This window comes from Dermacentor andersoni, unplaced genomic scaffold (assembly GCF_023375885.2).
Source record: "Dermacentor andersoni unplaced genomic scaffold, qqDerAnde1_hic_scaffold ctg00000044.1, whole genome shotgun sequence".
NCBI lineage: Eukaryota > Metazoa > Arthropoda > Arachnida > Ixodida > Ixodidae > Dermacentor > Dermacentor andersoni.
The window spans coordinates 520,241-782,500 of record NW_027314758.1 but is presented as its reverse complement, the minus strand read 5'-3'; the positions used below and the strand labels follow the sequence as shown (position 1 = coordinate 782,500).

Genomic DNA, 262,260 nt, shown 5'->3' with positions numbered 1-262,260 from the left:
AGAACTTCGATATCTATTCTTGATGCAGAGCTATGAATTTGTAAACTTCGTGCTACTACTTTTTTCGAACTTTCGAATTTTTGAAAATCTTTTTAACAAAATTCAGGCCCTAAATCAATATTCCGCTTCCAACAGTCACTAGAATTTAACTGTCTCTCTCAAATGCAACAAATTTCATTAAAATCAGTCCAGGGGTTATCTCAAAAAGGCGTTTCTGCCTTTTACATGTATTTGAATAGGCCGCGTCGGAGTTAGGGCCCGAGCTAAAGCTTCCTCTTAAGAGGAAGCTTTAATTAGCTGGAGCCCAACTCCGATGCCGTCTATTCAAACACATGCAAAAGGCAGAAACACTTTTCTGCCTTTTGCATATCCCCAAACTTAAGTTGGCCCGCCCCCAAATTTTAGTTGGCCCACCCCCAAATTTCAAGTTGGCCCATCCCCAGATTTCAAGTTGACCCACCTCTAAATTTAGGTTGGCCCACCCCGAAATTTCAAGCTGGCCCACCCAAAAATTTCAAGCTGACCCACCCCGAAATTTTAAGCTGGCCCAACCCCAAATTTCAGTTGGCCCACCCCAAAATTTCAATTTGGCCAACTTCCAAATTTCAAGCTGACCCAACTCCAAATTTTTAGTTTGCTCACCCCTACAATCATCTTCCCCGTGCATTTTCTAAGGAGCCCTATGTATCTCTATGGGCATTCTTTCTTTTTTGGAGGGGAGAGGGGGGTTACATTGTGTCTTATTGCTTATAAAGCTACCAATCATCTACATTTATACTATTACAATGATCAAATGTCCTAAGTATGCAAATTACACGTTTTGTGCAGATAAAAGGCATTACACTTTTCGCAGGACGGGTTTGGAGTACTCGCCAAAGAATGATTACGCATTAAAAACGCAATGTAGACCAAGTTCATTACCTGCAATGCCACAGGTATACTTGACCTTATTTTTTCAAGGCCTGCATTCATTGTATCTAAGTGAGAGACGCACACATCAAAGTAAGCTGGAAAAAAGGCTCCCCTACAACCGCTATTTTTATTTTCAGTAAAACAGGCAACGGATCCTAACAATCACGAAAAGTGCAATCGATAGACTGTACCTTTGCACACAATTGTTCCCAGCGGAAAACAGAACCTATAGTGCTGCATTTTCTACTGAACAGTTGACGACGTGCGAGGTGATGAGTCCCTGCATATTATTCAGCGTACTAAGGTCACCCCAAATCATATGCAACGTACAAATTGTCACATCAATAATGCTGATGAGCAGGCCAGAAGAATAAAAATAAAATGAAGCATTAGGGGATGCTTTGATACGAGCAATAAGAAAGGCGCCTTAGCTCGCAAACAACATTGTTCTTTGTCGGAACAAAGTTCTTTTGGCCAGGGTTGTGTAGCCACTGCTTCTTGCACAATCCCTTTCATTGTGGTATCGTAAAAACTGCATAACCATATTCAGGCTTCTTGCTGCAGTTATGCACTACCGCACGGCATAGTGCTAGCACAACACCGCGGGAAACAGAGCGTGCGACGTTCGCTGCACCGAGCCAGCCGAGCTAAGGAGAAAAATGGCGCCAACGGAAAAGAAAAACGCAAACAACACACAAGATCTGCATGTTTCCAAGGGCAATGGCAAGGAGACCAATCGTCGTGCAGAAAAACGGACTCATAACTGGTTCCCGCAGAGGGGATGCCTAAGAGGCGAGGAGGTCGCGCGGTGGCGGCAGAGTTCAAAGGGTGGTACTTTCAACTCTTCAAGGGACATTAGGTGCCTCGATGCACGTGCCCCCGAGCAACGTCTCCTCTATCTAGAGGAGGCGACACCACGAGGCACCCTAGCTACTACGAGAGTTGCTGTAACTCCAGCTGCTACTAGAAACGACAACCGATTGCGGACAAACTCAATAAATTTAAGTTCAAGGTACGGTACGGCACGTTTCTGCTATTTCTGAAAGATAAACACCATGCAGATTTGTCAAGCGGGCAACTGACGCACAACATGCAGACTCAAAGCCGCATTAAAGCACCGTAGTGTCTAGGCAACATCGTAGCACCGCAGAGTCTACACGTCTCACTTCAACACTTTTGTGCCCGCTGTGGTAGCTTTGCAGTTATATCATTGCTCCAGGCCGCGGGTTCGTTCTCTAAAGTCGCAGCCACATTTCGACGGGGGAGAAATACAAGAACACCCGTGTGTTTGGGTTTATGTACTCAAAAGAACCCCAGGGGGTCAAAATTCATAGTATGCCACTACGGCGTACCTTATTATCCAATTGTGGTTTTGGCATGTGCAGTCCCATAATTCCATTTTAACATTTCTTCCACGATGCGATGTACTATGCGAGGCAATGGCAATAATAACCAAAATGACTTCTTCTTGTACAAGTGGTGCTTAGATTTCCTAGGTATACATTGTGGCGCAAAATACATTTCTTGAAAAGGGACAGAAGAAAGTTGGCGCTTCACTGTCTTCCTTTCTTCTGTCCCTTTTCAAGAAATGTATTTTGCGCCACAAAGTATACCTAAGCAATAATAATTTTCTCGGAGGTTATGAACAATGGTGCACAACGCCTCAAGCAAACACGTCTCGCTGCGCGTTCTGTCTATTGCGAATACGAACTGCTGTGGTGCACGCACGGTAACATTTACCATCAACTCGCCCCTCTCACATTGCACTAAACGCTGAAATGATACATTCGCCGTCAACATCATCACTAATTATTATCAATCAAAGCAAACAGCAAAAGACCCTTCATTTAATTATGTCGATTCCCACAGTGTAAGACCCGCATAATTTTTCATAATTTTCAAAGGAAAGCAAAGCAATGCAAGTGATCGTTAAATTTATTCAAAAATGATACCATTCATAGCACATACTGCCAAATATATAGTAGCACATAGAGCAAACAGATTGTAATTTACTGTATGCCCAACAGGCAGAAATAACTCACCTTCATGAAACTCCATGCTATGAAATGCCTACATGAGCTTGACCAAACGTTACAGGCTTTGTCACAGTGTCACATGCCGTGTGCCATACATCACCAGTGCTTCCTCTGCTTGTAAGAATTAGCGGTAGTTCAGTGGAATATATGGCACCCCAGTGGCACTAGCAGAGCCTATAAATGATAGTAATTTCTAACCTGTGCACTAACCACATTGGGTGACCGGCCAACCGGGTAGTACAACTAAAATAAAATGCATCTGGATCTGTGTTCACGTTGCGCACCAAATCTTTCACTTAGCACATGGAATAGCATGCTAGCTACTGTCTCCTTTTTTATTCGAAGCATATTACTAGAGCTCAACCCAGCTCCTCAGGCGCGGCGGTGTCGCCTTCAATGACCTTTAGTGACCCCATGCCATACCACGTGACACCGTGACGTCACGACAGACGAGAAACGGGGCTCCAACTCGCGCCGTCGCTCGCGTCGTCGCGGCGGTATATAAGCAGCTGCGCTTGTTTCTAGGTGGCTTTGGCTCAACTCTTGCGAGATGGGCTGGGTGGGAATCAAACCAGGGTCTCCGGAGTGTGAGACGGAGACGCTACCACTGAGCCACGAGTACGATGCTTCAAAGCGGTACAAAAGCGCCTCTAGTGAATGCGGTGTTGCCTTGGAAACGAGCTGTTTCTAAGGCTCAGGCGTGCGTCGCTTGCTCAGGCGCACATTTCGTTGCCGCGCCGAACGCTGCGTTGCTCGACGCTCACCGCGGCCAATGCGGGGCGCGTAGTCGCTGCGCCGTAGCCCATTGTCTTACACCCCTTGGCGGGTCGACGGGAACGCTGTCGCGTTCCACTCTTGAAGGCGAAGCAGAGTAACGCATGAGTTGTTTCTTCGTCTAGCCGAACCAAATATAGCCAAGCAACAGCAGTTCACCAGGCTAAACAGTGGTTCAACAACTAAAATAAAGGCTAGTATGCTTCGCATCCTGGGCTTAACCTTAGCTAAGCTACAGCCATTTTTAAAGGTATGATTAGCATACCGATGGTACTTCACACACTTTCTGGTAGCTAACCAGCTTCTCAAACCATTTCCCACCTAGTGGGTTGGGTTCTCATACATAAACTTCCACGCATGTGATGATGAGAATGGGTTCTCTGGACAGGCAGGCTCTCTTTTTGTCCGCCTCGCCCAAACCTCAATTGTGCAAATACCGGGAGCCTCGCCACCCGCATCACAACAAAACGGATTGGATGAGGGAGCCTTGTGCCGCATTCATTCCTTCCTGCTCTTCCCGCACATCCTTGAGACATCATCAGTGCATGCTAACTGGTGGACAGAAACAATAAATCAGTTAGGTACTTAATCTGCCTCCATGCCTTCATGACAATAACACTTTCCCATTTTGCTGTTTCCTTGCAATTATAAATCTGTGATTTCTTAAAGGGCCGAAAATGACGAGGGCGGTACCATAAAGAATAGGTGCCAATAAGTACCAAATATTCAGAGGAAAATAATTGCCAATAAATGCTTGCCGAAATTTTAAAAAAGATGCTCAAAATTCAATTCTTATAGCAAACACCAGACAACAATAAACCTTATCAGTAGGTGTCCATTTCCTCGAATGTTTGATAGGTCTGAACATGAGAATGCGGCAGGGTTTTTCACGAGGAATGGCTGGCTTGCAAGGTATATTTGGAGCGCTCAGATGACATTGCTTGTTGCCTATTAAGACAGTCATCGGTGCATTCCAGTGGCCACTTCCTCAGCCCGTCTTGCTCCTTTCTCGATTTTTCTGGAACACGGCCTTTGTCATGTTCCTCCTTTCTTTGACCAGGTGTCCCTTCTAGTGCTTTACCAACCTAATGTGTTCTTCCAGTAGCCCAAAGCAATGAGAGGAGAGATTTCATGCCCATTCTTCAGTGAAAATTCTGGTGGCAGGGGCACTATGTCACAATAACTGAGCATTCATTATAACTGGGATCACTACAAGTGAGCTAGACTATTGCAGTATTTTGATTTTGCATATACCTTAATTGTTATATTGTTATAGTTATATTGTATCTTGCTCTGTTAAATATTTTATGTTCTCTACTCTTGTTGCTACTTGGCTTGTAACTCGTATGCTTCGATTTCAATACACGACAAACATGAGGTCTTGGTAAAGTCCTATAACAATCCTTATTTTTTTATTAAATATCTTCAACTTTCACAGATGGTGGCGCCACCATGTGGTTTGTTTGTGAACCAGCAATGTGATTATCAGCCTCTGCCGAGTGGAAAATTGCCGCATTTCAGGAAGAGGGGACAATTTGCCTGTCACAGCTGTTTCAGTGTACAAATGTGGGATATTGCAAGAAAACAGATAGTGGCTTCAACATTAAGTTGCCACAAAAAATGGTACAGACAAAGTGAGACAACCAGAAAGCCACAGGGTGGAAACTACATGTGGCGCACCTCATATAAAGGGATGTATCATGAAAGTTACGCGTTCAAAACACATGTCACATTGTTCCTCTACCTGAAGCACCTGGAGTGCATCATTCCTATGGAATTCACCAGCACTAGATTTCCCACAGTCACCATATCCTAGTCTTTTTGTATCCCCAGCCCTGATTCTTTTAATGCGCGAAGCATTCTTTACATACTTCAGGCGGTTTGAGTGCATCTATCTAGCCTCCTATGTCGTAATGCCGTCACGATCGTTTCTTCAACTGGGTATATACCAGAATAGGCAAGGAGGCATGGCCTATATGCAAGCATACATAACAATGACACGTGATGGCATCAATGAGGTGACATATTTGTCACGGCAGGTACGTCATGCAAGAAATGGCATAAATTACATGATGCTGTTGTGGTCATATCTTTAACTCTAGTACATATATCGCACCTGGGCACCTCCAACAAAATGTTACATAAATAAGGGATGAAACATTGAAGACTATTTACCATGTATATATTTACAAAAACAACTGTAGCATTGGCCTGTTCAGCCAGCAGCTCAACACCCAGGAGCAGCTTGTCTTCTTCGTCGAGGCGCCTGCGCGCATCTTCCAAAATAAGCATGCAATAAGCATGTAGCAATATGAATTACATGCATTCTGGTCAACCTGGCAACACTTTGCCGAACCCTAAACACTGCTCAATAGCCAGCTCCCTGCAAAATGCTTCTCATAACGTCATTCCCACTGTGCTTGGGATCCGCACAATTTTTGCCTTTTTAAGGCAGGAAAGGCAGCACTGAAACGAGTAGCAAAATTTTCAAAATGCATATTTTGAACTTCCCTAGGTTTTATTTACTACTAACCAACTTTTCGCAGCACTCTTTTGCTGTTTCTTGATGAACCAAATCAATTAGGCAAATTGTCAGGAATTGGATACCTGCAGAGTGGCTTTTTCGTGTTCGGCTGCATAGGGCAAAACTAAATTCTACTGGGTTTCCTTACATGAGCGTGAATTATAGGTAATAGTTTTCATCAGTTTTACAGTTGTAAGTACACCATATGCTGCAAGGCATAGTGTTTCACAGCTGTCGACAAACACTGAACTACACCTGATCAACGCTATAGAACGCAGTGCAAGTGCAAACACAATGAAGCCCGCCTTTAGTATATTTCACATTTTACTGAGCTACATGCTTGGTTATTTAGTGCTCTATGAATTCCAACCAGCACTGTTAAGAATGGCCATACGGGGTTGCAACGTGCCAGCTTTCAGCCCGTTGCACGTGTTCCAAGCCCACCAGTCGGGGCGCCCTTCCGAGAGCTGCGGACGGCCGGCAGCCACGTGGCGCGCGATCAACTCCGGAAATTGGTACTTGGCCGAGCCACCCGGGACAAGGCAGTTCTACGAAGCCCTCGGTCGTCGACTCCGGAGCCTTTGTGTGTATGGGCTCGATCGTGTGTGCCTTTGTGTGTGTGAGCCATAGTGCAGGGCGGCGGCGAGTTTACAATGCTTGGACGAACCTTCCCGACCATTCCTGCTCCGACACACCTCATCCTCCAAAAAGGCGGGGCATCTTGAATGACGTCGAACTATGACGCCGAGCAAGGGCTTACAAGCAGCGTTTGCCGGCTGCTAGAGGGTGCTCGTGTCGTGCTCGTTGTCGGGAGCTGAGTGCTCTGTCATACTAGAAATGTACTAGTGAGCTGTGTGCTCGTAAACTGTTTGCTGTATGTTAGTTTTGCTGGCTCCATATGGGAGTCGCGCTAGACAGCCAATGTATGTCCTGTTTTAAATGTAAATCCTGCAATTAAATCCTGCTCGCCTAGCCCTGTCGTCCCAAGTTCATCTCCACAGCTACGTCTGACAAATCCTACAGCACTTTCACGCTAGCGAAACAACAGGTTCCTGCATTTGCAGTATTTACATATTTATACAAGTGTTAAATGCAGGTGCTTCCACACTGAACATTTTTCAGTTATGACAAAATCTGTATCGCTTTGCTACCTATGCAATAACATATATAGTTAAACTTCGATATAATGACGTCAGTAAGAGCGGCAATTTGCTTCGTTATATCGAAATTTCATTGCATTGAAATTTGGCCTTTTATGCAAATAAGCATAGTCGTCGATCGAATTTTCTCACGTGGAAAGGGGCCACAATATTTTCGGAATTACTGGGCAATCCAAAAAAGCAAACTTGAATGAGAAAATTCATTTTGGTAAATTTGGGAGTTGACAATGATACGGCTTCATGCCACATACATCGACGATATCGTCACTTCGGCGGTACGAATTAAGTGAAGCCAGTCATGCTTTTGCGTGCCCTCCGCACCCGGGATTGATAGCGTCATTGCGATACTATCAAGAAAAGCACCGGCAGCGGGAAGCGAATGCTTCGTCTGCCTCTCGCTCCAACGTGTCACCGAAACTCGATATTATGCAACTTCCAATACTAATCACGCGGGTTATACAGGTTACATGGTGCCTTTGCCATCTTGGCATGCCTCTTTCTGCAGACACGACAGATTACCTCTAAAGCAGGATGCACAGTTGCGTATGCGCTCAACCGCGCTTACAGCCATGCGCAGCCACAGCCGAAACGCGTGCCAACTTACCCCCGTCCCCTTCGCGCGCAAGCTCGTTCCCCTACCCCTTTTTCCCTTTGCTCGCGCACGAAGGCGGCACTCGTAAAGCCACTATCTTTCGTGTCTCATTGGTGCACACTTTCACTTGCGCCTAAAGCACACAGTGCGCGGGGCGCGATAGAATCTTAACGCACTTTTAACTTCATATGGAACATGATGCAGCTCCACTTCGGCGGTCGCTCTTGTCGCGCGGCACGTGATTTGACAGGTGCATTTGCAAGCAGTTGCTTGTAATTCAATCATTTGACCATCTGTACCGGCGGAACTTTCCATTTATTGTCTCGACATTCCTTTGCGGCGGCAGTGAAAGTTCGTTATATTGAAATAACATACAAACACACCTCGTTATATTAAGGCTATAAATACGCTGTCCAAGCGCTCGTCCTTGTGTTGCCCCTATTCTTCGTCCCTGTTTGTTTGCGCACAAAAAGTATAAATATAGGAACTAGTACTCTTTGTTCAAAGGTATTTGCTGAATATACATTTCGATATTGGGATCTGCAATGAGCCCTTTGTTTCTTGTGAAATGCACACAAGAACTTTTGTTGGGGTTCACTTTAAATCCGTTTTAGTCTGCCCATTTGGACACTTTGTTCAAGCCCTGTTGTACTTGCCTCTCATACACTGCAAGGTTGCAGGATTTCAAACCTATTTGTATGTCATCTATGTAAACAGAATAAAAAATGGCTGGTGGTAATGAAGCACGAAGCGTGCACATCTTCACGATAAAGAGCGTGCAGCTAAGCACACCTCCTTGGAGTACACCAGTTTCTCGTATAAAAGGTCGTGACAATACATTGCAGAGTTTTACGTGCAAGGTACGTTTGGACAAATAGCTTTCTAGTATGTTTAACGTATTTCCATGAATGCCCATTCCCAACAAGTCTCGCAAAATCCCGTATCGTCACAGTGCGTCATACGCCTTCTCCATATCGAGGAATATCAATAAGAACTGTTTATGTACAAATGCATCATGGATATTTCCTTCAATGCCACACTAACAGAAGCCACACTAATAGGGATCAAGCATATTGTTAAGTTCAAGGAAATGTATTAGTCTATGATTAATCATTTTTTCAAACAGCTTGCACAAACAAGTTGCAAGACCTATCGGGCGATAACTTGCCGCCAAGGAAGGGTCTTTGCCCAGCTTCAAGACGGGAATAACAATAGCTTCCTTCCACGAGGATGGGAGGTATCCGGCAGCCCAGATAGAGTTGAAAAGTACCAGAAGTGTCATTTGCGTGTTTTTGCATAAATTTGCGTGTCTTCTTAATCTGGATAGACAAGATCTTCAATGGCAGCACTTCCTTACACTGCAGCACTTCGGCCTATGTATCCTTTGTGTTGCCATAATTTTCAGAACTCACTTAAAGTATGCACAAGCGTGACAGCTGACTGATAAAGAGCAGACCACAACTATGATTACTGTGCCAATACAAATATTTATTGGACCTTTGATGTTCTCATCAAACAAACAAGAAAACAAGAAATATAGTATTGCAATTTATGGACCGAATTTAAAAGCGATAAACTAACTCCAACTGTAAGCTAGCTGAAAAGGGGTGAATGTGAATAAAATATAAACATTAAAACTTACATCATAGGCTAGAAATATATGATAATGTGAAAATGAAGAAGTTTGAGGAACAGCAGCCTTGCTTTGTCTCTATGATCAAGTCAACTATTGCACAAAAAATGAACACATTAATATATGTGCATGTGGCGAAAAAGAAATTGTCTCACACACTCAATGCTCACTTGTACCGAGTGCATGATATAAACAGTTAACAATGTAGCTGGTTGCTTCCAACAGACAATGGCAAACAGCTAAAACATCAACTGTAAGCTAAGAGAAAATATAGCTGAAAATACAAGATAAATATCAATGAGCAATGAAATAGTATGCATGCCCACACAAAGAAATGCATCCCCTGTGCAGACTTCTCAGTAAAATTAATTTAAAAAAGAAACCTGTGCAGACCCATGCACAGGAGAAATATGGCCCAGTTGTAACCTGCCCTAGGCCAAGCCAGTGCTCAGATCAAACTGATCTTGAACAAATCATCCCAGTCGCTGTCTTTCGGCTGAAAAAACTTCCTCTTTTTGGCACCCGGTGCAGTCACAGCTGACTTTGTCGAGATGTCAGCCTGAGACATAAGTGAAGTGTCATCTGCTTTCTTGCTTGGCTGCACTGGTCTCTTCTGCACACCAGCAACAGCAGACACCTGAAAAATATGAAGAAATTCTTGAAAGCATGCAGCTTTTCGAAATCGGTCATATAAGAGAGAAGCATTGTTTGTACTTCCCCCATGATTCACTTATCATGCGAGCATGAAATTGGGCTAGTTAGCCTGCAAATGCCATGGCACAGCAGTTAATCTATGAACTTTAAAATCTGTAAGACTCTCACAGACATAACACAAAAATGGAAGGGGGAGGGAGAGTATGCATTTTTTAAAGTTTGCCTTCAGCAGACACCTTTTGTGGGATACATATCAACTTTATTAACCATGATTTACCTTTAAATGCTATAAAGACAGCAGAGATCGACAAGCAACCCATTGTTTTCAAATCACAGCAAACTTTTTTTAATGCCGGTTTTTTTTCTTTGATATGTTACTGTTAATGTTTTAGGCAGTCAGGTACTTATTTGTGCACTTTTCATGGAATGAGGCTGGATCTGTTTAAGTTATCTGGCACCGGTGAGGCTGCTGGTTACAGTATTTCCATTATGGCGTGGACACTGCATTCTTATTTGATACAGTATATTAAATCATTTTTACAAAGTGAATATTGTTTTCAATATGCATAATTTATAGCACGTTGATGCAGAAATGCTCCAAATGATGGTGTGTGTGCCTTTAAAATTTAAACAAGGTTCAGCTTCATCCTATAAACTTGACAATAGCCATCAAACTACCCACCAGTAGGCATACACTCTGATGTTTATTCATCAAGTATCAATACAAAGCACTCTAGAATGCTCGTGTGACACTGATAACAGGATTTCTTAAAGCAAGGCTTGAAGAACAAAACTGCCGTGCTTAGAATGGTCTATAAGTAAGGAAACGTAACCTGAAAAGCAAACAATGCTTCAGCTATTTTTGCGCAAACTTTACCTTGTCAGATGATGCCTTTGGGCTTGCCATGCTGCGGCCAGATTTCTGTGGTGTCAACATAAACACAGAGTAAAACACTGCTTAAAACAACCACAAACATAGTAACATAATGTCTGCTGCAGCACCCCAGAAGATGACAAACAAAGACAAAACAATGTGGCATTAAAAGCCAAGCACTCCTTTAAGGGAGCACCGACATCACATTTCCAAATAATTGTACCTTTGTAATAAATAAAAACCCAGACCCCCTAATTGCTCTAAAATATACTGGATATTGCCAGAGAGCCCTAAATAATTTAGTATATTGCTTGTATCTAAAACCAGTTTAAGTTTTGACACCCAGGATGCGGTTGAATCATGATGCAACGATACACTGGCTTGCTGCATTCTTGTTATCACTGCAGCTGCCACAAGCAAGTGCAGCCAGAGAACCCATGCAAGCACTGTTGTTTATTTAGAAACATTTTTTATCAGCAACATCACTGTACTTAACTATACTGCTACACGACAGTCAGCAAGTTTGCTGTGTCATGACGTCACAATAATGTTGATGATGCCAGGTGTGGCATTTTTGGCATTCAAATTAAAATATTTATGACTGTCTGTAGTTGCCAAGTATTATGCTCCTTTTATGTGCAGCAAGCTTCTGGTAGAGATTCGAAAACCTTAAAAGTACTGCTATGTGTCCATAATCCTTCAAAGGGACACTAAAAATAAATAATAAATCCATTTAGACTGTCAGTGTTCTTTGAAAGCTCTATAATATTTAATTTCACAATAATACATTGATTACAAAAGAAAACGAAGATAAAGTTCCATTTTTTGAATTTCACGCCCAAACCCCAGCATGTCAGGGTGGCATCATGGATTACAAAGCTTCTTTTCGTATTCGCGCCATTAGGGCTCATTAAAGTTCAAGAAACTTGCTAAGTTCAGCTATGGCTCTTTTAGAATACAATGTAGCCCATCTTTACTAATAAAACATTAACTAGGTGCAAGCAGGTGCTGTCAAAATCCGTGACGTCATGGCAAGCTGGTGCGGGGACTTCCAAGGCGGCATCACCACTTGCCTTTTGTTCCTGCGTCGTTTCTGGCTTAAACAGCCTCTTCTCTCACAGTAAGAGTGACATTTTTGGTTTTGTAGAAAGATAATTTGATAATGCAGCTTGAATAATTTTTCGCTTCAGTGTCCTTTTATAAGTAACCTCCTGCGCTATATATATAAGAGCAGCAAAATTTGGCTTAGACAATCTTTAGTGTTAATGAATAATCAGCACGGCTTGACATATCGAAGAAGTGTTTCAATGGCCCTGATACTTTAGACTGTAGACATTCAATTATAGCAAGTGTCTGGAGCACACACCTCAGACACATGCTGACGAGGGCTCCTTCTTGGCGTTTTGGTCAAGGGCTTCTGAGGAGAAAAACAACATATTTGGGTCAATACTGCATGTGCACATCTATTTACAATGCAGTACATTCAAGAAAACAATGCTTTTGGCACACAGTGAAGTTGATCAGGACACGGGCTAACAATACCTAAATACAGTATGAGTACACAGCACAATTATGGAGGCTAAACACAAGCATGAGAATGAGTAAAGGCAAGGCGCAAAAGACAAGGATTGAAGAAGGACACAAACGACAGGACCGGCGCTACTCACAACAAAGTTTATTTCCCCAACAAGCCTGCCGCCTTATGTAGGTCAATCAAGCCGAATCACACACAAAACGTTAGAAGTACAATACAGCAATCTGTCGACCACTCAGGAATCATATCTGGCACAAAAGATCAAATGAGCAAACAAGAACCACACGTGGAGCAGCACGGGAAGCAATTCATCGAGCACAGTCTTTACTAAATCAATGGGGAGAAAAAATGACACATAAAAAATACCGTCTACGCTTCACTATCAACTATCCAAAACATAACACCATTCAAACGCCTAAGGCCCAGTCAGTGATAAACCCTGCACGACTATGGGAATAATGAGCAATGAATAACACGGAAAAAACATAAATAAAGGTGTCTAAGTACAGTGTCTGCGTCATAACTAAAATCTCCTATAGTCACTCACCTAAAAAACTGATAAAACGTGTGACCGTGCGAAAAATGAACCACATGACAAGCAATGAAATGGACAGAACAGTTGAACGATAAAGGGTCTAAAGAACAACGTCTGCATAAACAAAAAAACAAAAAAACTAAAGAAGGCAACAAACCCTGTAAGAGCCACTAGAAAACCGTCAACAAAATAAAAACTAAATAAATGAAAGGAAGACAGACGGAAAAACCTAAATGAAATCACTCTGACATGAGGCCTAAATGAAACCTTCTAAAAAGTTGTCTCCTTGTCACTAAGCACAATGGACGGTCTGCTGATGCATTTGTTTCCCTCTTTCTTGATGAAACAGGCTTCCGAAATCTCCTGCTCGAACCTGTCTTTTCCGAACTTCAAAAATTTAGTTTTGTCGAACTGAGGGCAGAAATTAGTGCAGTCTCTGCAACCACGTGTGGTTCTTGTTAGCTCATTTGATCTTTTGTATCAGATATGATTCCTGAGTGGTCGATGGATTGCTGTATTGTACTTCTAACATTTCGTGTGTGATTTGGCTTGATTGACCAACATGAGGCAGGCTTTTTGCGGAAATAAACTTACCTGGTTGTGAGTGGCGCCGGTCCTGTCGATTGTGTCCTTCTTCAGTCCTTGTCTTTTGCGTCTTGCCTTTACTCATTCAAGCACGAAGCAACTAGCCCAAGCAAGAGTTTTACTTTTACAAGCATGAGGGGCTGTGGTTACATGACAAAGAAAAGCATTTAGATACTTTACATTGTAAATGGCACATTAGATCTGACAGAAATCTGAAAAAAATTTTATTCCTGGAGTATCATACTACCATATACCATTGTAAATGACGCATACTACAGTCGCCGAATGATTTTTCGGACTCCAAAAATTCGGACATGTTCGATTATTCGGTCTGCTTCGCAGCACCACCATTCTCCACATAGACCATAATGTATAACAACTGCCCAAAGTTCGGACACCTTGCAACCTCTCGTCTGATTTTTCGGACACTCTTTGAGCCAACTCAATCGAGAGCACCATGAACCGACTCTGATCGGCGCATAGTTCGACTTGCTGAACACCATTTTTGTTTTGAACAGAACCTCCTTGCTGCCCCACGAAGTGGCGCTGCTGCAAATCCCCACTCATCATCATCGTTGCTGCCTGGTTTGTAGCCACAGCTACAGCAGTTCCAGTCTCAGCTTAGTAAGCCATGTCAAGACAATCCAGCAGCTGATTTGTTTCTTTCTTCGTGCACGACACTGCGAGTAGGCCACATTTTTCGTTTGTGCGACTGGCGTCGGTGTGACGGCGTGGTGATGTTTCCTTTGTGTGCTGTGTCGAGGTTGCAGTGATGCAACGCAGCATACGGAAACATAGCGTCGAGTGTCTAATGGCGCCGACAGTGCCCGCGCAGACTGTGCTGGGGAATGCCGGCAAGCGGGTGCCGGGAGGCTTAGGATTTGTCGCCTTCCGATGTGCTCCCTACTGATGCCGAAACTGTTCTGCCGAGACCTGCGCAGTGGTTGCATTGCTATTCCGGACACTGTCTCATTTGACAGTTTCACAAGTGCTGATACTGCTGTACTGACATGCACAGAACTTGACGATGGCGAAATCATTCGTCAGGTTTCTGTTGCGCCGCTGGATGATGACTCCCGAGACAGAAGATGACGCACCATGTGCTACGCTGCCGTTGCATGCGGAGCGTGTACAAGCAGTGACTGTGCTTTCAGCCACCTATAGTGACCGTACGACCCTCTCCGAGATTCAGGCTTATCTGAGTGCACATAAACAGAACAGCGTGCAACGGCGCATTCACGATTTCTTCAAGCCTACTGCCGAGCCCGAATAAGTGCGTGGAAATAAAGGATTTCTTTTTTTTTTCTTAATCTGCTTTTTCGAACAACTGTTTATTCAGACATTTCCGCAGTACCCGTGAGGTCCGCATAAACAGTCAGCGACTGTATTTTAATAGTGCCATAACTGAATACCATGACTGGTAATATGCAGTGCACAGGGATATCAAGAGAGCTTGGGAGCCGAGTTGTCACAAGTACCACAGTGTGTGACTTGTCATTGTTCCTTGGCAGAGGGTGCAAGTATCATGAGAAACAATATATGAAGCACTCCCCAAGAACTGTAAATGCCTTTCTTAATTATAGTCAGTTTGGATACTTTCATCTTTGTTTCAGGCAATATCTAGCCCAATGCCTCACTGTAGCAATGGTACTTGTTTTGATATGCAATGGGGGTGTTCACCTAGCAGAAGGGTAACTAGATATAGGTTGTAGCGCTAGGCGTAAACAGGTCGGCGCTATATCGTAACGGGGAAGCAAGCACTTCTCGTCGTCTTCTCTTGCACCAGCACACCAGCACCATGCCCACTGCCCAGTGCCTTCAGTACAATCACTCCCCACCGAAAGAGTAGCCATCCTGGCGACTTAAGGACAGGAGAACACAGGGGGGTCATGGCACTGCTTGAGCCGGGAGACGTGGACAATTTCCTGGCCCCGACGACGCTGGTCGGAAGGCGTTTCGAGTGGCTCGATGAGGTAGTTGACCGCGGATGTTTGTTTCAGTACCCGATAAGGACCGTGGTACTTGGAGAGCAGCTTGGAGGAAAGGCCTGGAGGAGTAGAGGGCACCCACAACCAGACCAGCGAGCCAGGCGCAAAGCACGGAGCCGTAGTGGATGAATCGTGGCAAAGCTTTTGGCGCCACTGGTCCTGGGATGTGAACGAACGAGCGAGCTGGCGACATTCTTCGGCGTAAGCAGCCACTCTAGAAACAGTCGTACACTCCGAAGCATCTGGCCGGTAAGGTAGAATCGTGTCCATAGTGCATGAAGGTTCGTGTCCGTAAAGGAGAAAGGGGAGAACCCAGTGGTGCTTTGCGTGGCGGTATTGTAAGCATAGGTGACGGAAGGTAGAATGCGATCCCAATTCGAGTGGTCAGATGAAGCATACATGGCCATCATGTCACCAAGGGTGCGGTTGAAACGTTCGGTCATCCCATTAGTTTGAGGATGATATGCCGTGGTAGTGCGGTGAATGATGCGACACTCCTTTAGCAATGCTGAAAGGACGTCAGAGAGGAAAACGCGACCGCGGTCGCTCAGTAATTCTCGAGGTGCTCCATGGCGTAAAATCAGATTTTGAAGGATAAAACTGGCGACGTCTTTTGCTGTGGCAGATGCTAGGGCTGAAGTTTCAGCGTACCGCGTGAGGTGGTCGATAGCAACAATAACCCAGCGGTTGCCGCTTGGAGTGTTGGGAAGCGGACCGTATAGGTCAATGCCGACGCAGTCGAATGCGCGCGCGGGGCATGGCAAAGGTTGCAAGGGGCCGGTGGCATGTTGAGGTGGCGTCTTGCGTCGTTGGCATATGTGGCATGACCGGACATACTGGCGAACGAAACGGTACATACCACGCCAGTAGTACCGAAGCTGCAGGCGAGAGTATGTCTTTAATACACCAGCGTGGCTGCATTGTGGGTCGTCGTGGAACGTGGCGCAGATGTCGGAGCGGAGGTGTCGGGGTATAACAAGCAACCACTTACGGCCGCTGGAATTGTAGTTGCGGCGGTACAGCAGGTTATTCCGAATGATGAAGTGCGTGGCTTGACGACGAAGCGTCCGAGAGATCGGTGCTGGTGACTGGCTGGACAGGAAGTCAATAAGCGAAGAGATCCATGGGTCTTTGCGCTGCTCTGATGGCATGTCGGAAATGTTGAGGGCGAAGGCACCGCAGGTAGATATAGACGAGCGGACAGGGCCAGAGGGCAGGGGTGACCGGGATAGAGCGTCTGCGTCTGAATGCTTTCGGCCTGAGCGATAAACAACGCGGATGTCGTACTCTTGTAGGCGCAATGCCCAACGGGCAAGCCGACCAGTTGGATCTTTTAGTGAAGATAACCAGCATAGGGCATGATGGTCGGTCACGATGTCAAATGGACGCCCGTACATATAAGGACGAAATTTGCCGATAGCCCAAATGATGGCCAGACATTCCTTCTCAGTAACTGAGTAGTTCGCCTCGGCTTTGGTAAGGGTGCGGCTGGCATACGCGACGACGTACTCTTCGAAGCCATCCTTGCGTTGTGCAAGAACAGCGCCGAGCCCGACACCACTGGATCTCAGTTGGAGCAGAGGGATCGAAGTGTCGCAGTACTGGAGGCGAGGTGAGAACGCGTCGTAGTTCTTGGAATGCGTCGTCGCACGCCGAGGACCAGGCTGATAGGTCAGAACGGCCGGTGAGAAGCTGCGTCAAGGGGGCAATGACAGAGGCAAAGTTACGGACAAAGCGTCGGAAATAAGAGCACAGGCCGATGAAGCTGCGAAGCTCTTTCATGGTGGTTGGTTTAGGGAACTCGGATACGGCGCTAAGTTTTGTGGGGTCCGGAAGGATACCGTCTTTTGAAACTACATGGCCGAGAATAGTAAGTGTACGAGCGCCGAAGTGGCATTTCTTCAAATTCAGTTGCAGTCCTGCAGTGGAGAGGCACGCAAGTACCTGCTCGAGGCGGTTGAGGTGCGACGCAAAGTCGGTGGAAAAAACCACAATATCATCTAAATAACAGAGACACGTTTTCCACTTCAGCCCTCGAAGAATGGTGTCCATCATTCACTCGAAAGTGGCAGGCGCGTTGCAGAGGCTGAACGGCATGACAGTGAATTCATATAGCCCATCAGGCGTTATGAAGGCTGTCTTTTGACGATCAGCCTCTGCCATTGGCACTTGCCAGTACCCGGAGCGCAAATCGAGCGACGAAAAGAATTCCGCTCCCTGCAGACAGTCCAAGGCATCGTCGATGCGCGGCAGAGGATAGACATCTTTGCGCGTTATTCGGTTAAGGCGGCGATAGTCGACGCAGAACCGAATGGAGCCATCTTTTTTTTTAACGAGGACAACCGGAGATGCCCAGGGACTGTTAGAGGGCTGGATGATGCCACGCTCCAGCATGTCGTCAACGTGCTGGTCGATGATACGGCGTTCAGCAGCCGACACACGATAGGGACGCTGGCACAATGGTGTTTGCTGACCGGTGTCGATACAGTGAACGACTGCAGACGCTCGACCCAAGGATGGTTGGTTGGTCAATGTCAAATGAGGAATGAAAACGTTGGAGGAGTTTGATGGTTTCTGTTTGCTGCGCAGGTGTGAATTCTGCGTCGACAACGCGAGCGAAGACGTCTACAGGGACATCAGTCGCGGCAGGATTAGTAACGGAACAAATGGGAAGTGATGCCGTGTCGCCAAACATCGTGGCCGGGAGAACGCTATCAAAAGCTTCAGCGGTACCCAGGCACTCGCTGCGGAGTAGGGATGATGGGCAGGCGGACGGATTGCACACGTAAAGGGCAGCAGAACCGTCGCAAAAAGTGACGACAGCAAACGGAAGTAGAAAGTTCTGGCGGCGCGCACAAGTGGCCGACGGTGTAAACAGAACAGATGAGTTCGCAGCAGAGTTACATGACACAGGAACCAGAGCGGCGGAGAAAGGTGCGATATCGATGTCAGAGGCGGCAACAACTTTAGGAGAATGGTCGTCATGGTCGCAGCACGGCACGGATAACGTAAGTTCGGCACGAGCGCAGTCGATAAGAGCTTGATTGACAGATAAGAAATTCCATCCAAGAATAACGTCGTGTGAGGAACGAGGTAGGACGACAAATTCTATAACATACATAACGCTTTGAATGACAACCCGGGCTGTGCACGACGCTGAAGGCTGAATGCGATGCGAGGTTGCCGTACGCAGAGAAAGAGAGGTAAGGGGAATGGTCACTTTGTTCAAATTGCGGCAAAGCTTCTCACTAATAATAGAAACGGCGGCTCCGGTGTCGATAAGTGCGTGTACGGTGACGCCATCTACGGACAGTTCAATTTCGTTCACCGGGTTAGAATGAGGCCTTGAAATGTTCGACGTAAACGCAGTTCTTGCCTCTGGAACTGCGACTGTTAGTTTTCCTCACGGGCTGGGCTGGGTCGGCGAACCATCGGGGAAATGGATCGGCGACGTGGGGAAGGTGACCAGCGTCCATCGAAAGGGAGGCGACTGTAAGATGAGTCCGGAGGAAGGCTAGATGGGTCCTGACGCGGAAGTCGAGCAGGCCTGTAGCTTGAGGCGCCCCCACTGGCAGGTAAACGGGGGCTGCGACGGCGGCAGAATCGTGCTACGTGGCCCGGAAAATGGCAGAAATAGCATATTGGCCGGTTGTCAGATGTACGCCACGGGTTGACGACAGGGGCTCCAGTGGCCGAGTAAGGGACGACCATCGGGCGTGAAGGTGGCGGCGGCACATGGAAGGTGCCAGTGGCCCGGTAGGCATCAGGAGCCGGAGGAGCGTAAGGCCGGGCAACAACGTCAGCGTAAGTGAGCGGTCCAGCTGCAGGCTGCGGAGGAGGGGCAGATGGCAGCGCCGCGGCAACTTGGGTCTGAATGACGTGGCGAAGCGAGGGAGCCAAGGTTGTCGACGGCTCGGGTGTGCTGTTCGCCAGAGAGAGTTGGCGTGCCACTTCCTGACGGATGAACTGCTTTATCTCCGGCATTAAGGTAGAGATATCGGCAGCGTCGCGGCCGAAATCCAACGGAGATAGATCCGTGGTGTCCTGCTGAGCAGCGCGCGTTGATGCACGCTGCTTGCGCAGCTCGTCGTAGTGCTGACAGAGCTGTACGACCTCGGCAATCGTCCGCGGACTCTTCGCGACGAGCATCTGGAAGGCTTGGTCATCGATGCCTTTCATGACGTGCTTAATCTTGTCAGCTTCGTCCATAGATGAGTTGACGCGCTTGCATAGCGAGAGCACGTCTTCAATATAACTAGTGAAGGTCTCCTCCTGGCGTTGAACTCGACTACGCAAGCGCTGCTCAGCGCGAAGCCGGCGAACGGCGGGACGGCCGAAGACCTCTGCCAAAGTTGCCGTGAAAGCCGACCAGGTGGTAAAATCGGCTTCATGATTGCGGAACCATAGGTTTGCCACGTCAGTCAAGTAAAAGATGACATTTGCGAGCTTGGCGCGGTCGTCCCACTTATTATAGGTGCTTACACGGTCATATTCGGCGAGCCAGTCTTCCACGTCGTGGTCGTCTGTGCCGCTAAATATAGCCGGATCGCGCTGCCGGATGACGCCAGAACAGACGATGGCGGGGGGCACGGGAGCAGCAGCCTGGGACGGTCCCGGTTCATCCATTGCAATAGCTGGTGGTAGCGTTCGGCTGCGGAGTTCCAGGGTGTCGAAGAGAAACCCAGCACCTCCACCAAATGCAATGGGGGTGTTCACCTAGCAGAAGGGTAACTAGATATAGGTTGTAGCGCTAGGCGTAAACAGGTCGGCGCTATATCGTAACGGGGAAGCAAGCACTTCTCGTCGTCTTCTCTTGCACCAGCACACCAGCACCATGCCCACTGCCCAGTGCCTCCAGTACAGATAATGTTTTTGTTGCAATAGCTGCTAGTTGACCCAACACATGATATGAGCAACAAAATGATATGTCTATCCACAAGTTCCTTTTGTCCCATTTTTTGCTGCTGGTTTAGGACAGTACTGTGACTATCACTTTTTCCTTCAGTTCTTCATAGTGCTTGCCTCAAGAATGGTTAGCCAGTCACTGTACATTGCAAGTGATGCCGTTGAACAACGCTATGAGCGCCTTTGTTATCATAAGAGGTGTGGAAGGACTGACCTTCTCAAGCAGAGGCAGCTCGGGAGAGTGACATTACAACGAAGTAACATCGGCATAAAAAAGTATTTGGAGCCGAGCACTTATGTTTCATGACTGGAAGATTAACACTATCCTCAAAAAAAAGAAGTGTACAATCATTGCATTTTATCGGCACTAACATATGGGGAGAAACTTAGAGGCTAACAAGGTAGTTTGAGCATGCAATGAGTGATGGAACAAAAAATATTAGGCAAAGTGCTAAGAGACAGGAAGATAGCTTTGTGGATTAGAGAGCAAATGGGGGTAGCCAATATTCTAGTTGTCATTCAAAAAAAAAAATGGAGTTGGGCAGGCCACACAACACGTAGGGCAGATAATAACCAATGGTCTACTGGAGTTACAAAATGGGTACCAAGGGAAGGGAAGCACAGCTGAAGATGGCAGAAAATTAAGAGGTTTGATAAAATTCTTAAAAAATTTGCAGGTAGAGACTGGTGTTAGGTGACACTAGACTGGGGTAATTGGTGATCCCTGAAAGACCTTTGTCCCGCAGTGAATATAAAATAGGCAGATGATGATGATGACTCATCTCCTCCATATGCTACAAATGTAACTGTACACACCAACATAGCACCTCAAAATTAAAAGTAGCAATCAATACAATATTTAAAATGCAGTGCACATATCTTCAAGCCTCTTTCAACTGAGCCTGTGCTCCAAATTTCATTAATATCCCCCGAGGGTGTTAGAAAAGAGAGCCGCACAAGAGACGTCTGAATACAATTGACTTCAATTATTGATCGAACTGATTGAAATTATTTGAATTGCTCTGCGGCTTTAATGAAACAACATGCAGAAATAATGTCAAAACGAACCGGTGATTCATTTGGCAGTATTTGCCCGATTCTCACACACCCCCAAATGAAACATGTGCCCACTTTCCATGTGTACAAAAACTAACATGGAGATAACATCAAAGCTTCTAAACATAGTAGAAATCTCGCGCACCCGATTGTTAAGCAACGAAAATGGGCAGTGGTCTATTATACGAGTTGCACAGTGACGACCGGGTTTCCAAAGAGGGCTTCGCCGCACGACAGCCTTGTTTTGCGGCAAAGCAGACAAACGCCGAGAACGTGATTATCAGTTTTTCTTGGGGAAAAAATAAAGGTGTGCATTAAAAACGGGCAAATATCCTAACTAGACATATTGTGCTACCATCACTGCTTGAAGATTTTCTCAGGGCAGAGAGAAAATAGGCATTTTTGATAGCAGATGACGTGTGTTCAATGCATTCACTGTAACCTAACATCTGCAGAGACAGATGCTGCCAGAAAAGGAGTCACTATTGTAGTCACCGTGGGAAGCAGGTGTGCGCACGCCGATTGGTCAAGTTCTAATTATCCGGCAAAGGCCAACTTTAAGATCAATGTAACGGAAGTTCGCCTTGACAGAAATGCGTGGGCACTGGGCCAGGATTTTCGATGGGGATTGAATTAACCAGAGTTGAATTAACGGAAGTCTACTATACTAGCTTCAGTAGTACTTTCAAACTGCCCTTGAAATATATAGCCCTGAGAATCACTGGCCTCTTCATGCTTCAGTGGGAGCCTATTGTAACAGCAGGACAAGCTGAACGACAGCACTCACTGCCATGGATCGCCGCTGCGACATCTTGGTTGTTACCGGGCGCTTGCTTGCGCTTTCTTCCTTGTAGGTGCCGCCCCCTGTGTCACTCTCTTTCAGAAGTCGGGCTTTGGATGACGTCCTCTCAATTTCATCCACCAATTTTGAGAGCTGAAGAGAGGTCAATCAAGGTTAGCAACAAAGCAGTACAGTCCTGTCAAGACAATACTTGACAAGACGAGCACAAATCCAGCATCAATCTAAGGGTAGAAAGAAGTAAATCCTAAATTTTGTTGATCGTGTGTTATTGCAATGAGTATTGTACCACTTCAATGAAACTGAAAAGGCAAGACAAAAAGGGTAACAGCGAAGTGAATGTTCGTACGCTCAGCAGCTCATATTATGCATTCTGGAAGCAAAAATGTTAAATACCTAGCAAGAGGGGCTCTTAAATGGCACTTTCTGGACGTGCATGTGTGTTTAGGGCAAAGGGCTTGGTTTGGCTGACACACTGCCTGCAAGCCAATGTCCCAATTGCATGGTTGCATATTAATGCAAAAATGCAACGCAGTTAATGTGCCATGTATCAGCACAGCAAACTGCTGATATCCCATCAAAATCAACAAGGGACCATTTGATGGCCCATCAGAGGCATCACATACACTTCTCTTTCTTCCGATCCAATCGTAATTTCTTTCTTGACATATTAGTGTGTACACTTACAACAAATGTAAATGAAGGTATATGTTCATGTGGAATATGATTTTGTTTATACTGAGATCTGAATGTATATTGGTAGCAAGGGAGTTAGCTAAGAACTTATTGCTGCTTTTACTCAATGGCTCAACAATCTCACCGCTCCTTATATGCATTATTTTGTTGAAGCGCACTGCCAACCACATAAAGGAGTTTCAGACATTACAAATTTAGTACAATGGAGTTCATAAAAAGTTATACAATGAAATCTCAGCCGATCTTTAAGGAACACCTGCTGTACATAATAGATCGGTGACTAAAAAAAAACAGTGTGAGCATTAGGTCAAGACTAGATGATAAAACAGCACCAGATGACAGCAATACAAGACTTACATGCCTTACCCCTCAAGAAGCTTTCATCAGTTGTAAATGAAAAAGTAGTAAAAAAAATCAATACACAATGAAATAAAGTTGAGCAGAGTAACTAGTTGGGCTTGTTGGTTGAACATAAAGGAAGGCTACAGCATGGGAACCGACGGAGACAAAAGAGGCACACAAAATACACAGACACAGCGCTGACGTTCAACAAAAATGACCTAGATGACCTTGAATAGTGTTATTAACATTGTTGTGGTGTTCCCTAAGCCGATTGTTAATGCATCAGCCAGTTTTCTCCATGTAGCCTTTACCAGATGAGAAAGGTACCTCATATACGACACACTTGGCACACTGTGCGAAGCACTGTTCTGCGATTACATAGTTTTACACTGTGCTTTCTCCTGGAAGACAGAGCAAGTTTGCTTGCTCAGTGACACCAGTTTTCTAGGCGTGGAAAAACATCAACATTTGCACTCTGGCCAACCTTCTTAAGGTTGTGCGAGATTCCATGAAAATGGGGAGTAACTGCCTTCTTTACGGTGTCACGACTGTCCTGTGAGCTGTGTCCTTGCACAACTGCAACACTAACCTGTAGGCTTGTGCGAATAGTGCTTTTTTGGTTCGAAACGAATTCGAAGCAAATAGTAATTCTTCTCGAATAATTTCGAAGCGAATACTTCGAAAAGTAGCAAGTAAAGAAAAAAAACGGCAGAGAGCTAAGGTCTGGGGTTTATTCAAGAAAAGTAAACAACTTGATTATTTACAAAAATCTACAAATTTTTGTGCAAAAGCACTAGCTGTTCCAAATGCTGGGGTTTGAGGTGCTCCCTTCTGCAGCTTACAACGGCTCCTGCAGTTGAAAAAAGCATTTCACTTCCTGTCTGGGTGGCTGGTATCGAAAGATACCTACAGCAGCTGCAACCAGGGTTGGGTAAAGGTGGCTGCCCTTGCTTTTCCACCACACCTTCGGACCGGGAAAGCAGGGGGGCCTTCAAGTACCCAGCAACCTCATCCGAGATTGTACGGCTTAACTGATGATGTGCACGTGAACTGAAGTGTGTAAATGCACTCCACACAGAGTCCCCTGATGGGTCTGCAGAGCAGGTGCTGTTCTCACTTGTTGCTGTACCATGTTGATCAACTGGCACAGTCTCAACAATTGTAGACTGCCCTTGCTAGCACCATCCATCTTCCTTAAAGCACTACTCAGTTCCAGTCTAGTCACAAGCTTTTTTGCATCATTCCTGACTTTTCGTAGGGACACAAATTTTTGTTATTGTTAGTATACATGGACAAAATGCTCTCGGAGCTTTTTCTACGCAGTTGGTCATGCAATAGAACAGCTATTGATGTTTTTTTTTTTTTGTGCCTAGAATACTGGTGTCACTGAGTAAACAAACTTGTGCTGTCTTCCAAGAGAAGGCCCAGTGTAAAACTAATCACAGGACAGCGCTTCACACAGTGAGCCCAGTGTGCCGTATATGAAGTACCCATCTCGTGGTAAAGTCTACATCGAGCAAACCGGCCGATGCATTAACAATCGTTTTGGGAACACCACAACATTATTCAAGGTCATCTAGGCATGCACTGTCGCAACTGTGGGTGCAAACTTGTCTTTGACAAATGCAAGATTGTATCTAGGAGACAATCAAGCCTTACTAGAGAAATTATCAAGGCTGTCGAAATTGCACGTGCAGGAAATAACTGTGTCAGTTGTCCCTCGATAACCTTGTGCAAAAAAGAGCTGACCTACCTTGATTCAAATGCCAAGGTGTGATAGCCATACGAGCAGGTTCTGTGCGCATGTATGATCTTGTTTATTTTTTTGCCAAGTGTTTGCTTTAAAACTAGCTGTGCACCGGCAAAATAAACATTTTGGTTCAAAGTCAGTCCTGTGTCTGTGTACTTAGTGTGCCTCCTTTGTCTGCATCGGTTCTTGCACTGTAGCCTTCCACAAATAAATAAATTGAATTAAAGAAGTTTTTCTATTTGTTGTTAAATTAGTTTGCCTATGGAGGTTATGCTACAGGACAATAAGTTTTCATCACAGCTGCAGTAAAGAATCGGTCATTTTCTGTGGGAATATTGCATTGGCTTCAGCTTCAGCTCGGTAGAGTGAAAGTGGAAGGTACTGTCAAGCTGGCTGACATTTAGCGTATGTCCTGCCATCTGCCTGCCCAGCAAAAGTAGAACACAAAGAAAAGCCAATGCGTTCAACCCTACCTTGCTGCTAACTTGCTAAATGCCACGGCTAACTTGTGAAACTGCTTGGTACTGTGCGTGCTACTACCACCGTGCAAAAATAACCATAAAATAAAACTGATAAGCTATTCATGACCAAGGCTTGGAGTTTGCCCCACTGTAAACCGAACTCACACTGGTGATACAGGTAAAACTGGTCATATTAAGTTCGACATTTGTTGCATATTGGCTATACTGGTGAAGGTTTATTAGCATTTGTCTGCTGTGTACAAAAGTCCAAAGAACGGACACACACACACAAGGACAAGCCAAGGTGTTGCTGCAAAACTCACGGAATCAGCGGATGAATTGTCAGCAGCTGCTTCTGCGACAGAAAGCGGTGCAGCCACTACCGCAGTCTTTGCCTCAGTCCATAAAATGCTAGACTTGACTGGCGTGTCCGTAGGCTCAGGAGTGAACATGGTCTTATGTTTGTCTGTATGTTTGTGCTCAGCTTCTGCAGAGGCAGCTGTTGGCACAGATTTTAGTTTTGACTGCGACACGGGTGTCATAGCCTGCAAGAAGCACAGCATGAAGACAATGACAAGGTTCTTGCCCTAAAAAGAGATTCAGCATCACTTGAAGCAAGTGTCACTGGGTGTCACCTTCACCCATGGACTGTCGATGCACTCTAATGGCACATTCGGATGGTAGCTCTGATCTTCCGAATCCAAGCGGACAGATTTCGGAAGTGCTATGGATATAAGTCGGAGATACCATGTGCCGACCGAACAGCCAGCTGCTCCTCGATGCAGTGAGAAGAAAGGAAGCGAAAGCTGAGGGGAACTGCCCGCACCATGGCCAGTGCCGCCACCGATAAAAATTGTTGTTGCTACAAACAGAGCCCCTTCGATAGCGCAACTACAAAAAAAGAGGAGGGTCTTGCGAATAGAAAATGACCAGATTTCTCGGCTGCTCCAATTGTGATAGTGGGAGCGCCTCTCTGTGATCTGGTGTGGAATCAGGCAGTTAGAAACGACCATCTAAGTCTTTCAGGAGGGCCCCTTTTTGACCATCCAAACAAGATCGGCCTTCTGGGAGTGCTCTAGAATGCTCAAAAATGATCATCTGAAGATGTGATAAGAAAAGTTTGTACCCTTTGGGAGTTCCTTGACCGCAAACAACAATCGTCATCTACATTGTTTTTCCTTTCTTTATGCTGCCTGCCCAGTGCTTCCATGTCTCAAATGGTATGCACGCTATCAGCGTGACATAGCGTTTTTGACAGGAAAGCAGCGAGCACAATTTGCAAGAAAGGAAAAGCATGAAAGACAGCAGACAACTACTATTGTTTGAGGATAGGATACGACCCAAAGGGTGCAAACTTTTCTTAGACTGTGGCAGCTCTGAGTGATGCCCACTACAAATCCCATTCACTAGCAATCGGACATACGTCCACCACCATTTCAAGATATGTCCCTTAAATGTCTAGCGGACAAGTTCTTTGTCTTGTGCGAGTATTTTTTTCATGCTCTTTAATTCATTCTGTATAATCAACCATCTTGCCCACATGTCTCCTTTAGAAAGCCTCACTTCTTGTTCTCACTGACTATGCACGATTAGCGAGACCACTTTAATTTTATATGCTTATGATGACTTCTTGAGTGGATGTATCCATAGTTTGTTATTGCTGCTTTATTGCAGTGGTGTACAAAGCTAAATTTCATATCACAGTCATTACATTGCGTGGCTGCAGGCACAAACTTGGTAAATGTAACAAATGCCTTTGAATATGGCTAAAAACATACTCATATTGTAGTCGGCCTGCACACAAGCATATGAAAATAAAGAAGAGTTGGACGAATGGTTACTCATAACACACTTGAGCAGCTCACTCAAAATGCTTGAGATTCTTAACTATAAAAAAATAAATAGCGAAGAAGAAAAAATTAAAGCAAACAAACAATGGTATAATGTGTATTAGCAGGTCTATTAACCTATGAAAAAGTTAACTTCAGAGTCCTTTGGATCCAGGAATTTAGAAAAAGAACCAATGCATCTGTGCATGTCTGCATGTCAGTGTAATGCATATTATTGATGTCCGTTTCAGAAAATAGAGTACTATGTATAAATATATTATAGATGTAGATGAGTACTCATCAAGTCATTTATTTCTTCATTTTCCTTTTGTGTTTGTTCTCCAATGTATGAACATATGTGTCAGCTTGCTCAACAATTTAGTTTTGCCAAACTTACTGAGCTTTCTCTTCACTTTCTCTAATAGGTCTCTGTGTTTAATTTGTTCAAGGCATGCACTACTATATTGGAACAATACCTGGAGAAGCGGGGTTCCTGGAGCCCCATCACAACTTGATTTCTTCAGAAACTGGATCTCCTCCTTGGACTGCTTATAGAGCTGCTCGATGCGCTCCCGTTTCAGTGCTTCTGTCTCTTTCAAAGTGTTCAACTCGCAGGTCAGGTCTTGAACCTTCTGCTGCAGCTTCGACACTTCTGCCTTCATGCGCTCATTCTAGAAGCAGGCAAAATTAAAAGTAGGAATGATATTGCTTCCCTACCTAAGAACATGCCCATTCCGCAAATGCATACCTGCGAACCCGCTGTACACAGGGCTGCAACCTAAAAACATGTTGTTTGCTTCTAAGCAACAACTTTTCTGGCATCCAGAAAACTGAGCAGCACAAAAGACAATAGATACTTATCGTGACAACACACGGTACTATGTCAGTAGAGGAGCGATAAGCACATTTGGTGCAATGTCGAATGCACATATATACTATGTGGTCTCAATATTAAAAGAATATACTGAACAAATATAGCAGAGAAGGCTACAAGCACATCAATGAGACATTTGGAATAATGATTCCCAGGGTAGTTTCACAAATTTATAAAAGAATGACTTTCCCGGTTCCCATATCGCAGTTTAAAGCCACTTCTGCCATTTCAACTTGCAACAGGCGTTTGTATGTTTGCTGCACTTCAAGAGAGCAAAAAATGAAAAAGATTGCAGAAAAAGTATGTGTAAGGAAGATCACACCCCATAGGACATCACACCCTACAGCCTACGTCCTGTCATCTTGACCGTGTCAATCCAGCACTGTAACTTCATTTGATGCAACAAACCAACTAGCCCACAAATCTACACTCCTATAGGAGATGCATAACTAAACCGAAGTTACAGAGAAGATATCCAGAGGTGTCTTCAATTCTAATGTGCAAAGTCTCTCCTGCATGACTGTGCATTGGTCAAGTGAAATCTGTTTAAGTCAGAACCACTGAATCTGCACTTGCAATAGTGCAGGGAAGCAAGGCAGGTCTCCACTAACATCAAGTGATGATGATAATGACCGCACAATATAACATCTTTCGTGCAAGCTTGGCGCAAATTTCTATTAAAATTTTTGGATAAGGATGGCTCAAAGGTTTCCTCTCAATGCAATTTGCCATAGCTGTTACATGGTTATGCATGCCTTTAACCCATTTAGTGTTATAACTTACACTACCTGTACAGCTGGCCAACTAGTCCAAACTAGTGCTTTTGTGCCATTCAGTCTACTTTCTTGCAAGAACTCATAAGAATGCAGTGTTGACAAACTAAACAGCTTCTCAGTTTGGGAATGATGGCAGACTCACAAGCAAGGTGGAATGCCCCAATATTGTGACTAGCTATGCGAGGGCAAACTTGTACATGTTTTACAAGCCCACATAGATCATGGCCTACATGTCAACATGGGCACCTCTGAACTAGTAGTGTAGACATCAGACACGGTGAACATGCTAGATTACCTGTGTCTTCAGTCCAGCAGATGCTTGGTTAGTGCTTCTAGAAAGCTGCAAATATATTTATACAATGTTTACTGCACAGTTAGGACGCCAAGCGGCAGCTACAAGGGAATGCTTACCTTTTGAGCTTCTTTCACTTGTGAATCAAGAGAGGCTTGCAATGAGTTGATCATCTGTAGAGGGTGGAGAAGAAAAGTCCTTATTGATTCGTTGAGGCCATTCTAAACACGCGGTCAGTAGTTACAGAGCCTGAGGCATTGTAATACTGGCGTCCACTCTGGGCAGTAGTGAGCAGCTAAGACATCCTACCTTTAGCTGTTTGTCCATTTCATTGTCTTTCGCGATTACCTGCACAGAAACAATTCAGGTCAATTTCTCCCACCGGACTCAAAAAAGAAATGTACTTTTTTGTCATTGCACAATTACTGCAATGAGCGCATACTGCCTTCAGTTAGTATATAAACGATACAATATTCAAAGTCTATGCTGCATCATTATGTAAAAGCACGCGCCTTCTTTTCTCGCAAGGCTCTTTTATCACTTTACTTTGCTTTTATCCATAGTCATATTAACTATGGAATCGCTGCCTGGGGCAACACGTACAATTGCCACCTATCATCAGTTCAGCATTTACAAAATCAAGCCATTCGTATCATTACTAGCAGTCCTCGTCAGTCAAATGCATCCATTTTACTCCGTCAAAACCTTATTTTAACGACCGCGAACTTGTTTCAATATAATTTAACAATCTTATTTTTCAAGTTACTTAACAACCAATTGCTTTACGAATTCGTTAACCTAAATGATTTACATAACTACAATAGAACTAGGTTTGCCTTTAACAGAAATTTTTTACTGCCTCGTGTCCGTACCAACTATGGTAAACTAACATCATCTTTCGCTGGCATATCTTTATGGAATCACTTACCATCAAACATAAAATCACTCACATCATTCTATGCCTTCAAAAAATCCCTTAAAGAGTTCCTTTTGACGCAGTGACGCAATTATGGTTCCAAATGTTTTATTTATTATCACTATTTCTGTTATGTTTTGCTGTTCACATGCTTGCTGTTGCCTTTAGTCGTTTTGTTCATAATGCTTCTTTTTATGTATTCTCATGTTTTTTTTTGTGTCTGTTGAAATTTTGTATATGTATATTTATAGCACACTTATATTTTTACTTCATGTTCATCTCGGCCTGCCGATCATATTTCTCTCTATTTCGTTCTGTTCCTTCTTTAGATAATTTAAAAGTTCTGTTGTACGCCGATATTATTTTTATCTTTGTTAGTAGTACTGTACATTGTAATCATAATCACTTTTCTGTTGTTGCACTAGAGCTCTTCGTTTCTGTTAGTGTACATTCTATAAATTTTATTTCTGTCCTGCCACCTATGTAATTTTTTTTCTTATAATTACCCACCGAGGGTCCCGGTTACAGTCATCGACTTTGGGACCCTCGTCTGTAAAACGAAAATGTAACCGTTTCTTTGTTTGTAATGAATAAACTTGATTTGATTTGATTTGATTTGATTTGAAAAGACACCATCTGTAGTACACGCCTGAACAAAGAACTGGTGCCCCTAAGATTTAGTTCATTATTTTGTCAGCAAACAATGAGTGAATCACAGACAATATGTTAAGAGACTGAAATGTTATCCTCAGTTAATAGAGCGAATCACAGTAATCACAAGCACACCATTTCACATTATTTGTAAAGGATAGCGAGAAAGTCTGGCATAGACGTGGTTTTTTTCGGCTCCCGAACAGTTGCAAGGATTTCGCAAAAAAGGTTAATGGGGACAGGAAAGAGTAGCCCGGTTGTGCCATGAAGCACCGTGAAATACGTGGACTGCATTGAAGACATTGTATATATTATACCTTTGACATGTAAGTATGTGTACATAGATAAAACAGGCTGGTGCCTTAACCAGAGACTTAAAGAATAGCAGTACAACATCGAAAAAGTGGTGTCAGGCCATCTAGTAATCCACTGCCTGGATTGCAGCTGGGTCCCAGTCCACAAAAACACGACCATGTTAAACAGGGCCCAAGGCAGAACGACACGTGAGATAACTGAAGCATGTGAAATCAACAAACTGAAAGAAAATGTGTGAGCTTGCCATCTTTGGCCTTATGGGAGAAAGAAGAGGTTTCTAATATCATCGCCTGGAAATGAGCAGGTGCGATGTGATTACAGTGATGACACATGTGCGTTCTGTACTGTATCTTTACATGTTTGTCTTCTTGGTTTCATTTTTGATCCCCTGTCATTGTATAAATAACATTTTTTTTATAATAAGTATCAGCGGCATGACTCCCCCTCAGAACTTAACAAAATTGCCAATCTACCCTCTCTAGAAACTAGGACTTCCCTTGAAAGACTAAAATTTCTCTTTCTTGTCATTCATGATCTCGTTAGCATAAATAAAAACGATTAACTTATTATCCAACCAGACACCTAGTTTAGGCATAGATACAGTATGTACATTTCCCCTCCTTCTGTCTTTATTGATTTCTTTAAATTTAGTTTTTTTCCCTAGGGCTATCAATGAATAAAACAGGCTACCAGACACTATAGTGAAACTATCATCAATAGGCGAATTTCAGGAAAAAGTTAAGTCTACATATTTGACATAATTTGTCCCCTGTGACCTTAATTTGTTCATGAGTACACCTCTATAGTGCGTTTTCCAGAAAGTGTTCGTTCGTTAGAATATTCGCTCAACTATAAAGACAGTAATAGAAGTGTAATGTTCCGATCCATACCGCATGTTACTTTTGCTAGGGTCTGGACACTCTCTGTATGTCATTATATGCATCACCTTTGTATGCCACTTCGAGTGCCTTTGTGTACAACACACTTTCTTGATCTTGTATACCTAGTAACTGCTGTTTTCTCTGAGTTTGCATCCGACAGAATATTCTAGCACCTAGAAAATCAACATTGATGTTTGATGTTCCACTACCTGCCAAGGAATGTAACACTTTGTATGTTCTTTCTGTACATGTTCCACTCCTGTAATGACCCATTGTGGGTTGACAGTATTAATAAATAAATAAATAATAATAAAAATGTGCGGTCAAATAAAACGTTTAGTTGAAATTAGCACTGGGTATGTGCCTTTTTATTCTTGGTTTCTGCCGTGCGCTGCTCCGTGTCTATAATGAATATGGAACTAATTCCCATATTATTGTGAGTTCAATATGTGAAAGTTTGACTGTATCATGTTGTTCACCTTGAAAAGCTGTCAGAGAATACTAAGAAAAATTGGCAAATTGAGGTGACGCATACATTTCCATGCATTATGTGAAACGAGATACACTAGCCTATCTTGGAAGACACTGAAAAGGAGGATCAGGAAAGAAGTGAAAAAACAAATGCTCGACTTGCTACTCAGAACTTCTATTGGGAGATGGCACAGACATACGCACATGCCTGAGTACTTGCAAGCACAGGTGGGGAACAAAAGAAAAAAGCCCAAGAATGAAACTGTGTACAGATGACTGTGCTGTCTCCTACTAACAGCTTCTTAGTTTTGAAGTTTAATTCTTGTCGAACTGTCTTTCTTTTTTTTTTTTTCATTTTCACCATCATTCCTCTTTGTGCTGTTTCATTCAATATGTTTAAATCAGCCAACCAAATATTAGACTCTGTTAAGATATTCTGGTACTTTGGCCAATGAGAACATGAATAAGTCTTATCTTGGACCACCCAACATCAGACTCAACCGAGTGCTCAAGTTGAAACCACCAGAGACTAATAGTGTACCTGGTTCGCCAGTTCCTCCACCCTCTTTTCCAGGGCCAGACGGGCTTCTTGCTCCCTTGCTCTCATACCTTCACAACCCTGGAACATGTCAAAGAACTGTAATAAGCACCATTTATTGGCACAAACAAAATGTAGGTTCACTGCTACGAGACTCAAATGACAAGATATAGCTGGTGTTGGTCAACAAACACATTCAATGAAACAAAAGCTACCTTCTTTGACATATTTCAAGCTGAACTTTGATACAATGAATCATGACTCTTGATTCACATCCCAAGGCAAAGACTAACAGGCACTGTATCAGTGGGCCCCTGATTATTCTGACCTCATGGTTCTTTTTTACAATAAGCTTTAACTTGAGAACTCCTACCTAAATACATGAGAACAGAGAAAAATTGTTTGACCACACCGCTGCACCAAATTTGATGAGGGAGGTAAAAAAAGAAGAAAAAAAAGGACCGGATCTACTTACTGCAGTAAGCAGATACTTTATGCGGGCTATCAATTCTTTTACCAAAATTGTTGAAAGTTGCAAAAATTTTAAAAAGAATTCATTATCAAGTTCACAAACCAGTAATTCAGCTCCGGGAAAATATATATTTCTATAAACTCCACCTCACATAGCTCTAAAGTGAACAAATTTGATGTACTAGTAACCAACTGCTCACAAGACCACTAATTTGTGAGTACTAGAACTTTTTCGAAACCCTCATAGGCATTGTAACAATTTCACATAAGGTGTAAATTCATATATCACATTCTAAGGGATGCACTTTACAGAATCCCTATATTTGCTCTGCTGCAAACTTATGGACTTCTAAACTTTATGCTTGTATTTTTCTGAAACTTGCCAGCTTTTAGAAATTCTTGTTCAAAAATATAGGCCTTAAGTAATCAGAATTCTGCTTCCTAGAGCCACTAGAATTGAACTTTCTCTGTCAAATGCAACAAATTTCATTTAAAATCGGTCCAGCAGCTGTTACATAAAAGCATTTCTACATTCCACATGCATGTCCATAGGGAAACTGGAGTTGGCTCCAAGCTAAAGCTTCTTCTTAAGACGAAATGATTTGTACTAGTTTATCAACTGCAAACACCCTATAGTATGCCCATAAGCTTCAAAGTTGCTTCCCAATGACCCTCTACAGCTTTCTAGCACTATTACTAGTAAACATTTGATCCTTACTGGCAAAGATGGCTTCCCTAATGCTGTTATTTGTTGGGAATGCCTCTTGGTTTTGGACGCTGATGACATTGCACCCCCCTTTTTCACAAAACTCTTTTTAGAGCGAAGCAGTCTTTGCCTACACCAAATACAACAACAAGAACAACTTTTCATTTCGGCTCACAGTATACACTGCAAACTGAGGAAGATAGCGCTAAAGCTGTTTTCCAACACCTGGCAAAGTCCCAGTCTATCCTCAGTAAGCACAAGCGGTTGCAGCATAAGATTTACAAAATATTATGTATAAATTATATAATATTCACAAAGTCACTAAGAGGAATTCAAACATGTTTTATGTTGCATGTAATAATAACAAATGCAAGTATAACATGTACGAAGCTAAAACACATACGAGCAATGCAAATCATTGCATAGTATGCAAAACAATAGTTAAAAAAATCAGTCATTGGTAGTAGCAATACATTTATTGCATATAGAGAAATCATAACAAGGTCACGGAAGAAGAAATCAAGTCAAAGATTAAGATACTGGAAATTGCATCTCTTCTAACAGCAAACTATTTAAATGATATGAAGGAAGGTTATCATTTGAATGTTCCCTAATTAGAAAATCGATTTTTGGGTCAGCACTAAAGGTACAAGGTATGACAAGTGAACGATTTTGAAAGCCATAATTCTGCTCGTGTCAGATTTATAGTGGTTATGTTGAAAATTGTAGAGTGTGTTGACATTTAAGTATCTTTGCTCAAAATTTTTTTTATCATTTCTGACTATTCATCAGGCTACATTTTAAAAACAATCTTATTGTGCTTTCACAAAGTGACAAAGTTTCAATAGCACGTACAGCTCTTTTCTGAAATATAGAAAATATCATTAGGTTAGTTTCTGTAATCATTCCTCATACTAGTATACAATAATGAAAATAAGACTGAATAAGAGAGTAATACAATAGCAACTTTACTCATATGAGTGATGCATAATGACATTTATTTATTATGCCTATAGAAAGCGCTACTTCAGTGGATAAATAGTGGATGTGTTCTAACCACATCATATTCTCTCGAATTACAACACCAGAAATCTTATTTCTGAATTGTGTGCAATGTAGTTGGTACAATATTTCAACTAAAAATCAGTGTTAATAGTTTTATTCTTTGGTGTGAACACTACACATGACATAAAAATGCTTGCCTATACTTGCTCTCCTCCTCCCCCCATGTCTGCAGAATATTTAAGAATTTTAATGTTCACATATTAGCAGGTATAGATTTAAGCAAGAGGTGGAAATAATTACATATGTGGCAAGTCAAATATAACTGGTGTAATTTTTTTACTTTAAGAACAAATAATTCTCATTAAACAAAAGTTGAACCAAATGCAATAACCAAGTGTTGTATCGAGTCCAGATTCACAGCATGAAAATAAGTACAGCCATGTTTCTCTTTTATGAGGTTTGACAACAGCGCTACAGAAATGAATTAAGGGTGGATGCACAGCTAAAATCACAATTTTTCTGAGAAATAAGCATTTTCTAATTTTGTTTGCTTTGTATTTCTAAGCATATGAAAAGGCTCCTCGCCAAATTCAATTGCTTATTATCTGCACGACAGAAAAGAAAAAATGAGCTTTATTTTTTTTACTTGATATTTGTCTGTATTTTGCCATGTTTTGAGATCTTTGAAACCATTTTTCTGAGTTTGCACGACCAATTCACACAAAATATTTAAACTATCACTTTAAAACTGCAAAAGTGAAAACTGTAAGATTGCTTTTAGGCTCAAAATTTGTAAGGAATAAGACTATGGACATCTCAAATTTCTAAATTGCTTCTATCAAGGAAAAAGGTACAGATTTCTGTATCACAGTAACAACAAAAAAATATTAGTATACAAGTGATGTAGCTTGTATGGAAGATGGCATAAAATTGCAAGCAGCTGCCCCTATCCAGTGATAAAGGGCACCCAGAAGATATCTATTCAGAAAAATTTTACCTAACTTTATAACATTTAAAATTATAGTTTTCCTGAGATGACACACTCAATAGGATAGGCATAATACTTTTTTCTATTACAGCTGAGGTAATCATCTTTAGTACATGTTCTAATGACAAGAAGACAGGCTCCTGCCAAATTTCATTAAATTAGTATGTCAGCTTGAAAGTTGAGCTATCAGTGCTGCATCCCCCCTTGAAGAATTAATGTACCAATACTGATGATACAATGCAAGCTTGTAACCACAAGCTTTCATATGCTTGATGTTATTGAAATATCAGAATAACAAATCAAAACTTTAAAATGAAGAAAAGAAATAAAGTGGCATGGTCCACTGACCTTGTGGCTCTTGTCAACAGCTTCTTTCTCAAAGTTGAGCCGGCGTAAAGACAGGTTCAGTCGGTTTAGTTCAAGTTGTGCACCTGCAAGCTGGAAATTAAAGAACACACACTCAGTCATATGGTGCAGCCATTTACATGTGCCCCAACACTATGCAAAAAATTTTGACCAGATATTATACCCTAGAGAAAAATTCAGCAGACAAAGTCAGGGTTCTTACATTTTTTCTCTTTTACATTGCACCTAGCTTACAGTAACAGATCATATATTATTTTACATAAATGCAAACATAAGGTAAAAAAGAAAGAGAGGCAAGTAAAACAAGAATGCCTAATAAACTGCTTGTAAATACAGACAAAGTGTTCTGGTTTTATATGCTAATTAGGAAACTGCCACTGTACAGGCCTCACGGATCGCAATTGACGGGCTCAAAGTGTCTGCCGTCCAGCTAAATAACAGGTCAAACACAGTTAAACATTTAGAACAAACTTTAATTACACTAAGAAGGTTAAAAAAGCAAAGTTAAAAATACAGAAAATGTTCAGTTTTTTGGCCCGTAAAAAGGTGGTCCTGTGTCTAGGCCCAGTAGGGTGAGTCTGCCCGTCCCATGTTTTTCGAACCACAGTTGTTCCCTGTTGCCATTCCCCAGGCCCTGGGAACATGACCCGACACCTCAAACCATCGTCACTGGGTTACTTCCAGGAACCGAACGGAGGGAGTGGGTCCTTTCTCTCGTGCACAGCTCAGAGTCCGCGGGGGGTCAGTGAAACAGAAAGCAATAAAAGAAAGGAAGGCTCGCTTCCCTCTTGATATAAAAGTCCGGCCACACAGAACAGTCACAATGGCTATTCTGGTTGATAACCACAGAGTCATATTCCTGGCTCTTACACCTGAGCAGCCCTAAAGCTAGTTTGATAGACTTGTGAAGCAAACAGTAAGGCAGTTGTGATAACTAGTAGCTTACCTTAGACAGGATTTCCTCATCACCTGTGTCGGCTGTCTGCACTTCGCAATCAACCTGCACAGAGATGATCTGTGAGTGTGATGTTTACACGCTCCTGTATATTTCAAGCAGTAAACCCAGATAAGAACAAGACAGATAAAATGGGAACTAGTCAAGGCAGACTGCATTCAAAAACATTGTCAATTGCACATCCTCCACGTATTCGGTGGAGCAGTGGCCATAAGTTGTGCTTGTCTTTACTACAATTGCAAACAATATTGTCTATGATTGGGAACAATTATGTTTTCTATGAAATCAAGATATTGCATGTTCTTATGCTCTGTATTACCACTCCTGTAATGACTATTTCATGTGGGTGACAGTATAAGCAAACAAACAAACATACAAGTGGATACACTGAATGAAAGTGCAACTGCATGCATGTACAGCACTGTCCATTATTAAAGGGAGCACCCCATTAAATGGCTCTCATTTTGCTGGCATTCTATTTTCAAGTGCCGGCTTTAAGATATGCCAATGTACTCCACAGGTGTGTAGAAAAATTCCGGCACCATCAACCTCAAGTGACCAGCTCCAATGCCAGGCAATTAAATGCTTGCCAGGGGAAAACATTGTACACACTTTACGCTCGCGTGTTCCCTTTGACAGCAGACCTCAATGTAGAAGAGAAAATACAACAAGAAGTTATACAATGCATTCACCCATTAGTTATGATCCTGTATTGTTACTATCATTACCAATTCCATAGTGATATTAACTCTTATATCTAATGTGACTGTGCAAGGTATGTGAGAGTACAATAGTGAGGTGATTTTATTGTAAAATGCCAGTCTTTCGAATTTCGCCCGAATGAGCAATGCCATGGAGGGAGGGGGGGGAGGAGATCAGTTGAATTGCATAGATAAGGATCATGATAAACTTTATGAAAGGGCGTAGCCAGAACATTTTACATTGAGGTGCTAAGGAGAGCAGTTAGAGGTCTCATTCATGAGGTGTTCACAGTTCAGTATTGCCAACCTTATAAAGCGAACAAACTTGATTGCGTTGTACAATTTTCTACAAGCGCATTGAGCACTGCACATCCCAATGCTACCACTTGGCTAATTACAGGACTCCACAGATTCCTTCGACAACCAGTGGCCTTGTATGTGTACATGTACTTATATTTAAAACTAGACCTTTTGCATTGCAGTTGGATTGAAATGCAGCTGTTGTGGCTAGAAACTGTGCTCATAAACTTAAGCTCAGGAGGAATTACTGAACAAATGACTTTTAAAATAGCCCCCCCCCCTCAACCACACTAAAAATGCTACAAAAAACCATGCTGAAACCACTGAATTGCAGATGCAAACTGACCTTTGGCTGCAAATTTACTTCAGCTATGTCATCAGTCTGCAAGTCACAGTCAACCTTTGGGAGATACAACCCAGAAATTTTTTTTATCAATAAAAACATTAAAATATCTCTAAAAATAAAAATAACATTTCAGCTCAACAAGTGAAAACTGAAGAAAAAGTTTAGAAGTCAACAAAAAATTACCATTTCGGTCTCCTCTGTTTGTGCATCATTATCAACCTGTAAAGTGAAATTTACAACAAAAAAGAACATTTTATGGTCTTCTTAACTGAATGAATGAGTTTCTAACTCAGACCAAATGCTTACACCCTAAAAATGCAATTTGACTTCACTACCACAAAATTACTCAAATGTGGTCCCAAAAGACAGTGCTTATATTTCAGTGCATATCTTCTTTACTAATAAGAGCACAAGGAATCAATAACAATAACGGTTTTGGTGTCTGAATTGCGAAAAAAGAAAGCAGAGAATGCCATGAAACATCAAGTAACAGTGCATGTTCAAATAAGTTCCTGCCTGCTACCTCTAATTTCCAGCATCATTTCATGGCACAGTGAGACACTAACAAATTTTTTCTCAGCAGTGATACTTCCTTTCCGTGGAGCCAATACAGGTTTACCTTATACCATGTGACCCACGTAAATAGAAACAAACTTTAAATATACCATGGCATACCTTAGACAAACGAGGTTAACAGTATATTTGCTGTACAAATGCAAAAGCACAAAAGCAACACAGACAAAAGGAAGAAAAACACGTCAACACGGTGCTGACTCACAATTGATATTTTATTCGGTTAGATCACACATATATACTGAAATTAAATTCTAAAGATCCAGACATGCACAGGACAAATGGTGCACTTCGATGATGTAATGAAAAAAGTGTACACTATCAGGACTGATATAAATACCGGAATTCTTTCTCGTGAAGAATAACCGATGGTTCACTTATACATATACCCCACCCCCCTAATCTATGTATTGTTTGCGGTTGTCTTGAGTTACTCAGACTGTTTTTGAAGAGTGATTAGTTCATTCTATTAATGCAAAATTTTTTGAATACTCATATTAGGAGAGAGAGAGAAAAAAAACTTTTCTTTTTACGCCAGCGTCCGGACATGTCGTATTTGAAAATTTGTAAAGTGTGTTTGGAAAAACCCAGTAAGGTTATTTTTTATGTAGCTCTTTTTTGTAGGCTCTGAAGAAAGCCTGCAATGTATTAGAAAGATAACATAACTACATTTTTTTATGCCTGGATGGTGGCCCTCTCAATCTTGTTCTGAAAAAAACAAAGCCTTTTCACATGGCAGTCATCAAAGAATGCCAACAAGTGTTTGCATTTGAGACCAGCGCTGGCCTCTCATCATTTAGGACAGTGGCGGATTTTGATATCTGAACTGAAGGTGCTGATGTACACTGGCTGCTGCAGCCACTTGCTTTCTTTTTTTAGTGGTGCAGCTGCAGGCTTTAGTATTGATATATTAAATATATTAATATTTAATAGCTGGAGGCTTTAAGCTGCAGGCTCCAGAAGTATGGCAGCACAGTTATGCCATTTTTGTATACAGCAGACCCTCATTTACAATTTTCAAAAAACACCAGAAAAGACATACTAACCGAGAAAACGTACAATACGAAGTAACTAAAGAAATTTCACAAACTCAACTGTAGTTGACATCTACGTAATGCAAAGCGTTACGTAGATTGTTGTGGCATGAGACACTGAGGCATGTTGAACTGGTGGTGCTTTGACAGTTCAGGATGCATTTCATTGTTTTTCTATTCTGTGGTGTTTTACGAGGGCAACGGGAAACCAAAACGAAGTCAAGCTGGTGGGCAATGCCGGATGCCACCGATGCGAAATGTGGTGCCCAAATCGCAACGCCTGCAGCAGGGAACAGCGGTGCATTTCGATTCATCATCATCATCATCAGCCTGATTACGCCCACTGCAGGGCAAAGGCCTCTCCCATACTTCTCCAACTACCCCGGTCATGTGCTAATTGTGGCCATGTTGACCCTCCAAACTTCCTAATCTCATCTGCCCACCTAACTTTCTGTCGCCCCCTGCTACGCTTCCCTTCCCTCGGAATCCAGTCCGTAACCCTTAATGACCATCGGTTATCTTCCCTCCTCATTACATGTCCTGCCCATGCCCATTTCTTTTTCTTGATTTCAACTAAGATGTCATTAACGCGCGTTTGTTCCCTCACCCAATCTGCTCTTTTCTTATCCCTTAACGTTACACCTATCATTCTTCTTTCCATAGCTCGTTGCGTCGTCCTCAATTTAAGTAGAACCCTTTTCGTAAGCCTCCAGGTTTCTGCTCCGTGCGTAAGTACTGGTAAGACACAGCTGTTATACACTTTTCTCTTGAGGGATAATGGCAACCTGCTGTTCATGATCTGCGAATGCCTGCCAAACGCACCCCAGCCCATTCTTATTCTTCTGATTATTTCACTCTCATGATCTGGATCAGCAGTCACTACCTGTCCTAAGTAGATATATTCTCTTACCATTTCCAGTGCCTCGCTACCTATCGTAAACTGCTGTTCCCTTCCGAGACTGTTAAACATTACTTTAGTTTTCTGCAGATTCATTTTTAGTCCCACCCTTCTGCTCTGCCTCTCCAGATCAGTGAGCATGCATTGCAGTTGGTCCCCTGAGTTACTAAGCAAGGCAATATCATCAGCGAAGCGCAAGTTACTAAGGTATTCTCCATTTACTCTTATCCCCAATTCTTCCCAATCCAGGTCTCTGAATACCTCCTGTAAACACGCTGTGAATAGCATTGGAGAGATCGTATCTCCCTGCCTGACGCCTTTCTTTATTGGGATTTTGTTGCTTTCTTTATGGAGGAGTACAGTGGCTGTGGAGCCGCTATAGATATCTTTCAGTATTTTTACATACGGCTCGTCTACACCCTGATTCCGCAATGCCTCCATGACTGCCGAGGTTTCGACTGAATCAAACGCTTTCTCGTAATCAATGAAAGCTATATATAATGGTTGGTTATATTCCACACATTTCTCTATCACCTGATTGATAGTGTGAATGTGATCTATTGTTGAGTAGCCTTTACGGAATCCTGCCTGGTCCTTTGGTTGACGGAAGTCTAAGGTGTTCCGGATTCTATTTGCAATTACCTTAGTAAATACTTTGTAGGCAACGGACAGTAAGCTGATCGGTCTATAATTTTTCAAGTCTTTGGCGTCGCCTTTCTTATGGATTAGGATTATGTTAGCGTTCTTCCAAGATTCCGGTACGGTCGAGGTCTTGAGGCATTGTGTATACAGGGTGGCCAGTTTTTCTAGAACAATCTGCCCACCATCCTTCAGCAAATCTGCTGTTACCTGATCCTCCCCAGCTGCCTTCCCCCTTTGCATAGCTCCCAAAGGGGGAAGGCAGCATTTCGATTATCTCCTTCTAAAGGCGTGCAGTATGTAAGCTACCAATGGCACTATGCATCACATGCTGCAATATAGACAGGTATAGGTCTGGCGGAGATTTGCTGGTACCGAAATAAGAAACCATGCGCGCTGTCGTTTTCACGCAAGATGGGCAGCTATATACAGTTCTCAATCGTGCGTGCCCCACACCTTTTCTTGTCCATGTGGCATCTAGTGGCTGGAGAACGTATGGTACGATCGCAGTCTCCAGCAGGGAATGGCGGCACTTCAGATCGTCTATTAAAAGTGTGCGTTATGCTTTTGACGGCACCACACACTGTGAATATGACAGCCGAAGATGCTTATCGCAATGGGATTGGCGGTGATAGCGTTGAATGCCGCATGCGACGACCCCAGAGAAGATTTGCGGGTAGAAAAATGAGAAACTGAGTTTGTGCTGGCACTTTCACGTGAGATGGGCAGGTGAGTATTTAGGTGAAGGTGTTCTCAATCGCATGCACCTTGCACATTTTTTTTTACATGGGATCTAGTGGCCGGAAAACCTGACATACGATTGCTGTTTGGCGACATACTGAATATTGGTGCCGAAAAATTGTGTTTTCTGGCAACGTACGAACTGGTAAAAATCGAGCGTAACCCTACTGGGTCATTATTTGTGTTCTCAATTACGAACGTTGGTGCTGGGAAAATGTACACAATGGGAATGTATCAACGAGGTTCTACGTACTTCATGGGCTTTCCTTAAAGCCATAATGTCACAAGGAAACAACTTCATTGGGTGTTTTTGAGCGCCCGCTAGTTAACTCACTGATCCCACTTCAAAAAATAGTCAGAGTAACTCAAGATGACGGTCAAGAATATAGCATTGGTCTTGTTGATCTAATGTGTGCCATTCCATTCTTAAAGTTTGGTTCTAGTTACATGTAATAGCCTGTACATGAATGTATCGATCAAAATATCTTTCTAGACATCACTGTTCACACCACTGCTGTTCCCTTCTCAGATGCCACAAGAGACACTACAGACTGCATGAGTTACTGAGACAGAATAAGCTCACTCTCTCCTCTTTCTGTTTTCGCTCCTCGGTAAGCTCTTCAGCGAGGCTCAGCATGGCATTCTTCAAGTCCTCATTGGCATCACTGCAACAAAGGGAACCCCCGCTGCTATTTGTGACACAAAAGTTCCCAGTTACACATCCCGCAGTACTACTTTTTGTTGGCTGTGAGAAGCTTCAGTTATAAAATGATTTAGAAACAATGTGCTTAAAAACATCCTCTTTTACTACCACTTTGCCATCTTGTTATTCAGAAAACACAGTTCAAGTCTAGTCGAACTTAACCCTTTCCATGCCAAGGATGAGTGATTCGTCTAGCCATTCCCTGAGATATATGCCAGTGAGGAGTCTCGTGCATCCTAGGATTTCCTTTCATCTGCTGAGTGCCACAGACGAGCGGCAGTCATTGCATCATTTTGGTGTGAATACTATGCTACTAGCAGATGGCACCAGAGTGCGGTTGGTAGAAATGCAGAGATAGTCTAGATTTCCTGGGTTTTAAGAATGGCAGCTCACCGTAAAGTAGCTTCTGCAACAACAGCCACCTTTTTTAGTGCCGTAGTCACAGTGTTTTTGGGCATTTCTTCACCGTAAGCAAGTGATTAAACCTGGAAAGCTTTAGTGAGACATGCTCAGAGCTTGAATTTAGTACTGATGATGATGATTACGAGGAGGATTTTGAGACTCTGGTGGCCTCTTTTGCATGGATGTGGCTTATCAAAAACACTTTGCCACAAGTGCCTATTAGATTTTCTTTCTTCGCAGTACCAGAAATGATGTTTCACATGGAGGACAATGAAAGCATGGTTGAGTTCTGTACCAAGAAATTCCAAGCTTAATAAACTATTTCTGTAGCTGTGCTTTCTGCAGTTCAATAACATTGAAAAATTGACAGTAACAGATAAAAGAGAACAACAAATGAATTGCTAATACTGCAATAACGAAAACTGTTCCCTATGAATCAGTCCCTCGAAAATTCAGAAAGGTTTAGTGTTTTTCTAAAAAACAATTTGGCCAAGAAAGGGCTACATCACTTAAAACTTCGGTGTCCTTCAGTCTAAACAGTCCACGTACTTCACAACAAAGATCTGTAAAGAGCATCACGTGCCTCCTGAATGCCAGATCTAACTGCTGTGGATACATATGCTGCTAAATACAGCAGACCCCTGCTCATGGTTTCCTCGCTATTATATTTTCCCAGCTACAATGTCTATGGATCTCGATCTCTCCGATGTTCACAGCATGCTGGCAAAATTCATTTAATACTGCGGTTACATGAAAAGCATAGAAGTTCCCCTAAGTGAATCAAGCTTGTAATAGTACTTGAAAATGCCTGCACGGTCCCTGAAGCAAACAAGTGAATGACTTCTAAAAGGACATAATACTAAGGTTTTGAATATCATAGCATGCGAGGCAGAATTCAGCACGTGAGACGGAATGTTGAAAGAACGACAAGTACTTCTCTGTGTTTCCTAATCTTGTTTTATGTGCTGACTTTGATCTCAGGAAATGAATGAACAAACAAACAAACAAATCAAGAAACAAACAATGCAATAAATCAATACAGTGAAGAGAAAATGATACATGACAGACCTGATAAACTGTGCAGTCTCGCATGCTGCCTCCTTTTCCTGCTTGAGGTTGGACAGTGCGCCTTCCATCTCCTAGTGGTTTCCCACAGAAATTAACATATCTTAGCCTCTAAAATGAGTATATTATCACAGATGATAATGAATCCAGGTACGATACAAAAATATTTTTAAAAATAAAATGACTGCTTTCAGAAAGTAAGGTGGCATGTGTCTACACAATTTCAAGTTGTTCAATACCAAAGCATGCAGTAGCACACATAAACATCTGTGGTGGCATGCAGGACTTGACACAGACAGTTCACTGATGGTACTTATCATAAGCAAAGTGCTGCAGAAGCAACAGTCACAAATGTGCTAACATGCAAGCCTTCAGCCAAAGCATGGAAATAATCAGTCAATGCATGTCAATACAAAATTCTGCATACTGCCAAGCTTACCTCCTAGAGGTTTCATTAAAGCAGCATAAACAGTGAAATACATATCAACTTTCACATTTCGTGCCTGGGCATACATTAGTCCATCACAAAGGACTACCCTGCTGTTTGCGAACGTGCACATGTGATATAAGCTTAGCACCAGCCAATAACACTAACACTTCTTTGACATTGGTTGTGTTGCTCAGCTACTGTAACAGCAACTATACGACAGCTAACTTTTAAACTCGATCAAGGATAGCACAAGCTGAAATGCACACAATTATCTTGTTTTATTTGGCTGTTTAGAAACAACTGCTGTCTGCATACACCAGTGTTCAAAAGAAACAAAACCACAGACTGAGATGCACAAATGACTTATCCTGGCTATGCCAATAATATGCGTGGATTTGGACGTTGAGAACAAAAATTTGTCTGATCTACCAGAACTTATGAGCAATGCAGATGCCAACAGGAGGTTGACTAGACACTCTGGAGTCAGCTGGGGTGATGCATGCAGTGGCGGTGTTTCTTTTGACAGATGTACGGGCAACATAGTACAACTACTTTACCTTCAGAAATTGTCTGAAGCAACCACGGCAGCTTCAAAAATGCAGATGCTGCAGTTACAAGATAACCTTTCCCTTCCGAACTATGGTCGCAAAGCGAGTAAGAAATTCAAAGCCCGAAAAACAGGACAATGGGCTTCAGTCTCCTATCTCAAATCTTGTCACACCATCACCTTGCCACCATGCAATCACACTTTCTGCAAGCAAGTGAAGTCAAAAGTAAGTCTACCTTCAGCTTCTCTTCCAACTGGGAAACCTGTGTCTCCTTCTCGAGAAGCAGTAGGACAGCCTTTTCACGCTCTTCCACTGGAACAGCCTCCATCTTGGCTGCGGCTAGGGCCTCCCTGGTGGCATGCGCACAGCCGAGCATGCAGCGGTGCCATTAGCACAAGCTTGCGTGCGAGCTTGGCAGGGTTAAAGTTTGAGCGCTCTCTTGTGCTTAAGCATGCCGTTGGCACAGTCATACCTTCTGCCATGCCAAGAGCTGAGCATGCGAGCAGATTATTTTGACAAGCCTCAGCATAGCTGCAGGTAGTAGCGGTTGTCCCAGATCAAATTTAAGCAACAAGCAGTGAGACTATGTCTGGCCTTAGCAAGCTACATAGAACAAAGATAAAAGTTTTGTTTGTATTTCTTCTCGGGCGCATAAGAATCACGACAACTGCCAAACGTGCAAACCGACTACAGTGAAAAGCATCTTAATGCCCGCGTATCATGCATGTTCGCATTACTCGAATTTGTACCTGCTAAACCTACAGCACTTTGGCAGGTCACACGAGACACTAGAGCTAGTGGTGATGACACTAATGATAAGCTAGGTATGAATAATTACAAGTCACATAAGGACATTACCAAAAGTGACAAGACAGTTAATGGCATGACACAGTCACCATTGAGACTTACTTGAGTGATGCAATTTCACTTTGTGCTTCTGCTAGATCATCAGCATTTGCCAATGCAAGCTGTTCAAAGTTTGTCACGCCCTCATAGAGACGTTCATTCTCGGCCTGTAGACAATTGAACAAAATTTTTACGCCAGAAGAAAATTGACATCCCAAGAGAGCAGCAGCATTACAAACACAACAAACAAGCTCTGCCAGCACTGAAGCATCAGCTTCAACTGTAAATCAGCAGGAGGTTTATGCCCACAACATATGGCTTTACACTTTGCAATGAAACCATGAATACATAAAATGCCTTCATATCGTGTCTCTTGCAATACCTTAATGCCAGACAATGTACTTGCACCACTCTTGCTTCTGTGGAAATACTCCTCATAACTTCTTTCATTGTCACTGCTTACATTTTAATAAGTGTGCCCTACAAATGTCCTAAACTTCACTTATCACTAGGCTGCAAACATAACAGACAGCTTCCTGCAGGCCATGTCGTAGCTTTTTACATTGAGGAAGCTAGGTTATGCTTTTTGGTATTGTGCTGCTTTATTACTATTTTTGTTTTGTTTTTTCATTTTAACTGCTACAACTCGTTCATCTACCCATCTTGTGGGTACAGAGTCTCTTATTCGGCTTAGCCTAGAAAGTATCCCAACACTGCTGGTGGTCCCACATACAACAGCTCTGAAGAAGTGCATGCTTATAACCGTCAGTGCACAGCATCCTGCGACATATTCTAGTAGATGACTCTCCTGGTACTTCACCTTATACGAACTGCACTTCATAGGACAATGTTAAAGAGACATGTCAAAGAGACCTACAAGAATATGAGTGGCCTCAGGCCTCACGAGTGATAACTCAGCCTACAAAGTAAGCGTACCTTCAGGGCCTCAATGGTCAAGGCATTGTTTGAACACACTCCATTCAGTCGCTGCAGCTCCATCTCCTTCTGAACACATTCGTCGTCGAGCTCAGACACCCTGTTGCTTATGTGCCTCCAGCGGAACATTGCATCAGCTGTTCAGAGTGGGTGAACACCAAAGAAGCATGTAAAAGCACTTCAAACTGCTCTTGTTTTTATGTGCTTAAAATATTGCAAATGTCAATGTTATATCTTGTTAAACAAGCCCATATGCCCAATAACCTTTGTAGTATTCAGTTGTCCCACCTGATTGTGTATATATTTAGAGGCACGCTACATTTTAATTATTAGGTGCAAGATAGTGTTCTGTAAAATACCACAAAAACCTCATTCATTCTACATAGTGTAGCTGCCAATGCATTTTTAGTCAAATTTATTACTTTAATGAAAGCTTAAAGCAGTAAGTATTTTCAATGCCTCACTTTGCATCATCACTTGTAGACCACCCCTTTAAACTTGAAGCCTTCGCACTGAACCACCACAGCGTACTGTTGGTCCTTCATTCCAAAGAACAGGATGGAGTGCAATCACCTGCCTATCTTGGTCATCTTCATCTCAAATCCTGAATCATTGAAGGCTGCAGTTGAAGATGTAATGCAATAGACCTGCTTTTTTTTCCGGTAGACTCCCATTATATCGGCTCCAGTTATCTTGATTATGAATTTTTTTCTATCCCAACTGAAGGGTCTTAGCCAGCACCTATACATTTCTGTCAGACAAAAATTAATTTGATCCTGAAATTATTCCTCACCAGCTATACAAACCTGACTGGTCAGCATGCATACACCTGGCCCCAATGCTAACCCTAATCAAAAGCCCAATGGCTGCAGCTTCTGTCTTGATTGTGCCAGGGGACAGTAAGCTTGTTGAATATGCATGATCTCCCAGTGAAAATGCCTTCAGCAGCTCCATAATGAATGATTATCTCGTTTACCAGATATTAATGCCCACCATCTTGCTAAATAACAGGTCCAAAACTGATTGCGGATAACTATCACATACGAAACTGAAACCGCATTCACAGCGTTATCAACAGTCTACCACCAGAACTATTGTCACTGCCATTGCCACACAACATGGCAACAGAACAAGTTTTTGACAGTGAAAATGCGCCACTTTGAGGCTTTAATTATAAAAATTCACTCAGACATTAAGTTATTTTACATGCTGAACTAATGGCAACAGAGTCTTGTTGCATGTTTCCAGCACTCATGACACCTGCACGTGTTGTAGGGAGAACTGGCAAAGTGTTTAGTCTAGGCATGAGCAGCCATCCAAAAGGTTCAACAAATGCAGAATATCAAATGTAATGTATTTCAATGTAAACTGCATGTAATGGTCCATAGACAACAATAGAAAGCCAGGCATACTCAATCACGTGTTCAAGTTCATGCCTAGATATATCCAGTTAAATCTTAACATAAGGAACTTAAACAGAACAAAGTATTTAATGAAAGCTTTTTGTCGATAAAACACCATGTATTTTGAACCCCAATACAAAAAAGTGTGTTTATACATGACTTCGATGTAAAAAATTTCACTACCATGCCGAAGGAATACCAATACAATAAATCTAAATCAAGACTTCTGCAGACGTAGATGGTCGAATGGTTGAATTACAAGTGGCTGCTTGCGAACACACCTCTCAAATTGTACGCCATGTGACCAAGAGTGACTGCTGAAGTGGAGCAGCGTCGTGTTCCCTTTAAAGTCCGAGAGTGATAAGATCCTATTGCACCCCATGCGCACACTGTATGGTTTGGGTGAGAATGAAAGCATGCAAGGGTGAGCAGAGAAGGCCTGCAGCTTGATAAGTGCTGTCTTCCCGTGCGAGCAAGGGAAGAGGGGGGAGGGAAGTGAGGCCATGGTAATGTGATCAAGCAAGCACAAGGGAGGTGGGGGAGCAGGCTGGCATGTGTCTCCTTTTCTAGTGTGGCCATGGCTGTCAACATGGCTGGGCACATACGCAGCCTGCGCACTCCGTTTTAAAGGTAATCTGCCACGTGTGCAGACTGGGCACGTCGAGATGACACGGCATCCATGTACGCTGTCTTCCTGCGCATTTTGTAATGGAGGTTGCCTAATCTCAAGTTTCAGAAAGATGTCAAAGCGAGAGGCAGACAAAGCATTCGCTACCCGCTGCCCGTGCTTTTCACAATAGCGTCACACCACTGTAGGCGACACTATCAGCCGCAGAGGCGACATTGGCTGATAGTGTGGCTGACATCGTGGCTGGCTTCACTTTGCACCGCCGATGTCAAGATATCATCTAAACGGCATGAAGTCATATCATTTGTTGCCAACTCTCAAGTTCAGCAAAATGAATATTTCTTTCTCATTAAAATTTGCTTTTTCCAATCGCCCAATAATTCAGAATTCACAGCCGCCTTCGCGTAGAAAAATTCATCAGCAACTGTACTTATTTGCATAAAAGGTCAAATTTCAATATAGCAAAATTTCAATATTACAAATTTTACCGACTTCATTACACAGTGAAATCTCGATATAACAAACTGCAGGGGACCGCGGTAAATTGTTCGTTATTCTGAAATATTGTTATAGTGAAAGCCCATCAACCTATCAGTTCATAAGTTGTCACCATATGAGCTATCCACAAAAACATCAATGTTGGCTCTCGGCACGTGCTGTTGCTATTCTTCATAGATTCTGCCACCACGCACCACCGAAGCACTAAACAATAAGAGCGACGTGTGCAAAACAGACGCTGATGCCGAGAAAACTACCGACAAAAAGGTAGCTCTATGTCACTTCCAAAATGCAGTGTTTCCTGCTTTTTGTTTGTTATTCACATTTCTTGCTGTGGACACCGCAACTGTCTCACTCAAGGCGAACACCAGAGGAGGTATTCTGTAAGAGTCCACCAAGTGGACATGTCTATTTCGTCTGCTGCTGAAGTGCTCATTGGCTGTGGCACGTCGCTGCCACATGCGCAGCCCAGCCCAGCCAATCAGAACTTCAACAGCAGACGAAATGGACATGTCCACTAGAGGGACTCTTACAGAGTACCACCCCTGAACTATGCCAAGGTGCAAGTGTGTGTAAACGACAGCATCTGGAAAGTGCAAAGTGCGACCATGTGGCAGCCCTGAGAGTACGGAGGTTACATTTCACTGGGCATGTAGCTAGTACGACCGCAGAAAGAAGCGCAAAAGAAAGAGGCATGCACTGAAAGAAGGGTGAAAGAAGGAATAGAGGCGCCTCCATTGCTAGGCGACACTTTTCTGGGTGGAGCATGCGTTCGCAAAACCTGATGTGTTGCCACCTCCGCTCATCAGTCTTCCTTTTTTGTCGGGGGGAGGCACCGTCTCGGGTTTTCCCAACCCACGCGCCGTGTTTTACACTCTCCGCACCTTGTCGTCTGCCAGCCTACTGTTTTGACTGCCCCGAAGGATACACGGAAGTCTAAAAATTCCCCAGATTTCGGAATATTAGTTTGTAGTACTGAGGCATTAGCATCACAGGGTAACTGAATAATGATCATTATTCTGAAAAGTTCAGTATGCTGAAGTTCGCAGTACTGAAATATTGTTACATAGTACTGAAATGTTTTTACATTGAAACTACAGTAAAACCTCGTTAATTTGGCCTCCGTTAATTCAGAAATTAGGGTAATTCGGACGCGCCGCCTGGTTCCGTCAAACATGTACATAACCCTATGGCACAAAACTCCCGTTAATTCGGACATATTTGGTCATACTTCATTTAATTCAGACAGTTCGTGGAGCTCAGAGGCACGTGAGGCATGTAGGATCAGGTGGCACTAGGGGGTGTTCAAATCACACCACAAGCAATGGCGTCTCCGATTAGCGGGCACCGATCTCAAAGGATATACTTGCATGTGCTGGGAAGGCCAAAAGGCTGGAAATACGTCAAGGCCACCATGTTTATTTTATTGCTATAATAGACAAACCTACATCTCAAAAAACATGGCGGCAATGACATACTTCTGGCTTTGCAGTCGCTTTTGGCGCTTGGCACTACCTCTGCATCACTATGGTTATTAGCACGGTAGTTATCGGTCTATGCTAGCAACCCTAATCTATGCATACGAACATGTTTTTTTCTTTTTATTCCTGTCCGCCATTTCGGACGTTGTCTTTTGCTTATGCAGTTGTGTGGTTGCAAAGCTGCGCCGTTTTTTTTCATTGTCGTTTTTATTGTGTTTATCGGTTTGCGTCAGGTGCATGTGCGAGTATGGCGGAACTTTTCTTGTGTCTGTGTGTGTGTGTGTGTTAAATTTGTTTGCGCTTTTCTTTTTTCCATTTATACTTTGTTGTTTCTTGACATCATGCGTGCACCTGTCACTTCATTGCCGCACATCTGAATGTCCCGCTGGACGAATACATCCACATCAATAGTGCTGTTGCTGTTGTCGGTCGCCTCAACGACGATGAAATACAGGATGTACTAGGCGACGAAGAGCCCGACACTGATAGCGAAAATGCACCCATCATGGATGCATGTGAAGTGCTGCGCCGCACTACTAAAGAGGTCGATGGTGGCCTTAAAGTTTTCGAGAACATCTGTGTCATTTCTCCCGACAGTCTGCACAGCCTGCACCACCTACAAGACCTCCAAAAAATTGTGCTTTCCGCGCAAATTTCTCACGCGCAACAAGCAACAATAACCAGTTATTTCATGGAGTAAAGGTATGTCGATGTTTTAGGAATTTTTCGAGTTATTGTCGAAACCTCGTTAATTTGACATTCGGTTAATTCTGACATTTTCTCCGGTCCCGTGAAATTCGAATTAACAGGGTTTTACTGTATAAGAAGCCAGCAGGGGATTTCTGATAAGTTAGTTAATCTGAAAAGTGCGTTAATGTGGTGTTCGTAGTAACTAGGTTTCACTGTGTTGAAGTTTAACTGTGTGTGCCTTTTTTGATAAACCATCAGTTGAAAGTGAGCACTTGTGTTTGTTCATTCGTCCAGAGACGTGACACGCCCCGCTGCAGCCACCACCTAAAGCACCATGAATGAGTCTCTATGTTCTTGCCGCACCTTGTTTTCCTTACTCACTGCGAATCAGCAAGCACGCAGCCACAGAGCATACAGTACGCAGGAAGCGCTGTCACATGTCAGCGGAGCTGGATAGTGACGTTGCTGCACCATTTCAAGCAGGCGATTGACAAACAAAACGGTGGCCATGACGTCTTTTCACCACCAGCAGTCACTTCTGGCCTTTTTCTGTTTTTGTTATCAAAATTCATTCACCAGGGTACAAAAATATTTTGTTAAGGTGAGAATTTTGTTGTCTCTGGTTTTTGTTTTCACGGAGTGCAACTGTATCTATTTCCTTTGTGTAGGCATGTTTCACTACTCTCTGCAACAACTGACAGCCTCAAAAGTAATATGAACAAATTAATTTTTCCAGTAAGGCAATCATAAGTTCAATGCCAAATTTTCAAGCATGTGCTAGATACTTCAAACACAAAGCTTTTGTTCTAGTGAATGGTTTCAGCTTTTACAAGTTAGTGGTACAACATAACATCATCTGTCTGACAGCAGTGCACATAAATATTTTTGCAAGACATGGAATGAAAAAGTAGCACTCACAGATGTCTGATCGATGTTCAAGTGCATCTGCCACCGCACTGGAAAAGAAGCCAATTTTCTAAGTGAACAAGATGAACAAGCTAAGCGGCAACAGCTATCAGCCATTCACAGTAAATAAGAGCCAAGGGGAAGAACACTGGAACAAGAACTCACTCTAATGAAAGTTTGTTCAAAGAAGACAAAGTCGCTGCATTTTCATGTTCCAGTTGGTCCAAGTAGTCCAAAGTTTTGCGCTGGCTCTCTTGGAAATCTCTTATCATTTCTTTCTTGACATCCGCCTGAACCTTCAGTTCGTTCTCCAGATGCTGCTTCATTTCCTGTAGAACCGACAAAGAATCAAACTGAAGCACTGAAGAATATATTTGGGAAAGAGAAAAAAGAAAGGAAATCGCTAGGCCCCAATGACTATCTAAATTCTTGAATGCAATGACTGCGAATAACAGTTATGAGCCCTCGACTGATGGATAGATTTATAGAATGCTATGCGATCGCAAGACGCCCCTGGTATTTTGTGATAACTATTGAAAGAACTTGATGAGAATTCATTATTGAATTAAAAATCATTACCAGCACTATATTTGTGTTCAGAACAAGAACTGTTTGCGCACTCCCAGTGAGCAGAAAATTAGCTGGATGAGAAATCCATCATGACTTCTCTATCTTGATGCATGTAAATTAATGACAGCTTCTGAGCAATACTTATCTTTAGAAGGTTAATGAAAAAGAGTGCAAGTGTGCGTTCTCGTTAGGGCAACACAGTCCCCACCTGGAGTTCATTAAAGTCCTTGAGCTTCTCTCCTAAGGCCTGTTTCTCAGCCATCAGAGTGTCTGGAAGAAAGGACACTGGTCAATGGAGCACATTACTTCACAAACCTTACCAGATAGGCAGTTCAACGAACACTCCACTCTCTTCCCTACGATTTGGCATTCGTCATTTTCTCGCCCGACATTTTTTTATACTAATAGCACGAAGTTTATAGTGTCACAAAGTTAACAAGCGAGGCCTTGGCAAAACGGTGTTCTTTATAACGGTTAACACTCAGAGTGCGCATACCACTGCGCATTTCGTCGTTCTCATTCAAGTGGCTGACGGCTGCAGGCACTAGCCTATCTCACGTCAATATGTTCTCCAAATGCGAGCGCCAGCAAAGAAATCTATACAAGCCCTGTATGTTTACTACCAAGGTGGGTGCAAGTAAACAGACTCCTGTTCTACATAATTTTTTTAAAAAATCTGGCAACATAATGTAGGCTCATGGGCATCTCTAATACACCAACTTCTCAGTGGAAGAGGAGCTTGTTTGATTTAACTAATTTTCTACAATTTAGCTATCATGTACATGCCACTCAGTACATGCCCATTTTTGGCTAATCCTCAAGAATGGGTATGCGCCAATGTAACACAAGGAATATAGAAGCTGTAACCTTTGCAGTGCATAAACATAACCACTGCATGAGACTACACAATGCAGAAGATGGAAACAAACGCTTGTACATGTTGCCGGTAGTTGTACAGCATTTATTTAAACACTTCACAAAAGCTTCGCTTATCATATACTCCAATATATGGATTGAATCTGCATGGGTAGCCTACTGGGCACAGGCTGGTTAACCTCCCTGCCTTTCTCTTATGACTTCTCTATCTCTCTCTTCAAATCTGCATAATTATTTTTATTTTCAGTTTCTGCATCAAAAATGTTTATTTCTGCTAGCTTTTTGCGACGCATCAACTCGCAGGTCAAACGTAAGATTTTTCACAGAGGCTGTTTTATGTCTGCACTATATGAAACTAGGTTTCTATGTGGTCCAAAATTTTGCTGCGCTTGGCTTCTAGAAAAAAACCATCCCCACACACAGGCAATTTCAGTCACCATCGAAGCCTTTAAAGTTAATATCCACAGAATCGCCAATGGCCACTGATGTGCACAGCAGTTACAGTAAAAAACCACTTCAAAACACTTGGAATAACTCAGCAGCATTCAATATTGTGAACAGACCAAGGAGGTCAATTACATGACAGCGGCAAAACATGAGCCTGCACACAGCAAACAGTTAGCAAAAATTAAAATGAAGAACTCTTTCCCAGACGTGACCATTTGCAGTGCTAGTGGTTTGAGTAGATGATGAACAGGTTAAAGTAAAAACCTTGAGCTATAAAGCTCTTACGAAAATTAACATAATGTAAATGTTTTAGATCCATTTTTGCCACCATTTAGGAAGTTGAATGGAAAATGCAACAGCTTTAATGGAAGGAGAAAGGAACAGACTTGGACAATACCTTTCTCAGCAGTCAGCATTCTCATAGTGGTGTCATTGAGCACTTCCCTGAAGGAGAGAAAATGGCCCATGAGGTTTCTGTTAAAATGAGGAATCTGCAGCCATGTCAGCATTTACGTGGCTGCAAATTGTGGTTATAGCATGCTGCACTTTCTAGTGGCAAATGCTTACTGCCTTTGCAAACAGTTGCACCATAGTATATGCGTGTCAAGACTTTTACAAGTACACTTCCATTAATTTGACTCCGGTTAATTCAATCGTGGCTGAAGGCCCCAGCAGGTGCCCATGCATGTTTGCGAGCCCAAACTTTGATTGCTTCGATTCTAAAATTAACCTTTGCCGGATTATTCGAACTTGACCAGTCAGCACACAGACCCTTGACCCTGATTGGTAACCCCGATAGCGGCTCCTTTAGAGGCAGTATCTGTCTCAGCAGAGCTTAGGGGTCAGTGAGCACACTGAAGACAATCACTCATCAGAAATGCCTATTCTCGGTCCGCCCTGGGAAGTTGTTGAAGCAATAACTGTAGCTCACAATTTCTGATTACAGCATTTACTCAATTCTAACATGTACATTTTTTCATAAATAAAATTGGGCCGAGAATTGCCTGCGCAGTGCAACAAATAAGAAACCAATACTGCCTTTAGAATGTTAGTATGCCCTACGACATAACACAACCGTATCACGGCAAAGCTAACTTTTAATAACAGTGTGGTGAAGCTTATTTTAAGAAACAAGCCAATATTGTGCTAATATATTTTTTGCTAAAAAATTGTGTGTGCATTAGAGTTCGGTTATGTTTTGGAGCTTTAATGTAATTGCTACATTCTCTCCTTTGAACACATATATAGTGGGCATGCATTCGGTTCTGGGGTATGTTAGAATTGGGCTACTGCCAAATGAATCAGCAGTGCATTTTGTCATATTTTTCTGCATGTTGATTAATTCAACCCACTGGATAACTCGATCACTTTCATTGGTCCCGTCAGGGTGGAATTAACGGGAGTCAACTGTATGCAGAAGTGGCCAGCACAATGCATGACAATGATGTGGCACAGTAGATTACAAGGTTGTTAGACGAACAAAGGGTGCCAACTTGCCAAGAAAAGAATACTAAATTCAGAATTTCAATGTAAAATAGGGTTATCCCAAGTACACATAGGTTTATCCCAAGTACATAGGGTATCCCAAGCGAAAATCTTAGAATCAGGTTTGATAAAGTTGGGCAATTTGAGCACTGCCGACACCAAATGGCTGGCCTTACAGCCGACATTCAAAAGGCAAAGCTCACATGGTCTCGTTACAAAATTCACAAGTGACAAGAACCTAAGGAGGCAATGGACACAGGAGCTGAAGGCAAGAGAAAATCGAGCCGTGCTGTGAAAAGCTGGAAAGATTATCTAGCACGACCTCAAAACCAAGATGATGAACAACTGTAGATGAGAAAATGTCAGGGCAAGGTAAGCAAAACATTTATGTTAGTGAACCCGTGCAGGAAATGAGATCCTGCTGTTAAGGAAAACGAGAAGTGTCCTTACTTGTCATGCAGGCAGCTGCACTCATGTATTAGTTGCTGCAGTGCACTGCCTGTGGCCTCGATGACTGCCAGAGTTGACATGTTGTTCAAGTCCAGCTGGGCACACAGGCTTTCTGCCAGCTTTCGCAGGCACGCATCCAGCAGTGCCTTTTCTTCCTGGAAAAGAGCGAGACAGAACAGCACTCAGAGGAATAACTATGCCAACCAATATTACAATGAACACAATCTTCCAAGGCAGCAACTACATATTACCACAGGCACCACAAATGTGAGCAAATGTGCGTAACCTAGGCTTATACACTATTTTTCTAGTCATCTACTACAACATACTACAGTCGACTTCTATTAATTCGACCCCAACAGGACCAACAAAATTGGTCGAATTATCCGACAGGTCAAATTAAACAAAATGCAGGAAAAAAAAACGCAATTTTTGAAGTACGCTTTACCGCAATACATTGGTGTTATCTGGTAAAGCATATGACAGTTGCAAAGGTGTTTTGTTTTCGTATCGGATAGCACCACCCAAGCAATTTTAGGACAAATTTTTAGGAAAAAAAAAAAGACACACGTTAGAATTAGGCCCATACTGTAACAATTCATTGTGAGCTACCATTTTTGCTTGAATATCTTCTCAAGGCAGGCCAAAAATAAGCAAACAGTTTTATAAATGCTCGAACAAATGACCACATAGAGAGAGCACACAAGGACAGGCCCCTGTCCTTGTGTGCTCTCTCTACATGGTCGTTTGTTCGCGCATTTATAAAAATGTTTGCCAATATGCACCAACTCGCCCAACAAGTTCTTCTAAACCAAAAATAAATGTTTTTGACCGGAGATGACACACGTTCAACGCCTTCTCTGTACCATAAGCACTGCCGAGACGGATGCTGTCACTACTGAAGTCAACACTACAGGGGTCAGGTGTGTGTGTGACGATCAGCCAAGTTCAAATTATCCAGCAAAGGCTAATTTCTGGATCACAATAACGAAAGGTTGGTCCCATAGAAATTTGTAGGCATCAGCCAAGGCCTTCGGTCAGGATTGAATCAACAGGAGTCGAATTAACAGAAGTCAACTGCATCTGTAGCAAAAGCTTCCATGCCGAGGCAATGGTGGCCAGCCGAGATGTGGTGGACTGTGGTGGCGCTGCAGTTGCTAGAACTGAGCTGACATAACAGAAAAAACAAATATACTTCCGAATGCCTCTACATGAAACAGACATCAAACATTAAAAACAATGAAGTGTCAGTGCTGCCTACTGCAATGCCTTCATGTGTACATCTAGTGGCCATGATTCTTAATAACAGGTAGTGTTGGTGTGCACTTAATACAATCTGTGTGGAGAACTTGTTTTATTGCGATAGCAATCATACGGACACTCTAGGCACATTTCCGCTGTTGCCGTGATGTTTGGCATGAAGTCCAAGTGCGATAACAGTGTCACCGTGTGCCATATGCTGTACACGTCAGTGTGAGCCAACGATGCTGGCTCAATCTCGCACATGCAAGGGAGGAAAGCAGGAAGGAAGCTTGCCATCTTCACATTGTCTTCCAACATGTGCAAGGCACCGGGGGTGGGGTGGGGTCCTACTACTAGTGAGGTGCGTTCATGTTGGCTTGTTTTTGTTGGTAAGTGAATGTTTACACATTTATACAGCTGATAAAACTACTATCCTTACTTTCTACAGCTATCTACTAATTTGCCATTGCAATCAACCCTTCACCTTTCAGGCGAAACTGCAACCGTTTTTGTTTAAATTGAATTCTGCATCATTAAGTGTACCATGAATTGTGCTGCCTGAGCCTTTTTCACTTCAATTTTCCTTTTCTCCTCAACCACACAGTAGACTGTGCGACATTTGTGTGGTTGCATCTTGTGGGCTCTGTATGCATATATGAACTTGTAACAGGTAAACACTTCTTAATTCATTCCATAGATTAAACCCAAGAACAAAGCATTTTCAAGTGGTCACTCTACTAGCACATAGCAGTTCAAGGCCAAATTAATCACCAACTCGAAGCCATTGGACACTCAATATGGCAAAGCCGTTCTGCGGAAGCTCGCAAAGTGGAGGAAGATTCATGAAAGGTAAAAATTGTTCCTTTCATGCACCTGCCTGTAGCACGAAGCTACATAGCTACAAGCTTATTTCTGTGCTTATTTCAGCTTACGCTGAGGTGACATACAAACCTTCTCTTCCTTAAGCTGACACTCCAGGCTTTCTCGATGTGAGAGGACATTGCTGTGTTCTTGTACCAAAAACTGCATCTTGCTCTGGCACTTCGCTGCATTGCAAGAGATGCACAAGGGGTGCAAACTTGCGTTACTGATTCACAATACAGGTCAGTACAATACAGCACATATATGTGCTTAAACTACCACTTTTATGAAACAACAATGTGCACCAACTGTTAGGCAAGCGTTAATACAGTAGCAACTAAATATGCTTGAACCAGCTATTCTAGTCTTTCTGAAGTACAGTAGAACCTCATTGTTACAATCCCGCAACATACGATTTCTTGGCATCAATGTTCACGATCAAGAACACAAAAATTATCCAATGAGCTATGCTTATTTTTTACTGGTTCATACGTTTCTGGAAAACACAATCTTTTGGCACCAATGCTCAATACTTCATAGAACTGTGATCATATGATACGTTTTCCAGCTGCTAGATCCCATGTAAATAAATGTACGAAGTGCGCATGACCAAGAACAGTATCCGCCCACAGCGGCAGCTTCACAGCAATACTTGCCTGCCCACCTTGCGTAAAAACACCGGCACGCACTCAGTTTCTTATTCTTATACCAGCAAATCTCCTGAGTCATTGCAAGTCGCATTCACAGCTATCGCCGCCAGCCCTATTGTTATAGGCATCAATCCTCACCTATTTCACAGTGCTTGGTGTCCGTAGAAGCGTACCGCACACTTTTAAGCGGCGTTAACCCAAACGTACCCCTGTTCCCTTCTGCAGACTACAATCGTACGATACGCTTTCCAGCCGCTAGGTCCCACGTAAACAAGAAAAGGTGCAAGTGCGCTCAATCAAGAACAGTAGTCACCTGCCACATCAGCTTCCCTGCAATAGTCACCTGCCCGTCTCACATGAAAATTCCGGAGCCATATAGTTTCACATTGTAAGGAACTCCATGGCCAGCAAGCACTCAGTTTCTTATTCCAGTACCAGAAAATCTCCTCCCTGTTCATTGCATGCCGGATTCACAGCTATCGCTGCCAACCCTATTGCAGTAAGCATCTTCACTTATCTGTTTCACAGCGCATGGGGCATCCAATGAAAGCGTACTGCATGCTTTTAGTAGGCAATAACCCAAACATGCTGCGGTTTCCTGCTGCAGGCAGCGCGATGCGAGTGTCACATTTCGCTTCAGCAGCCTCCGGCATCGCCCAGCAGATTGTTTCGTTTCAATTTCCCATCACCGTCTTAAAACACTATGCAATAAAGAAATAACAAAATGTGTCTCAGGCTGTCAGAGCTCCAGCAGATCGATGCGCATCGGCAACTTGTGACACAACGATGTGTGCGACGTTTCGCATTACGTAGATGGCAACTACAGTGGAGTCTGTCAAATTTTTTAGTTAATTTGAATTGTACGTTTCCCCAGTTAGTATGTTTTTATTGCGTTTTTTATCAAAACGCATTAACAAGGGTCTACCGTATAAGCAAAAAGATTGCTTTTATTGTTATGTTTAGGTTAGGAATGGTGTTGGTCAGAGATGCCACCAAGGACAGCAAGGAAGAAATTGCGGCAGACATGGCAGACAAACATATATTCAAACATAAAGAGAAAAAAAAATACAAGCTGCCCACGGCACTTCGTCATACAAGGATTATTGCAAAGCATCTCAACAGGGCATTTGTTACTAAAGCATAGTGTGCTCATGCCTCCCTGGTGCTCTCCCACAGATCTGATGTGGCTAAATCACACAGCCACTGTTCAGCAATGGGAAGGAGTACCTCACAAATTTTGGTGTCAGCTGAGCCACTCGTCTTCTGCTCCTGTCGCTCAGCACACACCAAAGTTTGCGAGACACTGAAAACGACACAAGAACAGAACTGGAAACCGGATCACGGCAACACAAGGGCTCACATTGTGAACACAGTGACCCAGTTTCTTGAATGCCGAAGTACCGCTATGGTCTCCTTGTCAACCCCATACAATCCAGACCTGGCACTCTACAACTTATTCTTTTACTCCGTTGCAAAAAAAGGACTTGAAGAGACATTGTATTGACAAGGAGCAGAACGAAGCTAAGGCGCTGGAAGCAATATTTAAGGAGGTGCCAAATGATGACTTCGCTCGTGCTTGTTACATTTGATAGAAACGATGGTACACAACCTAGAAGAGGATAAGAGTGCTGATGACTAATTATATAGAACAAGGGTTTAAGGACGTCAGTCATTAACGAACAACCCTCGTATTACACACCACTCTACAATATATCACTCACTCGTGAGCAAGACTTTTGTAAAACCCTCATAAACACTGTAATGATTACATGTAAGCTATAAACTCATGTAATATCTTCTGCCCCCTCCAGATGCTACAACAGATGCAGTTTACAGGACTGTCATATTCATTTTAGGCCCTAACTTGTGGGTTAGTAAACTCTGTACATCTGTTTTTTTTATGCTGCATATTTCCACAATAAAGAAAATTTGAGGCCTTAAATAAAGATTTCTCTCCCTACAGTCAGCAGACTTAGCTCACCTTTTAAAGGGACTCTGAAACACATTTTGAACATAGTAAAAAAATGTTGCCGAACTGTAGAAGAGGCTCCTCTGAACATGCAAGCGAGATATTACTGCAATGCACGCAGCTGGGTATTTACCATCTCATGTCAAAGGCAGCATTAAATTGCTTGCTCACACATACGCAATGTCGTCACGCAGCATCAGCACAAGCATCTGGACCCACCAACAGCTATTGGCTGACTTCATGATCGCAGGGACATCTTCAGTAACACTACAATTGCTAATTTTGAGTTAAATAAATAACACACATACAGTTGATACCTCGTTGATATGTTCCCATTATGTATGTTTTCCTCGCATTAGTGTTCGCAATCGAGAACACAAAAAATGGCCCAATAGAGTTAAGCTCATTTTTTACCAGTTAATACATTCCCGGAAACTGCACCAATGTTCAGTACGCCACCAAACTGAAATCGCTTGATACGTTTCCCAGCTACTAGATCCAATCTAAACAGGGCAATGCACGAGGCGCACGCAATCGAGACCAGTATATGGCTGCCCGAAGCGGGAGCTTCAGCGCAATACTCGCCCGCCCGTCTCACGTGAAAACGGCGGCGCGCACTCAGTTTCTCATTTCGCTACCAGCAAATCTTCTCCAGGGCCATCACATGCAGCATTCACAGCTATCACCGGCAATCCTACTGTGATAAGCATCTTCACCTACCTATTTCACAGCACGTGGTGCCGTAGAAAGTGCAGCGCAAGCTTTTAATAGGCATTAATCGAAATGTGCTGCCACTCCCTATTGCAGACTGCAATCATGCTACTATACGTTTTCCGGCTGCTAAATCCCATGTGGACAAGAAAAGGCGTGAGGCGCACGTGATTGAGAACAGTACATAGCCGCCCATTTCACATAAAAATAACGGCGTGCACAGTTTCTTATTCCGGTAAGAGCAAATCTCCACCCGGGCTCTCATGCGTCGCATTAACAGCTATCGCCGCCAAACCTGTTGCGATAAGCATCTTCACCTATCCGTTTAACAGCGCGTGGTGCATAGTGCCATTGATACCGTACTGCATGCTTTTAGTAGGTGATAATCCAAATGCGCCACCGTTTCCTGCTGCAAGCGGTGTGATGTAGGCATCATGTTTCGCTTTGGCAGCATCGGGCGTCGCCCACCAGCTAGATTTTGTTTCGGTTTCTCGTCACCCTCTTAAACACCCTGCAATAGGAAAACAACAAAACTTGAGCTGCCGGAGCACAACCAACTCAACGCGCGTCGGTGTCTCATGCCGCAACGATCCGCGCGACGCTCTGCATTACATAGAAGTCAACCATAGTTGAGTCTGTCAATTTCTTTTAGTTACTTTGGACTGTACGTTTTCCCAGTCAGTATGTTTTTTCTAGCAGATTTTTTCCAAAACGTATGGACGAGATTCTACTGTATACCTAACGAACCCACTTGGCGCCAAGATACTCAACTTAAGGGCGGGGCTTCGCCCCCTTGCCATCCCCCATGTATAGCTTCCAGCGCGCTAGCAGAGATGGAGAGAGAGAGAGAGAAAGCCATGCATCAGTGCAATAACTCTGCTTATACTCGAAGGATTCAAAATATATTTTGGCAGCATGAGATTCGTGAAAGAATGCCCTTTAATAGTGAAGCCATACTATGATTAGTTCAAGATGTGTTTCAGGGTCCTTTTAAATGCAACTAATTTCATCCAAATCGGTTCAGCATATTTAGAGAATTTCTGCATTTCCCATGTATTTAAATAGGAAAGTCAGAACTGCCCAATATTAAGGCTTCCTCTTAACATAGTCACCTGACCTTAAAAGAGAATTATTTTGATGAACTTTGCCAGCTATTATGTTACATAATCACATGACTGTGTTTTACCTTGGTGTTGTTGCTTTTCCGTGCTTTCTCCAATACAATGTACAATATGTACTTTCTACTGAAATGGCTGATACCTTCACAAGCTAACAGTTCCAGCAGTGTTTCTGGGCAACCTGTGGTTCTGAAATAATATGACATCTTTTTTTTTTTTTAATGCAAGAAATCTCACCGTTGTCGGCATTGAGAACCTCAACATGGTTCTGCAGTTCACCAAGCTGTTCTTCCAGGGCAATCTTGGCACCCACTGTGTCCTGATACAGCTGCGACTGCAGAAATTTGAATGCCTTAGTTAGCACACAGTCCAACTATCTTATTTGTTTTAATTAAGTACTAAACACGTGAATATACACAAAGCATCAACATTGAAGTTTTGCTAATGTTTTATGTCACTGAGCAATTTAATCAATTCGCTCACCATATCGTAGTGTTGCTATCTCATCACTCAAACAAAAACTGCCACAAGTAATGGTCAGTTTCATCCAACAGGTAAGCCCTAGCATCTTTAGCCCTAAGAGGTGCTTATGTTCAAACCCACTACACATGTTGAGCTGTGAAAAAAAAAGGGAATTAATTAATACTATACAACTTTTTACGGATTTGAGAACATATACAACACACCTCATATATAATCTTTTTTTTTTCCTTTCGGAACAGCTCAGCCTGCAGCCTTCTATTGACGTGCAGAAGCAGCAAACAATGCTCATGCCATGAAGTGTGATGGCACACGTTGGCGGGTCAAAACACGTCGAGCCCTCACAATTACCGTCGCCAGCAAGATCCCTAACAAGATTGGTAACAATGTCTTCATTGGCGAGCTCTGCAATGGTCTCAACATCATCAGCAACAGACTCAACATTAGTTGCTACCATCCCATCTAGCCTACCCTAACATCAAGGAACCACCTGAAATTTCTACCTCAGGATCTTCATGCGCAACCATGCATACTCGTCGAGCACCAGGTGCAGCAAGCCTCTTTAATGCCTTAGCCCTAGGACCAGCCTTGTTCCTCAGTATCGTACTCTGCACTGCTTCTTGGGAGGCTATATATTGTGGCAACATCGGACTTCTTTTATCTGCCTTTGTCTCAACTGATGATATCTCCAGCTTCACAGAGAATGGCAGCTTCTGCTGTTTCATAGCAGTGTTAGAACAAAGGCAGGGAGTGAACAAGCATAGCAGAGCAGTACAGCAACACCACACACCATCAAACAATTTAATCAACGTCTGATGCCCTCCCAATGCGCACTCAAGAAAACCAACTTCCAAAGTCTTGGTGCAGAAAAGCCAACTTCTTGAGGTGTTTCATATTGCCCTAAGTTCGTTCTGTCACGTGTTGTGGCTGTTTTTGTTTGTTGTACACATATATTTTCATGACGCTTAAGCTCTGCAGTGTTCTAAAATTGTTTGATGTCAAGAATAATTCAGTTTACCCAAGTTTGATATAACTGGGTTTGACTGTATCATGTTTTAAATTTACTGAGGTATGTTGCATCAGACTACCAGATGTCTTTATCATTCCTGATCAAGAAAATAAATTCAGAGTGTGCCACTACAAGAACAGTCAACTGTTTCAAATCAACAATGCCAGCTAGGTTTCAAGCAAATGATCACTGTTTGACCAGGTCTTCACACTGAATTGAAAAAATCTTGTTTGGAAAAAAGAAGACTTAACTATACGATACCTTTGCATCCAACTTCTTTCTGCAGCTTTCAAGTTCCATGGCAAGGTCATTCACTTTCCTCTTGAACATTTTGTCTGAAAGTACAAGGGAGGAATAAACCGCAAGTAAACTATACTGTCGAAACCTACACGATCCATCAAAGGGACAGAAACATCAATACTTCAGAAGCAGTGATTACTTCACGCTAGAATGCACCCAGATGCTCTCACGAAAAATGCCGCAGTGGTTTTTAATCCATCAGACAACCAAGAGTAGTCCCTTCACCAAAACGTGCAGGCAAGCAATGAGCACTCAGCCAACTGATTTTTTTCATAACTTCAAGTGGCAATGTGTTCTCAGCATCAGACGTGTACAAGAGGCAGATTATATAAGAAAGGCTGTTTTTTTCATGCGGTTCAGCCACATTGGCCATCAAGGAGCAGACCAGCGCGCTGGTCACACATACTACCGCAGGCTTTCGATATGTAATCCAGAATGGACACACAGTGGGAATCGAGCTTCTTCTCAGATCCCGTGCACTATAATCTTTTCGACCCTGATGACACACAACTCCAGGCCATGTCCTGTATGCACATGTCTGCAAACATTCGTTCAGAATAGTTCTTAAATTTGCAAGGACAAGCTGACAATGTCCAACTCACAGAAAGAAGTTACACCTGTTACAGGCTACAGTGGACTTGACAAGCAGAAGGACTGCCTTCTTTCTTTCTTTCTTTTCTCTTTTCTTTTTTTCCCGCATGGAAGAGGACAAAGCACAAGATGAGGACAACACGGTGCAAAGATTGTGTAAAATGCTCATCACATAAGGTGTGCTCTGGTTGGCTTTTGCTTCTTTTGCCTTTTGTTCAGAGATAAAGGTCTTTATTCATCAGAATTCCATTCCCTTTCTGTATCTATGTGTCTCAGATCACAGCCACACTTGTGCGCATTACCCTTGTCTGGTCCTTCGTCCCATTTCACACTACAACATGGATCAAATGGATCGACTCTGCAAGATGAATAAGAGATGTCTGTGGTATGAAAACAACCATTAAACCCCACTTGCTATTTGAGAATACACAAGATGCACACGTTCTTGCCAGCCTCCCAACTTCTCAGTTTGTTACTTCAGGTTTCATGAGCAACAGAAAGGTTTATCTGAATGGTAACTCACTCTTAGACAACACCTGCTTCGTTTTCTTCTTAGCATCAGCCAGGAGAGTTGGGAACTTCTGCAATCAAGCAGTACAAAAATGTCCACAACAACTCACCAATACTCTGTTCTTCCCAATGCGTGCACACTACAAGAACACCGCCTCTGCTTTAAAGTTTGGTGAAAGGTAGCATAGAATACACTTGTAAAAGTTATCCTAACCCTGACTCAACATTTTATTGACAAACAAAAATTGAGCTCCCTGGCTTTCCCTGTTCTCACCCATTGCATAGCAAGGCCCATGAACTTGGCAGGCTTGTTGCCAGAAGGTAGCATAAGAATTCATTGACCAGTTGCATGGTCCTGTGATCACATGCTACGCGACACCTGTGGTTCCCAGGGCTAATCTCGTACACAAATGCCGAAGAAAAGGGCCAGAGAGATGGTGCTACGGTAGCTCAATTGGCAAATCTCCGCATGCATAGCACGGGCAATCTGGTTTCGGTCCTCACTTAGGGCAAGTTATCTTTTCGTCCATTTTCAGGTACCTTTACCCAGTTATTTCGACAATTCAATTAAACATAACAATTAACTTTACCCCAAGCTTTCCCTAGATTCAGTGTCTGTCACTTTATGTGGTTGTGAACAGCACCACTTATGCACTAAAGATATATCAGCCGGATATTACAACACTGTTGCGGCCAGTACACAATTTAAAGAGCAAAGTTAGTATACGTACATTGCCGCAGTCTTCCAACAGCCTTATCTCCTCCATCAGTCTGTCTTCCATTTTTTCGTCTTGCCATCAAAAATAGAAAAATAAAAGGAAAGTAGAAGAGACATTACCACCACTCATAATTAGTTTATCTAAGTCTATGACAGTGCAAAGGGCACTCTCAAAGATCTGTAATTACATTCGACGACCGATAATTCAGACTTCACGGGGATTGTAAATAAGGCCAAACTATAGAATGTCCGAAAAAACGAGTGTGTTCAAAAAAGGTCACTTCATTTATGTATTAAGGCCCATGTGCAAGGAAAAAGTGGTTGATGCGTTGCTGCACGCACTTCCACTTACATGCAATAAGTCCACCTGTATTTCTACCAGTTTTTTCTCGCTGTACAACGATGCAACGACTGCAAAGGCTTGAGTCAGACCCACATGTGGAAGGCTCCGGAGCACATGGCACATCATCATCCGAATTAGAGTCGCTGTTTGACAGTGGGGGAACTTGCTCAATTATTTCATCACTGTTCAGTTCGGCACACAACGAAACCACACTGTCGACGTCTGCAAAGTTTTCAAATCTAACGGCAGTAGGAATAGCAGGTCATCAATGATGACCACATTTGAGCTCGTTGTGGTAGATGGCAATTCAGCCTCTTCAGTTGTGGAGTCGGGCTCATTTGGACTGCGAGGGCATTTTTGATGCCATTTGAAGGATGCGTCCAGGTGGGAGGCTGCACTTCGCAGCCCGGACCTGGATGAACAATTCTGGGCTGTCCAGCAGGCTCACGACATGGCCGTGAGACTTGGCCTTCCGGTCCCGACGTGGGAGCGGCCTGCTTAGTGGTTCATTATCACTACTTGCAGGACCAAATAAAGTTTTCCTTCCTTCCTTTGATGCTGCCTATATATAACTTAATGAGAAAGACTTCTTGGAGCCAGCAGAGCGCTGTCTGGAACGCAGACTAAACAAACAAGCACATTTATAACAGACTGGCAATAGTGGGCCATGTGTGGGGGTGCCAGAATGGTGATAGTGATTACAATTACGCCCTTCGAAACTGGTAGGCCATAAGGTGTACTGCGTGGCCAAGCCAGACAAAAAAATAAAAGAACAACTTTTTCCACTCCAACAAATGTCGATCCAAATGATCACCGCCGGCACATCATATTAGAAAGCCATCAATGTTCTAGGTGGCGTTTGATTGTCTCGAGTAACTTCCGCCTGTGACAATCCCGTCTGAAGCCGAGTGCCTCCGATAGGGAGTCCGCGATGGCGTCAGGTAGGAGACTGGTGCATCCCACCACTACATGCTGGATCATTTCCTCTACCATCCCACATTGCAAACATTCCGTCTGTAAATTGGCCGTGAATCTCGCACGCCACGCCTGCGTCCCGAGGTCACCACAGCGCACCTCTGCCAGTAGCCTGCTTCCTAAGGAGTTATCATAACAGTCTTCTTTTTCGATAAACTGTTTCTTCTTAATATATAGCTCCAGCATCGTCTTTTTCCTGGCCACTAGCACCCACTCCGCAGTCTCGGCGAGCCGCACCATATCGCGAACCTTCAGAGCAGAGTGTCCGCTGTGCGGCCCCGGTGCTGTCAGGTTGACAGTCAGAAGGCTGTACCGGTCACCTAGGCTCTGTGTTCTTTTCTTCCAATGGGTGGAGCAACCGGCATAGATGGCATGCGTCCATGCCTGGCGGGCAAGATGGGCCTTCAGTAACCGAGAAAGCCTCAGTTCAAATAGAAATTTGGCAGCAGCCTCTCGCTACGACAGTAGACCATCCCAGTTCACCCTGGATCGCCTCCACCACTACGTACTTCTGCACACCCAGGGCAACCTGCCAGCATCACATTGGCACCTCTCGAGGAACTTCCTCGTTCCAGAGGACAAACGCAGCCCAGCACCGCATTGCCACCAAGTGAGTCCCGGAACGGCCGCCATCTTCTAAAGGCCCCTCACCACTTTTTACCTATTGAATGACCAGAGAGCCTGTTTACCCAAGACCCCTCTGCAGCGAACTGCCTTCGCCTTTATCTGCTTCTTGTGCTGGAGGTGATGGTTTCGGCCCGCACTAAGGTAGACACGTAGGTATTTCGTCACGTCTGTCAAGGGCACACTGCTGCCTTGCAGAAACCACTCAGCCACGACAGGTCGCTCCAGACTCCATGCGCATCACCCCACACTTTGCCTGGTTAAATTTTAGGCCAAGATCACTCATCACCTCACCGCATACACCAAGTTGCCTCTGCAGGTCTTCCGCACTGCCCGCTAGCAGAGCAATGTCATCAGCATTCATCAATGCAGGTATCTGCACAACCACCTGCTGTCCCCATACCATGTGTTGCAGTGTGAAACTGCACTGCAAAACCTTAAACCTTTGGGTGACACTCACCAGGTAAACCATAAACAAGAGTGGGGACAGTGGACACCCCTGGCAAAGTCCCCGTTTGATGGCGATGGGATCTGTTGTGATACCGCCCCATTCCATCCTTTTCATCGAATCAGTATACATGGCCTCAAGCAGCTGAGTATCTGCTACACTGAGGCCTATTTCCTGCCATATCCTCCAGAGGATGGGCGTATGCACGCTATCATATGCCTTCTTAAGGTCCAGAAATGCCACATACAACGGGCTTTGGGTCAGCTCAGAGATTTCTATGCACTGGGTTATTACAAACAGATTGCCTTTTATAGACCTTTTCTTTGTGCACGCTGTGGCAGCAGTGCATTCATGACCCCAGAAAACTTCCGGTCATGCATTTCTGACAGTCAAGTTAGCCAAGAAAACTGAAGTATTTTGCACATAGTTTACTGTAGGCACATATTCTTGATGTGTTCAGATATAAATAAAGTGTGGCATGTGTCGATCTCATGTACGGGCTTTTTTTTTTTTGTTGCACTGAACAATAAAATTCACTTGTAGAACATTCTAACTTCATAGCAAAACTGATACCAGCTGGAAGGTTCTGTAAATTTATAGGCTATTGTAACTTGTGTTCTTCCGGAGGGCTTAACTCAAAGTCTTCTGGGAAGCCTGTTTGTAAGCATGAAAAGGGTCTATACGCCACCTAGTGCGAAAACCTATCTTGAACTCTCCCAGGACTCCTTCCTGCTCAGCCCAGCTCTGTAGTCTTTGTCATACTACTTGGGCACACATTCGATAAAGGACCTGTGTGACTGCAATTGGTCTATAGGAAAAGGATGTGATGATCGCAATGTTGATGCAATTTTACAATTCAGGCAAAGCCTCCAAGATTGGCATTTGCAGTTAAATTTAAGAGGCACACAGCGGCGACCAAAGCAAGGCCTCAGGGATTACTGTTTAGTGTGCAATCTCTGAGGCCATACTTGGTGTCTCGTCGAGGTTGCCAGAGAAGATAATGGCGACCAAGTTGGAGTACACTACAGCCACAGAGTATGGATAATCGAATGTAGAGCTAGTGGCTGTCCAAAATATCGGTCATCTTTACACTTAAGTCTATGGGGCCACTGGCGGTGCCGCAAAGCTGTCCGAATTACCGAGCAAGTCCAGATTATCGGTGTCCGATTTATCGGTCGGCAACTGTACCCATGTCTTATACCAACTATAACTACCCCACAGAAATTTCGCAATCAATAATTATATGGAGCAAAGGACAAGAACTCTAACGCAAAAACAACAGGACCATGCCACTGTTGGTCCTGTCATTTCTGTTTCTTACAGCCTTCGTCTTTTGTGCCGCAAGTATAAATAAAGAACGGGTACCAACTTTTCCAGTTTACCATTCTCCTATTTTTGACCTCATAACTCCACCTAAGCCACTGCTACTCTTGACTGTGTTCAGTCACTTGGCATCCATGCATTACTCCGACAGACCACCAGTTATCTGCTACATGTACTACCATCAAACACCAGTTCTGATGGGGCCAAATTCTGACTTTCCTTTCTTTATTAAACCATTTCTTAAACTTACGTGAAGAGCCCTTCGTGCCTCCTCACTATGGAGTACCAATGAGAGAAATGAGCTAATTACGAAAGCTCCCTTCGCCAGTACTCATGAAAGGTGTGCTCTCGTAAGGTGAGGAATGGACTTACCCATCTCGATTCAAGGGCGCCCATCTTAGGACCCATACAAGCACCTTTATTTATAAAAGGAATAGCTCACCAAATATTTATTACACTAATATATTGAAGCATAGACGTGTGGACACTTTCTTCCAATTTTGTTTATGTAAATTATGTAAAAAAATGCCACAGATGAGGTGAATGTGTTACGTAACCTGGCAACAACCAAAAAATGCCACTAGAACAACTGTTTTCTAAATACCTTCACTTTCTTTTGCAATAACAGGAAATTTATGAAAATTGAGTTTTTAAGTATACTATAAAATCAGTAAAGACTGATTAAGTGTGCCACTTTAGAGTCCCTTTAAGGGTGTCTTGGTGAGGAAGCTTTCAGAATTGACACAACAATGCCTAGCCACAATAGAAGCTTCCTTCATAAGGAAGGTTTCACAATTTGGTACTCAGTTTCAACTAGATTATAGTCTACCCACGTATTGTCCCCAATCCATGCTGCCAACCTTTCGTCTTTTATAATGTTACGTCTACCACCTTCACTCATTACCCAGCTTAGATGCAAGCCAAATAGCCACTGACATAGAGGGATGCCCTTCAGACTCTAGCAGAAATGTTTTCTTTTTCACACAAAAAGCAGGCACCCAGCATCACATCACACAAAACATTTTAAAAAATGTGCAGTTAACTTTCGATACTCACACTTTGTTAGTTTTTTCAGCACCTCTTGAAAAGCGACAGTGCTATTTTTTATCACAAGTTCCAGTTTTGCAGCCCTGAGAGTAAGGGATTGAAAAAATTAGCCCCTTTGCATAGAAAAGTTTAGATACTGTCAGCTCAGGTTAGTTCAAACTTCTGGAACTTTTGTTTTATTTCGAGTTATCGGAGGTTTGAATAGCCTGAAGCTGACAAAACACGGTTGCCAAGAGAATTGTGGCATATTGTATGTATTCACATGCACATACACATGACCATGTGTACAACATAAACAGATGTGAAAACATATATACATATGATCCGATCACTTTTGCAGTGACTGTGTTGCTGGTTTTCTGTTACAAAGGTGCCTATCATGGTGCGCAACAGCACATTGTTACATCGATTAAGCACTATTTACAGGGAAGATATTTACACTACTTATTCAAAACACGCACAGTGTTGGTCAAACCACTGATAATTCAAACATATCTCAATATTTTTGTCGGCCTACTGTGTTTGCAGTGTGCTTTGAAGCCAACTGATTCGGAGAAATTCATCAAGGACTTCCGTTAGTTGACACTTTTGGGCTTCCCAGCATGACAGAAGCACATGGCTAAAATGGCTGATGAAGGAGCATTTCATAATGCTTGTAGGATCAACAATGGACCTTTATTTAATAATGTGACAATGAAGTAGAGGGACCACCAAAACAACACAGCCTGGTGGCCTTCTGTGGCCTGTTTCAGCATTTGTGCGTCTTCTCTCAGAACGCTGCCCTAGCTCCGGCAAAGCTGACTGCGCAGAGCGCGACGGTTCTTCCACTTGGCTTCATCATTTGACGAAATGCAAAATGGGTGTAAGTACACATTCGGAGGTCCCGAAGTAAAAACTGTTGGGGGGTCCTCCTAACAAGACATCAAAAGGGGATAGTAGGATTGTGGCAAACAGTGAGTCATGTCATATATTCTACAATTTCTACATCATCATCGGTAATAAACGGTAAGAGAGAAAAATAATCTATTAGAAATATCGCAAGTATAATCACACAGTTAAAAAGAAGAAAAATAATTGAAGAAATCTTGAAAATATCTTGCAAAAATTCAAACGACGATAAATGGCACATAAAGCTAACAACGAGGAGAAGTATCAATTATAGGCAAAATTCAGTGACTCGGTAGTTCAGCAGTACATTGCATAATGGTAAAGCAGAACAAAATCTAATTCATTCTAGGTTCGTTAAATTATACTATGCATCAGATAGAGTGTTCGTGAAATGCTCCTTCGTTCTACGCTTGAATGATAATAATGTAGGTGACTTCATATCAGATGGTATTGAATTCCAAACAGAAATGCCTGAAAATGCGAGGGTTAATTTCCCATAATTAGTTCTTGCTTTTGGAAGGAGAAGATTGAGTTGTGCTGAAAATCTTGCGTTGTTATAATTGATAAGGCTAGAGCGAGTAAAACCTGAAATATTAAACTTGGTATTTATAAGACAAAACATAAGTAGTGACAGCTTATGATTGAATAACATGTGTAAAGGTAAAACATTAAGGGAACGGAATATGAGAGCATAGGGAGATGTATGCGAGTGGAATGCAATTAATCGTAATGCCTGCTTTTGCAAAACTTCTAGTTGATGAAGATGTGTGGCATATGTATTACCCCAAGAAGATAGGCAGTATGAGAGATGACTGTGTATATACGTGTAATATAAAGACATGAGAATGATTTGCTGAAAAAAAGAGCAAGTTCTTGTGATGATGTGAATACCAAATGAGATTTTTTGTATAAGTGATTGAATATGGCACTGGAACTTTAGGTTCTCATCTAGAACTACTATAAGAAATTTAGTAGATGCGGATCTTGCAAATACATTATTATTTAGAGATACTACAATAGAGTCAATGTGCAAAGTTTTTGAAGAATGGAATACCATAAATGTTGTCTTAGATGGGTTAATGGTTAGCTTGTTTTTTACACACCATGAATGAACATTCGCTAGGTCAGCGTTAAGTTTATCCTGCAATGCGAATAAATTTTTATCAGATGCGAAAATAGTGGTGTCATCAGCATAAAGAAGGCAGTGCGCATGTGTTAATATTTCTGGCAAGTCATTAATGAATATGAGAAATAAAAGTAGCCCAAGTATTGATCCCTGAGGGACGCCTGTATACACAGTTTTTGATGAGGAGAAGACACCATTAACTTTGACTATATATTGTCGGTCAATTAGGTAGTTGTGAATTAATTGTAAAGACGGCCCAGAAATGCCATACGACGGTTAATTGTACCAAACGCCTTAGTGAAATCAATAAAGAGAGCACCGACTAAGAGGCCTTGATCGATGGCTAATTTAACCCTCTCAGTAAAAGTAATAAGCGCTAGTTCAGTTGAAAAATTGTCACAAAAACCAAATTGATCAGGAGTTAAAAGAATAAATTTGGATAAGTATTTAGTTAAGCGATTATGTATTAGTTTTTCGATCACCTTACTAAAGAAAGACAAAATGCAGATAGGACGATAATTACTCATGCACTTATGGTCACCTTTTTTAAATACTGGGATTATTTTACCTGTCTTGAGGCGATTAGGAAAGATGCCATCTATAAATAATCTGTTTGCTATATGTGCTAATGCAGGCAAGATTTCGTTAGACACAAGCTTAATGCTAGAGGGGCATATCAAGTCGAGGCCTGGACCGGTTGTTTTAAGAGAATTGATAATGTTACATACTTCTAGCGATGTTGTGGGGAACAGGTAAAAGGAATGAGAACAGCGCGGAAAACTAACCAATGTGGAATCAGGCTGACTACCGTCTGCAATACTAAAATGGTCACTGAAAACATTAGCTATGTCTTGAGGGTCAGTAATATTAGCAGAATCGTGGTTCACACACGATATGTGATTTTTAGTTGTATTAATGTTTAAGAATTCTTTAATAACCTGCCAGTTTCATTGGCATCACTTCCATTTTTTCTTGTTTTATTTTCGTAGTAATTACGCTTGGCATTTTTTAAAGTGGCTATTAGAACATCTGAATATGTGTGGAAGTGCAATCGCAACTCATTATTGAATGGCTGGACTTTAAGTTTGTTACGAAGATTATCTCTTTTTCTAATGGACCGTAATAAAGAATCACTAATCCAAGGCTTTCTTGGCGAGCTAAACCATCGCGTCACAGTAGTGTTACTTGTACATAAATTAGAGCCTTTGGATATTTTTGCAAAAAAAGATCCAAAAGCCCTCTCGCCACATTGCTCTTCAAGCACGTTAGCAGCTTTTTCTGCAGCTAGATGCGCTGCCCATCACTGGACCCCTTCTAACTCTCTATGCGCAGTCCATGTATGTACCATCGATACCAGGACAGCACAACAGTGTCAGCATCGGTGACATGAGCCCGCCTTGAGTGTCCATTTAAGTACCATTGCAATAAAAGGCAAAGGAGACATATGCTACGCCAGATACCTTATCTCAGCTGCCTTGCAACGTTGCTCCTGTTCTTCCATGCTGCTCTTCACTTGAATGAGCTCGCATGTGAGACTTTTCACAAGAGATGCTTTCTCCTTCAATGAGACCTTGTAGCAAGTCAACTCCGTTTCCTGAAAGAATCACAAAGTGCGAAATAAAAATACAGATATTAGCACCTACCACTACATAATAGTGATAAAGCGTGTTTCTAACTACATAGAAATTTAAAGCAGTCCATATACGGCGTCTGGAAATTCAGTGCAAAACAATTCAGACAAACGAAACAAAAAACATCAGTTCAATTCCGACCTCCTATTCCTAGATCAATTACGAATTATGGTGTTTCTATTATCGAAGTTAGCCATCTAGATATGCACCACTCACAAAAACGTCGTTACCAACTCTACACACACAAGACAATTTTGCATGCTCGAAATATATCTGGTACTTGGGATGTTGACGAACATTAAAACGAAAAGTTTTTATGACTAAATTTAGCACGTACTCCCGTACATGCAACCACATAGTTTCCGCATGCACAGGGGCTCCGATGAAACCAATGTGATGTGACCTTGAATTTTACCGTCCAGGTGTCATCGCATTCAAGACAGCTGCAGAGTGTTTTCACGATATTGAATTGTTTATTGATGTACCCCAAAACAGTCTACAAGGCTTCTGATATGCCACACAATGAAGAAAAACAAAGACACAAAGTGAGATCAAGAACACGAACATTATGAAAGCGGTGGCATTCCAGCGCTGGGGCATGCCAATCAATCACAAAGGGTGAAACAAAAATGTTATTTTGCAACTTTCTGCATCTGAAAGTGTTAGGATGGTGAGTACCCCAAAGATTGAAGTTAAAAAGAACAGTGAACAAGTTAGATTAGTTCCTGATGGTTCATTCTTGCAACACTTAAAGAGCCCCAAACCACCTCTATTAATTAATAAAACAGTCGTGTACTCCTCTCCGGGGTATTGCAGATCATATTTCTTCACATACTGCGATACCACGCGGGTTATGCATGATCAAAGTCTGTCAATTGGTTCATATACAAGAGACATCAGTTCCGATATGTCTGCTAGCACACCTCCGACTCATCGCACTCCTGCTGCTCCTCATTAACCTCTCTTGCTTGTTGTGCACAATTTCATCTCGTGTATTTTGCACTGTGCGTGCGGCAGCAACAGCGTGTAGATAAAAAGTGGTGAGCGCTGACAAGTGGAAGTTCATGTTTTCAAACGTGAACAGAGTGCCAATGTGGGATTTGGTACAGATGTAGTGCCCATGTGCCTTCTAGAGTAGCATGCAGTGAGGAAGCAAGAACAAAAGCAGGGAGAGGGTAGCGAAGGCAAAAGAGGAACAGTTCACTCGCTCGCCTTTGAACTCAGAGCGGTTTAGTTGTCTCCATTGTCTCATAGCAGAACATTTCTGCACTTTATAGTGTGTTTTATGCACATAGTGTAGTGCTTTTGTGAATCAGTTATCTGCAACTCTCATTTTTAATCATTTGTATGTTACCTTTCTTCATTTGTTTGTTTTTTGCAGTGGTCTGTAATATTCAGACTGTGTATTATGTTCCATGAACAATGCGTTTGGGTCTGTACCACTTCGATGCAAAGCACTGTCACACTTCGTGCAGACAGAATGCTGTTGTTGTTATCGTTCTTGTTGTAACCCCTCACTATAACGCCCTCGGGCGAAATGTAGGTAACAAATATATAAACAAAGGGAGCCCTTTAAGCTTTGCCAGAGATTAAGCAAATCAAGCACACTAGCATGGACGACATTTGCTGGTCATGTATTTATTTGGAAAAGTAAACTGGGAAAAAAGTCTACTCAGCGGTTCTACCGCATGCAACCCAAAAGCTAGACTTTCACCTTTGACTTCCGGTCCATCTCAATGGCGTGCAACTCATCACGAGCTTTTCGGAGCTTAGAGGGCAGCGATTTTTGGAGTGCTGAGTAACCTGGTTCTCCAAGTACTGCACCTGCATTGACGGTAACAAAAAGAACAAAAATATTTTTAAAAGCAGACATTACTTTTTATGTGATGTTAATTAGGGCCAACCAATTATGGCAGAACACAGCATGCACCATGTTCCAGCGTGACTGGCACCATCATTCCAGTGCTGGGATAATCTTCACATTTTGTCTGCCGTCGCCACAAACAATGTGTATTCATGATACATTCTCATGAAGACAGGCGAGTACTGTATCCAAGCATAGTATCACGCTAAATAGAGGGCAAAATGCCAGCTCCGTGCGAAATTCAGTCACAAACATGCCACTGGTTCTGAAAAAGCCATTTAAAGCTGGATTCATTATTCACACAATGTACTATTATCAAACTGTCGTGCTCATGCAGTTAATTCACAGCCCTGTACATGTATTTTTCAGCTGTTTTAAATTTCTGTTGCTAAACATACCTTCTTCATTTTACACATCTTTCAACAGAAGCTCCCCACTGACAGTATTAAAGCAGAGCTTTTTTTTGCGAATCCTCCCTGACTTTCCTGACCAAGGCTGCTGGTTGCTGCTGCTGCCTTGGTGAATAGATGACTCTTGAAAGATATAAAATTGAATGACACGCCCAACAGTGGGATTGAAGCTCAGTCTCCCAGTACAGCAACTCGATGCACGAGCTATTAAACCACAGTCGCACATATACTTCTATCGTGCCAACGCCAGCTAGCTCTTTAATATGATCACCGCGTGTGTCGCATTGTGCAGCAAGAGTGCGCGAGGATACGTAAGTGCGCGGCAGTTTCCTTAATGCCAAGGATGCAGGAATGAAATGGGCTAACTTATAGCATTGATTAATCGCTTCATGAAAGTTTCGCTTCAGACAGATTTCAACATGTGCGGTGGATCTGCATATTTTTTACTTTAGGACCTCTTTCTGTATCATACACATTTTGTAACGAAAGAAATAATGCTGAATTAAAATTTAACTGTTCGCTCTCACCTGGCTCTCCCCTGTCACTTCGCTCACGACACCCTTCTGGGGTGAGGTTGAAGCCCATGACACGAGCAGTTGGCGTTTTCCGGCGCTGGCCAGGTCCCAAGCTCATGGTTCGGTGCTTTTGCGCAGCAAATGCCAGGTCAACTAGGTGGTTCTTGAGGAACACTGATTTAGAAATACATAAAAGAGGTTCAGCAAGATGTACAGCAGACCTGACATTATGCAAACATTGCACAGCGGCAAAAGAAGCAAAGCATCATCAGCAGGCAAAAACTTAAATTACATTAGACTGATTATGAGGAATGCCCAAACTTGCCAACTTTACAATTTGAAAAAGACCACAGTGAAAGAAATAAAATACTAGAATTTGGTAAAAAATAGTAAAAATTGTTTGATAATTTAATATGCTGACCATTTGTTAACCATTCATAAACTTTGTACAGTACAGGTGCTGAGAACAGGCAATCTGCTCTATATACTAGTCGCAGCAACAATGATCTGCACCGCAGACAACCAAAAATGTTTGCAAAGTACACAAGTACATTTCTTGTCTCTGCCAAGTTCGCACTTATTGAAATATTCACGCAACGGCTATCACAGATTAAGATGCAGTTATACCAGGTGCTTTTTTTTTTCATTGTTAGCAGTATTTTTAAAAATTCCCTGTGGCAACTAGTACAAATCTGCTTATTGAGCTGAATTACAGAAAGAGTAATGCAGCTCAATACAATGGAAATCAAAGTGCATGACTGAACTATAACAATATTTCACAGCTTTGCAATATACCGATTGAAGCCAGTTTTTCCAAACGACATAACTACTAGGATCGAATTTTGAAATTACGACAAGGTCAGAGATAAGCACTGTCAAACTTAAGGTAAAAATGCCTTGTTGTTCCGCTTCTTTAACAAAATGTCTTTTCATGCATTTAAACTTAAAAAATTACTGGACCAACACTGCATTATTTCATCACAAACTTGGGCAATGCATATCTCGAAAGACGGGTCACCCTCAGGATTCATTCTAAGTGGATACGAATTCCAAAGTCACCAGCTACAATTAGTAAATTGCAATATGTGCCACAATTAATTTGAAAGTTAGTGAGCCTTTATTCATTTGTCAAATATTCATTTTGGATTATCTTGCAAACAATTTCTGCCACAGAGAGCGGTCCAGCTCAAGTAGTAGGCTTGTGTTTGATGCCACAGGCGATATTTAAAGATTCTGTGAATCATTAAACAAGAATACCCTGCGTATCAGCTTATGTCACTGCCACACAGGTATAAACCAGTATAATGGACGGGTCAAAGAAAGTGGGCCACAAAAAAATCGCTCAGCAACAGTATTTTTTTTAATTGCTTTTGTCCGAAACTGTACGCAAATGAAAAATTGTAGTAAATATGTGTTTGTTTCAATAAAACAAACATAAAGGAGCACTGAAACTGGGGTATTTTGTCATACCATCATAAAAGTTGGCCCGTTATGCATGCTGTAGCGGGGGACTCCAGGATATTTTGATCAGCTGGGTTTCTTTAACATGCACACAATGCACAGTGCACAAGCATTCTCGCATTCCACCCCAGCAAGAAAAAATATAAAAATGAAAGCCAATGCTTTTACCACAAGAATGTCGATATGACACACTTGTCGTAATGTATACTGTAATAAATATTCATCACCGTGTGTATTGCTATGATTATTGCTCATTGTCATAGCAATAGCTGCACTACAGTAATCAAGGCACATTTTAATTCAGCTGTAAGAGTAGCACTCTTGTAGCTACAGATATCAAAGGAAAACTGCTTTCTGCTGCTGCCTGCACTTTACCCTGCTTACCATTAAACCATCGGCATGTCCTGATGTCTCATATTAGAACTTGGAAACTACACTTACCAAAGTTTCACCACTGATGCCGTAACTTAACTGTGCCAGTGAGCAGCCTAGCTACTACTCAGCTCTTACGGCAACGCAGGCTACTCTGATACTGTGGTGTTTATTAACATTGGTTGAATTATTGGTTTAATGACAAATGCCCAAAGTCGTTGCCAGGTGACAGCAGAGCCTGGTTTTGGAACATGCTTCTGATTGGTGTAAATGGTATTATACTAATCCACAAAAAAGAGAGACGTCAAAGATTTGAAAAATTATAGGCCCATTAGCTTACTGCCAGTATCATATAAAATATTTACAAAATTATCTCCAATAGAATAAGGGCAACACTGGACTTAGTCAACCAAGGGAGCAGGCTGGCTTGAGGAAAGGTTACTCCACAATGGATCACATCCATGTCATTAACCAGGTTATCGAGAAATCCGCAGAGTACAATAAGCCTCTCTATATGGCTTTCATAGATTACGAAAAGGCATTTGATTCAGTAGAGATACCAGCAGTCAAAGAGGCATTACGTAATCAAGGGGTACAGAACACTTACGTATATACCCTGGAAAATATCTACAGAGGTTCTACAGCTACCTTAATTCTACACAAGAAAAGCAGGAAGGTACCTATAAAGAAAGGGGTCAGGCAAGGAGACACAATCTCTCCAATGTTATTCACTGCGTGCTTAGAAGAAGTATTCAAGCTATTAAATAATAATAATAATAATAATAATAATCTTTATTACATCCAGTCATGTCATTGTTACAGATCCAGCCCGCATAAGCAACATTGCTTGTGTGCAAGGCTGGGCAGTCAGCTGGTAGTACTGATATGTGTACAAATAAATGAATAAAAAGAATATAGGAAAAAAATGATATTGCAAAAGTGAACAAAAGATATTATTTGAACAAAAGAAATTATTGCATCAACAGGGAAAAAAAAAGTACACATTGACATTAGAGATGACTTCGCAATCAGGTTCGCATGCTTCAAATCCCGAAGAAAACATCAAAGAATATGGACATTACGTATCACCCATGACCTTAAATGTGATTTTATTTGTTTAAACACTTAGGAGTAAAGATAGACAGCGAATACCTCAACAACCTTCGGTTTGCCGTTGACATTGTCCTGTTCAGCAACAGTGCAGACGAGTTACAACAAATGATTTAGGACCTTAACAGGGAGAGTATTAGAGTGCGGCTGAAGATAAATATGCAGAAGACAAAGATAATGATAAATAGGCGGGCAAAGGAACAAGAGTTCAGGATCGCCAGTCGGCCTCTAGAGTCTGTGTCAATTAATCACAGGGAACCCTTATCATGAGAAGGAAATTCACAGAAGAATAAAAACGGGTTGGATCGCATACGGCAGACATTGTCAGCTCCTTACTGGAAGCTTACCATTATCATTGAAAAGGAAGGTGTACAATCAGTGCATTTTACCAGTGCTGACATATGGGGCAGAGACTTGGAGACTGACAAAGAAGCTTGAGAACAAGTCAAGGACCACGCAATGAGTGATGGAATGAAGATTGCTAGGCATAACGTTAATAGACAGAATGAGACCGGTTTGGATCAGAGATCAAACGGGCATAGACAATATACTAATTGACATCAAGAGGAAGAAATGGAGCTGGGCAGGTCATGTAATGCACTGGTTAGATAACCGTTGCACCTTTAGTGTTACAGAATGGGTACCAAGAGAAGGAAAACGCAATCGAGGACGACAAAAGACTAGGTGGAGTGATGAAATTAGGAAATTCGTGGACGCTAGTTGGAATCAATTGATGCAGGACAGGGGCAATTGGAGATTGCAGGGAGAGGCCTTCGTCCTGCAGTGTACATAAAACTAGCTGATGATGATGAAAAGATGTATACTGTTTGGTCTATTATTCTGTGATGTCAAAACGTTTTGCGTGTAACTATACGAAGCAGCATGATGCAGAATAATGTGACATAAGTGAGCAATGCAGCTGCAATTTTTTTATTGTCCATTTGATTTATTCTATATACTGTCATAGCTGGGGTAAATCGAGCTGGATATATGCTGAGAAACAATCTTTAGGATAATTACATGTACTTCACATGTCAGACGAAGGCTTATGCTATTATGTAATATTTCATTAAATGAAAATGGTGTCTGATAATGTAATCGTAAAAAAATTATGGGGTTTAACGTGCCAAAACCACTTCTGATTATGAGGCACACCGTAGTGGAGGACTCCGGAAATTTCGACCACCTGGGGTTCTTTAACGTGCAGCTAAATCTAAGTACACAGGTGTTTTCGTACCATTTACACCAGAGTAAGAAGCTAAGGAAGGTAAAAGCCATCAAAGCAATTATATGATTGCAGCGCTTAGAAATCATGTGAACATGCACTCCTGCCTGCTTCATATTGTCAGGAGAAAAAAAGAAAAAAAAAGAAAAATAAATATCGGTGATGTATGTCCACTTTCGACGTCAACAGACTCTGCACTTCTTTTCCAACTATATGATCGATTTTTAAATTATGACCATGGAAGCAATAACGGCACGAAATTAAACGCACTCAAAGCTATCCCGACAAGCATCCCGGCTTCCAAAATGACTGTGCAAAATTGAACTAGAGGTAAAATCCTGAGCAAAGGTATACAAAGAAATTCAAGGTGTGAAGAATTCACGTATGAAATGGGCGTGAGTTGGTTTCACACTCAAGGTGAATTCAGATAACTACAGTTTTTAGGTAGCGTAGTACCTGTACTCAGCTGCAGAAGGGCATTCAAGTCGCGTGCACTTACCTGAACATGGGTGCGTCTAGCGCACATTTAAGTATTCGCAACCATGTGCGATGTGTACGTATGTCATTCACTGAAGCAAAAAAAATTCGATTTACGTCAGTCTTTCGTGCAAAATCAGCGGTACTTTGTCTCAGCAAGATGCACCAAAAGCGTCTCCGACCCTTCTGTTGCGTCCGCAGCTAGGGGCCTCAACAAGAGCGAAATTCGTCTCTTCTTTTGCAGATATATCACATGCGATCTGAACATGACACAAAATTCAAGTTTACTCACAGTTCTCGTACGGATAGGGTCGCGGAGCGCTGATATGTGAGAATTCTGACCGAATAGATCGAGACGATACGTGGCGTACGTGGTCGATACTGACGAACTGTCGGACCCGTAGGCGGAGGCACTGGAAGGCAAGAGGGTTAGCTAGCAAAGTCATTGTGTAATTAAACGCCGCATCTGGTTTGCAGTCTTTTACTCTGTGCACCTTCACTTCGACCGCCAACAGGCAAAAATGACGAGAAGCTTACTAGCTTTTATTAGCGAAGACTCAAACGAAACTTCACAGCGCGGGTGCGTCATCATTGCCAAAAAAAAAACTTAATTTTTTAGGTGCGTAGACAAAGATACGCTCTGAATTGCGGCTATAAATGCTATCTTAACCGTAATCACGTTCGTGTTTTAGGTCTCTCGTGCAAATAACAGCGAAGAGCTCAAATTTACCGCTCACCTCGAAGCAGACACTACATTGGCGTCCCGTGGCGTCTCTGTAGGCCTTTAATACCTTTAATGAGCACCTGTTGGAAACCAGATTAAACCGGATCCAACCAGACGAACCAGCGCTGGCTTACAACTTGCACTTTTGAAACGAAAGACAGAGTCTGAAGTAAGCGAAATTTTAAAATATTACGTATTCTTGTCATCTTTGGTTCTTGCTGCTCACATAAGTTGAACAATAAACGAAACTACCGCGTAAACTTTACAGGCTTCGTCACAGGCTCCACACTAGATTGACTTGGATTCCGAAAACTACTACTGTATCCGGCCAGCAGGAATGGCTTTTTAGGCAGTGTCGCCTAGGTAAGATCGGTAAGATCTACAGTTTTCGGGGCATTCCTGTCGTTGTTAAGCCTGAATAAATGTGAGAAAGGGCAACATCTTACATCGGAATTAAGATTTTCTGGCAGAAAGCGTAACCATATGCAACGTGCATCGGTTGAGACGCGACAGCGACATCACTTTCGGCCTTCTAGTCAAAAGTGCCAGATTCAAGCGCTGATTATTATCGCTAATTTGCGCAGTAAATGTTTGAAGGGCACCACAGCGCCCATAATACTTACCGTGTTTTGTGAGAGGTGTGTATGTCACCAATATTTTAATGTGCTGAAGTGGTTTGTTTGCATGGTCACTATACCGTGATAACTAGTACGTAGCGCAGATCTCGCGAAAAGATCGCAATTTCACGCGTCACGTTAAGTCTTGTGTCTATATAGCAAATCTCTACGGTACAGGCATGGTACAGGTTTCCTTCGTTTTCCTTCTATCGACTTCTATCAAGCAAGGTTTTACGCTTAGCGCTCATGTTTTAGCTCTTGGTTTTGAAGGTAAAACAGCGCAGTAAACGAAGACAAACAGAAGGAATTAGAACGCACCACTAAGCGCTGACTAACAAGTAAAGGGTTTGTTGTGATGGGAGCAAATAAACAGGAATAGCAACGAAACACATGAACGTAAGATCGCATAGTCTCGAGAACACGGCACATATGACAAAACTAAGCCTTCCATCCTTCGCGCGAAATGGAAAAGAAGTGTCACAATAAAGTTGTCACACACACATATATACCTTGATAGCAAATAGAAAATTTTGTGCGTGGCATATTTAGTCGCTTTCTTTTTGTTCCTCTGTTAAGCATTTTTCCTGTTTCGTTTTGTGATCCGGCGTGTTCTCGCGATAATGCACTCACTTACGTTCACGTGTTTGTCCGTTATTTCAATTTATTTTGGTCTTATAACAATAAATACTTCAATAGTTACTCGCGCTTTGCGGCATGTTTTTGTTCCTTCTGTCTGCCTCCATTATCTGCGCTGTTCTGCCGTCGAAAGCCACGGTGAAGTAGTTGAACCAACTAGCCCAAGCGTCGCACACTTCTGAGTTTTCGCTCAGAATTCGCAACTAGACCGCATACCTTGTCCGGATTGTTCAGTAAAATTCTTGATTTTTTTTTGTTCATGTGAAATCTATGTGTTTTGTCTAGGTGAAATCGCTTCTGCGGAATCCCGCAAGGTGGAGAAAGGTTCATGAAAGGGAAAATTGTCCGGGGGTTCCTCTGAACCTCAACGAGTCTGCTCACGAGGATGCGCGTGGCTTTACCGACCTCGGTCGGGCGACTCTCTGCCCGGACACAGAGACGCTCCTATTACGCACACTGAACTTACTAAATTATTTTGCTTAGAGAGAAGGGTTTTCCCGCCGCCTCACTCCAAGGTAAGCAGGCCGCAGGCGGTCACGCTCACACTCTTGCAAACGAACTCCTACCAAATCCGGCGTCCCTTAACAGCATGTATCCCGAGATTTATCCGAATTGTTCTTGCGTGGCCTGTGGTGAGGTTGCTACTTTGCCTCATATGCACTGGGAGTACGGGCCGCTGGGTCCGAAGTTCACCAAGGAAGAGTGGGACGCGCTCCTGCGAAGTCCCGTCTTTGAGGACCAAATCCTGGCCGTCCAGCGCGCCCGCGATCGGGCCGGCAGACTAGATCTGTCAGTCCCTTCGTGGGATTAGCCGGGTGCGCGTTTTATCGCGTTTTGCTGGACCCAAATAAAAATTTATTCACTCACTCACTCATCCGCCCAAATGTAGCATGAAGGTTCAATGGGTTTCCATAGTAGCTTCGTGCTAAGTTCTGACGAATTACAATTTTCCATTTCATGACACTTCCTCCACCTCGCGGGATTCCGCAGAAGTGATTTCCCATATTCAGTGTCCCTGGGCTTCGAATTGTCGATTAATTCTCCCTCGCACTACGATCTGCTAGCCTCCTGGTTAGCTGAGATGGCAGAGAGACTGCCCTGTAAAAGCGTTGGTACCGGGTTCGAATCGCGGACCAGGAAGAATTTTTCCTCAACTGCGACGCTTTCTTTCTGAGAAACCCTTTGGGTTGTACATTGCAGTTTCGTGCTACATTAAGGTGGATGACAATTCTCCATTTCATGATCTCACATCTCGATCGGAGTAAGTTGCTGCAAGAGAAAACGGCCTCTGAACATGAGTCAGTATAGTCATCCACCGCCGTACACTAACCGCACTTATTTCGCAGACGTAAGGTAGAAGGTTTGTGAATGACGAAGGGTATGCGAGTGGACGAACGTTAATATAAACGGGAGTCGGTGCCTGTGATATTAATTGGCCATAAGTATCAACGCGAGGCGACTGTAGGTGAACGTGCGCTATGTATGTGAGTGGTAGCTGACGCGAGAGGGAATTGGTGCCGGCACGTGTCGCAGAAGCGACGTCTGTGAAGGTGAGTGAATGTATCGGTGAGCATTGGTAGGAACTTGAGTGACTTTCGACGAGTGCGAATACGCATGAATACGAATGAGTGCATGTTCTACATAAATACTGGTGAGGGGACCTGTGCTTCCGGGAGTGAGTGGCGCGAACCGTCTGATCTCGGAGGCCACGTTCAAAGACTTGGGTCGACTCATTTCACCGTCTGTAGGAAGCGAGCAAGCGGATGCCAAACGTCACTGAACTACGCGGGCCAAAAGTTATGTTGTACTGCTGCAAAATCTGAGCAAAAATAAATTGGTAGCCGCGCAAAATCTTCTATTAGAGTTGTCAGAATTTATAGAAAACGCAAATTATACTGTACAGAAAGCCTCACAAAGTTATTTAATGATACCGTCGTCATAACAATATCTACAAAATGGCAGAAGGAAATAAACTATACGAGAAGAGAGCATAACGGTACGCAGCCAGCATTCGCAAGCCAACTCGCCGTGAAACCATCGCCTTCGTTTTTTTTCTTCGTCAGAAAGTGGGCCCAACACGTGACTTTGCACTCGGCCCAGTAAGGTAGGTTGTAACCACGACCTACTGTATAAAGGGCGACCTGCGCATCCCGTGGTCGCCTACGGGAGCGCGCGGCCGAAGAAATACCACGTGATCATTGAGTAGGGACCAAGCGCACCGGTAGATGCCGCCAAAGCTCACCCCCACAGCAACGCCCGAAACGCTCCGGCCCTGCCTTCAGGAATACGGCGATGACGGTAAAAATTCGCAGAGGAGCTGCAGTAAACTCAGCATTTCACATTATAGACAGGGTGCGGCTAGAAAAAGGCGCGGCGACACATGCGAGAGGCACTCGACCCCAGATATTTGGTATCTTCGCTGTGCAGTGCAATGAAATCTGAAACTACTTTGAAGGCGTGGCCGCCGAAATTTCGAGCCGTCGCTCGAAATGCACATTAAAAGCACGTTTCAAAGCTAAGTGCAGCATAGTAACTTACCTTCGCCTTGCCGAGAATGGAATGGAATGGAAAACTTTATTGGTTCTTTAAGATATTAGCGAGTTGAGGACGAAGTCTTCATTCTTGAAAACTTTAGGTCCTCTTCAGCCTTGGGTGGGCCCCTAGTCCAGGGCACCACTGAGTCGGGCCACCTCGCTTGCGTGTGCTATGAGGGCCCCTTGGACCCCTAGCTCGCAGCTGGTGAGCCGGCTCTCCCATTGCTCCGCACTTGGTTTTGTATGTTTGTGGAATGTCTTGTTTCTCTCGCATTCCCATGTGATGTGATATAGTGTTGGCCTTGCTCCGCACCACGGGCATACGGCGCAATATTGTGTGGGGAACATCCTGCTTAGTATGTAAAGATTTGGAAAGGAACCCGTCTGCAGTCTACGCCATCCTGCGGCTTCCTCCTTCGTCAACGCTTTGTGTGGTGGGGGGTATTGGAATCTTCGCCCCCTATATAGGTTTAGCAGCTCTGAATAACTGTCCCCGCAAGTAATCTGAGGCTCTCCCGGGGGGACTGAGGTACCCGCTCGGATGGTGAAGCCTCGAGCTAAGCTGTCCGCCCCTTCATTGCCCTGAATCCCTGCGTAGCTTGGTATCCAGATTATGTTGTGTGTAGGTTGTCCTTCATAGAGCGGTGCTCTACTAAGGATCTTGAGTGCCGTGCTGCTTATTCTACCCCTGATACAGTTTCGGCACGCCTCTTGTGAGTCTGTTAGGATGTTGAGGGATTTTCCTATCCTGTATCCTTTATCTGCTGCCAGTGCAACAGCTATTTCCTCTGCTTTGGTTATGTCTGATACCGCTACCGTGAGACTCGTAATTAGTTTGCTTTGATTATTAGCTACTACCGCTACTGCGTGTTTCCTGTGTCCTTTTGGATAGAGGGAAGCATCTGTGTAGACTGTGTTGTCTCTCTGCCCCATCGTTCTTTCGTAGAATTCTGCCCTAGCCTGTCGCCTGCTGGTATGGAGATTGGGGTCCATATTGCGGGGGACAGGTTGTACACGTAGTTTCTTCCTTAGCAGGTCCGGTATTATTGCCCTACTACTTTGCGGTTTTTCTATTTCCCAACCCAACTTTGTCAGGAGCGCCCTTCCTGTTGTTGTGTTACTGAGCCTTCGCGCTTGTGCCTTGAGCTGGCATTCTTTTAGTTCTTCAAACGTGTTGCTGATCCCCAGTTGCATCAGCTTGTCATTGGATGTGTTTCTTGGGAGATGAAGGGCTGTTTTGTATGCCTTCCGAAGGATTGCTTCGGCTTGTTCTCTTTCGGCTTTGATGGTTACATGGTACGGCAGGGAGTATGTGACCCGGCTGACCACCAGGCTGTTGACCAGCCTTGCCGAGAGATGTTTTTCAACCATCTGTTCCTAACGTCGGTCACGGGGAACTCGTGAAAGGAAATTCCTCGTGCTGTTCGGCCGCTTGACTTGCACAACGGCACGCAGCAGTAAACCATCGTATGTGAAGCCGCAAACTCGAAAGCCCGCGCCCACGGGGCTGAGAATCACAGTGTCACTGAAATAGAATATGGTAATCAAGAACACAGATCACCAAGCGCTCAGCTAATCGACTGTTTCGCGCACGTACGTTTGGATCCCTCCGTGCTGTCGCTGAAAATGCTTGCTGCCAAAGCGTGCGGCCGGCCACAAGGTGGGGGTGAGCACTAGCGCCACTATTCGCGGCGGCGGTTTGGAAAACTAAAAAAAACCACACAAGCAAAAGCAAATCGGTGGCGCAGGCGAAGCGCCGCACGCGCAGGTCGCCCTTCATACAGTAGGTCGTGGTTGTAACCGATGTGCTTCGACGACCACTCCGGTTGTGCGCAGTTTCTCTCGAAATGCTTGTGAACAGTCTAGAGATCAGTGTCTGTGAAACATATAATATACGGGGTCGTTCACTGTACATTTATCGACTTTGTTAAATATTGGGGTTTTACGTGCCAGAACCACGACCTGATTATGAGGCACGCCGTAGTGGGTGACTCCGGAAATTTGGACCACCTGAGGTTCTTTAACGTTCACCTAAATCTACGTACACGGGTGTTTTCGCCTTTCGCCCCCATCGAAATGCGGCCGCCGTGGCCGGGATTCGATCCCGCGACCTCGTGCTTAGCAGCCCAACACCATAGCCATTAAGTAACCACGGCGGGTGTCGTCTTCGTTGTGGAGTGCGAGGACGGCCGCTGCATGTTGCTGTTGCGCCCGTTTTCTTTTAGACAGAGCGTGCGCTGAGCGCGGCTATGGTGCGCTGGAACCTGAGTAATTAAATTACGGAGGGGGTTTAACGTACCGAAACTGACACAGACGGGTCATATAGAAGGGACGCCGTAATTGAAGGTTCCGGAGTAATTCTGACCACCTGGTGTTCTTCAACGTATGCAGTCCATGCACGGTCCACGTGGTCATTATTTGCACGAGAAATCGAAACACATTACACTAATTGGCGTAAACTCACTAACTTTTAAAATAATTACTTCGCGGTACGTATTGCAACTAGCGAATTGTAGCCCGTGAATTTGCATGGCATAACCACTTGAAAAGAATATTGTGGATGGCATATGGATTCTTATATATATTCATTGCCAAAGTGCACAACGAGATACATCAGCGTTGGAGTTACTTTTGTGCTGCTATGAATAAAAGCTTATTGTGAAAAAAATTTACCGCCCTCCCATACTCTGAAGAGGGGTGCAAGCGAAGCTCGGTATCCACAGCTCTTCGTTGCCGTAACGCCTTGGCTTCGCACTCCCTCACGGCGAGGTTGGTACATCGACGACGACGCCTTTCGCGAGCGAGTTCCCGGCGGCGTTCATCAAACGCCGCCTGTTTTTCGGCCAAACGCACGACGCGTGGCCCGCTCCCACTGCTGTTCCTTCAACGCAACCTGCTCTTTGGCAGAACGAACCAAACGCGGCCTCCCCATCTGACTGCCGGGCCTCAACTGGCGGGAAACGGCGGGCGCACCGGTGAGCGAACACGCGATCACACCCTTTCCCTCCTCCCTATGGAGGAGACGCCTGCGATCGGCTGGCGCCTTGCGCTGCATCGTCTTCTTCATGCATATAAAACCCCGCTTCAAAGGTCGTGTAGGATGAACGACAGTGGCTGAACCAATATTGTTACATTATGTTGAACATACATGAGAAACAAATGCACTCATAATTCTATGCAATAAAGAAAGAAAAAAAAACGACAGTGGCTGAATCGGTTAGCTTGGTGGTCTCGCAACCCGGAGGTCGGTGGCTCGAATCCGCAGCCTGACAAGCAATTTTTATTTTCGCGCGGCTTGAGTTTTTTCGTATGGCAACACCGACGCCGGCGCGAGTGAGGCAATACAAGCTTCGCTTGAAAATGTAAATGAAATAACAGTTCGCCGCTACCACCAGTTTGACGGCGCATATATCGAAACCCGTGCACTCCTCAAAATGTATTACTCTAGTGGGTACGCCTTGCAAGCTAATCGGCTACACTTCGTAAATTGCAGTATGTCGCGAATTCATTGATTAGAAATGTGATTGGCGAAATTTTCTTTAGTGAGTTTAATATGTGTTTTGATATCTCGTGCAAGTAATGTCCGCCTCTTTCCCTATTCCTGCTCAGGAACAGAATTATGCTACCTGCCAAAAGCGACATTTAAAAATTTTGTAAAACTTCAAAATGACCAACCCCTGCAGCGCCGCATAGGAATTTATACTAAAGCTTACCGTACCACGAGGTGTTGGACCGATTCTATCTGGCTTCAATTGTACCGGATTACGCCTCTCCCTCGTTCTTCCCTTCCTCCACGGTCTACAAATGAAATAGGCAGTAAACACACTGCTCTTGTAACTTGTGGCCGATTCGCTGTTCACCTCACTCGAACTCCATCCCACGTGACCGGATTCGCGCGTATAGTTCGAAGACAACGCGCGGGGCAGAGAAGAACGAACGTGACAGCTTTCGTGTGAGCGGGGAAGCTCACGGTGCCCTACACAGACTAGTTCTTAACTTTACCAGTCCTTAACGCTCTCTCTCTCTCTATCTCCAACGTGGAGAGAACAGCCCCGTTCACGAATTCAATATACGGCACCTCCGCGCTGTTGCGACACACGCGCGCGCGTATACATGGGCGGCAGTGCACGGAAGGGCAGCGCGTGGTACCGTGTTTTCCGAAATACACGTGCCAGTGTGACCCAGCGATTCGATTCGCTCGATTCTGTTGCTTTTTCGACATCCACCCCTCACGACTGACCGATAGTTGCAATCGTTGCTTGGACCACTGACGAATAGCAAAAAAAAAAAAGGAATATATAATTGGAAAAATTGAATTGGTACGTTATTTCCGCCATATTTTCCGAACTGTACGCGTGCCCGGAAATGCGATATGCCTGCGGTGGCGAAGAAACTGGATGGACACCTTCGGTGCTGCCTGTCCTTTGCAAATGAAAGGGTTGCCATCGACAGCGCTCTTAACCAGCTAGCCGGACGACCTCTCTAGTTGGACAAGGTCTTGGGACAATCGATGCATGGTCTCGCGTACCACAGCTTCGGAAGGCCACGAAAACGCTGCCTCGATTTGTGATGGACCCCGAATTGCGCGGCCGTCTCCGATACAGTGCAGATAATTTTCACAGCATCGGTGCCATCAACGCTGGACTTTCTCTTCTTCTCTTCTTTTTTTTTCCTCCCCTTCACTCCCATGCAGGGTACAGCTAACTGGGATCAGTCCTGGTAACCTCCCCGCGTTTCATTTACCATTCTCTCTCTCTTTGTCTGTCTGTGTCCCTAAACTTTGAAATTCCACACTCGAAATAAGACCTATAAAACACTGCAAAGTCTTAAGTGCTCCATTGGAATCACGATTTTGAGGACACGCGACCCGTCCACGAATGCAAACAACATAGCGTATTCTTTTCGCTTGTTTGCTGGATTGCTTGCTTGCCTTCAGAAATTCGGATTGGGACACGCCTTTAAACCATCTCACCAACTCCGTGCAAAGCAACGAAAGCTACGCCTCGCATCAGCCAGCAAAAAGTGATTCGGCATGTTCCAGTATTCGAAACGTTGGAATAACGAACTGAATAGCGCCCTATTCGATTCGGTTTCCGAATCAAATCGTCACCATATGTAAATACGAATATTTAGAGACGTCAGCTTTGAGTAATCAAACGTCCAGTTGAAGCAGAAGTACGATAAGTGTAATCCCCGCAGTCATGTATGTAATATAAGCATAAACCATGAGAACTTACGTAGTGGAACAAGCTACGTGGCTCAGGAATAAAGACTTGACCGGCTACGCAGCAATCAATCGCACTCTCTGAAGTATCCTGTGGATACGAACAAACTTCTCACGTGTCTCCAATGCTTCATTAGTGCTTCCTAACGTAGCATCACTTCATAACATGTAATGTAATTACAGAAACTTGCTAACATTATCAATCGTATAATGTGAACATCGTTTTATACTAACTGCGATAATGTCTCTTCATTATTCGAACGCTATTAGAAAATATTTCGATGTTCGATTCGATTTGCTTCTGACACTATTCAATCCGCATTCGGCTCAAAAATTACTATGCGCACACTCCCATAGAAATGACGCTTCGGTGCTTTTCCAGCACGAAGACTAGAGATGTGGTTGATAAGGCACGTGAAGACAAGAGGGCACACGTGAGCCAGCTTTTTTAAAAAAAGGAATAAATTTGTTTAAAAGAAACTATAAGCATGCGCATCCTGTTTAAAAGTACCAGTTGACCGGCACCTTCAACTGTAGTGGGGCAAAGACAACGTTGATCAACGTTTGATACGCATAGTATGATTCTGTTCTGAATTTTTAATTGTTTCGTTTTTTATGGTTGATTGCTCACGGGAAAACCCAGAAACGTATGTGTTAATCTTCTTTTCTTCTTCATTAAAATTACTAATGCCTTAGAAAGCGACCTGTAAAATTTTCAATGCGACACACCGAAAATGGCACCAGATTGGAAGGGTGGAGCAATAACTCCACTATACTGCCCGCATGGGGCGCCAAAATAACTAGAAACGGGGCGGCCGAAACAGGGGTGACTGTATCGCGGAAAATGCGGCATACTAACGTAGGCGTCTCACTGCGAGAACAAGTGGTGCCAACGTCTACAGCACCCTCCATGCTCGCCTATATTGCCGACTGTCCAGCCGCTTAAAGCCGACGCGAACGCCGTTTCAACGAAGTGTGCGACGTTTCGGTACAGGTGGAAAGCGGCGCTAAGTTCAAGGTCTCTCAGCTCTCGCCCTGAGGGGCGCGTTGACTCAGGCCGGACCGAGGGAGCTTTCCTTGTACGGAGAGAACGCGTGGGGACACCCGACGTGGTACAGACGCGTGCACTCGTGTACGTATGCACACGCGCGCATGCGAAACGGAGATTGCGAGGAGGCTGTGGCGTCAAGCGCAGAGTTTCCTACAGAAGACTGCTAGGTGGAATTCTGACGCTATACTCATTCGCTCTTCAAAAGTATGGGAACGACTCGGGATATTCATCCAGCTGTGCAAGACCTGCAGGCAGTAGCGCGGGGGGTGCAAAGACGATGGAAACACCAACTGCCTAGAAGCCGAGATGAGCAAGATACGTTAGGAGTATACTGGTGGCAAAAAAAGCAAGGCAGAGACTGATAGAACCTGAGTCGTTACAGGTATATCTGGGTAACTGTACAATGTAGACAGATGTCTTAATGAAGAGAGAAACATGCTAGTCTGCTATGTATATATATAATTCCTAATTAGCTCAAGCAAGTTAGGTGACTAGCTATTTGTCGCCACCCCGTTTCGAAGGAGATGTGAACAGACATAATAATAATAAGTAACAGTTTTGCTGGACAGGCTAAGCATTGATATTGATAGCAAACTATTAGACAGCTATACGAAGTAATGTTACTCGTTTTATCGGTTGCATTAAACAGCTGTGTACATTCGCAGGTTGTCACGCGCTCACAGGCAATGACGAACACGTCACTCAACGCCCGCGGACACTCACTGTCAGAACGCTGGAGTGATGAAGAGTGACAGTAGCTGCGAGTGTATTCCTCCCCCCTCCCTTCGTGCTGCCCCTCGGTTCAACGCTAACTAAACGCGCGAGAGCACAGCGCACGCGAAACCATCAGCTATCTCCGGTCAGCTGGCCTTCGAATCCAGCACTGATCAGATAGCTTTAGATAAGGGGGACGCAAGAGTTGGGGCCCACTAGCGCTTGCGGCCACGGTACAGTGCATGCGCAGTGCCGTGGTCCCAAGCGCTAGCGGGCACCAACGAGTTTTAGATTAAGGGACCGCTTGCGTACGCAAGAACTAGGGGCGACAGCACAGCGCATGCACAGACACATGCGCAGTGCTGTCGCCCCTAGTTCTTGTGCACGCAAGCGGCTTGCGCCCCCTAATCTAAAACTTGCCTCCAAGCTGAATTGTGGGGGAAGACGACCAAATGTCTTCTTGGCAGAACACCTAGCTGTTTCTGTGCTCTGCGAATTTTGGTGAAATCGCCTTTCGAGGTGCCTCACCTCCCCGTCTTGCGGCCATGGACGCGGAGCATGCCAGAGGCCCGCCTGGCCAGAAATCAGCACGGCCGTCAACCGCAAGGAAGCGAGTTGGCTCCCCCAGCGACACCGAGCTGTACTCTATGTCGGAAGGCGACTCATTCGACTACGGCTTCATACCCGTCCGGAGTAAGAGGGCGAAAAGAAAGCTCCTCAATACAGCGCCGTCAACTCCTGGGAGTACGACTATGAAGTCAAGGCCTGCGCACTGGCCACACGTCATCATCTCTATGCCGGCAGAACCCTCAAGCAACCTACGATTGCTGAACAGGCAAGCCCTATCCATTTTTCTGGAATGTGCGGTGCCGGATCAAATTAAGGACATCGGAATAAATCCACGCAAGAATATACTCGCCATAGACGTGTACCACGCGAGTACGCTTGGAAAACTTCAAGAAATCACGGAGCTAGGCGGAATCAAAATGCGCCCCTCTGTCGCGATCGACGATGCATCCATATTGCCTGTGTAATTTACGACATTGACATTGCCATTCCCAATGATGACCTACCTAGCCTCATCAAGCCGGCAAACGAGGGCACGATCATTACGCACGTCCGCCGCCTTGGGAATACGCGCTGCGTAAAAGTAATTTTCACGGGGTTTGTATACCATCCCACGTTAAAGTAGGACATTTTCGACATCCAGTTCGGCCATTCATCCAGAAGCCGCTTCAATGCCATCAGTGTTTCAGGCTAGGACACGTCAATGGCGTGTGTACCAACTCGCTACTCTGTCCCCATTGCGCTGAACCTCATGCAGAAGAGCGCTGCGGCGCCACGGTTCTCAAGTGCGCCAACTGGTAGCGGCCCTCACGCGGCCTCGTCGAAAGATTGTCCCCACATCAAGAAGGAGCACGCGGTTCTCAAGCAAATGGCCAGAGACGATTGGGCCCACAGGGAGGCAGCTGAAGTAGTCCGGCGTCGGCGTCGGCACCATCGTACGTTTTCAAAGAAGCCGCATGTGCGAAGTGATAGTACCCACTTCACTGCGGCACCACTTAGTCGCGCCGTGAAAGGGCCTACCACTTCCACGAAGGAAGCAGCTAAGACTCTTTCTTTAGAGGAATGGCCTACGCTACCGAGCCGCTGCTTTACTAAGGAACCTCAGAAGGTCGCGCCCCCACCGGAGCATTCTCCGGCCATGGATGATTCATCTAAAACAGACCGTCGAGTCATCTCGGTGCTACGATCCCTCATGAAAGCCATCCGAACGATTTTAGTGGACACGGGGACAACGCCTGCTCGAAGCGCACTTAAAGTGCTGGACGCCTTAAGCGCAGTGCTTGAATCCCTCAACTAGAAAGATGGCTACCCATACCCATCCTGCCGAAAAGAAGTCAAGGCAGCGTCCGTCATCCACTGGAACGCCAGAGGGCTAAAATCACGTCTTTCAGATTTTCGTCAGTTTGTGTCCACCAATGTGTTTCCACTCATCGTCATTTGTGAGCCCAACTTGTCAAAACCAATCAGACTGTCTGGGTACGAAGTTATCATCTCTTCAACAAATGGAGCATGCAGCAAAATTATCGTTTTTGTTCGTCGTGAACTTACCTGTGTTTTGCAACCAATTGCGCCCCACGACGACAATAAATATATATGCATCACAGTTAAAAAGAACAAACTCTTGTTTACTCTCATAGGCGCGTTATATCGCCTTCAAGCAATTTTGATACTAAAAGATTAGCGGTTATCTTGAGTGTTTGTCCCGCCCCATGGGTCATCATAGGAGATTTCAATGCACACCATCCAGCATGTGGATGTACAAGGACAAATGCAAGAGGACGAGGATTAGCAAGCATCGCCTACAACTATGGCCTTACTCTCCTGAACGATGGTAGCTCCAACATTCTTCGAGGCTTGACATACGGCAGCTGACTCGACCTCGCTTTCGTCTACAACTCTCTCGCCAGATGTGTGAAGTGGTTTCCAGATATTGAGACACATGGGAGTGATCACATTCCCACCTATCTAAACATCAAAGGCTTGTCATCTAGATCTGGTCCACGCAATACCATTCGGACGATTCAATGGGCTTACTTCAAATCTAATATGGAAGATGCCGGCCGCGAGGGCCTACCCTCTGGGCTAGAGCAAACAATTAAAAATACGATGCAAAACGCCGCTCGCATGATGACGATCTCTTCCATGCGAAACGACTTCGACATGGAGTTATAGCGACTTCGAGCATTTCGTCGCCGGGCGGAACGTTGATATCGGCGTACAAAATCAATCCATGACCTTCGGGCAGCCAGGAGGATGCAAAAGAAGATTCAACTTCGTGTGGATAGGTTAGCGTCGGAACGTTGGACAACGTTTTGCCAGACGCTAGACCCCCGCAAGCCACTGTTTCACATTTGGAAAACGGTACAAGGTCTGCGTTGCCTTCTGAAACAGCGTTTTTCCATTCAAGGCGCTCGCGCTTTTCCAAACGCGGCAAGACATCGATGTCGCAGAAGACTTTTGTGCGCGGATCGCAGACCAAGTGACTCGTCCAGATCCTCCAGCCCAAGGCGACGTCCCCCATTCCCGGGATTGCCGCATGGACCTTCCTTTTACAATGGAGGAGCTCGAGGCGGCACTAGCTCTCTGCAGGCGTTCTTCATCTCCGGGTCCAGATGGTATATCATATTGAGCCTTGTGCTACCTCGGAGAATCCGCACGTATAGAATTGTTGAGTCTTTACAACTCCTCATGGCAGGAGGGAAATGTTCCTGACAAATGGAAACTAAGCCGCCTGGTGCCACTCCTGAAGCAGGGCAAATCCCCACTAGAGCTCACCTCTTACCGCCCAATAGCGCTGGCCAGCTGTGTAGGAAAGTTAATGGAACGGATGATCCTTGGCCGCCTGGAATGGTACCTTGAACACTACAAGATTTATCCGAATTCCATGGCTAGTTTCTGACGTGACCGCTTTTCCATCGACAATGTAGTTGATCTCGTTTCATATGTTCAGCACGATAAGTCCCGTAAGCTGTTATCTGCAGCTTTATTCTTAGATGCGAAAGGCGCATACGATAACGTTTTACACGAGGCCATTCTCGACGCTCTTGCGACGGTTGGCCTAGGTGGTCGAGTCTTTTTGTGGATTGCAAGTTACCTATCTGCAAAATCATTCTTTATGTTAACTGGCGATGGCCCAACTACGCGACGTTATACCAGCAGGGGCGTTCCTCAAGGCGGTGCTCTCAGCCCGACGCTATTCAACCTCGCTCTTGTTGGACTTACTGAATACTTGCCAACTGCCATCAAGATTACAATATACGCAGACGACATCTGTGTCTGGACTTCGGCAGTTACACGTCCTCAGATACGTGCGCGGCTTCAAAGAACGGCACGTTTGACGGCGAGCTACTTGTGTAGACAAGGTCTCAGCATATCACCAGGAAAATGCGCACTAGTGGCATTCTCTTGCCAACCAATGGCGCCTTATGTCATCTTAATCAATGGGCGGACCATTTCCTATGTCAGGACCCACAGATTTCATGGCGTAATTATTGACCGAGGCCTCTGTTGGAGCCCGCACGTGGCTCACATGAAACGGCGCCTGACAGCAACTTCCCAGTTGTTTAAATACTTGACAGGAAAGACGTGGGGGATGTCAGTAGACGCAATGCTGAAACTCTGCAGAGCCCTTTTTCTCGGTTTTGTAAGATATAGTCTACTTGTACTGTACCACACCTACAAGACAAATATTTTCTGCAGCCAGCACAAGCTCAAGCACTCAGAGTTTGCCTTGGTTTGCCCAGATGCACGTCAACAGAGGCAACTATTGCGATTACTCGGGACCATCCAATGCAAATTCACATTACGGTGGAAGTCCCGAGAACGCACATATTGTGCACACGAAGCATTTTGTGGGTGCAAGATGAAACTCTGGTCGTTCCTCATGCTGGCCTGATCTCTAACAAATTTGTAGAAGAAAGAAAATGGGGGAAATGCAGTGTCGTGATCTTTCTTGTATTTAGACCCCGCCGACATCCAATATTCTTGAAGTCCAGATGGCAACTTCGAGATAATTTTGTTCACCCCTCTTGCGGTATCCAAATAGCCAAGACCGCCAAGATGCGGGTAAGTTTTCGCAGCCTCGAGTTCTAGCGGGAGGACGCCAAGTTTATTGGAGTCTGGTGTTTTCCCGATAAGATATCTTCGGGAAGCCTTCCAGCCGCTTCAGTAATGCACCCTCAGTTGCCTCAGGGCGCCCGGAGACGTCGTCTAGCCGTTTCCACACGACGTTCAAGCCCGTTGAAAAGTCATCGACGTGCACTGATTTCAACCTCCTAGCCTGATGCGACGATTCAAGTCCAAGCCATTTGATGAGAAGGTCGAAATCTTCCTGGGTAGAAAGACCTAGATCTCCGACGACACCTTTGAACGATGACTTCCAAGCGCGCAAGTTCTCAGATCGATCATCAAACTTGATAAGACCACTTGAAACAGCTATAGGTCCTTGCGGCAAAGGAATTTGAGGACACTGGCTAGCTCTGAGCTTGTACTGTTGTGTGCCGGGGCATACACAAGCGGCTGCAAATCTACTCGTAAGTCCATAGGACGACTCGTAGCTCCAGCATGTGTGTAACTTGGGTTGTTAGGGGCAGCATGGTTGTTAGGTGGCCGCTCATGAACTCGCAGACATATCGAATTATTCGCGGCTGTGTTAGTTCCCGGCGACGTGCGAGCATTGTTTACGTCTCCGCTAGAGTTGGTAACAGCCACCTCGGTAAACACAAGCGCAGCGTTGCGCAGGGCTTGCTGTTCATCGATGTAGCTCCTAGCCTGCTGCGTTCGGTCCACAGAAGGGAGCGTGCGCATGCGCTGCCCGCCATCATGCTCCACTGCTGCCTCGAGCGCATTCGCCTGTGCGTTTGCAGCTGCCGCTTCTTTTTCATGCTGCAAAACATCAAATTCAGTCTCAATCCTTACCTTCTCAATACGCATCGCGGCCTCTCTGCGACCAAACTCTGCTCTCGCCCGGACGGCTTCAGCTTGCGCGCGTGCCTGTACGGCACGGTACGGCGGCTAGGCTGATTGTTGACGAGCCCGATTGTCGTGACCTCGAAGAAACGCGTGAGTGGGCCAATAGAGAGCGCTGCGACGTTGTCTTTTGTAAGCGGTTCCGTTCTCGTTCTGTATCCTCGCGTAAGTTGTCGCTTACAGTCACATAACGATCTGCGTCGATCACTTTCTGAAGCTCTAATTCCTGCTGGGTTTCAGATCTGCTCGTTTTGGGGAGGAAGGTAGCGTATCTGGCGGGGACGTGCTCGTGGCGGTCATAGCTTGCACGAAGCTGCGTTGCGGCACTGTTAATGTCTTCCTCTTTCGCACATGAATCTTTGGTAATAGCGGTCTCCACGTTCTTCCAGGCAGCGTCTATTCTCCGGCAGTGCTCTTCGCGGCTCGTTTCATACGTTTCTCTAGCTTCCATGAAAAACGTAGTTGCTCTTTGTGATCGAATATATGCCATAGAAGCTTCGTGCTCTCCTGTCATAACTTGAGACGTTTCAGACGTCAGCTTGATTTTACCTATTTGGGCGTGCGTGCTTCACGACGTATCTCACTCAATGCGGACGTATGTGGTGAAGCCTACTAAGCTGCGCGATGAAATTTGAAACTAGCCCACCTTGTCGTTGCCCTGAGTGCCGTCAGCTGCTCAACTTCTAGGCGATGCCGTGTCCTTGCAGTAGGCGGATGCCATGGTCAAACTGAAGGTCTTGCCGTGGGACGTATTCCACTGCGGCGGATGTTGAGTCGGCGGCCGATGGCAGTCGACTTCACTTTTTTGCTATACTAGCCTCGCGGATCGCACTTGACGAGATCAAAGCGTCCGCAGTCCAGCTAGATAACGGGTCGAACGCAGTTGAACATTTAAAACAAACTTTAATTACACGAAGAAGGTAAAAAAATCAAGTTAAAAATACACAAAACGTTCACTTTTCAGCCCTTAAAAAGGTGGTCCTGTCTCTAGGGCCGGTGGGGCGAGTCTGCCCGTCCCGCGTTTTTCCAACCTCGGTTTCCATCCCCGTCGTCGTTCCGCAAGGCCCGGGAAATATTACCCGACACCTCGAAGCGTCGTCACTGGGTCACTTCCAGGAACCGAACGGAGGGAGCGGGTCCTTTCTCTCGCGCACAGCTCGGAGTCCGCGGTGGGTCGGTGAAACAGAAAGCAATAAAAGTAAGAAAGGCTCGCTTCCCTCTTGAAAGAAAAGTCCGGCCGTGCATTCGCGATGCGCACAGAACACCCTCGCAAGCTTTCCCTCGCACCTACAGTGCACGGCGCGCGGCCACATGTTATCTTACTTAGACTTTATGCAAAACGTGATGGCGGCGGCGGAAATTCGCCTGTAGTGTCCATATAATTGCTATTGCGAAAACAACAACAACAATAATAATGATGATGCTGATAAGAATAATAATAGAGGCATAACGCGCGGTGAAAATATGTGGAAGGCTCATGCATATGCGCAAGAAACTGCTGAACGCCGCCCTTCAGACCGCAAAAGCAGTCGTCCGCGCACCTCGAGAAGGCTTTAGGCCGAGGTTCGAAGGAACTCAGCACCCTTGATTCAATACAGTCTCCATCGTCAGGTTCGCCGCAGATACAGAGAAGGAAGCACCCACCGCCGTTTCGTGCCTGTTTGTACAAGCACGGCCGGCGGATAGAAGAAAAACAATGTTTCTTTTTTATCCAGTGGCCGTAGTGGAAGGTACAGTTGCACGTAAAATACGCATTTTTCAGGCAGAAGCGTAGACGGCTGCAGAACTCCGTCATGTCAACAGGGTACGTCCCTCTAACGTCGGGTCGTCCCTCAGCAACAGCTCGCAAGATGACCCGGCAAGTTCAACTGGCACTCTGGTATATAAAGAACATACGTCGAAAGACACGAGCAAGTCATCGTCTTCGAGGTATAGATGTCCTTGACTTTTTCAGTGAAGTGTCGCGTAGTTCGAACATGCGTCTCAGTCTTTCCAAGCAGCGGAGTGAACCGCTTGCTGCCCGTAAGCGGAGGCAATTAAAGAAGTCCATGGTATTTCCTGGTTAGTTGTCTGATTGTGACTATTGATCCTTTTTTGTGTGAGTACGTTCACAGCTTCCTCGCAAAATTTGTAACCGGAATGTACAGCAGAATGAATAACCAGTCACTATCGTGAGGGACTGTATTCATGACCTTAATGAAAAGCATTATCATTTGCGCTAGTGTAATATCTATTAGAAGGAAACGCTTAACATCTAGCTACGCATTCAAATGTTTCTTCTCAGCTTATACTTACGCGAAAATACGTTAGTGTGCGATGGGCCATCTTAAGTCACAGAACTACACATCCGTGTAGACCTCTGCCACAGCCCAGCGAAACCCGTATCTTACACACCAGTACGCATATTAATTAACCTCCTCGGCACATACCCTCCAAATGCGATGCATGCAGCTTCCGGCGAGTCTGCAAAATATATACGTATAGCGGGACATTCACGCTGCTCCGCTGTGTCGTACGCACTGAGCGGCGCTTTCGAGTTGCAACGCGAGATCTTGCAAATTTACAACGAGCAAGCCAATACTGCGATCAGGCATATCGCGTTCGGAATCGAATGCATGAGATACTTGCGCACAGGCTCTCCGTACATGTAGTCGGTTCATAGCATCGGGCGAATGTAGTGCGCGCGCCAAACTCGACGCTTCTTGCATACACACAGCCGGAAAGGGTTGTATGTTTCTCGAGTCACTGTGCAGCCACAGAATTTGGCAATTTGTCAAGTCCCTCAAATGTTTCCAATAAAGCCAACTGTTGCAGGCGACGTTACCTTACGTTGTCTTTAAAGCCTTCGAAATTTCTCTGGTTCTTCTGCAAATTTCGTCTGCACATATATGTCTAGCGTTGTAGGCAACTCGATAAAATTCGTTGTGCCTGAACAGGGGTTGCTTAAGTGTTCGCTACTGATGGATAACGAAAGCATAGAGGTGATATGGCGTCTAGATTGGTACTCCTTAAAAAAAAGGCAGTTTCGCCCGAAGGGTGAAGCACTGACAGGCGATAGCAAGATTTACAGTTACGCTTGAACTTTTCAGACGGTGTGCTGTAACTATACGTGGGTTTGATATAGGCGGTTACGCCGAAAATCCTTAACACGCCGTTATAGGGCCTGTAATGGCATCGCACAAGCTAAACTACTCAACCTTTAGGTTTGAGCTCTGATATTGCTTTGAACTTTTAATATTTGATAGTGTCCGGAGATTTAAGATAAAAACCATGTGCTGTGAATGTTATGCATATAAGAAATTTGCTTCAGGGCTGCCATTCTCAAAATTTTGAGGATTAAAGAACGTTAGACCTTGTACGAGCAACTTTATTGATTGACTAGTGTAATAATATAACCCGCATGTACGGCATGGATAAGCATGTAGTGTAAATATTCATAAATATATGTAGAGCTTCACGGCGACGACGACGGCGAAAATTTGCTTGGAGTGCCCAAAATAATGGCAGAAACCATCTTAGCTGACGCGAAGCATTTCCAAATACTATGAAGATGCAAATGTACAATGACGTTTTCGTTCCTGAGACATTTGTTCCGCGGGGGGTGGTTCTGCCGCTGCTTCTTTGCCGCGTATTCACGACGTTCAGCTGCAGCACGACAACGCTTTCGTTCCATAACATCTTCGGTAGGTAGTGGTTCCATGTCGTGTGGTTCTCCGATATCTACACTACGCCTCTGCAGAGCAAACAGGGCGACAGGACGCTACGTCACCCCGACTGCATTCGGTCTGGTACGAAAAACCATGATGAGACGCTGCGTCACTGTCCCGGTACCTGCTTTCTCTTTTTTGTAATGCGCTAGCACTATATATATATATATATATATATATATATATATATATATATATATATATATATATATATATATATATATATATATACACGCCATGTGATCGGCTCCCCGCTTCCCACACATACACTCTTCTTAGTGAAGAGTATGCGTGAATTCTTAGTGAACATTGGCAGAGCGAACCAGCGTTGCTGCACCCTGCGGAAAATCTCAAAGTTTTTTAACGAACATCATGTAATAACCTTCTGCACAGCCATAATTTCATGGCCTTCTGCATAACTGTGCGTCATTTGTAAGCACATGCTAGTCAAGTTTAAGTGTGCACATTGTCAATGGACGACCTGCAAAATAGTGTGCGCCCTCTTGCGCGCAGCGGCCGAACTACAAAATTCGGTTGGAAAACGAGGCACATCGCCTCTATCGCTAGCGGTAATATTTGGTCGCTTCTCGACCAGCTGAGTTGGGCTGAGTCAGTTGCGGTTCATGAGATAACGTGGCCTATATATCCAACACTGGTCAGTCGGTTATGCTGTCTCCAAATAAAAAAAAGGAAGAAAATCGCTCTCGCGCCAATCTATGGCAATTCTTTCCGTTTATTATAAGACAATGACGCGCCGTCTAATATAACGCCTTCCGTTGGGGACCCCTGTCTCGCGCATGCGCAGAATACTTTTGCAAATGGCCCCTTCCAACCCAAAAACGGAAAGCAAACGAATGTAGTCAGCGCTTCGTCATCTCTAATCTAATCGCAAATTTGTAAGTAATGCCCTTGCTCTGGAAATCCGGTGCTTGCGTGCGGGACTGAGTTGAAATAACGCAGTAATGCTTCATTTAGAGCGCAGGAGGAATATTAGGACAGAAAGAAAAGCAGATATATGTTAGTGTTCCACGGCTATCATTGTTGACCAATCAGACTTATCGACGCGATAACAAATGTGAAAGACTTCCATTGAATTGTTCTCATACCCGCGATCTTATCTCGAGGAATGTGTTTTCACTTCGCCTATACAGACTACCGTCAACCTGTCAATGTACAAATTTATTAAGCCGATCACACGCATGCGATGCTCACGGTTCACATCATCAGTCGCTAGTATACTCTAATCACGTGTACTTCTAACTTCTGCAGACGTCATTGTAAATCCAGCACCTGATTAGCGCAGAACAGGTATACTTATCACTGCACTACGCTGTTCTATACCGAAGTGAGGGGTATATCGGCCACATCTCTAGGAACGACGTACCTCTGAGGTCGCTGACAAGGCCACGGTGCAGAACGTATGTCTAATCTTCCGATACGTTTCATCTTGCGTACTCGCCAATATTTTATATCTGGCCTCATACTCTGTTTGCTCTCATACACTCTATATCGGCGCCAATCTGATGGGAAGCTCGCACTTCGTAGACCTCTTTCACGAGCTGCTGAACAAGTGAAGGGTGCTTTCACAAGGACCGAGCGATGCTGCGTAAGGAGCCAGCCCAGCCAAAGCCGAACTGGTAAACCTGTTGGCCGAAAGTCAAAACTTCTTGCGATTGACCGCTTGGCTAATTACTTTAGACAGAGCAGGCCATAAGGAGGTCGGTCTTCTAGTTTCTCTTCACCTAATAAAAAGAGTCCAACCATTAATTCAATACTAAATTAATACTGATGAGCATAAATACTTACCTACAAGCTTTAGATGAAAGAAACCCACAATCCAACGTCGATTCTGTTATTCTGCCGTACAGGGCGCACAGCGACACGTATCGTATACTCAACTCATTCTTCCAGCAGGCCTGATTAAAGTGTGGAACGAATTTCCAAACGCTGTTGTTGTGGTTAAAGATATTTCAACATCCCTGCAAAAAGAAAAATAGAGAGAGAAGAAATGAAAGGCAGAGAGGTTAATCAGGACTGAACTTAGTTTCTCAGTCTATGCTAGGGATGCGTGCTTACGTGAATGTGCTATGTCATACTGGGGTGGTATTCTGTAAGAGTCCACCTAGTGGACTGTCCATTTCGGCCGCTGCTGATTGGCTAGGGACGCTCGTTTCCTCCTTTCTCGTACCGCTGCATCCAATCAGCAGTGGCAGAAATAGACAGTCCGCTAGGTGGACTCTTACAGAATACCCCCCCAGATGTGCCGATAGTCTTTCGTAGCTTTGGTTTATGTTTTGTTTGGTCTTCGGTAGTTTGTTTTCCTTCCCTGCTGTGACCCTCAGTCGAGGATTTCCAGTACTGTAATACAAACTAAAATAAATAAATAAATAAGACAACCAAATCATGTTCGGTTCCCACTCGCAGCGATCAGCCGTGTGAAATCGGCCTCTAAAGTCTGTAGCTCTAACTTGCGCAAGGCTTGCTGGTCATACATTCAAACGGGCACCACACAGGGACCGAGATCCAAGCGGCACGAAAAGTGGACGCTGCCCCCGCATGCCCAATTAAAACGTAGGCGTAGCCGTGACGTCACGTTGGCGTCGCGCCAATGAGGCGGTCACGCCTGGGCGAGGGGAAAAGGCTTCTCTCCCTGCGGTCTCGCCCGCGCCGTCCGTCCAGCCCAAAACCGGTGTCGCCCATCGTTTTGTTTCGCTTCGTTCGCGTCGTCTGCTCTTCAGTCTCTGCCTTGGCTTCGGTGAGGTTGCGTTATCGCGGGGCGCTCAGACAAACGGAGGCGGCAGCAGTGGCGTTTCTTTCGCTTTCATCCAAAAGCAAGTCCGTGTAGCCCGTGGTTTTATTTTTTTGACCCAAAGAGGCGCCATGGTCGTCAAGGTGAGTCCAAGTGACCGCTGATTTGCCAACTAACGTATCATAGTTGCTCAACCGCGCCCCTCTAGAACAAATAGTCGAAACTGCGGCAGTCTCCCGCGTCCAAATTTTAAGAGCTAACAGTCGAATCAGCCCTCTGTCTATAAGAGGTACACCAGAAGTTTGCACCGGAATTCCGCTGCTTCATCGATTTTTTTCCCCTCTCGAAAACATGTCCCGCAAAATATTATGCATATAATGGTCGGAGCACCGTTGCGTGATTTTGAAATTTCGGACCCCAGGGAAGTTATTAAACATGAACATCAACGCAGCTGTGCTGAATGTCCGGCTTTGTCTAAAAGAAAGTAGATGAGGCTGTCGGCCTAAAGAGATGATAGCTAATTTCACTGCGGAAGGATACTGTATCGACGCGCGATATTGGAAGCAATACCGCGCAATGGTTGAAATTTCTACATAACACTATGACCTTGGAGGTGAAATCAACGCACTTTCAATGCATCAACTGCAACATCCAGATCCGTCGCAAAAGCAGACCCTTTTTAGTAATTTATAGCCTGAATAAAGGACCTCCTTTTCACGGATCGTTGCGGAAGGATACTGTATGCGTTCGCGGTGCAAAGAAGTAGGTCACACCTGTCACTTTCGCTCAGCTTTCGCGGCTCCTATCTGAAGTTTGGCTCCAACATAAAGCCATTTACAGCTTCGAGGACAAAAGAAACAACGAAATTTCAGCAATTCGAATACGTAGTGGCGTTCAAAACATTCAGACGGCACGCGCATTGCCCATCGTCTGCAAAAGTGAAAGTTCTAGAACAAGAATACTCTCGAACAACCAACTGCCTGAAATGATAACAGAGTGGTCCTGACGGATCCCCATGGTTTTCTACGGGCTCTATGTGAGTTTGAAGTTAGCCTTTTTTTTTTTTTAGGTTTCGCGAATTTTCCATCTCTTATGCAGCGATTTACGTACTGTAAAGTTCCAGAGCATAAACTCAGGGTAATATTTAGTTGGGTTTGTAAGAATTGGCTCTTGGTTTATTTGCGCCTGCAATAATGCGCTTAAACAGATCGATAACAAATCAGATTCTGGGCTGTTAGGTGGCAAAACCACCATCTGATTATAAGGCATGCCTTATGGGGGGAGGGGGCTTCGGTTTAACTTTGAACACGCGGGGCACCTAAATTCAAGTACGAGAGCGCTTTTGCATTTCTCCGCCATCGAAATGCGGCTGCAATCGACGTCGCCATCTCGAGGTCAGCAGCGCAACGCACATTTACTATACAATATATTGCGGCGGTTAAACCGTCATAGAGTGCCGACAGTCATCACGTCGCGTCGACGTGACACGTCGACTTCTGCAATGCAGCTCATCTAGGGCACGAAAGGCGTACAGATACGAACACTTTCTTCTTTTTTACTTACTACTACCTGCGTTTGCCGAAGCTGGTGTATCTAGGCACTCGAAGTTGTCGTAGAACTGCAGCTGGACAGATTTATATTTAAGCGAATGGTGCACGATGGCGGGTCGTTTCTTTCCAACAATATATGCATGAAAGCATCGGCCTATGCTAGGACGTGCCAGGTTCCAAGTGGGGCAGGAATGTAAAAAAAAGTGTATACAAAATTTTTTTTATAAAAGTCCATGTGGCTACGGTATAAAACACGTGGACTAGAAGATGTCCTTAGCAGCGACGCTCCCATACGCGTTGTGTATTTCACAGCGATAACGATGAACGGCAGCACCGAGAGATAGAGCCGCAGTATCAGAGTCGACCTCTAGCACTTGAAAAAACTAAGCGATAACAGATAGTGTGAGGCTTTAACAATGACAGCGTTACGCGTAATCTCCACGGCGGCGTTCGAGAATGCTACTTTTTAATGTGCGAGTACGGCGTGTATCACGTTTTGCTAAACTTCGGACCTAAAATCGTCGCTAAATTTATGGTGCGAAGGGAGATAGGTGCACAAGCAATTTCTTTCCATTTTTTTCTCTTTGACGGCGGGACTTGACGTGTCTTGGTATTGGTTGAAATGACGCTGCCCAGTAAGACCTATAAGCTAACGCATTTTCTTTATTATTCCTTTAAAATTATTGTTGTTCTTATATTGCACGTATTTTTTAATATCTTCTATCGCACATAAAATTTAATCCTTGAACTGGTTTACTCGAAGAGGCGGACGTTACTTCCACGAGAAATGAAAACGCGCAACCGACTAATATAACAAAATTACGCGAATTGAGCCTTTGACTAAATACCTTACGGCACATTATGCAATTTCGTAATTGTAGCCCGTTAGTTTCTAAGGCTATCCACTCGGATCAAATTGTCGGGATGACAGCAGTATGGAGATAGTTATTCCCAGAGTGTTGAATCCAGTGTCGTAGTATTTTTTTCTATTATATATTTTTTTTCTTGAGGGGGGGGGGGAGGGGGACGGGTAGCAGAGAGATGGTTAGCACTTGACAGAGGAAGGGTGAGGGGGATGGTGGGCAGGTGGGTGTTATCACACGTTGTAACACAATCCCCTTTGCCCCCCCCCCCCCCCTCCTTTCTGGTTATGCCACTGGATTCAACTGCCTGAAACCAGCTAAAACTTCCATCCGAGATGAAGCCGTAAGGAAGTTGCATTCTTCTGACGCGCACTTCAGAGGTATGTGTAAGTAAGTTGTGCCTCGGTTGCCTAAGCATCCCCAGACTTCTAATTACCTGCTTCTCATTTTTCTACTCGACACAACAATCTTTCTGGCGAAACTTCTAACCTGTTTCAACCAGTACGTTAAACACGTCCGCATCCACCAAGCCGTACTTTAAAAGTATTTTCCTGTTCGAAACGCTCTCTGCCTTGTTTGTTCTACGAGCGTTTCCTTTGCCACAACAGTCCGCAGACTGGCACGAACCATGGATGCCTCCGCTTTCAGTTACAAGAAAAAAAAAATTGTTTTAACAGCGCAGATGCGTTTCGTCACGCATTCTGACATGCGTTTTGCGCGGTTATTTATATAAGAATCTTATATAAAGGGACGTATTAGTTGGGGTCAGTGATTGCAGCGCGCCACTGTGAAATAAGGCACTCGGACACAAAGAAAAGACGAAGACGGCACTGCATACGCTCCATCGTGGGAGGAAAACCAAACCAATCAATCGCGTACGTTCTTCATGTCCGAGTGTCTTATTTCACAGTGGCGCGCTGCAATCATTCGCCACGTACAATCGACTAGCCCCAACCTTAGCAGCTATAGTTAGGGGCCGCAAATTGATGGTAATCTGATCGCACCGCTGTGCACGTGATGTTTTCTTGAACGGAAGACAACCGAATTGTTAACTCGCTTTTCGAAGGAGACCTGGGCCGCGATGATGCGACCATCCTATTCCAATTATTTTCCTTTTTTGTGCTTCGTCATTGGCGCGAGCGGCGCTCCTACGTCATCGGCAGCTAGGTTTGGTAGGCCGAGAGCTGTGAAAGGTAATAGAGGAATAGATTTAAGGCGAAAATAATCGTTACGTTATGCCAACCTTGCGTCGTTGCGTCACCCCCCGTTGCCACCCCGCACGCACCTATGGCGCGGCTAAATCTTCTACCTTGCTTCAATCTTGCATTCTTGAAGCACACTCCATCTTCGCCAAGCGTCGCTACAGTGACTGCACCCGTAGGCGCGCCCATTGAAGCACCCTAAGGCACCCGTTTCCTTTGCAACTGCTGCTACTGCAGCTTCCCTCCATCTCGAATGCGCCAATATGACGAACGCAAAAAAAGTATGCATGAATTGGCAAAAATATGTTGAACAAAAGGAAGAACGACAACGCCGACCGAAAAAAGATAGGTTAAAAACTTTTAAGGCGTGCGGCTTCCGCACGGAAGCCTTGTTCACGAAGCGTCTCAATACTCTGTAACCTGCACTTTGTTGGGTTTCGTTTTCCGCTGTTTCGTTCAACATGCTTCCTCCCGACCATACGCTATGTCGTCGAGCAATCGATTTTATTGCTAAAAATAAATGCCGGCCGTCACAATATATATATATATATATATATATATATATATATATATATATATATATATATATATATATATATATATATATATATATATATGTTGTCATATAAGACGTTTCTATGTTTTATCTTCAAGTAATTTCTGAAATATTGTTACAGCAAAAGCTGTATATGACTGACCTTCCGTAGATTTTTCGGCGTCCGGCAACACAAATGGACTTAGCGATTTCTAACAAACCCATACGGGTACAGTGCGGCGCCGCAGATGTCAAAATGCGGAACAGATTAGAACGCTCACCGTGAACAACAGCGTGACGTCAAGGTTATCGCAGTACATAAGCAGGAGAGCTATCGGCGCTAAAAACAGTTGCGTTATCATTGGGGCCAACACGTATAGTTCATACACCCGAAGAGCAACATGCGTACGTGGAGCGCCGGAGGGAGCAGCAACGAGAGTGTAAACGGCGCCGGCGCGAAAGGACCACCGACGAAGGACGTTCCCGCAATGCTGAACGAAAAGGACAATCGCGAGCCCGGGCACTTCCGAACGAGCAACGACGCCAGACTCGCAACGCAAGAAATGACAACCGTTCCACTCTGTGAAGATGGAATGGCAGCGAAGGCACTTTGCTTTTCGTTTGAGAGCTTCGACTGTCATCAGATTTCGCTGCCATTCCATCTTCACCTGCAGAGTGGAATGGTTGTGATATATTAGAATCAATTTGAACCGCGACAGCCGTAATGGAGAGTTATACTAATGGATGAGACTAGGTGAACTTGCAACACAGCTTGCACACGGCACAGCTTTTATCCACCGTTGTATACAAGGAGTAAGGACTCATGGTGACATCCACGCACGAACAAGGAATAACTTATGCACGCGGACATGCAGTCTGGTTCCATTCTCCTCCCTCTTTTTTTTTTCTATTCTTTCCGGCCACAAATCGTCAAAGCCGAGGACGACGCACACAAAACCGCGTGGCGAGCCTCAAAGGGACGCTTATACGCACGCATGGCATCCGGCCGGCACGGAATAACGGCGCTCGCTTTGACGTCGACCGTGTAGGCGCCCAGTCACGACCACGGACCCAACAGCACAAACATATACGCAAGCTCTCGTAAGCACGCACCAACGCACACGCATACACACGAGCGCTTGCTCCGAGGCCTGTTCAGCAGTACGTGCGCTGGCTGCCTCGATCGGGCCGACCTTCGATCGTGACGCCGCCCCGCGGACGAGGGACGCGTCTTTGGGACGTGATTCGTCCCCGCGATGCTCACGTTTCGCCGACCGCCGCCACCACATCTGCGATGGGTGTGGACGGAACACGATGTGCAGGGCGACGCATGGACTCGTTGGACTAACTGCCCGGGGTCAGCCCAGGACGACTCCTGTTCAGGCGTACACTTTCTACGGGCGGAATCTGCAGCGAACATTTCGGTCTTCACGGCATGGACATATAGCGTGACTCTATCTATAATAAAATCAGATTAATGACCCTTTAGCATCGGTGTCCCACGAGTATTAAGCAGGAACGCTGCCCCGAGAGTGATACTGCGCTCAGATGGGTATAAGAGCTTGGGCTGTGCGTTAGGTTAAGGTAGTTCAAAAATGGAAGCGAGAAAATTAAACTCCTCGCAATTGTATTTTTTTTTTCCCTTTGCGGATGCATGACGTCGGAAACTCGAAATTTCGAAACATCTGAAAAATTCGATAACACACGTGCACGCAGTGAAACCCAGCAAGAAGAAATGATTCGTCGCTTTTCTAAATGAAGTTAAACTGCTAGCGAGGTGCAGATACAGAGGAGGCATCAACGTCTGTTTCGCTTATAGATGTGAATGCGAATACAGTGGTCGCTTTCAACCCCGGGCGCCCTCGTTTATCTCGACAACAGACAGCGGATAGGACCATCGATAACTTTCGCGAAACTTCCGATACGTGCAAGCGCGTCCTGCGCTGTGCGATAACATTTGTTAGGCAGTGAAACGCGGTCAGCCGATAAGGATAAACAAGTACACGTGTCAATGAGATATGTTCGCTGACTCGCCTAATTTTGACTCCTAAGGCGAAGTTTGTTTCAAATGCAAGATGTGCCAATGCATATGCCATTGTCTCAGCTACTCCACCCTGAAGGTAATGGTACAAGCGTTTCCCCATTTGATTAAGAATGAATCTGACTCCTCTTTGTTGTTTGGAAAGATATGAAGTGGCGTAGACTTACTGCTTATCAATACAGCAAGTTACGTTGTAGTTAAGTGATACTCTATTCTCCGCTATTTTACCTTCCTTCTTTTTTTGTATTGTTAATTTCATGCACTCCTTGCATTTCATGCATAGTGGGCCCTTAGGTGGACCATTTTCGCACTACTCATCATTTAATAATCAAAACAACAAACGTGCAATTGTCAAAGAGAGGCTAAAAAAACTAGTTGATCTGTTTTAGGAAATCGTTCATATAATATACCAGAAAGGACTCTTACCACGAGAAGATACCTGTTATGCGAGAAAAGACGAAGAAATAAACGATGGGTGGCGACACCACCTTAAAATTCTCGTACCAGCTTTCGCGATGTCATGAATATTGACGTTACGGGGCACATGGAAGGGAGGATCATGCTCCCATTCTCATCAACTGTAGTTAACTATTTATCGGCAGAGATAAAGTATATTGCATTCTAAAAGAGCCATAGTCTGAACTTAGCAAGTTTCATTATGTTTACTGAGCGAAAACGGCCAAAATACGAGAACAAAGATACTTTGAAATCCCTGACGTCACAGTGAGGTTGCGGAGTACCGGCGCGAAATTAAAAAAATAAAATAACACAATGACTTTCATTTGCTCATTTAATAATCAACCTATTACCGAGAAATTAATGAAAGTTAAATTCTGAAACAACGCTTTATTAATCTAGACTGATTTAGCGTTTCTGTTCAGTGTCGCTTTAAATCGAAAAGTAGTTAGTTGACCGCGTTCGGCGACCTTGAAACGCACGGTAGCTCTCGCGGCAAAAAGCAGGAAACCGACCGCGCTTGTGAACAGGCACACGTGTACCGCACGGCGTTCCATCCTCGAGGGACGCCGCACGCCCGCTGTTCATCCGAGACATGTGTAAACACTCTCGAACCACACGGCGCAACGGCGGGGAAGAGACAACGCGCTCTCGCTCGCAAAACAAAGGAGGCGCGGTCTTGCAAACGAGACGCAACACAGAGCCGCGACTTGTCTTGGCTGAAGCCGGGATGACAGGCAACGGCACACGCCCGGTTCTCCATTGCGTCCGGGCAGAGTTGAGTCGTCAAAGGGTGTCGTTTGTGCGACATGCCCCGTTGTGTACGTGCGTCAGTAAAACTCGGCCTTCGCGTGCCTTCCAGCGCGGATTGAAAAAAGAAGACGCTTTTCGCCCGACAACGCATGCTGGCCCCTGGAGGGGCGTAATTGGAGAAGACGTGCCATGATCAGCAGTCAATCCGAAGCCGTTGTCTGCTTAATTGTGCAACAGCCGGGAATGCGCGCGACGGCACAATATGGAGTTTCAACTTGTCCGTAAAGGTATTGCCATTTGGTGGAGCACCGGGTTATCGGAGTGGTGTAATGCACAACAGCGCTGATAGCGACATCTTGTGACGCAGAGTTTGAAAATGAGGACACACAAAGCCAATACAGAATTGACGCACTATATTACACTTAAGGAAACTGCTGGCGTAAAGCTTCGGTAGCGACGTGACGGTTAACGTGCATTCCTTTTGGGATTTTTCTTCAACTGAACAGACACACAAGACGAAAAATGTTTCAAGTGCACCGTAGTTGGCCAAATTGTCACAAGGTGTGTCTACCAGCTTGTGACGTCATCATTAAAAATAAAATAGATAGGAAATTAGGAAAAGTATGAAAAAGAGCTTGGTGGCGCAGCCCACCACCGCGTTTCAAAGCTAGGGGACGATCGTCGCATACATTCATCCATCTATCCATCATGATGATCATCATCTACCGTCCACGAGCTCCCGTAACTCGGTAATCTGTAAAGAGAGAACATGCCTTCGCGTATGTGGGTCATGGACTCTCCTATAGCCGTATGGCGCCCCCACTCGTGTCTATAGTATAGCGTTACCAATAACAGGCGCCCGTCGTTGCAGCTTTGCTCGAGGGTTCGAGAAGACACGGCGCCCACGTCTCATTAAAGTGGGCTGTATCTAATCTCTATTTCTCGCTCCCTTTTTTGCATCTAGTTTGATAAGTTATATTGTCGCCTCTGATGGCGTCAGCGCACATCCACTGGTAACCGTGATTTCTTCCCAATTTGACCTAATAACTACCTGTCCGACGCAGAATAATAAAATAAAAAAAAATGCAAAGGATGGATGAGTGGATAGATAGATAGATAGATAGATAGATAGATAGATAGATAGATAGATAGATAGATAGATAGATAGATATATAGATAGATAGATAGATAGATAGATAGATAGATAGATAGATAGATAGATAGATACTTGAAACAAACATGTAAAAGGATACGAAACTTACGTTCGATAAATAAATTGGAATAGTGAATCGATTCCCTCCTTTTTTATTTAATAGCTCACTTACTCCAGAAATGCCATAAAAATTTAAATATTGTTTGATTCTAAGTGCGCATTTGACTCCGACCTATGGACATGGGAAAGCTTACGGCGACTTCATTTCCTATCCACAAACGGTGCAATGCATAATAAAAATAACAAAACAAATGAACCGTACGATGCCAGCATGAGTGGAACTTAGACCAGCAAAATCACACAAACTAAATAAATAAATAAATAAATAAATAAATAAATATGTGAGGGTACTTAGAGAATATGCTTTATAGTGGCATGCACCTAAAGCAGGAGCTGACCTGACGACAAGAATAATATTGACGATGGTGACACAACAATGTGACGGCATAGCAGATGATGATAATGACCATGGTGACACGATGGTGGCACGATTATTGCGGCGGCAGACCTACGACGACACCGACAACGATCTATAGGCACGATGATAGTGGCGGTGCGATGACGACATCATGATGGCCTACGGCGACATGAAGTTAAGGCTCACATAAATAGCATGTCCGAGATCTATTCCTGGATGGAAACCGCTTTTAACGCGCTAGCGTTAAGGGCCCCGTATCACGATATATCCGATGTCGGCGTCGGACGTCACTTGGCGAAAAGTAATTCCGAACCACAACCACGCAGGCCCTCCGCGAGGCGCAGAGCCGTTACTGAACTAATTGAGTTCCTCAAAGTAAACTGCGAAGAAAAATCGCAATGTACGACCCGAACACAACCTACAGATATTGATAGCGTCGGAGTTTAATTTGAATACATACCCGAAAACGGAATTCTGCTACGCGGAAACTGTGAAGACACGATTACGTCAGACGTGATTAAAATAAACGCGATTGCGATACCTGCGACGGACGTCACGAAACTGGGCTGTAGTGCCCTTAACCGTCGCGGCCTATAAGACACGAATAAACGAACACTCAAACGCGCTAATAGGACCACCGGCGAGCCCCCTCCACTGCCCGTTTTAACGCCCGATCCCAAGCAAAACGCGGCAACACGCCGGACAGCTGGACCTGCCGCACACCCACAGCCTTCGGCGTGCACGCAGTGAACGTGATACGCATAAGCCCCTTGTGACCGGCGAACTTCAAGTCACGTCCATGCGCGATCAATTCATGTATAGGCGCGGGGGCCGCTTCACCCTTTCCCGCCCTCTCCTCTCGCTTTCCCGGCGGTGACCCGTGAAACCCGCGACCTGGATGCATGCTGCGCTGTTGCTGCACACACAGGCGTGCAGGTTGTTGCCCGCTGGGCGATGGATGGAAAGCCGTGCGCAACGGAAGCTCTCCCCCCTCCCTCCGCTTCCAATTATTTGCTCGTTGCTTTGGGCAGACCCGCGGCCAAGACCCAGTTCGGGACGTGGCCAAGCGCGAGACGCAACTGGCTTACATACTGGCCGTTGATTTGCGCCGGCCAGCCATAGCATATAGTACGTTGCTTGCTCTGCCAACTCGACTACAGCTGTGGATCAAGTGCAGGGCTTTTCTATAGGCACCGGGCGGCCGCGAACGGCAGCGCCGCGAACGGCAGAAGTTAGAGTAAACGTCACTTACAGGGCGTGCGCAGGCAGAGGGACCTCAATCGGTCCTTCTGTCTATATGTACGTACGCGCTGTAAGTGATGTCTACAATGGAATACTAACTAGCCCGTACCCAAACCCTGCCACAGAAGTTAGAGCACTGGCATGCGAAGCAGACGATGGGACGAAGGCGATCACGGTGCATCCAGTGAATTCGCACTGCGGGTTTTAAGGCTTGAGGTACCGGAAAACGGCATTTTCGTGGGTCTGCTTTCGAGAAAGGTCGCACTTGTACGAAGCAGACCACATTCATGGCACCATGTAATATATAAAGCAGAAAATTAGGGTAGATTGAGATGCAAATGCACTCCGCCAACAATGGCGGAGTGCACCGTGGTTAGCTAAGACGTGAAGCACCAGTTAATCATGTAAATAGGGGAAGAGCAAACAATAATTACGGACGATGTATGAAAAATGCGTAAAATACGTACCGTTGGTATCCAGGAGGAGCACGGGGGAAGCGGGAGATGTAAATTCAAGACGATAAGCAAAACAACAACAAGGTAAAAACTGGAGCCAACGTTTCGACAAGCGGACTTGTCGAAACGTTGGATGTGGAACCTGGATGCGTGCCTCTGGGTACGTGCCTCTGGGTACGTGCCCCAGGGGCCAGCGGGCATCGGCCGTTCTTCAATAAACCTTTTTGACGTCATCTTTGGTCACTGCTAGTATCACAAGAACGTGACACCTATACACGGGGACACTCACGTAATGCGAATTTTTCTTGCAAATCGGGGTCGGCGTCGAAGTTGTGGTTTTTTTCAGGCTCTCAAAAAAGCGCGTTCTTGCCAAATATGACCTTTAACATCGCGTTTGTGCGCTTTAAGGGCTTTGCATGGGAAATATTGAGCTAAAAGGCTTTCGCTGCTACTGAAGCGGTTTATGAAGCCTGTTCTGATTTTCTCGTTAATCATACTATGAAGAAGTATTTGTAAGAAGACTGCAAATATTACCAGAGCGACTACAGTGGATATGAGCGATAACACGTAGGCTTGTTCGTGTATTATTGGCCTCCAATAGCACTTCTGGGTCTAGAGCCGGTCGCTGTAGGATCGAACAGTACGCACACGCTTCTCTCGTGCCGACGCCAGCTGCAGTCGAGCACCTTTACAACAAACGCCTCTAGAACGGAATTACCCGTATAACGAAGCACTCGAGGGCACTATAGCTTCCATTCGGCCGCTTCACAGAATTAATGACAATGTACCTGGCCATACCAGTTGCTGCATGCATGGTTGGGTCGAACCGTGTGCATGCTTCTCTCGCGCCGACGCCAGCTGCAGTCGAGCACTTCTACAACGAACGCCTCTAGAACGGTATGACCCGTATAACCAAGCAGTCGTGTGTGCTTGAATGACTTTCTTCCTTGCGTCACGAGCGGGAGCGCGTCAGTTTGTCCCATTCTCGCCTCGGGGCAGATAATGCTTTGGGACGTTGTGTTAAACTGCACCCCCGCCTTCGGGGTCGACTCTCATCCCCCAGTCATTACCACGTAGCAGAATGCTACGAAGACGCTGCGAGACGTCGTACCGCCTTCGGGTTCGACCCAGGTAGTACCATTTCTTTCCGGAGTAAAAAATTCACCGACGATTACGATACACCCTAATGCGAAATATATAGGTGTTTGCATTTCGCGATACATTGGCTGGCGCGGACAATGTGTCTCGTGGGGTGCATTGCAAATGGAGCGAAGTGTGGCCCGACTATACCTCGCTCATCGGGAGATCGCGAGAGGCAGCAAGTGGGTGACGCGTAGGCGCGATTCACAGCAGTCGCCGCAGACAGACCTCCGCTAATGCAGTGCTTTGTTTCCATATGTGATATCAGTGGACGCGCTCTCCGCACGTCATCGGTGAACAGACGACGGCGCGCTATTCTACTGCCGTCTTTCATCCGCCGCTGCGCGTTCGCTCTTTCATCCTTCGCTGTGCTCGTTCACTCGCTTACGCCGACGCTCAACGCAGGAACGGGCGCCCAGGAGCTGCTCTCTCAAATTATGGACAAAAAAGAAAGAAAAAGGAAAACGGTGTCGTACGTCTAACTTATTTGTTTATTGAGCTGCTTCGCCGATCACACACGTGTCGGCAAGTTCCCGTTCTTGGGGCGAAATGCGAAAACACCCGTGTGCTTAGATTTAAGTGCACGTTAAAGAATCCCAGGTGGTCAAAAGTTTCGGAGTCCTCCACTACGGCGTGCCTCATAATCAGAAAGTGGTTTTCGCACGTAAAACCCCACAATTTAATTTAAGTTCCTGTTCTCAGGTCCATTGTAAGTAATTTTGTCTTTGCAATACTTCGTCATTTTTAATGTCTTATAAGCAAGCCCAATCTTCAGTCATGGTCCATTTCAATGCTTCGTCATTTTTAATGTCTTATAAGCAAGCCCAATCTTCAGTCATGGTCCATTTCAATGCTTCGTCATTTTTAATGTCTTATAAGCAAGCCCAATCTTCAGTCATGGTCCATTTCACAGAGCTTATAGCGCGACGAGAGCCGTCGATGGCGCCAGGTGGCAAAACACCGGTGCGCTTGCGTTAGCCGTCGATGCGCAGCAGACAGCCATGTGCCGGACGCAACTAGAGTTGGGAAGCCCGAGGAAGGAAAATGTACCCCGAAAAGAAGAGTGATGCGCTAAGACGGCAAAAGGGCGACTACGAATCTGAGTGTTCGCCTGCGCGTAGCCCAAGCTCAGAGCCTTTACAGCTGCGGAGGTGAAGACAGGCAATTTTCACGGGACACGAAGCTCTTGCGTATGAACGGCTCCTTTATCAATGCCAGAACTATTACGCGATAGCAAAGCGGTGTCGGAAATGTACAATGCTCGGCGATTGAAACGCAATATTGGGAGCGCATAGCTGCCACCATTTCCTTTCTTTCTTACGCCACAGGTGAGTACTATATAGGTGATCGCCGTGAGACCAAATGCAGTCACCCTGCGTCACAAAGGTTCTCGCTTTTACTGTACACCACGATGCATCAGTTCGGTGTCACCAGCGCTTACAGTTATGGCAAAAAGCGCCAGCGACTATGTGCTTCGAGTATCGCGTTTCAATTGCCGAGCACTGTATACGTATTGTTGCCTACGGAGCAGGCATATCCAGTCTTTCCGCCGCTCCATCATGTGAGGCCGCGATGATAAACGATTGGTGTGGATGGCCTAGCCGGCCTCAGTCATGTTTCAGCAACCGTTCGTGCACCTGAAAACGCAGCGTGTTTGATCAGATTCGGTTTCACTTGTTATTTTATTTCGGCAGCGCAAAACAAGCAAACAAACGAACAAAAAACGACGGAACATATTAAATCAACGTAGCTGGCGGCAGTGCCTGCTGATACCGGCCCGGCGTCACATTATATTGCATTCGTGGCGCCACGCTAGTGCCGCACCAAGTGCCTTCTGGTTGGAGCGTATTTGAAGGCACACGAAACGTCTACGGGGGGGGGGCTAAATCAGGACCCACATTCAGAAGAAAGGACTTGCTCTAGAAGCGTTCGTAAGAGCAAAGGCCAACAAATCGTGATGCCTGACATGTTATTGGCGAAGCCAGTGGCAAACAGCAGTTATGTAAACAAAAAGCTTTGCAAGTTCATCCTTGTGCAAAAAGATAAAGCTTCTTTCGTCTCTTCCACTCGCTTTACTTGCACAGCTGTCTGGTTGAATATAAACGTCCCTTCCTTGAATTCCTGTGCGTAAGTGCCACTGACAATTCCAGACGGGGCGGCCTGGATCGCCGACCCCGGCACTTGAGCGCTGACAGAAACGAACAAAATAATTTCTGCCGCTACTTCCCTCGAATCACTCACAAATTTGAACCTGCTTGCAAGTCTACACGACGCGCAGGCGATCGTCTTATTACGACGCCGATCGCTATTACGACGGGAGCACGCCCCAAAGGCACCATATAAGGGCAAGCTCTGGATCAAAACACCATTCGTTATACGGACCCCGGGCCCGCACCTACGTGAACGAACTACTACGCAATTCGTCCACGAGAGAAGCAGCTGGCAAAACCAACAGGGATCAGTCCGATCAATGGTCTCGTGACACAGGTTCGGGGATGACGAAGGAATTCCAGCCGCGCAATGAGCTTCAGGTCTCTTGTCATTGCCACAATGATCATCGCAATTAATGTTCACTGCAGCTACATGTGTATCAGAAAGAACACGAGAAATGTAGGGGTGAAAGGCATAATGGCACAGAATTTGCGCACACGGGAGGTTGCTCACAGGAGCCCCGACGTTACATGGGACGCGTAATAGGCGATAAGGGGGGAGGGGGGGAGAGGGACGACCGTCGGCCAAGACCGAGATTCGGCGCCGATCAAAGACAATGGGGACCGCGTGCTCATTACCGCGCGATCTCATCACTGCTCCGTCTATCCGCCCGCGGGGTCGTCTCGTCCTGTCAGCAGCGACGACAGTGACGACGGGGACACCTCGACTGTATACCGCTGCAGTATAACATGCGCTCGCTGCGCATCGCGCGTCAGATATCGGGGGCTCCTTGAAGACGCGCCGGGCAGCCCCCCCTTGTTTTGTATGGCGTGTCCGTGAGGGGCCAAGTGTGGCTCGCGTCGCTGATTGGAGTCTTCGCCCCCGACCGGGGACCCCCGACTGCGGTTCTTCTCGGGCCTTATAAAAGGCGGCGCGCCGCCCTGCAGCGACTTCAGCAGTTGGGCCGTGTACGCAAGGATGTACGAGTGCGAGTGGTTCGTGCGCGACTGCAGCTTCAGAGTTGAGGTAAGCCGGCAGTCGGGCGGTATACGTATGCCGTAGAGTTCAAACCCCCCACCACCCCACCCCCCCCCCCCAAAAAAAAAAGAAAAGAAGTGACCGGAGGGAACTCTGGTGCTGTAGTATCTATACGGGAGGTGCAAATATATACAGGGTGTTTCAGCGAACTTTCAAAAATCCTTAGAAGTTGCCTGTGGCAGATATCACCGGTCTAGTTCATGAGCTGGTGTACTCGAAGCGGCGGACACTACTTGCACAAAAAATTGAGATGCAAGATCGACGAATTAACAAGAATTCTCTAATTAACCTTTAAGCTAATTATCTTATGACCCATATTGCAATTTACAATTTATAGCTGTGGAATTCGCAAAGCGGATTCACTTGGAACGAATTTTCAAGATGACACCAGTTTCGAGATGTAAATTCCCAAAATTTGCGGAGAAATTCATTGGCGTTCCAGTTAATTTGTTAAGAATACGTCGTTTCATGCAATGAATCACACAAGTAACTGAACGCCAATGCATTTCTCCGCAAAATTCGGCAATTTATTTCTCGAAACTGGTGTAGTCCAGAGAATTCGTTCCAAGTGGATCCGCCTTGCGAAGTCCACTGCTAGAATTTGTAAATTGCAATGTGGGTCATAAGATAATTAGCTTAAAAGTTAATTAGTCCGTTTTTGTTAATTATTCGATTTTGCATTCCAATTTTTTGTGCAGCTAGTGTCCGCCGCATCCAGTAGACCGGCTCATAAACTAGAATTGAGCTATCTGCCGCAGCCAACCTTTAAAAAAATTTGAAAGTGTTCGCTGAGAGAGAGAGAGATAAGATAATGCAGAGAAAGGTGGGGAGGTTAACCAGATGTAGTTCCGGTTGGCTACCCTGCGCAGGGGGATGGTTTAAGGGGGATAAAAAGAGAAACAGAGTGGAAGGGGGAGATAGAAAGAAGGAGAGACATGCACGAACAAAGCGCGTACACTACAGAGCGGTAGGGGGCGGCATTCTTAGAGTCTGTCGTGAAGCGCCGTAGACCGCAGGAACCTTAATAACGCGAGTAAGGCCTTCAACACGGATGTTCTTTCGGAGCCTTGGCCTAAAGCTTTCAGTTCTGATAATGGACGGTTGTCCAACTGGTCCAGCACTCTGCACATCACTTGTCGCTGAGCACTATGTCGCGGGCAGACACAGGTAATATGTGCGAGCGTCTCGTCGATGTTGCATGTGTCGCACGTGGGGCTGTTGGCCATTCCAATGAGGAAAGCATATGATTTCGTAAAGGCAACGCCTAGCCACAAACGGTAGAGCATGATCTGTTCACGTCGTGGTAACCCAGGCGGGAGGTGCATCCGTATATCCGGAGACAACGAACGCAACCGACACATGGTGAAAACATTTGAGTCCGAAACACCCTGTATGTGACGGCTTCGTCTCCACGATAACGATGGCTAGCTAGCACGTGGATTAGCCTGGACGTTGGTCCTTCTGGCTTCAAATAGGTTTGTAACTTTGATAATTGATTATTTCCAGCAACCTTATTGCGCTATGAATGCCACAATTCGCAGTGATCACGTATATGGGGCAGAAGCTAATTGCCTCACTGCGCTTGAAGTATTATAATAGACGCTCTGGAAGTTTAGAATGATAAATTGCAATAAATAACGCCACAACAACGTTTGAAGACCCAGTTACGAAGATTAGACAAATCCACGTACTAACTAACCATCATGATGGGAAGCCTGACTCCGTCTCTGTGTGCTCTAGTAAGTTTTTTTAATAAACACTTTGCTACATAGCCGCCATGGTCGCTTAATGGTGATGGCGTATATACTACTGCTGAGTATGTAATCGCGGGTTCGCTGTGCCTTGGTTTCGATGGTGACGAAGTGAAAAAAGAAAAGGCGCTCGTGCACTTAAATTTAGATGCACGTTGAACAACTCCAAGTGATCAAAATTATTCCGGAGCCCTCCACAACGACGTCTTTCGTAGCACTAGCGTCGTTGTTGTGACGTTAAAGAAAGCACGAATAAATCAGTGAGGCGCTGCCAGTATAGGGACTTCTTTAAGATTTATAATTGGGCAGACTGGTAGGGGCTGATATGACGCGGTGAAAACGTCGTAAAGACGACGAAAAAAAAAGAAAAGAGATGGTGGAGACAGGACAGAATGAAGTCCCGCGTCATAACGTCCCTTTAATGCGCAGTCTAAGAAATGTTTGACAGCGCAAATTCTGAAAATGAGAAGTGCAAGAATGTGCTCGTAAGCTGCAATGTTTCACTGCGCCATAAGGTCTCTAAGAAACAAGCTTTTATATAGCGATGATTCTGCCCTAATAGTCCTCGTCATCGTTCGTAGATAGACTGTGTACAGTCCTGTGCCAATCGAATCAAACCTAGATACGTTTGAACGTTTTATGATCTCATAACCAGCGCTTCACTATCCTGCACTGCAGCTTCCTTCCATCGGCACTCGATTCTGTCGCTCTAGCAAACCGAGGATTACCTGTTCAAAGCACTATGTCCACCTCGAAGACTTCTTTCATAGCCTCAGTAGAATATCTCCTGCCCGCTCAATTTCGCAGCTTGTTTTCCCTGCCGTTCACATTGAGCAGGCCCGGACCGAACGGTATAGAGACGGGATTGCAAGGTGAATCGTGATAAGGCGTCACGCTTGTACGATGACGAAAATACGTGGTCGGCTCCCTTGCATGATGGTGAAAGTACACGGCCGGCTGCGCTCCGCTGCTTCCGAGATCCGCGACCTCTCACGTGTCTTCCTTTCGTTCACCGAATACGGTGGCCAAGTGACACACCTTGCTTTGTTGTCCCATCACAAAGATGCGCTTTCGCACGTCGGTCGTTCGCTGGTTGCGTTTGTTGTCTAACCAGTGTACGTTAGCGGCTGAAAGGAACGCGAGAGTGAGCGTCCTAGCAACAATAACCTGACCCGGACGCCCCGCAGTCTAGCTCTTTGTCAACGCCCCTCGCTTGGCAGCAGAGGGTCGTGGTTGCGTTGCGTGAAGTTCGCGTACGAATTGCGCGCAGCAAAGACCAGTTGGCTTGGGTCATTATTCGCAGCGTCGTTTCGATTCACAGGGGATTGCGCCATTTTGTCTGTCCTTAATGCGAGAACAAAGGCTTGTTGAGAGGAGATGTAGCCTCTTTGTTCGTTCAACGCAACCTTTCGCTTCCACTCAAACACACATTATCTGACAGACGTCCTCGTATCGATACACAGTGCCCTACACTGAAGATGCATTTCGTACTATGCACGCGGTTGGTAACAGTCTGCGATGACCGTATTCACTATCACGGCGAACCATACAGTTGTAAGATTAACCCTGTCAATCACCCACATGTGAACTCCATTTCGTTTACATATTATGTGTATAAGTTATATTATTTTTCTGTGTTATCTGCAACGAAAATGAATTCTGATGGGAAATGATAGTGGACGAAAAGATAATTTGAGATATATGGGAAGAAGTAATCACACGTGCGAAAAGGCAGCTTCAGTACCTAACGTTCCGGCCCCGTGGCACGGCTTTCGTGGGTGACGACAAGAGCGTTAGGAAGTCAAAGTTACGTTTCCGTATACGCGTGACTTCTTCCCCTGAATGCGCACCAGGCCTACCGAACTTTTTTTTTTCGAATATATTTGGAAATAGTGGAACTGACAGTGATCTGCTACAGACAGCCGTCAGTCGCACCTCGCGCCTCGAAGAAAGGCAGGACGCGTTTCGACTGAACGTTTGAACAACACTTTGCAATGTGGTGAACGCGGCTTAAATCATAGTTCCCGGACCTCAAAGAGGCGCGACGTTATCCTAACGCATTTGTCTCGCATTTAGCTCTAACTCATTATATATATATATATATATATATATATATATATATATATATATATATATATATATATATATATATATATATATATATATATATATATATATATATATATATATATATATTCTGCTTTTAAATAGGGATCAGTGGTGTGTAGCCATGGCTCATCAGCGATCCGCTGAAGGCCACAGTAAACGTGACGTCAGATTGACGCGCTAAAAGACCCACTCCACGGTGTCTAGGCATCTCGGAGTTACTTCGGTGTCAGCAAGGGTCTCTTGTCGCTGCACGGCGAACGAGAGAAAATGAGAGGGTGTGGAGGGGTGGTTATGAGAAATAGACCACACAGCTGGTCGCAGGTCACGTGCGAAAGCGTTTCAAAAGTGTGCGTCATTAGCGCGATGTCTGCTGCGGAAAACAGCGGGCTCCTCCCGCCGTCTGAGCACGCACACGATCTTCATGCGAGGACCATTCGGCACCGTGCAGGGCGGACGAGGCCGTTCAGGCAGTGCCGTCGCGGGAACCGCCCCGAAGGTCTCACGCCAGCGTCATGGTTGCTCGCACTTTCACGATGACGAGGTCTGGGGGGCGAAATGCATACGCGAAGGTGTTATCCTCCGCAGGTGACGGTAACAGTTCCTTTTCTTTCTTTTTTTTTAGACGAAAGTAAGTACAGCAGTCTTTGTCGCAGTATGCTGGCCAGGGATACTCTTTTTAACTTGGTGACATTAACACAAAAGTGCACTAATTCTTCCACTACGTAAATTAAACAGAAGGAAATGTAGGACTTTTACGGAAAGTTGCTAGTCCGTAGGTGTCAAAGGTAGACCGATGGGCTTTAACGAATGGGACGCCGACAACTAAGCTACACACGGCGCCGTGAAGTTAGTGTTGATCACTTATGCCGGTGTCCTCAAAGAACCGTTTAAAATGCGCTCGCGGCCTCGCGATGGGCTGCTTTAGAAGGCCACTAACCCAGCCCCTTGGCCCGTGAAAGAGGCCGATGTGAGTCAAGTAAATAGAGTTCGTGTTCGAGGCACTGTCTGTGTGTAATGTGCTATGCGAGTAAAGTAAATGCCGTTCGTATGCTAGGCATTATATACACGTAATCTGCTTGAGACAGTTCAAGAGTAGATGGTATAACTCCTCCTCTTCGTGGCAGCGCTAACATGCTGGAGAGGATACGTACACTTAAGGTAATATAGAAATGTGGAGTCATTTAACCTGTATGTTGAATGTACCATGTGTTTATTACGTCATAGTGTTAGTGTAAGAACGTTGCTTGACGAGTCCTGGTGCTTGTATGAAAAGGTTATTTGATATGTAATCTTGAACACTGTATGTCGTAAGCTAGACCCATTCAAGAGCTGAGGGGTAGCCGGAGCCTTAAAATGTGCGTCAACGTCTCCTTATATCGCATCAATAAAAAAAAAGAAGTGACTAGTATATGCACTTCCGAGGCAGTACGTTAACACGCACGTTTGAGTGCTTGTCTGCTAGCATGTGTATTTCCCGTGAAAGCCCAGAATTTATATGTCTATCACATAATTAAGGGTTTAACATTCGTAGTGCTTTTAGATTAAGTTCAACAAAACCCACCTACATATATTTTCTATCGCATAAGGTACTACCAAGCTGGATCTTTATACATTTCTGCTGTGCCTTTTATTATATTACACTAAGCTAAACTATTAAAAATAGGAAGATGGACTTTCATTTATGTTTTATATTATTTTTACGCCGTCAACCTTCCAGCCATCTCTTACCACAGTCTCCATCGCAAATCCTTATGCGTTTCCTCTTCTGTCCTTAAAGGCCAAGGACTAGAGCAGGGACACCTTCGTTCATTTCAGGATGGATACATCGACATGCTTTTAAATCATGCTCAATGATTTCAGCACCGAGTCCGAGCATTATGCACAACGAATCGTCTTAATCTAAAACGATTATAACTCCGCGTTTTCGGACACACTCATCCGGTTTCGAATAGTTACGCAATTACCTGTCTCAGTATTTCCGTTCTGTTTTCATTACTTGACATTAGGTACATGGTTACGCAGCTGTGTTCCCCTCCATTGTCGCTAGGCGATTAAGATGCTGTTTTTTGCACCGAATGTGGCAACAGCCATTCGTCGTCGAGTTCGGTTTATTTGTTTCCTTAGTTATTTGATTCAGAATACATGCATCACCAGGAGGGCATTACGTAGCAGGATAATTGTGGTGTAACAGAAATCGGACGTTTTCTTCTGCTCGCCAGTCCTTCCGGCGTCACGGCGCGAAAGGCAATGAAGCCGCAATTTTGAACGGGCACAGGTGTTCGCGTCGAATTGTGCGTGGGTGCGTCCACGCATAGGTCATTTGCATTTGAAGAACAAGACAACGCACACAAGCGCAGCAACAACTCTCTTTTCTTTCGAGAGGCGCATGAGATGGTTACACCCGAGAGAGTGTACTTCCGGGTCGTGACCGAAAATGAAACGGTCCCATGAAGAGAAACAAGGTTTCTGTCTGTATCTCTCTCTCTCTTCCTCGTTTCACGAGACGAATGAAACCGACAGGAAGTAAAAGCGAATAACCACAAATCTCGCGGCACCCCTCTCTCCCTAGACCTGCACGTTCTCCGAATATGCGGGTCGGTTTCGTAATAGTCATCTCATATCTCCCCAAAGCTGCTGCGCTCGTGTTGGCATCGACTTGTGCTTTTTTTTTTCTTCCGCCCACTTTTCCTACATGGAGTAGACAGAGAGGACGTAATGCACAAAGGAGAGAAAGAGGCTCCTCACGGAGATTTGCGGAACGTGCGTTAAAGGACGCGGGATCGCGCGCGCGCGCGCGCGCACACACACACACACACACACACACACACACACACACACACACACACACACACACACACACACGCACACACACACACACGCACACGCACACGCACACGCACACGCACACACACACACACACACCTTCGGGAAGGGTACAGAACGCCGCGCCATCCAGGGGGCGCTTGATTCGTATCTCCTTAGTTTTCTCGTTTGTGTTTTGCTTTACCCACGCCGCCGCCTCTCACTAGGCACGCCATATTCAATCGGCGCCGTCTTACGCAACAGTGTGAAACTAGGCAGTCATTATACGGAAGCGTCAGATTGGAGCATACGCCCAATCTTCGTGTCCTTTTCTTTATTTTTATCTTACTTTTTCTGTTTTTTTTTTATTCTCAGAGGTACGGAGTGCCGTAATTGATGGGCGGCGCGACGTTGTTTGGCGGAACTCTGCGGCGTCACGTCTTCCTTATCGGTCGCGAGTCGCATGACGTTGGGACGAGTCAATTTGTTGCGCGACTGGCGCAGCGCCTGGCATCGAGTCACTTACAACGACAGATCAGGTGGCTCGGTTTATTGAATAGCTCGAGGTGGTAGCGTCTCCACAGAGAGAGGAAAGAGACAGAGAGAAAGATGGAAGAAAAAGAGAAAAGCAGGGAGGTAAACCAGAACAGTAAATCCGGTTTGCTGCCCTATACACTGGGTAAGAGGGCAAATACAAATATACGAGAAAATTATAGAAGACACTCACAGAGCGCAGATACACACGATCACAGCCGTTCACGATCGCCGCACACAATTGCCGCAAAGAATCACAGTGATCACCAATTAAGGCTACAGCCATTTGAGCAGGTTTGTTCTCCTTAGCAATTGGAGGACTAACGCCTCGAGCAGTTTACCATAAATATAGACTGCGCTTTCGAAACAGAAGATGACTGCTGTGAGCACCTCTACGGAAACATTGGAACAACCTGCGCAATGTTTCAGTTGATCGTATGGGTTTATTAGATAAGGAGGCTATGAGGCGTGCACTTTCAATAGGTCTTTTTTTAAATGCGAACCTTTATTCAATAAAACACGAATTATGTACGAAACACTGGAACGATAGTTACAAAGACTAGTGGCCGCTACAATACAAAAATTACAAGCAATTCCTTCCATAAGATTTGAACAATGGCGTTCGCTATGGCTCAGCGGCTATGGCGCTCTTTCGCTCAATCAATCAATCAATCAATCAATCAATCAATCAATCAATCAATCAATCAATCAATCAATCAATCAATCAATCAATCAATCAATCAATCAATCAATCAATCAATCAATCAATCAATCAATCAATCAATCAATAAGTATTCGTAAATTTCATTTGTAAGTCCGGCGCTTGTCCAGTCCGATTTCCTACGTTCCTATCATCGCTGGTTCCTTCCACTCACCAAGATTTCATAGCTTTTCCCGCGAAAAAGGCAGCGACACGGGAACACGCGAAAATAGTTTGAAGTCGTTGACGCCACGCAGATGTATGAATTTTCTCCGCTATTGTTATCTATACAACCCTTTCGCTCGAAGTAGCTCCCCGAAGGTGAGCCTTAAAAATATAGCCTTCTACTAAAATTACTATAAAAGAAACTGTGGCGCTACGATCGTTCGTATGTACTATAGGAAGCATGGTTAGCCCGTGCACTTGTCTGATCTTCGAGCGCGTAAATTAAGGAATTCTTCAGACTTTATCAAGATTTAGTTGCCCAATTTCTTGAGGAATCATATTATTCTAAACAAATCAAGGCAACAGGACTCTGCACACTCGCATAATGATTGAGAACTGTTGGCCTTGTAGCGCAATTGTCCACACAGGGTTGTATCTTTCTTCATCATCATCATCATCCTGGTTACGCCTACTGCAGGTCAAAGGCCTCTCCATACTTCTCCAACTACCCCGCTCATGTGCTAATTGTGACCATGTTGTCCCTGCAAACTTAATCTCATCCGCCCACCTAATTTTCTTCCAACCCCTGCTACGCTTCCCCCCTTGGAATCCAGTCCGTAACTCTTAATGACCATCGGTTATATTCCCTCCTCATTACATGTCCTGCCTATGCCCATTTATTTTTCTTGATTTCAACTAAGATGTGATTAACTCACGTTTCTTCCCTCACCAAATCTGCTCTCTTCTTATCCCTTAACGTTACACCTATCATTCTTATTTCCATAGATCGTTGCGTCGTCCTCAATTTAAGTAGAACCCTTTTCGTAAGCCTCCAGCTTTCTGCCCCGTACGTGAGTACTGGTAAGATACAGCTGTTATATACTTTTCTCTTGAGGGATAATGGCAACCTGCTGTTCATGATCTGAGAATACCTGCCAAACGCACCCCAGCCCATTCTTATTGTTCTGATTATTTCAGCCTCATGATCCGGATCCGCGGTCACTACCTGCACTAAGTAGATGTATTCCCTTACCATTTCCAGTGTCTCGCTACCTATCGTAAACTGCTGTCCTCTTCCGAGACGGTTAAACATTACTTTAGTTTTCTGCAGATTAATTTTCAGACCCACCCTTCTGCTTTGCCTATCCAGGTCAGTGAGCATGCGTTGCAGTTGGTCCCCTGAGTTGCTAAGCAAGGCAATATCATCAGCGAATCGCAAGTTACTAAGGTATTCTCCATTAACTCTTACCCCCAATTCTTCCCAATCCAGCTTTCTGAATACCTCCTGTAAACACGCTGTGAATAGCATTGGAGAGATCGTATCTTCCTGCCTGACGCCTTTCGTTATTGGGATTTTGTCGCTTTCTTTATGGAGGACTGCGGTGGCTGTGTAGGCGCTATAGATATCTTTCAGTATTTTTACATACGGCTCTTCTACACCCTGATTCTGTAATGCCTGCATGACTGCTGAGGTTTCGGTTGCTGCATGAGGTATCTTTAGGAAGCGCGTAAAGCATGACACCGGGTTGTGCGAACTAGAATGAAAGATTTTTGAAAAGGCTATACTCGTGGTTTTACACCACTGCCATGCGGCCGGAGCACGCGCAATTACCAAGCGTGCAGGCACGGGCCATTATCGGCGGTGTTCTACGCGTGCATCTGACGATCTCCGAATACGGCACATGGTAATTGAGTGAGCGAAGAAACTTTATCGCAGGTCCGGCGAGGACGCGAACTCCTCGCGCACCCGGCTAGTCCCACGTCATTTTTTGCTTTGCAGCGCGGCGTTCCGCCGTGTCTCGAAAGAAACCTTCCCCAGCGTAAACGAATTCAGCGTTGCGCTTCGCATCCTGTTAACCGTATGAGTCACGCAGTACTCGTCTTCCCACTGACGTTCACTTTTCGTTCTGTCAACGTTCCGTTTTCTAGCCACAATTCGACCCTGAAAGCAAGAACGCCAGCCCCGTACGTACCACCGTGGCCATTGAGGGAGACCCACGGTTTCGTGCAATTGGCTCTCGTCAGATAACACTCCAAGCGGAGTTGTCGGCCGGACCTACAGACTTTGCGCGCACACACACACCGCCACTTGGCGTCATCGTCGCACGTTAGCGAAAGGGCCTACCTTGGCTGCCCACCCGACAGGCGTCTGGAGATACGTGGCCACAGCACCCTCGCGGGGCCAGCCCACCTTCCTGCCTTAGTTTGAGAATAATGCGTGGCAAATGCGAGAACTGAAAATAAAAACTGACAAGACAAGCAGCAGACGCCACGTGCGACCTAGTCCCGACGCCGACGCACGAGTAGGGTCGGCTGTTCGCGGATACGCGAGCGACCGAGCCGTCCTTGTCGGAAGGCGCGGCGGAGTCGTAGACCCACGCTTCGATGCAGATTACCCGTTGCCCTACAAGCCCACGGTGCGAGCGGATCGCGTAGAAGGCGAAGCTTATGGCGTCTAAGTGACTAGTTGTACACCCTCCCCACCTGAGTGCACCCGAGACACCGTACACTGGCCACGCTATAGCTGTAGGCACGGGGCTCTGCAATCAATTCGACTCGCTTTTCATCGTTCCCGAAATCAAGTATTACAGATGAGGAAGGCTCGCGTCGTTGTTGATGCTCGGAAGTACACGCGCAAAGCTCTAAGCTGATGGACAAACAGTTCAGTCATTTCTCTTTCTAGGTTTATATACTTATTTATCGTATGGCCCGGGACTTTTTCTGAAGAATTACACGAGTAGTTGGCACTACAGTGGTGCTATAGTCAGCGGTGATTAGTGTCGACGGTGATCTTAAAGTGGAATTGTCTGTCTAGCTAGCAATGTGGGCCATCTATACGCTGAAACACTCTGTCATTCTCCTCGAAACCCGTGCGTGGGATGCGTGGGCACGAAAGGATTGAGGTTTCTCAATCACTCCCTGGCACTTGCTGGAGGCACTGTCGAAGAGGTGCGGGCGTGGCAGCTTGCTTTAAAATTAATCCGACACGCCATCTGTCACTCAATTGAGACGCACGGAGTGACGTTATCGAAGCGTGGCAGCTCGCGGATACGGTTCGGAGCAATTGAAATGCGGCGTCTGGGGGGCGGAGCGTCAGTACGACGTATAACTGGGCCAAACGATCAATCACGTCGACTACAGGACAATCTCCGCGCTTAACGAAGTCCGATATCTCGAAGAAATCAAGATATTTGTTCTTCTCGCAACGCCGTGGCGAAGGAAGCTGCAAAATGTTGAACCATCATGTAGGTACGGATGGTGCAGATGAGCTTGAAGAAATAACAACAACGAAACAAGGAGGAAAGGAATAATGACAGAATATCTGTGATGTTTGGGGCAAAATTACGACGGGAAAGTAACGATTGCGAAACAAGCGGATCGTAAGAAGGGTTGCACTGATCGGTCCCTCATTGTTTGCTCTGTTGTTTGCACCTCCTGTGGTGGTAGTTCGTGGTGGGGTTGGTGCTCGTGGTGATGTTGCTGTAGGCGCGGTTACACACAGCCTGCCACTGCTCCGCTTTCCGTGTCACTAATCTCCGTCGCTCTCCACTTCAGTCTCTCGCAGAAATGTGAGCGGAATTCCCGACGTCTGCTTGCGCAATATCCTCGGTCCTTCGTGGCAAACTAACCGTTTTGCACGCTCGTGAAGAAGCCCTCTTTACTTCCCATGCTGTCAAGCAGCCTCTTGCTTTCAACACATAAGCACTTGCAGGATGGAGTGTTTCGCGTCATCCATTCCGTTCCATCCCACGCAAGACGGAGGAGCATCATGTCCTGCCTTAAAAACTTCGTGCTGAAGTGTAGGTCGGTTCTGTTCGTTTACTATGTATAGCAAGGTGGCCTCTGCGCCGATAATTTCCTTGTCGGCCCGTGGTTGGTGCGGTGCTGCCTAAAGCTTGGGAAAGCAGCGACGAATTTTTTTTTCCTTAGGGAGAGTTTATTGGCGTTCACAGTAGTAGTCTCCACCGTGTCTCCATGTTTCGGCCGTTATCTGTTAGTATATGCTGTTATCTGTCAGAATAACGCAGTCCGTTTTAGCCTGTATAGCTATAACAGAACTGCAAGCATAACCGCAAAGAAATAAAGTTTGAACTCACCTTCTCTCTAATCACGTCGTAAACAACTCCGTCTGTTTTTTTCTTTTTTTCGTGGAATCTTTCGTCACACTGACTTTAACAACTAACTGCATCGGTCACTGCAATACATATTAGATCATGATAACAAAATCGGCATACCTTTTTTGAGAACCATTTCCTTTTCACTTTCATTTCTTCCACGCAGATCTGAGGAGTCGAATCACATTCACAAGTATGTCGCCACGATTTCAATTTTAAACCATGAACTCTTTAAAATTTCCCTAGTTAATCTTGCATATATAGAACCAACTTTCGTACGTGGTACTATTATATTAATCATGTTAATCTTTCGTTATGTTATATTCTTCTTTCCTTATAGCTAACGTTGTATAACTATACATATAAATAAGTTTGTTGGCGCGCTGCAACTTCTTCTTTATTACCTGCATGTCAGCAAATCTTTATCTATTAGTATGCTGTTGTCATTTGGAGTACTGTTAATGTGTTCTCTGTCATCTGTCAGTGTGTTACTACCTGCGCCTTCTCTGGCCCTTGCACCATAAAACCCCAATAGTCATCATCGTGTTATTATCTGATAGCCTGCAATTATCTGATCGCGCTTTGTGAACTTGTGGGTATACGCCGTCTTCCGCCCATATATCGATAAACTTGGATTGCGCAGAAGTCAGAATCTCTATACAGTATAACGTGACGTCAGGCATCTTCAAACATGCAAGTTCTCTCCATTTCCGTACTTCACTGAAACCAGACTCTTGACTGGTTAACATCCCTGCCTTCCTTATTTTCCTCTCTTTTCCTGTCCTATTACTGCTGTTATTTTTTTCATACGCTACCGTATTCTGTTAGGTACAGATCACGTCACAGTTAGGTATAATTGCTTGTCAGGCCCAATGGTTGCCCATTAATTAGTTCGATATATTTTAACATCTCAAAAACGTCTATATCGCATATTGCGATACCTTCTTTTCTTTTTTTTTTTTAACCAGCTGTCCTGTGACAACATATTGTGGTAGCAGCCTCATCGTCAAGCTATAGTCACTTTAGTAGCTTTCTGTGGCTTCTCTTTTCTACCGTATGAAAGAATAATAAGGAAGAAACTGAATCGAACAGAACAGGCGTTGTATATAATGTGAGAGCCGTGATTGAAGGCCCCGGATTAATTTTGACAGACCGGGATCCTTTGTCGTGTATGTCAACAGAAGTACAGGAGAGCTTGTGCACACCGCTTTCATTGGAGAGTGGCCGTCACTGCTGGGAATCGAACCGGCGCCTTCGTACAGAGCAGCAGAACTCCGCAGCCACTGTGATTGCCGAAGGCGGGGGGAAAAAGAGAGAGAGAGAGAGATAATGGCATATTGTGTATAATAAAGTACAGAACGACGATTACGTTCCCGCACTGAGAGGTGCCGAACTTGACTTTGCGCGTCGGTCAGCCTCTTCTATATGTGAATTATGTTTATATTGAACGCGACTGTAGAGAAGCACGAGAGTTGAATTCATAAAGCATGGACGATGTGTGAGGCACGCGCGGTACTTCGTAACGCAGAAACTTAATCGCTATTCTGACCTTGCAGAAATTCGATTAAGCTTCGCCCGTGCCCTCTGCCCTTTATTTTCCACTTCACCTCACTTTACGTCGAGTCACGATTGACGCCATCTGTTGGCCCGCACCCGTCTTCTTCTACAGCTTTATTTTCGGATATGTGACAACTCCTTTTATGGTATGTTCAGTGCGTTTGACGCGCCTCATCTACAGCAGAATAAGCGTGCTTCCGTAAAGTTGCGATGTTGTTTAGCATCTGCAGATCTTAGACCGCGAAAGGCAATACTTACTGAATGTATATCTTTCTGTTTTTTTCCTTCCTTTCTTTTTCTTTCCTTCTTTCTTCCTTTCCTTTCTCTCTTTCTTTCTTTCCTTTCTTTCTGTCCTTCTTTCCTTGTTTGTCTCTTTATATTTTATGTTGTTGTGGCGTCCCAAGTGTCTCGTGCACTGTGGAGCGATGAAGCGTCAGGCAAGGGTTTACTGTGCTTTTTACATTTAGCAAAGAACACGCGCAAAAATTCCTCTCACGGAGAAATAATTTTCCTCTGCATTGGTGTACCGTTACCTTCCTCGGCGTGCCGCTAGAGGAAGTTTACTAGGCGAGTGCATGACCTCCGACATCTTTGAGCACGTGCTCCACCAAATCGCGGAGGTTACGACCGGTAGCAAGAATAACAAGGTGCCTATGCCTGCAACAGCCATATGCGGCAATGCTTCTCTTTGTGTTGGACTCACATATTACTCTTTCAAAGGAGTCGTCGTCGAAGTCGAGTGTGAGACCGCACACTAAGCGGAACAAATAGACGAACCGGTCGACCTCGGAGGGAAGGAGGGCTTCCATCCTGGCGTAGTGAGAGTGAATCCTTCTTCGATGCAAACAGACGATCGTTAGTTCTTAGAATCGCACCTTTCGACACGCTCACCTCGATGTGAAGCCCGCTTCTCAGTGCGTTGGCGTACGAGCAAATCAGCACCGTAAGGAAGTGAGCAGACTCCAGCGGGGATCCTGAGACGACTACGATGACGCAACCTTGATTGCTGTCTCGGCATTGAGCCGGCAGCAAATAGGGGTTACTTTGCCAAAACCTAGCTATCGCGCGTAAGTTAAAAAAAAAAAAATTACGTTGCTCTTTTTTCTTTCTTTATGACTCCGACTCGATAAAATTGTGCAATATGGGAGAAGATAGAAATGACGCCTGTTACAAAACTGACACCCCCTTGTGCGAAAAAATGAAACAGCCGTGCGGTCTATCCATAGCTTATAACACGGTGTACGCAACCTGCTGGCCAGGAAATCGCGGTTTGCGGGGAGAGGGTAAAAGTCCTTGAAGCCTTAAACACTCACGAGCTCCGTGCGTTCTCACGCGGATGCCCGAGAGATTTAGGGAACGCTTACCGGGCACCTTTTTCTTTATTTTTTGTCTTACGCGCTCGTCATTTGTCAAAACCAACTCGGCTTGTCGTGAGCCCACGTGCCCGAGGCCAGAGCACGCTTCGGCTCTCGACATCTATGGGCACACCGAACGTGAAAACGAACAAACTCACTCTCATCTAGATTGATCTTCTAAGCAATATTGCACTCCTCCTCCTTCCCCGCCCCTCTCTCCTTGCGTCCCAAAGTAATATTTGCCGAGTTGGTGCTGGTTCACGATACAGACCGTGCAATGATCCGAGGACAGAGGAAGTAATAATTCACGCAGAAATAGCGTGAATATTTAAACTAATACCCTTGTGACACTGGACATTTTAATGTCCTTAGATCCAAATTACATTCAGTGCAGCGAATGCCATTCGACCCGTGGTGGTGCTATACACGAAAAATTAATTTCATTCGGTCATGGTATTAATGGCAAACGTTGCAAAAATTTTTGGTGAGAAAAGTAGAGCAAGGTTTATGTAGAACAGTTTTTCAACAGCTTTTAGGCTTTGGTATCTACCAGAACACTTGTAATTCTAGAAATAAAAACATATTGGAATTGAAAAAAAAAATGTCTCAGAAGTCAATCTATGTATTTTAATATAAATATGGGGCGTCGCTTCACTGAAATAACACGCATATAAAACTTCTAATTCCGGAATTTCTGACCACCATAAGCCAAAACAAGGCTTGGCCAGCTTAGTATAGCCATAGCCGATAAATTGAAGACAAACAACGTGACTGACATGGCAGCGCTGGGCGACGACGCTCAGTTGCAGTAGATGAAGCTGTTAGTTGATGTGTGCTTTGCATTGCGAGCAAAGCATACTAATCAGAGGAAGAGGCTCGATCGCCAAATAGATGCAGATCCCATTCGAGACGCCGAAAACACGTGCATACAGGCGCTCGATTGTTTACAGTTTGGCTGACAAGTAAAGCGACAACCGCCAGACGCCACTGAGGTGGAGAGTAAAAAATAATTTTGTGAAAGCCTGTCGTACAGTTTTTCTCTAGTCGAAATAACACATGCCTTATACGACGTAACATTAATTATGTCTTTACAGGAATGCTTCTGAAATTATGAACGCTCAATGTCAGAATTAGCCTTGTCTCTTGAGTAGAGGTTATACATTCGCCTTGAGATCGAAGCCGAATGAGTTTCTCGAACTCATTCGATTGCGGAAGTCATTCGATTCTAATGGCATTCGATTCGAATGACATTAAACCATCCAGTGTGACAGGGGTGTAATTTATCTTTCCGGGAAAAGCTTGGTTAAATTCAAAGAGAGCGCCCCTCCCTATCAGGCGCCACGTACACAACAAAAGAAATTATATTGTTCTTTTGCTCTGCCCATCCCTGTTTTATTCTCGTAAAACGGTTTCTTTCTTCTCTCTTATGTCTCCACGGTGTGTAATAATGGGGCCATCGCGTTTTCTGTTCGTTTAACCAAGCTTTTCCCGTCAATAAAATTTAGTTTCAGCTTCTCAGAGCTAAAGTTAATTGAATCATGTATGAACATGTCCCTTACTTGAGAGCAGAGGTGCCTGGTGTTATTCATTTACACATGTTTGTTTTTATTTCGTGTTGCCTTCCTTTTTCCCTTCTTGCGCATTGCTGCTGCCATGTCACGTCCTTATAACGTTTTGTTTAGGTGCAGTCACAATAAATTATGTCTTCGTTGAGGGATATTTATCGTTGTAACTTGATGTTATTACTTGTAATCCGAACTGATACCTTTTATGAAAACTCTCGTTTTTCTGGTGTGTTGGTGCCTCAGATGCAGTATGTTATGATATCATTGTATCTGTATAATCCGTCTTACTTACTGTGTAAGAAAAAAACGCAATGTGGCCATATAGGGGCCATATCTGCCTTGTTTGAAACGGAAGCCACATTACCCGTGAAACTGTGAAATGGCTTCGCGGCCGGGCTTGTAATATCAAGGGTGCATGTTGCACAATTGAAGTTAAGAATAGTAAAACAGCATGAATGTAAACTAATGTGTTGCGCTATAAGCCGACGAATAATGTGGAAACATTTATTTTGTGCCAAGTCAGGTGAGGTAATCCTGTAGCAGCTGAGACAAGTACATTTCCTTGTTTCTTTTCTGTTTATTGTATTTATATGATCGAGCTGCACTCTCTTTTGCGTTGCGCCGATAAGTGGTTTTATTGTATGTTACTTTGCCGATACGTCGTCCTGACGGGCAATTTGTCACGACTAATGAACAATAATCAGGAAAAGTCAAGCGTCCCTCAAAGAGAAAAAAATGAGGGAGAGTCAATGGAAAGTTACGTCCTTGAAAGTTATTGCGTCAAACTAGTCTTACCTGTTTCTTATTATTTTTTTGTGTGCTTCTTAAGTTTAGACCGGCCGTGCCAACCACGTGGCTCTCACTCTAGTCGAATAAAACGCAAGGCAATCGTGTGAGCGATTGCAGAGTGCTTGCGTCTGGCGCGTGCTGTCCAGTCTATTTGAGCATGGGGGAAATCGCGTTTGGCGCTGTTTTTCTATACTACGATACATTAAGCTTGCGCACAATGGCACATGTCTCATTGTGTTGTGTGTTTGCGTTGCGTTCCACATGGTATTGTGTTATGCGTGTCTGTAGGTCTGAGGTGTAGCTCTAGCTTTAGTCCATCTTTTTTTACCAGGACGACGTAGCAACATATTATTACGATATGCTCAAGCGATGCTCAAGAAATGAGCCGCCGCGAGAACGACGACGAAGTTGGTCGGTGCGCTTGGCGCGAGCGAGTGTCAGCCTGGCTGCCTGGCTCCAGTGTAAATAGCCTGTAAATAGCCTCTTCTGTCTGTGTCTTTCCACACGCAACATTCTGGTGGAGGTGCGGGGTACTGGCAGATTGCTGTTGACGATATGGACCGCGAAAAAACCGCGTTCATCACACCTGACGGCCTATACCAATTTAAAGTAATGCCGTTTGGATTATGCAACGCCCCTGCCACCTTCGAGCGTATGATGGACTCTTTGCTCCAAGGTTTCAAATGGTCCACATGCCTCTGCTACCTCGACGACGTCATTGTCTTCTCGCCAACGTTCGACACTCACCTTGAACGTCTCACAACTATACTTGATGTATTTCGAAAGGCGAAGCTGCAACTTAACTCGTCCAAATGTCGTTTTGGCCACCGGCAAATTACTCTTCTGGGCCATCTCGTTGATGCTTCCGGAGTACAGCCTGATCCCGATAAAACTCGCGCTGTCAGAGAGTTTCCGGTCCCGAAGACAGCCGCAGACGTTCGAAGTTTTGTAGGGCTATGCTCGTACTTTCGTCGTTTTATTCAAGATTTTGCGGCAATTGCTAGACCCCTCACTAATCTTTTGAAGACAGGCGTACAATTCTCGTGGGGTACTGCAGAAGCCGCCGCCTTCTCTCGTCTCGTTACTCTTCTCTCCTCACCACCCATTCTCGCCCACTTCGACCCTGATGCCCCTACAGAATTGCGTACAGATGCCAGCGGTCATGGCGTAGGTGCCGTCTTAGCACAGCGTCAGCGTGGCCAGGATCGCGTAATTGCTTATGCGAGCCGCCTCCTCACACCATCGGAGCGCAACTATTCCATTACGGAACGAGAATGCCTTGCTGTAGTCTGGGCGGTTGCGAAGTTCCGTCCTTACCTTTACGGTCGCCCTTTTTCCGTAGTAACTGACCATCATGCTCTCTGCTGGCTCTCTTCGCTAAAAGATCCTACAGGTCGGCTTGGTCGCTGGGCTTTGAGGCTACAAGAATTTTCATATTCCGTGGTGTACAAGAGTGGCCGCCTGCACCAAGACGCCGACAGCTTGTCGCGTTACCCTGTTGACGACTCTGACTCCCCTAATATTGCCAGTGCTTCTTGCGTATTCTCGGTATCCCAGCTGCTTCATTTCGCCGACGAGCAACGCCGTGACACCTACATCAGAGCACTCATCGACCGTTTTGAGCACTCTCCGGCCGATGCTACTCTACGCCTCTTCGTCCTCCGCGACGGTACTCTGTACCGTCGTAACCTTCATCCGGACGGCTCTGAGTTCCTGCTTGTAGTACCTAAACACCTCCGCTCCATCGTTATAGAAGAGCTCCACGACGCACCAACGGCAGGACATCTCGGCGTATCTCGAACCTATGACCGTGTACGTCGCCGTTTTTTCTGGCCTGGTCTTGCCCGTTCCGTACGACGTTACGTCGCCGCTTGTGAAGTTTGCCAACGACGCAAGAAGCCTTCCCAGCTCCCCGCTGGTTACCTGCAGCCGCTCGACATTCCTGCCGAGCCCTTTCATCGTGTCGGCTTAGACCTTCTTGGCCCATTTCCGGAATCTACATCAGGAAACAAGTGGATTGCAGTCGCGGTGGACTACGCGACGCGCTACGCCGTAACCCGTGCTCTTCCGACCAGTTGCGCAACTGATGTTGCGGACTTCCTCCTACATGATATTATTTTGATGCATGGTGCTCCGCGTCAATTGCTAACAGACCGTGGCCGTACGTTTTTGGCCAAAGTCATCGACGACATCATGCGTGCCTGCTCAATACGTCACAAATTTACCACCTCCTACCATCCCCAAACGAACGGCCTCACTGAGCGCTTGAACCGCACCCTTACAGACATGCTATCCAAATACGTTTCCGACGACCACCGTGACTGGGACCTGGCTCTACCTTACATTACCTTTGCATATAACTCTTCCCGTCTCGAAACTGCTGGCTTTTCCCCGTTTTACCTCTTGTATGGCCGCGAACCAACGCTACCACTGGACACTGTGCTTCCGTCCGCCACAGCTTCAACTAGCGCTTATGCCCGTGATGCAATCGCCCATGCTGACCACGCTCGCCAACTTGCGCGCAGTCGTCTACAAGTGTCCCAAGACAAGCAGAAGCAACGCTACGACCTCCGTCACCGTGATGTCCATTTTGTGCCCGGCAGCCTCGTGTTGCTTTGGTCACCTTCGCGTAAAGTTGGCCTATGTGAAAAACTCCTTTCTTGTTACACAGGCCCATATCGCGTGCTCCGCCAAGTGACCGATGTCACCTATGAAATCGTTTTAGCTACGCCCACTACGTCCTCCGCTGTGACAACCAGGGACATCGTCCACGTCGCCCGACTCAAGCCCTACAACTCTCCACGCGCCTTGGATATTTAACAGCACCGTGACGGTGCTTTTGCCGCCGGGGGGTAGTATTACGATATGCTCAAGCGATGCTCAAGAAATGAGCCGCCGCGAGAACGACGACGAAGTTGGTCGGTGCGCTTGGCGCGAGCGAGTGTCAGCCTGGCTGCCTGGCTCCAGTGTAAATAGCCTGTAAATAGCCTCTTCTGTCTGTGTCTTTCCACACGCAACAATATAAACGCCGCCCTACTAGGCACTCAATCGACGAGCAAGGCGGCGAAAAGACCCCCCGTCAAATGTATTATATCGTACATTGTGAAGTATGGTGCCTGTCAGCAGATTACACTTTGCGTTACTGAGAATCAATCAATCAATCAATCAATCAATCAATCAATCAATCAATCAATCAATCAATCAATCAATCAATCAATCAATCAATCAATCAATCAATCAATCAATCAATCAATCTACTGTTTTATTGAATACGCAATTTATGACCGTGCGTATGATGAGACACGGAATAAGAATTTGTTTCATGAATATCTTAATGAATATTGTCATGGCGGTGCTAAAACGCTATTTTTACATACTCTTGCCGTTCCGTTGTTACCGTTACCGTTAAACCATTACCTAAATTACCTTCCACCGAATGTGCATGAGCAATTAGGCGGGAGGGAGTGGGCGCCTTCGAGGTAACTGCTCAAAGGAAGCGCTTCTCTTATGAGACCGTAGCTCATACGGTGAGGCCGCAATTCGTTCCGGACCGGGACGAATTTTTTCTTCAACTGCGAAGCTTTTCTATCGAGGAAACCGTATAGGTTTCCTTTGTAGCACCCAGCAACCTTTGGGTGGGTGTCTCATTTTCCCTTTATTAAGGCCGCCAGCGTATAACAGGCTGTCCCACGCCGGACATCGGTCGCCCACCAGACGGAAACTTCGAGAACTCAAAACGCGGCGGGAGATGACGACAGAGAACGGCCTCACGGAGGGCGGCGAGTGTTCGAGACTCCTCGAGACCCGTGCAGCGATTGTACAGAGCGGCGTCCGCGTTCTTTGCACAACGCCCACGGCCTCCAGAACTGTGGAGGCGGAGATGATAAAAGAAAAAAAAAAAAGAAAAGAAATAAAGGCGAGTCGGTGAGTTTGCACTGAAACGTGCGCGAGCTGACTCGAGGGGGCACGGCGTCTCTGCATGCAGACCATTTCTGGTTTCCTACGTGTGCTGCCGTTTTAAGAAAACCCTGCGGCTGTGAATAAATTAAAATACTCGAATGCAAGTATTCCGATTATCGTCATCTCATTGTTCGCACGATGCCCGTCGGTAACGTTTAGGGACACGAAGACTACGATATGCTGTTTTTTTTTATTAAGCAGAGAGGCCGTAGGGAAAATGGGCCACCGAATGGTCGGCTGTCTAAATCATTCAATATAAAGTCCAGCAAGTAAGGCATGTATGAAAAAAAAAGAAAAAAAAAGGAAAGCGGTCTGCCTCCCCCCCCCCCCCCCCCTGTTTCTGAAGTGCCTATGCATTCAATCGTGAGGTGAGAGAGAGAGTGTGTGATTGTGAAGAGGAAGAGGCGCTCACAATCACACGCACACGCGCACGCACACACATACACACACACTCTCTCTCTCACCTCGCGATTGAATGCATCGTCACTTCAGAAACAGGGGTGAGACGGACCGCTTCTTTTCTTTCTTTTTATCGCGCAGTGCCAATCGACATCATATCGTGGAAAGAAGGAAGTGCGACGACGCTTTCATTCACAGAGGGACGCGTCTCGCGGTGCCACGTACGTGATCGGATAAACTGAACGATTATGTTCACGCTAGTTATTTCGCTAAGCATGGTCAACTTAGTATGTGGAAGCACGGAAATAGCCTTTTGTGAAAATTCCCTTCAACTTTCCGATATCAGCGAACGCCGTTAAGTTGGCAACCAGGAAGGAAAAAGTAGAGAAGGAAAGGTAGGGAGGTTAACCAGTTTAGCGTAACCGGCTTGCTACCCTACACATGGGAGAGGGATGGGGGCGATGAAAGATGGGGAAGGGGAAGAGAGAGAGAGAGCACATAGCACAGCACACAAACATCATCCGGTAGAGTCCATCAATCTGGCATTGTACGTGATAACACTGTCAGAGCCGCTTGTCCAATCCCGTCTCTTTCAAAAATTGAAGTAGTCCCTTCGTCGCCTTCACCTGCGATGTCTTCTGTCGGCGGCATGTGAAAATCGTGTCGAGGGACAATGGTCTAGTGTCAAGCTGCGCGAGAACGGATGCCAGGGACTGTCGCTGGACATTATATTCAGGACAGTCGCACAGAATGTGTTGCAGCGTCTCCTCGCAAAGACAGGCATTGCAGAGAGCGTTGTCGGCCATTCCAATGCGGAATGAGTAAGATTTCGTGAAAGCCACCCCTAACCATAAGCGATAAAGCAGAGTCGCCTCGCTTCGGCGGAGTCCAGTTGGCATATAGAGATGCATCAAAGAGGGCAGGTGGTATTGACGGTTGCTCTGGTTGGTCTGGCTGTTTGGTGTGCACCATGAAGAGAGCGTCATCTCCTGTGCAAGCACTCGAAGTCTGCTAGCTGCGTCGGATCGTGAAAGCGGTATGGCCTCTTCTTGTGCGTCTTCAAGAGCTGCCCGAGCGGCATTATCGGCGTCTTCGTTTCCAGTGACGCCACAGTGACTTGGCAGCCACTGAAACGTCACGTGGTGTCCTTTCTCCTGTGATGTATGGAGTAGGCATCTAATATCGAATACGAGCTGTTCGAATGGCCCGCGACGCAGAGCTGATAGTACAGATTGTAGGGCTGCCTTTGAGTCGCTGAAGATGGACCATTGTCGAGGTGGCTCCCGACTGACGAAACGGAGTGCAGCGCGAAGAGCAGCTAGTTCAGCAGATGTCGACGTTGTCGGGTGGTCAGTCCTGAAGCTGATGGTAATAGCTTTTGCTGGGACAACCACAGCACCGGACGAACACTGGGTGTTTGTGGAACCATCAGTATAAATGTGTTCACTGTCCGCGTACCTCTCGTGCAGAAGAAGCAGAGACAGTTGTTTGAGGACAGGCGACGACAGTTCAGACTTTTTTCCGATTCCTGGTACACTGAGATGTACTGTGGGGCTGACAAGGCACCAAGGAGGTATCTATGGTTTAGATGCAGCGGTGAAGCCCGAGGGAAGTTTGTCGTTGTACTTGTTGATAGTTTTAGAGAATGATGATTGGTGCCTGTCTGAAGGTAGTGCTGCAAGGTGGTGATAGGGGGCACGTGCAAAATGTCTGATGTGCGTTCTCAGGGCTTCCACCGTAATGTGAGTTCGCATTGGATGGTCCCGAGCAATCGCAAGAGTCGCCTCTGTTGACGTACATCTGGGCAAACCAAGGCAGACTCTGAGTGCTTGAGCTTGTACTGCCTGCAGAACACGAATATTTGTCTTGCAGGTGTTGTTCAGTACAGGTAGACTGTATTTTAAAAAACCGAGAAAGAGAGCTCTGTAGAGTTTAAGCATTGCGTCTACTGACATCCCCCACGTCTTCCCTGTCAAGTATTTGAACAACTGGGAAGTAGCTGTCAGGCGCCGTTTCATGTAGGCCACGTGTGGGCTCCAACAGAGGTCTCGGTCAATAATGACGCCAAGGAATCTGTGGTTTCGGACATAGGAAATGGTCCGCCCATTGATTGAGATGACATAAGGCGTCATCGGTTTCCGAGTAAATGCGACTAGTGCGCATTTTTCAGGTGAAATGCTGAGACCCTGTTTACACAAGTAGTTCGCTGTCAAAGTGGCCGCTCTTTGAAGTCGCGCACGTATCTGAGGACGTGTGACTGCCGAAGTCCAGACACAGATGTCGTCAGCGTATGTTGAAATCTTGATGGTAGTTGGCAAGCATTCAGCAAGTCCAACAAGAGCGAGGTTGAATAGCGTCGGGCTGAGAGCACCGCCTTGAGGAACGCCCCTGCTGGTATAACGTCGCGTAGTTGGGCCATCGTCAGTTAACACAGAATGATCTTGCAGACAGGTAACTTGCAATCCACAAGAAAACTCGACCACCTAGGCCAACCGTCGCAAGAGCGTCGAGAATGGCCTCATGTAATACGTTATCATATGCCCCTTTCACATCTAAAAATAAAGCTGCAGATAAACGCTTACGGGACCTTTCGTGCTGGACATATGAAACGAGATCAACTACACTGTCGATGGAAGAGCGGTCACGTCGGAAACCAGCCATGGAAAGCGGATAAATCTTGTAAAATTCAAGGTACCATTCCAGGTGGCCAAGGATCATCCGTTCCATTATCTTTCCTACACAGCTGGCCAGTGCTATTGGGCGGTAAGAGGTGAGTTCTAATGGGGATTTGCCCTGCTTTAAGAGTGGCACCAGGCGGCTTACTTTCCATTCGTCAGGAACATTTCCCTCCTGCCATGAGGAGTTGTAAAGGCTCAACAATTCTATCCGTGCGGACTCTCCGAGATAGCACAAGGCCCGGTATGATATACCATCTGGACCCGGAGATGATGAGCGCCTGCAGAGAGCTAGTGCCGCTTCGAGCTCCTCCATTGTAAAAGGAAGGTCCATGCGGCAATCACGGGAATGGGGGACGTCAGCTCGGGCTGGAGGATCTGGACGAGTCGCTTGGTCTGCGATCCGCGCACAAAAGTCTTCTGCGACATCGATGTCTTGCCGCCCTTGGAAAAGCGCTAGCGCCTTGAATGGAAAACGCCGTTCCGGAAGGCAACGCAGACCTTGCACCGTTTTCCAAATGTGAGACAGTGGCTTGCGAGGGTCGAGTGTCTGGCAAAACGTTGCCCACCGTTCCGACGCTAATCTATCCATACGACGCTGAATCTTCTTTTGCATCCTCCTGGCTGCCCTAAGGTCATGGATTGATTTTGTACGTCGATATCGACGTTCCGCCCGGCGACGAAGCGCTCGAAGTCGCTCTAATTCTATGTCGAAGTCATTTCGCGTGGAAGAGATCGTCATCATGCGAGTGGCGTTTTGCATCGTCATTTTAATCGTTTGCTCTAACCCAGAGGGTAGGCCCTCGCGGCAGGCATCTTCCATCTCAGATTTGAAGTTGGCCCATTGAATCGTCCGAATGGTATTCCGTGAGCCTGATGTAGACGACAAGCCTTTGATGTTCAGATAGGTGGGAATGTGGTCACTCCCATGTGTCTCAATGTCTGGAAACCACTTCACGCATCTGGCGAGAGAGTTGGAGACGAAAGCAAGGTCGAGGCAGCTGCCGTATGTCACGCCTCGAAGAAAGGTGGGAGTTAAGTTTTTGTTTGTTCTTTTCTCTCCTTGAAGTTGACCAAAGTCTCTTCAAGGTGATTATCAGCGTTGATGAAGCAGGAGGCAGGTTGGTGGTAACAAAACTTGAAGATATATTGCAACGGAAATATTTACACAGTCAAATACAGAGTTAGCAAAAGAACACTGATACAAAACACACAAGTAAACAGCGCCTTACTCTTCTACTTTTTCTTAAGTTAGAGCCTAGGACAACTGTCACTACATACGAGCAACCGAGTCTCACTGTTCTACCACTAAGTGGTTACGGCCCAGACTAGCATTGCATCGTACGGAGTCTTACTGTTCTATCAGGTTTAGTGATTACAGCCTAGACTGAGGAACAAGCACCTCGTCTCGATTGTTATAGTCGGAAGAGACAAAGAAAAAGGGCGGTAGGGTCGTTAGCCCCTCCCACGGAAGCAGTTGCCAATGAAAGTTGACAGTTTCTTAAGCCACAACCCAAAGGGATGGGCTTACTATCAAAAGTAAATGTATTGGAAAACCACCCTGTTTTCCCTCTTCCCACAGCTTCGTTTCCCTCTCCACGTGGTCAGTGACGGCCTCGGCACACACGTCAGGCACGCACGATTTATTGAGGCCATCTCGCACCTCAGCGGCGTTTCTAGCCAGCAAGGGGGCTCGGGCGCTGGTGTCCCAACACCGCGTACCGCAGTCCCCCCCTCAAGGTCTTTCCTCGAAGAAAAATAATTACCGCTGGCGGCATCCGGACTCGGTGTTCTTAAACGAAGTTCTGCGAACGCGGCCTCCGCATGCGCCCCGCGCCCCTCTCTACGGCGCGCACTGCAAGTTGTAACCCGACACCAAGCGGGCTCTCCTCAGCGCTCAAAACAAGATGCACGTGGCTGCCGCCCGAATGCGTAGGGGCGTGAACCCCCCCCCCCCCCCCCCCCCGCTCCGTACGCGCAGCGCGTAGTCAACATTGCTAGCAGCTGCGTCTCTAACCAGGGGACTCGGGAGCCGGCGCCACAATGTCGCGTATACTATACCACCGTCCCACTCGAGGCTTTTCCGCGTGGCCCTATTATGACCATCGGCGGAATGTCAACAAAGCGCGCGTAAGTGCATGTTCTCCGAATCCGTTTTCCGCCTTCGCACCGCGCCCCCCCCCGGCGCGCGCCTCGGCTCGTCACCCGACCACGCGGGCCGTCCGACCCCTCACGAACAGAAACGGTTGCTGCCCGACGCGCTGGGGGGTGGGCGCCTCCCCATTCACAAGACACAGGGGCAACTCGCGGCACTGCAAAAGTATATACAAAACAATCATGCAGCCCTGCACCCTCCATTCTGCATGCTCGAGAGATGAGCGGCCTAACACGTTCCCTCTAAAGAGTATACTGGGCTGATTTTCGCTCAGTGATACGATAAATCACTGCCGCGATTACGTAATGAACTTTCTAACCACACGCTGGCCTAATTACATCACAACAACAAACACTTTCAAATAACAAAGCAAGAAGAGAGTAAAAAGAAATACACAATACAGGTCATCAAACAATTAAGCACACAATTGCAGTCCCAAACCATAAGAGCACTCTAGTGTCTCTGTGTCTTGAATCGGCACTCAAAAAGTCCGCAATATACAGCGCCAAGTGAGCAGGAACATTCACGCCCATCCAGTTGGCATGGCACTATAGTATTACGCTAGCTTCCATGAGCTGTTGTGAAGCCTGGACAAAGCATCCGCGTTACCATTGCTGACACCCTTCCGATGTCGTACTGACACGTGATATCGCTGTAAAGCCAGCGCCCATCTTGTCAATTTTGCCCCGTGTGGAGTCGAAGTTGTAAGGTACGACAATGGATTGTGGTCGGAAACAACGTTTATCATGGCACCAAAAAGCCAGTAGTCAAACTCCTTTAAGGCCCATATAATAGCAAACGCTTCCCTCTCAATTGTCGACCATCGCATCTGAGTCGGCGTGAAGCGGTGGCTGGCAAAGGCAATAGGCCTCTCCTTTCCCTCGGCTGTCATTTGCGCCAAACAAGCGCCCGCCGCCGTAGCTGATGCGTCTGTGAAAAGCCAGTAGGGCTCAGATGGGTCCGGAGTGCTGAGCGCCACGGCCTCGCACAGGGGCTGTTTCAGTGTCTCAAATGCCGTCTGAGCTTCCTCCGGCCAGGGTATGCTATTGGGTACCGCTTTCTTCGTTAACCGCGCGAGCGGGCTCGCCACCTCTGCACGTTCTCTGACGCACTCGCGATAGTAGCCGCACAGTCCTTGCAGGCTTCGTAGCTCCTTTTTAGTGCGTGGTGGCGCCACATTATTAATTGCAGCTATTTTCTCTTGGTGTTCTAGGGTTGAGAATCTTGGTGCGCAACCTAATTTCTCGAGCATCGACTGTGTGAGCGGTGATCTGAAATTAGTGCCCTGGTCGGAACAGATCATTTCCGGAACGCCAGTGCGACTGAAAATTTCAATCAACGCGTCGCAAGTCGCCTTAGCTGTCAAAGAGCGCAGTGGGACAACCTCTAGCCACCCTGTGCAAACGTTCACCAAGCATAGCGCGTACCTATGACTTTTAGCTGACGGTATGTCTAAGGGTCCAATGATGTCTGCATTGACAATTTGAAAAGGGTGAGTTGGCCTAGTGGGAGGAGTCATAGGTACTCCGTCAGTGCGACGCCTGTCAGAGCGAATTTGACAATCATGGCATGAACGACAATGCTCTAATACCTCCTTCTCCATTCCAGGCCAAAAAAGATTATACCTAATGCGCGCTTTAGTTTTCTTTGGGCCTAGGTGCCCTCCGCATAGCGACTCGTGAGCTAAACGCATCACCTCGCTGCGCTTGTCTTTGGGAACAACTAGTTGTCTCACTCGGGTGCCTACTATTGAGTCCCAGTGGTATAAGAGTCCATCAGAGACGAACATGCCGGATTTCCCACTCCGAGCATCTTCCCAACCTTTCTTTAAGGTAGCGTCAGCTAGCTGCACTCTGCGGAAATCTCCCCTCTGGATTAATGACTCATCGCTCTCTTCATCAATTTGCTCAACTTCCCTAGAAACACCTTCCTCCTCCAAAGTAACGTTGCAGGCCACTACCTCGGCTTTCTCATTTGGTCGCTCTATCCTCTGAGTAGGCTCGGCCTGTGCTACAATGGATTCCAGAGAGCTGCTGGCCCTGAACAAGTGTTCCCAATCTTGCTTGGTCAACAAACAATCTGTGCCCTCGACGAGCTCATTAGTCAACGCGCAGAGTAGGTCAATGTTCTGAGGCTCCTCCGCCATTTGCGGGTTATTTAACTTTACCGGCAACGTTGCTAGCTTTGCCTCGATAGTTTTACCAAATGCAGACACCAATCTTATTGTGCCTGACGGCTGCATGATACTTTGCGGAAGCAGACTCTCACGTATGACCGTTATTTCACTCCCCGTATCTAAAATTGCATCTGTGGATACGTTTCCGCATGAGATAGGGATTAACTGCAAGTTAGTCATGCCTTCACCTTTGTGTTTCAAGGCCTCTACCTTTGCAGTCAAGACTCCATCAGGTATCTCACTTCCTGTCTCGTGGGCTATCGCCACCCTTTGTGCCCTCTGCCTTGGCTCAGTAGCCTTCATTGGCTGATTTTCCTTGTCACTAGACTTCGGGCAATCCTTAGCGAAATGACCTGAGCTGTGACATACGTGGCACTTGAGAGCGCTTTTCGCTACTCGCGTCGGCTTTTGCCCCATCTCTGCCGCTGATGATTTTGAGGCGTATCCCTTGCCTTTAGCTTGTTCCAAAGTTTGTAGTACTTTGGCAATCTCAGGTGGCTTAAGCCATCCCTCGCCTTCTCGTAGCCTCACGTATTCAAGACCCTCTATACTAAGGCCCGCTTTTATACGATCCGCTACCATGATTTCTGCCATGACTTCTACGCTGTCGGCCCCTCTTACTTGAAGGTAGTAGGAGAAATACGTTTTCACTCGCGACGCGAACTGTGACCACGTCTCCTCCTTCCGCTTCACTGCTCTCTCAAACCTCTGGAGATACTCCGCGGGAGAAAGCTTCAGTTCCATCAACACTGCCTGTTTAACTGACTCGTAATCTGTACTCTCTTCCTGGTTGAGGTTACGCAGTAGGTAGCAAACGCGCTCAGTTAGAGCTGGCATGACTAAATGCACGCGACTCTCATACGGTACCCCGTAAGTAGCAAAGAGTCTTTCTACCTCCTCAAACCATAAGGGTACATCCGCGTCACACGGCAGGCGGAACCCTTTCAGCACCTTTGCGCATTGCTCGACGGAGTCGAAGCCCACTCGCCTCCGATCGCCCCGCTCCGACCCAGTGCTGGACGACGCGCCATTGAGACGTTCAGCATTCGTCCTTGCTTGCAACAGCCTTTCGTACTCAATCTGAAGCTGTATACAGGTAGTCTGAGCATTGAGCCTTTGAATTTCAAGTTCAAGTGTTCTTGTATCATTCGGAATTTGCAAAGGCTGAGATGCCTGCTGCGACAATTCCTGGCTCTGACTGGGTACTCTAATTTCATTTGACTTATCGGAATTTAGCATATCATCATTTGATAACTCCTGATTCCGATCCATTTCCGCCACAATCGCACCCTCAACTCCGTTAGACTCCATTGTCTCTGTGCCCCTGCGTGTCCTCACCATCTGCTCTACACATCAACTACCATGCCAACTTGAGAAAGACGCAAGAAATCCTGCTCACCCATTGCTGAATGCACTGTCGTTTCCGGATCTCCTCCACGGTGCCGGGCTTGGCTGCTGTGGGATCTTCTCGAAGGTGCAGGAGGTGGTCGTTGGATGACTTGATCTTCTCACCACTGGTTCAGCATTCGATGTTGTAAAGCTCGCCGATCCTGCCGACTGCGCCAGTTAAGTTTTGTGGTTGTGTTCTTTTCTCCTTGAAATCGACCAAAGTCTCTTCAAGGTGTTTATCGGCGTTGATGAAGCAGGAGGCAGGTTGGAGGTAACAAAACTTGAAGATATATTGCAACGGAAATATTTACACAGTCAAATACAGAGCTGGCAAAAGAACACTGATGCAAAACACACAAGTAAACAGCGCCTTACTCTTCTACTTTTTCTTAAGTTGGAGCCTAGGACAACTGTCACTACATACGAGCAACCGAGTCTCACTGTTCTACCACTAAGTGGTTACGGCCCAGACTAGCGTTGCATCGTACGGAGTCTTACTGTTCTATCAGGTTTAGTGATTACAGCCTAGACTGAGGAACTAGCACCTCGTCTCGATTGTTATAGTCGGAAGAGACAAAGAAAAAGGGCGGTAGGGTCGTTAGCCCCTCCCACGGAAGCAGTTGCCAATGAAAGTTGACAGTTTCTTAAGCCACAACCCAAAGGGATGGGCTTACTATCAAAAGTAAATGTATTGGAAAACCACCCTGTTTTCCCTCTTCCCACAGCTTCGTTTCCCTCTCCACGTGGTCAGTGACGGCCTCGGCACACACGTCAGGCACGCACGATTTATTGAGGCCATCTCGCACCTCAGCGGCGTTTCTAGCCAGCAAGGGGGCTCGGGCGCTGGTGTCCCAACACCGCGTACCGCAGTCCCCCCCTCAAGGTCTTTCCTCGAAGAAAAATAATTACCGCTGGCGGCATCCGGACTCGGTGTTCTTAAACGAAGTTCTGCGAACGCGGCCTCCGCATGCGCCCCGCGCCCCTCTCTACGGCGCGCACTGCAAGTTGTAACCCGACACCAAGCGGGCTCTCCTCAGCGCTCAAAACAAGATGCACTTGGCTGCCGCCCGAATGCGTAGGGGCGTGAACCCCCCCCCGCTCCGTACGCGCAGCGCGTGGTCAACATTGCTAGCAGCTGCGTCTCTAACCAGGGGACTCGGGAGCCGGCGCCACAATGTCGCGTATACTATACCACCGTCCCACTCGAGGCTTTTCCGCGTGGCCCTATTATGACCATCGGCGGAATGTCAACAAAGCGCGCGTAAGTGCATGTTCTCCGAATCCGTTTTCCGCCTTCGCACCGCGCCCCCCCCCGGCGCGCGCCTCGGCTCGTCACCCGACCACGCGGGCCGTCCGACCCCTCACGAACAGAAACGGTTGCTGCCCGACGCGCTGGGGGGTGGGCGCCTCCCCATTCACAAGACACAGGGGCAACTCGCGGCACTGCAAAAGTATATACAAAACAATCATGCAGCCCTGCACCCTCCATTCTGCATGCTCGAGAGATGAGCGGCCTAACAGTGGGGCTACCATCGTTCAGGAGAGTAAGGCCATAGTTGTGGGCGATACTTGCTAATCTTCGTCCTCTTGCATTTGTCCTTGTACTTCCCCATGCTGGATGGTGCGCATTGAAATCTCCTATGATGACCCATGGGGCGGGACAAACACTCAAGATATCCTCAAGTCTCTTGGTATCGAAATTGCTGGAAGGCGATATATACACGCCTATGAGAGTAAACAAGAGTTTGTTCTTTTTAACTGTGATGCATATATATTGATTGTCGTCGTGGGGCGCAATTGGTTGCAAAACATAGGTGAGTTCACGACGAACAAAAACGACGATTTTGCTGCATGCACCGTTTGTTGATGACATGATAAACTCGTATCCTGACAGTCTTATTGGTTTCGACAAGTTGGGCTCACAAATGACGATGAGTGGAAACCCATTGGTGTAGACAAACTGACGAAAATCTGAAATTCGTGATTTTAGCCCTCTGGCGTTCCACTGGATGACGGACGCTGCTTTGACTTCTTTCCGGAAGGATGGGGTATGAGTAGCCATCTTTCTAGTTGAGGGATGCAAGCACTGGGCTTAAGGCGTCCAACACTTTAAGTGCGCTTCGAGCAGATGGTGTCCTCATGTCCACTAAAAGCGCTCGAATGGCCTCCATGAGAGAACGTAGCACCGAGATGACTTGACGGTCTGTTTTGGGTGAATCATCCATGGCCGGAGAAGGATCAGGTGGGGCCCCGACCTTCTGAGGTTCTTTCGCAAGGGAGCGGCTCGGTAGCGTAGGCCATTCCTCTAAAGATAGAGTCTTTTCTGCTTCCTTCGTGGAAGTGGTGGGCCCTTTCGCGGCGCGGCTAACTGGCACCGCAGAGGAGTGGGTACTGTCACTTCGCGCATGCGTCTTCTTCGAAGACGTACGATGGTGCCGACGTCGACGCCGACGCCGGACTACTTTGGCTGCCTCCCTGTGGGCCGAATTGTCCCTGGCCATTTGCTTGAGAACCGCGCGTTCCCTCTTGATGCGGGGACAGTCTTTCGACGAGGCCGCGTGAGGGCCGCTACAGTTGGCACACTTCAGGACCGTGGCACCGCAGGTCTGTTCTGCATGAGGTTCAGCGCAACGGGGACACAGTAGCGAGTTGGGACACACGCCCTTGACGTGTCCTAGCCTGAAACACTGATGGCATTGAAGCGGCTTCTGGATGAATGGTCGAACCGGATGTCGAAAATGTCCGACTTTAACGTGGGATGGGATACAATCCCCCTTGAATATTACTTTTACGCAGCGCGTATTCCCAAGGCGGCGCACTTGCGTAATGATCGTGCCTTCGTATGCCGGCTTGATGAGGCTAGGTAAGTCATCATTAGGAATGGCTATGTCGATGTCGTAAATCACACCGGCTATGGATGTGTCGTCGATCGGGATAAAGGGGCGCATTTTGATTCCGCCTAGCTCCGTGATCGCTTGAAGTTTTCCAAGCGCAGTCGCGTTGTAAACATCTATGGCGAGTATATTCTTGCGTGGATTTATTCTTATATCTTTAATTTGATCCGGCACCGCACGTTCCAGAAAAATGGATAGGGCTTGCCTGTTCAGCAATCGTAGGTTGCTTGATGGCTCTTCCGGCATATAGATGATGACGTGTGGCCAGCGCGCAGGCCTTGACTTCATAGTCGTTGTGCTCGCAGGAGTTGACGGCGCTGTGTTGACGATTTTTCTTCTCGCCCTCTTACTCCGGACGGGTATGAAGCCGTCGTCGGATGAGTCGTCCGACATGGAGTACAGCTCGGTGTCTTCGGTGTCACTGGGGGAGCCAACTCGCTTCCTTGCGGTTGACGGCTGTGATGACGTCTGGCCAGGCGGGCCTCTAGCATGCTCCGCGTCCATGGCTGCAAGACGGGGAGGCGAGGCACCTCGAAAGCCGAAGATTTTACCAAAAATTCACAGAGCACAGAAACAAGTGTTCTGCCAAGAAGACACTTCGTCGTCTTCCTTGGCAACCAGAAATTTGATTAATGCCATTAGGTTAATTTCTCGCGTAATTAGTAGTTGTCTGACAGACAACTCATACTAAACCTGTAAGAAAACTCATAAGAAAGCTTTGACAATTTATACGAAAAACGGAAACGTTAATTACGTACACCGAACTCATGATTGTTTGACAAGGAACGTTTCTTTTTCTTCATTTTTTCTTTCTTTCTTCTTTTTTTTGATAAATCTGCGTACCCGGAATCGCTATAGTTTCCCCGACTTCAAAAACAACAACCTCGATCGGCCCCAACGGCTGCCCATATACTCCACTCCTTCAAACTACAGTACACTAGCCAAATACATTTCCCGCAGTTTAAACAGCACAAACTTCATAACCGTCCATGCAACAGTCCTTAAGACGATACGCAAAAGACATCAGCCAATTTTAAATCACAGTAAATCTTATGGTGATACGCGCAGCTTCGTTCATGAGCGGTATGTGCGCGCAACGCTTCCTTTAATTGCGTACAGCAAGCTTGAGCATGTGGGCTCTTTTCCTCGAAGGGGAAGCGCAACCTCTCTAATAGTTCTCCTCTCTCTTCTCCTCGCCCCTCCCCCCCACATGCGCTTTCTTAGGCGCAAGCCCTTTCGTAATCTTTCCGAGATATTTGCGCGTTGGTACGGGCACACAGTGTTACGTCATTGGGGACGGAAGCTGTCTACAACTCGAACAGGCTTCACCGCGCTACCACGCGCGCAGGGCGGGACGGCACACTCTCAGGCGCGTCGTCGAAGAAGAAAGAGATAAATGAGGCTCTGAATTGCCCCGCACGACCAGGCTGGGTATGACGAGCCTTTTTCCCGGATACGCAAAGAGTGCTCGCGCGGAGTGCCTTCTGCTACATTCACGTCGGCTTCGAGAGCGGAACGAACCGAGCCAAAGGAGGCGCATCTCTGGGGAAGTATTCTGTAAGAGTCCACCTAGTCAACACGTCCATTTCGTCTGCTATTGAAGTTATTATTGGCTGCGCTGCGCTGCGCGTCCGCAGCACAAGGCGCCATAGCCAATCAGCCCTGCAGCAGCAGCAGACGAAATGGACATGTTCACTAGGTGGTGAGTACCTCTCCTGCTCGAACTGGCTGGAAAGCGAAACCCACGTGATGCGTCGGCAGAGCACCAAATGAGGCCAGTTGGTTAATGCTTATTTTGAAAACGCGCCGAATTCAACGGACAACACGAAATAGCAGAGGCAGATACACAGGCACATACCGGACAAGGCGCGATAGTCGCGCTTTGGTAATCGAACTTTACGATGTAGAACTGCGTCTCTGTTTCTGTTATTCAAATGGTGCTTTGAAGTCAGCACGTTTTTAAAATTACCGCGTGATTGAATTTGCGCACGGCACATTGTGCCATTATTTTCTGACGTCCGCCTGTACCAGCCCTGTGTTATCTCACATGTCAAAGATGATCGCACTCCCTTTTCTGATCTGTCGTTCTAACAAGTCACGAGGCTTTGTTTTGAATGAATGAATATCTCTATTCGTCCCATTAAGTCGGGGAATGGAGTTAAAGCAAAAAGTTACAGAAATGTAGCTTGACGACATCTGGCACTTAGAAAATAAGTACAAACGTGCTTCATAGAAGGGCGACACTCCGGTGCTAAAGCTTACATCAACATGCGGTGACAAACCAAATACAATTCAACCATCAAGGACACAAGACACGATTACAAACATTGGGGGTTGAAATTACTACAGCAAAAGCGCTAGAAGGAATGTGTGTGTGGGGGGGCTGGAGAGGCGGAGGTAGAGTTACACGCGCAATTTAGTGTCGTCTTCTCGTAACAATTATTAAAGCCGTCTCAAGAACGTGCCTGCTATTGCAGTTTTATAGTGCGTTGCTAAACTATACACGTCTGCATCCGCAAACTTTTCGAGTGTACATGCGTCATGCGTGGATTAGGTTGCAGATTCAAAGATGGCAGACTAAGCAGACGCTGGTGCTTGCGGTAGAGCCGGTAGAGCCGTATGCTGAAATGCTTTATCGTTAGAAAGTGTCAGCCTTGCGCTCTTAGCGTATTACAGAATACTACTCCGGAGCACGGTAAAATTTTTTCCGTTACGCGAAACATCGCAGGTGTGAGGCAGAGGGTTACCGTATTACCACACGTCTGACACGGAAATGCAAGAAAGGTTAACACTCTATATTACCGCTGCTGAACGCTACTTGAAGCTCAAGCTCATTTCACTTCTCGCTTTTGATGGGGGCTCTACCGTGTCGAGGATCGCCCCTGTGGTTCCTGGTCCATTTCGAAGGTGGTCCGACACTGTTTGCCTCTGCGCCAGGGCACCTGCAGTAAAATTCAGTTTTGTGTTGACAAAATATTCACATTTGCACACTACACTTTAACACGTGCTCGAGAGAGATAACTTTATGCATTGAAGTGATTATGCTCCCCAGAGTACATAATCCAGAGCACCTCTGTGTTGGACATAAGGTATATCTGGGTTCTTTCTAACGTTGGCCGAAATCGTCGGTCCTTATGTTTTCACGGCAGGAAACTCGACATATGTGCGCTGTTCTATTCCTCTCGCGAACAGCCGTCCAAAAAGGCGCTTCGTTTCTTTTGTTTTCTTAGGGACAACCTGTTCCGGGATGTTCATTGGCGACACGCACGGGTGGTTGCGGCGAAACCAACTGTTTCGCCCAGACGTGTAACGCGTTGATAATGGCACACTTAAATAGCGACGCCATAACCCGTTCCAAATGAGTGGCTGACCCCTCGCCTGTCGCACCTTCCACGAATAGCTGTGGCGACTGTGGTCGCCGCATCGGGTCATCAAGGTCGCCGAGCGGTTCTCAACGAGAGTTCGTGGTTTTCCATAGAGTGGACCTCTCGTCGGTGCACCCTTACTCTCTTTCCTTCCGGCGTACACGCACTCTGTCCCCGTCGGGCCACGATTAAACGTGATTCTTCGCGATCCACACTCACGCCTTTCTGCATGGCATTATCGTCTCGTGACGATGCTTCCCCTTTCTGCCGCTAGGGGGGCGTTTCCTTCGATGGCGCGACGCCAACGGATTGTTCCGTACAAGGTGACGACGACTTCGAATACGTTCGTGCATGAAGATGTGTGTGTGAGTGTATACTAAGACGTGGAGGGTCACTGTATTCTTACGAAGGAAAAATAAATCTACAGGTCGACCTCCCCTTTAGTGGTATGGGCCACACCACAAACTTGAAACGTGCGTTGCGAGGAAAAGCGATCTGATTCTTCTGTTATTAAGAAATGTCAAGTTTCATAGAAATACACAACGCCCTCATTAGCAAGGCGCACAATAAGATAATTCCATTGAAGGTGCCAAATTCACTGACTTTCATCGATGGCTGCTGTGACTTGTGTTTGTGTGTCCACCTTTATTCTTTCATTGTTTATTTTATGACTTTATTATGCTTACCTCAATAAGCATAATTGGATTGTTGAAATTGTTGGCCTTAAGGAGGTTTACTTTTTCAGTTTCCTCTATATAAAATAAGGGAATAACATATTTCCTGAAGCCTTTCTTCGCTCTAACGTTATGGATAACTTTATTGTACCAAGAAATTAGAGCCGCAGGACGGATGGATGGATGTTATGAGCGTCCGATTTGGAGCGTCCCCTTTGGTGGGTTGCACCACCAAGCTCTTCTTATTTTATTGCCTAATGTCCAACCTATGTTAAAAAATAAAAAAAAAATAAAAGGAAAAAAAAATACGATGAATTCTCATAACCATAGTTTATGAACCCCCAATGGGAACCTTGCTTTTCTACGGCTCCGTTGTTTGCTGTTTGCCTACTTTTCTTCGACCAATCTTCCAATCACCTCTTACTGATCTCTACTGCGCACATGTTTACTTCACCCTTGCTCTAGCTGAACCCAAAGGCTTCAAGGAGGCCAGTGGCTCCTAAATCGACTGCTGGGCAGATATCTTCCCATTCTAATAAAACTAATAATAAAATTCTAATAAAATAATGTGTACTTGCAACTGCAGCAATGCAGTTGCAAGCGCCATCTGTTAGCAGGATGACATTCAATATCCACTGCAGGATTTAGGAACACAGTTAAAAGGTTAGCTACTAGTCCCGCTTAAAACTCCATATATCGTTTTTGCAAGTTTACTGCACCGAGTCGTCAGAGTTAAAGTAAGCAGAGTTGCAGAGCAGATTTGCAAATTAGCAGAGTTGCACAAAGACATCAGTGCGGGAGTGCACGAGAACGTACGTATATTGCTTATTAGCCTCAGTGAAACAACTGAATATATATATATTTATTTATTGTTCTGAGAAACAACGCATTCACAATTCATTCAGACGCAGCCGAAAAATTGCAATTATTGAGATCCTTTCAGTACAAAACACAGCGAGTGGGCAATCTGCAAGGAATGTTTCTCTTAGTGCGTCCCTCTAAATCCGGACCTATTAGAGGAAGGGCCACGCTGATCACGCTGCCCCAATCTGCATAAGGTGGTTAGCGACGTCCCCGAGCCCTCAACAGACACAACAAACGGCAAAAAGAAAATTGACATGAACGCTTTTCACATTGACCCACATTGGCGGCTCTGACCTTCTCCGTCCGAGTACGCACCTGCTGCCCGTCCGCCGCCTTCGGCTCTTCCGACGCCGCGAGCGTTTCTTTCACTCTCTCCCTCTGTCGCCGCCGTCAGCGCCGGGTTTGAGGTCTTTCGTGGGCGTCGAACGGGGCGGTCCGCTCGTCGCCATCTCGTCGGCTGATTCCCCTCGACTCCGGCGAAACATGCGCGAGGTCGCGGGCGCGATATGTTTTCCGACCACGTGTTTATGCCTGTGACGTCACGGCACAAGACAATGGCGCACTTCATTTATGCGTGTGTGTCCGCCGGTAGCGCTGGCTTCGAACGTGGCACTTGCCCTCGGCCGCCACGGCGACGCCACAGTGGCTGTCGCGTTGTGCTGCCGAGTACGAGGTCGTGGGTTCGAATCCCGGCCCCGGCGGCTCCAATCCGATTGGGGCGGAACGCAACAGCGCTCGTGCGCCACACTTTGGGTGAACATTATGGAACCGCAGGTGGTAATAATTAACCCGGAGCCCTCCAGTAGGGCGTTCCTCAGAACGAACTGTGCCCAGTTTCGGGACGTTAAACTGCACGATTTAACGAGGACTTGCTTTCATTAATACGCAATGGAGGATGCCGTCATTTTGGCTTCACTGGAAACTTATCACTCCGAACACAGTGATAGAGGAAATACGAGCACACGAGACCGTCTGTGATCAACATCTCGGAACAAAAGCGCACTTAAAAAGGTGTGACAATGTTTTAGGCGACTGCCAAGACTGTCGTGAGCTTCGGGCAGCAGTCGGTCCTCGCGCTAGTTGAACTCCACGCGCAAAGACTGAACCAAGCCGCATAGCTCTGGCGATCTGCAAGTTCAATGCACACGCGGAACCCGTGAATGGAAGGATGTCGAATGCAAACACACCATAGTGCTAACGTCGAAGTTTGTGCCGAGTTGGTGAAACGTCCTTACGAAAGTATACTTTGCAAGTACCTGATTTCCGCTCACGCTGCTCGGAACCGGTTGCCTTTGTCCGAGAGGTCGATTCAGATGTAAAACCGTTTCGCTTACAATAGGAGCACTTAGCCAAATCTGTCGGAGGTCTTTCAATAAAAGGCTCGAGGTCTTTAGCCAATGCGTGAGAATGCCAACAATATACCGACGACTTCAGCTTTTGGCAGTCACGCTTTGTATGTAGCGGTCTTTAAATCGCACTGTTACTGTGCCAAGGTCTCCGATTATTAACCCGACTTACTGGCGACTTCAAGCAATGCCTGATGTCGACGGACATTGCAACGTGTTCTTGCGCCCTTCGGCCAGCAACCCGCAAACGCACGCAAACGGAGCGACGCGCGGCGGTTTTCCACATTACTAATAGAAATGCGATACTGGGCTGATCGGAAAGAAAAAATGAAGTCAGCCTTTCATTCAAGAACTTGCGTGCCATTGTACCAATGGGAAACGTGATCGTTATTCCTTTTTTGAAAATAAAATGAAGGTATAGGAGAGATTTCTGGTAGTATTAGCAACAGAAACGGTATAGCACGCGATCCTCAGGCAGAATTCTAAAGACCCGTAATTTGCGTAATAGTTCGGCTGATTAGGCATGCAACGATACACGCCATAGACTGTACACTTCGAACACACCTCACCGCTTCGCCGCAGAAAAAGATAGGTCAGAACAAAATCCCGAAAAGGAAAACAGAGATGCGTATTTGCTATGCATGTAATTGACGAAGAATGCAAAAGCAAAAAAAAAAATAAAAGAGGAAGAAAGAAAGAAAAAGTCCATAATACAATGAATTAACGAACCGCTTTCCCGTATAAGCCATGCGACCAGGCACCTTGATGCCAAGAACTTGAATGTGCAAAACTTGGCTTTTTAACTTTCTGTTTTCTTTAAATCGCATTCGATATACCACGAGGCTACAAGCGTTAGCGAAACCTACGCACGTACTGCTCTTGCGCGTTTCGTTTTTTTTTTTTGGCACAGCAAAAACTGCCAGACCATTTTTTTAAAATAAAGTTTCCTCTTCTTCTTCTTGGCAAGCTACCCCTACAAACTTCTATATATATATATATATATATATATATATATATATATATATATATATATATATTGTCACGTGGTGGTGACGTTGAAGAAAGAACACAGTAGCAATACTGTGAACAAGAAAACTAACTTTTATTGGGCGAACCTGTGCCCACAAAACAGGCTACACTTATAGCGCAACGATAGCGGCGAACACGCTCGGCGATCGTCGAAAATCTGCTCAGCGGGTCAAGCGCGTCGGCTTTTATAGAGCAGTCGTCGAATGTTCCAGACTAATCGTTTGGACCCGCGTGCTTTCCACAATGTTCTACACCATTCGCGTCACACGATGAAATCAGATAACACAACGTTCGGGGGACAACAGACAGCCGGGTAGAAGCATCGATAACTTTCCAGAAACGTCGGATACATGCAGGCGCGTCCCGCGCTGTGCGATTGCATTTGTTAAGCGGCGAAACGTGGTCGCCCGATAAAGATAAGTACACGTATCAATACCCCCCTCTTAAAAAGCATCGACCCGATGCTGCAAACAAACGAAGGTAATAAACAAAAGCACTCGTAGCAAAGAAAAGAACAAAATGACGAAGTTCGTCAGCGTCCGTAAAAGGGTTTAAGGCGCACCACGTGGACCACTTCAGATCGTGCGCGGCGCCGCTGTGAATGCGAAATGCCGTCTGGCACGACCTCATAGTCCAGAGCGCCAATACGTCGGATGACCTTGTAGGGTCCGAAATAGCGTCGGAGTAGTTTCTCACTGAGTCCTCGTCGGCGTATCGGGGTCCAAACCCAAACACGGTCGCCGGGCTGGTACTCAACAAAGCGTCGTCGGAGGTTGTAGTGTCGGCTGTCGGTCCTCTGTTGGTTCTTGATCCGTAGGCGGGCGAGCTGTCGGGCTTCTTCGGCTCGCTGGAGATAGCTAGCGACGTCAACATTCTCTTCGTCAGTGACGTGGGGCAGCATGGCGTCGAGTGTCGTCGTCGGGTTCCTGCCGTAAACCAGCTTAAACGGCGTGATCTGTGTTGTTTCTTGCACCGCCGTGTTGTAAGCGAATGTTACGTACGGCAGGACGGCATCCCAGGTCTTGTGTTCGACGTCGACGTACATCGCTAGCATGTCGGCGAGGGTCTTATTCAGCCGCTCCGTAAGACCATTCGTCTGCGGGTGGTACGCCGTGGTTCTCCTGTGCCTTGTCTGACTGTATTTCAGAATGGCTTGGGTGAGCTCCGCTGTAAAGGCCGTTCCTCTGTCCGTGATGAGGACTTCTGGGGCGCCATGTCGAAGCAGGATGTTTTCGACAAAGAATTTCGCCACTTCGGCTGCGCTACCTTTCGGCAGTGCTTTAGTTTCAGCGAAGCGGGTGAGGTAGTCTGTCGCCACGACGATCCACTTATTTCCGGTTGTTGACGTCGGAAAGGGTCCCAGCAAGTCCATCCCGATCTGCTGGAATGGTCGGCAAGGAGGCTCGATTGGCTGTAGTAATCCGGCTGGCCTTGTCGGCGGTGTCTTGCGTCGCTGACAGTCTCGGCATGTTCTGACATAACGTGCGACGTCGGCGGTCAGGCGCGGCCAATAATACTTTTCTTGTATCCTCGATAGTGTCCGGGAAAAACCGAGGTGTCCAGCGGTCGGATCGTCATGTAGGGCGTGCAATACTTCTGGACGAAGTCCTGACGGGACAACAAGAAGGTAGTTGGCGCGGGCTGGTGAAAAGTTCTTCTTCACGAGGAGATTGTTTTGAAGCGTGAAGGAAGATAATCCGCGCTTAAATGCCCTGGGGACAACGTCGGTGTGCCCTTCCAAATATTCCACCAGGCCTTTTAGCTCCGGGTCTGCCCGTTGCTGTTCAGCGAAGTCTTCCGCGCTTATCATGCCAAGGAAGGCGTCATCTTCGTCATCTTGCGGCGGCGGGTCAATGGGGGCGCGTGATAGGCAATCGGCATCGGAGTGTTTTCGTCCTGACTTGTAGGTTACAGTGATGTCGTATTCTTGTAGTCTGAGGCTCCACCGTGCCAGTCGTCCTGAAGGATCCTTTATACTCGCTAGCCAACACAACGCGTGATGGTCACTGACGACTTTGAATGGCCTGCCATAAAGATAAGGGCGAAATTTAGCTGTAGCCCAAACGATGGCGAGGCATTCCTTTTCGGTTGTAGAATAGTTGCCTTCCGCTTTTGACAGCGACCGGCTAGCGTAAGCTATCACCTGTTCGACTCCGTTTCTCCTCTGGACTAGAACGGCACCGAGGCCTAGGCTACTGGCGTCAGTATGGATTTCTGTATCGGCGTACTCGTCGAAGTGCGCAAGTACCGGCGGCGACTGCATGCGTCGTTTGAGTTCTTCAAATGCGTCGGCCTGCGGCGTTTCCCACTTGAACTCAACATCACATTTAGTTAGACGTGTCAACGGCTCGGCGATGCGTGAAAAGTCCTTGACAAAGCGCCTGTAGTAGGCACACATGCCAAGGAATCTACGCACTGCCTTCTTGTCGGTGGGCTGCGGGAACTTTGCGATGGCAGCTGTTTTCTGGGGGTCGGGGCGTACTCCGGATTTACTGATGACGTGGCCTAGGAACAGAAGCTCGTCGTAAGCGAAGCGGCATTTTTCTGGCTTCAGAGTGAGCCCTGATGACTTGATGGCCTCTAGTACTGTGGCAAGCCGCCTAAGGTGATCGTCGAAATTTCCGGCGAATACAACGACGTCATCCAAGTAAACGAGACAGGTCTGCCATTTCAATCCCGATAAAACCGTGTCCATCACGCGCTGGAACGTTGCAGGCGCCGAGCACAGTCCAAATGGCATAACCTTGAACTCGTAGAGGCCGTCTGGGGTGATGAAGGCGGTCTTTTCGCGATCTCTTTCGTCGACTTCTATTTGCCAATAGCCAGACTTGAGGTCCATCGAGGAGAAGTACTTAGCGTTGCAGAGCCGATCCAATGCGTCGTCTATCCGTGGAAGGGGGTATACGTCCTTCTTCGTGATCTTGTTCAGACGACGATAATCGACGCAGAAACGTAGGGTTCCGTCCTTTTTCTTCACCAGGACAACAGGGGATGCCCATGGGCTTTTCGACGGCTGGATGATGTCGTCGCGCAGCATTTCGTCGACTTGTTCTCTTATAGCTTCGCGTTCTCGCGGCGAAACTCGGTAAGGGCTTTGGCGGAGTGGTCGAGCGTACTCCTCGGTGATTATGCGATGCTTGGCGACTGGTGTTTGTCGAATCCTCGATGTCGTCGAAAAGCAGCTTTTGTATCGTCGGAGCAGACTTCTGAGCTGCTGTTGCTTAATCACTGGGAGACTTGGATTAATGTCGTAGTCTGGTTCGGGAACCATGGTCGTCGGGGTAGATGCGGCGGAATCCGAGAGGACAAACGCATTACTTGTTTCCAGAATTTCCTCGATGTACGCGATCGTCGTGCCCTTGTTGAGGTGCTTGAACTCCTGGCTGAAGTTTGTCAGCAACACTTCAGTTTTCCCTCCATGCAGTCGAGCGATCCCTCTTGCGACGCAAATTTCACGGTCTAGCAGTAGACGTTGGTCGCTTTCGATGACGCCTTCTACGTCAGCGGGTATTTCGGTGCCGACCGAAATAACAATGCTGGAGCGGGGCGGGATGCTCACTTGGTCTTCGAGCACATTCAAGGCGTGGTGACTACGAGGGCTCTCCGGCGGTATCGCTTTATCTTCCGACAGCGTTATTGACTTCGACTTCAGGTTGATGATTGCGCCGTGTTGGTCCAGGAAGTCCATACCGAGAATGACGTCTCGTGAACACTGTTGGAGGATAACGAAGGTGACAGAGTAAGTCCGGTCGTGAATGGTAATTCTTGCCGTGCACATTCCTGTCGGCGTAATCAGGTGTCCTCCAGCGGTCCGAATTTGAGGGCCTTCCCATGCAGTCTTAACCTTCTTCATCTGGACGGCGATGTGTCCACTCATGACTGAGAAATCGGCGCCTGTGTCGATTAAGGCGGTGACTGCGTGGCCGTCTAGAAGCACGTCGAGGTCGGTGGTTCTTTGTCTTGCGTTGCAGTTGGGTCTTGGCGTCGGATCACGGCTGCGTCGTGTTGAATTGAAGCTAGTACGTCGCGTCGTGAAGTCGTCTTTCGTCGGTGCAGTCTTGGCTTCCTGACTTCCTCGGGACGGTGGCGCGTCGTCATTATGTCGTCGAGATGGTTTCTTCGGCGCTTTCGTCGGCGGCGGAGGATCTTCGTCAGTTCGACGAACAGCAACCGCACCTCCATCGGTTGCTGCTTTTAGTTTTCCGGATATGGGCTCGCTGACCGGCCCCGGGCTGGGCCACTGTATGGTCGGCGCTGCGGCGACAGGTAGCGGCCTGGTGATGGCGAACGCGACGGTCGTCGAGAGCTCCATTGAGTAGCGGCGAGGTAGTCGGCGATGTCACGTGGGCGCTCTCCAAGCTGTGGACGCGGCGCGTTAACGGCGAAACCTCGCAGTCCCATCTCTCGGTATGGGCATCGTCGGTAGACGTGACCTGCCTCTCCGCAGTGGTAGCAGAGCGGGCGGTGGTCAGGAGCGCGCCAAACGTCAGTCTTCCTCGGGTAGCTGCGCTGGGCGACGGGTGGGCGTGCTGGCGGCGGCGGTGGTGGTCGACGGAATTGCGGCGTTACGGGGCCCTGGCGCGGTAGTGGAAAGGGACCTTGACGGCGGGCGACGGCGGCGTAGCTCATCGCTTGCGGCTGAGGCTGCGGTGGTTCTGGTTGCACCTCAGGAACTCCAAGCGATCGGTGCACCTCTTCTTTTACGATGTCGGCGATCGAAGCCACTTGAGGCTGCGACGAAGGCAAGACCTTGCGCAGTTCTTCGCGCACAATGGCCCTGATGGTCTCGCGCAGATCGTCCGTGGCCAGTGATTGAATTCCTGCGTAGGGGGTAGAGCTTGTACGGCGGTTGAATTGCCGGTTCCGCATTTCGAGTGTCTTCTCGATGTTCGTCGCCTCACGAAGAAACTCTTCGACGGTCTTCGGTGGGCTTCTTACCATCCCGGCGAAAAGTTCCTCCTTCACACCACGCATGAGTAGGCGAACTTTCTTTTCCTCGGCCATATCCGGGTCGGCGTGGCGGAACAGACGGGTCATTTCTTCCGTAAAGATGGCAACGTTCTCGTTTGGTAGCTGCACTCGGGCGTCCAGCATAGCTTCGGCCCTTTCCTTGCGCACGACACTTGTAAAGGTGCACAGGAAGCCGCTACGGAACAGGTCCCACGTAGTCAAGGTCGACTCCCTGTTCTCAAACCACGTTCTGGCGGCGTCTTCTAAGGCGAAGTAGACATGCCGCAGCTTGTCGTCGGAGTCCCAGTTGTTGAATGTCGCGATTCGCTCGTAGGTCTCCAGCCAAGATTCCGGGTCTTCAGTCGCTGCTCCATGGAAGGTCGGTGGGTCCCGGGGTTGTTGTAGGATAACGGGGGACGCTGGGGCAGCCATTGAGGTTGTCTTGACCACGATCTTCTTTGTCGCCTCAGGTAGAAGTCCGTGCTCTGGGGGCAGGCCTTGCAGTCTGCGGCTAGCACGCTGGTCTTGGGCGGTGTCGGTTTTGTCCTCGGGCGTCGGGCTTGGATCGCGGCTTTGCGGGGGCGTTCGGTACATGAACGCACAAGCACCTCCACCAGATGTCACGTGGTGGTGACGTTGAAGAAAGAACACAGTAGCAATACTGTGAACAAGAAAACTAACTTTTATTGGGCGAACCTGTGCCCACAAAACAGGCTACACTTATAGCGCAACGATAGCGGCGAACACGCTCGGCGATCGTCGAAAATCTGCTCAGCGGGTCAAGCGCGTCGGCTTTTATAGAGCAGTCGTCGAATGTTCCAGACTAATCGTTTGGACCCGCGTGCTTTCCACAATGTTCTACACCATTCGCGTCACACGATGAAATCAGATAACACAACGTTCGGGGACAACAGACAGCCGGGTAGAAGCATCGATAACTTTCCAGAAACGTCGGATACATGCAGGCGCGTCCCGCGCTGTGCGATTGCATTTGTTAAGCGGCGAAACGTGGTCGCCCGATAAAGATAAGTACACGTATCAATATATATATATATAAATTTTTTTTTGACGCAGTAGATAAGCTCGCTTTCGTGTTTTCGAAGTTCTCTTTTATTTCTTCTCCTCGCTTTCTCTGCTACTGTTTGCCTGGAAACCTTGAGCATGGCTCAATTCTCGCACCCCATGCTGTGCCCTAATGTGGTTTGCGCGACCGTCTGCCAGTTGGGGCGAGTTGTTTTTTTCAGACGCGTTAGGTTACGTCTTGAGAAGTTAGCCGCGTGTTGCAAACCGGCCACGAAGGACGCTCGGGCAACAACAGGGCCGCTTGTTGGAGAAATACGCTGCATTAGGGCCCAAATAGAGCACTGACTCGTGGCTTCCTGCTGTTTTCTCCGCATGCTGGCTTTACTAGACGGGACGTTGCGTAATTGGCGTAGTAACGATCTTGACGCCCCAACTCGGGAGGCGGCGACTGCTCTTACTTTTCAGTCCCACGCGCCAGACAGGTCCCTTGTTTTCAGAGAGAGAGAGAGAGAGAGAGAGAGAGAGAGAGAGAACAACTTTAGTAAATATGCCTGCAGAGTCGGTTAGGCTCGCTCCACGCAGGGAGGACAAGCTTTTACCGCGACGCGGCGACTACGTCAGTCTCGTGCGTTGTGCTCCTCGAGGTCTTGGTTCCTCGCTACTTCCGCGGATCCGAGAGGGCCGCCGCCCCCTTCCTGGGGGTGCTGCCCCCCTTCGCCTCGGTTTCGCGAGGTCGCTGCCTCTCTAGAGCTGCCGAGACCTGCTGGACGGCGTTTAGTTGTGTATCTTGGTCCTAGATCCTCGTTGCAGCCTCTAGCTGCGGCGGGATCGTCGTCTTCTCACTGGCTTCTCGTGGCCACATCCACCGCGGCTCACATCCTATGGGACTGTAGTATAAATCCCTTGTTTTCAACGTCGCCTTAAAGTGAAATAGTCCGGAGAGTGACAAATAAAGGAATCACGCGCAAGAAGCTGAATTCGAGTAATGGTTGGCTAGTTTGGCGTGGCTTCAAACATAAAATCAGTATAGAAATGGAAGAAGGATATTGAAAGGGGTTAGTTAATTTATGAAGAACGAAGGATTCAGCTAAACGAATTCATTTTTTATTAGCATTATTATAAGATAATAAGCATTATAAGCATTAAATAAAATATAAGCATTGTAAAATGAAACGTCTCAATACAGGCTGGAGAGTGCCTCCGGAAAAGGCTGGATCCGCCTGCGAGAAACAGGACGCGGAAAGGCGCAGTAAAACGAACGAGCGCTGCCACAATTTCAATCAATCAATCAATCAATCAATCAATCAATCAATCAATCAATCAATCAATCAATCAATCAATCAATCAATCAATCAATCAATCAATCAATCAATCAATCAATCAATCAATCAATCAATCAATCAATCAATCAATCGAGAAGGCGAAGACCCGACGAAGAAACTTAATATGTGTATCTATGGGATCGGCACGCGTGGTATACGTATGGTGAAAAGGCCAGCCTCAATTTCGTAACTGTGTCTTCCGAGAGGCGGCTTTAACGTTGCATTGATTCCTGTTCGCCTATCGTTATTATTGAAAGAGAATGAAAGGGCTTCGCCATATGGTTACCTAACCAGACACACACAAAGAAAAAGAAAAGCATAACAACCACCGTTCCTGCTGGTCGTTCCTGCCAATCCCATATTCCTCGCTCAGTCATATTATGTATTTTCGGTTAATGCTTCATTCACACGAGTGAAATCTCAATGGAACCGTCGCACTTTATTTTTTCTCCTTCTTATTTTTCCGTTCCGGGTGTCCGGCACGCGAGCGATAGAAACTGGCTCGAATCCGCCGCTCGTGTTTGGCCCACAAAGAGAGAGCGTCGCGGGTGAGAATCGCGAGACGCGGCATTCGCTTTGCCCCACGGCTAAGGTCGCTCGCCCTGTCGAACCCTTCTCTGTCCGGCGCCAGACGGTTCTAAACGCGCGCCCATGTAGCAGGCGAATAGCGCGCGGTCGCTGCGGCTTCCGCGCGCGTCCACTTTTGTTCGACTCCAACGCGGGACGCGCGCTCCGTCGACGGCAGAGCGTGAAGGCCGACGCGACGAGTGCGCTGCGTTGACGGTTCGCGTATCAGACGCCGCAAGGACGTCGTCGCGTCCCCGTTGCGCGCGACGCTGCGCGGTCGCGCTCTAGTACGCCGACGGGGCAACGACGCGCTCACCTCCCCCGCCTGGCCCTGACGAAAGTGGTAACGCGCGCGCAACGCGAATCTGTTGCGTCACGGTTATCGACGACGCAACAGAGAAAGTGACAGGATTGGAGGGACATACGGGGGTCTAACCTCACAAAGCGAACACTGATTGAGCTGTGGGAGACGTCGTTGTGGAGGGTTCGCGGTTAACGTTGACGACCTGGGCTTCTTTAAGAGAGAGAGAGAGAGAGAGAAAAAAGGAGGCATGGAAAGGCCGGGAGGTTAACCAGAGGCAGTTCCGGTTGGCCACCCTGCACGTGGGAAGGGTGAAGGGGGATAGAAAGAGAGCGGAGGCTTCTTTAAAGTGTGTACGTAAAGCTATACGTATGTGGAAATCTTTGAATTTCGTTCGAATCGGAGTGCGACCAGCGCGGCCGGAAATGGAAACTCCGACCTCGCGATCAGCAGCGCGTGGCGACACCATTGACGCGAGCAGCGAGCGCTAACGCAGGTGCTTACGGTACACAATGTGACGGGTGGTTAACAAATTGGAGAAACGAAACCTGGCGAACCGTTGCGAGACAGCGGTCGTCGCTTATCGATCGAGAGCTTCGAAGCATATTAAGCGGTCTCGAGTTACTTACGGCGCTTGTCAAGAAAAAAATAATGATAAATGAAGCTTCTGCGCCTTGCATCTGTGCCCATCGGAACTATGGGAGACGTCCGTTCCTCTAGCCGACGTCCTCTTACGTCCGCGTACTGCTCGAAAGGTCTGGGGAAAGAAGGACGGAGTCCCGCTCGCACCCTCGAGACCTTTCTTCGCCTTAGACATGTCCGACTTTGCTGACATGTCCAGCGTCAGGATTGGCAAGAATTTGCTGTCATTCATTCATTCATTCATTCATTCATTCCTTCATTCATTCATTTGACACACCCTCAAGCGCCGAGGCATTGTCGAGGGGAGTGGGTTACATAATATAAAAAAGGAACAATAACAGAATGAAGCATGGTACATTATATAGTATTAGCGGTAGATCGTAAAATATAAAACAACTATCGCACACATCGCAGACGTCGCAACTCGCATACGAAAAGAAGGCGGGGTGGGGGATACATAAAACGATCGCGCGGGATTATCACAGTGAAGGCACGTAGATAAAGAACTACAAAAAACAGTGTGATCGGAGATGCAATTATAGCGTAAGGGATATTCGTGAATATGGACGCTGCTTCTAACTCCGGGGTTTCAGAGTGTCCTCAGGATTTGTGCTTTTCTCCGAAGCGCTTTGTTTTAAATTATGCAGGAGAAAGCGACTCCAGGATAGGCTCTAATAGGTACTACTTTACCAAATAGGGACTCGTAACGTTGTTTAAATGGGTCTCTATCGAAGCAAACGCACGCACAACAATTAGAAATTGTGATCCTAAGATTTCGCGCTTTATTTTTTTTCATCGTTCGCAGAGCGAATATGTGTCGGGCTACTACGTCCAGCAGCGACCATGGAGTCCGACCAAGAGACGGGGCCCCATATCGTCGGACTTCAAGACACCCGGTCCGGGGGCCTTCACTATCCCGTCAACCATAGGTGAGACACCTTGAACTTGAACTTCACTTGAACACAACACACAAACGAAACACGCTTGAACAAAAGACCCGCTGACGTTCAGGCTGCACATAAAAAAGCCACTGACGGACTCGGAATGGTCCGCAACATTACATGGCGGTAGGGTACAGTAAAGCAAGCACAACGCGAGAACAGCCTATTTACAATAAAAGCGTAAAGCACAGTCCTAGTACATGACGTAAAAGAAAGGAAGAAAAATTTAGACAATGTTGTTTGTAAACTTTCGGCATGATTAACACTTACTGTCTGCCAAACACGAAATTCGAGAGAAAAAAAGATAAACAGCATTTCTGCGAACTCAGGGCCTCGAATTCAAAGTTTCAGTAAGGAGTCGTCTTTGCTACTTACAAAGTGCTCCATCAGAAGCCCCATGCCTTACAAGAGCAGAAATTCCCATTCATCGCGAAATCGTCCCTCTCCCCTAAACTTTCGTGGCCTACGCTGCAATAACATTACAATGGATTTAAATGTAAGAAGCTACACGTATATATAATAGCTACAATTTCGTAATGCTATTCAAGTAACGGGGTATCAGTTAACGTATCATTTCGTTACTATAATTTCTCCATCTTCAATATACGACAACGTTAGGGCTGTATTTCCGGCCATTGATCTTTCTAAGATTAAGCTGGTACACAAAAATTCAGTTCAGTTTGTATTACTTCGTTATAACAAATATTTATCATCGTCTTCTGACCTTCTATTGCCATGTTTAACCCTCCTCCATGAGGGCCTCTATGCAGAATACCTGAAGTATATGGAGATATTTTCAAACTCGGAACGTTGCTTCTGAATTGGTTAGTCAAATCCAATATCAAACCCAATACATTAAGTCAAGTCAGACATTGCATAATCCAATAGTTTTGCAGACATGTTTAAAATACAATACTTGTCCCAATGCCATTGAATGCTTTAATTCTGTCCCCGAAGAAGGCGCGCGTTGCCACCTAGACCCCATTTTAGTTGTTACTGATGATTTCTCGTCAGTCATCAGTAGGTTAGAAGAAATAACAAATATAGGAATAAATAAATAAATAAATAAATTTTGACCACGGCCTTCATTACAATCTCAGCCCAAATGTTTAAATTGTTCTTATCAAACTGAAAATGGGGCCACATGCTTGAACAGTGAGCAGAATAACACTGCTTCATTAGCGCACGAACCTCGCAATTTTTATATGTATATTTTATTGATACTTACTGCTATCCCGTGATACTGGAACGTTTTAATAGTGGTTACATAATAGCAGCACATTTAAGCACAAACAATGTTTTGGCAGAACACAGCGCACACGAAGCTATCAACCATCCGCCCACCTAGGCGCGGTACTTATCGCAGGTTGCTTTCAAGATGGGGTCCGTGCAGCCGCACTCAGCTGCGCCATACATAGACGCCGCCGGAGTAGAGCGCCTCCGGTGCCTCGCGCGCGGTGGTAGACGACGCGGTTCCTCCCCGCCTTCCTTCCTTGCGCGCGCGATATTGAGCCACCATCGTCGGCTCACCCTCGCACGCTTTCACTCGAACCTATAACAGAATACGGTGCGCGGCCACGGTGTTATCGCACTTCGACCGCTATACGGAACACCACGGTGACGCCGGCGCCGACGGCGGAAATGCGCCTTGAGAGTCCATATAATTGGCTAACGCAATAAAGGGCTCCCTACGCCGTGCTCCCATGTGAATACGCAACTTATGATGTGACACTACCGAAGCGACGTCGCGTATGCGCGAGCCCGTTCGTACAGTACATAGGATATTCCATCGATCGAGTTCTCAACACTGTTCCCTAAACTTTGCAGGGGACAGGGCAAGCACCAATGTCACGAAAGGTCAAAAGGCTCCGGCCTTCACCTTTGGAACCAAGTAAGTCGCTCACTTCGGATGCTGGTATAACTTTGCGACACCCATCTGTAATTGAATGATTTTCTTTTGTATTTAATGCATGTCAAATGGTATATACAGCCGTATCTGCACTCCCGTATCGTTGGGTGAATTTCTATACACGCTCTCACGGAAACAAACGTGGAATTAAGGAAGCATGCGGATGCTGACTATTCATGTGCACTTGATGAAGAAGGAGCCAAGTATTGCAACCGCATCAGTGCACTCTGCTCACAGCATAGCGAATCCGGTGCAGTGGTGCTCACAGTGAGAGTTTTTGCATCAGACAACGCGGCGAGGTGCTTTGTGACCGCTATTTGTAGGAACGCGAGGCCTTGTTAAGTATTCAGTCAAGTGGTGTGAGACCTCTGTATATGAACTTTATTTCTTATTTATTTTTTGCTGTTTACATAATGATTAAAATTCTGAAAAAGTAAGCCACCGAATGACCCAGTTATTTGAAACATGAAAAATCAATTCAAGTTGAATTAAGAAATGTCAAGGCGAAGGAAAATGACACAAAGCAGAAGTGAAATTAATCGGACGAACAAAACTTCACATTACTTAGGCTATACGTATGCAGGCTATAGGCTTGGGATGTATGTAGTTTGTTATAGCACAGGCATGCATAGTCAGAGAGCGATATATAGGCAACAGGCGAACGTCTAATAACAGCCCACATCGCCAGCACATTTCTTCGTTCACTGCACGAAAGAAACAAAACGAAAGAAAAATTGTGCAGAAATCAATTATTACCAATGGTAGGCAAATTGCCGAACACATCCAGAAAGCTGTTTGATTTATTATAGGAATGATGCGTTTGAAGGCGTGTATTTGTGACAGTGAAGCTATTTAATATAACGCTTGTTATTTCATTGCGTGATTGCGTAGAGAACAGCGCGTTAACCAGCAAATCTGTAGCGGTAGTATATCGTGTTAAACCGCGTGAAACCAGACACACAACGCAAAAATGGGGACGTGGACAAGCGTAGGCATCTTGTTTGGAACTACAGACAACCAGGTCGCATACCCTACTGTTGTACTACAAGTGCACAGCATTTTCACCTTCCAGAGCTGTAATACTTGGCGTTAAAAGTACCTTTCACAAAGCGCAGTATACATCACGTTCCTAAGGATATTACGTGTGAGAAGTTGGCAATGCATTCTGCTAACAAAAACAGAAAAGGTTACTGCAACTATTGCATAACGACTCTCACTCCATATTTTATAACCCGGAAGGCTCTCCTACGACGGGGCTGATGTTGCTCCAATCCCTAGTATGTCTGCTGCCTTCCTCGTAATCAAACTTGGGCGCAGGAAGTCTCTCTCCAGAGGCTTCGGGCTGCGGCGGTCCTCACCCATATCGTATCTTGGGCCTGAGGCACAGCACCTGAACACCTCGGTGAAGTGCTCCGCCACCGCGTCTGCAGTGAATGCTCGTCAGTGGCTGTTGCTCGTGCCCACGCATTTACATAACCTGTTATGTATGCGTGTACTTGCGGTCTGCGCACTCGTCTGTGGAACTGTGAACTTTTTTTTTGTGCGTGTTCTAGGACAATTCGAAGCAACTGTGTTTGCATACGCGTTATTTTATTGAGGTATAAATAGACACAGTACTTATTGTCGCCGTTTGCTGGCGATATGATAGTGTACATATCTTTGTGGGTATCTAAACATACGCTCCTTTGACAGACTACATTGATACGGATGTCCTGAGAGCGCACATCCGACACCTGACTCGGATTCCCTCGCACCATCTTGCTTGCTTGCCAGCAAAAAGGCCACTTTCAACTTTTGCTAAAACTGTTGTAAGACATCAGTCCTACCTGCCATCAGAATTTACGCCCGCTACACGATTGTCAGATCCATTGTGGTGTCTGCACCGGCCGCAAGTGCAACTGACAATTCCAGGAATCAGAAAGAAAGCTGGAGCGCCATTGCAAGCTTTGAAACAAGCAACTTTGGAGCACATCCACAACGTGCACAGATTCCGGCAACATGTATACACAGATGGTTCTGTAAAACTCAACAGCTTTGCTGCTGCAGTCATCATCCCGGCACAATCTGAGGAAATAAAATTAAGAACTTCATGTGTGACCACATCGACGGGTGCAGAACTCGCGGCGCTCCGTGCTGCACTTGATTTCATTAAGCAGAAGCCACCGCAACAATGGACAGTCTTTAGTGACTCCAAGGCAGCCCTTCAGTGCATGCGAAGCCCAATGCGCCACGGACCCAGTGAACAACTGGCCTCAGAAATTCGGCACATATATCATCAAAGCCATGACAAGGGACACAACATAATCTTTCAGTGGCTTCCAGACATTGTAACATCAGCGGGAATGACCACGCCGACGAAGCCGCCCGATCTGTACATGAAAGTGGTCAACGAGTCTTCATTCCGCTTTCGCGAACAGACGCTGCGGCTGAGCTGCGATTGATGTCCCGTGAGTGTACCTTGCCCCTGTGGGACTCGAATGTTTTCACCATGTGTCGGTTGCGTTCGTTGTCTCCGGACATACGGATGCACCTCCCGCCTGGGTTACCACGACGTGAGCAGACCGTGCTCTACTGTCTGTGGCTAGGCGTTGCCTTTACGAACTCATATGCTTTCCTCATTGGAATGGCCAACAGCCCCACGTGCGACACATGCAACACCGACGAGACGCTAGCACACATTATCTGTGTCTGCCCGCGGTACAGTGCTGAGAGAGAAGTGATGTGCAGAGTACTGGATCAGTTGGATAATCGTCCACTTTCAGAACTGAAAGCTTTAGGCCAGTGCTCCGAAAGAACATCCGCGTTGAAGGCATTACTCGCGCTACTAAGGTTCTTGCGGTCCACGGGGCTTCACGACAGACTCTAAGAATGACGCCCCCTACCGCTCTGTAGTGTACGCGCTTTGTTCGTGCTTGTCTCCCTTTCTTTCTATCTCCCCCTTCCACTCTGCTTCTCTTTCTATCCCCCTTAACCCTTCCCCCTGCGCAGGGTAGCCAACCGGAACTATCTCTGGTTAACCTCCCTGCCTTTCTCTGCATTATTTTCTCTCTCTCTCTCTCTCTAAACATATGCGCAGAACTTTCTGTTCATGCGGTCTGAAGTTTATTTTGCGATACATTTGTGCCACATTTTGTCACATATATTGTGAGAATATTTTTTGGTATCCACCACCACACAACTCCCTTAGCAGAGAGGACTCTGTCGCGGGGAGGCAGCTACAAACGGGCTCGCACCCGAACCTAAACGTACTCAGCAAAATGTATCCCACACAATACAATGACAAATGCCCCTGGTGCCATGAAACACCCACGCTGTATCACATAACGCGGGCATGCCAGAAGATAGATGTGGTACCCTTTATACCAAACCCGAGTGCCGAGCAATGGGAGGGAGTGCTCTCCATCGATCGCCAGGTCGACCAAGAAGGTCTGATTCTGCGAACACAACTGGCAGCAGCATCCAGCAGAGCCCTGGACTAAGGGCAACCTACCGTTGTGCTAGAAGATGGACGAAGCCATCTGAAGACCGCAGAAGACCAGCGAATCTAGAGCTAATAAAGTTTTTCACTCACTCCCTCACACTCTTTGCCAAGCGACGGGTGAGTACTTGGGGCTACATAAAGGTGGCAACCTATCTTATTACACCATGTAAATAATAAAAAATACAGTAAATACAACTACAGTATTATGCCCTGTGGCAAAACAATACAGTTAGAAAAAAATGCACATATGAACATATACATCACTAGGCTCGCCTGATAACTGCAACGTCCTCAACCTGAAAGCTCTACGAGCTTACAAACTCAAAACTTTCTTTACATTTTAGCTGTGGCGAGCATAGGTATAGTTCTAAAAGCCCATACTATGTGTAGGCTTTCTTCGCGAGGACACTTTTCAAGACACTTGTCGCGTCAAGAATCGACAAGTGTCGCTGCAAGTGTAGGAAAGTGTCAATTGCGATGGCATGTGTCGTCAACAAGTCTCACGATGACGCTTGTGCCGTTTTCCTACTCGCCTATAAAACATTTCCAGCGTTTCAAGAGACACCATAGAACAAACAAAAGTCGACGGAAAAGGAAGGACACTGGGAGGCAGTACCAGCGCTTCAAGTGGAAAAGAAACAACACAGAAGAGCATAGAGAAAAGGCAGCAGGTCGGGAAGGACGCCGATTGTTGTCCTGTCGTCTTTTCTCTGTGCTTCTATCGTGTTTCTTGTTCCCCCGAAGCGCTATGGAAATGTCCGAGATGTCGAAGTTTCGACTAGCGCAACTTTGAGCATAGAGTTCCCGCTGTCCCCACTGTTCCCATTGTGCCTGTGAACACTGTCTTCGCATGCTCAGTGGTCGCGTGTGATCGCAGGCCGGAGGAGAAGCGCGACCTCTTCGTCCCGGGTCCCGGCACGTACAACATCGCGGGCCTCTCCGAGAAGGGCAAGGAGACCGTGTCGGCGCCCACCATGGCGCCCAAACTCCGCGAGCCCGAGGGCTTCAAGACGCCGGCGCCGGGGGCCTACAACCCGGAGAAGGCCGAGCAGTGCGTGCTCAGCGCCTCGCCCATGTACACCTTCGGCGCCAAGATCAGGGACCCGAAGCCCGCCGACATACCCGGTGAGCGCACGCCTCGCGTCTCGCTGTATACGCGTCGCGGTCACGTCGCTGTTGTCGCTACGCTGCTGCTACAAGTGTGCACGCGCACTGTGGCACGGGGAGCCAGTGCAACATTTGGTGTACTTTCACGAACACTTCGAGTGGATATGCTATACAGTGTTAGGTACCGTCTTTGCCAAACGGTTGCAGGCCAGAAATCCTGAGTGAGTTGGTAACAGATCCTGGGTGAGTTGCTACAGTGCACGTGTGCTGGTCAGACCGGTGGCGCGTTCCTGCCCTGAAACGGTGGTGCATGTGTTATACGTGTGTGTGCTTGCGTGAATGCGTGTGTGTTGGTGTGTGCGAGAATGCGTTTTCTGCTTGTGTGCGTGGTGGAGAGAATTGTTTATAAAGAAAATCGGATGTTCTCCTCACTCGAATTTTCGAAGGAGAGAATCGTTCACGTATCAATTCGGTACCAAGCAAGGCACTGAGGTGGTCCATCCCTGTATGAATGAAGCGAACTCGAAGCCCTCAAATTTGCTGCTGGGAGATATAGCGCGGCAAAGCTTTCACGCATGTTACAAGGCTCGGACAATGGCGAATCCGTTGCTTTTTGTGTCGCTGTGCGTGATTCTGAGACAGCACTCAATATGTCAAGTCAGCACGTACATTTTTGAATGGAATCATTGCTATGTGACATCCAAAATCAAGAAAGGAGCTGACAGATGTAATAGCATCCTGTGGTATAAAGGTTATAAACAGGGATAACGTGCCTCGGCCAGCCTTTCTGAGGCACTTTGTCCCTGTTTCTAACCTTTATACCACAGTTTGATATGTGACATGTACTGCATAGAAGCACGCAAAAAAAAAAAATGAACCAACAGTCTGCAGTTGAGGGTTAAATGCGACACCCACTGTGCCTCAACCTTGTAAGCCTATGAGGAAAGTGGCACTGAGTGCCACTTCATCATTGCGATTCATCATCGGGCTCCGCGTGCCCTCTGTGGGATATTTCTACAGTGCAAATGCGGCAGTTCCCGATTATGATGACACCTATTTACTGCTGTTCTCAACTATTTCCGTACGACGGGGCTGCGCCGCCCCGAATACTTCGTGTTTAATTTCAGGATTATTGCTCGAGCCGGAAGGAGTGAATTGATTGGCATTTCACTCGAACCTGCGCTTCCTTTGTGAAGCTCCCTGTTAGTGTGAGCCTGTTGCTGGTCACTGCTGCACATATATAATTATTTTCTTGTGTATGTGGGGTACAGCCCCAGCGAGTGCTTCCGACCCGATTCACAAACGCACTCGAAATCTGCACATTCAGTTGCGCTTTGTCATGAACTTATTTATTTCGACTCTAATCCCGTCGACAACTGTGCGTTTTCCTGCGTAAGAGTTGACGAGGTAAGTGTTTTGATGACTACCAGAATTAATTATTCAACGCTGCATTCGCCACAAAAAATACAACGTAGAGTATAGTTCTGTGGAGCCATCGTAGAGTATAGTTCTGTGGAGCCATCGTAGTGAACCTTGGTAAAGGCACTTTGGTTTGCAAGCCTCAACTGTTCTTCTGTGTTCTTCTGAATACTCTGTTGGCCTCTCGCGCTACACTTAATTATTTATTATTTCTTGAGTACCGATATTTCTTGAGTACTGAGCCAGTGTTGCATCAAGCCACAACTCTTGTGACCTTCTGACTCAAGCACATACAGCCAACCGCATGAGTTTTCGGAGCACAGAATTTGTTCCGTTTTCTGTCACTGCACCTGGAATTTAGGAGTACAGCCAGGCCCCGCACACTCTCAAGTTCAACAAATGGCCACAGAGGGCGAAAAATCAATCGAGGCGCGTTTCAGCGTAAGCGCGCAAGTGGAGCTACTGTAATTTGGTCGACTACTTTAATTTGTGCTTTCTCTGCTAGGGGCGCTGAACATGCTGAATTTTTTAATTTACACAAACCAGTGACATGAACAATCGAGGTGTCTAAGGATGCTTTTTTACCTCAGGCAAATAAGCAGTTGATTTTTTAAAAATTTGATTGTTGAAGCTGCTTTTTAGTCATAGCGTCAAGGTTTTTGTGCTCGATTAACCACCGACAGCCGACAGCCTATTGGTATCGATGTGTTTCCTGGCCGTTGGCGTTCGAATACTACGGCGGTAAAACATTTTCGAAAGCATGCTGGTTTCGTCTGCGAGTCATTACATAGACTTGCTGTAAAAAGGTCTACTCTTGGCAAAGAATAGTGCCTCATTTTGTTTAGGCGTTGATTATCATAATGAATGCGGCGGAGGTTGAGGGAGTACGCTTGAAGGTACGTTTTTATGCCGTTGATCTCCATAACACCGCAAGTACGCAAACCGATGTCACAGAACACCCGATGCATCATTGTGTGTTCTCCGTCATCGCTTGTTTGCTGTATGCCTACTAATTCTTCATTTCTTCAAGTGTTGTATCCTCCTTTTGTCCTTGCTCTCTTGTGCTTCACTTACAGTATGTCGTTCCGTCAGCTGTAATGCGCATTTGCAAAACCAATACGTTTGATAAGACGCAGTGGTTATCATAATTTCACTACACGTGTATTAAGCTGGCACATATGGTTCAGATACAGATACCTGTATGCGAACTTGCACGACGTTGATGCGGAGATTAGGATAATTATGACACCCGTAAGGAAGAGGCAGCTGACGGCCGTATAAGCGGTTGCGTTCTTTCCGCCAAACTACCCGGCCTGGTAGTGCTGTAAAGATGCTGTATAAAAGTGACACGCGGTGACAAGGAAATTATTATACTTAGCAGCCGACCGTACGTTTTGTGGCTTAGGTCTTCTTTCTTGTGCGTTTGTGCTACCCTTATTAATGAGCCATTTCTTGACTATGTTCTTGACTATGTAACCGCGTTTGTGTGGATGCGGAGACGTGTGCTTATTGTTGTACTTGTAAAATGCAAATAAAATATTTTCAGGCTTACTCAATCTTTGGTGTCGTGTGCGTTTATTCCAGTCGAGGCCATCGTGCCACCTGGAAACCGCATTCTGTCAGTAGCCCTACACGAAATGCAACAGCTGGAGCGCGGCTGCACAATTTAACTCAGGGCAACGGCGGCGTAATAAACGAAAAACCGCTCGGGATGCCCTTAAAAGTCAGTTTAGAGCGTGCCTTAACTCGATATGACTCAGCGCTACATGTATCCTGCTGCGCCTCGATCGTGCTCCCGCCAGTTTAGTTGCTGTGTAGCAAACGTAGCGCCTACATATTTATGTAGGCGCTACGTTTGCCACACAGCAACCAAACTGGCGGGAGCACGATCGAGGCGCAGCAGCCAGAAACCCAGTAAAGCCACAGAACACCTGGTAAAGCGTGTGCAAAACCCCGTTTCCGTTTCCTGTTGTACAGCGCCACCTGTGGTCGCATACTTTCGTTCACGACGCCACCGCTATGCTTATTTCCGTAGCACTGTGGAAGGTACAGTTTCCCTTCTCTAAGTTTGTATAGGTGTTCTCTGGTACAGCGTGATCTTCGTTCGGGGAGGTCATTATACTTCGCCCTTCCGTTGAGGTTATTTTTCCCGCAAAAGAAGAAAATAGTTTTCATCAATCGTGAATCCAGGCCTACGAAAATTTTTGTGGACTGCGGTATGCATTGACCAGGTGACTGGGACGCGAAACATATTCGAAACCTGGCTGTCGCAGCGCCACCTGTGATGACCGGGCAAAACCCGCTTGTGGACAACCGAACACGTGCCTTTTTCGCGCGCCCGGCTTCCCGCACTTTCGGTCTTCCGGATAGATGGCGCGCAAACCTTGCGGGCGGACGCGGAATGCACAGCGCGCCAACGAAAACAAACGGGCATCCATACGCAAGTTTTGTCATCATGGAGATATCCGTCCAGGCTGACCCGCGTAAACGTTTTTGTTGTCTCGACCCTGGCAGTACTCGACTGAGTATGCGGCCATATTGCCGACGTTATATGTAGCGAGCCAATCGTGCCTATTCCAGGGTCGTGTATTGTTAAAGATATTTTCTCTCTGATTCGATTCACTTTGCATTGTGCGTCCTGCGAATTGGCCGATCTTCGTTACGAGAGCTTCGCGGCTTCGGAGGAGTCAGTGACGAAGCTCAAAGACGATTGGAAAATAAAAATTGTCGAAGTCCTGGTCTTCTGCGCCTTGCCTTTACTAATTAAAGGACGTATTACACAACACGGCCATTTATTTTGTGTCGGTACGTGTGGGATTGGTCATTGCTGTCACTTTCTCATTTACGCAGCTGGTAATGCGCGTGCCTTTGCTGTGTATTTTTATGACGCCGAAATGGAATAAACAGTTGTGAATAACGCATGTCTGCTCTTTTCTTTCTTGTGTGTGTGTGGCGTCTTTCCAGGCGTTTCTGTAACTATGAATATTTTGAATGAATATATATATATATATATATATAGTTATTTTTCATCTGAAGAACTTTTCACACGACACAAAGGAAGGTGAACTTAGCCAGAGTTAGTTTATATTAGAATAACATTATTTCTGATAATTGGCGTGGATAATCGTTCATTTGTATTTTGCCAGTGGTTGCCACCACCAACGGGCAAGAATTGCTATGCGACCAATTAATAGATTCCTTGACTTGCTCGATTACTGGCAGAAAGAAATTAAACTGCGTACATCACGTACGTCCATTTGCTCATGAGCGCGTTTCTGATATTTTTTATAATACACGCGTACATGCCTGAGGCTGAGTGGTAATTGGATGGAACCATTTGAAGAAGGGAACTATGCTCGCGTTGTCTATAGTGCGACATATTGCCTTCAAGCCTACAAAATAAACCCCTTTCATTTCGTGCAGAAACCATATGACAGCGTAACTGTTCGAGTTAGCCGTTAAGAATTGCTTTGTTGCACAACATTATCCCTTTCACTGCTGCCATCTTACTCGTATGATACACGTTTGTTTGCTAACGAAATGAGTACTTTGTGAGCAATATTTTTGAGATGTACGTCTCATATATTGCCGTTGTGAACTGATAATTTTTCGTATTGCGTATTCTGTTATTTCGATATGTGTTCGTATAGATATGATATGAGTCTTTGAGAAAGCATTGTTGATTGCAGAACGTTGCCTGAGCGAGGTATCCAACTTTCTTTCGTGGCGACTCGGCGGCGCGAACGAGACTCGAAACGTCGTGCGGGAATGGCTGCGAGAACGGCGCTCGATTAACGCGCGCGGCGCTGTTTCAGAGGCCGACCGCCCAAGCCAAGAAGAAACTCAACGCCGCCCACAGCTCGTGCACCGCAACAGGCGAGCGCCCCGCTACTCCTTCGGCCTCAAACTTAAGAGCCTCTTCCGACCCAACGACAACCCTGGTAAACAAGCGGCGCATGCGTGATTTGCGCCTTGCCCGCCACCCAACCCTGCACCAGCTCGCCGCTTGTTGCACCACGCACCCCCGCTACGTGCCGAAACGTTGCTGCACTTTTTTTTTTACTTTTAGGACAACTTAAACACTCAAGAAAGGAACACTTGTAGCCCACGCGAAAGCACTTGGAAATCTCTTCCTTCCCAACGAAGAACACACGGCAAATGACGTATTCGTCTGGCCCTTCCAGCCCTGACACCACTGAATTCTGCACTCGCCGCTTGTTGCACCTCGCATCCCGTTATTCAGGAAGTGTTGCTTCACTGTTAATGCAATTTATGTTTTTAGCCTGCTTTGGCCACTTTGTGGTCGCCTATCTAGCCTCTTTAGGCCACTCTCTCTTCAATAAAAATAGATGCCTTAAAGTTTTGGCGGTGCTAGGTGGATTCGCACCTACGTCACACCGGTTCCTCAAGCACACTAGCCTGACGCTTCAGCGCTGCGCGGCGTATGCCCGTGGGCAGCGAGGCATTAATTCTCAGTGTTAGCACACCGGCGAGCGACCGGCGCAATCTCGGGCGCCACTCAAATAGACGGAGACTTCGTGCACCCGCCGCCAGATGGCGTCGCGTGTTCAGAGAGAAGCGCGAGGGAGGAGCTATAGGCGGGGGTACACGGCTCATGCATGACGCGAGATGCGATTTGGGGGTGGCAGTACAGTCTGTCGATACATTGCCCGAACGCTAATTGCAATAACATCAACAGTCATCGTGAGATTGGTCCTCCTGGAATTTTATTTTTCAGCGCAGCTCTAGGCGCCCGTTCCTGAGGAGGGTGAAGCGGAACTATGAGGCAGAAAGCGGAGAAGGAGGGTATGGCGAAAGCGTAAGAAGAAAAGCGTAGTGCCGCGCAAGACGGGCTGTGCGGCGGCGATGGCTACGAGGTGGCTCCAGACTAGCGCGCGTCGTCTGTATAGAAACAAAGCTCTGCATGAGCGGAATTCTGTCGGCAGCGGCTGCTGTGAATCGCGCCCACGCGTTATCCATACATGATCTCCCGATTGGCGAAGCAGTTGCGCTACACTTCGCTCCGTTTGCAACGTGCCGCACTAGCCAATATATTGCGAAATCAAAACACGTATGGAGCTGCTCTCAGATTTCGCATTAGGGAGTACCGTAATCATCAGTGAAAATTTTTTACTTCTACCAGAAACCAAGCACAGAAGAGAGGTAAAAACGCAGAGATAAAGTTAAAGAAAGAAATGCAGGGAGGTGTTTAACCATGGTGGCGCCCGGTTGGCTACCTTACACGCAGAGAAAGGGAGAAATATAAGTAGGGGGAATGAGAGTCAGTGTGTCTACTTACGCGGGTGGCGGATGCTTACTCGCGTACAGTCACAATCGTATAGCTCAGTTGCCTTCAAGAAGGGCATGAGCGGTTTGACTGCCTTATTGCATCATACTTCGACACTTTAATGCGCCTGAATCCACCAACTCCCGATTGTACTTATTTTACCCTCCCTTGCGACTACGCCTGTCATCAGAAATCTTTTATCGTGAAACTTTAATATGCCGCACGTGGTTAGTGTGATACTTACTAACGCTGATTGAATTCGTCGTCAACAGCGTCCTGATGCCATACCTGCAGCGTTCGCGAATAACTTAGGCATCTCCTCCTTCCCAACGAAGAACCTGGTAAACAAACGGTAAATGTCGTATTGTTCTGATCCCTCCACGCCAACGAACTGTAAAGCCTTCGCTCTTTGCACGCTGCACCATGCTATCGTGACGACTCGCAGCACTTTCACCTTTTCGAGGAAACAAGCACTGGAAAAGAACGCAACGACCGAAACCTGCGTGAAGCAAAAAAAAAAAAAAAAAAAAAAAGGTTTTGCACTCATCACTACCACCAGCGACAACATAAAAGACAAACGTGCACACTGGTGTCATTTTTCACGAGCTTGGCATGTCACCATTTGTCGCTTGTCACGTCGCGCACTGCACTGACAGAAGCATGTCGCCATTGTTGTTGACTGCATTTGTTTGAGAAAGAAGTCACTGAAGCGAACTACTCGCAGCTATGTTCACATAACTGTGGTATGTAAAGTTCACACGTGCTTCATCTTTTAAACATATTTCACATCTTGCCCCCTTCAGGAATAACTGCGTGTTTTCAAAGCAACAATCGTAAGTACAATCTTGATTATGCAGCATCAACTCCAATACATTATAATGTGAAAAAAAAAAAACTATAATATGCGAGTGCACGAGGAACTCAGTTTATTAATGCTCTAATTTAATGATAACACGTGTTCGCTCACAGTGAAGTTGCGGCTGCTCATAATCATTTAACTTAAGGTTACTCAGCTAAGCCTCGCGCAGTGTAATGAAGTTATCGCGCTGACGTAATGCCACAGAACTTAAAGTTTGTTGAAATAGTTTTATCTCCTTCAATTATACTGACATACAGGTTTCGAAGACAGTTCATAAAATAAAATATTTAAGCTACCACAATAGGTAACAACCGAACCGCCGAGATATAGCTGAAACGACGGTTGATGCGGCAGTGCACCAGGAAAAAATACAGTGCGTCGAAAGACGATAGATAGATGCACTGTACAATTTAGCTGCAAGGTAGATAATTTGCTATGGCATTTGCTCTAGGAACATATCACGAACTTGATTTGCCAGAAGAGAGGCAGACAGGCGTACAACTGGTTGGACCTTCTCTTTGCTCAAACAGGGCTATATACGTAACCCAGCAGGGCACAAGAATGATGGTTTCACGCACGATGATGCAGTCAGGTGCACTTCTGAAATTTAGCGTCTTAAAACAGCGTCGCAATCGGTGGCTACACGATTGCAGCTCCAGGTGTTTACGACATCGACAAGGGAGACTCGGTGGTCTACCCGAAATCGCCGAGCTTCTCGATGCGCCGACGGCTCCGCGGGCCTAGTCCCGAAGAACTGCCAGGTCAGTGCTTGCATTAAGAAATACACATGAAATGAAAAAAAAGAAGTAATTTAGTTGGTCGAAGCTCTGATGATTGGGAACGTTTGGGCTAGCCTTCATACTGAGAAACTTTACATGGTTTACAAGCAGCTGTGCTGGCCTGTTTCCACTAAGCACACATCGAAATTCATAGTAAACAAAAAGAAAACGTCAAGCAAGGAGCCAGAAACTTTTTTTGGATAGCGCAAGAGGTGCCTTGAGAATCATTTTGCTAAAGAGCGCAAACTAAGGCCATAGGGAGCGGAACACGCAAGCAGCTAATGAGCAAGAATTTTCCGAGGTTTAAGATCAATGCATAATAATGAACTAGGGTAGCTTATACCCCTCAAGTCTCTAGCTTCCGAAGCCTCCCACGCAGGTACAAGACTCACAATAAGAATGATGGACGTAAATTTTTTTTTATTCTACTGCTTCGTGTATATGCGCTGTGAGGCACCTCTTATGGGCTGCTTTCAGCCGCAGTTGACGTGTGCATTCGAGAACAAACGTGCTGAAAATAATTATTTTTGTTTGACTGGCGGATTGACCGATTGATTGATATACCAGTAAAAAATGGCATAACAAATTGAAAATGTTAAGGACACTTTTCTAACGAGTGAGGAAGCATGGCGGGCCTGTGTTGCTGTATTCCAGCTCCTTGTGAATACAGACCAGAAGAAAGCCAACCGTGCCGTGTATCCGAAATCGCTGAGCTACCCGATACGGCGAAGGGGGATGCTTCGTGATCCAGAAATTTTTCAATACCCCGTTAGTGCGCGTCTGAGGACGCTTGCTACATGACTTAAAATGAGCGACAGTGAAAAGTTTATGTAAAGTTCCAATTTTTTAGCTCCTGGAGATTACGAAACAGCAAAGGCAGAGAGTATCACCTTTGTGAAGTCACCAGAGTTTGCCTTTACCTGTAATCTGAAGGAGCTAAAGCAAGAAGGACTTGAATTTGCGCACCTGTACAAAAATCTCAAGCTAGGTATTTCTTGAGAATGTTGGGACGGAACTAAAGCATGCTCATGATGACGCACTTTTTACATGCCTTGGAAAACTCGTCCTGGTGAATTTCTCCTGCCAGGTCCTGGATCGTACGAAAGTAGAAAAGTGTACGACAGCTCTCGCACCAGACCACCGGAGTATTCCTTCGGCAGGCGCTTGAAGGAATCGAAAACAGAAGACTTCCCTGGTGCGTGAGAAATTTTGTCACCGATTGACTTCGGCACCTTTGGTACTACGCACTGCGCACTCCTGCACCTTGGTAATTTTGAAATTCGTTGATCCGCGCGGAAGCACTTGCACGAAGTGAGCTAAATAACGTATCTGAAACGCAGATAAAAGACTTCTTTCGTTTAGTTCGCTGCTTTCCTTGACGTTGCACATAGGCTTTATGCTCCAGAAAAGAAGAATGGCAGCCTTATTGGCACAACTAAAATTGAAATATAGCTAAGGAGAATCGATTTGCAGTAAGCCAGAAAAACGAGAAATGACATAGAAAAAAAAACGAAGTGGCTGTGCACATTCTGTGATAACGAGCCCTGCCTCCCGCGAAAGGCATGAAAGAGGAGATAATTGCCCAATTGAGTTAGAAATTTGGCCGAACCATGAGCACACTTTCGGGACTGTAAGGTGGCCATGAAACTTGAAGTTTCCTTAATATCACTAGAGGAAACTGGTGCTACGGACGTTCAGGTACACCACTGGAATGATCATTAGTACATGGCTTTGTCGAGTCTTCGTGATGGCGACTTTCAAAGTTCTTGAGGCAGTGTCCATTACGCTTTGCCCTCGTAAAGAAGCTATAATATTTCTCTAAACGCTTGAATGCAGTACGTTCCTGCTTACATGCAAACTTAGTGCTAATTGCTGCATTTATACCGCAATAATTTATCGCGAGTGACCAATATTTAAATACAAAAAGCCGTTTGATGCCAGAACGAGAAAGTTTATATCCATTTACTACCCATCATTAAATGATGGTTGAACCGGCATACTTGCAGCACAGAAAGACAATAGTGCCAGTGTTCCTTCTAGTAATTTTTGCAATAACTGTCATATTAATTATGCTTCACACACGAAAATAAAAACAACCCTTTAGCAGTTTCATGGGGTGTGACACCTAAACGGTTATTGAAGCTTTGTCAAGGACTCGGGTCTTATCTTCCACACGTGCCGACCACGCAGCACCTGGGGCTTACGACATAACCCGAGCTGATGGTGCTGTGTACGCCAGATCGCAAGAGCGCACGATGGCGCACAGACTGATGGAAAGGCCACCAGACAGCGCTGAGTTTCCGGGTTCGTTCAATGCGCATTCTTCGTCCCCGCACTCGCAACGGCCATTTTCAGTGACGCAAAGCGTACATGTTCAGCTCCAGGAGACTACGACGCCTCCAAGGCAGACTCGACAGTCTTCTCACGAGCCCCACAGTTCAGCCTGGCCGAGAGGCTTGAACGCGAGGCTGCGGAGTCAATCGACTTTCCCGGTTTGTGGATTGGTTTTGACAATTTTATTTTTGCCCTTTTGGCTGTGTGCACAACGCGAACGCTCGCAGGCCCAACGGACTACGACTTAAGCAAAGGAAAGATTATGGCGGCTTATCGGGCCCCGCAGTACAGCTTCGGGCTTAAGATCAAAGACAAGCCTCCGGATTCACTGAAGTTCCCAGGTGCGTCATCACCTCAGGGTGTTTGATTTGTCTTGGTCGTGTGAAAGCGCATGTTTTGCTAGCGAATCAAGTAGGGGAATAAGGCTAATTTTCAAACAGCGTCGCACCGAATTCCAACCAGTTCTGCCGAGTATTACATTTGCTGACGAACAAGCGTGACGAAGCCCACTGATATAAGGGTAACTGCCGATTTTTGTTATGCACATGAAACGCACGTCATACTTCGTTCAATGATGATATAGCTGGATTGGAATTTAAAAACGCAATGTACAACCACTTTACGTTGCCGTTTCTTGTGTGCTTATCAACCAAATAAGAAATATTGAGCCACATAGTACGAAGTTTAAAGCGATATAACTAGACCGCATTATCTTCGTGCCGCTGACATGCCAAAGTGAAAATACAATGAATCATTCAATCTTCCCATAGCATTCAAACGTACCACATGCAAGTTATCTCCACAGAAGCGTTGTATGCAAGCACATATGCCATTTTCAGGTCCAGGAGAGTACAATCCGAACAAAGCGGACCGGTTGGTGCGCACTAGGTCGCCAGAGTACCACATAGGGTCAAAGTTAAAAGAAAAGGCGCCCGAACACTTTGACTACCCCGGTTAGTATACAATCGACACCAGTTCACGTTATTCATGTGTCTTATGTCGTGCAAGTTCTGACGTCCCTCTTGTAGGGCCAAGCGAGTACCACTCAGAAAGGGCTGACCAGGTGACCAGAAGCCGCTCTCCGCAGCACAGAATCGCTGTCAAAATAGCAGACAGGCCGCCGGAATCTCTGCACTACCCGGGTCAGTCGAAACACCGTGGTTGAGAGACGCTGTGCACCACCAAAACGTTATTTTTTGGTCTACTAATGTTCATTACGTCTCTGAATTGAATAACGCCCTCAGGCCCCGGTGAATACGATGTTGACAAAGCGGATCACGTGACAAGGAGTCGGTCGCCACAACACCGCATTGGAGCCAAGTTAAAAGACAAGCCTCCGGAGTCTCTGAAATACCCGGGTCAGTTACATTTAATACCTGTTTGAACGAATGTGCGTTGTTTTTACATTTGTGTTGCCATTCACGTTCGTTATTGACAATAAGTAAACAATCGCTTTAGGTCCGGGCGAATACAATGCTGACAGAGCAGACCACGTGACTAGAAGCCGTTCACCGCAACAGCGCTTTGGAATCAAGATAAGAGACAAGTCTCCAGAGTCTCTGCAGTATCCTGGTCAGTGACGATTACCAAATTCTGTAAAGAAACGTGCACGGTATTCTTTAGGATCATTGTTAGAAAAAGGCGAAATGCTATCCTTAGGGCCTGGTGAATACGATGCCGACAAAGCAGACCACGTGACGAGAAGCCGCTCCCCGCAACACCAGATTGCCTGCAAGTTAAAAGAAAGGTCACCCGAGTCGCTTGACTTCCCCGGTCGGTCACTTTCGATTACTTTGCATCCATCCATTATTTCGTACTTTTAATTGACTACCTTCTTGCCACTTATTACTGAAGTACGGCGACATCCTTAGGTCCAGGGGAATACAATGTGGACAGAGCGGACCATGTGACAAGAAGTCGGTCACCACAGTACAGAATCGGCGTCAAAATAATAGACAAGCCACCAGAGTCTCTAGACTATCCAGGTCAGTTGCTTTTAATGAATTGCGAGAATTAAAGTACTTTTCTTGCTATGGAATACCCATGTTCATCATCGCTAAATTGAAATCACGCTCCCAGGACCTGGTGAATACAATGTCGAGAGAGCAGATCACGTGACGAGAAGTCGCTCACCGCAACACCACATAGGCGTGAAGCTTAAAGACAGGCCCCTGGAATCTCTTGATTATCCGGGTCAGTGCCTAAGTTACTTAGTTCTATTTAGAGCACCAATGTTTGCTCGATTCATATTACTTTTCATCACCGCACAGTAGCGCTAAAAATGCACTCGCGACTGCGTTTTCAGGGCCAGGGCAATACTTTGTGGACAAAGCGGACCACATGACTAGAAGTCGCTCACCACAACACAAGATTGGAGTCAAGCTTAAACTCAAGCCACCAGAGTCTCTGGGATATCCGGGTTGGTCGCGTTTAATTATTTAGAACTTGCTCTGTTTATTATTGTTTCATGTATAGTCTCTTGTTGCTGCTGACCCCGGCTAAAGTGGGATTTTGTCTCTAGGCCCAGGGAAGTACGATGTGGAAAGAGCAGACCACGCGACAAGAACTCGTTCTCCGCAACACAGAATTGGCGCGAAGCTGAAAGAAAAGTCACCGGAATATCTGCATTATCCTGGTTGGTCCCGATTAAAATCATGAAATTTGCGCTAATTTCGCTGTCGGCCTCTATTGAAACCTGATCACAGATGAATAATGCAAACAAAATCAAAAACATAGGTCCGGGAGAATACAACGTGGGCAGAGCAGACCCCGTTACGAGAAATCGACCGCCAGAGCCCCACATGGGCCTCAAGCTAAAGGATAGGCCACCAGAATCTGTGCAGTATCCTGGTGTGTTGGTACATTTCTTGTTTTTGCCCATACTAAAAGAATTCTCTATGAAATTGAAGTTATTAGGCTCTTGTTTTTATAATAAATACCGACGTTCTTAGGTCCCGGTGAATACAACGTGGCTAGAGCAAATGATGTCACAAGAAGCCGATCCCCCCAGCACCGAATCGGAATCAAGCTAAAGGACAGGTCACCGGAATCGCACCATTTCCCTGGTTAGTTGCATTTGCATAAGAACCATTTTCCTTCGACGATAAAACCCCTATTTCTTCACTTTCACATGCCGCGGTGTACTCAGTCGTTACTGTCATACCATCCTAAATACAAGTCGACATGTTTAGGCCCAGGGGAATACAACGTGGATACAGCAAATGACGTCACAAGAAGTCGATCCCCCCAGCCCCGAATCGGAATCAAGCTAACGGACAGGTCACCGGAATCACACGATTTCCCCGGTTAGTTGCATTTGCATAAGACCCTTTTCCTTCAATGATAAAACCATATTCCTTCACTTTCGCTTATCGATGTGCTGAGTCGTAACTGTCATGCTATGCTAAATGCAAGCCGATATGGATAGGCCCAGGAGAATTCAATGTTGATAAAGCTGATCGTGCCACAAGAACCTCCTCACCTCAGCGTCTCATTGAAGTCAAACTGAAGGACAGAGCACCGGAATCAGTCGAGTATCTGGTCTGTCATATTCCATTATAAACGTCAGGACAGCATTTTATACTGCCGCTGCATTACTCCTCTGCGTTACATTTATGATAAGATAACGTTATAATCAGGTAGAATATCCAACTTAGGAGAGATCCTTTTACTAGAAGGCGCTCGCTGGCCCACTCTGTTTACTCAAATTCAAATAAAACTACACTATAAAATATAAGGGAACACTTGTTCGTCAAAATAAGCCTTCCATTTAACTCTTAAGATTTCTCGCAAAAGCTTGCACAACACTGACCAATTTCTTCTATTCCTACAAATTCTTGCATATTATATTCAGTTTCTTAAGATATATGTTACATGTTCGATTTATCTCTTATATGCACCCAAATTATTAATGAAAGACATATGCTCTGAAAAAGAGGAGTATGTGTAAGGTTCATCCGTAAAGCCCATGTGCTATGTTCGAGCGCAGTTACCCGAGCAGATGATAACGAAAGGAACCGAAGACTTCGACGAACGCGCTCAAATGCCGAAACTCTAGCGCACACGCACGCCGAGAGTGGCTGGTCTCAGACGAGAGAAGAAGGAGCCTGAGCCATTACTGTTCTTCCTTAGCGATGTCGGCAAAAACAACTTGGCCGAGTTCAGCTCGGGCTGGGTAGTTGACGGGTTAATAGCTTACTTCTTGCAGCCCTTCATGCCCTACCTTTACCGACTGGTGTCGACACTCGACGACTTTCTTAGGTCCCGCGAAATACAATGTAGAGAAGGCAGACCATGTTGCAAGAAGCCGCTCTCCACAGTACCGCACTGCTTTCAAGCTAAAAGACAAACGGCCGAAATAGGAAAACTATCCTGGTCTGTCGCATTGGCTGTTTTGAATTTCCTGCACGGTTCCTATAAGTTATTTTTTTTTCTTTACGTTGGCGCAAAGACTAGGAGTAACTTTCGCAGGTGCAGGATACTACAATCGGGGCTCAGTGGGCTGCGTAAGAAGACGTATAGGACACCGCTTTACAAAATAGGAATCAAGATACTAAATAGGGATCAAGCTGAACAATAAACTACCAGACCTGCTGGACTAGCCATGTCTACGCCGTAAGTTTTTTGCGTAAGACAGACTCTACTGTACACGTATGGTGGATTTTGTTTTACTACTTTCTAATGGCACGGCATTCGAGTGACGCATTCAAGTCCGGGAAAATGCGGTGTGTAAAAGGCGGAGAGCTTTACAAGGCACTCGCCGCAGCAATTGAAAGACATCACGTATGAGCACAGGGTACCAAAATTGATAGACTTTCCTGCTAATTGGTAGTGGCAGCTCGTGCTCTCATGTAAAGTTTGGCCATGCGTGTGTTTCTTTGCATTATTACTTTATTTATCGACGCTGACACCGAAATCATAGCCATAAGACCAGGTCAATATGATGTGGATAAGGCGGATGAAGTGGTACAGATTAGATCAGTGTAGGATCACCTAGGCATTCAACTGTAGGATAAACCGCAGGATTCATTGGAATTCCTAGGTTAGTGGCGCGTAAGCATTTCTGCTGGTGTTAAAAGAAGCTGATGATTGTTAATTTTAGGTCCCGGGCATTAGCAGGTCAGGAAGGCCAATCTTGGGACCCGTGAAAGACCTTCGCAATACAGCATCAGCACCAAGTTAAGAGAAAAAAAGGCGGATTCATTCGTTTATCCTGCTTAGTAGAGTTCATTTGGTTAATGTGACGGAGTACGTTCAACGACTTTTCTGTTTCCTCTTCAGGTTTAGGAGCATACAACGCTGAAAAAGCAGATTATGTTGTCTACAGTCACTCTCTTGAGCACAGGATTGGCATCAGATTAAAAGAAAGGGAACCAGACTCATTCGATTATCCTGGTTAGTCGAACTAGAACCTAATGAAAGAGCTAATTAAAAGAATATGTTGCTCTCTCTATAGGTCCAGGAGTGCACAACGTCGAAAAAGCGGACTAGGTCTTGCGTACTCGCTTTCCTGTGCACCAGATTGGCATTAAATTATGAGAAAGGCCAGAACATTTTGATTACCCTGGTCAGTTGGTATCACTTGCCTGTAGGGAAACACGACTCTCGCCGAATGTATTGCTGTTTCCTCAGGTCCTGGAGCATACAACATCGAAAAGGCAGACCCAGTTGTCGGCACTCATTTTCCTGAGCACACATTCGGCGTCAGGTTAGGCGAAAGAAAGCCGGATTCATTGGATTACCCTGGTCAGTTCATCTTACAAACTTGGCTATAGTGAAGCAGGACATTCACTGACTCTGTTGCTGTGTATTTAGGTCCTGGAGAGTACAACATAGAAAGAGCCGATAGAGTTGCACGCAGCCACTCTCCAGAGTATAAAATCGGCGCCAAGTTAAAGGAGAGGACACCGGATTCATTGGATTACCCTGGTCAGTCCATATCACAGGGCTATAGTGAAGCAGGGCATTCACTGTCTCTGTTGTTGTGCATTTAGGTCCTGGAGAGTACAACATAGAAAGAGCCGATAGAGTTGCACGCAGCCACTCACCAGAGTATAAAATCGGCGCCAAGTTAAAGGAGAGGACACCGGATTCATTGGATTACCCTGGTCAGTCCATATCACAGGGCTATAGTGAAGCAGGGCATTCACTGTCTCTGTTGTTGTGCATTTAGGTCCTGGAGAGTACAACATAGAAAGAGCCGATAGAGTTGCACGCAGCCACTCTCCAGAGTATAAAATCGGGACCAAGTTAAAGGAGACGAGACTGGATTCATTGCATTATCCTGGTCAGTCCATCTTACAAACTTGACTATAGTGAAGCACGGCATTCACTGACTCTATTGCTCTGTCTTTAGGTCCTGGAGAGTACAACATAGAAAGAGCTGATCGAGTGGCACGCAGTCACCCTCCAGAGTATAAAATTGGTGTCAAGTTAAAGGAGATGAGACCGGATTCATTGGACTACCCTGGTCAGTTCATTTTACAAACTTGGCTATAGTGAAGCAAGACATTCACTGACTCTGTTGTTGTGTATTTAGGTCCTGGAGAGTACAACATAGAAAGAGCCGATAGAGTTGCACGAAGCCACTCTCCAGAGTATAAAATCGGTGCCAAGTTAAAAGAGAGGAGACTGGATTCATTGGATTACCCTGGTCAGTTCATCTTACAAGGCTATAGTGAAGCAGGGCATTCAATGTCTCTGTTGTTGTGCCTTTAGGTCGTGGAGAGTACAACATAGAAAGAGCCGACAGAGTTGCACGAAGCCACTCTCCAGAATATAAAATCGGCGCCAAGTTAAAGGAGAGGACACCGGATTCATTGGAATACCCTGGTCAGTCCATATAGCAAGGCTATAGTGAAGCAGGACATTCACTGTCTCTGTTGTTGTGCCTTTAGGTCCTGGAGAGTACAACATTGAAAGAGCCGATAGAGTTGCACGCAGCCACTCTCCAGAGTATAAAATCGGGACCAAGTTAAAGGAAAGGAGACTGGATTCATTGGATTATCCTGGTCAGTTCATCTTACAAGGCTATAGTGAAGCAGGGCATTCAATGTCTCTGTTGTTGTGCCTTTAGGTCCTGGAGAGTACAACATAGAAAGAGCCGATAGAGTTGCACGAAGCCACTCTCGAGAATATAAAATCGGCGCCAAGTTAAAGGAAAGGACACCGGATTCATTGGATTACCCTGGTCAGTCCATATAGCAAGGCTATAGGGAAGCAGGACATTCACTGTCTCTGTTGTTGTGCCTTTAGGTCCTGGAGAGTACAACATTGAAAGACCCGACAGAGTTGCACGCAGCCACTCTCCAGAGTATAAAATCGGGACCAAGTTAAAGGAAAGGAGACTGGATTCATTGGATTATCCTGGTCAGTCCATCTTACAAACTTGACTGTAGTGAAGCAGGGCATTCACTGACTCTATTGCTCTGTCTTTAGGTCCTGGAGAGTACAACATAGAAAGAGCTGATCAAGTGGCACGCAGTCACTCTCCAGAGTATAAAATTGGTGTCAAGTTAAAGGAGATGAGACCGGATTCATTGTACTACCCTGGTCAGTTCATTTTACAAACTTGGCTATAGTGAAGCAGGACATTCACTGACTCTGTTGTGTATTTAGGTCCTGGAGAGTACAACATAGAAAGAGCCGATAGAGTTGTACGAAGCCACTCTCCAGAGTATAAAATCGGTGCCAAGTTAAAAGAAAGAAGACCCGACTCTTTGGATTATCCTGGTCAGTTAAATTTATTAGGTTTTCTTGAACTAGAATTCTCACTGAATTTGACGCTACCTTGTTAGGTCCTGCAAAATACAACGTCGACCGAGCGGACGGAATTGTGCGCAGCCACTCTCCTGAGCACAGCATCGGTGTGAAATTGAAAGAAAGAAGGCCGGACTCCTTTGATTATCCTGGTCAGTAGGCGTAATAAGCTAGTCTGAAGTGCAGTGTTGAAGTCTGCTGCTGTGTCCCCAGGTCCTGCCGAGTACTGCGTTGAAAAGGCTGACCGGATGGTGCGAAGCCATTCCCCTGAACACATCTTCGGCATCAGATTGAAAGAAATGCCTCCAGATTCATTGGAATTTCCTGGTTAGTAAGCGACAAACAATTATATGGCGTTCACGAATAGCTTAATGTGCTATATACTATAGCACACGTGCCTTAGAAAGCACCCTGCCTTTTGAAAAAAAAAGGAAGGAAGCATATGACGTAGATAGAGTCGACTCTTTCACAGGTGCCAGTTTTCCAACCGCCATATACGAGTAAGCCACAATATGTTTTGGAAACAAATGTCACGATATGATCATTTACCGCCCACTCGATTGCTGTCATCAGGAAATGAATTTGTGGAGCAATGTAAGTTGTGGACCAAAATTAATGTACATTCCTTTCGAGCACTCCAGGAAAACATGGAAAGATTGGTTAGAAGGATTTCCTCGTCGAAAAATTTCCCTCGTGCAGTGTCGCGTCTTTCTTGAAGAAGCACGCGTTTTGTCTCGGAAATATTTTGCTCTCGTTATTTGAACCATTGACAAAGTTGGTGCTATGCACAACGACTGTTTTAAACAGTATTTGTATAAACCAAGTTTTTTTTTTGTTCTTGCAGCGGTGCTCTAATTACGAGCTAGGGGGTAGGCTACTCGTAAACCTTGCTGAACTGTGAGAAAATGGTTTCTCTGAGACTGGAAAAGCTGCGTGAGCGTATCGAGATCACAAAAACGTTCTTAAGCCCTTCAGGAAAGCACTGTCAAATCAGCGTCTTCCTTATGGTAGCTCCTTGCGACTGCGACATTTCCAAAGGGGACAAGGTTGTGTATGGCTCTACGTCCCGGTATACGATAGGTGTTAAGCTTACTCAGCCAGCGTCAGATTGTATTAGCTTCCCAGGTAGGGTTCTGACACCTCTTGCTGCGGGCACGAACCGCGACTCATGTCAATCGTCGCTTCACCCTTGAACAGCCCCTGGAGACTACAACATTTCAAGAAGCGAAGGCACGCTTTATCCTGGGTCTCCTAAATTTAGCCTAGGAATGAAATTGAAGGACAAGCCCCCGGACAACATCGACTTTCCTGGTTCGTTCAGCTTTAGTATCTATTGTTTATTACGTAATCTAAGTTTTCTTCTTGCAGTGTTGTAAAATGTGCGTATTAAGGTTTTGCAGAGCGTCACATATAGACAACATAGCGCTAAATTGTCCGTAGCAAAAATTTCAGATGAACGCCACTGATCTCAAGGCTCAACGTAACTGCTCTGGAATAGCGCTACGTCAACATTTCATCCTCAACAACTAAAAGCAACTACTGTGGCATCCTGTACGTGCCACATAATTTTGTAGAACGTCGTCGCAATGGAGGTTCCTCCGTGGATATATACTGAAAAAAATTCAGACTGCGTAGCGTTGGCTGTTCCATGCAGTGCGACATGATAAGCATGGTGGCCTATTCATCTGCATATGACACATAGAAATAAAGCTCATCACAACGTGCACGTAAAGTCAAGTTCATAATAGCAACAAATTTATCATGTTAAGCAGCGAAAAAAAAATTACGGAAAAATAGATTTTTTTCAATGCGCACCGTAAGACAGAAAAAGCTGTTCCTAACGATTTTACAAAGTCCAACTAGCAAAATGTCATTATGCAGCGTGTGGCTATATGGAACGCGAGAATTCGGGTATACTTATTGGGGCATCTTTATGCTATTGAAGTGTGCACCTCAGAATGAAGGTGAGAACTCTTACTTATCTTTGTCCTGCTGTTTAGCGCCGTCGGACTACAGCCCTGGCAGAGGCGTAAGCTTCGTGAAGGCGAGGTCCCCAAAATTCACATTCGGCTTCAGGCTAAGACCTTCTAAGCCATACAGCTACGGTTTCCCAGGTTGGTGGGCTCCATACTGGCACTGTTTTGTCTCAGATGCTTGTTGCACTGACGACACGCAACAACCACTGCTTCCATCTAGCGCCATGCAGTTACCATGCCTCTCGGTCAGCTAGGATTGTCTATAGTTCTACGCCACAATTCAGTTTCGGCAAACGGCTGCCTGAAGGTTCACCGGAAAGGCACTACTTTCCAGGTAGGCTAAAAACCAAGTCACGTATGACCCTGTCATTTATTAACAGCTTACAAGACGCGAAACATAACGTTACTGGAGTACAAAAACTGAAGTCTCGTAGAAAGATATCAAGCGTTACATATAACGATTGTCCCGTACCACGTGTCTTCTTGGTCGTCCTGCGTTTGGTTAGCAAAACATGTCACACAGGGTGACAGACAGTTCCTACCGCTCTGCGTTGCTGAATAGAAATGCATATAAGTGCGAGTAACATTTTCTTTTAAGAGGTGTAACACCTGTTCTTATCATTTGGTAGCACCAGGAGAGTACGACCCGGATAAAGCGAAGGAACTAGTTTATCCAAAGTCACCACGCTTCACCATTCGTTCGAGACTCAAGGAACGGCTACCAGACAACGTAACGTTTCCAGGTTAGAACTGTGCGAGAAATCTCAGCACCCTTTAGAACTCATTCTTATGTTGTTGTTTTTTGTTATTTTAGCACCGGGTACATACGATCCGGACAAAGGCAATCCTGCTCTATTCGGATTGCCACCAAGAAGTAAATCAAGAAGCCCGAGAAGATCAAAGTCTCACGATCTCGAAGACAAACGTGGTGAGACAGAAAAAATTTAGGATTCTTGAGGAGTGCAGTGATTTTGTTGAAAATTAGCTGATCATGATGGTTCCAAAAATTTTGTTAGGTGGCTAATAAAGTACAGTTAGGTGAAGCGCTGCCGACCACTAAAGCTTTTATTTTGTTTATATCTAAAGCAGTGGCATCGCTTCATGAAAAAGCGAGCATGAGAAGCAGTTCATTCCGAATCGCGAAGACGACAGATGGAACTGCTGCTGGTACGTGCCATTTTTATTATATTAAGAAATATTGTCTTTTCGCGTGAACAAACATGAGCTACAGCGTAGACAAAGTTAAAAAAACTTGAAATCTTCGCTCGACGCAGTGAGTAAAAAGAACGCGCATTTCTGTTCAACAGAGCGCGATTTTAAAGGTTCGGAGCAGACGATCAAACGAAGTCGCTCACTGAGTGGAACTCGCCAAAGGGACACTGGCGCCAAAAATGGAAAAGGTATGAACTTTGGAACAATATAAATACTTTGCGGTGTGATTTCGCAGTGCTATGTGCCTAATAACACTTTTTACGAATAGAAAAAACAAAAGAGGAGACGTCAGTATCCCCGAAAACTATGACACGAAGCAGATCGTCTCGATTGACTCGAGAATCTGAATTTGGCATTGATGGTACGTGCTTCTGGATTGTAGAACTACGAATAAACGTTCTGTAAACGCTGATTTCAATTTTTTATCACAGAAACCCTCGCTAAAAGCTCGCAGGAAACAGTAAAGGAGCACCGTTCGTTTAGGGTCATTCGCAAACAAGCAGCTGGAGTCGAAGGTAGGGGTCGTCCGTTTCCCTCGAACAAATCACAAATCATACGATCGCATTTGTCCAGGAGAGCCACCGCAGGTGAAAATCGTCGTTTCTGAAATGACGACTGACCGGAGCGAACCAGAAGGCGCTATGAAGAAAAAAATTGACTCAAAAGGTTAGCGAAGCGCTTGCCGACATTGCCCGTTTCAATAGTGCCGAAACACTACGCAGCGACCGAAAGAGAGGCAGCGCCTTCGAGAGTCGGGACGAAGAAGAGTGGCTTCCTTCGATCTCTACGGAAAAAGCTGGACGGCACTGAAGGTATACGATGCACCGTCGCGTTTTCAACGTTACGTTCCGTGCGTTTCGACTTGACATGTTTTCTGCAATCTTTCTTCCGAAGAAATGTCTCGGACGTCTAAAGTGGCTCAGGCGCCCGCAACGCAGAAAACTACAACTCGTGTAGTGGAAAGAAAAGTAGACGAAGAGCGAGGTATGGGAACTTGTCAAAGTGGTATTGCCGCTTAATTATCTCCACGTTGTAACTGTCACTGTGTTACTTTTAAGAACGGGTCGGCGCTGCTAGTCAAGCGGGAGCTATGCCTCGAAGGAGTCGGTCGCTCCGAGTCATCCGAAAAGAGGTGGACGAGGCACCAGGTATGCCATACGCAGCGTATTGAACACCGAGTGCGCAATTCTTTCCTCTGAAAACACCATGTTTCCTATTTTGCCAGTACTTATGTACTGTTCTTTTTTGTTGCACATATATAGATAAGCGAGCCAGGTCCACCGACGAACTGACTAGACGAAGTCATTCATTGCTTGTAGCACGAGCAAGGAAAGACGACATCGAGGGTACGCAGTGTAGAAGCTCGAATATTAAACTCTCGCTGCCTTTCGCAACGACCGCTGAAAATCATTTACGCGATTTCTTTTTTCTCAGCACAAGAGCCAGATAAAAGAGCTAGGCCTTCGGAGCGACGATTAGGGCGGAGTAGGTCCCTTCGAATCGCACAAAGCGGAATCGACGACATCGATGGTAGGTGCAGTGCATGCCTCAGGCATAGGCGGCAGAAACTTGTCAGTAATTATACACTTATGACGAGAGTGCTTCAACACTCATCACGTGGTTTCGCCTGCAGAAAAGGACAACGTGTCGAAGTCCGAGACTCATATAACTGCATCTCCCTCTTCGAGTTTTCGCAAGGAGCGGTACTCGGGTGAATACTTGGGGAAGAGTCTCGGTAATGGCGGTGAAAAAATATCATTCCTTTTTATAACTCCGATTTGTTAAGGCGTTCGCATTTCTTAAACGTACGCCATGATGTGCTCTCTCCGCCATGAGTCTAACTTGCGCTTTTTTTCGCAAATTCAATTTAGAACCTGCTGCGTTTACAACGAGCGACGAAAGTGGTATGTTCGAAGACGACGAAACGATGGACAGTGTGTCAGCCCGGGACAGAACGTTTGTACGAACTCCTACTGGTCAGTGCGTTTCAACGTTGCCTTTCACCCGGTTATGCGAAAAAATAAATTGCACTGCGATTTGCATACAGTTCATTAGAAACTTGAATTAGGTTCTTGAGAACTACATGACTTTGCCAATAAACTTCGTGAATTTCACTATGTACTTAGCGGTGCAATGATTGACAGTATAGACGACATACTGTTGCGTTTACCTTCTCAGAAGAAAGTGAACAGCATATTACTTTAATAACTCTTCAGAAATTTATCCTTGCATTTGTTGTTTACTTTCGCATCCTATATTTATTGCCATAAAGAATACATGCCAATCTGCGTTATACTTTTACATTACCCGACTTCGCACCACAGACTCGTCCAGAATTCAAGTGTCCCCGGAGAGTTTCCGGGAATGGAGGCATGCTCAAGGAAGCATCAAAATGGCACCGAGATTTCCAGAGGGACTTGACTTCTGGAAACCACCCGGGACAGGGTCTTTATTCGCAAAGCTTTATCAGTCCTGGACACAGGAAACAGCTGTTTCTTCTGGTTAGTAGCCCCGTTGCGTCTGTCAATGTTTCTTCGTTTGTCAAGTCACCTTGTACATATCCATTTGCACAACCTACCGGGCCTGAGTTCGTTGCTAAATGGCGGCTGAAAACCTTCTAAGCTTGGCAAGAGCTTCAACTAACAGACAAGACAAAGGACTCGCAGCTAGATGGACACTTTCAGTGATTAACTGTGGGCCAACAAGGAAAGGGTGGCCTCCTACAGTGGGCCTGTGGCTTTCCTTGTTGAGCCGCAGTTGATTATTTCAACGATCAAGAATCATTAAGCCTGTAATACTCGACATATCATGCAGGCTACGTTGACTTGATACCTCAAAATTCTGATTTAGGAACGCACAGTCTTAACGCACACTATACAGTACCATTTTCGATACGCTTGAGAGAGTTTTCAGATCTGGATAGCTAGAAAAGCAAATACTAAATAATTACTGTATAATTAAGTTAGAGCCCAACTGACATTTAATTGCTCTTTTTTTTTCTTGTGCAAATGTACTCTCCATAGAATAAATACAGGGGAGCGGGTCGTTCTTATTTTTCTCGATGTGGAACTGTGTTTCGGCATTGCAGAGCTAATCCTTTTGGTTTCTTGAATAGACAAAGTGCATATTTTGTTTTATTTGGTGTCCATCCACATGGCCAAACGTTGCCTGTTGTTCATCGCATTCTTCTTAAAACATACGTGCGCGCACACACTAAGTAACGCACAAGAACACGGGAATTTAAAAGCGCCGATTTTTCTGAAAACAACCCATTTCAAACCAAGTTATGGTAAATACAGCTAAAAGACGTGTGTTGACCTATGCCAGCACTATTGCACGCTGAACGTCGGAGGTATCAAGCGGTCATTTACAATGTATCACTGCTGTCTAGCGTTCGTTGCGACACTTTCTGTTGTGCAGTTGACCAGACGTCGTCTAAATTGTTGCCTTATTCGCAGCTGAAGCAGAAGACAACAGCCGAGTGATGTTCCGCTCAGCTGCAAGCCTCCTCTTCAGGAAAGGTTTCGCAGCGATACTACGGAACGAAACACCTGGTACAGTTACCTGCGGGCGTCGGAGGGGCCTACGTGCACGTCTCGTAAATTGTAATCGGTTTGCAGGATTCCAACTAATCGCCATTACCCTGTTTCTGTACCGCGCGTCCTTACGGAAGCTATATAGGAGTGCGGTGTCAAATGTGAGGAGTTCCGGTACACTCTTTGTATAATGAAGATGATTGTACACTTGCTCGTGCTAACATTTATTTATTCTACATGTTGCTACTACATTTGACTGTGGGATCAGGCTGCTTCTTCGTCGCGAGCTATTGCTTCTTAATGTGACACTAAAAAAAAAAGAGTACTCTTCTGCGCAGACTGCTAGCATAAAGAGGTTCGATACACGTTTGATGTTTTCGCTGGTTGTCTTCAGTAGAAAAGCATTGCTTATGAGGCCAAACTACCCATCTGTAGTTACGCAACTATGCGCTGGCAGAGATGACGTCAGTGTTACGTCAATTGAATTCCTGATAATTTTTTTTTCATATTTGAGTTACTTTTTGGCAAAAACAACTCAACAAGCGATATCACGTAGGGCTGGGAATGCTGTGTATTTAAAAAGAAGATCAACTATAATCTAGCTTCTCGCAGACGCTGCCAATATTTATGACGTCACTGGAAGCAGGTCGAAGAAATTGGCGTTACTGACTTCTGCTTCATTTCTTTTTTCGTCACTGATGGCCCCTCTTTGCAACTCTAGAAGTGTAATGTGCAATACATAAATTTGGTGCAACTTAGCATTTCTCTGTAATGTTCATTTATTCGTCCGGTTACTTACTAGTAAAGATGACGCATGCGTAGATAAACCCAAATAATACAAAATACACCAGCGAAAGTGCTGCACAAAATGAACGGTCCTGAAGCTGTTTGTCCGCGTGTACGGGTGTCAGCATGCTGCAACATTCGCGCCTTACAATTATTTTTTTTGTTCTGTTTTGCCGTCGACAGGACCGGGTTACTATAACCCGAGCATCGGTGAACAGCTACGCTTCCCTCGCATGCCGAGTTTTACGATACGAAGAAAGCTCAAGTGTCCGAAGAAAGAACAAACGCCTGGTCAGTGTATCCGATAATTGTGCTCGTAGTTGTTTTGAGTGCTGCTATTTACAGGCCGTAGAACGCGCTAAAAGCATTCTGTCAATTCCTCTGTCTTTTTTATCATAACTTGAGCCCTCAGCTCTTTATGCAACAGTGTTTATGACCTACCAGTCAGAATTTCGTGTTCATTACGTCAGCGTAAACTGAATAAGGTGTCGATATACACCTAATTAAGGGAGCGATAGACTGCAGTACCTCTTTAAAATGAAAATTCGTGATTGATGTCTGAATATTAAGTTATATGTAATGTGTGGCATACGTGGAATGTTATATACACAGTTTTCCCCACATGTCCCAGTTTTACACGCACATATACCATTTGTTTGTACAAATCGTTCAAAAATGTTACAGTAATGCATTTTTCTGTTCGCAATCTCGAAAAATGTGTGATTTTCTTGCAAACAATAAAACAAAGCCACAACTGAAGCGGTTCACGTGTTTTTTTTTTTTTTTCGTTGAATGGGATGTGTCGATGTCGTGTCTTACTTTTTTCGCTCCTGGGTTGGGCGCAGCTCCTTGGGACTATAGCCCAGACAAAGCCGATCCTCTGGTGAGACCTATGTCGCCAGCTTACACCTTCGGACACAAGGACGACTGTTGTCATTGCAGAACCACAAGTCCTGGTTTGTACACTTGCAAAACGGCTACCCAGAGGGTCCTTTACAAGCATCTGCACTGGATCTACACTGCTGCACTTGGTTCACCCTGCTCTGCGCCACTTTTGCACCGGGTAGCACGCCTGAACACCTTCGCAGTGCACCGACTGACCAGCTTCTCTTATTCTTCTCCGTCGTAAGGCTGTCTACTTTGCAACGAAACGAGACCCGCTATTGCACCCATTTTCCTCACCGATTGCGAGCGTCCGTCTGTACGTTAGCACCGTGATGAAGTCTCCGCTGCGCAAATGGCTGGCTACACGATATAGACACTGAGTGTTGAAGTAGGATATATTTATTTCATACATTTTGTTTCCGTCTGTGAATGCATGCGAAAATGAAGGTCGGATTATATGTACGGTGGCTTTCGCCTTCTCTTTAATGGAAAATAAACAGCAATGTGACCAGCAATGGGCGCACAGTTACTGATCTCTTCGATATGGTACTTGACAAAATGCGTTCTTTCGAAGCGTTTTTGAAGCGTGACATTCCAGACTTATGGGCAGAATATTAGCTGACAGCATTTCGGAAAACTTTGGTAGCATTCAACATAAGTTGCTGATGAACTGTGCAAATTTGCATAGTTCCACGGGAGGAACATTTCACAGGCACACAAAGGCACTGTGTACGGTTCTTGAATAACCGCAATGTTGTTGTTTATGTTCCGTGACTATTGAAAAAGGGGCGGGTATACGTTTAAATATAACTAAGCCGTGAGCTATTACAGCTACTTGATGAGTTCCTCTAAAGAGAGAAGATGTAAACCCATCGCTCAATTGTTAACACCAACCTGGCCTTGTGTTTTGACAGCACCGGGTGCCTACGACCCCGAAAGAGCTGATCAGTGTGTCAGATCACTGGAGCCTAGTTACACCTTCGGAGTCAAACACAAGGATCCTAAAAGGGATAATTTTCCCGGTAGGTTAAAAGCCTTCCTACTGGCTTCACTCCCATTATTTAACCTCCTCAGAATAGAAAAGTTGCGAAGCTTCTATCCACTCCAATGTCAAGCTCCTATCTTCATCCCAGTGAGTCATTGTACGGCTGAGGGTGGCAAGACAGTCGCACTGAGACAATGTATGATGACTCATGCTTTGGATGCCCGAAATACTTCGCATAATGAGCGTTGCTATCCTAATCAGTACAGAAAAGAGAAAAAAAAATGTTAGGAGATTTTAGCACGTTATATGATGTTGCTGTTTTCGGGATTAAAATTTATGTACCAGTAAAGACATGGTGGCATCCTTATTACGCAATTTCACTTGTATAAGAGTACTTACGGCGTAGCAACTGAGGCAACTCGTTTTAGTTAGCCTTGCATGCATACTCCTCTCAAAAATGAAAAACAAAAGTCAAAATGCGCAATTATGAAGAAACCTTCGCAACCTTTCTATTTCGCAACGTTGGTTATGAGATTAACAACCCTTTTCTTGGCATTTTCTAAAGGTTATACTTGGCAACCGCACTAACAACCGAGGTATGGTCTTCTACTTATTTGTGGGTGCTCTGATTTCATATCACATGAAATGTTGTGTAACTTGCACTCTTTTTACATCACTTCTGGTTTTGGGAATCTGCTGACTATGCTTTCACTTTGCATGATGCTATGCTGGGTTCAGCTTATCGTTAGCTAAGCGTGCACCATCACACAGAACAAATGTAAAATTTTTGTGCAGCGAGACCTTGATGATTACGCGAACCAATAGTCGTAATTTAGCAGATATTTGTAGCACGAAACGTTCGCGTGATCTAATATAAAGGACGACCCAATCTCGAAGTTAACGCGCTCATAGATGATGAGAAACAATTTTTCATGCCACCCCTAGTGTTTCCGAAAATGGCGGCAGGACAGCGAACGCTAAGAGCGCGGAACGTTACATTTGCTCGTCTCATCTGTAGCCTTCTGTCTAGTCACTGTGGCGTTTCCCCAACGTTCAGCAACACCAACTAAGCACACTTCGTATCAAGCTGTGCTACCCCATGAAGCATTCGCGTCATCGCAAAGCACGTGACACATTGCAAAGACTCGCTGAATCTTCTCTAGGGTGTGGCACCTGTGCGTTTGGTATTGCGTTAACGAAAGCGCGAAACAAATTGACGAGGCAGTATCGTCGAGATTTCACTGCAGAATTAAAGCGCGTATTCCGGAAAAAAACTGGTCCGTTGGTGCCCGCTTCGCTCACGATAGCACGGTATCTGAACCCACGTGGCAAAGAAACTTGACGAAGGGTCTTTCGTTTTTCCTACCCTTTCTTTTCTCTCTTTATCTCAGCTCCTGGCACCTACTGTCCTGAGAAATCTGACACGGTTCTAGCCACGACACCATCTTACACCTTTGGTATCAAGCATAAGGACCTTAGGCCTGACGATGTGCCTGGTAATATAAACGCTTTCTTTGTAGCAGTACTAGACGCTTGATTCTCGCTGTATACTTTTTTTGGTGATGGTGGCGCGCCCAATTGCAGTTGCATGCTGATGGCAAACGCCTGAATGTGCCAAGAAACGGGCGAATAGCATGAAAATGAATATTTACGCTATCAGAGTATTTGTTTCGCTTATCTTGCTTAGAATAATTGTTTTATATGAAAAACAAATGCTCTTGTTATATACTTAGTAGAACCAATTGACAGAACAGTGGAGAACTGTGGGATGGACTGCTGGAACCTTGCGCGTTTATGAGCGAGCTACTTACTCACTAAACTTTAAGTTCTGTGTATCTTCTCGATATCTTACGTTGGGCCAATGGCATTGCGTGCGAAATAACTAGAGAACTTACCATTGGTTTCATCTGAGTGAAAAGGTGACCTCCTAGGGACTTTCCATAACGTACTTATCCTTAGCTTTAAGTGAACTTCTTACTCCGGCTTTTGTATTGACGCAATGCAATTCACAACGCGCAGAAAAGTAAACTAGCACTGCGAAGAGAACAAAAAGGAACTTAATGTGCTTCTGTACGCATGACCTCAGCACCGGGTGCCTACTGTCCAGAGAAAGCAGACACCGTGCTTGCAGTCACGCCGGCCTACACCTTTGGTACCAGGCCCAAGGACGCTAAGCCTGACGATTTTCCCGGTAAAGTGTTCGAATCACACAGCATACGTGCGCGCTGAGCTTGCCGGTGTTCGCTATTAGAGATGTTAGTACAGGTAATGTAACTATTTGATACGCTAGCTCTTTCTATCCGTTCCAAACATTATATTGACTACTAGGTAGTGCGAAACACCTTCATTTGACGTGGATGTGTGAATAGTAGACGCATCTATGTGGCACAAAATCCGATCCGTTATTTGGTAGGATGGCAATGTTACCATTTAATTGTTCCGGCTCAGTTAATAGCCCTGTGCTGTTGTTTTGAGCAGTTACTTTCAGACAGCTAGCTCGACCAATACGTATCATGTGTGCACAACAGTTATGTGCTCACTGTTTCTACAGGTGCCCTTGAGCTGATGGTTATGAAAAGTGATGCATCGCACTTGCATCGTGACGTGATGTTGGGACCTTGCTGCGTTTGTTTTTGCTGTGACGTCATTTCACGATGGCGTACTCACGCGTGACTCAGTGTTAGCGTTACGAAAAGTTGCAAACTGTACAACCACTTATTACACGGCACGAGTTTTAAGGAAGTGAGTCTTTCTACAATAAGCTTTCCGATCTTGTTAACTTACCGCACAGTTGCCAACGGCGCGTTATAAGAACATAGTAAAATATATGCCGTGCGTTGCTAACCTTATTTAACTAACGGTTTTGCGTTGCGTTTTTTCTGAGAGTATTGGATTGAGGGCACGTTTTCCGAGGCGGCAGGTGAGCAAAGGCTGCCGCTTTGACCATTTCTACTATTCAGTGCCGGAATATAGAGCGATGCATAGATTGTTTTCGAAATTAATATTGTTTGTTGAAGAGAAAGTGTTTCCATCTATATATATAGCATAATTTTACAAAGAAAGTCCCAGAGGTTTCTGACAAGAAAGCTTCGCAATAAATAAAATCACGATCCGGAAATCGTATACTGAAGAAAGGCAATCCGTGCATCGGGGCAGCCACCAACGACGGCCGCAGTTAGCAGTGCGAAGTCTGTGAGTTTAAGATGCGAGTAGCTGGGAGAGCTGTTCGTCAAATGTGTTTTAGGTCTACAAGTTGTCCAGAAATACTTGAAAATATCCGCAGACGTCGTTGGATCATGGTCGTAGCTCAATTTTGTCAATCTGCTTTTTTAGAAGTTTCAGAGAAACATGTTCTTGGGAACGAAAAAAAAAGTTCATAACGCAAAGGTTCCAGAAGAAGGCGGAGACTTGACGTGATTAAAAGTTCGGTGCACATAGAAGCCGCAGGCTGTGTGCTGATGCTTTGACAGGGGACCTTCTGAACACTAACAGCGCAATCCCCTGAACTTCTTGTTTTCATGTCCTGACTCAATAAGTTTGCTTTTTAAACTGTGAATCAAGCATTTCACCTCATCATGAATTTTATATATACATACTTTGCATTAACCATCAAGATTTACGAGATTATCTGCTTTCATCGACTAGAGCACCTGCTCTGCCACTGTCAATAAGATCACAAGAACTGCACCTTTCTTTCTTTTTCTGCCCTGCTCTACTTCATTTAAGGCTTTTCTTTCTCTCCGTTTCATTTCATGTAGGAGAATGTACGCCAGCTAAGCACTCGGCTCTTCAGTAAAGAGCCTTTTATTTTTCATGTCGAAACGTTCTCTCCAGTCTCGGGCTTCCTTTGAACGTCCGCTCTTGTTCGAGTAGAATAAATGTATTAGCCATGAGGACCACGTGCTTCCATTAAAAGTTTTTCGATTCGTGTATTCAAAAAGCAAGAGTTAAATGTGTTGCTGTGCACTTCACTAGGTATCCACGAAAGATCTGATAGTTATGGCAGTCAAAACAATGTCAGGATTTTATACACTCTAAAGACAACACATTTCCGGCTGATCTTCTTGGGAGGGAGCAACCGCTTGCCCTATAGCTATATACACTTCCGGGCGTTCTCCAGTACTGCGACATTGTTTCTTCTACTTGTGTTCAGCTAGAATAAGTGAACTCTATTACAGTGTATAAGAATCCCCTAAATGAAGTGAAATTCGAGACATTAAGTTACTCCACCATAGGTGTAAACTGTAGGTTCTAATCTCTTTCTTAGTTCCCGCATTAAACGCCGAGAGGATAATAGCTTGTCGCGAATATGTATTTTGACGCTAACAGTCCTAGTAATAAGAAGCAGTCATCGAACTTTCTTTAACGTAGGTTAGGCTATTGCCATAACAGTGCACTAGAAACCCTATCTCCTCAGAGTTGCTGCAAGTATTGTCTGTGGACATAGCTACGACAGCGGAAGTAGTCATACTAACAGCTGCGCCGTTCCTGTCCGAGATTCAATTCTTGCAAATCTGTTGTGCGGAAGCCCGCAAGGTGGAGGAAAGTTCATAAAAGGAAAAACAACCCACTTACCGTGTTACTTGTCTTTTTTGTCCTCTCAGTACTTCCTGAATATAGTTGCATATTTTTTTTTCGCATCGTACAGCACTTATCATAAAGAGTGGCGTACGTAGCGGGTAACCACTGGAATAGCGAGAACACTGGGAACGACATGCATGCCCCCCTCGTTCTCCTTATATAACCTTTCTTAGATTTAGGAATTTCGTGAGTTAGGAGCATGTTAAGGGATCTGAGCCCATCCCTCGGTCACTTCCTGGACACTTTTAACGCGGTTCCTTGGGCAATTTAGTGCGGCATTGCAAATACGTCCAGCCTGAAGAGGCGAAAACAAGAAGAATCGGACAGGACGAAGTGCTGACTAACAACTGTTGTAATAGTCAGCGCTGAGTCCCGTCCTTTTTCTTGCTCCGTATTCACCTGCTCGAGCTGCAGCTGCTTGGAATTCAACAATTTCCACGCTAACCTCGCCACCTAACATTGCACTGCCCTTCATCGTCTAGCGCCGGGTGCCTATAGACCCGAGAAGGCGGACTCTGTCCTGGTCAGGACACCTGCGTACACGTTTGGCACCAGGCCGAAGGATTCCAGGGGTGACGGCGTACCTGGTAAACTTTGGTTCCACTAACCACAATATATGTTCAATTCACTCAAACAGCTTTCTCTTATCCTTGTTTCTGCTATGCTACTCTAGCTAAAATGGACACGCCGATTAAACGATTAAGTGAAATGAGGCACAGCGTTTAAAATGGCTTCGCACTGAAGCTCTATAACTTGCGCTTATTTATATCCGTCGATGACAACTTTCCAGTGGAAGAGACGGCACTATAATTACCTACTGTTATTGTGGTATCCACGGCAGGCACAAAGTGGCCTTTACGTTTTCGTAATATTATACTATCACAACCGCGGCGTGACGTAAACTTAGAAAACTCGTGTATTACTATTAGTTAAGACGTGCCTGTACCGCCTCTACTATGCATTCACAAGTGCGGCCTTCATGCCAAGACGTAGTCATTGCCGTTGCTCAGGCTCATATTCGAGTGATAAGTAAAGGCACTCACAAGAGCGTGCTTAATTCATGACCGGCAGCTAACTGTTTTATTTGGCCTCGTGACTGGGTACCACAATGTATCGATATACATGACTAAAGAAACCTTAAACATATCTTATATTGGTAAGGATTATCACTGCACTTACATCGGGACACAGCTATCACGAGAGTCTTTAAATAATGAGCATTAGTTCTTACTCATCAGAGAGTCACAGTGCGTTTGTCTACAAGGTGATTGCAGTAAGGGCTTATTTTTAGTTCCACAAGGATTCCCACGAATGGTTTCATGGGGTGACCAACAATTGCACCTGTGTAACTACAACATTAACGCAGAATGACGGAGCTTGAAAAGACATAATACAACGAACTGACTTTTATGAGCATAATAAATTAGAAAAAAAATGTAGGTTAGAAAAAACAATGTTATTGTGGGGCACCTGAGTAGCTGCAATGTTAACACAGAGTGACGGAGTTTGAAAAAACATAATACGTCGAACGGACTTTTCAGAGCATAAGAAATTAGAAAAAAAATGTAGGTTAGAAGAAGCAAGGCTATTGTGGGATGCCTGAGAAACTACAACATTAACACAGCATGACGAAGTTTGAAAGGAAATAATACGTCGAACTGGCTTTTCTGAGCATAATAAATGAGAGAAAATGTAGGTTAGAAGAACCAAGGCTATTGTGGGTTAGATATAGATTTACAGTTTCTCAGGAAAGACAGAGTGTTACGCGTCGACTTAGAGACATCCTTCAAGACCTATGCAGTCTCTGTGTGAAAATTTCAAACCCACTTGCATACAGAACTGCACAGTACCGTAGTGCTTTAGCGAGAAGGACGATATGAATAAGCAAACGACCCACCCATGGGCTCTACCTCAAAACCTTTTTAGCTTGTAAACTCATAACGGGTTTTATACATGGCAAAGCAACTACTTCAGGTGCATGTCAGGACGTAGAGAACTAGACCCGATTGATTTTTGGATATAAAATCTTTGTGAGTTAGCGTCGTGCCGGTACGATTCATTTCTTTCCGTTGTCTTAGACAGAAACGCGTTACTTGCCAATCTGTATGGCACAGCAGCAGGTACAGATAGTAACCGCAGTCAAACGTACAGAATCCTTTGATGTACCCAGAACATGCCGCAGTATCCGAGTATAAGGTGGACTGACTGCAATGTTCCTTCTTTGTAGCACCCGGCAAGTACGACGTACCGGGAACCGACACGTACAAGAGCAAGTCCCCCGCCTACACGCTCAGCTACCGCACCAACATTCCCTCGGACCACACCAAGAAACCCGGGCCCGGCGCTCATTCACCGGAGAGGGTAATCACAACAATCGAGCTCGTCCTCTCACTTCGTGTTGAACAGCACAAAGTGGTTCAACAAGGTTGAACTACTTTGTTGAACTACTACTACTACTTTGCCGAACTACTTTGACGAACTTTTGAACTACTTTACTTTCGGCGATCTGATGCTGCATTTTGACTGTGCATCCATCGATGCAGAAGATAAAAAAGGGACAATGCACGTACGCAGTTTGCACCCGAATTTTATCAAAGCGGTGTAATCGGACGGGGCTACAGTATAACGACTCGCTAATTAAGTCGACCACCGAGGCCATGAGTTTACGCGATGGCGGTGTCAACATGGGCCTTTGCTAGCTCTATCTGAGTGAGTGAGTGAGTGAAAAACTTTATCAGCTCTAGATTCGCTGGTCTTCTGCGGTCTTCAGATAGAATCGTCCATCTTTTAGCAAAACGGTCGGTTGCCCTTAGTCCAGGGCTCCGCTGGATGCTGCTGCCAGTTGTGCTCGCCGAATCAGACCTTCTTGGTCGACCTGGCGATCGCTGGAGAGCACTCCCTCCCATTGCTCCGCACTCGGGTTTGGTATAACGGGTACCACGTCTATCTTCTGGCATGCCCACGTCATGTGGTACAGCGTGGGTGTTTCGTGGCACCAGGGGCATGTGTCATTGTATAGTGTGGGATAAATCTTGCTGAGTACGTGTAGGTTCGGGTACGAGCCCGTTTGTAGCTGCCTCCACGCGACAGAGTCCTCTCTGCTAAGGGAGTTGTGCGGTGGTGGATACCGCTTTCTGCAGCCCTTGTAGTAATTTGTTATTGCCGAATAGTCTTGGGGTACAGGTTCGGTCTCCTCGAGGTCGCCTACGTTGGATGCTCGGTAATAAGTGTACCCTCGAGCTATCCTGTCCGCCTCTTGGTTCCCTGCCACTCCCGTGTGTCCCGGCGTCCATACTATCGTATGCCTAATTGGTTCTTCTTTTGTTTGTCGTTCTGTTATGTGGTCTCCGGAGCGGAGTATGCGGAGTGCTCCGTGCCCTATTCTGCCGCGTAGGTAGTTGCGGCACGCTGTTTGCGAGTCTGTAAGGATTGTTAAAGACCGTTTAGACCGATAGCCCTCCGCTGCCGCTAGAGCGACGGCCGCTTCTTCAGCCTCGACTATCGTACAGCCTTGTAGTGATGCGCTGGTGATCTCGCGTAGGTTCGAATCGATCACCGTTGCTACCGCGTTGCTGTTGCTCTGACGCGCTGCTCTGGCGTATGTGGCTGCGTCCACATATACCGTCGTTTCTTGGGGTGCTAGGGTCTTTTGTAGGTATTCAGCCCTCGCTTCTCTGCGTGCTTTGTGTAGGTTGGGATCCATGTTCCGGGGTATGGGTGCTACTTTTAGTGTGTTGCGATACTCATCCGGAATTGTTTCGGTCCTCTGTATCTCTTGAAGTTGATCGGCGCAGCCTAGTTTCTTCAGCAGCTCCCTGCCAGATGGGGTCTGCTGTAGTCTGCGTTGTTGGGAGACTAGTTGCGCCTCTTTCAATTCGTCGAAGGTGTTGTGTAGTCCTAAGGCTAAGAGCTTTTCGGTTGAGGTGTTGTGGGGAAGGTGGAGTGCGGTTTTGTAGGCTTTGCGTAGAATCGCGTCCGCCTGTTGTACCTCACTCTTGATGGGATTGTAGTATGGGAGGCTGTATGCCACTCGGCTGACGACCAAGCTTGTGACCAGCTTGAGTGTGTCCTCCTCTCGCATGCCGTGGCGTCTGTGTGAGATGCGCGTGATCATGCGGGCCACTTGTAGGGTGGATGCCTTGAGTAGGGCGAGGGTGTGGGTGCAGCGTTGGTTTGACTGTATCCACATCCCCAGGATTCTGATGAGCGTCTTTTCCGGTATCGGCTTCCCCTGGAGGTAGACGTTGAGCTTTAACTCGTCGCTGGTGGGGACTGCGCGGTTTTGCTTTCCTCTCCAAACTCTCAGGAGCTCGGACTTCTCAGTGGAGCAGGCTAGCCCTCTTGCTCTGACGTAGTCCTCTACGCAGGTGGCTGCTTCTTGTAACTTCTCTTCTTTCTGTCTGAGCGAGCCTGTGTTAACCCAGATGGTGATGTCGTCGGCATACATGGCATGGTGTATGTCGTCGATTTCATTTAATTGTTTTGCCAAGCCAATCATTGCTATGTTGAAAAGCGTGGGGGAGATGACCGACCCTTGAGGCGTCCCTTTGTTTGGAGTAAGGAACTTCTCTGATCGGAGCCCTCCGAGGCCAATCGTTGCCGTTCTGTTTGAAAGGAAGGCTTTGACGTAGCCGTAGACTCTCCTCCCGCAGTTCAGGTCGTTCAAGCCCGTGAGGATAGCCTCGTGGCTTACATTGTCAAAAGCCCCCTTGATATCCAATGCCATTATTATATTCTCCCCGCTCCTGGGGACGTTCCCGAGTACTTCTTCTTTGATTTGAAGCAGTACGTCTTGGGTGGATAATTTTGCTCTGAATCCAAACATGTTGTGGGGATACAGTTCGTTGTCCTCCATGTAATGTTGTAGTCTATCTGAGAAAAACTTTCCGTTCTTGCTAGCGTGAGCTGATGGTGCCTCTCGGTGTTTGCTTTACCGTTGCGTGCACGTGTTGTCATTTAAGCTTACCATTAGCGTTTTGTCTCTCCCTGCCATTTTTTTCTTGTGGTGTTTGCGTTGAAGATAGCGCCTGGTGATTACGTGTTACTCGCGTGTTTCCTGTGTTTCCCTCTTAATTTTAACTAAAATCAAACTTTCGGATAATTTTTTTTCATAGATCTCTGTACAGTGCGGGTGCTTTGTTTCTTTCCGTTTTCTGCGCTGATTTGCAGCCAAACAAAAAGTTTAATTGGCAGAATGGCAGCGCGTGTGCAACGGTAAATACTTTGTTGTGACGACTAGGATCGGTCCTACTTTTTGGGCACACTGCTGTTTTATCGCAGCAACTGAAGCTCAGGTTGCATCGATGTAAATTTGTTTAATGAGATTGATGTTCCGTTGTTTGCAAGATTGCTGCGGGAGTACGTAGGTTTATGTCAAGTGTACTAAAAATTTCTTCCGCCCGTTAGGGGATAGTTCTTGTCTGGAAGTAGTTCAGGTTGTTTACTCTAAAATGATGCAGGCAGCACCCATGTTCTGTATGAGAAAAGAGAGCTGGGAAATTTCCGCCATATGGAAAGAAAAACCGTGTTCCTGGTCATGAAAGACCAGGCGGACTTATCTTTATAGTTCTTGTTTTGCTTTCTGTGTAAACACGACTCTGTCCTTGCAGGTCTGGATGAACAAGAGCAGCTCACCTCGGTTCACCTTTGGTATCCGGCACAGTCCTGTTGCCGAGACGCCCAAGCCCAAGTAGGACCTTCGTGTCAGCTAGTGGCCGACGCCCCAAACAAAAGCCCACAAAGGTGAGCACACTATGGCGTGTGCTAATGTCTGTACTGCATTGTGCGGAGACAAAAAGTTTCCAAATTGCTGTTACTCTTTCAATTCTTTAAATGAATTAGAACGAAGAGAATTTATGAGCGTTCAACTCCTAACTGCGTTCGGCTGCCCTGTGACCTCGAGCAGAACACTCAACTACTCTCAGAAAGCACTAAAGTATACCCAGGACTCTTTCTGACGAGTATTCCAGGCGTTTTCTTCTTATTTTGTCGAGCAATGCTTGAGACCTACTATTCTTCGCTACAGCCGAGCATAAATTCTTGCTATATAGCTCAAACTCATATTAAGCGATCTTTATAACACTATTAATTGTGTTCAGTGTGGGCACTTTGCTTAATGGTTGGATGTTTAAAAATGCGAGCGTTATTTGTTGGCTCGCGGTAAAGTGCCGGGGCGTTATGTTTGGGACTGTCGGTGTGAAACCGGATTATCCTCTGTTGGACCTCAGGTGTCTATAACTGCTCGGGTATCTCAGTTGTGTCGCATCTCACTCATGACTGCAGAGAAATGTGGCAAACGAACGATAACAGTTGTCCCAGTTTCACGCTGCACAACCACTATCCGCAGTAAAATCATTCGGCAATGGTAATTTGATCTGCTAATTAAGCAACTAAAAAAAACATCACGTTTCCTTTTTTGAATGGCTATAGATGGATTTAAAAGGGAAACCACCTTTCAGCGGATGTTGTGCATTGAAACAGATTTTTGTTATTTATTTACCGGTCACACGCCGTTGTCTCGGCGATAATGTAGAAATGAGGACAGATGCGGCAGCAGAAGTTAACGGAAAGTACTAGATCGACTTCTCTCCTTGCATCGTGGTTTCAACGACTGGGTCCGAGAACTCCAGTCTAACAGTGTGTGGAAGTTGAAATGACCTAAATCAGTTTTTCGTTGGGAAATCTGTTTAAGAAAAGACTGCACTTGTTAATTTCAATCTACGGGACGCAATATGTTAAGAAAAACTTGTAGATATTATAAAAAATAACATCGTTATAAAATCGTTGTTTGTTATAAAAGATACGCTCTAAATGCTGGTGTCAAATATTAATGAAACTGAGCCATGGGTCATGTGTTTATGAAGATTTTTTTATCACTTCGCAAATACCCATTGCAAAAAAAGTGTGTTCCTCCAGCTTTGTACGAGTATGATGTGCTAAGCGTTAGTTCATGTGTTTTTTTTTGTCTGTGTTTGTTCTGCAGGACTAATGGCAGCTACGACAGAGGATATCAACGGCCGTCTACTGACAAGATCAACGCAACATAAACGCCCCTTTGTCATCGCATGGACGCCGGTTCACTGAAATAAGAACGCACAGCCTGTTAAAACTAGGACAGGCACCGCGTTTGTGTCTAGCCATAAACTTGAACAGGCCGTACGCGTTCTATAGCTTGTAGGTTTTTTTTTGTGCGCGTTGCCAAAGACGACACTTTTGTAAAAGCCGGAGCAATGAACATGAGGTCCAGTGTAGTCCTAGACCGTCGGCAAGGCTGATCGAAGTTAACTTGTTGCTTTTATTTTACCTCCGCAATATTAATATCTTGATGCATTATTGGGCGCTTGGGATCAGCTACGTGTATAACCGATACTCATGCACAGCTAGCTACACTAACCAAGCTTCCTTTTAGGTTACGCTTGAGAATGGTACGTTGTCATTTTTTTCTTCGCCGCTTAAGAGTGAGCGCGAAATTCAAAAAATAAAGAAGGAAGAAGAAGCCTAAAGTAAAGCAAATTTTCTGTCCTCATATTCGCTATTTTGTGACGATGCTTCAAGAAATAAAAGAGCACTCACTAATTGCACAGGGAACAGAAATGTGTGCTGTACTTCTTTTTTCCCACCGAGTGAACAAATAAAATGTAGTTTTTTGTTGTTCGAAAGTTTGCCCTGCTGCATAAAACGTGCGAATGCATGTTATATGCACACGTGTGGAGTTTGTTATGTTCAATGAAGTCCGACAAGAATCTTTGGTTAGGATCACAGATCCATAAATGAGCTGTACTTATTTATCCTTTTTTCTCCATCATGACGACTGAGAAATAAGTGGAAGAACCCTACTGATCACGTGCATGATTGAAATCGTGCTTCATGTTTTCGTGCTTATTTATTATGTATCTATATGATTCGAGGTTTTCTGGGAATAATACCATGTGCGGCATATTCTGTCATGGTGGCCTATGGCGGGGAATATTGAACGTAGATTAAAATTACACACATTACTGCACAGACCACACTGAAAAAAAATCGTAGGCGATCTTGTCTTATGATTAGGCCGTGCGGATCAGCAACAGGCAAGTTCGCGGTGTTCGATCACACCACACGCACGCAGGAAGTATTCCCGCTTTAGAGTAGCCTCGAAAACTTTATATACGCACTATATTTTACCGGGTTAACCGATACCATGCCGAAGCAGATGCCGTGCAGTGATCAAATCTCCGCATGTGCAAATTTATGAGTGTGCGAGAATGCAGGACTCGTCAAAAGGTACTCTGGCTTCATATTGTGGTTTTATTACGGTTTCATATTACGGTCTCCTGCAATCATCTGCGTGGTCAACAGCGAAATCTCTGCGTCCGAATCGAAGCAACAAATTCCGCCGTAGGCTAGGCCCTCTCAGCCTAGAAACGGGTGCCATCCCAGAAAACCAGTGCCTCGCTTGAAGCCAGCCCACTTTTGTTCGTCCCTAGTTCCTTCGCCGAATGCTAAACCGGAGACGCGAAACGTAGCGTTGCGCCGCCTAACGCAGTCTTCATCAACACATCGGCTTTACTGCTCCATTGTGGAATTTACGCAAGGCAGGTCCGGCAGAAGGTGACGAACACATCATTGGTTGCAGGTGAAGAGCGTTTCTTCAAGAGACGCAGTCGTCGACTGACACGGAAAGCCGGAGAGATGGCCCGAGTTGCGCGTTTGTTTCACACGCGCGCCCCTACCGCGATGAGAATGTCGGAGCGACTGTACAGCCTGGCGATCATGTGGCGCGTGTCCGGCTGCTTCTTCGTTGCCAACCTCGATCCTCGTGACCTCGACCGAGCTCGGGTCACTTGGAAGTCCTTCTACAGCCTGTATTCCTTGCTGTGCGCCTCCATCCTGTTCTCGTTCAGAATGCTGCAGCTGTGGGCGGGAGCCTTCGGCGACACGGATTCTCGAGGCGCCCTCTCAACCTCGCTCCTCGAGTTGATGAGGAACGTCATCGGCTTGGAGAGCCTGGTGGCCTTCATCTTGATGGCCGCCAGGTCGAGCACCATCCTGAGGTTCCTGCGCAACGCCAGCGCATTCGAAGCGTCCGTGTCCGTGCCGGGGTTCCATCGGCCGAAGAGGCCGTACCCAGTTCCCTACGCGTGCCACGTCTTGTCCTTCGCGTGCGTGGTTCTCTACAGCGTAGGTCACATCGGTTGGCTGGTGATTGCCACTTACCGTCACGTGACGACCAGTCAGATTCTAGAGTTGATATACGGCGTCACAGCCAGTGCCTTGTACATGGCCAGCGACTACGGCAACAAGGCCACAGCAAGAGCGGTCTGCGAAGTCCTCGTAGACTACGTCAGCATACAGGTAGGCATAGAAATTATTTATGGCAATTTACTAAATTAGTGAAACACTTTTTACAGCAATTCGTGTTTTGCCACTGATTTAATGCTGGCGATTTCTATGGCACAAAAGAAGAGACAGCACTGGCCATCAGTACGCCAAATAAAGAGTTTGATTCTTGACCGAAACGTTTCAACGTTTTTGGCACTTCGTCGTCAATACAACATACAGTGCAAATAGAATTAGCAAGTGCGCATGGTGGGTGTTACCGAATTTCATCTCGATTTAATGGAAAGCATGATAGCAACTGTCGTAATTTCTTTATCCTCTTAAAGTTATGTAAAATGACAAGGAGCGATAATTTGGGCCCATAATATTTAAAATATTATTGAGCTTCCTACTGTAGCAAGTAGTATATATCCCTAAACTTCATTTCATCGTCGTTGCATTAATTTAGTCCCATCTTTTTCCTTGAAAAATTGTATTTAAGGCTGTCCAAAACATCCAAAAGCGTATAGGAGTGCATATATTTCATGCTCCATATTATACTTGCCATGTTGATCAGTTGGCCAATTCCTGCAGTTGCGTTTTATATTTTCTACGCCACATCTTGTCGTAAGCAACTCCCTAAGTCAAGATAATAGAGATAGTCTAATCGAAAGTTGACTATCTCTTTGGTATTTATGGCAGTTACCAAGGTTATCTCAATAATACTCTCGAATCTATCCAGATCCTAGCTGCCAGTCTCATTCTCTCTGACTAATCCTACACGACAAGCATCTCCGCTCTGAAATCCAGGTTACATCTTCCCTGGCTCGCTTCGCATCGCAAAACTGCTCGCCTTTGTTTACCTTACAGAATCGTTTATTCACGGTGCCCGGGTAAACAGACCCTCATTGCCACGTATCTATTGTCCCGCCTAGCATATCCTAATAGTGTGTATTTACCGAGCGCCCATTACACCTCGCATGCACCACACCTCGAAGTTCATTTTTATGCAGCCAACTCGAAAAGAGAATACCATTTCGATGACGCTTTTAATACCGAAATTTCTCGTTTCAAGACTGCTGTTGAAGATCATCCGTCAAGCCAAACAAGTTTACCTGACACGCCACTTTTTGTGGCCACGCTTCATGCGATGTCCAAGGGTGTGCGAATATTCGTAACTTTCAAATAACAAATCACATATTTACCTATTCCATTCCGTCCGGCAATCACGACAGCAAATGTGAATATTTCTAGAATATACTTTTGGAATACTTCGCACTGCAAGCTGTGCATGATATAGCATGAAACTGAAACAAAAACGAAGCCCATTTCCCATACTGTGTATGCAAAGTGCGGGAAGTTACATGAAGTGCGTGTCGTCGCTCAAGGAGCCAGACTTCCTTAAACAAACCGCAGTTATTCGCGCTCAAGCTTTGCTCAGATCTGACATTCGGCAGCGAGTACTGTTTCGCAATACTTATCAATGCAGCTAGTGCGTTTGCTTTTGGAACTAAAGTACGCTTGCCCCATCTGCAGCAACATGTTGCAGCAGAACTGCTTGTTGGCCTAGTTGGTGCTTGCTAAAAGATACGTTTTTTTTTTTGTCGTTAGTTAAAACACACACAAACGGAAGACACACAAGCAAAAACACGTCCCTGTTGTCTTCTATGTGCCTTCCTTTTGTGTGTTTTAACTTGCGGCAAAAAACATGTCTTTTAGCAATCTGCAGCAACCATTCCAACTAGAGAAAAAGTGTTCTTCGCTCTACCATCGCTGCAATCTACGCCCTTTCCCGCTTTATTCTCGAACGTATACAGACATTCTACCGGTCTGACAGACTGCTTTTTAAACCTTCATTCTGGTAAATAACGACCATGCATGCTCCACAGAATTCTGCACATTTGTTAATAGTGCTTTATTCAAGCTTTTGATTACGTGTGCCTCAGCACGGGCAGTGTAGTGACGGAGAGTTGCTAATGTAACGAATGCTGAGGTGTCAACATTGTCTTATAAAAATGGGGAAAATTATTATAAAAATATTCACCGTTCGATCCGATTCGATTTTGGCACTCTTACACTCGTCATTAATTATGTCTCAAAAATACTTGTTTGTACACCCTTATTAACGTCCCTATTCTTCATTACGCTTGAGGTATTATGTATGAAATAAACAAATACATAAACGAAGGAAATAATTAAACGTCCAACATTTAACTGCTCCTAGGAAACATTGCAAAGTTATCACGCGACATAAACAAACCATAAACAGAAATAAAACAAGCTGCGAGGTAAAGACACAGTTGTCTGTGGAGCCATTATTGAGCCAGATGTCCACATCAGTGCTACCGGAATGGAAATCCTGAGTAGTCGTTACGAAAATGTCGTAGTATTTCAGTGGAACACTAATAGCCTTGGATCCAAATCTGCTGATTTTCGCAAGTTAGTTGCACAATACAGCTTCCCTGTGCTGTACATACAAGAGGCTGGAGTACGTGATGACTTCCGTCTTGCTAATTGCATAATATATATATCCGCTCGTCCAGCTGGAAACAGTAGAAAAATGCTCTGCGTTCGAAAAGATTTGCCCTCGCACCTCATTCAATCAAGCAGTTAGGATTTTCCTGAATATGTAGCCTGCAAAGTATATCTCGCTCAGATATGTGTAACAGTCGTAAGCATATGCCTGCAAGTATCGAGACGTATTACGACTGATAATTTGGTAAATATTTTAGCATCACAAGATCAAGCATTATCGTATGTGGGGACTTTAATGCACACAACGTAACATGGGGGAGCAATCACTGTGATGCCCGGGGTAATATCGTTCAATGCGCAGCGGAAAGATGCAATCTGTCAGTATTGAATGATGAATCTGTTACATTTATGCGTGGACATCGCTACGCCATTTGCATAGACGTGACACTGGGCTCTAATAATCTTGTTATCGATTCTAGGTGGACAACATTCTTATATCACATCCGCAATTAAATATTACTGCGAATAAAAGATACGTCGATATAACAAATTGGCAGCTCCTTCGTCAGCATTTGTGCAGTGGAGTGGATTCTGGATCTGACGTATAGAAACTCACATCAGTGGTACAAGAAACAATGACAATGTGTACGAAATAAGTGCCCATTCCTGATGAGTGCACATCAGTTGATGGAGAATATGAACATTTGAGAGCTGTAAGAAGGAGAACAGAAAGAGCTTATCGCCAGAGAAGAAATATAGAAGCGTACAGAGAATCGCAGCAAATCCACTCAGTCATGCGGAGATGACTACAAAAATTAGGGGAAGAAAGATGTAGTGAATGTTGCGATACGTTGTCTCCCTTGACACCCGTTCCATTAGTATGGATGACTGTTCGTGCATTAAGTGGCCCTGTTGTTCAAACAAAACCATTTCGTGCTCTCGCAGTAGCCAAGGATGCTTCATGATTAGTGACTGCTGAGGAATTCTGCAAAGTTATATCTAGGACAAGCATATCTATTACTAGTAATGAGTTTCAATGTTTAGTTGAAATGGCAAAACAAAAAGTTCTTGCGGGTTTTCAGTCGCAGCGTGTACAATTAAACTACGAATTCTCTATGATGGAGTTAAAATGTGCGCTTAGGTCTTGTAAGACAAAGACTGCTACAGGTCCAGATTTCATTACACATGGTATGTTGCAAAACATGGGGCCTAATGGTTGATTGGCACTTTCGGAAATTACTCAGTGACTTTTGCAAAAAGGAGTCTGTCCCTGGCTCTCGGAAATCAGCACGTGTGATACCTACATTGAAGCCTGGCAAAACATCGCTTTATTTTGAATCTTTTCGTCCTGTGAGTCTGTTTATGCACGGTGATAGAGAAAATCATTGACACTAGGCTGTAATAGTGGCGTGAGCAAACAAAAGCACTTCCCGATCACATGACAGGATTTCGAAGGCGGCGATGCACCATGGATGTAATGTTGAATATTGTTACTTATGTTGAACACGAACGAGCTAGGGGACATGTCACAATAGCGGTTTTTTAAACATTAAACGAGCCTTCGACACAGTCGGCCATGCTCATATATTGTGTAGGCTGCTAGAGCTGGGAGTCTCGCGAATGGCGTTACGGTGGATGTACAACTTCTTGAATGGCAGATCAATATTTATTCAAACAAGCGAAGGAAAAGGTTCCTCTCATAATATTATTCAGAGTCCAACAAGGCGATGTCTTAAATCTGTTTCTGTTTAATTGTGTGATGGCGGATTTACCGCGGAGATTTGAGCCTGCTCTGCACTACTCTATAAATGAGGATGACGTTTGTATTTGGGCCCCAGGTTCAAGTACCAGCCTTGTTTAATCAACTTTGCAGGAAGGCCTTAATATTGTGGGTAAATTCTTAAAGGAAAAAGGAATGGAACTTTCTTACAGTAAAAGGGCTGTGTTGCATTTCACTAAAGAATATCTCAACGATCTTCAGCTGTGCCTTGAGGGACAACCCTTAGGCATAGTGAAACAACACAAAGTTCTGGAGGTTATATTACACAAGCAACTTTCTTGGAATTCTCACATTACAGCCCTGGAAGAACAAGCTCAATAATTAATGTTCTTCGCCGCGTAGCAGGCACAAAATGGGGAGGGTCGGTTTCATCCTTACTAGAAGTACATAATGCACTCATAAAGCAAAAAATAGCATATTCTTCACCTGTTCTGCATGGAATCTCCCGTCCATGTGAAGAGAGATTCCAACGATTACTAGCTAGAAGCCTTACCCCCGTATTCAGAAATGCATCTTAACTTGAAGCCCACGCTTGACTTAATATGAATGATGCCTGGTGCGAACGCACCTGAGGCGCTCATTGCGTTTTCTTTGGTGCGTTCACGACAGGCGTCATTTAAATCTAGTCAAGCGTGGGCTTCAAGTTAAGATGCATTTCTGAATACGGGGGTTAGAATATGCTTAGGCGCTCCTCGAGCAGCCTCAAGTTCTTCAGTAATTTCAGAGGCACCTTATCCTCCATTTCCTATTATGAGGACGGTTGAAACTTGTCGACGATACTTTCGCGTTTCAGTGCTGCACAAAAGGTGCCCACTAGCAATTGCACTTATTGAGGGACAGGGCGAACATCAGTACCGTAATTCAGGGGCACAAAAATCTACTTCCCCGTCATAGATTTTGGTTCTGAGATATCTCTTACCTCCCATGGTGTCTCGTCGCTCCAAAAATTGAACTTTCGGTTGAAGGCATTATTCGCAAACGAGATATGTTTATGCCACCAGCACAACAGCTAGCATTACACCAGATATACTTTCGATACCCTGGCTATATTAAATCGTATACAGATGGTTCTTGCTAAACAAATTCTTCTGCAGCTGCCTTTGTCATTTCAGAAACCAAATACAGAGGTTTAAACTATCTCCCAAGACGCCATAACCAGCAGCAGAGCTCTTTGCAATACTGTGTTTATTACGATACCCAAATTCAATGCAAAACGGGGAACAATGGGTCATCCTTTGTGACACGCAGTCAGCTTTGTTTTCACTTCATGGTCACATCAGCAATTCGAAAAACATGGTGTTAGCTTACGGGGCACTAAAGGAACTCACAAAAGCAAGTGAAGAAAATCGCACAATAATGTTTCAATGAATACCTCGCCACTGCAATATCCCTGGAAAAGTTGAAGCAGACAACGCAGCTGGACAAGCGCATGTCAATAATGTCACGCATGGTCTCCCCCTAACGCAAGGCGAATTGCGGCACATACGAAGACAGACCGGCGGTTGCAAAGCGACAAGGTTTGATAAGAACTCGAAATCTTCAGATTTATGACACATTGACCCATCGCTTCAATTTACAATCACGTCCACATTAGATTCAGCCAGAACCTTCGAAACGCTCTTTTACCGTATGCGGCTCGGTGCCGCGCACACGAAACAATTTATACATAAAATTTCAAGAGATGATAGTCCGGAATGCACTTGTCGCCTCGCGGATGAGGATGTACAGCATCTTGTGATAAAATTTCCGCGACACGACACACACAGACAACGCTCAGCACGTGATTCAGTGGCATCTTCCTGAGGCCCTTCAGCTTCAGGAAGATCTTAGGTCCTTGGCCAACATGCTCATTGCAAAGACGAGTGTTACTGACCTTTCAAGGATTTCTAGAAGCGAACAATAGTCTAGGAAACTATTGAGCAGAATGTTTAATTGTGACTGTGCATTCTTTTTCTTTTTTTTACCAGACTTTCGCCAATTCAATGCCTGGTTTTATGTACTTTCATATGAATTTAATCCGTGCTTTCTTATGCATCCTGATTTTAGTCTAGTTATGTGACCGGACTTCGTGTTTACTTTAGTGCACATATGTGAGTGGACATTGTGTTGCTTTGTTTTTGAGTTGACTTTCACTTATAGTGTTACAATAGTGTACATATGTGACTGGAATTTGTGTTATTATGATTTCAATAATTGTTGTTATGATTTATTTTTTTCTTAAATCCCTACGTGACAACGAGTAGCCGGTGCTAATTAAAGGCGACGACATCTCCTAAGTACTATAAGAAAGAAGAAAAAAAAAAGCTGCTACGTACTTTCCTAAAGAATTGGTGCCATTGTAGACAAATGCATGCACTGCCCGTGTTTACCATTCCGCACTCTTAATCTCGTTGCAGACGAATTAAGTTTTACTAAGTGGTACATTTCTGTATATGTGTTCCGCTTATTTGGTGGAATATGTGTGGAATGGGATTAGGATGTTCCACTTATCTGATGAGACATGTGGAACGATAGTAAGACACTACTGCAGCAAAAGCACAGTAAGAATACAGTAACAGTAGCAAGAAGCTCAATAGAAGGGAGAGCCGACGCTCGGGAAAATTTGTTTCACATAGGTTCCAGTTTAGTAACTGTAACATTATTGCAAATATGTTCCGATTACGCTTATGTCAAAAGGAATTTAGGGTGTACTGCTGTAGCAGTGCTGCTGCACATTTTTATGCAGTATATTTTGCGTGGAATTGCCCTCATGCCAATCACTGCACGTCCTCATCCTTCTTTCCTTCGTCACAGGCTGACATCTTGGCGCAGAAACAAAAGTCTGGCCTCAACTTGAAGGACGTTGAAGAGCTTCGCACGAACATGTCCGCCATACAGGCCCTAAAAGAGGAGATCAACACGGCTCTAAACCCCTGCATCGTATTCTACTGCCTGAGGGCCTTCAGCGTGTTCTCCATCAGCGGCTACATGCTCGTCAAGCTTGGCTTTAGCCAAGTAATCAGCGCGCTGATTCTGTTCTACCTTCTAAACGTCGCCTTTGGATTGACAGACTTGGCTTACGTAAGCCACGTTCTGGAGAAGGAGGTATTCTCTCATCCGGCATTCGACAAAACTCATCCTTTTTTTTTTGGCGCTGCCTGTTATTAATACGAGCGAGTGATACGTAGTTGAAAACACTTGTAATCACATCAGTAAAGCTTGCACATGTTGCTGAATCTCCCGCACAGTTTATGGCACATCAGACTGATGAGTTATAGAGATCGAGAGACATATAGAAAGGAGGAGGTTGGCTGTAGGCTGATCTAGCATTGCTGGATTTGCCGGCAATTTCTCCGATACATTACATTGAAAATAAGAACAACGCAAAAATCAACTTTGGTCATCCTAAGGCGTATATATATATATATATATATATATATATATATATATGTATATTTATTCTAAGGTTTGTTAATCAAAACAATGTTTGAAGGATAAGAAAACAATAAACTTCAAGCAAAAAGAAAATACTGATACTAATATAGCAATACTAATTTATTTCCTACTTCGTTTTAGCTGCTAGTGGAATTCTTCGGACACTTGTCTATAATTTCTTGAACATGCTGGAATTTGACCTTCCACTCGGCGGTATGAAATATTAAAGTGTATAAACTTCTTGTTTGCCAGACGTGCGAAAAAGCTAAAGGTAAGTGAATTAAGTGTACCACAAAGTACGCATTCGGCACTGAAGCGTCCGATGAATAATCCGAGCGAGCCTCGGAGAAGGAAACTGGAACAAAACATTTCAATAATAAGCAACGACCAGAGCACAAAAGATAATACCTGAAAACTATATTGTAGTCAATGACTGTAGAATTACTAAAAAGTAACTACTACAAAGATATACTTCCGCTTACATAACTAATCTTTAGAACGGTACGTCTACTCAAGAGAGACTTGAGTGACACTTAAATTAGACTCAAACAATGATTGATGTACACAGTGAACTCTCATTCTAGAGAGCTTCGCAGAGTTTATTTTGTTCGGAAGCATGAGGGGATTGTTAATCATTCACCAATATGTGAACAGTAAGTTGTGGATTTGTTTTCTTTTACACAGACAGAAAACGTCAAACTTTCTTTGGCTGACATCATCACGGTCGACATGCCATCAGAACACGTATCGAAGGTAATGTGACAAGTACCCTTTACTGCCGACACGCAAAGCAGTTGCTGTAATTAAGCTCGATATTTACAGAGAAAATGTCCCTAACGTAGTTTGAGATGCACTTGGAGAAAAAGTGAAACGTTTTAAGCTTTTTGCACTGCGTAGTTATTAGTTGGTTATGGAAAAAAGAAGGTTGTTCTAAAGCAATAAATCTTACGATCAACGATGTTAAAGACACTAACAAAACAAGTTACTACGACTACACCTGAGAGAAATACATTGACTAGTTTGTTTCTGCCCACGCGGTCTTCGCGCAAGTCAATTCAAACCATTTTCTGTAACACAAAAGTTATAATGGGCCTTAGAGGAATTCTAGCACATAACTTCAACAGCTTCTTTGATGCATGATGTGCCTTGAATTTACCAGGCATGTTATCTAAAATATTGTGAACTAACAATTTCATCGGAGTGCTTCTTAGCTAGTTTGTATTTGCTAAAATACATTTGGTGGCTAACAGGACACACACAGAAAGGTAGAAGCAGTTACGAAGAGGCGGGCGTCACTTCCGATACTGCCCATTCTTTTATTACTGTTAAGTTGGTTTTTGTTCGTATGAATTCTATTAGAGTGAAAAAGAACTGAACAAGAAATTTCATTCCTGACAAAGTAGGTCTTGTTTCCTCCGTTTCTTTTTTATGTATCTTCTTGTACACATGAATGCATGGTGCTTCATTTCTTTATTTTAGGCCCTTTGCTGTTTTCCATACTCGCGGGTAACCTTCTTTTTGTTAAGGAAGGGAAGGGAAGACAAAGCGCGCACAAGTTAGAGCGTTTATGAAAATATAGTCTCACATTCCCATCTGCGTAGTTTAGCTGGGAAAGAGAAAACATAAACATCTTACACAAAACAGAAAAATACGACAAAATACATCAACCAGTGTTAAATTTGGCTTATTTGTCTGCTTTTACTTTCTGAGAACGGCCTTGACTTATTTTTTGTGTGTACAAAAAGAGCAAACTCTCATGTTTTCGCAACGCATATATTTGTTCCCTTAAGCACGCCACGTAGCTGCTGCCCTTGTATGGTGTTCACTACCGTCGCTGTCACCACTGCTCAGTCTCGGTCCGGTAGCGCACTCACGAACAGAGTAATCCTCAGTGCCCCCGTCATTAGGTATGACTGTGACGTCAAAACTTTTCTCAACGATGTCCGAAGCTCGCGCACACCCCGCGCTTAGAATCCAAGAGAATCACCGCAGTACGTAACCATATTTGTCTACATCTGTTAAGAGAGTCGAGGCCTAGTCAGGCAATTTAGCCTTTAGCCTCGAGCTCCTCTTCGACGATGTCCAAAGAACCAAATTACAGAAATGAAACGAAAAATGAGAGCAAAAAGCATTCCAACAAGCTGTGACGCTCTTTTCCGTCCCCGAATTAATATTTCAAAACTTCTTCTTTTTTTAGATTTTCGGCTGCGAAGTCAGGGATGTAGAGCTTACATGAGGGCGGCCCTCATAAAGCGGAGTACACGCGGTACTTGGCGCACTAACACGTGTGCAGTATTTCCCCTCCGAAAACAGCTCCCTGTAGGTTTTCCTTCATTGACGTTTACGTTGTTAGCGAGTGCATGCAGGTTAAGTTTTCTTGCAAGCTGGCTCGTTCCTCGACGTGTCGTTTACCACCTCTTGGGAGCAATGCGAATAAACGAGCGCGTTCTCTCCGTAGATACGCTTCATTTACAACACCTTCGATCCTCGAAGCATGTGTCTCAGCGGAGGCGGATTCTTCGCCATCAACGCGAGAACACTTATGCACGTGAGTCCCTTTCTCAATGCACGGGAAATGAGAAACCGTATTGCTCGGTATTCATTTCCTCGATGTTCAGGAGTGTCTACAGCATTAAAACAAAAGTAATATCTGTAACTATCATAAGCAGATTTGCAGTTTCTGTTATCATATTTCTCAAAAAGATGCTTGAAAAGTGTAGAATTTCATAAACACTCAAAGTATCCCGTTTACAACTCTGACTAACCAATAAAAAAAAGCAATACGACAGTTTCATTAAAGTGCTTAATAATACATCTAAAATGGACGACATTGACGTAATACACACCGATCTGATATATACCGCTAATCAGGGAGTAGGACTTTTACAAAGCCTTCGTAAATAATGTGACATTTTTACGGTAATTGTAAAGTCATTCAACAAATTTGGGCACTAGAGATGCTCCAATAAGTGCTATTTGCACAACCGCAATATGTGCATTTGGTGCAGAGCTACGAATCCGTTAAACTTGTAAACGTTGTTATGGATAGTGTTTAAATTTACCTAGTTCCACAAATATTTTTAAGAAAATCGATTATATATATATCCAAATTCTGCTTCCTAACGTACTTAAATTTGTTTATATTTTCGAGTGCTTTAATTTCACTCAAGTTGGTCAAGTGGTTGTCTCATAAAAAAAACATTTCTGCGTTTTACGAGCCTTTGGATAGCGAAGTTGGGGTTGCTCCCGAGCTTGAGCTTCCTCTCAAGCTTGCATCCCGCGACTCTTCTGCTAAACAACTATTCACGCGTGCAGTGCACGAACCACCACAGCTTATCAATACCGTGTTCGGCCGTACGCATACTCTTGGCACATCTGCGATGCGTCGGGTTCCACAGCGGTAGCGCAGTTCGGAACGTCGTTCCTCTCGTTAACTTTCCTGATGCTGCACCGTGTGGTACAAAAATCAGGAGCCCTGAACTCCCAGCAAAAGGCATTTTAATAGCGTTAGGCTATACAAACTGTCTGTGTGTCTGCTGTGCCACATTGTTATTTTAGGTCGCAGATTCGGTTCCTCACCTGCGCTGAATATTGAATAACCCCGTGTGGTCAGAATTTTTTCGGAGCCCCCCCCCCCCCTCCCCCCCACTAGAGCATCCCTCATAATCCACTTACTACACGGCATGGTCATTTTTAAAATTCCCGGAATTTTTAAAAATTGTCTGTTGCAGATAACACAGTTCTAGTCCTTCAGCTGGATTATTCCGAAAGGCGGACATTACTTGCACGATAAATCAAAACACATATTCAATTAATTAATTAAATCACTAGTCAAATTCTGAATTAATGACTTTACAGCACATATTGCACATTTACAAATTGTGGCCAGTGAGATTGCAAGGCGTATCTACTTGAAATGAATTTCCAGAATGACACCTGTTTGGAAGATGTGCTCCATCAAACTCGCCGAAAAAGTTAACTGCAGTTCCACTTATATTTTAGCAAAACGCTATTTCACGTATCGAATCACGAACGTAACTGGAACGCCCATGTATTTCGTCCGACACTTTGGGAAATAGTGCCTTCTTCCATAAAGCTGCCACGTGGTCGGAATTTCCGCGTCCGGCCGCCTTGCTTTGAATTGAATTCTGGAATTTCACGTTCCAAAGCCACAATTTCATTATGAGGCACGTCGTAGTGGGGGACTCCGGATTAATTTTGAACCGCTAGGGACCTTTAACATGCCCCCAATGTACGGGACAAGGGCGTTTTTGCATTTAGCTCCCATTGAAATGCGGCCGCCGGGGCCAGGATTCGTTCTCGTGACCTCGTGCTTAGCAACGCTACGCTAAAGCCTCTAAGCCTTCACAGCGGGTCCCATTTTGCTCTACAGCAGGTATTTATTATGTTATTATGCGCTGTACAGAGTGCTTGCTACCGCAAAGTCAAATAACAATATAATCTCCGAGAAGACAAGAACTGGAACAGTTATTTATGCGCATATACTTGGAATAGCATTACGTGTATCTCTGCATAGCGTCTGTTCGAGACATTTGGACAAACGTTTAACGTTAATTCCAACAAATGCATTGGATCTACCGTAGTTATTAATAGCCCAATTATTGCAGAGAGAGAGAAAGAGAGAGAAGAAAGGGGGAAAGGCAGGGAGGTTGACCAGAGGGAAAGATCCGATTTGCTACCCTATGCTGGGGATAGAAGGGAGGGGGAGGCAAAGTGAGAGCAAAGTAGAGAAAGAGAGAGAGAGAGGAATAAAGAGAGCACAGATAACAATCACAGTCAACCATTGTCACACCGTACTATCACCGCACAGCAAAGCAGCACTTGTTGCACTATAAACATCAGTACAGGCTATAGCCGCTTGTCCAAGTCTGTTCTTCAAAAACTGCAACATTGCCCTCGTCGCCCCTCGCTGTGAAGCTCCGATTCGTGCAAAATAAACGAGGACACATATCCCTCGTTCATCGCGCTGCTATCCAAGTTCGTGCACGACTTTCTGTGGCGTGAGTGAGTGATTTATTCTGATGACGTTGGAAATGTTGGCAACTGTTCTGTCACCGAATTCTCCAACTGAAGGGCAAGCTGCCGAGAAGAAGCGTCCACGTGACAGCACTGCCGAAAAATAGTCACTAGCCTCGGCTACTGCCGTCACCCTAGCTTGGCACAGAAATAAAATATATCTCAGTATATTTTTTTAGATATATGTATTCGTAAGCACACAGATTGTCTTTTCCTCATCGATATACTGTAAGAAAATATGTAAACTGTAAAAAACTTATAGGCACCCATCAACCCCCTTCAAGTGACGCAGGCGCACCTGAAAAACAGCGATGGCGGAAGACGTGAAATGAACGAGAGCGGAATGAACCATTGGTCATAAATTTTCCGGTCGTAGCATATGGTTCTGGAAAAATAGAAACAATCCGTTTCCATCGTAAGGGCTCGGGAAGTTAACGGCCCTCTTAAATAAGTTATCATCGTCGTCTATTTTATCCTTAAGGACCCCCGGTGGGGCATTCGTGAACAGGTGAGAATGACACAGGCAATAAAGCCGAGAAAGGATACGACAAAATACGTAAACAATAGGTTACGTTACAGGGAAACAAAATGTGCAGCATAATACAGGAAACAATGAATAAGGGATATTACCACTTGTAATGAATAATAACTATAGCTCTTTAAATTTCTCGGGCATCCGCTCCTTCGGAATGTTATCTGGAAGTTCATTTCAATCATCATTGGCAGAGAGTAACAGAGATTGATTAAGTGTAACGTCGTCTGATAGCGGTATCTTGAGTAACGCATCTTCCATCCTTTTCAGGTAGTAGAGGCCGTCGTCACCTACGTCATGATCTTCGCACAAGCTGGGGACGTGGCGGTCAGCTCTTTCAAGCCGGGCACCAATTTTTACGACCAGCAGCAAGACGTGGTCGCCTTGAAGAATCTGTAAAGTAAATGTCACCTGCGTGCTGCAAAGACAGGCCCAGTGGTTGCGTCACTCTTCCACACAAATTTCCCTCAAAATCAAACCCGCTACACAGGAATCCAGCTGAAGTAGACAGACATGAACAATAAAGTTTTTTCTGATCTAACTGCAACACACAAGCATGAGAAAAAAAAATTATTAAGAATAGACTGTGTCTAAACAATTAGTTTCTGGCCAATAAGCTATGCTTTCTTTCTTTTCTCCTTTCTTTCTTTCTTTCTTTCTTTCTTTCTTTCTTTCTTTCTTTCTTTCTTCCTTCCTTTCTTTCTTTCTTTCTTTCTTTATTTCTTTCTCTCTTTCTTTCTTTCTTTCTTTCTTTCTTTCTTTCTTTTCTGCCCCTTTTTTTCACGGTTAGCATTTATTCAGCACGCACAACGCTATTGGATATATTACGTCAAATATTTAACACGTCCGAGTGATTGTCCTTTCTTATCTCGGAGCAGTTTAATTACCCATGCAGCATAGAAAGAAATGTTCCAACTACCTAAAAACGCCCCAGAAAGGTTATTGAGTTCCCTGTTGCCGCGGTCGCCTTCTTCATTTCAGAAACTGTTTTCATATATATATATAATTGGTTATGCATAGTTCTATATAGTTAGCATAGTTTCTCGCAGCAGCGCCATGGCTACCAGGCCTGTAGAGGCGCATCCTTGCCCACCGAGATGTTGTACCTGCACAGACGGTCGCTTGTTTGACGAATGTGCGATAAGACGCAGTAAAATTTGCGAAAACCTATGTGGGCGCATTTCGGGCGTTACAGGTGCATGCGGTAATTTACGTAATCCTGCATGCGTATCTGAATATAGCTTGCCTGTGTGTGCTGTAATCCAAAAATAAAAACAGCAACAACATAGTTCTTGGTTTATCCTGCGTAACAACTGGCCTGGAAAGCTTCATTGCGGTCTTGCAGGACGCACTTAGTGGGCCTCTCTCACGTAGGGACTGACAGGGAGTATAGCTGGCGGGCCGGGTCTGCTGGGCGGCCCATTGCTGGTCGGCGAGTAGTGAGCTTCCAAGGGACTTCTCCCACTTGTTCGAGGTAGAGGTAGAGTCTCTACAGTCCCAGAGCACGTGTGCGAGTGTCGCCGTGTCCCCGCACGAGGGGCACGTGTCGCTGGGGAACGCGTCGCGATAGAAAACGCGTAACTTGCGTAACAATTAGAAATATTTCAAAGAGAATAAACGAAAATTCATGCCATATGTGACATTTTGTCATTTAGAAACTCCGAAAGGTAATATTTGCACAAGAAAAGTATGCAAAAACGCGCGAACTTATTATGTGAGCGCCTTATTACGGCGGGAAGCTACGCGCTACGGGACAATGTAGGCAAAAGCACGAATCACCAACCGGTGTAAACAACGGAGACAACGCTGTTTGCATGAGTAGGAAGTACGCCCTGCCAGAGTTTGTCTGCGCAGTCCTGCTTTCGAAGAGTCGGCGCGAGAATAGACGTAGATCAAGGCGACGCGCTTTTCTTTTTTTTTTTATTGGAACCAGCGCACGTGCCAGGGAATAAATATTTAAAGAAGGAAGGAAATATGCGAATCCGTGGGAGGTACTCTAATCAGAAAAGAACCAGAAGCGATGATTGCAGCTACTGTAGCGGCGTGGCCTGGCTTTGTGTGGTAGTGCACGACAGAGCCTCTCAGGTAACACAGACACACCGTGTGCACTCCTGTTGCGAAGAGCGCGGCAGGATGCATTCAACCGGGGTGGGGTCTTCTGTATGCGTCCACCTAGCGGACGTCTCCCTTTCGTCTGTTGCTGGAGTGCCGATTGGCTGAGATGGCTGTCTCCTCTTCACGCGAGCCCCCTCCCAAGCAATCAGAATTTGAGCAGCAGACGAAATGGACGTGTCCACCAGGTGGACGCTTGCAGAAGACCAGCCCCGGGAGATTGCTTTTCGCGCTTGCGCACACTGTAGCCAATTTACCCACTCCTCGCCTTTACATGGCGCTGACATACAGTGCCGTCGTTCCTCGTGCCTTCTGAATAAAAAAAAAGAAATGCGAGTGTGTACATCGCGCATGCACGACCGCGATGGAACGCGAGCAGCGGAAGGCATAAAGCTGCCTGTCTTGAGCCAACCGAGCGGAGCACTGGCGGTGTGTTCACCTCACTTCGCCGTTCTTGCGGCCAAACGCGCTCCACGGCTCTGCCAGCGTTAAAACCTACGCGTGTGCCCGCACATGTGCTGGCCATAGAGGCAAAGCGCGACGGCCTAAGTGCGCCTCTAGTGTTCTTCTCACTGTGATCGCAATAGAATGCACTGGGTAACCACATAAAGTCATGAGCTTACATAATTTCCAAGACACTTTCAGAATTAACTGCGGTGCGTATAGGCATTTCAGACGATAGAGTTTTCTTGGAACCAAGAAAAGAAAAAAATACAAGTCCTTACAGAACGGTTGTCAACCCCTTTAGCAAGTACATGCGGTCACATTCGGTTGTTGTAGCAAGAGCCTCATTGTATATAGGCGTAAAATGCTTACGAATATTACCAAGTGCAAGAACAGCGCCTTCAAGTGACTTATTCGAACGTGACGTCAATTAAAATGCATTGGCTTTTGAGAATGTCACCACTTTGGTCCCCCGCAGTCTCCTTTCGTCTGCTCCCAAAATAGCACCTCTTCCTCTTCAAAATCACTCTTTCTCCTGGGAGCCTCTCCTAGAACTTGCACCGCTCGTTGATAGGGAGTGCGCAAACTCATCTTTCGTTTTTTTTAGTTGCTTAAACGAGATATGTTACTTTATACAGGGTATATGTTGCGAAACAGTGCATTGGCACCCTCATTGGTTTGATTTACTTCTAATTTATGCACAGGAAGAAAGCTTTGAAGCTTTGAAGAACATCAGATAGCTCTAACGGACTAGACACACCTTTAGTTAGCCAGAATTCCGTGGAGCCGCCGTGGCTTCGGGGAAGCGTGCTCATGTCGCACCTCGGTGGCCGGGGTTCGATTCACTCCCAGTTCGAAATATACCAAATTTACTTTTCAAAACCCTTAATTTACTTTGTCTACAGGAACCTCTCCGAGAAACTTGACGTCAATCCTAGCATTTCATAGGCGCTTTTGCTTTTTGCGCCATCGGCCATTTTTGGCCCCATTTTCGGTCACGCCGGCTACGACGGATTTTCGCTCAATGGGACAGCCAGCTACAATAGCCCTTGCTTCCAGTTCGATGTCGGCGTGGTCACCCGCAACCCATGGACGTTGGTTGAATTGGATGTTTCGCATATAGACCCATTGTGGGCAAACAATGGCGAGTAAGTTTGCATGTAACTATAGTTGTTATTTTCAGTTTCAAAATGTGTACTGTTTCTTTTATGCCGCCTGTCAAAATATAATTACGTAGTGTTCATTGCATAGCAGTGCTAATGCCCTCCTGCTTTGGTCTCGTAAGAGACTGACAGTATTGTAAATAAAATAAAATGATATAATGGGCGTCAGCTTCGTAGACTACGGCGTCTGCTATGTTTTTCGGGGCTTCCACAAGAATGTAGGGCAACCGAATATAGCGGCGCACGCCGTGCTTTGCGGATTACGGCTGATAATATGAGGTCGTCTGGAAGAACATCCGCGGAAAACGTGTGAAGCTGAGGTTCGTCGCTGCTTGCATGGTACCTAACTGTGTACGGGCGTGAAGTCGCTGTAAAAATGACAAAATAGTCAGTATTGTAACTAATAGTAACGGCAGCCGTTTCTTGATAAAATAATTTATTAGGGGCCGACCTGTGCCCGTCAGCTCACGATGATCGACACTAAGCAAATATGTCTCTCGTGTTGGTCTTGATGTTGAGTCCTTTTGAACATGGCATATACCCAGGAGGGGGATTGGCCACACAGGTGAGAATTTAAATATAAATTAACTGCAATGAAAATATATAAACCTAGATAATAAACCTATTGAGCGTGAAGGTATACCAAACTTAAAAAAAAAAGTCGCCTCTGCCTTTTCCACAAGATTTACCACAACTCGGTATTAAAAGAAAAACTTCTTACTCCTCCTTCCTACTTTTCATCCCGCAGCGATCACCTTCATAATGTTTTCGTGCCATCTTGTCGCACGAACGCGTACTATTACTCTTTTTTACCTCGCACCTGCAATGACTGGAACCACCTCCCCGCATTGGTCGCTACTATTATAGACTCATCGAGGTTCAAGACTGCTGTTTTCCATGCCATCTAAAAAATATTTTTTTCATTGATCTGCATTCTTTTTCTGTGTATATGTACCACTCCTTTCTGTAGCGTCTACGGGCCTTGAAAGTATTTAAAATAAACAAATAAGTAAATAAATAAATAAATAGAGATTGAAAGAATGTGTCCCAATATGTGCTTCGCTTCATCCACCGTCCTCTTCTTTTTTATAACTCCCGGCATGCGCTGTCCAGTATTATTTCGTTGTGCATTGCTTCACACTTGTAGTCTCGTGTGTCTTTTTGGTTCAGGATATTTATTTATTTATTTATTTATTTATTTATTTATTTATTTATTTATTTATTTATTTATTTATTTTATTTATTTTCTGATGCTTTCAGGGCCATTGCGAGAATTGCAGCAACGAGTGGTAAGACATTTTTGGAAGTGCAGGAAATACCAAACGCAATCAAAGTGGGAAATGTGACAACATTATGCATTTGACTAGCAATCAAATAATTACATTGGTGTACATTGATGCATAGGTGTGCGCGAAAAAGAAAAGCATGAAATAACAAACAAATGAAAAATCACATGTGCGTAAGCGTCGGGCGTCTTTTGGTTGCATCGGATTGTCTGCGGCAATGTTCGATTGTATACCCGGCGCTCGTTTGTATTCGATTCTCAAGTTTTCCTATTACAACACGACTAATTTTACGACGTCACTATTGTTTCTATCTTATCCTCTTAGCGTATACGGGCCATACACCGTCACGCGCATGGATGTAGAGTTCGCTACACCCTACATTGAAGAGGTGGTATGATGGAATAATAATTGAGCGTGCACTAACAGGTTATTTGTTCAGCGCTGTCTTGTTCAAACTTGTATTTCTGCGGAATGTTTGACCTGAATCAAACATGAAGAAGACTGTCGAAACAGAAAGGTTTCGCATACCTTGCTCTATGTTTACTTTATGTTGGCTATACTACCTCTCATCCATCAAGAAACTTATCTGTTTGGTATTTTGAACGTTACTTACCATCCTTAAGCGATCATTCTCTTATTCATTCCAACATCAACATTTCACGGCCAAAATCTGAAAGAAATATCAAAACTATTCACGACTACAAGAAAGCTGACTTTGAATCAATTAACAATGAGCTCTGTACTTTCTTTGACAACTTCCTAACTGATTTCGACAAAACACAGTGTGCAATCGAACTAGGATAAGTTTGTTGTTAAAATCAGTGAATTAAAGGGAAAATGTATCCCTGCCTACACTCTTTCCTATAATTACAACGCTCCTTGGCTCAATGCAGACGTTAAGCGCTTTCTAACAAAAAGAAACGTTGTAGAGATCATCAGTTAAAACATCTGTAAACAGTGAAAGGTGGGCAGCCTGCAAGCGAAGTACTTATGACTACACAACAGCGCTTAAGCAAGCTGAAGATAACTTTTTAAAGAACACCTTGCCATCCATGCCAACTAATGATACGAAAAATTCTGGTGCACTATTAAACCAAAGCATGACAACACCATAATCCTTGTTGATAACACTGATAATGCATTCTCCCTGCTGATTGCCCATCCATATTAAATGACGTTTTCTCGCGCAACTTTTCTAAACGCGCTCATGAAACGCGTCCAACTGCACTGTCTTACGACTACGCTGCAATGTACCCTTTAATAGTTGAACCCGTCGGTGTAGAAAACATAATCGCATCACTGAAACTGCTCCTGGCTGTGACTTAATTAATGCGAAGTTTCTAAAAAAACGCTAGAACATAATGTTCTGTTATTCTTGCAAACATCTCCAAGAGTCACTTGACAAAGGTTCCCTCCTGCTGATTGGAAGGTGGCTAAGGTGATTCAACTCTACAAAACAGGTACTAAACATTCCCCCTTAACTATCGGCCTATTTCTTTAACCAGTATACCATACAAAATTTTCGAGCATATTCTGTTTTCTCATATTGCCAACTTCTCAGAAGCAAACTCGTCTTTTCTGAGTTTCAACACGGCTTACGCAAAACACATTCATGGGACACCCAAGTACTATCGCTCATGCATAAACTGAACCTAATACTTGACCACTCTTAAGTAGCAGACTTAATTTTTTTTTTGAACTTCGCAAAAACGTTCGAGAAAGTGTGCCATAGCTTATTAATCTACAAACTGCACCAACTAAACCTTGATCCCAAAATTCTGTGGCCTCAGATTTTCCGCACTAACCACTCGCAGTTCATTTCAGCTAACGAATTAACCTCGAAACTGAACCGAGTTTATTCGGGCGTGCTACAGAACTCCGTGCTTGGACCTCTCCTATTTATCATTTATATTAGCAACTTACCTTCCTGTGTTTCGTCTCAGATTCACCTATTTGCTGACGACTGTGTCATTTACACCGAAATAACTTGCGATTATGATGACACCAGGCTTCAATGTCACCTTAATGACGTTTTACATGGTGCAATGCATGGTTAATGTAATTAAATGCTAACAAGTGTAAATTCATACATGTATAGAGAACTACCTATGAATTACCTGTGTACTCCCTTAATAACGCTCCCTTAGATCTGGCAACAACTTACAAGTATCTTGATCTTCACATCACATCCTATCTCACTTGGAATACCCACATTGTTCATATAGTTAGTCACGCTAACCGAATGCTAGGTTACTTTTCCAAAGAACCTTCTTCATTAAGATTACTCGTCTATAAAAGTCTAATACAGCCCAAATTTGAGTATGCCGAATCAATCTGGAATCCAGGTCAATTAATCCTACCGCCCTCACTGGAAACGGTTCAGAATAACTCTACTCGATTCATTCTTTCTAACTATATACATATAGCCCTAAATTACCATCCTTGTCATCACGTCGCAAAATGTTCCGTCTGTGCCTTTTTCATCAGTTAATTCATCACCCGCTGTTACGCACCAAACTCATTTCCCCACCTCCGTATGGAACGCCCAGACTAGATTATATTAATAAGGTCGGCTTACATTATGCAGATCCAACGCTTTTATGCAGTCGTTTGTACCGTGTGGAGTCGCCTTCCCGCCTCGACGGTCACCATCGCAGATCACCAATTATTCGAGAACGTCATAGCTAAAACTGTATAACTAGGAACCTTTTTCTTCACATTGGTCAACCTGTACGCGCGAACGCCATAGCTAACCTGGCATATCTCGGCGCCATTTGTGTGTGTCAAGCACGCACGCACGCACGCACGCACGCACACACACACACACACACGCACGCACGCACGCACGCACGCACGCACACACACACACGCACGCACGCACACACGCACGTACACACACACACGCACAAACGCACGCACGCACGCACATATATTGCAACGGCAGTCTTCTTTATAGCACTGTTCCTGTTGGAATTTCGCAGTTTTTACGTACTTACTGTTTAAAATGCCCCCCTTACTTTATGGCCTGCCATAGGGCCTGTAAGGTTCTCCAGAGTATATATATATATATATATATATATATATATATATATATATATATAAAACTTCCTGCTTTATTAACTCCTGTTTGTTGAATTTACCTGTTTTGCTTGTAACTACTCCCCTGAATAAAGGGAAAATCAGACATCCACCGGTTCGTAGCAAACGCTACAAAGGAAACCCATACGGGTTCCTCGAAAGAGAAGCCTCATAGTTGAAGAAAAATTCGTCCTGGTCCGGGACTCGAACCCGGGACCACCGCCTTTCCGGGGCAGCCGCTCTACCATCTGAGCTAACCAGGCGGCTAGCATATGGCAGGGCGAAGTCGAATTTGTCGACAACACACGAGGCAAAGGCAAGGTTTGACGTAATAGTTCTGCGGAAACCCGCAAGGTGGAGAGAAGTAATGAATAAAGGGAAAATCAGACATCCACCCGTTCGTAGCAAACGCTACAAAGGAAACCCATACGGGTTCCTCGAAAGAAAAGCCTCATAGTTGAAGAAAAATTCGTCCTGGTCCGGGACTCGAACCCGGGACCACCGCCTTTCCGGGGCAGCCGCTCTACCATCTGAGCTAACCAGGCGGCTAGCAGATGGCAGGGCGAAGTCGAATTTGTCGACAACACACGAGGCAAAGGCAAGGTTTGACGTAATAGTTCTGCGGAAACCCGCAAGGTGGAGAGAAGTAATGAATAAAGGGAAAATCAGACATCCACCCGTTCGTAGCAAACGCTACAAAGGAAACCCATACGGGTTCCTCGAAAGAAAAGCCTCATAGTTGAAGAAAAATTCGTCCTGGTCCGGGACTCGAACCCGGGACCACCGCCTTTCCGGGGCAGCCGCTCTACCATCTGAGCTAACCAGGCGGCTAGCAGATGGCAGGGCGAAGTCGAATTTGTCGACAACACACGAGGCAAAGGCAAGGTTTGACGTAATAGTTCTGCGGAAACCCGCAAGGTGGAGAGAAGTAATGAATAAAGGGAAAATCAGACATCCACCCGTTCGTAGCAAACGCTACAAAGGAAACCCATACGGGTTCCTCGAAAGAAAAGCCTCATAGTTGAAGAAAAATTCGTCCTGGTCCGGGACTCGAACCCGGGACCACCGCCTTTCCGGGGCAGCCGCTCTACCATCTGAGCTAACCAGGCTTTTTTTTTTTTCTTTATTGCCGTTTTGGACGCATAACACAAAGTAACATGATAAAACACTTCAGCCACACTTGGGCTGACGCGAGTGGTGCTAAAATCTTTTCAATTGGACTAATTCATCAAGTAGTGGTATCCACTCTGGTGGATCAGTCCGTGCCCTGAAACATTCTCGAACATAAAGAACACTTTCGATGAAGTTTTCACGTGTGGTACTGGTATTTATGTCTGCATGTCGCACCTGCATTCGCATTTTCCACAGACTGTGGAGGCCAAGGAGCATGATTAAGTCGTAGGGCACTTCTTCACTATCAACTGGTAAGTACCGGATGCCGTAAGGATTTAAAGGGAGTTCCTTTTTAATCGTCCTCTGAAGGACATCCCAGTAAAAAATGGGATCCCAACATTCTAGGAAGACATGTTCCACTGTCTCGGGCTTCCTGCATAACAAGCAGTTTGTTGTCCATGGCACGAATAGCCCTTTATCATGCAGCCAGGTTTTAACAGGCAGCGTACCGGAATGCAGTTTAAAAAAAAAGGTTTTGACAACTGGTCTAACGGGCATGTTCTTAATTCTTTTTAAAATATCTTGCCCTGGGCCTCCAAAGTGTGGTGTCCGATAAATGGGTACCGGCAACATCACGTCAACCAACGCTTTGTACAGCTTTTTCTTATTGACATTGCATAGGTACTCAGGGCTGAAACGTACTTCCAACATCTTGTACGACAGAACAACCTCGCGCAAGTATCCTGTCACGGCACCACACATGTTATCACAGGAGACCAGCCTTCCAGGGAGCAGTCTCTGTAGGCGTACTTGCATAACAGTTCTTAGAAAGGGATCACTTTGATCACGGAAAAACATAAATCGCGAGACCACTTGACGCAAAAAAAGATGCGCCAGGCCAAGGCCTCCGCTTTTAACGGAAACAAACAGGTTAGTTCGGCTGGTTCTTTCCCAGGTGGACGCCCAAACAAAAACAGCAAAAACACGATGCATTTTTTGAATAGCTGTTCGGGTCGCACACAGCACATTCATGACATACCAGAGCTTGGAAATCAAAAAGACATTACAGATAGAGGCACGGGAAAACATTGATAGCTGTCTTCCTTGCCACGCGACCGCTTTCTCTTTCATTCTCGAAGTTTCTTCTTTCCAGTACGAGCTGGGATCCCGATAACAATCCAGAGGTACTCCTAGATACCGCGTTGGCAAGGTGGACCATCGAAGCCGAGAAAAACAATCCGGTGTTACGTCCCATTCGCCATGCCAAAAACCGGAACTTTTTCCCCAATTGATCTGACTTCCAGTCTGAGCGCAGAATTTTTCAATCACAATTGTCGCTTCACAGATGCTCTGTCTATCAGCGCAAAAAACCGCTATATCGTCAGCATACGCGAGTACTTTCACGTGTGATGACCGCAGTCTGTAACCTGAAATTCGGTCAGAGTTGATAATTGCCAGGCATAGTGGCTCTAAATACACTGCGAAAAGCAAGGGGGAAAGCGGGCATCCCTGTCTTACTGAAGAACGTACAGCAAGTTTGTCAGTGAGATCGCCATTAACTATAATGCGGGTCGTACAGTTCTTGTAGGCCATTTTTACGCCCTCTACTATAATGTCACCTAGTTTGGAGTGTTCCAGGATGGAAAAAAGGATTTCGTGGGAGACGCGGTCAAAGGCTTTCGCCAAGTCGAGCTGCATCATTGCTATCTGACCGCCAACTGCATCGACACATTCTAATACGTTGCGTGCGACATGTATATTTGTAGCGATGCTACGGCCTTTAATTCCACACGTCTGATGAGACCCTACCAATTTCGTGATCACAGACTGCAGTCTTTTTGCTAGAACCTTCATAAATACTTTGTAGTCGACGTTGGTGAGACTAATCGGTCGATATGACCCCACCAACAGTCGTTCTTCCGGATCATCAGTCTTGGGAATTAGAACTATGTGGGACGTATTGAAAGACAATGGAACCTGTTTGCGCTCATAAGCCTCAGTTATCACATGGAGCATGCACTGTGCAACAGGAAGCTTAAAGGTTTTATAAAAGGCCGCACTTAGCCCATCTGGTCCAGGAGCTTTCCCAGATGGTAGGTCGTCTATTGCTTTTTCTATCTCCTGTAAAGTTATAGGCAGTTCAAGACGTTCCTTAATTTCATCATCTAGTCTTGGCACCAGCCTCAAGAAGTCTACATGGAAGCCTTCTATGGTCTCGAGCTTATTGCTAAGAAGTTCTGTGAAATGTTCGGCTATAGCACACTGAATGTCTCTCGCATCTTCCGAAGTCCGGCCGTCAAATCGGATGCTCCTAATTTCTTTCTTGCAAGCGTATCTTTTCTCGTCTGATAGCGCTCGTTTTGTCGGCGTTTCGCCAGCCCACAATTTTTCAGACCTTGCGCGTATGACGGCGGCCCTATACCTGTCGGCGTCGATTCTTTCGAGCTGGCATTTCACTTCCCGTATTTCTTTCGTGAAAGTTCCCGGCGCGCTATTTTCCATGCTCAGCATCCATTCAAGTTGCCCGTTCATTTCTTTTTCTTTTTCTTTCTCTTTATAGCGAGCCACGCTGCTCTTTTCTATTGCTTTCATTTTTACCCACTCTTTGAACCCCTCCCATTCAGTTGCAAAACTAGCTGGCTGCGCGTCTAGCAGTTTGTCTAGCTTGGTCTTTACTTGCATAATGAACCCTTCATCCTCCAAAAGCTTTGTGTACAATTTCCATAAGTGCCAGTTAAAGCGCAATTTCCTGCCCTTCATTCCTAAAGTCATGCTCACGAGGCAATGATCACTGAAAGGCACAGGTTTAACGTCATAACTTGAGCATAGCGGCATAAGATCGACAGATACATACATTCTGTCTAGTCTCGCATGGCTCTCCCGCTGAAAGTGCGTGTATTCTGGGTGGGTCCCAGTGGAAAACACATTGCCAACATCCTCGAGACCATACTCATGCACAAAAGTATTCAAAACTTCAGAGCTCTTGTCTCTCAGTGGCCTAAACTTCACTCTGTCAGCTGCGGCGCACACACAGTTGAAGTCTCCCAGTACAAGCAAAAACTTGTCGCCATTCAACCATGGCTCAAGTGATTCAAAGAAAATTTTACGCTCGCTTTCTACATTAGGAGCATATACACAAACAATTCGCCACCAAAAATTCGAAAATGTGAAATCAGCAATCAAAAGGCGACCACTTGGGCATGCAAATACAGACTCTACGTTCACTCTTAACGTCTTGCGTATGAGTACAAGGCACCCACCCGACGTCCCAACAGAATGACAAACGCACACATGAAAGTTTGCTTGAAAGGAAGACACCATGCGGTCAGTGTGCTCTTGGCTCTCTATTTTCGACTCTTGTAAAGCAATTATGTCAATATCGTTATCCAGAAGAAGGCGATTAAGCTGGTATTGTCGCCTTCTTGCTCCCAGACCTCTGACGTTCAAAGTCGCAACTCGAAGTGGAGCAATAAGATTAAAAGCCATGTCTTAGAAGAAGAAACGCCTCTATCCGCATGGTGCCTACCTTCATGGTTGACGTAGCCTTCCTCACTACTGCCAGGACCTCTTGACACCGGTCGACCAACACAACCGGCGCTGACACCGACCAGGACACTGTTACTACGGAGGCTGTTTCCCCGCCTTCCGCGGGTCGGCCGGAAGGTTCGGCCGCGGTTTTAAAGACGAGCGTCTCACTCCCCCTGCCTTCGGCGGAGGCTCATCGCCGCTACCGCCTGGCTGAAGCTTGACGTCTCCGCTTTCTTCATGCGGACGTTTTCCAGCAATGGTGCTCGCCGCTTCCTGGTTCGTCTCCATGGTATCAATGCCGGGGGTCTCCACGCTGCATTCTTTAACGTCCGCGGCTTTCGCCGCCTCCTTTGCCTTGTCATCGTCGTCCTGTTCAGGCTTATGCTGCGCCTGTACACTACCATCTGTTGCGCCGGAGGGCCCCGCCTTCTGCTTCACCAGAGTCGTGAACGATGGCTGAGTATGGCGCTGTGGTTGTCCACCCACACGGGCTGCTTCCTCAGCATCCGTCTCGTCCATCAGCATCTCGGACGAGTCCTCGCTGGTTCCCGGGCCTGTAATGCTCGCGTAAGTGCGAGTACACTGGTCTTCTTCGTGCCCGAAGCGTCGGCAGATTCCGCAACGCGGGACTCGACATTCCTTGCGGATGTGGCCCGTACCGCGACACCGAAGGCACAGCGGGGGTCTGCCTGGTACCACGACAAGCGCCAACTCACCGCCAACGCTCAGCTGGTGTGGCAAGTCATCCAACTTCACGCCCGCTTTCAACTTGAGGGTGACAAGCCGGGTGGTTGATCCCTTCTCTGTCATACCTTGCACACGCCAGCGCTCCCGGGCTACTTCGGTAACTTTTCCATAGGGCGCAAAGGCGACACGCACGTCCTCATCAGGCACATTGTGTAGAAGCCAGTGGAGCTTCAGTCGAACGTCCTGGTTCGCCGGGTCAATCACCAGACAGCGCCGGTTTTTTACACGCAGCTCCCCGATGCTCGATATCTTCTTCACCGCGTCCGCGTCCTTGAAGGTGATAGCCCAGACATGGCTCATGCGATACGCCCCCAGGGCGATAACATCCGGAAGAAGCGAATGCGGTGCCAATGCGTCACGGAAATCTTCAATCCGGTACGGTCGCGCCGTGATATCAGCGTGCAAAAAAACTGTATTTAAAACATAACGACCTGTTGGCAGACCTGGCAGAACAACTTGGTAGGTGCCCTCCTGTTCCATCGTCCTGTTTCCGCGGCCAGAATAGGCCGCTGTAGCCGCTCCAACGGAGCCCGTCATCATGCGTCCGTCACGCTCGGTGGCCGGAAGCAGAATCACTGCGCCACGACTTCGGTCCTGAGCTAACCAGGCGGCTAGCAGATGGCAGGGCGAAGTCGAATTTGTCGACAACACACGAGGCAAAGGCAAGGTTTGACGTAATAGTTCTGCGGAAACCCGCAAGGTGGAGAGAAGTGGAGAGAACCCGGTGGTCCCGGGTTCGAGTCCCGGACCAGGACGAATTTTTCTTCAACTATGAGGCTTTTCTTTCGAGGAACCCGTATGGGTTTCCTTTGTAGCGTTTGCTACGAACGGGTGGATGTCTGATTTTCCCTTTATTCATTACTTCTCTCCACCTTGCGGGTTTCCGCAGAACTATTACGTCAAACCAAAACAGCTTTTTCAATCACTTTACACAATGCATAAGTTATGCAGTGATAGGGCTTTCCACAAGATGTACACATTTAGGTTTATAAAATGTTGCTGAAACACACAAAGTATTGGTGAAAGCGTACAGTACACGAAGGTAACCAAGAAAAAAGAAAGGGCAAGCAAACAGGAAAGGCAGCCTCAGTTAGCTTCGTGCATTGCAATTGTTTTCTTACCGTGAAATACCCAAGCCGCTCGAATGCAGGAATCGCTAATCATATTTTATTTGACCGCAACGTCGGATAATAAGGCATTAACAGACAGAATTCACAAGGAAGACAACGCTGAGTTGTACAAGATGGCAGTGGTCAAACGGGTTTTTATATAATCTTTGTTCAACGTTCACAAAGGGATCGCCGTATGATTGACTTAGGCCTAAAAGAGATGAAATAATTTTCTACGGGGAGTTATCGCACTGGTTTTGGTCAGACACTTTTGGCTCTTGTTGAATCACTTTTGCAGTTTCATAACATACATACATACATACATACATACATACATACATACATACATACATACATACATACATACATACATACATACATACATACATACATACATACATACATACATACATACATACATACATACATACATACATACGTGGGCTTGTAATACGCTAGTTTCCCTTATTTTTACGGTATTCCTCAATATTATTCGACACAACGCAAGAGATGCGACACCCATCACAGGCCCGAGAATATTGCAAACCAACGGCCCCCCAGATTGTCGTCCCATCGGCTCGATGTCCATATGGTCGCTTTTCTACCAGAAAACTCGCCTTCATGCATAGCATTCGCCGCTAGCGTTTTCCGCTAAACATTACGGTTACATAAGCTGCAGTTGCCGAGAAGCGTGAGAAGCTGTCAGGGATCTTTGAATGTCATTGTGTTCCACTCTTAAAGGTGAATGCTTCAGCGTCCACAACGATTTTGCAAGTGAAAATTGGACAAGATATCCCTGTCGAATTTTAATTCATAACTAATTCGCTAACTACGCCACGCACAGTAAATATTAATATTAATTAAGGACGTACTCACCTTTTTCAGCCCTGAGTCGTTCATTGCAATAAGTAATTGACTTGTTGAAGCTGTTTTCGTTCGCTCAGTGTCTTTATTTCTGATTGGGCTTCGTCTTCATGCGGCATTGAATCAATACATAACCGCGGCTTAATTACGCCAATTAGGATTGTTTCATGTTGTTAAAATTTGCTAATAAAATCTTTAAATGTTTTATTATTTTAATTTCAAACCTTATGTCCCTATCTGTTCTGACTCGCATACGATGACCACTTAGAGAGACAAAAATGAGTGTGATGTTCATTATCGTAAACATTGTCGCATAATTACGCCAATTAAAAATGTTTCTATTCATCGAAAGTATGCATCTCATATTTTCCGACCTTCAAAACGTTTCATGGCAAATATTACCTCCCTGCCTCTTGCCGTTTGCCTATGAAAAACAACCAAAGGTTGTCAAAATCAGCATGACGTTGCTTTACCTTAGTATAAACCAGGTTTCTGAAGACTTTAATGCTTATCCCAGCATTATTTTTATGCTCGATGTTAATACAAACAATATGTTTTTATTTGCAACCGTCTAAATAGGGCCTGCTATACTTATTACCAGCACGAATTCTTCCTCGACCGCGAAGTCTTTATTCTGAGAAACCGTATGGGTTTCCTTTCTATCCGCGTGCTACATTCGGGTGGATGGCCGATTTTTCCTTTTCGTGATACTTCCTCACCTTGCGGGATTCCGCAGAACTGATTTGCCGTAATTAACACATATTGACGCATGCAAAAAAAAAAAGAGAGAAACAGATACCGAGCACTAAACTTAGTATGAGTTTCAATAGCAATTTCATTAAGCTAGGAAAAATATTTCGCTGAACTTTTGAGAGAAGGGAAATATAAAATGCCGTTTCAGTGTGAATGAGCCTCATGTTGTAAGGAGACACAAGTCCCTGCGCGAACCGAACAACGGGCTGCTTTATCTCAGCATGCGTGCAAAAAGATAGAGAAAAGAAAGGAAAATAAAACATTGGGATGCGAAACGGCCGCAGACATTTGCCGCACGGTTTGTCTTAATTTGTCCTCTGCTGTACACCTCGGCCGCTTTGACACTCCGAACTCGCTCGCTTATCGAAGCAACACTCCGGGGTGTCGTACCTGATCAATGTATTCTCCGTCGCGGCCGTATGCACACCTTTCAGTGCGCCTCGACGATGCTGCTGTGTTCAGTTGCCAACACTGTCATCTTGCTGATCTTTCGAGACCCGAGTAGACAAGAGCAAGCACTGCTCTAACAGCATCAGGCTCAACGTGGCGTTGCACCAACTACTTCAAATACCAACTTCCTTCGTACGGAAGAAAAAAAGGCGACAGGAAAGAGCGCTGCTAACATCCATTCAAATGTATTGCTAGCACAGCAATTCAAAGTAAGAGGCGAAAGGGGGAAACAGGCAAATCTGCGCGTATTTGTTCCTTCCGTGTGATTGTGCGCTGTGTAAGGCTTATCCTGGGGGAAGAAAGATTTCACCAACCAGCCCAAGCAGCTACTGTGTTGCAAACTTCAGTTATTGAAGTCGTCGGTGTGTTCAGTGGGCAGTGTTGCTGAGGACTTGCAGCGCGCTTTGTGTGATTGCGTCGATATTCATCGGGCTGTCAATCTCTGAAGGATGCGTTGTATTTGTGCCTTGACTGTGTCACCTAATAGTGCGGGACATTCGTGGCGAAAAACTGCTTGCGCACTGCCTGCAACGAAAGCGCTTCTGTTAGCTCTGAGAACTGCGGATCCTGCTAAGACTTTCTTCTCAGTTCGAGTGGATGCGTTTCTGTAGGTGTATGTGCTGCCATTTGTATGTCTGATCCCTGTGCTTATCGTAACTTCCACCTAACGCCTGAAGCAGCATGCCAGGCCATCGGCATGGCATAGATATTCAGCCTATCATTAAAGACCGCATCTCTCTACCTCGCTTGTTCGTGTGTGTCGCTTGCTCACACTTTGCACTTGGAAGCCTGAAACCATGCCAATTACCTCAGGTGTCGGTGCCCCACACTCTAACCCCTCTCCTACCCTTATTTAATGCTAGTAGCGGTCCTTGGGAATTTCACCCAAAATGCTGCATGTTGCTCTCTATGTATCTATGTATGTCCATATCTAACCTGTTTCCCGCCAACTTGGGTCCGCGGGTAGTCCGTGTCAAATCGGTAGAGCAACGGGCTGATGCGCTGGCGGAACATGGTTCCAAAGGAAGCATCGGACCAACTTAGGTCACTGGGCATGTAACGCTACGTATGTGGTGCTCTTCAATGAACCTCTTCGACGCCAGTTTCAGTCATTGCGTGTCACTGGATATGTGCCGCCTTTTCATAATAATCCCTGCATAAAACATATCATCGACAATTACCCAGGAATCATGAAATATATTTCTAATAGCATTAAAGTCGTCAATCGTCTCTAGAGGACGAATGCGCCGCCAATTCATGTTTCGTTTAAATGACAATAAATGAACGAACTTTAGTCACCTCACAGTGGTCACGGCTGGTCTTTCTTGCCCTGAAATGAGAGAATGGGGAGGGGAACAATAAAGGAAGGTCTAACTCCTGGGCTAGTTTTTCTTTCATAAGTGAGTATGTGTTGACGTGTTTTTAGCACATTCGTCTCCATTTTTATACGTACCTTTCTTTAGCGATAGTCCTGCTCAACAAAAATGACGCTTGTATTAAAGGAATAAATGATATGCTAGCAACCGACATGCTAGCAATGTACGTCGACGTCGAACACAAGACGTGGGACGCGGTCCTGCCGTACGTAACCTTTGCGTACAACACGGCGGTGCAAGAAACAACACAGATCACGCCGTTCAAGCTGGTCTACGGCAGGAACCCGACGACGACGCTTGACGCCATGCTTCCGCACGTAACTGACGAAGAGAATGTTGACGTCGCTAGCTATCTCCAGCGCGCCGAAGAAGCCCGACAGCTCGCACGCCTGCGAATCAAGAGCCAGCAGAGGACCGACAGCCGACACTACAACCTCCGACGACGCTTCGTCGAGTACCAGCCTGGCGACCGTGTTTGGGTCTGGACTCCGATACGCCGACGAGGACTCAGTGAGAAGCTACTCCGACGCTATTTCGGACCCTACAAGGTCATCCGACGTATTGGCGCTCTGGATTATGAGGTCGTGCCAGACGGCATTTCGCATTCACAGCGGCGCCGCGCACGATCTGAAGTGGTCCACGTGGTGCGCCTTAAACCCTTTTACGGACGCTGACGAACTTCGTCATTTTTGTTCTTTTCTTTGCTACGAGTGCTTTTGTTTATTAACTTCGTTTGTTTGCAGCATCGGGTCGATGCTTTTTAAGAGGGGGGTATTGACACGTGTACTTATCTTTATCGGGCGACCACGTTTCGCCACCTAACAAATCTAATCGCACAGCGCGGGACGCGCCTGCATGTATCCGAAGTTTCTGGAAAGTTATCGATGCTTCTACCCGGCTGTCTGTTGTCGCCGAACGTTGTGTTATCTGATTTCATCGTGTGACGCGAATGGTGTAGAACATTGTGGAAGGCGCGCGGGTCCGAACGATTAGTCTGGAACATTCGACAACTGCTGTATAAAAGCCGACGCGCTTGCCTCACTGATCAGATTTCCGACGATCGCCGACTGTGTTCGCTGCTTTCGTTGTGCTATAAGTGTAGCCTGTTTTGTGGGCACAGGTTCGCCCAATAAAGTCTAGTTTTGCGTTTCACAGTATTGCTACTGTGTTCTTAACGTCACCACCACGTGACAATAACAAAAATATCAAGCTAAACACACGTAACAAGAATAAAAAGTGACCACGTGTGGACTGCCTTTTGCGAGCAAAGAAACACTTGCGGGACACGTTGAAGAAATACTTGCATGATAAGTATGAGGGACAGCTATGTCGCTGCTAGATTACAGGAACGCGACTTTGACGTAAAGAGATAAACAGTTAAGAGTACACAATCTCAACGCCTGACAGAAATTTCCGAGCAATATTAAAATCGATAATAACAAAATGATGTCTAACCTGCACCATCATCGCCACAGCCTGTTCCCAGTTTGACAGGATGAAAATACCGCAAAACAAAAGCTTTTGCACCTGAATAATTAGCGCGGGAAATAATAACGAAGCGGTGAAACACGACGTAACGACATTGGCCCCCGATAACTACCTTTAAAGAAGCGGCTCTGTAAAGCGACAGGTATCGGCAAACATTTGAGCTCACTGTCAAAACTGTCTAACTATGCAACGTCTGCAGGATTACGCACGTTAACTTTTATAGAGAGAGTTTGTGAGAGAGGATTTGAAGCATTTACAGAGGTTTTTTGAGGAAATAATCTTCCACATTAAACTACATACTTCCAACTACATACTTCCAATGAGCCAAAAGCATACAGCATATAAGTACAAAACAATATTGTCAGCCCAGCAAGAGCGCGTCAAAAAAAAAAAAAAGCTTTTCTGCGATATGAGAAGAGAAGAATAACGTGCAGTTATAAACATTACTTAACGAGAAATTATAGAAACAGGAAGCGAGAACGAATTATCTCACGCTGCGCACATTCCCTATTTTCAAGTTTTCAGTATTATTTCCAAACATGACGATACATTTTGCTGAGAAGACTGAAACTGGGGAAGCGTCAATCATTAAGCCCGGCTCACTTCTGAGGCTGAAGCTTAATCTCCGAAATGGAAAATAATGTAGTACTAACTTGGCCGTTTAGCTTAAGGCGTTACTGTAAACATAAGAGATAAATACTCAGCTCTTACTGTTTACAAAAGGAAGTGTTTAAAGGAGATTAGCAGTTAATTTTTCTTTGGCAGAAAACGAGGCGTGAGTAATGAAAGCGCAGATATTCTCCAAACGTTCTGTCAGCGAAATGTTCTGTCAACTTTATTTTGCTTTTTGGCTTTATTGTGCTTTTCTTGCACCGCGTTATACCTGAAAAAGCAAGCAATAAATAACGCGCACCTTAGAAAAAATATACGCACCAAATACAACTTCAGCTAGTAATTTAAATAATCATGAGGTAATAATCATGTAGTGATTAGACTGTAAATTTTGGTTGACAGTTGTGGAGACCGATTGGTGGGAAAGTTTGAGAGAGGATCGTTGATTGATAGTTCAGTAACTAAAATTAACTAATACAGGTGCTTTAGGAACATGCTGCACTTGCGAAATTCAAGCCATTCACTGTTCAAGACACGTACACTTGGTATATAAGCGACATCAAGTTCAACATTTCCATACTGGCTGGAGCATTTCACTGGTGGCGTGCTCAAACACTAGCGCTAGGTTATCTTCAAATATTGTTCGTGTGGAGCTCAAGGAGAAGCCCAGTTTTAATAATCGTCGCTTTCAGTGACGCACGCTGGAAGAAGACATATTTTCATTGCGACAGACACCACCTGGTTGGAACAGGCGCAACTTCAAAAATACGCGACTGCATTCCCTGGACCCCGAATTAAGTCTCCAGGCACCATAAGGACAGCCCCGAAGCGAGTCGATCCTCTTATGCAGGCTATGGTTCAATGGGGCGTTCACCAATGCCTACGCTTTCCTCATAAGAATGGCCAACACCACAGCTTGTGGCCACTGTGGTGAACAGGAAACCATCTTCTACATTTTGTGCCAATGTTCACAGTATTGTGCGCTGATATGTTCACTTACTTTCGTGCTGGACAAGTTCGACGACCGAACTCTGTCAGAAGAGACAATCCTACAACGAAGACATGACTCTATATCTTGCCATAAGGCTGTTAAAGCGTTGTGATTTTCGCAATCTACGGGACTCAGTAAACCACTTAGTACTCCTTTTTCTTTCTGCCTGTGTCTTCGCCTCCTTCTCCTTTTGCTTTCTTTCTAACCCAATTTTTTTCTCGCCCCACGTGCAGGGTAGCAGAAGGGAAATTTGCTTCTGGATAACCTCCCTGACTTTCTCTCACACCTTAAAAAATAATTTGCGTACACTTCAGAGCATCCAGGCCCAAGCTCTGAGGATATGTCTTGGATTACCACGCAGTACGTGAACGGCTAAAGCTATTGCAGTTGTTGACGATTATTCAATCACGACGCACATCGTCGTCGAGACAATGCGTGCACATGTCAGGCACACTGCCCGGACCCCTTGCCACCACCTCGCCAAGCTCACCTTGGAAAGACCCCACACGTCATCTAGCACAACTGTCAGTGCATATCGTGCCTCGCTTACATCGGGGTACACACCTGCGGCCAGGTCGGTGTCTTCTCCATGGTGTTAGTGCCATCCTCAAGCACACATGAAAATTCCAGCATTTCAGAAAAAGTCAGATCTACTACCGTCTGCACTAAAACGATTGAGCTTACTCATGTTGTACGAGAAATACAGTAGCCATGTACACATCTATATTGGCGGACCGACCACATCGACCAGTTCTTGGGTTACTGTGCTTACACCGACAAGAGGAGTAACACTGAGATTCAAGACATCGCATGTCGCGACATCCACGGCTGCAGAACTCGCGGCTCTGCGCAGTGCGCTTCAATTTATTGACACAGAGAGTCCTGGTACATGGGCGGTGTTTTCCGACTCGAGACCGGCTTTACACAGCATGCAGTCAATTCTCAAACGAAAAGCTCACGAACAGCTAACGTACGAAATCGTCAAACTTCATCACGACGTGAAATACAAAGGCCACGAAATTATTTTCCAGTGGCTACCCGGCTATTGCGGGATCAGTGGAAATGATCAAGCAGATAAAGCTAATCGAGAGTCACATCAAGAACAACACAGCGTTCCCGTTCTTCTTCCCAGGACAGACGCTGCAAGCAGCTTCATCACCTGGGACACAAGCTCTCTTTAAGAAAAGTGGAACAACCCAAACATAAGCCACACCAGGTTGCACGGACTGAACCCTTCGCTCCAACTCCGACCTCAACCCGGGCGTCACCCACATGAGGCGTCGCTTCTATACCGGCTGTGGTTTGGAGTCGCTTTCACGTAAGCGCACACTACTTGAATTGGAAGGACCGACAGTGCTGCATGCGACGTCTGCGGTGTGGAAGAGAAAATGGAACATTTATTGTGCTAATTTCACCGGCGTCAGTCGGAAAGGCAAACATTATGGCATTTTGACGACTGGACGATTGGCCGTTGTCCGTGCAGGTGCTACTTGAAGACCGTCCCCTTCGCTCCACGAAGCTGTGAAGGCACTTTCATCTTTCTTGAGGGCTACTGGCCTACGTGAACGCCTCTGACTTGCTCAGGCCCTTCACGTCCGTGCGCGAGCTCACACCGGTCTTCCTCCCTTTCCCCTCTTTCTCTCTGTATTTCATATTTATATTCCCTGTTTGCGCCATCCCCCAGAGTAGGTTAACCAACCAGACGCATTTCTGGTTAACTTCCCTGCCTTTTCTCTTTAGTTCCTCCTCTCTGTCGATGTATTGTTCCTCCTCAGACTCCTGTATTCACTCCCAACATACTTGGGGTTTTTTACCGCGCGCCCAATGCGCTACACGGGGGCGTTCTTGCATTTCGCAATGCGGCTGCTGTGGCCGGGATTCAATCCCGTTCCCTCGAGATTAATAGAGCAAGGCCAAAGCGTACTACGCCAGAACGGCATGTGACGAGATTGACAGTGATTCATAGCAGCAGAGACAAGAAGCTATAGCTTTACTGAGGGAAGAGCCAACATGCAAGGAGGTTCGTTCCACACAAGTTCCCTTTGTACGTGGAACATTTTTTAAAGTTTTCCATCTACGTGGCCGATCCCACGTGGAACGAGATTGCTAGTGCACGGCGTAATGTTTCGCACTCAGCGCAGAAATCTTTGAGAGTACTAGGATTCACGGTGAAAAATGATGAACAGCTACATTAAAAACGAATCCGCGCGTGTAGTAAAGTGCTGTTCGAGCAATGTTTTGCTCTCTGGTTGGTCTTGGCGGAAATAACGTCATCGCAAATTTTGTTCAGCCCGATATGTTCTCGCGCACTCCTAGCGAACTTTTATTCCCGCCGGGGATGTACCAGCCATTTATCACGCCTCTTCTTTGCTACCGCTTGGAACATGCTGCTCGTTTTTGCCACTTGATTGCTTTCGCGCGACGATCGCGGACTGGTTTTCGTTTAGGTAGACAGTATGCAAATTGACGACTGCAAGAAGTGCAAGAAATACGAGCGAGTTCAGAGATGGATGAGGGTAGCTATAGGGGCTTGTTGGTACGGTATATCTAGCGCTGTGTGCGTCAGATGTGCCTTTCCGTTGTCCTTGTTCAGCTTGCGCTCCAACAAAATAAGATGGAGAGAATGAAAGAAGGAGAGGAACGTGCAAAAAAAAGTCGATGAGAAAAATAAGAACGGAAATGATGACTAAGTGGAGTAATAAATGACGAACGTGTAAAGGACGAACGAATAAAGAAAGTACGAACAATCAGCTAAATTATATATGTAACAGAAAGACGCAGGTGTTTGTTAGCAGCCAAGCTTCGCTGGCACACTTAACAGCGTGAAGGGGAGAGTAGCTCAGACAGTGTAGCAATAAAGATAGCTGGAGTACAGCGCACAGAAGGCGCAAGGCGAGCTGCGCTCGTAATACTCCGGAACAAATAACCGGCCATTTATATGGACGTCACGAGAAGCGCGTTCTCCAGCGTTGTTCTCTTTCTTGGCAACCGCCCGTTTTGCGTCTTGTTCAATACGTCCCTACTTTCAGCAAACTGCGGCGCAATGTTCGGAAGAAGAGTTGCTCAATCGCCTAACGATCTTCGCCGTACCAGTCCCTCCCCACCCGTTATTCCCTCCCGTGTAGCGAGGCCTTCAGAAAAAAGTATTATATACATATATATATATATATATATATATTCGGAGAAGTAATGTGTGCCCGTTCCGTCTGAGGCACAGTTTTACGGCCCCTGCAGTCGTTTATTCACGCACGCGACGTTTCCATATGCACGAGGATAAATTTTGTTGGACAGGCACATTTCCCTCTCGCGCTTTATTGCAGAGAGGGCGGTTCCATGGGAAAAGGAAAAATTTCGCGTTATTTGCCGGCGGGCCGGAATCACTATTACGCTGGGAGAACGAGCGTCGGCCCGGTAACAATTCTTTCAAAATAGAAGCGAGGCTGGCCTGTGGCAGACATGAACGTCATCTTTGTATGCCTGCATGCGCGCCTGCATGTGTGCGCTGCTTGTTGAATGGATCATACTTAAACATGGAAAAACGGGCAACGAAAAAGCGGTTTCAGTGCACGAGCATAAAAGAAATAAAAAGTCGAGCACCTAAGAAATATTGCAAGAGATGAAAAAGCGAATTAGCCGAACAAGAAAAAGAAAGGCCGCAGAAACAACACAAGTAATTCGTGTTAATGCCACTTTTTCAGGTTACAACGAGGTAGACTATAAGCATGTCTGGAGTTCGAGGCACATTTGGAGTTTGGAGTGTTCGGCGTGTGATCTTGCGTATGTGTACGCATCTTAAACAGCATGAAACGGAACGGTCAGATTACCTTCTAGAGGCCCTAGTGTACTACATATTCGTCTCATCAATGTGTTCTATGGGAGTAGCTGTTCAACGCAAAAGCCGGCTGTTACATATTAACCTGCCAGATACGAGTACACATATCACAAGGCATCGTTGCTTGAAATCCAAGTTGGTGTTCTCTCTCATATTGCTCACGAATATACATAGGCGCTCGTTACTGCCTTACGCTATTCACATGTATTTAGGAGCTGTATATTTTCCTGAGTGGGCACGGCAACACAGCCGTGACTATGTCACCCAACATACCGCTCTTTGTGCAGGTCTTGTATGCGTGCAATGCCTTCGTCTTCAACGGGATAACACCTCTCTCGGACGGTGGATGCTCGGAGCTTCGCTGCGGCATTATCGCATCGACGCGCATGAACCCGGACAGCGATTACGCTACAGCGTTCACGGAAAGCTGCACGGTACTGCTGCCAACGCTACACGTGGAAGCCACCTTCTGCGCATCTTCGTCGAGCACAATGACCACGGTATCCGCCCCCAACAAGGACCTGCTGCTGCCTATAAATTGGAGCGCACCGAGGGACAGCTTCAGTGGGCACGGCAACACAGCCGTGACTATGTCACCCAACATACCGCTCTTTGTGCAGGTTAGTAATGCGAAATACTGTTTCCGTAGTGACGACCCTTGTCTTATAGTGTTGCCGTGCCCACACACCGTGTTATGCAACTTTTCGGAGTATCTATCGCTTGTGGGTTTGCTTCTTAAGCTGTCGGGCGACGTAGAAGAAAATCCTGGACCGGTAACGGAAGCGATGTTTGCAAATGTAATCCAGAACCAGAAAGAGATCCTGTCGAAACTTACTGAGGTTCAGTCAAATCAGGCTAGTTCTGAAACAAGAATGCTTGAAATGCAAAAACGACTTCTTGCAATTGAACAGAAACTACAAAGCTTTGACGATACTCAGCTCCGGCTCACAAACGTTGAAGCGCTTGTTGACAGGTGGGATGAAAGCGCGACGAGCCTTGTTAGACAGGTTGATGATTTGGACAACCGTTCTAGAAGAAATAATTTAATAATTAGAGGCATGCAAGAAGGCGTGCAGGAGAATGAAGTTGCACTGATGAAAAAAGTCACTGAAGAAGTTTTCAGAGACATTCTGAAGGTGCAAGTAAGCTCTATTGAAAGAATTCACAGGCTTGGAAAGAAAACACCTGGTAGAAACCGCCCAATTATCTTTCGGCTTGCGGACTTCAGGGAGAAAGTAAAGATTTTGAGCAATTGTACCAAGCTTAAGGATACAGAGATAAGCATTAGCGAAGATTACTCCAAACGTGTAGTAGAAATTAGAAAGAAACTGTGGGACTCGTGTGCCGAGGAAAGAAAAGAAGGTCGTAGGGCCAAACTTGTCTTTGATAAACTGAAAATTAATAATATATTGTATGGATGGGATGAGGATAAAAACTTGAGGTACCAAATTTTGAGGGTAATTGAAACTGGCAACTGACTCCAACAAGGTAAACAGGATGGCTTTAAGGTTATAAACATAAATGCGCGGAGCATAATAAACAAAACCGATGCATTGGAAGCTGTGGTTTTGGAACATGAACCTGACGTTATAGTCATAACGGAGACATGGTTACATAGCAATATCAAAGATGCCGAAGTCGTGCCAATTGGTTACAAAGCATTTAGAAGGGATCGAGGAGCAAGAGGTGGAGGAGTAGCCATATTGGTTAAGCAAAGCATATTGTGTACTACCCTTGAACAATCGGATAGTATCGAAGCTGTATGGATTAAAACTAAACTTGCTGATCGAACAGTTTACATTGGAGGTGTATATAGGGCCCCAAATACTTCACCTGATGGAATGAACAGCCTAAGGGAATTTATGGAAAGAAATTTTCGAGAAGGAGACAATATCCTTCTTCTGGGCGACTTTAATTTACCGGGAATTAATTGGAGCTCATACTCACCCGGGGAGGTAGACGTGGCTAGTTGCGAACAGCTCTTGGACTTGGCATTCTCTTATGATTTAGAGCAAATTGTAGGAGAACCCACCAGAGTGTGTGTTACAACCTCATCTATTTTGGATCTTATTTTAGTGTCGCATGGGTTGGTAGGGCTTTTGACGGATTGCCACGTAGAGGACGGAATATCAGACCACAAGATTCCAATAGCTACTTTCAGTATGCCTCCATCCCCCTCACTGGGTAACCAAAAGAAAAGAGTTTGGAATTTTCAATCCGCAGGTGATGTGAGTGTCTTAGACTATCTCGAAAGCTCCTTTGATGCATTTACCTGCTTGTATCAATCGGATGTGAGCACTGATGATTTGTGGAATTTCTTCTACAGTGTAGTAACTCATTGCATGGATAAATTTGTTCCTAAGAAGAATAAAAAATGCGGAAAGACAAATCCTTGGATGAACCGAAAAATCATTCAGGCAAAACGGAAAATTAAAAGAAAACGGAAAGCATGTTCTCAAAGTAACTATACAGATGACGAAACTTCAATTACGGAAATGAGGCAAGAATTGAAGCGGCTAATTAAGGAGGCGAAAGACCAATTTTACAATGTAACATTGACGAAGTTTCTCTCGGAAGCACCGGCTAAGTTCTGGCGATATGTCAATCCGCCTAATAAGCAGTGCTGTTCTAATCCCGGAATTAATGATGCTGAAAGGGCTGATCAATTTAATCTTTTCTTCTCGTCGGTTTATACAAAGGATGATGAAGCAGTGCCTAGTGTATGTGAATTCTCTGCCCGCCCTCCCATTTCGAATATTAAGATAACTGAGAAAGGTGTTCTAAACCTTTTACTCAATATACAGACTAAAAAGAGCCCTGGACCAGACGATATTCCTAACGAATTCTTAGTGAGGTATGCTGAATGGGTGTCTAAGTTCCTTACAAAAATATTTAATTCCTCAGTATTGAATGGGTCTTTCCCTACCGCATGGAAACTAGCAAGAATAATACCAGTTCATAAAACTGGGAACACTTCAGACATTAGCAATTACCGACCAATTTCCCTCACAAGTACATGCTCTAAACTTCTGGAACATATCATAGCCAAACACTTGTCACAATACCTTGAAATGCATAACTTGTTATCCTCTGCGCAGCATGGATTCCGTAAAGGACTATCTACGATCACTCAATTAGTTGAATTGGTTCATGACACTTCACAAACGATAAATTCCCGTGGACAGATGGACCTCATTTATTTGGATTTTGCTAAAGCATTCGATAAAGTTTCCCACTCCAAGCTTTTGTTCAAAATTAATACTGTGTTTAAGAATCCTAACCTCACAAAGTGGTTTACATCGTACTTACAGTGCCGTCAGCAGTACGTTCAAATAAACGCGCATAGGTCCAGTCTTCAACCGGTGTTATCCGGAGTACCTCAGGGAAGTGTCCTAGGTCCTCTTCTATTTCTTATTTTCATTAATGACTTAACACATCACATTTCTGTTCCAATAAGACTATTCGCTGACGACTGTGTTGTCTATAATAATATAGAATCTTCCAGTGACCAAATTAAATTGCAATGCAACCTTGATAACATTATGAAATGGTGTTCTGACTGGCAAATGGTTATAAATCCAACTAAATCAGTAAGCATGTCTATTACAAGAAAAAAGAAGATCCTGCTATTTCCTTATAGTATACATGGCAACAAGCTTAAAAAAGTAGAGGAACACAAATATTTGGGTTTATTATTTAGAAGTGACTTAAGCTGGAATAGGCATGTAGATGAAGTAAGTAAGAAGGCGAATAATGCGCTTTGGAGCCTAAGACGAAATTTACAC

At 45.5% G+C, this 262,260-nt stretch overlaps 3 protein-coding genes, 3 long non-coding RNA genes and 4 other non-coding genes across 13 annotated transcripts; 5 read left to right on the top strand and 5 right to left on the bottom strand.

Annotated features, from left to right (window-relative positions):
• Nucleotides 1-9,525: 9,525 nt before the first annotated feature.
• Nucleotides 9,526-84,327, bottom strand: LOC140214449 (uncharacterized). 4 transcript variants are annotated; one of them, XM_072285806.1, is made up of 35 exons: nt 84,176-84,325; nt 83,731-83,851; nt 78,806-78,967; nt 77,719-77,828; nt 75,834-75,967; nt 72,369-72,442; nt 67,613-67,671; nt 66,895-66,952; nt 65,742-65,815; nt 64,229-64,325; nt 59,634-59,728; nt 57,441-57,595; nt 55,903-55,949; nt 54,391-54,452; nt 53,778-53,941; nt 53,625-53,662; nt 48,007-48,143; nt 47,134-47,237; nt 46,460-46,574; nt 45,250-45,320; nt 43,660-43,741; nt 39,375-39,410; nt 39,192-39,245; nt 37,836-37,889; nt 36,872-36,961; nt 33,357-33,434; nt 29,891-29,929; nt 29,701-29,754; nt 29,585-29,629; nt 28,116-28,310; nt 26,134-26,355; nt 22,550-22,696; nt 12,526-12,576; nt 11,163-11,207; nt 9,526-10,268 (listed from the first exon to the last, which is right to left on the bottom strand). In XM_072285806.1, exons 3-35 carry the CDS (start codon nt 78,909-78,911, stop codon nt 10,080-10,082), a joined length of 3,081 nt encoding a protein of 1,026 aa, XP_072141907.1. In that variant the 5' UTR covers nt 78,912-78,967; nt 83,731-83,851; nt 84,176-84,325; the 3' UTR covers nt 9,526-10,079. The 4 variants fall into 4 exon arrangements, with proteins under 4 accessions (XP_072141907.1, XP_072141910.1, XP_072141909.1 ...); XM_072285809.1 differs by lacking the exon at nt 26,134-26,355 and having other exon boundaries at nt 84,176-84,327; XM_072285808.1 differs by lacking the exon at nt 29,585-29,629.
• Nucleotides 84,328-106,916: 22,589 nt separating this feature from the next.
• LOC140214441 (uncharacterized) lies at nt 106,917-218,057 on the top strand. Its single transcript, XM_072285797.1, is given in 46 exon segments — nt 106,917-107,072; nt 171,965-172,088; nt 173,928-173,991; nt 178,368-178,615; nt 183,832-183,957; nt 186,816-186,923; nt 187,596-187,618; nt 187,620-187,901; nt 188,025-188,136; nt 189,326-189,433; nt 189,503-189,616; nt 191,581-191,694; nt 194,556-194,669; nt 196,530-196,643; nt 196,713-196,826; nt 196,893-197,006; nt 197,072-197,185; nt 197,247-197,360; nt 198,231-198,344; nt 199,034-199,147; nt 199,230-199,343; nt 199,639-199,752; nt 199,824-199,937; nt 200,096-200,176; nt 200,317-200,409; nt 200,490-200,582; nt 200,653-200,736; nt 200,795-200,887; nt 200,944-201,033; nt 201,116-201,205; nt 201,280-201,369; nt 201,484-201,567; nt 201,656-201,751; nt 201,855-201,956; nt 202,093-202,197; nt 202,546-202,722; nt 203,680-203,775; nt 204,727-204,834; nt 205,389-205,499; nt 206,343-206,450; nt 207,805-207,909; nt 208,500-208,604; nt 211,477-211,581; nt 213,222-213,355; nt 216,604-216,736; nt 217,977-218,057. Coding segments are annotated over 45 exon segments (4,923 nt in total). The 5' UTR covers nt 106,917-107,060; the 3' UTR covers nt 216,688-216,736; nt 217,977-218,057.
• On the top strand, nt 190,153-190,630 carry LOC140214437 (uncharacterized). Its single transcript, XR_011891371.1, has 3 exons — nt 190,153-190,228; nt 190,304-190,417; nt 190,520-190,630. It is a non-coding gene; the product is annotated as an uncharacterized lncRNA (long non-coding RNA).
• LOC140214435 (uncharacterized) lies at nt 194,833-195,555 on the top strand. The gene is made up of 4 exons (XR_011891369.1): nt 194,833-195,020; nt 195,090-195,203; nt 195,269-195,382; nt 195,448-195,555. It is a non-coding gene; the product is annotated as an uncharacterized lncRNA (long non-coding RNA).
• Nucleotides 195,636-196,440, top strand: LOC140214436 (uncharacterized). Its single transcript, XR_011891370.1, has 4 exons — nt 195,636-195,744; nt 195,814-195,927; nt 196,172-196,285; nt 196,351-196,440. It is a non-coding gene; the product is annotated as an uncharacterized lncRNA (long non-coding RNA).
• A 23,743-nt stretch (nt 218,058-241,800) lies between the features above and the next one.
• Nucleotides 241,801-241,875, bottom strand: TRNAS-GGA (transfer RNA serine (anticodon GGA)). The gene has a single exon. It is a non-coding gene; the product is annotated as a tRNA-Ser (tRNA).
• Nucleotides 241,876-242,082: 207 nt separating this feature from the next.
• TRNAS-GGA (transfer RNA serine (anticodon GGA)) lies at nt 242,083-242,157 on the bottom strand. Its single transcript has one exon. It is a non-coding gene; the product is annotated as a tRNA-Ser (tRNA).
• A 207-nt stretch (nt 242,158-242,364) lies between these two features.
• Nucleotides 242,365-242,439, bottom strand: TRNAS-GGA (transfer RNA serine (anticodon GGA)). Its single transcript has one exon. It is a non-coding gene; the product is annotated as a tRNA-Ser (tRNA).
• Nucleotides 242,440-242,646: 207 nt separating this feature from the next.
• Nucleotides 242,647-242,721, bottom strand: TRNAS-GGA (transfer RNA glycine (anticodon GCC)). Its single transcript has one exon. It is a non-coding gene; the product is annotated as a tRNA-Ser (tRNA).
• A 16,011-nt stretch (nt 242,722-258,732) lies between these two features.
• LOC140214440 (uncharacterized) lies at nt 258,733-259,953 on the top strand. Its single transcript, XM_072285796.1, has one exon. It carries the CDS (start codon nt 258,733-258,735, stop codon nt 259,951-259,953), a length of 1,221 nt encoding a protein of 406 aa, XP_072141897.1.
• The last annotated feature ends 2,307 nt before the right edge of the window (nt 259,954-262,260 follow it).

What these genes read in the sequence shown, in the direction of transcription:
- LOC140214449 (XM_072285806.1), bottom strand. Translation starts at nt 78,911, where the DNA reads ATGAGCTTGGGACCTGGCCAGCGCCGGAAAACGCCAACTGCTCGTGTC. An exon ending in TGCAAGGCAGCTGAGATAAG is followed by an intron (nt 72,443 to 75,833) that starts GTATCTGGCGTA and finishes CCTTACTCTCAG; the next exon opens with GGCTGCAAAACTGGAACTTG. An exon ending in AAACAGAGGAGACCGAAATG is followed by an intron (nt 39,246 to 39,374) that starts GTAATTTTTTGT and finishes TATCTCCCAAAG; the next exon opens with GTTGACTGTGACTTGCAGAC.
- LOC140214440 (XM_072285796.1), top strand. Translation starts at nt 258,733, where the DNA reads ATGTCACCCAACATACCGCTCTTTGTGCAGGTCTTGTATGCGTGCAAT.